The 207,563-nt window shown below is 39.7% G+C and overlaps 2 protein-coding genes and 1 pseudogene across 8 annotated transcripts; 1 reads left to right on the top strand and 2 right to left on the bottom strand.

Annotated features, from left to right (window-relative positions):
- Positions 1-15,940: 15,940 nt before the first annotated feature.
- Positions 15,941-206,912, top strand: LOC100694667 (MAM domain-containing glycosylphosphatidylinositol anchor protein 2). Of its 6 annotated transcripts, none has more exons than XM_005449707.4 (19): positions 15,941-17,369; positions 17,473-18,097; positions 85,345-85,484; positions 93,996-94,170; positions 112,279-112,475; positions 116,954-117,089; positions 117,311-117,580; positions 133,315-133,406; positions 133,512-133,749; positions 146,274-146,594; positions 157,613-157,885; positions 169,074-169,222; positions 174,477-174,654; positions 182,535-182,555; positions 184,653-184,808; positions 188,270-188,431; positions 196,848-196,978; positions 197,484-197,580; positions 200,052-206,912. In XM_005449707.4, the coding sequence occupies exons 2-19, from the start codon at positions 18,025-18,027 to the stop codon at positions 200,138-200,140; spliced, it is 2,898 nt and encodes a 965-aa protein (XP_005449764.1). In that variant the 5' UTR covers positions 15,941-17,369; positions 17,473-18,024; the 3' UTR covers positions 200,141-206,912. The 6 variants fall into 6 exon arrangements, with proteins under 6 accessions (XP_005449764.1, XP_025754818.1, XP_025754817.1 ...); XM_025899033.1 differs by having other exon boundaries at positions 15,941-17,387; XM_025899032.1 differs by having other exon boundaries at positions 15,941-18,097.
- Positions 62,461-64,494, bottom strand: LOC100703510 (low choriolytic enzyme-like). Of its 2 annotated transcripts, XM_019346261.2 has the most exons (8): positions 64,212-64,494; positions 64,048-64,066; positions 63,891-63,938; positions 63,609-63,758; positions 63,399-63,516; positions 62,926-63,104; positions 62,755-62,836; positions 62,461-62,647 (listed from the first exon to the last, which is right to left on the bottom strand). In XM_019346261.2, exons 1-8 carry the CDS (start codon positions 64,281-64,283, stop codon positions 62,512-62,514), a joined length of 804 nt encoding a protein of 267 aa, XP_019201806.1. In that variant the 5' UTR covers positions 64,284-64,494; the 3' UTR covers positions 62,461-62,511. The 2 variants fall into 2 exon arrangements, with proteins under 2 accessions (XP_019201806.1, XP_019201807.1); XM_019346262.2 differs by lacking the exon at positions 64,048-64,066 and having other exon boundaries at positions 63,891-63,974; positions 64,214-64,494.
- On the bottom strand, positions 67,671-70,185 carry LOC106097919 (low choriolytic enzyme-like; annotated as a pseudogene).
- Positions 206,913-207,563: the final 651 nt, after the last annotated feature.

Here is a 207,563-nt window from a genome sequence, read left to right as displayed (position 1 = left end):
GAGACTGGAGCCTATCCCAGCTGTCCATAGGGTGAGAGTTAGGGTACCCTGGGCAGGTCAACAACCTGTTGCAGGACAACACATACAGACGACGTTCACACACCCAATTTGAAATGACCAATTAGCTTAAACCCATGCTTATTTTTAGACTGTGGGAGGAAGCTGGAGTAGCCAAAGACAACCACACAGACACGGGACACATGCAACTCCAGGTAAAAAGGCCCCAGACTGGACTTGAACCAGGCTCCTTTGTATGAGGCAACAAGGCTAACAGGGTCTATTTAAAATTGGATTAAGGTTTAGAGTACTAAATAACCTCAAATAGCGAAACAAACAAAGTTTTTGTTGTAGAGCCAGTTCACTTTCTGTTTAATTTTTATGCGGTTCCACTAGTATTGCTGTTTAGTTGACAGATCAAGGTTGCATCAGTTTAGTTTGTGCAACACAATTAAAATAATTTTGTTTTGCACTCCACACTATTCTCCAGATTTGTAATGGGTCACCAGTAAACTTTCACATTCCCTAAGTCAAGTTTAGAGATGTGAAAATCACTGAGAAGAAAATGAAATTTGCATACAGAAGTATAATACTGATCAGAGAAATGCTACTGAAACAAACAGATTTCTCTACTGTTCCCAATATATGGATGCTTCTAGGCTTGAGAGTCCTCATATATGCTACATACATGCTTAAACAGAAGATTACAGAATAAGAAATGGAGTTTAATCTATAAAAATTCTCAAAAATTTTACATTCTGACATTTTTTTCTATGGGTATCCATGTGTGTTCCCTGTTACAGCATCTTGCTGAGAAGAAGGAAGAGCCCGGCTCCTTGGCATCCCTGGCAGGCTTCTGACAATTCGTGCTGGCTACCCTCCCAACCTGCCTTCCAACGGGATGCCAGCTGGCCTGCTGCTGCCACCTCCGCTCAACCACAGCTACCATCATCACAGGGAGGCTGGTTGAGTGAATACAGGACGTAAAAGCGGAGCGAGAGAAGGTGGGAGCTGCCAGCTTGCAGCATCTCAACAGCTCACTGAGATGTTAAATCTGTTGTCGGCCTCATCGTCGCTCTGCCTGATTTGTATGCAGACAGTGAGGGTAACTCATTGCAGACTGTTTCCTTTACCCATTCTCTCATCTGGGGTCGCTCTAACATGTCAGAGCACTTCCAACAAGACACCGTTTGAGAACTACTTCGATAACGACGAAACAATCCGAATTCTTGTACAAGTAAAACACATCGAGGTGTCAAGGCAGTCATCTTCCAGCAGCGAGAACAAAGCTGCTTCTACTCATTAACGAAGACCTGCCTCAGTAGGCTTTAATCAGACAGAGAAGAGGAGTGAACTGATGTAATTATCTATTTATTAACCAGCCCTCCTTGACTTTCCCCATGTTCTTTCACACCTGCTGTCCCATTAGAAGTGTTCGGTCAGCAGCGCTGAGAGAAGCACATTGAACCGTATCACGCAATAATTAGGCCCCCTCCACATATCACAGTTCTGCTTGGCTCTGCTCTCAGGAGACATACCCATCATGTTGGTGCATATACCCCAGACACCAAGCCTCCCGACCTCTCTGACATTGACGAACTAGAGAAAACACTCCTAAGCAAGCATCTGCACAAGCATCTGCACATGCAGTACAATGTACAGAATTTACATGGGGGGGATGCATTGTAAGGCCATCATGTGCCGCTATTCATTTATTTTCATGACTTGTGCTCAGCTATTCCATACTGATTAAAGCGGAGTGAAGGCACACATTCCCCTGTTTGCAATTCTGCTTTAAAAGAAATCAAAGCTATTACTATTTGAAGTTACTCATGATTATAGTGCAGGCTGTCAAACCGCCAAATCTAACACTGTAAAAAACTTTTGCATTTATATCCCCTTTTCACAGCCCCTGGAGCCTGCTCTCATTTTACCTCTATTAGCAATGTGTGAGTCGACAGTGTTGGATGCCTGCCACGCAATTAAATGACAGCCGGAAAATGTGATAAAGGATGATATGAAATAAGTACATGCTCACGGAGGAAAGACAGAGATGACTGAATCTTCTACCTTCCACCTACAATTTTAGTTAATGAAGCCTACTTAAAGCATCCATGTTGTGCAGTACATTTGCATAAATCCAGACTAATTCAGCAAAGCAATGTGAAGAGCAACACAAGCTTGATCTTAAATACAATTGCATTAGCACCTCAGAGAGATTAATCTAATTTCATCATGGGTTTCCTGTGATGATTCAATGTTATGGACCCACAACGTCTACTGGCGAGTATAAATTCAGCTACAGCAATGCATAGTACATCAGCGACTCTAAATAGTACTTCGGGAGGGAAACAAGTAGAATGGACAGAGCTTGACATTTAATTAAATATACTTCCTTCATCATCAGCTACTAATATCCACTTATGCTCCAAGGATCCAAGGATGTTTTAGCTGAAGATTTAAATTTCCAGATGAGGTCTAACAGATGATCCTCTGTTATGAGGTTTTTAACAACCTTGGAAAGCCAGTAGTGTGTTACTGAGGAGTTACAACATCATATCACATTATGAATATTTGAAATGTTGGCAGAGCACATCGAAGTCAGCTCATTCACTTCCCCAAAAGCACATTTAGCTGAAGTAGGGTTGAATAGTTCTGAAAGACAAAAAAAGAATAGCGTATTAAAAAAAAGAAAAGAAAAGAAGAAGTAGCTGAAAGTAACATTATACTGTGTTATTTATTATTAAAACATGGATTTGTAGTTATAATTAGCATTCAGAATTTTATTACCAGTGTGTTGTAACTTTCTCTGATTGAAATTCATGCACCAAGGATTTGGCTAAGAGCATCGCTGAACTGCGTGAGCGTTGCAGTATTCATGCGACAGTGTGTGCAAAGAACAAAGGTATTGTCGAAGCACTGACACTGCAGTTCAGTGGTTAAAACCGCAACGCGTGTAACAAAAGAACCGGGCCAAATGCATATCCTTTCACCCATCATAAAGAAGTGCTATCACACTGCTAACATTTCATGACCGTAGCAAGTCCAATCATTCCCCCAGGCTGTGTGCTCCTGGATGAATTTTGGCTGCTACTGTTACACCTTTTCTTAGAATGTTGACTGTGAAGACAGGCTTAGTATGTTAGCGTCTAGCACTTCCCGCTGATCCCAGAACAAGTTGTGAATGGAAAAAGAATGAAAGTGTGGAAAAAGGAAGCTTTTATATTCATTCACTTTCTTACTAATTTTTGAAAAAGAAGCAGCTCTCATTAATTGTATGTTAACAGTGAAGGAAGTCTCAGGTAAAAGTTCAAGAATAGTGTGTAGTCCATTGGACTTACATTTCACACAAGACCAGCTTCAAATGAAATATAATTTGAAAGCACACTGTTCTCAGGATGCATATATCACTGACAGTGACAGTTCAACAGTTTTGGCTATCAATTCAGGCACTGATCCCACATGGCTGGGAAAATCGATTAATGTATGCTTGCAAAGTGTTGGAAAGAATACAAAGCTAATTTTAAGGTGGAACATACAATTTTTATTTGTATTTTTCTGTTGAATCAAAGTCAACAGAAAAACACAAGTGGGCATGATTAGATGCAGACACCCCAAGTCAGTGCATACTGAGGTGAAGATGCCTCTGTGCAACTTGAAAAATATTTCTGCTTGAGCAAAGATGTGTTCATCCTGGGGCTTTTTTTACCCTTTTTTTTCTTTTAATGAATCTTCTTTATAAACATGAGAGTCGAGATGACTCTTGGGTGGGTGCTTCTTTTCTAGCTAGCTTGCAGCTAACATATTCCACACTGGCTGTTTGGGCTGAACAGAAACAGTTAAGGAGTCACATTTACACAAACAATGCAAGCCAAAGATCTATTTTCACTTGAGTAACTATCTGATTTCAAAAAGATAAATGCAAATGCATCCAAGAAGCTTATTCTTCAGATTCAGATCTATTTGTCCACTACTGGAAGTGGCTGATGACTCATAGCTGGATGCTGAAAAGCTTGCTCTTTACTGCAATTGTGCAATTATGGAAGTAAGAAGTGGAAATATTCACCCTCTGTCTTATTTTCTGAACACATCAGTGGTCTGTGCCCTCTGTCTAAATGAACATTTAAGGTTGCACAATTACACTGAAATCAATGGCTGCTCTCAATCTCTTTTACCAGAAAAAAAAAAAAATGCCTCTGGCTATACACATAATGCAAGCGAGTGTATGGCTGGAGGACCAATGTGAATGTATTACTTGTCGTACATGAATCATGTTATGTCATTCTTTGACACTGATTATTATAAACAATCTAAGGACTATCCCCACCCTCTGAAAAGAAGAAAGGCTGACCTTGATCACATGGAGCAGAAACAAAGTAAGACTGAATATTAGCAGATCTGTATTCTGGTTAAAGTGATATACCCAGCACTGTGCTATAGTCTGAAGTCAGCCCTCATTTCTTTGTATTTGTAATTTCTAAAGAGGTCTTGAGTTTTTCTTCAGCGATTGGCTGCTTTTCATTCATTTTGGTCCAGTCCTTGTAACTGACCATTTCAGAGGAATGTGTGTGTGTGTGTGTGTGTGTGTGTGTGTGTGTGTGTGTTAAGCCACTTAACACTGACTTATGAATCAATCAAGTATAAAAAAGGCAAACAACTTTCCAAAGAACTCTATTAAATGAAAGTTCAGGCACTTTGTTGCTAGCAGACTGCTGTGAAAATATAAAAAATTTTCCCATTCTTTTGTCTCTGTTAATCTAAGATAAAAGATAACACAGATTGAGAGGCCTAACATAGTATTTTGCACCAACAAGGTGATCCTTAAGCGAGCTATTGGCCAAAAACGTTTCATATCATTATAATGCATATCATGCATGTGTCTTTACAGATGTGAGAAGACTGGATAAGTGGATGACAAAAGAAGAGGTGGTTGGCCTAAAAATGATCTGATCTTATCTGAAACTCATTTCTTTAACAATCAGTAAGAAAAATCCAGCAAAACCTGACACAGGAGAAATCCATCTCACCCTTCCGTCAAGGCATCTGCTGTTTGCTGAAGCCTCATCAGAAATGGTCTCAGTGGAAGGGTGGCTGTCAAGAAGCCATTCTTATGAAGATAAACAGGAAGAAAGGTATGCCTAATTACACAAGAACTTGACTACAAATCAGTGGCAATAGTCTTATGGAGTGATGTGACATTTTTGTACAGAGGAGATCAGGACTGAGGTACAACACTGAGTGTCTACAGACATCTCTTAAGCTTGGTGGGGGCTCTGTCATGGTTTGGTGCTGCATATCAGCCAGTGGGGTTAAAAAAAAATGTAAAATTGATGGAATTATGAACACAAAAAAGTACCATCACCACCATCAACATATTTGAAGTAGTGAAGGATCAGAACAGAACAAAAGGCAGCCAACATCCAGAGAAGAGCTTTGAATGTCCTTCAAGAAGCCTGGAGAACTTTTCCTGAAGACTACTTAAAGAAATAACTAAAACTCTCTTAAAGAATAAAGGTTATCATACCAAATATTGAATTTCAAGCTTGTTATAATAGTTAAAAACTCTGTTTCTGTCATGGATCGCTGTGTACAGGCGGGAGAAGAGGACCCAAACACAGGACTCAGAGGCAAAATGTGAACTCAATCCACTGCTTATTGCAGGCAAGTGATACAAAGCAACACAAACTAAACTGGGAAATGCCAACTGTACTCTCACGGGGAAACACACAGGATGGGGACGAATCGACGTTAACGACGCAACAAGTACAGACTGACAGGGACTAAAATACACTTGCAGGAACATGAGGAAATGAGGAACAGGTGGACACACAGCTGGAACTTATTAGGCAAGACAAGACAAGGAAGTAAAACAGAATACACTAACATGAGATAAGACCTTCAAAGTAAAACAGGAAACATACACTGACAGAACTCAGAGACAGAACACCAACAGAGAACGGAGGGAACACAGAGTACAGGGACCAGAGTGACATGAGACATGACTGACTGGGGAACAAGAGAATAAACACAAGGGCAGAACTAAACCTAAAAGCTAGAAATCACAATAATCAAAAGAGCACAACCCAGAACAAAAACCATAATATAAAATAATACCAAAACACAAGAACTCAAAATGCTGGGTCACAAAGACCCAGAACCGTGACAGTTTTTGCGTTATATACTGTACTCCCATGTATCCTTGCATGTTCTAATAAATGTTTGGATACTGCAGATTTGACTAAGTGTAAATTAAGTAACTTAAATTTAGCTTGATTTACTTTATAGCTTAGATCTATCTGAACATATCAGTTTAACTGACTATTTGGCATAAAATATGTTTACACTATACAGTCATCATATTGAACTGCTTGGCTATGAAGCCCTACTGTTTGAGTACACCTATTCTCCAAGTATTTGTGTGTGCAGACTGATTCTTCACAATTTTCCTCCCACAGTCCAGAAATACTGAGGTTAGGTGAAATTGTGAAGACTAAATTGCCTTTTGTTGTAAATTTGTTGTCTGAATGCCTATATGTTTTATCATCTGCTCAAAGTGGACACTACATTTTGATAAATGCACAGTAGACGGCTTGCCTTCATGACCCTGAATAAGTAGAGAGAAGGAAGAGAAATAAGTAAGAGAAGATGAATTTTCTACATAAAACGACAAAAAGGCAATTCATATGAGTTTTGATGCTATATAAAATACTGCAATCTGAATTTTTAAAAACCCAGATGCTGAACGCATCTAACTAATTCTGTGAAAAAAGCTTCTGTGCCTAATATTTTGATGTGACATTATGAGGTACAACCACTGGAGTCAGAGCAAATTCAGGGCAGGTGGAAACACCAGGTTTAAAACAAAGTTCATGATTTCATTGTAAACCAATAGCAAAAGAAGACATTTTAAAGGACAACCGAGTAAGCAGATGGCATAGTCATTATTACCTACATGTGAACCATACTGCAAATAGAAAAGCCAACGGTTACACAGCGGCTGTTTCAAGCTTTGTTTGACCACTCGATTACTTTTTAAAGTGGGCACATCAGAAGGCAATGTTGGGTGAAAATAAGGGACACAACATGATGTGATGCAGCCAGAGAAATGCTGTTTATTGTCCACGGATGATAGGAACAAAAAAAAATGTTATTTGGTGTCCTACGAAGGCTCCATGAATATGCTACTGGCCAAGAAAAGGAATTGCAAATATTTTACATAGATATGTTGGGTTTTTTGGGGTTTTTTTTAAATCAATTTTACACTATTATCGTGCTGTGAACAAATATCAACTGCATGCTTGTTGGCTTTGTGCTCCATGTCTCAACGTAGAAAAGTAATTAGAATTCAGCTTCCATGGAAGTGAAAATCCAGCCGTGTAAATCAAATCTGCTGCCTTATGAAGGAGAGGCAACAACAATTTTGAGAGCAATATGCAATATTCATTGTTCATAAATAATTAATTTGTTTGCTCAAAACTCAGCCTAAAGTGATTGTGGCTCTTTTTCATTTGGGTGTATATCTATGGCAAACTCTGTACTGCTGAATGGAGTGTCATTTGTATTTCATTCACACACACTGCTTTACCCATATTTCATCGCTTTCTGCTATCGCCCGTGGCTCTACTATGGTTTCAGAAAGAGCTCAGATTCACAATGAGGATCTCTCTCTCACACAGAATCAGGCACAGGATCTGCCGTAGATAAAGAAAATAATTACAATGTAATGGTGTCTTTCTCATGAAACACCCAATTATCTGTATCTGTTTGTACACTCACACAGGTACAAACAGTGATTACAAAGGCTCTTTTCAAGTGGTAAGACTTGACTGCTTTGCAATTTAGTGCTGATCTGAGGTCTGCTGAAATTCCAACCAAATGCAGAAGTTTACTTTTGAATGAGTACTTCCCCTCTGTCGCTACCTGCAATTTTAAGTGGAGATAATAATGTAATTTACTGTCGGTCGAGTGCAATGTGTAGTGTAATGAATGTACCCAGAATGAGATCTGTTCTGAAGATTTATGTTTCTGGCTCAGTGTAGCCAAGGACACCCAGGCTAACATGGGCTTCACTTTACCTTCTTTACAGAGAGATAATTACATTCTCAGACACTGCGACAAGTAGCACCGCATACTAAACTGGGGATCACATTTGCGATGCAGTTGAGGTGGTTTATATTTGTGACTTGATTGTACTTGCTTAGGTCATGGTATTTGTGATTAGCAGAGCCCTGGAAATGAAAGTGGGTTACCACCGCCATGAGAACATCAAAAAAGTTTCTCAGTGTAAAGTGAAAGTTGCTCTCTGTGTCAAGGTCTCCTGCTTATTTCGAATGCATATGGTACGTTATTATTAGTAAAGATATTTGGTAATGATGTGTGATCAAAAGGCGTTTAGGACAGATTCATGGGAATCAACCTTACCTGATTACATTTTAACCTGAGGCATCACGTCAGGTGAAAAGCAACACAAGCATACATATCATTCTTCAACATTCACCAGGTTGTGGACCAAAATGTGTACTCCAGGATGAGACTGTCCACACAGGCCTCTACTGTAATGCCCTAAAGTGTAGGCACAGGCCTGCATGCCAGGTTGTGTTGCCTCTGTAAATGCAATATGTGTACAGTTAGGTCCATAGATTATTGGTCAAAGGCATGAGTTTTAGTAGTGTAACCAAAAATTATGTATGCCAACACAGTACATTTTAAATCAAAAAATGAAGATACGATTGAAGTTCATGCTTTCAACTTTATTTCAAAGGAGTTTATAAAACTCCTGGATATTAACTATTCAGGAATTATAGCCTTTTTTATACATAGCCCCCCTTTTCGGGGGCTCAACAATATTTGAAAAAACGCACGTCATTTCCAATATATGAATTGTTTTTGATTTCCAAAATAAAGGCTACTCTTTTAGTAGAAAATGCAGTGGATAAGCAAATCTTTTTAGATTATCACCATTTATGTGTATAACAATAAAATTATAAATATGTAACTGTTATGGCCCGTCTAGGGGTGGCCAGACGACAACATGAGGGTGATCCATCCACGTCAGACCCCAAGCAGCCACATCACACAACTGGTAAAGTTTGATAATGATTTATTTACAAGGAGTTGATTCATTAGGTTATTTGACACAAAACAAGGAGCTGATTATAACTTCGGGGTGGACCTAACGCCAAAACAACAAAAAAGGAGCCTATCTCGAGGATTTAACAAACTTACCTACTCAAAAGAGTTAAACCAAATAACAGCAACTTGCCTCCTTAACTACAAAAAACAGGAAAAAACTATAATCAAACAAAAAGGCAGTCCACCCCTATATACTCCTGTATAAGGCGGCCACATTGGGCATGTTGCAAAAGGTCCGCTGGTTGAGATAAGCCGAGGATGAATGACTGGCTGTCCATAGCATTGTCATCATATGAGTCGTCTCCAGCTGGTTAGCCAATCTGTATGGTCCGTTCTCTAGATCCACCAATCACCGAGAGGCACCCACACACTGGGATTTGCATATGAGGCAACATTGCAACAGCAGTCGTAACAATAACTATTTAAATCATTTACAAATAATTTTAATTTTAAGCTACTTTTCCAATACCTGAAGTCTAGAACCCATATCACCAAATGCTATGTTTCCTTAGATGCACTGTTGTCTTTACAGCGGCCACTATCAGTGGCTGCTTGTTTGTGGGTCCCTCTGCATTAATTTTGTCTTCAGTAAGTCAAACACTTGCTCTGTTAGGTTAAAATCGGGTGACTGATTTGGCCATTGAAGAATGTCCCATTTCTTTGCCCTGAGAAATGGGATATCTGTCTTTGCTTTTGCAGGATGCTTTGGGTCGTTATCCATTTTCACTGTGAAGTTCTGACTGATCAATTTTGGAGCATTATATGCACAAATCTGACCAGAGAGTATAGCATTCACTTCACAGTTCATCCTGGTATTTCTATCAGCAGTCACATGATCAGTAGAGTCTACTGACAGGTTCTACTGGCAGCCAGACATGCCCATTGCCATAACACAGCCTCCAGCATATTTGACAGACAACATTAGATCTATAAACTGTTTCTCTCCTTTTCCATGCTTTTCTTTTCCCATCATTCTTTTACAAGTTCATTTTGGTTTCAAATGTCCAAAGATACCTTTCTGGTTAAGTCTAACCCAGCCATCCTGTTCTGTAGTGCAACCAGTGGTTTGCACCTTTTTTTAAAAACCCTCTAAATTTCCATTCATCAAAAGCCTCTCTTGATCGTGGACCGCATGTTGACAGCAACATACCTACCGCTTCATGACTGTTTTTAACATGGTTGTTTTGCCTAACCACAGAAATAATTCTGTCATCATGCACTTTAGTTATCAGTGATTGGTGTGTGATTTGATGTAAAGTACAGAATGGATGGTGTATCTAATATTGAAGTTGGTGCTACTCCTATAACATCATAATGAATGCTACTCTCAGACAAACATTGCAATTAAGATGTCCTGTTGGTGTTTCTGTCACAGCCAATAACCTGCATGTCCTCTCTCACCACATCCACGAACCCCTCCATTTCCACATAATTAATTTAGACTTGTTTTCTTTGTCCCTGAACTTTCCAAAGTGAGCTATCCCTCTGACATGCTCAGTTTTAATCCTTTATGTCAATGTTACTCTCAGATTTTGCTCATCTTTTCATCTTTAATTCGGATGCCTCTAACTTTGCCTACTTTATGTTTTTTGTCAGCAACAAATCTCCATCCTCTGGCTACCATTATTTCACAAATTACTTATGGCATTCATCCCTATCTGTCTAATCTGTGACACAGTCCTCAAACAGAGGTGGCCTCGCTGAACGAATGGGTCAGACACAGGAGATTTACCTAAAAGGGTTCAAATCCCACGTGAGACCAAATGTCAGTGGCTTGTTTATTTATTTCTTCCTTACTTAGTGATTGACTATTTTTATTGATTTATTTGTTAGTGTTATTAATAATGTTTTCATGTTTTCAGTCACAGGTCAGTTATGTTCAGACACAAAACAAAACTATGATTAGGTTTAAGAAAATGGTTCCACCTGACCTTTTCACAGTGTTGCTTAGTTACAGCTTTCCCACTCAGCATAAATCAGTTCTACAATGCCAAATATTTTATTGATTTGTTTTTTGTATTCACTTCTTTTGAGTCAACCCCCCCCCCCCCCCCCCCCCCAACATAATCGGTCAGTTGCAGTGACATACCTGGAGCAATACTATTTATGACATTGTAGAAACGACACCAAAATAGTAACATTAGAATGTGCTATAACAGGAGTGGGCAATTAACTTTTCCCAAGGGTCCACATGAGAAACTGGGACTGGGAGAATTAATTGTGCACCCCTGATATATTGTCACATTTTATCTTAATGGAAAATATTGCTGGTGTGTATATATGAACAGTAAAAGTCATATACTAAATTAGTCATCTGAAACTCTGTTAGGATGACTGATTATTCAGCAGTTACACAGGCTTCTTGGAGTTATAAATGTTAAGAAATACATCATGCTGACGTACAACAACATCATAATGTTTTAGAAACTATTCATCATTTATAGTCTCTTCTTATAAATGCTTAACTGCAGCAGTGTTTGAGGGGTTAATTACTGTTAAATATTCATAAAAACATTGAAGACTATGTATTGTTCATACCTTATTTACAATATTGTTGACGTTTTTTATTGAATATATTCATATACAACCTTTTAAAGTCAACAGATCTCAGTTGTCTTTGTCTGATATCAGGTATCAGCCCATCCGAGTAATAAAGTAGGTTCATACAGCTTAATTAGCACGCCATGTTAACTCTGTGCTGTCTCACCAAAACAGCCATGACATAATCAATCTGATGAGTTGGAACGAATCCCTTGGGAGTGCAGCTGATCAATAGCCCAATAGGAAGTTCTCTGGTGTTAAAATGGATAGCTGCAGTATAGCTGAATTAGAGGCGACATAAAAGCTTTCCTTGAACACAAGACAGATGAATGAATGAATCGATCTGTGGAGATTGTAGTCATATTGTAAAATTGAAGGCACTCATTAACCCCCCCCCCCTTTTATTAAGAAAAGCAACTGAAAATATTTGTGACATATAAACATGTTTGGGCTACAGCTATGAGCGCTACACATTTCATGCAGTGTTGGCAAGTTTCATACGGCTTCAAATACGCAGGTAATTTTGCACCACTTCAATGAATTAACTGATTATTCATCCTCTATTGGGACCTACCTGATATCTCACCAGAGACCATCACAAAGGGCTGTGGTTTCCGGATTCTGATGGCATCTTGATACTAGCTGCTATGAACTGCTGCACCTGATTGTGAAATCTATTTCTTTTCACCCCAGTTATGTGTGTAAATACCACCGACAGGCTTCCCGCTGCCGTGAATACCGAGTGCCACTACCCAGGGAAAACGTGGGTGTCTGAGGGAACATTTGTAGAATAGAAACACGCGTTATGCCTGTCAGAACTGCCTTTTATTTTTACAGTCAGGCAAAGGCCTGCCTCTCAGCACAAGAGCCTACGCTAGCTCATGTTAAAAAACTGCACTCAGAAAGGGAGTTTTCGTAACAGCGAATATAAATGGGGGCAGCGCCTTTAATTGCAACAGAAAAGCACTAAGAACAGATGTGGCATGGATCCCATTGTAACATCCAGTGTATCCAATGATCCAATGTAACAAAACTTCTGTGCTGCATTTCTAGAGCAGCAGTTCCCAAACATTTTTAAGAGAGCCCACACAATGGAAGCCAACAAAACTACAATACAGCTGTATGGCTTATAAAAAATTATGTGCTGAAAGACTTTAACCATTTTGGAATAATCTTATTTTCTTCAGTGCTAGTGGGTTATACTTAGGGTGTACGAGGCGTACACAAATATTATGAATGTTGTTTTTATCACACACCATCTCAGTGACAGGTGGTCTCTGTGATTTTTCCTTTTCATGTGCACAATACTCACTTTGGCTCTCTCATCTCTCATCCAATATGTTAAGAATGGACAGTGCCACAGACGATGGTGGATAGCTTTCTTCCACAAGTAGCCAACATACGTCCATTAAGCTATTAGCCAAGTGCTGTTCAGCCGTTTTTAGTAAACTCTAATTCAGGCTGTGTCACAGTCACAGGCTGGCTCTGTCTTTGTGGTGTTTTAAATCTTTCCATCACTTGCTCTGACCATCACCATTTTTCCGCCTGCTAAGCTCCTTAAAAACTTCCAAGCCAGAAAGTCTGTTGAGTTACTATGACAACCGGCAACCATGAGTTGACACTTAATTCGCTGCAGCATGACTGTGTTTTTAATGTGGTCATTTTTTATTTGTTTTTATCCCCCCTTTTGTCTTCATATGTTTCTTTAATATGGTTAAAGCACATTAGCTAAACAATTAATGATCAGTCTGAGGGGACTTTGCCTTAACCCCAGGGAGTCATGTCACCCACTTTGGCAAGAACTGTTTTTTATCAACACAACTCCACATCAACTAACCAAAGACTTTTTTTCATTAATGAAAACTGCACATGGCTTTTGCATACGTTGAGAAAAGCAGTGTAGAAGTCAGTAGTGTTCATGCTGAATGATTTCTATCATTTTTTTCCCCTCCAGCTGCATTTGGATAAACCACATGCAGGGCACTGCCATACTGTAAGTGCACGTATGACAGTAAAGCCAAATGATTTGCAGTCATTACAGTTACATTTCTTAGGAAGAATTTGCTCTGCCAGCTGTGTGGAGACCTATTTTCAAAGTAAAAACTTCATCAGCGGGCACACAGTGTGCATGCTCGGTTGTGTCCTGAGCCTGTGAGTTACTATGCATGCAGGCTTGGCCGTGAGTCAGGCATTGGTAATTTCTGACTACCAGCCAAAAATGTAAAGTATATCCCATACTCCCCTGGTGCTTGTGACTTGGATGACTCCTCAGGTAGTTCACGGAAAAAGTAATTACAGCTAATTCAGCCATTAAATCTATTTTGAATCTATATGCTCAGGCCTATTTTATTTCCTGCAGTTTGTGTCAAATGCCATCCTTCTTGCCCACCAGATATGGGCTAACAATGATTCACTTCAGAAGGCGAATTCCAGCAGTAATGTATCAATTTAAATGAAGTAACAGCATCCGGATAGAAAAAAAAAAATGTGAGAACTGACAGTAGTTAGTGGAACTGTTTCCACAGGTAGCTGGCTGATATGACTTTTAAGGGGCAGCGAGATGGAAAAATACATGTTGTTCCATTTGAGATTTTCTCATGTGTGATGCCAACCAGAGCAGAACATTGTTGGAATACCAAAGCCATAACCCTCTCTAGCGTTTATTCTCACAGATTCACAGATACGCATCTCTCCCTGGCCGACCCTGGCCATGCGTTTTGCTGTGACGTCATCTAGACATTTGCTGTGTTTGAAAATGAGTGCCAAGCCCAGAGAGACTTTCCCAAAATGTCAGATTGTCTTCTTTCATACCATACCCAACACCTCATGCACTGAAATGACCGACTAAATTTAGTGAAATGCCATACACCCAAAAATACAACAGTAGTGAGTGCATGTTATATTCATGAGCCCCTCTATGATGCTACACATGCAGACGCTCTGCTCACAACGGGCTCCATAATTGCATTCACTCCCATGTCAGTGCACTGTAGTAGCATAAGACATCATGAATATAAAGGTTGCATTATATTCCACAAGGGAAGAAGAAGACAGCAAGGGGGTGGTGGTGGGCATAGAGTGCAGACTTATCCACAATAGACAGATGGGGAGTTAAAGTCTAAGCTTCCCTAGTGGTTGCCCACTCTCGTCCATATTGGATGGGTGATGCAAAGGTACAGTAATAAACAGAATGATTAGCAGCCAGCAGATGGAGGCTAAGCGACAAAGCACACACACTACCATATGACAAAATACCTCATTTTTTATATTTGTCAGGACATTCAGCTGACTCATATCCAAGTCCAGACTGCATAACTGTTTCCGAGCAGTCCTGACAACACTGATATTTTTTCTCTTTAAACATTTTCAACAGCTCTGTCAGTTACTTGAGTTACTGTAAATCCAATGTCAAATCATTTCCAGAATTCCTTTTTTTTCTTTTTCTTTTTTTCTTTTACAAAAAGTGACAGCTAAAATAAATCAGACTACTCCACTTGCCTCAAGGTGCTTAAGAAATAGAAAAATTAACTGGACGCTCACTTTTAAATGACTTGTTGAATTTTAATTTAAGTATCTGAGAATGAAAGGACAACTTTTATTACACCTTCCAAAATGAGATGTGCACATAATTTTACAAAGACGGAAATATATCAATCAAGAGATGGTTTGATGTCCTGAAGATATAATAAACCCCCTGATCCCTCAATTTCCCTCAAGATGAAACAAATCGAAATCAGCCACTGGAAGAAAATGAGATCTGAAAGCTTACTTTTGGCATCGCACTAGTGAGTAAAATTGATAGATGAAGTTAGATGAGATTAATCACTTAGATTCCAAAATTTAAAATTTCAGAATGGCATGTATCCAATATTAGCTCCAAAGAGCACATTGTTTATTTTCAGTTCCTTATCTGATAGCAAGATATTGACAGTTCGGGGGGGGGGGGACCCCGATATATTATAAGCATTGATCACGCTCCATCAGAATTTGGGCTTAGTCATTAAGGGAGTATAACTCTTAACGACTGCTTGGGTCTAGATGTCTTAAAAACCTGAAGAGGGCGCCAAACTACCCACTGCTGCTGCTCCAGCTGAGGAAAGACTTGCTGCTTCAAATTGAATTTTTCTGTCTCAACAAGTGGAGCATATTATTATTTCTTTTTAAATTAGCTATAAACAAAGATTTTACTCTTTTATTCATATGAATCACTTGTCACAACAAACCAGATTCTGACTATTTTAACTTGGGTCACAAAATATCTGAAAGCAATCAGCCTAGAAATCAGGTTTACTTTTATATATTTATGTAAAACACATTAACTTGTTTCAAAAAGCCTCCAAATTAACTTGATTAATTATTATCATAAATTGCGGAGACACCTCACTGGGTTTTGCTTCATATCCCTATGCCTGTTTGATCAGGGATCATACTGTTGAGCCTCTGTCTTTAACCATTTATCCGAAAAGTATAGCATTTACTTCTCCACTGGGGAAAATATTACACTAATTAAAACCATTTAATTGAAATTGTGTTGCTAGGAAACAGCTTTTAGTCTCTGCATGCTCTTGATATTACCACTAACACTTACAAGGAAAAAAAAAACACAAAACAATAAAGTGGGCTCATTCACAGTATAATATTTCCCTTACTTTGAAATAGTCTTTATGGCCACCTCTGTGTGACAATGGTGAAAGTGAAACACGTGTAAACGTGGTCATGATATGTCTTTTCTCTTTCTCTCTTTAGAACACTTGTAGTCACTCTAATAGAATATCATCAAATTGAGATTTTCTCAATTCCCCCCGGAACTGCCTGCAGCACGCCCGAAGGGCCTATACCGGGACCCCATTTGGGAACCACTTAGCCCGACTTCCTTAAAACTTAAAAAGTTATGCGTTGCCAAAAAAAAAAGTTCCCGAAAAAATGTCAGCCTGTGGCAGAAGCATCACCAGCACCAGTAGGAAGAGCTGCATACACCAGACTAACACAGACATCCCGCTATTTCGGGCCAAAAGGAGTCTGATGTAGCAGATGAATGCGACATGACAGACAGCATCTCATCCACCCTGTCTGATAAAGGAGACATGGTGAAACATGAGCAGTGTGCCGGTGTAGACTGTGTGTTTGGGTGGTGATTGCAAAGGTCTGTCAAAGCTAGATCTCTTGAATTCCAATGCTTCCATCTCCCTCTCTCTCCCCCTCTCTCTCCTTCTCTCAGCATCCAGCAGCTGCGCCTCTCATGCCTTTCCTGACGCCGAGCGAAGCCTCCCATACAGATGAGCGCCTGGAAGCCACGCACCTCTTGACGTAGCTACAGACCGGTTGCGGTGCCACTCTGTCTCCGTAGCACGTATTGCGCAACGTGACCGCTGCTCAACTGGCACCACGGCGGGCACATCCGGCTCCCACCGTCGCCTGAAATCGCCAAAAAGTGGTGTGGTGACGCCGAGACAACCGAAAACATCGCCGGGGAGCTGTGGATAAACCATCCGGCTGCTCCTGACCGGTCTGGACCCTCCCCTCCCCTTGCCTTTCTTTCTTTTTTTTTTTTTTTTTGGTATCTTTTTTTTTTTTTCCTTTTTGCCACCGGGAGAGATGAGTAGAGCGCGCGGCATCGGGGTGCAGTCGGGATGTGACTATGTGAGCGCGAGAGCCTCCACTGTATACAGCAGCAGCTGGACTACTTTAAAGCGCAGAAGGTGAAAAGTGACAAATCTGTCAGTGTTTTTATTATTATTATCATTATAATTACTATTATCATCATTATTATTATTAAGCAGAGGAGGTGCTTTCGTTTGACAGCTCGCAGTCACCGCAGCAGTAAGCAGCAGCAGCAGCCGTGGAGAGAGCCGTGACCACAGCTGGAATTGAAGGAGCTATGTTCATGGGTACCGAGCCCCAATCCGCTTGTTGTCGAAAGAACCTGCGTGTCCCCGCGGGTCTTTGTTAAAGTCTACGGAATCGGTGGAGCTCACCTACCTGCAGTGGAGGAGAGGTTTTTTTTGGGGGGGTTTTTTTTTGTTCCAAGGCCAGGCTTTCTGCAGCCCCACTCCCCGCGCCTGCCTGCTTCTCCACGTCCTCCGTGGTGGTGCTGTCTCCGCGAGCGCTCCGCATTTTTTGGGACTGCGTGACACTTCCCATTAAAACGACCGTTACCTGACTCTGTTCTCCTGCTGCGCCCATACATACCTTTACAGCGAACAGTTGGCGGAGGGAGGGGTGGGGGAGTCGGGGTCTAAATCAATCTTACGTGTGGATCGGAGCGGTGCCCGTGTCTATGCACCTCAGCCACACCGCCCCGGAAAGGACTTCTCGCTTTTGAGAGCTGGATATGCAGAGATTAACGTGAAAAGGATGGATCTAACTATCTGTGTTTTGGGGCTGTTGGCGCTCATCGTGGACGGCATCCGTTGTCAAGGAGTGTATGGTGAGTTTTTGCAATTTACTCCAAATGCGATAATGACCTTGTAAAATGGAAGGGAAAAGTGGTTTCTCATAAATCGCCTATTGTAATCCTCTTTAAATTCACAAGGAGAAACGAATGAATGAAAGAAATGCAACATCAGCTTACGCCAGGTTGACAAAGCAGGTCTGAATGTCACGTTTGAATAAGGGGGGGTCCGAATGCTCCTCGCAACCCCGAGGTTATACAGCAAATCGCGTGTGTAGCCAATCATGCACAGCCCCTTTTCTCATCCAATCCATCACTCACGGTGGTCGGTGAGCAGGCTAAATTTAGGAGGGAGGGGGGCATCCAGTGGATTGTTACAATGAAGCATGCTAGATTTTGTCTCGAATCCTTTCGACTGCAGATGATTTGTTAGTTATAATTCAAATGGTGGACGTGGCAAGCACCTTACATTAGGCCAGATACATTTTTTTTAATGTCATCCATTAAGGCTATAATCTGTTGAGCAGCGACACTTGGCACGCACAGTCATGAATGGTTTTCATGTGTGGTGGATCAGTCTGCCCACCTCTTTCGTATGTCTGTCTGTCTGAATTTGTCTCCCTCTCCCAATAAACACGCTTAGCAAGGAGCACACATGTGGTTGTGCAACCAGTGGCACAGATCATATCTCAAGTGAATCGTCATCCACAGAGCAGCAGCAGCAGCAGCAGCAGCAACAGCACTCTGAGTGATTCATGTGCCCTAACATGGGACATGGACTTGAGGTGGACAGCCCTGACCTCTCTGTAGTAACAGTGGCTGTTAGTGGACATTGTCAGGTCAAGTTAAGATGTGGGACTGTACGTTTCAGAGGCCGTTGCCAAGCGCTTCAAAAGATCTTTGTTGCCATGGAGTGTGAGCGCAGAGATGATGTAGCAAGAAAAGGTTACTGTGAGCATGACAGGAACAGTCATGGTGCTGCATTTGACCAATGATGCACCAGGATTTTATCTGTTCTCTTCCTCTGGAGAAAGGAGGTGAATGAGATAATAAATCACAGCATATGCCCGAGCAGCCGTGGCATGACTGTTCATTTGCTTGTACAGTTATTCCAATTACCTTATTTCTCCCACACCTGACACCTGTTGGAGCGTTATTTCACATTGAATCACATCTGAAAATGCGAAGGGTGCGCACACACAGACACACACACACATTGATTTTATATCATCTTCAAACCTCAAAGCGGCAGTCATTAAGCAGTCTCAGATTTGTACTTTAGGTGTTGTTGTTTGGAGTTAGCGAATTACTCAAGTTACGCATTAAGCCCGAGGGCAGAAGTTCTCATCAAACATTGATGCCTAAAGAAATCATTGCTTTTGCTCGATTCAATAACCACTAAAGCGGCCTCGCCGAGATATATTCAGGTCAGGCAGGCGTGACACTGACTATCAAAACTGATGTCTGATCAAAGCTGTGGATTCTTGGTGTGAGCAAACAGTCCATGGTGCAGCATGTGCAAGCTCATTAGCAGGAGTCGTAGCCCATAGTGTTCGATATGATGTTGAGAGAGTGGTAGGTGTTGGGCTTGTAGCAGCAGCAGAAGGGACCGGGTGGGTGGGGGGAAGGTGTAGCAGATGGAACTGTTTGGACATTCTGTGTTTGCATGTATGTTGTGCAGGCTAAAATGTTCCCCTGAGCTCTGTCAGCCCCCCCACTTTCCAAAATTTAATCACACCCTTCTGCAGGCCGTGTGCCTCAGTAAGGATTTGCATAAGTCTTGCTTTCTAATCCCACTAACACAGTAATGGGAGATGAGCTGCACAGGTAGAGATAGACAGGTATAGGTTCTCCATCTCAAACTGTTATTCCATTCTTTTGAATAATGAGGAGGTGTCGACAAAGACCTCTAAACTATGCTTAAAGCAAGCTGCGTGCATCTCTTGGGAAGCGCTGTCAGTAAAAAAAAAAAAATCTATTGGTGAGGTTCAAAAGTCAACATTTATTATTGATAGTGGCAAAACATTTGCATGTCCCCGTCAATGTATGCACTGAAGGGTCTGACGCATGGAGGGTGTGGGAATTGTGCACCACAGGTGGAAGGCAGTGGGTGGGTGACTGGATAATGCGAGAAGGGTTGACACATGAAAGTAGCAGTTACCAGGATTTCACGAAAGCTTTCAGGCAGAGCAAAGCTTCACTGCACTGTACTGCATTTGTCACATCTTTGAAATTGGAGTAAAAAAAACAAATTAGCAATAGATATTCTTAGTTTCACATGGTGAACTGCATTTCAATGTTCACCCCACTAGATTTCATTATCTTCTTTTTGTTACACTCAAAGCATCTCCTATCTTTTCTTCCCCCGATTTCTAAATTGACCCAAGTGCTTACGAATGGGACAATTTGCAAAAATGAGACGTTCAGCGATTAGTTTTATCCCTGAGCATCGCTGTACGTCATCATCGGCCGAGTAAATTGTGGAATCATGGTGTAGTAATGAAGAAATCACATACTAGTGTGTTAAGTGGTGCTGCCAGAGTCATTAAAGAGGATTGATGAAGGCTAGTCATCCCTCCATGACTTCAGGCCACAGTGGGAAAAGGAGACACCGCTAAAGTACAACATCTGCTCCCCTCTCTCTCACTCCACTCCCTCCCTAATTCTTGCCTCTTTTTTTCACACTTCTCCAGAAGATTGCTCCATTATGCCCATGTCTAATATTTGTTGCATTCCAGAGATCCAATAGGCCAATAACTGCTCCAACATCATAGCAAAATGGAGCTATCCCAATGCGTACAAACCTGGAAATATTCTCAAATGACATTAATGTGTAATGGCAACCAAGCTGTACTAAATAACAATATCAAAAGACTACAAGGGAACATGGCTCCTGTGATATCTCGGAAGTGTTGTTATGCATGTTACTTTTTCTGGAGATGTTCTTCCTCAGTATGTTCTTTTTGCATCAAAGTCAGTCGGCGACAGCTTCCATGGGATGTGCAGATGTTCCCGATCTCGTTTGTGTTTTGCTACTTAAGAGAAAAAAGTTCCTGCTGCTTCCCCTCCCATTCCACTTCTCCCTCGCTCGCTTCGCCTTTCTCTCCCCATTTCTCACTTGCTCTCCCTCTCTCTCGTTTGCATTGAAGTCCAACCAATTGGTGGGGTTTCTTTTCATGAGCCCCGGTTCAGACGCTTTGGCTTCTAAGCTATGCAAATGCATTCTGCCAGTGAAACTAAAGCCGTCTTTGTTGGTTCTCAGAGGCCTCCTCCACAGAGTCCTTCATCATTCCCTTGGATCGGGACCCTCACATTTCCCACCGTAATGAGACCACGGATAACTCTATCACTTCTCCTCCCTCTCACTTTCTGTCTCTGTTTCCTTGCCTGTCTATCTCTTTCCTGTCTCTCCCCCCACTCTCTGGAGGGAAACTGTACGGATGGACGTCTACAGTATATGTGCTTCAATCAGTGGTAAAATAGGATATGCGGCTCAGTATAGCCCAGAACAAGCAATCTGGTGCAGTGGAACTCTTTGCTGTGCACATTGGGGATTACTATGTACCCCTGGGTTGGGCTTCAGATAGCACCAACTTAATCAAACCGAATGTCAGTTCTCTTTGGACCCAGTCCTCTGAGACTGGCACTGAATATACAGTGCAGAGACAATGTTTGATCTTGAAGTCTGAAGCACTCCTGCCGTACTCAGTTCTCACTGGATAATCCTTGACAGTTTTACTTTAATACCCTAATACAGTGCGATTAAGGTGAAACATGTTTTCCATTGTGGTGAATTTTGGAAACCAGATTTCATAATCTCTCCAAATTCAAGTTAAAGCGGTGCTCCATCAAATACTATCCTTGTTTCACAGGTATTCTTTTTATCAATTAGTATGCCTACTGGAGCAAGAGAGGGTGAGCAGTTCTGATTTTTAGTATGGGTAAAAGTCCATCACCAAACCGTACATTGTAACAATGCACTGCCTTTTGTAAATACACCTGAATGCTGATGCCTTTGAAGAAAAAAATATAAAAATGCAACACACTGTCCATTTTTATGGAGTAACGCAATAGTTTTTCCATGTTCTAGACTTTCGTTGGTCTGGATGTTGCTGGTTGAAGTTTTTGTTATTTAGCTAGTGGAGCATCAGGACTGACACTCCTAAAGCAATTAATCAGTCCCAGCAAGCATTCATCTTGAGGATGTTTTAAAATGTTGAAAACAGCAGTACTGTTATAGATGTGTGGTGCAAGGAGTATAAGACTCGTAAAAAAGCAATTACTTGGGTGCCTCTGATGTCTGATTTTTTTTTATCTTAGTATGACCTGCTCATATTGATTTTTGCCAATTTTGATTTTCTTTTTAAGAACTATAAATGACAGCAAATGCAAGAACAATCAACTTTTCTTCACTGCCTAAAGAAATTATTAAACTTTGCAATCTTCCCCAAACTACTCTAAGATACTTGATCATCTTTCACTTAAACAGCTTAAAATAAAGTGGTGTGTGAAGTGCTACAAACCCACCTTTACCTTACAAATCTAACCTTACCAAACAAAAGCAGGTGCAACAGATTCACACAAAAAACAAATGTGAAGCAACTCCATCATTTTCCAGCATGTTTATAAGTTCACCAGATAATAGAACATACTCTTTTCTCTTTTTCACTCACCTCCATAATTTTCCTCAAAACTGCTTTGATCCATTGATTGCTCATTCTGAGGCTTCTGGATAACTTTAGCTTTAGCCACTTTGCATTTGTTAGCTTATTTAAAATGGTTAAGTACTCCCTGGTAACGGGTGATTTAAGTGATTAGCTGTGTTGTCACATTTTTTTTTTTCACCGACAGTTTGCTTTGTCGAACTTTGTATCTTTATTTACAGCGAGGAGCTTCCATTCTAATGACATGTTAGATGCTATGCCCATGTCGCGTATGCATGAAACAACCAGCTTGTAATTGAACATATGGGAGGCTGACCTCCCAGGTCACAAATCTGGGAGAAAAAACACAGAAAATCGACCCATTCCACTTCCTGTTCTATGTGTGGATGTGATTAAAGTTTTGTTTTTTTGTTTTTTTGTGGCTCAGAGCAGTTCTAATGTTTAGCTAGCAACATGTGATTATGACTGAGACTTCTCATGCAATTAATGAGTCCCAGCAAGCGTTTATCTTCAGGGCGTTTTAAAATGCTGACAGCATTAGTACTCTTGTAGCTGTGCAATGCAAGGAGTAGAGGAATTGTGACAAACTTATATTCTTTAAGTTTATAAAAGCTAAGAAATTAAATTCAGGCATTGGCTTTTATAGGGGGTTAGTGTAGAAACACTTAATTGTTCGGTTTCTTTTACACCGTTATTTAACACTGTAAAACTATACTGTGTTTTAGATTACAATAGGTACACTATAATAGCAGTTTAATGCAGAGTACTTTACTGTAACCAAATTTATTTAGCCTTTCCTGCCTAGTGACCTGCCCTTCAAACTTCCTTCTTCCTTTAACATTGACTTGTTTTGCTTCCATTTCAAAGCTAGAGTAAGCTCTATGACATCAACGTGATGATCAATTTTCTCAGACTTTCAGAAGCTTCAGGGCTGCAGGAGATATTCTTTTATATTGAACTGTTTTTTTGTTGCAGACATACCACTCATGTAAATCTCTGGATAGGCCCTTAAATTGTTTCTCAGTGACATGGTGCTTAGCTGTGAAGCCAAGAGGTCATATTTGTTGCCTGTGGTTGTGATCCTGAGGGATGTGTGTCTGCGTGGGCTCTCTGTGCCTCTTTTGGAAATTTTGAAAGATACTTTGCGTAGCTTGGCAGAAGGCAGAATGGGACACAGAGTTGTAAGCTTCAGGGTTATACAGTAGTGGGGATTTTAACAGTATTGTCAACTACAACAATGTCCTCTGCACAGGAAATAAGCAATTTAATTCTTCTGCATAGTTGAAAGCCAAGATAGAGTTGTGCACAGCCAGTAGGAGTTGAATATGCATTCAGTATGGATGTTCATGGAGTGCAATATTTCTCGTCAAGTTTTGTGATCCAAACTATAAAAAAAATATATGATGTAGCTTTGGCTATTTTGCACACATCATGAACAGCTGTAATACTCTCCTCCTCCTGCTTTGAGGATTTGGATAAGTTCAGGAACACAATTTACCTCTGGATCATTCAAGGCCAAATCCCTACCACAGACCAAAAGAAGCTTATTGTAACCTGGCTGGCTGCTTGAACTGTTAAGCCCACATCCCCAAACCCTGAGCTACTTTTCCTCCCCTACACAGTACTGAGGACAGAAACCTGCTGCTAATGATGTTGTCCTCATTCATTTATTAAGATAATTTCTGGTGCATGTCTGGACCAACCTTGCGCCGTGGTTTATTTAGTTATTCTGTGCTTTTAATGAAGTCTTGCATGCCCTCTAATCTGCAGAGAAGCCCCCCCGCGCTGAACCAAAACAGATATTTTCCTTTTGTCTCCTGACATTTTCATGAAGCGGTCATTTTTCACCTTGAATCATTAAAAACAAGATTGAAATCTTAAATGTCAAACTTTGGTCCTGCTAATATTACCTTGTTCAATAGCAAAGCTTTTATCTGTAGTGATTTCATTTCATGTAATAGTGTTAATATCCGCATGTCGACAGGCACATGGTTAAACTCAGATAAATTAAACCTACAATATCTTGGCTTTAGAAGCCAGACTGGTCAATAACTGTGGTGCATTTGCAACATGACGTATGACAGATGTTAATTCCAGAACAAGACTCTCTTTGGCACTGCAGAATGCCCCCTTTTCTTTTTACCCCCAGTCTCTTATGCCGTTTACATGAGACAACTGGAACATCTGTGAAGGGACTGTCATTTAGACAGATGCAGGTAATTAATATTTAAATACTATTAACTACTGCAGTATTGACCAAAAGCAGTAGTGAGCCTAGAAAAGTAATCTGCCATCCTTGATGTGATTGCTTCGCAAAAAAGCCTTATAGTTAGATAAGGAAGTGCAATATTTATTACTCTTTTGGTTCTTAACATTTCTATGTTCTAAACACATCTAGTGACGCTAGTGGATAATACAGTATCCTAATATGTTTCCTGACAGTAATAGAATTTTATTCTGTACAATTTTAAGTATCAGGGGATGCTGACCATGTAATGCAATGTGACATCCCATGTTCCAGTCAGACAAGGACTCTTCATGTGATCCATCATCTTTCACGGTGTCATTTCCTTTCTGTGCTATACTCGATACCTATAAAGTAAACAATGCCAACTGCTACATATGAATGACACTGATCTGTAAATGTCATTTATGGCTCCAGTATAAGCATAAAAGATGGAGATTTACATGCACTGCTAGCGTATTCTGACACTGGCCTCATGAAAATCTGCTTTGAAAAATGATTCCTATTTTCTGCTCGCACTCTGGAATTGGATAAAAAAAGAGGAGTTTTCTTTAGAGAAGGTGAGGGAGTGCTGCTGTTTTGCATCATCTCAAATCCCCTGCATACTCTTAGTCCACCCACAAACGATGTTCCATAATGTGTTACCTGAGGATAGAAAAACTGAGTCGGACTGACATCTACATCACCCATTCATTTTGTTTTGTTGCTACTGTTATTATTAGTTCATGGACTTCAATGAACTCCACCCATAAAAAAACAATTCTAGTAAAACAGCGTGAATGAACACGGTTGTCAGTTTATAGAGCATTACATTTCCAGAGTAAGCATTCATAGTGGAGGGTCTTTACTGGAGTAAAAAAATGCAACACTTCACTCAAACATTTACAGTAAGAAGGAATAAACATGCAACAGAATAAATATTACCACTTCCACTGACACTGATGAAATGTGAGAGGTTACAACAACAAATTTACTATGGATGAAATCAGCCAGCTGTTTCCATTTCTATTATGAGAATAATATCTTAACTCTGGATGCTTATTGATACCAAGTATTGGTCCGATACCAGTGTTATCGTAATGACTATACTTGTAAAGTAGAGTTTGAATCATACTTTGGTGAGTTAGGTAACACATGGTTCAACTTAAACATATTTATAGAATATAAATTAACACGAATGAAATAAAAGTATGTAAAAACTTCCCTTTTTTCGTGCACAGCTCTAGTTCCAACTAGTGTCCTTATAAGTTCTCTCAGAATGAACGCAAAGAGTAAATTTATAAATAAATAAATAAAGCCAAAATATGCAAGACAAGTGGTCCCCGTAAAGGTGGAAACAAATTTGTTTCAACACTTGAGGCAAAAACACATAGTTGAGTACAAACAGGCTAAGAAGACTCAGGCGGAGGAGATGCTAGCAGCTTTTGGTGTGCAACCCAAAAGGAAACAAATGACTCAACTGAGCATTGCTGGAGCACTCGCTAGTTTGATTTGAAATTAGTGATGCATGGTGGAAATGAGGGAGTTTAAATAGCTGGTTAAAAAGATACAAAATCTCAGATGCAAAAAATATTTTTTAGGTGTATAATGTGACTATACTGTGCAACTCCTCACGATTTACAAGGTTAAGATATTTAAGTTATCATTAAGTTAAAGTCTTAAGCAGTAATGAAATACTTTTACTGAAAATTTCCAAGAAAAACACTACTTAGGCTACTTTTATTCTTACATTTGACTCATGTTGCATCACATAATGCTGTGTTGCTGCTATATCACAGTAACGCTGCTGCTAGCACCTTGTTTCAGTAGGTCCACACTTTGAATTCTGTCTGTCATTAATGACAATATCAGCAAAGAATGGGAAATGCTCTTCATTTACTTAAATGCTACTCTTTTCAAGCTGTAAGTGTTGATAAAGCTGTTTAGTATTTTTCCCTACAGTATATCGTTATAGATATCATGGCAGATTTTATTTAAATATTGTTGAGGATATATCACCCAGCCCTAGCGAACATACAAATAAAAGCTGTTGGCCTTGTATGAAATACCTCCGAATTACTGACCTTTTGCTGTTAGCTTTTCCTGTGCTACATTAGCTCCTGCCATTAGCTGCTGCTGTGACATAGTGAAGTAAACACAGAACATCCCAGAACTAAACTGAATGGATCGGCCCATAGATTGACTCCACGTCACCAATATCACAGTCAGAATTTTGCTGTTTCAGTTTTCTGCAAAATGGATCACAAGATGACTCACAGCTACGTGAATCATTCATTAACATTTCACACTGTATTTGCTTTGTTGCATCTGAAATTCAACTCATTAGCTGAGTTTAGTTAATCACATTCCACACTGAATTTCATTTTTTTTAACATATACTCATGACAGAGCTTCTCTGTTATATGCTTTACAGCTTGTTCAGCTCATGAGTGTTGTATGCTGTATAGGGATAGATAAACAAGACCAGATGCACAGTGAGGAGCTGTAACTGTATATGGTGCATGTTGATAAGAACAGATGAAAATACCCCTTTACCCAGGTTTAGAATTTGTGCATAATTGGAAGAAACAGATGTATTTATGCTTCCAGAGAGTGAAACAAAGCGACTATTATTGCAAAAGGCTGTGTCAAAATTCATTTTGTACATCGATAATTCATGGGTTTTCAATATCACATGAGCTATAACAGCTGCTAACATTATACTGCTATTATATTTGTTAAGCCTGCAAATACTGTATATTTTTAAGATGTATTCAGATATATACGTTATATACCTTATCAGGTGTTGCAGAATTTTCTAAATGAACAGCGACTTGGCTCTCAAGCTCTTTTCACTCTGAATGTGTTTTTATATCTTCAGTTATCATTTCCACGATTGGCATCACTTCAAATCACAGAGAATTATACATGTTAGCCAGCTTCAAAGTGACGCGAATGATGAAAGCATCTCATTGAATATGAATGACTCCTGTCTTACGTTATGCATCTTGCTCGATTGAATTGTCTTTGTTAAGACAAACTGGCAGGACCCACATTTACACACATGAAGTACAAATCACTCAGCAATCCCAATAGGTGGCTTACAAGAGCAACAGAGATCCTTTTAGCAGCACTGTGGAGGAAATTTAAAAAAAAAGAAAGCCAGGAGAGGATTGGTACGTTGTGGCACCCACAAGAGGCTAATGCCAACCTTCAACTATGTCACTTCAGCCCACACAGGCATCCTTCCTAAGTGCTGCTCCTGTGAAGTGATGTCTGTTGTCATGGTGACAGTATGTGAGCCTGGCATTGCACGTCCTCTGACTTCCTCGCTGCCTTCCTCGCTCGCTTCTTCCTTCCCTCCCTCCCTCGCAGCCTACCCACATTCTCTCCTTCCCCTCACATGCCAGCAAATCAATCGCTGAAACAAATGTGAAGTGATTGCAGAAGCGCAAGCTTCTCGCAGCATCCTTACAATTGCACACGAGAGCAGATAAAATTGCTGTGTGGTGTGGAGTGGGTCGGGGGAGTCGGGGTGGCGGTGGTGTTGGGAGGGGATGATGTGGCGAGGGTGGTGGTGGTAGAAGGTTGGGTTGGTGGGGGTGTTGAGACTGAATGTCTTCAAAATTCAGCACTGTTTCATTCCTGAGGCAACTCTAGGATGGAGCTTAGTTATCTTTTTAGAAAACACTGCTTAAGCTTCTCTGACAAGAAGGAACAGTAACAAAGTACCTTTGTTGACAATGATGACTTCAGTAGTTTCGCTTCAGAATAAATGCCAAACATGCCATGCAGCGCAGAAGGGGGGACCTTCCTATAGAGACAACTTTGCATAAAACTCCTAACAACTCTTCTCCCCACCTAATAGAGCAAATGCATTTTTCCCCTCTTCTCTTAAATGTAGGCAGTAACCTACTGGCAAAAGGAGACCGAGCCTGTGGAGTCGTACTGTGGCTCTGCCGAGGCACTGTGAAATTTTAACACAGATGACCATGCAGTTTGTGTGAGTGTGGGAGGATGTGTGCGTGCGTGCTTTTTCTTCTATCTAGGGCAACACTTTGCTGAGATATTAATTTAGCAGTGTGATTTATGACCATGTTCACACATCATTCTGTCGAAGCAGGACTCATCATGGATGGCGAACGTGCCTCAAAGTGCCTGTGAACGTGTGATTTAGTCATTATGTATGCTTTTGTACTTGCTTTTATACTTACTGCACCTCCCACCACTTTTAAAAGGATATCCAACTGAGTGCTAAGCTCTTTTTTGTTATTTAGCTTTCTGTGTATCCCTCAATAGTATCTAAAAACCTTATTCTTCTAACAGAAATTCACAATGTAATAACTAATCTCTTTAGCGCCATGCTCTCTTCATCTCTCCACCAGACACAGTATATCCCAGAGGCTGTTATACCCATGGGGATAACCTCAAGCCGTGCACTGTCAGTTAATGGCTTCCTATGCCAAAGCAAGCAAAGTCATCTCTAGTACGCAAAGCACTTCTTCATTGAGATTTTGTTCAGTGGAAAAAGGATGCTCTGAGGAAGGTGTAATGCAGATCTTGCAGAGTTCTTGCCCAGTCCTGCACGTCTGCTGTCTTCCCTCGTGTTTATCCTGAACGCTTCTGCAAAGGCTTTGCTCAATGTAAGTGTAGTAGCCACGCATCAGCTGTTCAGAACAAGAAATGCCCAGAATCTGAGAAAAACTAGTTGACTTGTGCTGTCAGCAGCGCCCACTTAGAAATCCAAGATTTGTGCTGCAGTAATTAGCTCTTGAACGAGTCTATATGTGTCTGCTCAGCATCGCATGTGCTTCTTTTTGGAGAGCTTGCAGTTTCCTTGGGCAGTTCAGATTTTTGACATCAGGTCAAAACCTACCGATTTAAAATTTGTCTTGTTCTGTACCCCGAGAAACCCTACTTACTACTAAGAATTCTTCTGTGTAATTATCAATAAATGTTCACGAATAAACTTTTTTACTAACTAACTTCCAATTTGTTCATATCTACACTTGTTAGAAAACCTGCTGTAAATCTCGCTCAAACAAATATCAAAATAATGTGCTCCCAATTGTTGCTTTTCTATATAAATAAAACTGTAAACTAATAACTGCAGTATATTCCACTTTATCTAACATGAACAACATGTCTGCGTCTCTCTGTAATTAGCCTAGACCTCCAAAGCATTAGTCTGCGCTTCTGTGCCACTATGTTCAGCTTTTATGGGTACTTGAAACAATACTGAATGAGCTGAACAGGCTGTGTTAGAGCTGAGGCAAATAAATGTTGAATAGCATTTACTTTAGATGAAATTATTGCTTTGCAGAAAAGGGATAGGAGGAACCAACAGTGACTATATGAAGGTTGGTAAAGCCTTAAAAAATAAGGAAGAGTGCATCAGATGATGCACATGCGATTTAGTGGCTATTGCACTTACATTTAGAGGAATGATGTCAAAAGTTGTTTCAAGAAATAAATATCACAGGTTTGCATTTACTGCATTTCTGTACAGCATATTGCTACCAATTATCAAAGTTGTCATCTGCACTACAGCAACCTGTAGTTACAGTCACATGATATATAATGTTTTCACAGGACTCTGTTCTCCAAAAGTTGAATCTGTTCATCTGGACGTAGCGTTTTGTGGGAGAAACGTTTCATCACTCATCCAAGTGACTTCTTCAGTCTCAGCTGACTGCAGGTTTCCCCAAACCTTATAAACAGTACATTTGCATAATGACTGAAACCAGCCCACTGAAGGAACAATGGGCTGTGAGATCAGGACTCTGTTCTTTTCGGGCATTCTGTTGGAGTTTTGCTGCTCTACTTGGGTTTGGTGCCCTGTTGTATTGCCCAATCTGGGCTATGCTTTAGCTGTTGGACAGATGGCCTAAAATTTCACTCTAAAATACTTTGGTATACAGAGGAGTTGTTGGTCAACTCAGTGACTATAATGTGCCCAGGTTCTGTGGCTGCAAAGCAAGCCCAAATCACAACTCCAGCATCACTGTGGATGTTAAGAGTTTTGCTGATATGCTGTTTGGTTTTAGCCAAACATAGTGCTGCCCATTTTGTCCAAAGGACTTGGTTCCATAAAACCTGTGATTTGTTCAGATTCAGCTTTGTAAACCTAAGCCGTGCTGTCATGTTCTTTTAGAGCGAATAGGCTTTCTGTTGGCAGCCCTTCCAAACAACCCATACTTGTTCAGTCTTTTTCTAATTGTGCTGTCATGAACTTTAACATTTAACATGCTAACTGAGGCCTGTAGAGTCTAAGATATAGCTCTTGGAATTTTTGGAGCATTGCAGATTATGTCTTGGGGTGACAGTATATTTGCCACTGCTGGGAAGATTGCGGGATTGTGTTAGCGCATACCTGAATGCTCCAGACTAGCAAACTGCCAAGACGTCAGCTTTTATAGAGGACTTCACACTCACTGATGATCAGGTAATCAAGTGCATTTGCTTAACAACACCTGACTGCTTAATTTCGCTCTGGACTGCATAGAAACCTTTTTAGACATGACTGTATATTTCTGATGAGGTGATCACACTGGGCACAGGGTAACAGACTCTGATGTACATGAAAAATGAAGCTGATCTCTTAAAATGTTGAGAATGAGTTGAATTCAGAGCCAAACAGAGTTTTCCCAGTCTTAAGAAATACCAACCTCACATGCCCAAACATCTGAATAGAGAGAGACAGTTGGTAGTCCTTTTTACTTGTCTTTCATGTCAGTTAGATGTGTTTAATCTTAAGCTGACTGAAGCCTAAAGGAAGCCTCCTCAAATGCCATGTTCACAGCTTGAGCTGACCTCCTGGCCTTATTTTCATCATTTCTGCTTTTCCCAGATTCCCTCCATTGCTTTTTCCCTTGTTTACAATAGTATTACTCCTTTTTTATTCAGCGTACTTCCTAAGAATGAGAAACTGACTTGTTCGAGCTTTCACCCATGTGATTACCATGCGATGGTTGCTAAAATATATGTTGGAGCAGAGTTTATTTCTGTCTGTCTTTTGGTTGTAATCAAAGGTCTCTCCGCTAAGCAGAAAAGCTTCCCTCAACAGCGTTTTTTTTTTCTTTCTGATGCTAACAGCCAGGCTCACCATGGATTTTATCCTCCAAGCTCAATTGGGGGTTAGCTTGATTGTGTGAAATTGCAGATCAATAGTTGATTTGATTGTTTAGGGACTGCTGTGTCAGTCCCAAGTTCTTCAAGAAGAATGTCAGTATTTGCTCTCTGAGTGCATATGTTGCTTTTACTTTACATTTTAGTGATTTATTCTAAAAAATAGTAAACATAGATTCCCAGCTGATTTTGACCACAGACTTTCGATTTCCATATTACCTGCAGGATTGAAATAAACATTTATGCGGGCCTCTTCTTGTTGTGTTGTAGGTGTATTAATCAAATGCATCTAGTGTATTTCCCTGTGGTGACACAGGTGACTTAACACTACACAGATATCAGAGATTTATCAGCTTCACTAAAGGAGAAGTGGTGCTCTAGGCCATTTCATCGTGTTATTAAACGAAATGACGAATCTTGTATAATTAAAAATATACTACAAAATCGATTTCATTGGATGGTCTGGTGAAATATGATTTCCCTGTGGCCTTCGGGGCCCTGTTTTAAAGTAAAAGGAAATATTAAAATCATTAACTGGTGTAGGTAAATGCAATAAAAAATATACTGAATTCTTTAATTCCAGGATGTTGTGATTTAAATGAGTTGAGTTTTGCTGGTTTCCGTGCTCGGTGTGCTGATGTGTGACCATGTAGTTATTAAAGTTTGTTGATGTGGATATTAAACAGCTAGAAATCCCTGCTTCTGCCACAAGAACAGAAGACTTCAAAACAGCTTATAAATACGCCAATAAACCTCAACATATTAGTGGATGTGCGGCTCCTCTTGGCTCATCAGAGAAGTCCATGCAAATCTGGTAATAGAGTCTCTGAATGCATTAGTAATGCTCTCCAAAGAGGTGGGACCTGGGTGGTGTTTCCATATTGCTATCCATATTTATATCATAAGCCACATATCAACACATGCTGATAAAATTCATGAATTCTGTAGCTAGTGATCCAGCTGAAGCAGAATAGCGAAATTTGGCTGCCCCCCCTCTGTGGTGAGTGCCTCCTGTAGTGGGTGTCTTACATGTTGATGTATGCGTGGGTGCACGCGTGCACTTTTGTGAATGTGTGTGTCTGTTGTTGTGTGCGTTCCCCGTGGATTTCTATGATGCTACCGAGGTAATTGGATGTGTGACGCCCACCAAAAATCCCCTTTAGCCCTGGGCAAGCGCTCTTTCAATCCCAGCATGCCTCTGTGGAAAGCACAACCCAAAGGAAGGCTTATTCTTTCAACTGGCAAACATCAAATGGTTCCCTGTTCTCTCCATCACAGGCTCTGCCTGTCTACTCTGCTGTAGCGTTAGGGGAAAGCCCATTAACATGTAATGACAAGACCGTACACATGTGTGGCAGTCGTAGAAGAACACAGAGCTAAGGATGCACGCCGTGCTCACCACAATTTTCCTCATTAATAACCGTTGATTTTTTTTTAGTGACAGCTGTTAGGAAGATTGGGGAAATGATTGTTCACTTGTGGAGCAGATACAGCTTTAGGGCAGAAGCTCAAAAGTATGAGGGGAAGTTAAACTGTCCCTGATGGGTGGAGATGTACCTAAGCCATGGAAGACCATCCGAATTTAATTAAGGCAGTTTAGCTGCTGTAGTTTGAACTTTGATTATGTAAGGAATGATTAGGACATGAATAATAGCTTCTAAACAAGCAGCAGAATGAGGATTTAAGTTATTTGTAGTATTGTGTTGTAATACTGGATACAGGAGATGAGCTGCTGTGTTTGCAGCACAGACATGGCATGTTCAGTTCTTACAGCTGGTATATTTAAGGATTGCAGCTACAGTTATTTTCATCCAGGGTCAGGAAGTGAAACTGCATAGGCATCATTAGTGTTCTTAATGCTTCTTTATGCATGCCTTCATTATCTTCTTTCTCTTCTTCTCTCCTGATACCACATTTTCTTCATCAAAACTGGCAAAGATGATCTTCAGGCAAAGCCTCACAAAAGTTGTCATATGGATTTTTGAATGCATCTGTTGTCGCAGCCACTTGAATTCTGTGGCAGAGCTGCCAAAAAGGAAATGAGGTCACATCTTAGCAACGCTTTGATCTGTCAAAGCCAAAGTATACGGAGTTGGAGCCTCATTTGGAGCAAGCACAAAAAGGAATTAAAAACTACAGCGTTTTGCATGATAGCTGTTAATATTTTTGCACTGACTGATTCTTCTGTCTGAAAATACTGTGGGGGATGTCATCCATGACCGCCAAATAGGACTTTAGAGTTTTAAAAATGTCACAAAATTAATCAAGTGAATTTTAGGTTGTTTAGAATGTAAGCAGGAAGTGAGGTCATACCTCAGAAATTCACAAAAAGGCCAAATTTGGTGTAAAAAAGTTGTAATTTGACCCTTCAACAAGTAACATATCTCTAAAAGAGTCCTTTTTGGGGTGCAAATTTTTCATTTTTCAGTTTGAATCCAAAAATGGCAAAGATGCCTTGTTTTTCTTTTTAAATCCAGCATATCATTCATAGTTGAGAATGAATGAATGCATTCTAGAGGATGCCATAAACTGCATTTGCAAAAGCAGAAAGATTAAGAAGCTGAAAAACGATCAATAAGGAAAGACAAACGCTACTGATGCCTACACAACTTTGCCGCTTAGCCCTGAATTAATTACAGAACAGTTTTTAATAAACTTCCTCGACTAATTGAGATTTAGGTGATGTTCATCTTCTGCTCCAGTTGTCACTGATTTCATTACAAAGTAGTCTGGACTTCTCAACATTCAAATTTACACGGCTTTCTTTCCCTTTGTGGTTATTAATGTTAATCCCCTGTGTAATACACAATGTGTGACGTTTCTTTAGTGTACCAGAGCTAGTTTTTTAACCTGAAGGTTGATTAATAATGCATGACAAAGAGGGGGTCATAATAGGGTTGCTTACTCAGGAGGATTCCTTGTTTAGGAAATCAGATTTTAACTGCAGGTGAATATTAATCCTTACAGTAATTCTCCTCATTAGATCAAGCACACATATGAGCATGGTAAAAAGAAAGCACAAACTCTTTAAAGTCTACAGTTTTACAAATCAGAGCATAAAAAATTGAGTAAATACTACCTCAGATGAACAACAACACGTGTCATATAACAGCGTGTCATTATTTATTTAATAAAAACTAAACCAAAATACAGAATCAGTGAGGTCCTGCTAACCAAATGTGCTTTATTAACTGATCGTCATTACGTTTGAGTCCCTGTCCTGGTCTGATGTGCTTTAACTCGGTGAAAACGAGGAAAGACATCAGCAATGATCTTAGAGAAGCAGCTGTTGCAATGCTATTTGCAAACAATATGAAGTCTAACATGAAGTCTACAGTAAGAAGATTATGCAGACATGGAAAATATTCAATACAGTTGCCAAGCTTACCAGGCAAATTTATCCCAAGGGCAGACCGTGTAATGCTCAGAGAAACGGCAAAAAACCCTGAGAGCTACATCTCCGACGCTACAGCATGTAAAATGCCAAAGTTCATGACACAACAATTAGAAAGGACTGAACAAGTATGGTTTGCTTGGAAGGGTTTCCAGCTTAAGAACACCATAATGATGTTAGAGACTGATAACGTCATACTGAAAATGATTTCTTCTTGTTACTGCTAAAGGTGCTCATTAAATAAATCGCAGCACTGTATTAAATGTCACGTGTTGTTGTTTAAATTTAAATTTAGGTTATATTTAGATTAATTTTAAAACTTTCTCATGACCAGATGACATTATGTCCTGATACCTAAAACCTAAAAGAATTTAAAGAGGGTGTATTGTTCTCGACTGGTCACACGTGCACAAACATGATGGCGTGATGGTGCACATCCTGTTAAAACCATTAAAATCTCTCTAGCTGGCAGTGTCAGACACTTGTCTGTGAATATGTACATTAGTGTGTGTGCCTGTGTAAATGTCGTCCATGGGCTTTTGTATGCGTTAGCCTCTGCAGGCTCTCCTATTCCAGCGGTCGGGCCTCCTGCTGATTCACACACCGTAATGGGCAGAAAGAGAGAGAGAAGGGAGAGGATCCTTCTTTTCTTTCCTTCCCCTGCTGTTTATCTATTTTGATTCATCTCGGGATATTTCCGTGACCTTGTTCTGGAAATTGCGTAATAGGCTGCTGGAGGTTTGGGCAGAGGGCAAGGGGTGTGCAGGCAGCGGCGGCTTGAGGCTGGACACTGATCTAAACTGTGATGACAGCTTAGGCTTTTTCTCTCTCACCTCCTCCATACTCTTGAGGGGAGGTGAGAGTGTGGCGACAGAAAGAAACCTTAAAGACATCAGGGGATTTTTGTCATTGCCCCAAACACAGTTTACTAAGGGAGATGTTAGTGAATAAAAGAGCACTCTGAACCGTGCGCTTCACTCACACTTAGATGGAAAGAATCACACTTGCACGGGTTGGCTTTCTGCTCCTTTATGTTTCACTCCCATGCTCCCTCTCTCTCTCACACACACACACACACACACACACACACACACACACACACACACACACACACACGCACAGACACATGCACACTCATTCAGGGAAAACAAGAGGGAGAAGGCCTCTGACTCATTTATTTCACCATTAAGTGGCTTGTTGTACATGTTACAAGGTTATTTGCCGCAGCCGAAGTGGGAGTAAGCCACGATGATAACGTCATTAAAACGCCAAGAGGGGAACAGCTGTGGGAATTGCTCACTGCTTGTCTGATGACATAATATGCTAAAACTCAATAACTTATGGCATAAAATTGCATGGTCACACACAGTCCAGTTGCAGCTGTGAGTACTGCAAAGATCTTCTCGAGGAAGCTGAAATAGGGTTCGATTTTTAAATGAACCGATTCAATTAGGAGCGGGCGATATAGAGAAAAACTTCCATCATTGTGTACATGTGATTAATGGAAGACTTAAAGCAAGTTTGCTTGTGTTGATTCTAGTGAAGTAAATATCTGAAAAGTCACAAAAGTGATGAACAAATTATATAAAAATCCAATACTGCTGTAAAGCAAAATGATCCTCACCGATTGGAGAAAATGCTTACAATGGTCTAACACACATAAATAATAAGAGCTAGCCATGCAAAATATATATATTTATATATAACAGTTTTATTTCCAATATATGTCTTTTCATATTGCAGACTAAGTGCAGCGTTTGTCAGTCACACATTCAGAGAGAAGACAAAATAACATCCCTACTGCAGTGCCTTTTAATACCCCTATAGTGTATGGTGCTGTTTGATTCTTTTAATGTTGCTTGTCAGTTACTGTCAAATTAATGCATCGTGTTATTGCGTAATATTGCATTGCTGTATTTTAACAGTGTTCATGCTGTTCACCATCTACGCAGAGAACATTCTGTTCATAAGGTCCAGACTCTAATTATTTAGACTTTTACACATATCGCCTTTCACTTGAGGTCCTGTGCTTTAGCACACTTAATATAAAATACAATTATGAGTTCTGGATTAAAGTAACAGCTTTAATTTGATTAGGTTTTCATTGTGCTGCTATTATGTATAGAGAAAAAAAATTACCCTCTCATTTGGGAACACTGCATCTTTATTTAGGCCTTCATTAAAGACGCAGGGACTACAGTTTTGTGTGATGTGCTGATACAGATTTTGGCAGATTATCACTGAGAGCATATGCAGTGCTTAACAAATTTAGTGGACAACTCGTCTTAAATGCAAGAAAACACAAAGATTTTAGAAATTTGTTTGAAACTTGTTTGAAACTAAAAATTATATTGTTATTTATTAGGCAAACTGAATTATTGTTTTTAAACTGCAATTTTAAACTCCACACTGAAAGTTTGAAAATAATCAAGCGTAACATTCAACCATTAAAACTAATTTTTTCTGTTCATGAATGCAAGTAGATAATTATAATTTGACATTTTAATAAAAAAAATAATGAGAATACTATTTTTTTTGTAGAACATTAAACTGATTTAATGGTCTGATTTGCTCTGTTATCACAAATGCTTTCCCTCATGGTTTGGCAAATTTTGTGTCTTCACTGACAGTGAGGAGCTTCACACTAACGGCATGTTATGGCACGTGGCTGTGAGCGTGTGCACAATTGTTTGCCTGCACTGTTCTGCATGTGCTGGACTTGCATGAAATGGACTGGCTTGTCATGTGCTGATAGGCTGCAAGGCAAGTCAACAAGTCAACAAAGCTGATATTAGCCAGAGCCAGTGTTCATCAGTGCATCTTCCTACTGTAGAGGGCTGCAACAAACCTGTTCCCTGTGTAAGTTAGGATTGTGGCCTTGACTCACAGCCACTGACACAGTTACCCCATCACTGAACTTCTTCTTTGCTTGATCCATTACTGAGCTGTGATACCTCTGACTGGTGAAGTGTTTGAGATGAGTCCACCACACACCCCATTAAGCAGTTTCCGCTCAAAGGGGGTAAAGTAAATCAGGTTTACTGCAGTATATTCTTTTTCTGGCTTCATTGAATACATGTACAATACTGCCTCTGTCCATGGTAATAGCACAGTTTTGTGGAAGGTTGCGTCTGCATCTAATGTTTGCAAATATATTTTGGCCTTGTAATCCAGGCTGCCACAATGCAAAGCCAATGCCTTTGCCAGAAATCTTTAACATACTATTATACTCTCTGTTTTGTCCCTTGCATTTTTATTCTATTGCTGTTCTCCTCAGTTATGCAGTGCCCCCCAGATATATTGGCACCCTTGATAATAGCTAAACTCCAAATGGTGTAAAAAGATAAAGAGGAAATAAGGATAGGGTCCATATTCTCGTTTTGAAACAGTAATTGCTGATATTCATTAGACAAAAAGCCATGGTTATAAATGTTGCACCCCGATGCTCATTGAAGTCAGAGTAACACCCATCAAATTCAAAAAGATCAGGCTTCTGTGATAATATGCTAAATGTTCTTTGCAGCATTTGAATAGATTTAGCCCAGATGTGCATTCATTTGACATTGACATTTTTTTATTTTTTTTTTAATTTTTTGAGGATGAATCATCCTGAAATGGACTGTTAATGGTTCTTTTTTTAGATTTATGTTGAGTCTTAATGTAATACGTTGATGCGCTTACATCATCAGCTGACATTACTGTACTGTTAAGAGCAGTATGTCATGGCATGCTACTGCGTGGCCACTGTGTGACGTAAATAACTGACTGACAATATGTTTGTCAGTCTATTTAATAATGGGTCATCTTTTATGGTGGGTTTCTTTGGAGCCAGCTCCTCTTAGACAGAGAATAACTGGTTGCCAGCCTCCAACATGAAAATAAAACATAGGGACATTTAAGGTTATTCGGCTGGTATTGGTATGCTTTGCAATCTCTGAACACACAGCCCTACACACAGAACTTGCCATCCCAAAAAAACAAACCCTGAATCCAGCACTGCTCTCCTTATTTGTTGGCTTCACTGCGGGGGTGCAGATTCTTTAAAGAAAATCATTTTCTGAGGGGTAAAAGGGCACATGGGGCTCACTTAAGAGCACCCCGCTTTGTTCTTTTGCTTGTTTGCCGTCTTATAGTACACAAATGGGGACAGATGAAAAGACAGCAGAGTGGGGATTTTTTAATAAGGGGATTTTTAGTGGCTACACATGATTCTCAGCAGTAGATGGATAAGCGCAAGTAAAAAATTCCCTTGGCAAGTTGTCCCGGTAACATTATACAGCCACTGAATTTCCATATGTAAAGATAAGAAAAAAGTCTCTGTGTTTATCTTCCTTGGTGGTATTAAGAATACGGGCTTAATTCCTCCTCTATCGTTTCTATCTGTTCCTCCTGTTTATTATCCAAAAACCAAGGTGCACAGTGTAAGCGGTGGCTCCTTTGACTGGGATTCTAAGGGAAAGTATTAGCAAGCGTGGAGAGGAGAGAATGCTCAGCAGGAGGAAGATTAAATTATCTTCTTTGAAGGTGTGCTGGCACTTTCAGAGACAGAGGCCATTATTAATATGCAGTGACACATGCATACATCGAAAATGATCCCGGACGCTTCGTCGTGGATCATAAAATTCCCCAAGGTGCCTTTCGCTCATCGCATACTGAGAGCCGCCACCACAGCTTTTATGAATCATAGCGACTCTGCCAGGATATGTGGAAGGAGGGCAGAAAAAGAGGGAAAATGGCTCTTGTGTTTTATTAGATTGCCCAGGCAAAATTATATTAGTTTTGAGCAGTTTGACTCCGTGGCAGACCGCTATTCCTCTCCATCCGTGGGTGACAGGAAGGCCAGTGAACAGATTGTTGGGGTTTGCATGGCTTGCAAGAAGGTTAAATGGGTCACGTAAGCCGCTGTCAGTCTGGGCCTTGGTGATCTCATTTGGTGATTTGTTGCTGCCGTCTAAAGTTGAACTTTTATCTCAGCCACTGTTTTCTAAAACAAACTATATACTGTATATTGCTTTAGATGGCTGTTTGAATGTGTCGAATCTTTAGTTACTCTCATCAGTTAAAGGTAGCCGCTTGTTCAACCACCACAATGTCATCTCTTAGCTTCATGATTTCCCCGTAGAGGCATCTGGATCTCCTTTACCACTTTTTCAATTCTCAATTTATTCATTAGTTACTTAATTCCATTTAATATGTTACGCCCACAGCATGCTCATTGTGCAGCTTGATGGAAGCATCAACAACTTCAACCAGAGGGTTACACATATCCATGGAACAAATGGGCATCGACTGTGTAATTGGAATTTCAGCCCTTTTTATTTCCTAGCTCTGCCGTTGCCTGGTAGACAGCCCAAATGAGCCATCATCCATGATTGATTTTCATATTTCAGGGATGCCTACCTTCACTAAGCACTAACTATTAGAGAAGCTCTGCCATCCCTATGGCATGGAGTGGGCCGTTAAGTACAGAGTAGGAAACAGTTTGGCTTAAGCGCTCTCAAGCTTAATGTGTAATGTACGTGCAAACAGGGACACATTTAGTTCTGCGCATGGCAATGAACTATAATGCACGAGGCAGTAAAAGCCATTATGATCCGCAATCCGAGCTGACTTTCAAATTATCCTGTTAGAAGTTTTCGATTTAAGATGGCAGCTTTGGGTGATTCACGGGGTAGAGGCTATGTCTGAGATAAGCTGATACAGTTGCACTTGAAGTCCGTTTTTTGTCGCAGTGTTTTGCTTCGTGATTGCTCACTGTAGAGTAAGTAACAAAGGAAGCAAAGTTGTAATTTGGCTCATTAATGTGATTTAACTTAACCTCAGTTACTCAAATTTTTTTACTACATTCGGGAGCCATTATGAGTCATTACGCTGGTTAGTCGGCTGGGCTTTCAGACCCCTAGATTTAAGATATCAGCAGCACATGCCTGCAATAATTGATGAGGCAGAATTTTGCCTTACAGGGGTGGTGGGAGTTTTCCTTTTCTCTTGGTTGGACTCTTTTGAATGGCAAGCCCGCTATCACTGACACAAATTAATTATTGTCTGTCTTATGAAGCTGGTTTCTGGATGAAGCAGCTATGGCTTGGGAATTGATACGACATTATTTGTCACCTTTTCAGAGCTTCTGCTTTTCATTTTGTATTTATTTATTGATAAATGACTCAGTTCTTGGGTATCCTCTCTCAGTGGACCCATTCAAATACTTTGTTTGATGGATTGTGGCAGATAATGCAGCCATCTCATTCAGATTATTCAAATGGGATTGGGTGATATCCAAGTACTTGACTGGGCATCTGATAATTCAGTTCTTGCAATGAATCTGCAGTGAAAGCCACGTTGTTAATATTATACATTGTTACTCTAACATACGCCCCATTCATCTAAAAGCAGGAAGCCATTTTGAAGGCATATTGATAAAGCTAAATAATTAAAAATCTGTCTTGCCATCTGGCATGCCTGGTATCGGCTAGATGTTCAGCCTTGTCTTTGGCGTACACCACGAAACACCAGACCTTCCTTTTGAACCTTTAGTCTTTACGACTGGACATTGATTTACTCCCTCTGTGTTTTCTGGATGAATGATCAGGGCAAAGGCACTTATCTCACTTACTGTGTGAAATGGAGTGTAACCAAAAATGTGATTCTGTATGGCATATAGACTCACAAAATGTGCCCGCACATACCAGGGCGTGTGTGTGTAGACGAAGATTTAGAGCAACAGGGCGACATGGCACAATCAGGCACAGTTTACTGTGCGTGAAATGAACAAAACAGACACATGCTCCTCCCTTGCAGTGGGTGTAGTGTTTTGTTTTTTTTTTCAGTTTGCTCACGGCTAACATGTAATGGCTCTGTGTATCCTGCAAACTACAGCGTTTGTTCCTCCGTGTAAGAACAGTCTTTTTTTCCCCCTAAATCTGTGTTCAGGTATTTTACAAGATAAAAGATTCAAAATGGGTTTCTGATGAATTGAAAAAGAATCTATTATTATCCTGAAATATGAAATAGATGGTTTGTTGATATTTTAGAAACATATAAAAAAATACAACAGATGTAACCACATTTGTAGATATGCCCCCCAACTTGCGGATCACAAGTCTTTACATATAAAGATACATTTGCTACAGAGAATAATGTTTATTTTCGTAAAATGTCCTTACCTTTTTACTTGTTTAATTATTTTACATCATCATGACACATAAAATACTTAAATGGAATATTTTGTAAAGGGTCACGCTTGGGTTGAAGTGATCAAAACTTGCCACTGCTTAGACTGAGGTTTCAAATCAGAGGTCAAAGTGGGATTTTAGAGGTGTGGGAACCCTAAGATCAAGTGTGAGCATGTTGAAAATAATTACTCAGAAATAAGTTCTAATATTTTTTGTTAGCTCCGGTGGATTTTTCCTTGTGTACAGACTGTAAATGGACCAGTACTTAGCAAGCATTTTTCCACACTAACAGAACACACAAAGCACTCTTTTAAACTACAAGCCTCATTCAATAACTCATACACATTAGTACAAGTACTTTCCTCTATACCGAAGCACCTTGTCTAACATTCTCACACACACACTCACACTTCGATGGATGCATCAGGGGCAACTCTGAGTTCAGTATTTTGTCCAAGGATGCTTCTAGCTGCAGACTAAACGAGCCGGGAAGCAAACCACCGATTGGTAGATGACCTACTCTAGCTCCTGAGCCACAGCCATGATCGCCTGACCTGTGCTGTTACTCTGAAATTCACTCTTCTTTGAGGATTTATCCAGCTGAACTCAGCAAGATGTAAGCAGAGGTTTCATTGCCATTCACTGGCTGATTTTCAGCTGATAGACACTAAAAACCCAGTCTAAAAGGTAGAATTCTGTGAATGAACCTAATCAGCATCATCACCTTAGATATAAAGTGAATTCTCTACTGTCCATCTTAACAATAATGCCGCAACAATACTGTCAACTTCATGGTAATCAGGGCTCGCAAAATCGCTAGGCCGACGTCCCGGGGCTAGCGATTTTTCCAGTCGGGCTACCAAAATCTAACTCAGCCCTGCCCGTCGGGCTATCATAGGAAGGAAAATATATGTCAATGCTGTTCCATTCTTTCTCAAATGTAGCTGGGTAATTATGTCATTGGCATCGACGAGCCTCTGTCAATATGTGAAATCGAGTTTGAATTTGCGCTTCTTCTTTTTTTTTGGCTTTCACTTTGCGATCGTGCGAACTGTGTATAGTGAGCGGCAGCACTGATTGGTGAGTGACGATTAATTTCGCACCAATTCCTCTGACATCGTCTTATCACTCATTAGCTACTATTCAGACGTGACAAGTGAAATTTCCCGCAGCATACTTAAACATGTGAGAGGTTGATTGCGCAGAGAATCGCTGACCGTTATGTAAGTACGTGTGTAAAAACAGCAGGATTTATGCGGGAATTTTAGTTCTGCTGAGCCAAATAAGACAGGTCAGGGTGAAGAAGGGACAGCCAAAGAAAAGCCTACCACAAAACGGAAAACTTATGACAAATCAGACTGAGGCAAAAAGAAAGCTCAGCTTTTTTGGTTTCATGGACAAAATAATTTCTGTGGCTGGAATATGACAGCGTAAATACCATAATGTTCTGCCGGGTGTGTCGTGAGTTTCCCTCGCTATCTGAGTCGACAAGCGCCTTTGTAACTGGGACCAGTAATTTTAAGAAAGACCCCATCAGAATCCATGAGAAATGCATTGTTGCTCAGTCTGCAGTATCTTAGCCAGAACAAACAGCAGTTGCAAAAACATACTAAAAATAAACCAAGCACAACAAGAAGTCCTGAAAAAGCTGTTTAGAACAGTGTACTATGTTCCAAAGAGTGAACTACCACTGGCAAAATGTAGCCATATTTGCAAACTTCAAAAAGCAAATGGCCTCGATCTTGGTTCCACTTGCCTCTTACCCGTGATTTCAGTGGAAATTTCAGATTCAGGATCTGACACAGACTGATTCATGTTCTACACAGTTCCAAATATTTGAGTTGATGACTGTAATTTTTATACAATTGTTGTAATTTGTGTTTTAACAATTTTTTTGATGGATGTTTTGTTTCCTTTACAATACTGTAAAGGAAACAAAACATCCATCAAAAAATTGTTCTCATGTTTTTTTTCGGGCTAGTTAAATTTATTTTGGGCTACCAAAAACTGAAGAGTGCCTGCCCGAAGGGCTACCAGGGATTTTGAAATTTTGCGAGCCCTGGTAATACTGCAAACTAATCAGTTTACCCTGCAGTAGTTTTTTTGCAAGACATTTCACAAAGACAGAGAAATTCAGGCATTACATTTAAGGTTTAAATTTCCCTTTTATCAAATCTCACTTTCAGAGCAGTCTTATGAAAATGGTCTCTCATCTTCATCTCCTTCTTTTTTCTTTTTTTGCTCTATCTGGGAAATACAGGGGTACATTTAGCTCACAGACACTGTAAGCTGGCTATCACATTTAGTTACTCATTAGTTAAGGGTGCTGGAACTCTTTTCCAGTCCACTTTCACCTCTGTAGCAAGTTACAATTCTGTATTTTCAAACCCCAGAGAAAGGCTGAGCGGTCATTTTGTTGTCATCTTTAAAAATTTGAAAAGGCTTTCTCTAAAACATAAACCACAACTTTATGGAAAGCTTTTCATGGAGGTTCTACTAAATTGGTACCTGCTGAATTAGACATGTACCGTGTCTAGCGTAGCTGGCTGTGTACCACTTCTTATACCAGAACGCATGAACACTCACATTAATCCACATTTCTGGGCAATATAAATGAAGTGTCCCATGTGTATGTGGGTGTGTGGCTATGTAGTGCCTGTTGTGCCTGACCTTTAACCTGAGGAGATGTGAAATATTCATCCCTTTCCAGCTTCAGGGTACTCTCTTCCTGCAGCCCCGTAGGCTCCTGCCATGCCCTCGGGGGGCAAGGTCCTGTATTATAAATGCAAGATTAGAGGTCACTGACAGCGAATCAGAATGCCGTTTTGCCAGCAGGGACCCTGAGGCTTTGCTTTAATGAAAACTCTGTTATATTCGGAGGCCACAAGACCAAATCAGCTCCTGTTTATAAGTAGAGTTTGTGGATGGTGTAGAGATCAAAAAACTATACATACATATGTATATATATATATATATATATATATATAATCTTTTGTATTATTAATGATTAGAAAGAATAACTAGTTCTTTTGCAACATGACTCAGATGACATCGCTTTCAGGATTTTTTTTGGTAGTAAAGGTGACATTTTTTCAAAAATCCACGAACACATGCCTTTAATAAACCAGCGGATTTAATATGGCACTAATGTAATTCAGAGGTACCTTATTGTTTCATTTCAGTGATTTAGATCCTCCATAAGGTCTTTGCCAAAAACAAAATGTAATTGCTAACGATATGAATCATTTTCGGGGTGTGATCTGATGTCCCCACGAGGCCCGCTGTCATTTGTAATACAAAAAGTTCCAGACTTGCCAAATGCAATAAGGGTACCATTTTTACATTTATTGAATTTTTCATCTGTAATAACCCTTATATGTCTTTTTGCGCCTCCCCCTGGTATTTAGATTAATGTGAAAAGTGAAAAACACAAAGAGCAATTTGGATCAGAGCTGTCTTAGAGTAACTAAAGTGCACAAAAGAGAGAGGGAAATCTATCATATGAACATTTAAGTCTGACAGTTCCAAAGAAAACTCCCAATCCTCTAAAGGTTTATACAAAATTACAAATGATGTAATGTTACATTAAGTACAGGAGAGCCACATTTGAATTCCCTCAGTTTCGTTTGACTTGTACAGTCAGTCAACATTAACAGTTTTGTCTGCTGTAATCCATCTTTGACTAAAATTACCAGCCAACGCCTTGTGAGACCTTTTCCTAGAAGTGAAACAGCAGGATGAATGATCACCATGATCACTGGTCTTTCTCTTCTTTTTCTTCCTGGACTGATCGGGCCACTAAAGCTCTGCTTGCCATTTGGCGGCTCCTCAGTTGGAGAACTGAGGGTCCTGGCTGCCGAGGAGACATTACAGGTCGCTCCGCTTTGACAGGTATCTATAGATGCCATTGACTTTAAATTAAAACGAGGTGTGAGGTAATCAATCATAAGAGTGCACTTTGGACAAAGCTACAGTGTGATGCATGGGCTTCCCTTGCCAGACTTCAGGACAGTGCACTGCGATCAGAGCTAAATTACCCCAGCGACCCGCGCTCCTTCTCCTCTCTCCCGCTGTCCTCCCTTTCAGCACGCTGCCAAACCCTCCCATTTTACACTTCATGGAGCACCACTGTTTTATTACCTTACTACACCTCTGGCACAACCACTTCAAAAATGTTGCAGTTTTTACTTTGGAGTATGTCAGAACTAGAAGTGTAGTGCATGTCGGCGTGGAAGTTTATTTCTGTGCCCCAGTAAATTAAAAACCCCTACACCAGCATAGTTAGCATTCAAATCAAAAAGGCAGTCACAAGGTCATCCTTTAACATCAGCGCCTTGACATAACAGGCTATGTAATAGTGAGAGGAGTCTTACTCCCAGCTCCATCAGATATGGGTAAACACTGGGTAGCCAACAAGGGTGCCAGGAAAACTTGTGTGTATTTCTTTAGCTCCAGGGGTATCTGACAAAACAGCAGTAATTGGACGCCCTGGGATGAGAACATGTTTGTAGAAAATCTACAGATGACCTACAACTGATAAGGCTTCTTTTTGTTCTCATGTCTCAGCTTTTTCTTGCGTAATGTCAGATAGTAAGGCAACTGCTCTGAAAATTTCGATCATTTGTATGTTCAGCGAAGTTTCTGATCTAAGTTTACAATTTTTAAATTGCTGAACGTGAAATCATCTTGCTTTCTGGATCTATTTTTACCTTTTCTTTTTAGAGGTTTACTTTACAACAACATCCTGTACCTATGAGGAATATTCTGATTGTTTTTACAGCACTGTGCAAAAGTCTGAGACACCTCAGTTCTTTGTAGTTTGCTTGGAATATGTGGCATAGTTGAAGCAATTTATTGACATCTGTCAAAGATATATAGAAATATAGGACATAAGGCAAAAACAGAGTTTGTACAATTGTAACGAGCTTGGAAGTCAAACTTTGGTGTGACCATCTGTCTTGTCACTTCTTTAAGTAGTTTTCAGGAACATTTCTCCAGGTTTCTTGAAGGACACTCAAAGCTCTTCTTTGGATGTTGACTGCCTTTGGTTCTGTTTTCTGTCAAGATGATCCCACACTGCTTTAATAATGTCCAGGGCTGGCCTCTGGGGACACCGATCCATGACTGATACTGTTCCACTATGTTTTTTTCTATCCAGGTATGCTTTTACTGCATTGACAGTGTTATACTGATAAATAAAGCTGTTGCCAATGAGTTGCTTTCCAGATGGTTTTGCATGGCGGATACAAATTTGACTTTTTGGTTCATAATGCTATCAGTTAAATGCATGGCTAAACCACGACAAAGCCTCTGTTGTGTTTTTCAGATGACTGTGGACACTCACTGTTATTCACTGTACCTCTGTATGTGCATCTCTCAGGTCCTGTGTCAGGTCTTTACTGGATTTTTTCATTTCCTAAAAACATGACTTTCAGATACTGTTCATCTGCTGGTTTTTTTAGTGCTGTCAATTCTTCTTTTTTCCTGCACTTGTCCAGTTTCCTCAAAGTTGTTAAGGACATGCTGCACACTGTGCTGATATATGCCAAGGTTTTAGGTAAGATGGCTTTGAAAATCACCTTGTTGATGCAAAAATTCAATGTTTGGCATTTTTCGTTGATTCAACTAAAGAAGTGGGAACAAATGATGTGTTTTTTTGACAGGCTGCAAGTAGCAAGGTGCCAGTTTAACAAAAATCTAAATGTTTTTTTTCCCTCAGTTGTCCATTATGTGCAGACACAACTAGAGATGGCACGATACCACTTTTTTTATGTCCGATACCGATACCGATATCATAAATTTGGATATCTGCCGATACTGATATGAATCCGATAGTGTGTTTTTTAATCAATAAAACTGTTTTTTTTAATATCTTGCTGCATTTTGTATAAGTTCATACTCAAGTTTAAATAAACAACAACACTAAAGCTATTCTGTTATACCTGTGTGTAAAAAATACACTGCACCCAAAATATTTCATAGTTCAGCAACACTGATCAATCTAATAAACCTTACCTAACTTAAAACCTAACTTAAACCTACTCCATCCTCCCTATTCTGGTATTTTAAAGAGTACTTAGCAGAAATATTAAGCAACCTAACTAATAGGGTTGCAAACTCCCAGCAAAAAAAAAAAAAATAGGGAACCACCCACCCTCCACCTCATGATGCTTAATCGATGTAATCAACTTTAATTTGATGCAGGGTGGAAAAAAATGCACAGAAACAAATTATTTTTCAAGAATAATTAAATAGATTCAACATCTTTCTTCAACAGAATTGCAGAATTCACAGACGGTACTTTCCCAAAGGAAAAAGTACTATAGCTTACTAGGGTATATAGACTTAAGAGTTACTATATATAGTAATGGACTTCTATACATTTTACATCAGATTAAAACTTTGGGTGTAAGATTCAGATAATTATTTATTAAAAGCTACATATTTTAAATGAGAATAAGAAAGAAAAGTATGTCTTTGTGCCCCCTTTTCCCTGTTCATTCCCTATCGGCCCCCCTGGCTGCACTTTGCTAGATCCGCCCCTGCACAGTTACCAGCCGTCAGCTACATAGAAAAGGATCCTGGTGTAGAAAGTAATATTAAATAAATTCTAACAACAGCTTATCAAGCTTAAAGGTGCTGCTGTTGTTCCGCCGCTGGTTTCCTCTTTCTGGTGCAAAGTGGACCAAAAACAAAGAAGAGAGACAGACTCGCGACAGAAAAGCCGATCAGCTGATCGTTAAGCAGTTTCACGATTGAAGTAGCGGCAGGAAGGTGAGGGAGAGAGAGAGGCAGTCGCTCCATATATCGGTTGTTAAGCTTAACATGGGAACGCTTTACAAACATTCAGAGATGAACTTACACACTTGCTTTACTTCTCTCTGGGATAACTTCCTCGGAGATGAAATGCTGGTTTGGTAGCGAGGCTACAAATACACACAGCCGCTCTATCACATGAGGCATACTGCTCCAACGTGCTACGGTTATGAGCCGAGTTACGCCGTGTTGCAAGTTTTGTGAGATGCTTTTTTTGATACTTAATGGATCGGATTACATTTTTTATTTTTCGCCGATATCCGATCCAGTAATTTAGGTCAGTATCGGACCGATACCAATACGTAATATTGGATCGGTCCATCTCTAGACACAACACCAGTTAATCTCTTGAGTTAGCTGCCTTTTAATGCCCAAATGATCCAGAGGACAGAGTTAAGTGGCTTAACCAACAGAAGAAAAGCTTCTGAAAATGAACTGGCTCTTTGGAATCAAGATATGAAAAAATGAGGGGTGGCTGAAGACTTATCCGTAATACTGCACTCTGTAATATTAGTACTTTTTTGACGTACAGGATTTCTTCCAATGTTGTTTGATGCTGTGCTTATACTGTCTGACTGACAGAGTGCACTCATGTCTTATGTAACTGACTGAGTGTGCCTTTGAATACCGACCGCTTAGGGTAAAAATGGCACAAAATAACTGTGGCTAAGCAGGAGGGGTTCTGAAATTCAAAAGCATGGTTTATTTTATCTAAACATCATATAGGTTATAAATTATGCAGTGTGCATTTATATAGGCAAATGTATGAAAACAGTGTAGTTTGGCTGCACTGCTTTCCCCCCTTCTCTTCAATCTCCCCATTTCTTCATTTCTCTTCCTAAAAAGTTTCACACAAGACAAGGTAACATTGCTCAATTTCATGGTCTAATGAGCTTCTCGTCACATGAGGTATCATACTGGCACACAACAGCATGTCAGCTTAGTTATGGGAAAGGGAAAAAAATATATATATTTTAGCTAGTTTCTTGTGCCAGCTGGTGTGGAAGACTGCCCACGCTAAACAACTACCGAGAAAAATAAACTTTAAAGCTACTCAGAAAATTATGCTTTTTGTGCAGACATGGAAGCTGAACCAGGAGCTATGTTGAAAAGCTTTACATTTGAGAAAATGTGAAATATCTACATTGTTTCAGCGAACATCCTCGCTTTGAAAATCTCAGTGTATGCTCTTTTTACAGTGCCATTCTCACACGTCACTGTGCACACATATGCTAACTCTCACTGCCAGCAAAGCAAAAGCAAACACTCAAGCGAATGATGAAAGGATTCATAATCAGAACTGGTGAACTGAAGAAAAAGCTAATGAGCATATGCACTGGTGTAGTGCACCAGCACCATCTTCACTATTTTTCAGCACACGCTCCCTTGAAAAATAATCAACTGCAAACCCGCGTTATGTCTAAATGAAGCTAACATGATTGCCTGTCTCCTGAGATGAATACTTGTGCAGTTTCTTAAACCCTGATGGTTGCTGGAAGAAGTACACCATCCTCAGTTCCCTTTTTCCTCCATTGTTTGTCAGCTTTAATAAATAGAGATTAGAAGGCCAAGCACACAGTAATATGGAAAACAATATGTTATTTCTTTTGCTTGGACATTTTAGCATTGGATCTAGATTTTTTAAACATGCACCAGTGACCAGCAGTATACTCAGTCTTTATAACAATCTACTTTTGACTGACAATGTTACCTTACAAACAATGATAGTACTAGACTTGATCATTGGTATGAAAGGTAAGTGCTTACATTACTCATTATATTGCTGTATTACTTTCATTTGCAAACACTGACAGGTGCAGTAAATATTATTCATCATCTTGTTTAAAATGCAGTGTTCTGCTTAGAAACCCATTTCCCACCACTGCACCTGTACTGCATTGGCAGATGTTTCAAATTAGATCAAATTAAATTTTGTATTTTTCCTGTTGGCAAAAATCTCATAACAGGCGACAGTGTTCTTTACATCACTGACTGAGACAAACTCAAAATAAGGTAAGGCTGCTTGATTTGTATCGCATATTGACTAAATTGGGGGAGTCAGAGTGCTTAGCAGAGTGAAATCAACAGATCAAAAAATATAGTAAAAGATAGGCTTACAAAAATACTAAATATTCAGATACTAATCAGTATTAAAAAGTCAGTATCCCATTAGATACTTGCTTCTAACAGTATCAGATCCAAGAACTTTGTGCAATACTTGCAGACATGCAGGCACACAGCTTCTCAAAGGACTAGCATGTGAATTCGGTAAAGTTCACAACCCTGGACAATGCTTTTATGAGGAATTTTGATATGACAGCATTAAACAGTTTCCATAATATTAGCATTAACATAAGCTATTAGTGTTTACCCAGTAGCCAATTTAACCTGTCTTACCTGTTATCAAAAAGTCCAATACTGGATTGAGAAAAGCCTACTGACAACTAGACAGAAACAACAAAAGCCTACAATACCAACATGGAAAAGCTACCAGAATTGTAACAGTAAAATATTGCTGTCTTTTTTTTTGCTTTTTTGCAATACACCGGTCAATTTAAAAATAATGTTGTTATTTATAATGTTGCACATATTGTTTTAATCTTCTTCTTTTTTTTAAAGATATCTTTTATTTTTTGTCATTTTCCCTGTGGGAATTGTGGGGATCACTTTTAAATTGAAGGTTCTTGAAAAAGTACCTTGGCAACCCCAAGGTATAAATACAAAATAGAAAACAATAAAGTAGTTAAATCTAATTAAAGTGAATAATATTTAAAATGTAATGACAATGCTTCCAGCACTTGAAAGAATACCCTCGGCCATCATCCTTTATTTAGGTCTTGGCTGGTAGTCGATACCTGCAGTACATCAGTGTAATATAACCTGCAGGTGAAAATCAGAGTATTACCTAGAATAGTGATAACATTACTTTTGTAATACATTACACTATTAGTGGAGGGCCACCATACTTTCACATTTCACCAAATAGAGATGTACACTTTTAAGGTAAAGCAGGATGTGAATCAAGTTTGCTTTCAAATGCTGGAGCCAAGTACCAGGCACTGTTCACACAGCAGGACAAAAACCTTATTTCCCCTGTCTGTGACAATGTTATTGCTTCAATTGCCTATAGTTCCCAAAAGCCCTGACTGGACAAAGAAACAGACAAGATGTTCTTAAAGGCCTCCCTCTCTACTCCACACTGTTTGACCTTTCTGCTGATTTAGCATGTCCTTGTGGACAGCGTGCTTTGCTCCAAGAAAGAGACATACATCGCCTGAGTGGACGTTCATGTGCTCTCCAACCCATTCATTCAACGAGAAGAAATTACATTTTCCAATTGTCTGCGGCGATATGATGGAAGTACATTGGGGCAAAAGGATGTGTGGAAGAACACAATCAGCACAGCACAGAGCCCACAAACATACCATCAAAGTGAATTTCATAGAAATAACATTTTCAAAGCACAATCAGAAACTTTTGACCTTTTGTGCCAGGTTTTGGAGGTTTGGGAAGTCTGGCTGCGTGCGCTAGGAGTTTGATCTTTGCTTTTTTTGTCATCATTTAAGTTTCACATTTTTTCCTGGGAGCACAACATGGCTGCATTAATTACAGCTTTAATTGGGAAATATACAAGTATACTAAGTTATAAATATCTTAAATGCGCAGCAAATCTCTGCAGGGACAATATGTCCTCCTAGGAACATTATGCTGTAAACAAAGAAAAAAGAAACATTTAGATAAAAAAAAAGAACATAATTTCCCCTTATTGTCTATATCTGGGAGCGCTAACATTCTTGAAGTATTCAACACTTACAAGACATAAACGTCGTACCTTTGGGAATCGGATTCTAGGCTTCTGGGGATTGCATCGTAATTTTGTCATCTCATTACTGTCTATTTGCCAGTCTCATTTGATGTTTCGTCTGACTGTAAAAATGTGCTATGATTAAAATATAGTTTGATTACAAATTATGATCCAATTTACTGGCTAAAAGGGATTTGGGATATGTAACCAAAAACTTAATTAGGAAAATTCCACAAAAAAGTGGCGAAATGTAATTAACCAAAATCCAGGAACAGCTGTTGGACAATTGCAATTCATCTGGAATTATTGGCAAGTCCACCAAGGACAAAAAGACTGGAGTCTAATTAGCTGAAACAGCAAGTCCTGTAGTCTTACCTGTGAAAGGAAGGAAAGTTCTATTAATATAACATGGAGCAAATGGCCTTGGAAGACTTCATGGGGATCGGAAGCTGTCACCTGCTCCACTGCTCACAATCTCAAATTCATAGTAATAGTAATATCTGCCACATATATGGGGCACAATTCAACATTGTTATTGTATAGCTATTGTAATAATTATGCAATACAAACTTCCATCCTTGCAGTAACATGGCTGGTTTGGTTTTGTGAGTGAAATAGAAACTTTGGTGTATATACTGTCTTTCCAAGTACAGCTGAGCTTCAGTACTGATTTTATTCAAAACTAACAAACTAACAAACAATGTTGGCCAGGACACCTAGGCAGAATCTAAACTGTTCACAAATCACAAATGGAAAACAGGGATGGCGAACAGCAGTTGCGCTGTCCTTGGTACTGAAGTACTTCCTCTCTTTAATACTGTAATACAGGGTGGGCCATTTATATGGATACACCGTAATAACATGGGAATGGTTGGTGATATTAAAGTCCTGTTTGTGGCACATTAGTATATGTGAGGGGGCAAACTCCTCAAGATGGGTGGTGACCATGGTGGCCATTTAGAAGTCGGCCATCTTGGATACAACTTTTGTTTTTTCAATAGGAAGAGGGCCATGTGACACATCAAACTTATTGGTAATGTCACAAGAAAAACAATGGTGTGCTTGGTTTCAACGTAACTTTATTCTGTCATGATTTATTTACAAGTTTCTCTTTGTTCACAGCCATTGTCATGTCGAAGAGGTTAACACGTGAGGAAATTGTGTTGATATCTGGTGAACGCAGTAACCGGGTCATTGCAGCAGATTTCAATGCAAGACACCCTATGAGACCACCCATCTCCCATGCTACAGTTAGCAAACTGCTTCCTAAGTTTCGTGAAACTGGTTCAGTGTTGGAATTGCCAAAATGTGGACGCAAGAAAACTGTCACTAATGAAGAAACATCAGTGGCTGTCCTAGCTTCATTCAGCAAGAGCCCACAGCGTAGCACTCGCCGCATGTCACTGGAGAGTGGCATTAGTCAAACATCCCTTCGGCGGATATTAGCTACTCACAAATGGCACCCTTACAAACTCCAGCTACTGTAGCATCTCAACGAGGATGACCCAGATCGGCGCACAGAATTTGCAGAATGGGCAAAACAAAAATTGGAACAGGACCCTCAGTTCACGCAGAAGATTTTGTTCAGTGATGAGGCAAACTTTTATGTGAATGGTGAAGTTAACAAACAAAACCACCGCTATTGGTCTGACACTAACCCACATTGGATGGATCCCTCCAAGACTCTTGGAACAACAAAAGTGATGGTTTGGTGTGGTATATGGGGTACAACGATAGTGGGTCCATTCTTCATCAATGGAAAACTCAAGGCCACTGGATATTTGAAATTGCTACATGATGATGTGTTTCCCTCTTTATGCACTGAAGCTGGCACGTTCCCTGAATTATTCCAGCAAGATGGTGCACCACCACATTATGGGTGCCGGGTCCGAGCATTCCTAGATGAACAGTTTCCTGGAAAGTGGATTGGTCGTCGTGGGCCAGTTGGATGGCCCCCAAGGTCTCCCGATCTGACCCCCTTAGACTTTTATCTTTGGGGTCATCTGAAGGCAATTGTCTATGGTGTGAAGATACGCGATGTGCAGCACCTGAAACTATGGATACTGGATGCCTGTGCTGGCATTTCTCCTGCGGTGTTGCTATCAGTGTGTGAAGAGTGGGAGAAGAGGGTTGCATTGACAATCCAACACAATGGGCAGCACATTGAACACATTTTATAAGTGGTCAGAAACTTGTAAATAACTCATGAAAGAATAAAGTTACGTTGAAACCAAGCACACCATTGTTTTTCTTGTGACATTACCAATAAGTTTGATGTGTCACATGGCCCTCTTCCTATTGAAAAAACAAAAGTTGTATCCAAGATGGCCGACTTCTAAATGGCCACCATGGTCACCACCCATCTTGAGGAGTTTGCCCCCTCACATATGCTAATGTGCCACAAACAGGACTTTAATATCACCAACCATTCCCATGTTATTACGGTGTATCCATATAAATGGCCCACCCTGTACATTTGGAAGTTGTTAAGTTTCAGAGTATTCAAAATATGGTTTGCAATGTGTATAGAGTTCTAAAAATTGGCATTACTGATGCAAAGTATCTTCAGTACCTCAGAGAAGTCTTAAAGAGACATGAAAAAGTGTATCACCCATGTGCGCACACTTTTTTTCCCCAGTGGTTTCAGATTACTCAGCCAATCAACAAGCCAAAATATGCAGCAGTGCAGCAGCAAAGAGAGGGATGAAGAAGACTAGTAGCAACTAAATATGGCTGTAAACAAATTGGCTTTACTGTGGAAAGAAATACCGTTAACACATTTGTGAGCACTCGAGAATGCATTCAGTGGATTATAGTGAATACTCCTGAATGTGTAAACATAGCTTTTGTTTATTTGCAGGAAAATTAAACTGGCCACCTTTAAGAGGCACAATGTTCATTCCAAGAAGCGCGGCGTGGTTGGATTTTCTCCTTTATGTCTGTGTGACCGTTCATTCATCCTGTATTGTATACAGTCATATTGCGGTTACCTTTTACCTGATCCTACTGTATATGCAATTTGGCTGCCTAGTTCCTTTATGCAGTGAGCTCCAGAATTTGAATAGTAGCAGAGTTCAAACTTCCAAAGCGGTGATATAAAATTTTAATTCATTCTTTACCAACGTGTTGGAGTGCAAGCTCGGCCTTGTGTTTTGTCCAAATAGCTTTTAAAACTGATAACGAGGTTGCATTGTTTAGCAGTATTTAGCTAATCTGTAGCAGATGGTGTGGATATTGCATTGCGACAGTGCTTTTTAACTCATGTTTCAGTGTTAGCAGCTGAACAGTAAGCTGTTACACAGTGTTTCCTCTGGCGAAAGCCTAAAAAATTAATAATCAGCTGTTGCTGGATGTCTTTTTTAGAGATGAAAGGTGGCTTAATACAGTGGCGTGACATCATGCCTGCTGCATTTGAGTGTTTTACCAAATGAAGCAACTCCCTTTGCTGCAGTTATTATGCGTCTTAACATAGAGGTGAAACGACAGTCTCCAGGATGAGAGATCAGTAAGTCCCTGTGAATAAACCTGTCAATCTCTCACAGCACAGGCTAGTTGTTGTATCGCTTCTTTGCTGTCTGTCTGTGGTCATCGCACTTGCCCCATTCACATCTTTGATTAGTGGCCCCACCACTATTGCCTCTGTTGCCACCCCTACCCCTACCCCCCTCACCCACCCCCATTCGTCACATGTTATCTCCCACCCATCCTTCTTCTTCCTTAACTTTTCGCTCTCTTTCTCATTCTCCACGCTTCCCTTGCTCTCACTTTATCTTAACCCCTCCATCTCCTCCTCCTCCTTTGCCCCGGTCTCATCAGGCAAACACAGAGAGTGATGCGCAAGCACCATCCCTCACATCTCCAATGAGTACCTTGTTATCATCTTGTCCCCACAGCGGCTTTCTGTCTGGCTCCGTCTCAGCTTGGATTCCGTCACTAATGGGACCGCATCATTTTCGACAGCTGCAATTCGTCAGTGTTGACAAACAGAGATGCGGTGCAGCTATGCGAACACAGCTCAAAGGGATTGTAGACTAATGCCTCAGTCTGATTTACACATTTACAAAGGCTATTTTTTAAAAACAACATTCCTCTTTTTCCACATGACCTGTAAAGATCATATGCATTTATATTGCCTGTACTTTTTTAATTAAAGTAATGTCAGCCATGATCTCTGTGCCAGAGAAAACAATCCATGAAATATTTATTAGACCTAAGAGTGTAGTGGCATCAGACAGTTAGTTGTCAGTGTGCTCTATATGTATGAGCCTTAGATGTTTCAATGTGGCGCCTCAGGCTCTGTGCATCTGCTAAATAGAAGCTAAATGAAACTTCATGAAAGCCTAAACAATAGCACACGTTAGAGTTTGCCTCCATCTCTCAGCCCACTAATCGTCTCCACTGGGCCCTGCAGGGCAACAAGAAAGACTCTCAGACTTTGTACGCAAATCTTTTTCTATTTTCTTTGACCGCATCTCTAACTAAATTTACTTGTTTTTGTGAGTGTTGCTTTCATCTTTCTCTTATGTTCCAAAATCAAATCCACTGCACAAACAACAGTCTCGGGTTTTTTTCTGTTTGTTTGTTTCAGCTATTTAATTATGTTTGAAAAAATGAAAAGCTACTCAAGGTTATTTTGTAAGATCAATGCATAGCCTGTATTAAAGTTCACATTTGTTTTCAGATATGTCATACTACCAGCACACAATGCAGCAATACTAGCTACAATTTAAATTTAGCTGAAATTCCTTTCACCAGAGCGGCTATAAAGAAATCCGTCTCTAATGTGAGTTTGTATTCAAGTAAGAAAACGTTCAAAAATCTTTGGTTGGTGTCGTTTTTTATTATGAGGAACACCTTTTTCTATGACACCTATAAATCTATCACTTGTGTCTATGTAACACACATCAGAAGTAACAACGTTCTTTAAAAGAGCCTGAATTTAAGTACATGCCAATGCTACAGGATTGTTTGGTCTGTGATTTTTAGGTGTTTGCTTGGCCACATTGTGTCATATTATATCATGACATCATAATATATTATAACATGATGTTACATTAAAGTGATAGAATGCTTTTATAAGGTGCTTTAGGGGCATAAACACTACAATTTGACAATTTTGGTAGGTGGCTATGAGGCAAGATGACGATGTTTTAAGGATATGAATTCGATGTTATTGTTGTGAAATTAAAATGATACAATGATTTTTAAAATGTGATACAGATAAGAACCTTCAGAGACCCAGGACGTATCTGTGTGCCAAGTTTGATTTGCTTAGATTGGAAGAGTTTGCAGACAAAGAATTACAGATCTTTTGATCCAGTTTGTCTCAAAGATGAAGAGTTTATCTATATTTTATTATTCTTCCCATTAGATGTCAATTTGCACGCCATCTTTTAGATTGGATCTGGTGGAGAAGGAGATCTCCTCATGGTCATTATGGAAAGAGGGTTTACTGTAGAGACACCAGAGACTTTCTCAACATATCTAAGGACATCTGAATATAATTTTTGGACAGACTTGCACATATTGAAACCCAGAGTAAGCCCAAAATACCTTCCTCTCCTCCAGATAGGTCGAAAGCCTGACTTGTTGAAAATTGTTGAACATTTTAAAATAGCCTTAAAGGTCAGACTGGCCAGGATGGTAGCACGAGTCAGAGCAAACATTTTAATTTCCTGTTGGTGGACATTAGGCAGCTCATGCAGCGAACTGAGGAGAGCTGTGTGCTGAGGCTTATCGTGTTTGAAGAGAGGCAGGTACACTGATCTGTGTTAATAATGTGGTGGTAAGAGCCATTCATCCAGCCAGCGGTTATGGCCTGCCAGTGTATTACCAGTGACATCACAGATCAGACTGCATTTGGCTCCGCTTGGCCTGCTCTCATTAGAATAGACATCCTGCAGGAGACCCTGCTGGTCATAAACACACTGCCCTTTAAAGTATGGTCAAAGAGCATCAGTAAAAGCCTTACAGACAATTCTTTGTAGCTCTTATCAGATAACAGTCAGTATAACTAAATGTTTGGTATGTAGATTAGGCTTGCTTCAAATGGCTGTCTCCAGTAGCATAAAAACCAAGAGGGAACAGTCTAAGGAAAGATAGAAATATTCCCTTCGATATGGTTCGATTTATGCTTCACAGTTGAGAAAGCTCCCTCTCATTTTCATTGAATGTTCAGTGATTTTTAACCACAGTGTATTTTGGCCTGTTTATGCTTTAGTCATGGGATCGTGGGCTCATCTGTAATCTTATTTTTATCAGGCGTTGCAGGAAAATTTTAATTTATAGCTGGCTGGAAAAAAAATCTCTCTGAGTTTCTTGGAGTCTGAACAGAGCCAGCGCGTTAAATATTTCAATAAACAAGTAGATTTTGAATATTTTATGGGCAGAACGATTGATATGAACTGAAACTGCTTTATGAAACATTAAAGGACCTGTGTCCATCTCAAGTATTCAGATTTGCATGGCTTTCTCAGAGCACTGCCAGTGCCATGGCCTTTTTTAGCTGCATTTAAGCCAGGACACTGGAGAAATACATGCAGCGCTCTTGTGATTGTTAGCGCATTCATACATCATGGGAGGAGAAGAATTTGCTTAACAGGAATCTGTTCTTTCTCCCAGGCGTTCTCCTTCTTTATCTCACTCCAAAACTCCCCTGATATGCGTTTCTCGCCCAACACTGCTCTCTTTCACTGGGGTGAACACAGAAGAATAACACTGCATAAAATTTCAAAGGGTGAACAAAACACATCCAAAAGCGTGGGATGTGGCCAAGTGGAAAAAAAAAAACTCTCTGCAGGGTTAGGGAGTAGAAGGAGAGGGGTTTATCTTGTGTACTACCACATCTGTGCCTTTCCACAGAGAGTCAGCTTGTGAATTTTGGCTTGCTGCGTGTACTGCAGTACTGATTCACTCAGATAAAACAAGGTCTTCGCAAATGTGCAAATCCCAAACTTAATTACTATGAACCAAAATGGAAATGAACTCAATTATGAAGATATTGCCACATATTTACCCCTCAGTCTTTTCTGTATCTAATTAAATTCATTTCTTTGTTTTTTGCCTCTGTTTCCCTACTTTATTTCCTTAGTAAACAGCACTAAAAATATGAAAAGATACACTCGAGGAAAAAAAATAAATTTTAAAATTATTTTGTTAACAGAATTTTGTTGCACATACCAAGTTGTTTGTAAATGAATGTAAATATTTATTTTCATTTACAGAGTTATCTTTGTTGATACATCCAAGATAATTTGACCTGCAGTCTTTTATACTGGTGTACTACTCATGATGATTAGTGATAAATATACTTTGGAGGGCTCCCCAAATATTATTATGTTGTTGACTTTTAGCAGTCATTATTTTACTTTATTTTATGTTTTAAACTTTTCATCAACCTGAGAAAAATAACAACATATTGAGCTGAAGTTCTCTCCTGAGAATATACTACTGGACTCCACATGCTCTTATTTTGAAATTCTAGCCACCCTTGCTTTCCTCTTGCTTTTTTTTACTCTGGAGATTTGGTGGATAATCTGCATAACACATATTAAATTGTGTTTCTTTATAAATAATCCATATTCATATGTATCATGTTGAAAAAACAATCTTGATATTTGTAAATAAAAAAAAATTACGCTTATTAATCATGTCCACGTCCACATGACGTCCAAATAAATTACTCAGTCAAAAGTGCAAATGTTGAACTTCATATTGACGTCCAGGTTGGGTCATGGTTGGAGGTCCAAATTGTGGACCTAGTCTGGATGTTGTATAGAATTGGTCATGGAGCCACAGACCCAATATAGACATGATCTGCATGTTTATCCAACGTCCGATGTTTAGTGGGATTGGATGGTCAGCTGTTTTTATCACTCTGTCATTTTTTTGTCACACACTAAGCAATTAAATTATTTGCAAATGAGCAGCTTGTGAATAGTACTGTTCAGTTTGGACACTGCTACCTCCAAAAACTGAAACAGAGTCTGTGGAAAATAATGGCGTGTCTATCTGCGCCCTCAGTTTGAAATACATGCCTAAAGTTGATTCAATCTGCAGCCTTGCTTCTTCTGTGTGAAGAAATGATTATGCACAATTATGGCCAAAATGGTTATAATGAATAATAAAAGTTCATAGTAAGGTACTCAACAGCTGGGAGATCCCTCTCTAGTTCGCTTCTGTGTTATATTTTGCATACGCAGGTAATTTTACTTTGAAAAAAATATCACAAGGGGACAGCAAGGGGATAGCATAGGTTTTTTCAAATGGTGATTTTGTTCCATCTCTGTGAGCTGGTCTGATATGCTGAGGTGCTGTGCAGGCTTACTTTTATGGACGTCTGAGTTGATGTTGGAGGACTGACGTTATCAAACACTTCACTGTGTTTCTTGGCCTTTGTGCATTCGTCATATTGCTGTTAGCGATGGTAAGGAACATCATCATCAGGTGGTGTCGGACTGCTTTTGCATTGCGTTATATTATATTATGTTACATTTAATTTGGTGAAAGTGAAACTTATGATTGAGATTAAAATGTGATTATTGTACAGCCCTATTGTGAAGTATATGTTTGTTTTGGCTGTCATTGCTAAGTGAGCCAGGTTCATTATTTTTTATTTTTTCATTTGTGGCCTGGGGCTGTGGTATTATGCATGCTCACACTGGGTTAACCGTGACACATTAAACAGAACAGAATCAAAAAATGTATATTTATGAGTTACACCTGTGTTGATGGAAGTACACTGTTAATATCTTATAACAGATGCCGTAGACGGCACTGGTAGAACAAGTCAGTATGACTTCTTCTTTAGAAAGATAAGTTCTGATTATCTACTAGCTTTCAGGATTAATAGTTCATTCAAAGTGTGTCCTGAGATGCTCTACCAGTTTGCATTTATATTGTTTATACAGTATGTCTGGATGACATGTGGTGGCTGAATATTGCTAATTTAGGTTATGATACCACTTGTAATGGAGAATTATGCATGGTAAGGACCTTTCTTTCCAGGCATAATTCATATATGATGAAAACATTTGTCTGAGGATTTATTGATTTATCTTCCATAAAAGGTAAAACTACCAAAAAGAAATAAGTGAAAATGAATGAAGACAGGAAAGTTTAAAAATATGGTTGAATCGATATGGAATAGCCTTTCTTATTATGTGAATGTTAATCATAACACACAACTCGGAAACAATTGGAGATGTCACAATGCTTTATTATAATGCTTTTAATATTTTCATCCTGTTTAGTTCTGGCACTGGTAAAGTATGTTGACCCTGAGAATGTCGATGTCAGACATGCCAACAATCTGGCCGATGGGAACATTGGGATTGGGGATGGGAGTTAATGTTTCTGACACTGGAGTTATTCCGAAGGCAGTCCTATAGATACAAAGCATAGCAAGAGCCGATTAATCAGAATATTTTTCTGTGAAACAGAATTACATTTAGTACATTTGACTTAAGACTGTATTTTTCTTCAGCCTTACCTTCCATAGTGCATCACAGAGGAGTAATCATATTTAGTGTTGAGATTATCGGTGTCCATCTTGTCAAAATTGATGAAATAATCTGTGGAAAAAAGACAAATAAATTAAAAAGACCAAGCAACAAAACGGTCTTATTTCAATTAGTCATCATTGAGGCTTTGAGATTTTTACCTTTTATGATGTTTTGCCAGTTGACTCTGACGTACTGGTCGCGGTCGCTTCGAGTGTGTTCATGGTAGAAACCAAGTGCATGCAGCAACTCATGCTGGATGATACCATGCTGGACGCAGCCAAACCTCTGCAGTGACACCACCTGCTTGTCTCCAATACGACCCAGCAAAGACGAACAGCTAAAAATGTCAACAGTATAAGAAGCCAGAGATGATCGTCAGAGGAAGACAGTTGACATTTCTCAGATGTTTAACATGTATCGAGTGAACGTTTGACCAAATCTGATCTGATAGTTAAATGAAACTGCTCTCAACTTCACAATATCTCCTTTACACAAATTATTTAAATGAACATACTTAAGAAAATACATTATTTACTGTTTGTTTTTTCACTTTTCACTGCATATGTGGTTATTTTCAGTGATTTCCATGCAGTGTATTTTGTTTCAAATAGTGCTGTAGTAAATAACTTACCCATATCTTGGTTCAATACTTAGGTACGCGGTCTCTGTTGTGCGTGGAATGAAGCGAACACAGGTTGCTGTTCCAAAGCCCTTCATGGCATCTAAAATGGTCTTCTTCTCACTATCATCTACAGTTGAGAATAACTTAATCAGTGACGTAAGTGTTTCACTAGATGAATGAATGTTAATGTGCTGTATTATGCACCACAGTTAAACCCACCATATTTATCACTGAGAACGTAAGGGACGTCAACAGTCCCAGATGTGGGAGACTTTGGCCATCGACAGGAGTATTGCTTATTTGTGCACTTCAAAGCATTTCTGGTTCTTGGAATGAGTATGTCTCCTTCCACCAGAAAATCTGTCGATCCTATTGATATAATGATAGAATGACTTTTCAACCAAGTGTTTTATTTTTTTACTTTACTCAACATAGAAATTTGACACTGATAATGAGACAAAGTATTGCCCCCCTCTTGTAATATAATGATTGAATACTCACCATTGTTCATTCTGAGGATGGTTGTGGTAATGTCCTCCCCAGAGATCTCTATGAATGCAAGAAAATCAGAATTCATACAGCTTTGTTTTTACAATGAGAAAAGTGACAATATGACACTGTTAGTTATACAGAGCTTAACCCAGATTTGTTCACTTACCATTCTGACCAGCATGATCCTGTGAACAGAAGATAGAAACAAATTTCACTTAGTTGTATTTAATATGTTGAATGCTACGTTACAGATAAAGATGGGCACCAATGTTATGGGAGATGTATCATGAGGTAAATGCAGTTTCTACTTTTTAATGAATATTTACTTACATGGTCACGATGAGCATTACAGAGGCCCAGAAGCAGCAGCAGAAGAAGAGAAACTGTTGTTATCAGGTCCATTTTGGTCCAAAGATGTCGACTGTCAAGGTGTCACTTCAGAAACTTCACTTGTCTTCCAACGAAGTGATGCTAAAACCCAGTCAGGGATGAACTTATATGCAAGGTGTCCAGGTGTGTCTGTGTACAGAGATTAATGGTAGGGGTTCAGAAGGCTTTGCCTTAAACACAGCTGCCCTGTCCAGCATTTCCCACTGTTTCCACACTGATAATTTTATTCTGGGGGGATTATAGTGACCACAGGCTGGTGTCGACTTGCTTAGCATAAGGCTTTTTTAACCAGCAGGAGATTGTCTTGGGAAAATACAGCCCAAAGTTTATGGGATTGTCCCTGTCCCAAAGCATTATCTGAAAAATAACAAATATAACAGTGGAATCATGTAATGTAAAGACTTTGAAGGCGCTGCCTTTAAGTAATATTTTTTTTAAACCATTAATAACCTGATTGCAAACAGGCTGGGGTACGTGTGTTTAAAAGTAGAACTACTAGCAGAGCGTCTGTGAGTCAGGGAATGTCAGGACTTTGTACTTGTTCACCACCTTCAACAGAAGCTGAATTGCATTTTGATCTCAATCTTCTTTTGTAGCAATAATAAATTCCAAAGAATAATTTTTATGACAGTTAAACCCGTGTTTTGATAAATGTTTCCGTAAGTTTTAAGAACAGTAATTAGACAACAATTTTGACTAAACGGTGCACTTTTTGACAGATTTGTTAATCTTAATGGGAATGTGAAAGTGCATTGTTTATGCTGCAGAGGGAGAGATATGCTGGACATGAATGCTTAGTAACATCAGCCGTGGGAGGTTGAGCCCTATGAAAACACATTTATTTGTCTTGTGGGCAGGACAGTGGTGCAGTGGTAAGCATTGCAGCCTCCCAGCAGAAGATCCTGTGTTTAAATCTGTTGGCTTTGCTGGGCCCTCTCTGTGTGGAGTTTACATGTTCTCACTTACACGTGCCTAAATACCAGGTATTAAGAGTTCCTCCCACAGTTGAAAGGCATGAATGTTATGTCACCTGGTGATTCCTGTCCCCTCTTCCTTCCCTAACCCCAAACGGTCATGGCAGATATCCATATTATTCCTGGTAAAAGGGATTTTTTTTGTTTCCACTCTCACCAATGCTTTTGCTCATAGGGATTCGTGTGATTGTTGAGGTTTTCTCTTTTTTCTCTTTATTTTTGTTGGGTCTTTACCTTACAATATAAAGCGGCCAGTGTTTTTGTGATTTAGCGCAATATAAATAAGTTGAATTGAATTGAATTGTCGTTTAAAAAGGCTATGGCTGTGAATATCAGTGGGAATGGTTGTCTGTCATTCTGTGTTAGCCCTGTGAGAAGTGATCTGTCCAGAGTATACCCCACCTTTTGGCCTGTGACAGCCATCATGCACCAATTCAGAAAGCAGTTAAGACAATGCATGGATGAGTATTTATTTGCTGGTTCAGGTTCTTCTATTTACACTTCAAGAAAAATCCTGGTTATACCATCTTCTAATATCACTATTTCTTAGATTAATTGTATGAATTTTGAGTAAAGGCAATCAAGTGTGATTTTGAAATAAAAACCATGATTATTACTTGATTTCTGTTTGCTGAGGAAACAGAAATCAGATGATTATTGCTTTAGTTTGGAGCTGTAGTGCTGTAACCACCTACGATGCAGTTTTTCCTTCCACACAGAACACTCTATTTATGCCAAAAGAGCAGCTCATTTTACTGCTGGTATCAGAACAAAGTTCCTTTTTGTTTTAACCCCCTATGAGGTTGATCACTAATAACTTAAGTGCTACATATTCCATCAGTACATTTCATAATAAAATGCACATTTGCTTTTTTATTTTATTCTAGCTGTAACTGGTTGTTGTGTTAAAATGTGTTGTTTCAAATAATATTATTACTTCAATTACTCGCTATAATTTCCTGTATTCATTAATCAAGCTCTTCTGGCACAACAGTGATTATCTCATGAAGTCTGGGCCTTGTTTATCAGACTACAATGAGCAAAAAAATATTTTCTAAAACCTCAGAATGCAGAAATTAATTGTTTATCGTGAGAGTATTCACATTTATTAAATCCTCACTAATAGATCATCATCCTCCAGACTGTTGTTTACAGGAAAGAAGAGGAGCTGTCTAGCTTTCCAGCTCCATAAACAGTTTCAGGGTCTGATTTTGCATGACAGGACTGGAGCTTTTGAAGAGATTCCATCACGGCAACCTTTAAATGACGTGGTCCTCTGCTGTACATCACAATAATGTGGCATTTATTATCAGTGAGGGGAAATTACACTCTGTGTGTGTGTGTGTGTGTGTGTGTGTGTGTGTTAGAGAGAAACAGTGCTACAAACTCGAGCTTCGGTTTTATGTGTGAACTCCATGTACTTCAAATTCAATGTATTTGTATATTTTACAATGTTTGCATGAAGCATTTGAACATGTGCGTCTCTGTGTGTATGTGCCGGCTGCATGCCTGTGCCTGTCCACTTTGGAGGATCCGTGTGGGTGCACAGGTAATCCAATTTGAGTTTTGGAGTCAGAGCACAGCACGAGTAATGTTCAATGATGTATGACCCATCCATTCGGTTGAGCTTTATTTCTAATGCTTTGCAGCTGCAAGAAGAGGTAGATCTCATTCAGCTGGATGTCAGCCTAGTGGAACCCACAAAAAAAATCAGCTTTTCTTTCTTTCTTTTTACACATCTGCAGTTTTCTTAGATGGAGAATAACCTTCAGAAAACCCAAAGCTGAAAGTTTTTTGAAAAATTATATTTAGCTTTACTTTATTTCTCGGTGGCATAGTTTTTGTTAAATTGTGACATATTATTTTTATGTTACTTTGCACTAATTGGCATTTTTTAAGTAACATTTTAAAAGATTTTTGAGTGCCCCCCCCCCCCAAGCCATATTGCCAAATTGATTACCATCATGGTAAAACTGAAACTAATGTTAAATTTCAGCTCTTATTCTCTTTCAGATGAAATCACTTTTAGGTTGTTGTGTACAAATATGCCATTACAAATTTTTAGAAGATAACCATTGTTACTATTGTTAACTATAACTATTATTGCTGAAATATTAAGTTTCATTGAGCAATTGATGTGTAAAAAAAACACAATCTTCTGTGGAAATAAAATTTTGCATTTTGCCAAACTGACCATGAAATTTCAGACGAAAGTAGCCTTTTGAACTTCCCAAACCAGCTTCCTAATATGCAATGATTGTAATGTTGAGTTGATATGGAATATTTTTCATCTTCCATTAAAAGTAAAAATACCCAAATAAAATAAATGAATATGGGTGTGTTTGAAAATATGGTTGAAGTGAATGTAACAGCCTTTCTTATTATGTGAATGTTAATCACAACACAAAACTCAGAAACAATTGGAGATGTCACAATGCTTTATTATAATGCTTTTAATATTTTCATCCTGTTTAGTTCTGGCACTGGTAAAGTATGTTGACCCTGAGAATGTCGATGTCAGACATGCCAACAATCTGGCCGATGGGAACGTTGGGATTGGGGATGGGAGTTAATGTTTCTGACTCTGGAGTAATTCCGAAGGCAGTCCTATAGATACAAAGCATAGCAAGAGTCGATTAATCAGAATATTTTTCTCTGACAGACAATTACATTTAGTACATTTGACTTAAGATTGTGTTTTTCTTCAGCCTTACCTTCCTTAGTGCATCACAGAGGAGTAATCATATTTAGTGTTGAGATTATATGAGTCCTTCTTATAGAAGTCAATGTAATAATCTGTAGAAGAAACACCAATAAGTTGAAAAGATTAAGCAATGAATCCGATTTCAATTAATCATCATTTGAGATTTTTACCTTTTATGATGTTTTGCCAGTTGACCCTGATGTGCTGGTCGAGTGTGCTCATGGTAGAAACCAAGTGCATGCAGCAACTCATGCTGGATGATGCCATGCTGGACGCAGCCAAACCTCTGCAGTGACACCACCTGCTTGTCTCCGATACGACCCACCAAAGAGAAACAGCTAGAAACATAAACAGTAAAGGAAACCAGAGAAAATAATGTGTAAAAGGCAGTGAAAATTGTGTTATCATTCAGTCTGTGAATGCTTCTTTACTGTTAGAATAATCCTTATCATTAACTAACAGACAATATGGTTGCTTTGTTTGTGATGAGAGTGTTTCTCTCATTGCCTCTTGACATTTAAAATTTTCATTTATTGGCTGTGATTATTGTCATATTAGCCAAAAGCCAAGCTCCATTTTTTATGCTTACAATTGACATAAATGTCCTTCTGCCAAAGTATGTTGTTTAGTACTTGGAAAAAATTAAAGCGTTATAGTTTGTAATTTGCAGTAATTTTAGACAAAATACATTTATTTACATGTCACGGAAACCACGATATTCCTATCTTCAACCAGATAGCATAACTTTGGTCTTCAATCAAATAGTAGTGCAGTAAATAACTTACCCATATCTTGGTTCAGTGCTTAGGTATGCCTCCTCCGCTGTGCGTGGAACAAAGCGAACACAGGTTGCCGTTTCAAAGCCCTTCATGGCCTCTAAAATGGTCTTCTTCTCACCATCATCTACAGTTGTGAATAACTTAATCAGTGACATCATTGTTTCATTGGATAAATGATGTTAATGTGCTGTGACATGCACCACAGTTAAACCCACCATATTTATCACTTAGAACGTAAGGGACGTCAACATTCCCAGATGTGGGAGACTTTGGGCATCGACAGGAATAGTTTTTATTTGGGCATTTCGTGGTATTTCTGTTTTTCGGGAGGAGTATATCTCCTTCCACCAGAAACTCTGTTGATCCTATAAAAATACATGAAAGAATGACTTTTTGGGCAATTGTCAAAATAAGAAAGCGCTGTTTTGCTCCAATATAATGATTGGATACTCACCATTGTTCATCCTGAGGATGGTTGTGCTAATGTCCTCCCCAGAGAACTCTAATAAATGCAAGAAAAGAAGAAGTCATACAGCCTTGTTTTTACATTTAGAAAAGTGAGAATGTGACACTATTATTTATACGGAGCTACAACGAGAAAAAAACAGATTTGGTCACTTACCATTATGACCACCATGAGCCTGTGAAAATAATACAGAAATATTATAGATTTTTATATACTTATTTATAATGTTTATAATGTTACAAATAACGATAGGCGCCAATGTTACGGGACATGCGACATCCATTAAACACAGCATTTACAAGCATGTTAAGTTTTTAGTTAGTATTTCCTTACATGGTCATGATGAGCATTACAGAAGCCCAGAAGCAGCAGCAGAAGAGAAACTCTTGTTGTAAGGTCCATGTTGGTCTTGATGTGCCAGTGGTCAAGGTGTCACTTGAGAGACTTCGCTTGTCTTCCAACGAAGTGAAGCTAAAACCCAGTCAGGGGTGAGCTTATATGGCCGGTGTCCAGGTGTGTCTGTGTACAGAGATTAATGGTAGTGGTTCAGAAGGCTTTGCCTTAGACACACAGCTGATTAGTGTGCCCTGTGTTGCTTTGCCCAATGTTTCCACACTGATAATCTCATTCTAAACTTATGCTATAAACATTCAGTGTAAAGGGTTTTCTGGCACTGCGTTCAAGTAGTAGTTTTTAAACCATACCTGATAACTAACAGGCTGATGCATGTGTGTTTAAAATTGTAGTGTTGTTGTGAATGTTGATTTTCTGCTTCTTCAGTTGGTGCGGATAGAGAACAACACTTGTAGGTTTATGCTGCTCTGTTATATGTACTCTTCTATTACCTACAGTAATAACTATGTTTGTGTTTTCAGAATTTATTTATCAAAAGGCAAGGTACGTATTGGAGTGTGGTTCATTGTACAGCCCATCCATGAAGTGTGTCGCACGCAGCAGGTTTTATTTAAATTCTAACATTTTATTTCTTTATGCTACTTGCCGCTAATTTTTTTGTTTTGTGTATGATTAAAAATTTAAAAAAACAAACTCGTGTGCAAAATGTTAAAACTGAAATTGAAAATTTTAGATCACAAACCAAAACAATGGTTCTCACTATACATTTTTGATGGTGTAAAACTATAGTAATGGTGAGCTAGGTGGTTGGCTAAATATGACTTATATACAGCACAGGACAAGCTTCATCTTAACTAGAGACAAGTGAGTGTTTTCTAAATTTGGGAGAAAATAAAAAGAATGAAATACAGCTATACAGAAAACAAATGTCTGATGCAAATAAAGAAGACACATTAACTGGAGAGGTTTGCAGTTGTATAAACTTTACACGGGTTTTGGTACAATATACAGCATCAGAATAGAAGTGAAACTCTTATTTGACTGAGCAATCAATTGCCAGTCAAGAAAAAATGAATCAATTCTCTGGATTTCGCTTCTCCAGTGTAAGAAAAGCTTTCTCTTGATTTATGTTTTATATTATTCCAAAAAAGCAGATTCTGAACTCCAATTTAGACCGGAGGAAATTAAAATGAGTTTTTTTTTTCTTCTATTTTATTGACAAAGGTAACAGTCCATGGATGCAGCCCTACATAATAGCTCGAATATGTTTTTTATTTCACTTTGACTTCATCATTTCTGGGAGGTGGAGTAGTAAATGGAAGAAGTGGAGCAAACAGAACTTCTGGGACCTTGTTCCTGAACACCACACAGCAGTGATGACATAGCCTAGCCCCTTTCTGCTCTATAGTACATCTGAGTCTTTTCCTCTGACACTATGTGGGCAGCCAAGGACAACAGTCAATGAGCAATATCAATTTATGTAATAGACTATTAAACAGTGTGCTTAACATTTAGACTTGCTACACTGGTGTTCAGTGGGAGTGTGTGCCAGGAAGTCCTCTGCTGCCCTCTGAAATGAAACATGTTAGCCCGCTCTGCTGGCTCTTACTCACTCTTGCTTCTCCTCCTACAGTCGGTTCCCTGACCCCAACACAGGTGCCCTGCTTACTCTCCTTCCTTTCACCTTTTGCTCTGAATACCACTGGATGTCAAAATAATAATTAACTGTTTTATATACTGCATTCATGTCGAGCATCTCCTGTGAACCCTCTCATTATGTATTGTTGCATGCAAGTGTTCAAATATCTAAGCCATTTCTTCAGTTGTTTTCTCACTGGCTGGTTAATTTCATCTCTGACATGTAGCTGATGTTTTTGGGGGGTTTTCTTTACAACCCAAAGGCTTTACAGAAGTAGCTCTCCACCTGCTTTCCTCTGTCTCCTTTCTTGCCCTCTCCTTGTTCTTTATACTAGAGTCAATCTGTGATGGTAAACATCGTGTTCATAGTAATTGACATTCAGACAAACAGGAACAAATACATCGAATATGAACACTGTCCTAATTGGTGTGCATTACCAGTCGTGTAAGAGCCATGTGAAAAGTAAATTAAATCAGATGTCATTGTAGATTGATTAAGCCACAATCTAGTTGCACAGTCCATTCAGAGAATAATTGTGTCTGATGGATGACGTGTCAGGTGCTTTATGAGGCACATTTGAAACTGATCATTTTAAAGGTCTAGGAGAAGTAGCAGCAACATAAAAAGACAGAACTTTTTTGTTTTTGGTGAGGCGGTTTTAACATAACCGCGTCTGGTGCGTGCCTAATGGGAAGAGTCCACAGGAGCCAATACTGTAGCAAACGTAAAATGAAATTCACAAGATGTGTTCAGCTGGTGATTTTGAAAACTTAATGGGATTGTGGACTTTTTTGGAGAAAAACTCACTCTTAACACATCACTGTCTTTATTGGTACCAGTTATAGTGCGGTACGTGCCTTGCTCAGGGGCACATCAAAACTGATTATGAGCGAGAGAAAAGTGTGACTCATTCAGTCTGCCCACCCACGTTTTCCCAGCTCGCCTAGAACTGATGATGTTAGAGAAGTAGTTGCAATCCCATTTCCCTCCCTTCAGGCAAAAGTTGCTGAGATAAACCCTTTCTGTTAGCACTTCTGTGTAGATACTGTAATGCAATCATTTTGAACTTTTAGAACATTAATGAAATAATTTAAAACATCTCAACCCCAGTGTGGAGAAACATATGCTTCATAGATTTAACAGTTCTTCACAATTTTCTGTAGGTTTCTGGAGTGAAGTTATGATGTTACACTGTAGTTTGCTTTGTTTTTTTCCTATAATGTTTTGCATTTCTAATCTTACAATATACAATGCTTTGAGATGAATGCTAGTGTGATTTGGCTTTCACTGTCATATACATAATTGTACACTGTTTTGCATGAGTATTACAGAGCTGAGTAAACATAAAACTAGTGCTCCAATCTGCTCTGTTGTTTTTGAAGGATCATCCTTTTGTAAACTTTCTAAAGTAAATGATTTAAAGCTGTAAATATCTTGATACAATATACAGTGTTGTGAACATATCTTCAGCCACCCTGCATTTCTTTCTATTTTGCAAAGAGAATGGGAAATGGGGCCAGAGATTTATTGAAATCACACATGTAAATACAGTCCATGGGGCAAACACATAGTTTTAAGTACAATTTTAACAAACAATTCTAATAGTATGGACCATGACCTGCCTGAACACCCCCTGAAATCTCATGGCCAAGCTTTCGTGTCATTTCTTTAAGTAGTCTTCAGGAATAGTTCTCCATGTTTCTCGAAGGACATTCAAAGCCGTTCTAGGAATGTTGGCTGCCAGTTGTTCTGTTCTCTGTCAAGATGATTCCACACTGCTTCAGTAATGTTTATGTGCAGATTCTGTTGAGGCCAGTCTATCTCACCAGTCCAATCCACTGTGAGTTTTTCGATCCAGGTATGGTTTTATTGAATTGACAGTGTAGAATTTTTGTCCTGCTGTAAAATGAAGCTTTCAGAATCAAATGCTTTTCAGATGTTGATGGATCAGATGAAAAGACAGTTGAATCTCTCAGGTCCAGTGTCAGTTCTTTTATTAGGTTTTTTTCCCCTAATTCTTAAGAACATGACTTTCAGATACTGTTCATTTGATGCTGATAGTTTTTAGGTCTGCAACTTTTTTTTTGTCCTCCATGGGCCCAGCATGCTAAGAAATGCCAAGGTTCCAGCTAATGAGCCTTTAGGAATCACTTGGTGTAAAAATAGTTTTTTAGATCTTTTGAATTGTGTTATCGTTTGCATTTCTCATAGATTCAGCTAAAGGAAATATGTGTTTCTCCAACAGGCTGCCAGTAACAAAATGCAAGATACAATCTGAAATTGGTTATTTGCAACATTGTTATGTGCAGACACAACACAGGTTCATCCCTTGAGTTAGGTACCTTTTTTGTGCTTGAATGATGCATTGTTTAGTGTTAAGTGGCTTAATAAACAAAAAACCTTTTCTGAAAATGGCCAGGTACAAGTACTGGAGTGAAAACAGGTGAAAAAGCAGAACTTTGAAAGCTTGGAGAACTATTGCTCAAGCCTACTCTAAAAATTACAACAAAGTCTTGCTCTTTGGAAGTACACTGTAAAGAAATAAGAGTGGCTCTAGACTTTTGCAAGATGTTGTATATATGTATATGTTTTAGTGTGAGGGTTGGTACCTCTGGTTTACCTTTGTAAAGAAATCTTGTTTTACTATTTGCATTTTACACCCAGTTACACCCTTAAACTGTTAGTGAACACCCTATTGCATCAAATTACACAGTTCAGGTGTATTACATCTCAAGTCAAGATATTAGGAGATTTGTTAAACTTCTTGGTGGGTTACTTTGGTAAAGCTTGCCATGTAAGATCATGAGGTTGTGATGGTAGTCAAGGTATTATAGGTATGAATGAGGTACAAGATGAAAAGCTACATTTGAAAGATCTTCTGCTAAAGTACACATGTGGGACTGAATGAAGTGGGTTGGCCAGTCGTGAGTCAAACTAAATTATTCTGGTATTACACCTGCATATAGTGTGAAATTAGGCTGGCTTTTTTCAGTTCAGTATACATGTTAATGTACACTGAAGTAGGAGTACTAGTTTTTGTTGTTGTTTTTTTTTTTAATTTGGTTAACATCCAGTTCTTCTGTCTCCTCCTTCAACTCCATAAATGCCCCAGTCAGTGCATGCACGCTAGCTTAAGTTTTTCCACCAAATGTAGAAAATCCCCTAATGAGGCTTTAGGCACTGCTATTTTTCATCTCCATCATTTCACCAAGCTGTATTTAACATCACATGAAATAAGCACCCTTCAGTTAACAAGACTCAGTGGAAAAATTCATATTCATTAAAACTCAAAAACTCTCAGAACCAAATTAATTAGCACAAGACCGTAACAGTTTGTGTTTTGTGATATCGTACTGCGTGCCTAGTCAGTTGGTGGATTTTTGTAGTATAGCTAACTTGAACTAAAGAGGCATTTCCCCAGTCTATGCCGCTGATATTGGAAGACGTGTAGCCCATATTTCCAAGAGCATTGCTCAGTGAGAGATCTCTAAAACCCATTTCCTGCCTGGCTCAGAATAATGAGGTGTTAGAGCCTGCTGGCAGAGCTTAGCTGCACACCTCCCCAATGAAAAAGTTATGGATGATATACAGTTGCAAACACACACACACACACACACACACACACACACACACACACACACACACACACACACACACACACTTCACACTCAAAGGCATGGACATATGCCCCCTGGAGGTGTTATGGATAGCTGCATATTGCAATGCCAGCCAGCAGGAAGCACTGTCAGCCAGTCTGCACTGTGGGCATTGATAGGACAATCAGTTCGCTCTGGAGCCATCACAGCCAATCATCAGACAGTTTCTTGGCGGGCTGCACCCAATCTTCAGAGGGTTGCCAGATCTCCTTTTCTCAGTGAGCTGTTGCTGGCTTTCTACTAGCCAACCAGAAAAAAGAGCTGCTGCCTTGCGTCAGCCAATCGTGTGAGTGTTGGCTAGAGTTAGTCCTATCAACAGATAACTGCTGCACTGTTACAGCCAATCTGGGCTTTATCCTTCCCTACAGATGTCCGATTAGTGTTGTTTAGGGAAATCAAACTGCCACAACAGGCCCACCTTGCCAATGTGGCACCGTGAATGGACAGAATAGTAAAATGGGATAGGAAAAGCCCACAAAGGCTTACTTAACCGTAATACTCTGGCTGTTATGTTTTAATGCTGTGTGGGTGAGTTTTTTATTTGTAGCACTGTTGGTCACAAAATATAGTTTCATATCTCACTTTCTCTAATAATACTGTGAGCTAGCAAGTACTGCTTAACCGTGGACGTCTTTCATTAATGAGATTTTAAATTTACCAGCATGTACTTGTCAAGGCCTATAAGTTTATTCCTCGTAAACCTGTTCTAGCTTTCACGAGCCAAGGACGTGTTCACTGAACTCAAGTCGTGTCCATTTTAATGGCCCTATAACACATGCCAGCATCTTAAGGTGACAGAGCCATTAGATCAGATGATAGAACACAGGTTTTTAGATCTGCCCTATCTTTTCTGCTTTCACTGCAAAATGTTGCAGGTAATGTATGAGCCTGTCTCGTTCGAACTTGGCCCTACATGATTATGCACATTCATGTTAATCCATTCCAAGTTTGTTTCAGACCATTCAACCCTTTCTTCAGCACAGTGGCAAAACAGTGCTAACAGCACGTTTAATCACTGCTCATGCAGGAAAACAAGCATTTTTTAACTTAGGAAAACATTACATTTCCTCCCCAGTTTTTCAAGAACATTCTAAGAAAATTCATCAGATGCTTGTTTGGTAAGTATTACCTTAAATTTTTCTGTACTTGGCTTAGGGTTCACGCACTCCGTCATCGAAAACGTTAGCTTTAATTCAGAGTTGAGCAAAAATTCTGCCATGGATACAAGTTTTGGTGATGTACATTAAACATGACACGTAAAGCAAACGCAAACGGCTATTGTAACATCATATTTGCATCATATTTGCAGAGGGATGATGAAATGAAAAATATATATTTATAACAATCAAAAGTATTGGGAATTATTTAAAAAACATTTTCTTTAATATGGGTGTTAGTAATTGCTGTATGTGTTGCTATTTGTTTCATTCAGATATACATGCACACACCATCATCCTTAAGTAAGACTTATAGTTTTCCAAAGTGAAAAAAAATATGTATCTGTTATCTCCTCTTCTTCTCTTTTCACAGTTGTGGTTGAACCAAACACTCTTCTTTTTAATTTTCAGAAAAACTGTTTAAAATTTCCTTTATAAGTCATTAATTTATCCGTCTGTAAATTAGCACAAAAAAAGAACCACTGCACTTTAACTGATTCAAAGTTGATGGCTCCTAATTGCTGGATTGACTATTTAGCAGTTCAATTTCCTGTCATAGATAGCCCAGCTTGTGCATGACATTTATCATTAAAAAATTACCAATTTACTAATTACAATATTTGCAGATTTATTTTCTGTTGCTTAATGATTTCAGCATCACTCAGAAGCTCAAATTGCAGAACAGTTTCTCATTGAAGAACTCATATAGCAAATCCTGGCGTCTAAGTCTTTCATGCTCAGAGTTTTTAATCAAATTTAAGGGCTGTAAATTTAAGATACTGGGTTTCTGCTGGATGTATGCCTGTGCTAAACAGAGTTAAATTAAAAATTACAACATATTAGGTAAGTTCTCATCACTGTATACAGCATAGCTGTCTTTTTTTTCTCCCTCCACTAGCTGATAAGTTTCAGCACCACAGACCAAGAAAGTACCATTGCAGCACTGCTTCCAGCCAGACACCATGCAACGTCTAACAGTGTTAGCCTCAAATGTTTGGCTTAGAGTAAAAACCAAAAATCTAAGACTAATCCCTTCAAAGTCAAACATCAGATGTTACCAGCCTCATTTATGTCACTTCCTCAAGATGGCTCGCATGGCATAATGCTTGCACGAACATAATGGCTGCAGCTGTATGCAGTCAAGCTCCATAACCCCTGCTGTGAAGTGCTGTAATATGGGAGCAAAGACGAATCTGTCCTCTAAATCTCCCTACCTTCACCCTCATCGTCATCTCTTTTCTCTCTCTTCCCATCTCAGCAGGGCTTTGGCAGCTTCACATTGGCCTAATTTTAGAGTAACAAGATGTGTGTATACGTGACTCAGTGTGTGGTTGCATATGTGTTTAAGTGTGTGTGTGTGTTTTTTATGTATGTGTTGCCTAACTCCAAATGAAATCTCTGAGGGCTAAAGCTGTGTGTTCTGTGTTCCTGTAATGATCCATGTCCACCCAGTGCACGGACAAACGGACCTCTCAGCCGTTTTAATGAGTTGTCTCAACTCACGTATCTAGCTCAGTTTGTTCTCTTGTGCCAAAAAAAGACCACTTAACATCTCTATTCAGTTTAATAACGACTGCCTTCTTTTTCTGCTGAATTGGACAAACGTGTTTTCTGTGCTGCAAACTTTGCACCGAAAGATTGTGTTTGTTTTTTGCCCCGCAGTACACACTGGGATAGATGATCTGCGCCGATAGTGTGAAGCCAGATCTATACAGAGTCTCATTTACAATAAGAGTGGAGGATGAAGACTCCATGCGAGTGCATTACAGTGTGTAATCAATACGCTCTGACAACCTCTGATGTAATAGTATGCATGTGCTGCTGGCAAACCATTTCAAGACCTTACACACATGGATGACCCCATGGATGAGTTGCTTCTCAATTATCCAGCAGCCAGGCCTGGGTACAGTGTAAACTTGCAGTTTCAAAAGGCACGGGGAGATGCGCAGAAAATAATAGAATTAAATATGTGTTGCCTTTGGCAATGGCCCATGTTTACTTACTCTCAAAAATAAAACCCACAGAATTTATTCAGATATAACCAGTGGCACTGTTGTGCATCACCTGAGAGAATTTGAACCAAGTCCAAATTTAATAATGGATGTGCTGTATAATTCAGTATCACCTTCTTGTATTTGGAAAGCTCTATTTGCATAACTATTCAATGTAGAATTCTTATTCAAATACTTTCTTAGTTATAAATTATTAACCTGACAATCTTAAAACTGAACTAATCAATATTTAAAACCAATAATTCACATTTTTGTATGTAAAGTAAGAGTAGTCCCTTCCAGTCAGAAACCACTCTGTCAGATACTTTTACCCCACAACTTCACCGCTCTTATTAGCCTGCTGGTTTCCAAAGGCAGCGCACAGCTGTTCACAAAACAAAAGAAGAAGAAAAACACTGATAAAGCTCATTGTACACTGCTTATTCACATAAAACATCAAAAAGCTAAATTAAGCATCTAGTTGGGGTACAAAGTGGAACATTTGGCTGCTAAAAGATGTTAGACTGAATATTTGACTAAACATTTGCCAGGTGGCTAGAAGCACAGAATCCAATGAATGCTAATACTGCATTTCCACGTGTCAGTATCCCACTGTCTGTAGACTGCAAATAGCCAGAAAGTGTTGCTTTATAGTTTTTTGGAACTAAAGCGAAATGTGTGGTGAAGCAATGCACATTTTAAAGTGGGAAACGTAAGCATTCCTCGTATAGCTTTAGAGTTAAATTCATATGTAGTATATTGTCATACATTCAAATATAAGTATATTTGGTTTAATCCACACGAGGGTTTTTCTACTAAATATACTGCTATGACTGGCAGTTAAAGTAGAAACCCTTTTTCATGCTGTGTATGTTATGTAACTGAGTCAGTTTGCTAACACTTGTATATTCACTGTCTTAGACAGAAAATACATTTTATCGATTTACACCCGGGTACGCAATGTACACTGTTCACCATGGTGACTCTTGAGCAGTACAAATGTTGAACTTGATGCTGTAGTTGTTTTCAGCAGACATCTTTACTTGATGTTGTACTGTTCTTCGGTTTAGCACATGTATAGAGGTCTTGCATCTTGTGTGAAAAGTGATGGCTCCGGTCAAACTGATTCCATTAACATGCGGTTTTAATGGAGTCTGCTGAAAGCGTGTTAGACTGTATTATTTAACAGTAAGTGTTGGCTGTAGAGTATTTAAGCAGTTTTACAAATCTTCTTTTGAAAAGCCATTGTTTTTGGCAGATATGGCAAATGTGAACTTATTTGTGCGTTATCGCTAAGCTTTTGATGTTGGCATTGTGCAGTGTTATCACACAGCTGAAATTGCCTTTTCTTCCCCAACAGTCCTTTTAAAAGCAACAGAAAGTGTATTTCCGGTGGTGCTAGCACAGAATATATAATGAGTATTTTGTGATAACAAAAACAGTTATTTCATGAAATTGTTACTCCATGCATATTGCATATGTTTTTCTCCTCCTGTTTCTCACTCTCTACTGTTTTTCTCTTTTTGGATCTCTCATTCTGAGAAGGTGATTACGGAGCCAGAAAACTAGCAGGATATGGTTAGTGTTCCTCAGGGGTTGGTCTGAGGACATTAAGCCCACAGTGACAACGAGCCCCAGCTGTTTGGAGTTTTTTTCACATTCATTTGTTTGTCAAATTTAGACTCTCAACTATTGCCAAGAACTCCCTCTGCCACCCAGGCACTCCAGAACTGTGGTGACAAGGCTGCTTTTAGCCAAATCCAATTTAATCTCCACTGGCGGCACTGGATAAAGCCGTCTCCATCTCCCCTAACTGAGGCCAAGGCAGGCTAGTTATTCTACTGTATGATGCTCATTAACCACATAAAGACACAACACAAACTTGAACGCACACACAAACACTCTCAGGTACAGGCGAATGTGAAGTGAGAGTACTAAACTACAGTTTAACACACAGTCATATGTGGCGAGGCGTCGTCTCGTTCTCTCCTCCTACTTTTCTGCATTTTCTCTCAGTATTGTGTATTTCTGCAGCAGGGAAAATGATGTCACTTTTATGGAAATGAGAAACCAAAATGAAAAAGAGATTCACATCTGAGACTCCTGTTTCTGCCCTGCAGGTCTGCTGCTTTTCTTTTTTTTTTAAACTAATAATTACCAGGAAGCTAGTGTGTGTGTGTGTGTGTGTGTGTGTGTGTGTGTGTGTGTGTGTGTGTGTGTGGAGAGAGTTTGGATGTTTGTGCCTGCAGATGGTTAGGTGGATGGGGATAGTGAGGGGGAGTAATAATAGAGGCGGAGATTTACATTTATGCAAATTTCACATCGTGACACAAAGGTTCAAGACAACATTTGCTCAACATGCGCATCAGTGCTGTTTAATCACAAGTGCATGTGGAGCACATAAACAAGCCATCTTAATGTTATACTTTTCATTTGTGTTTATTATACTGATATTTCTTGTACACACATGCTATGGAGCAGCGTACAAAACAAACACAGTGAGGAAATAATAATCCAATATTATACAGAAATAAATGTTATTTACTCTTAATGGTATCATTTTGTGTAATTACTATTTCAAATACTTCTAGTTCATTTAGTGCACCATACAGCTATACTTCTGGAAAACAGTAGAAGGAAGGGTTTTTTATCACCCCTAGTGGGGGTTATGTAACAGTGCTTCAACGAGTGGATCCTGTTGTTTTTTTATGATGTACATGTTTTTATGATGTACTGGTATGATGTACATACCAGTTAATATGACAAGTCCAAAATAACGATGATGGCTAAATGGATGATGGCAGCTGCTAATCTTCTGAGCACTGCTCAGCTCAAGTAATTGTAAGGTATTTCTCAGAGACGGCCACAGTTCCCAACCAATAACAGCAGCACTCCAGATTATGAACAGTTTGATGACATGCAATAAAGCTGGAACATAGCACTGCTCCATCTTCACATTTATTTATTTATTTATTTTTCTGGACGACTGATTTTAATCTGCTAAGATTAAGTGTCCAGTTTCGGGTTTAAAAATACTCTGTAACATCTTTGTGGTTGTTTTTAAATTGTGTCTGATAAGCTCAATCACTAAAGCTGTTTTCACACATGCCCTTTAGCTGTGAACTCTTCTCAGCATTACGCAGTGGAGCTGCAAGCAGGAATGCAGATGTTCAGATTGAAACAGTCTTTAACCTGTCAGCTCGCTAGTAAAAAGTGTAACAGTCTGGAAAATTCACAGTGAGCAAGCAGGTGCCACATGTCCTGCTTCCTGCATGCTCGACCCAAGAAGCATCCTCACATCAACCAAACAGAGTAGAGTATGGTGAAAAAGTCTTTAACAAGTCCTCATTGCTTTATGTTTTTCTAAGAAAATGGGAACACATGCAAAGATTCATTTAAATGTGCAAACATACATGGAAATACAGTATAAAAGGCAAAAAAAGAGAGCTTTGTACAATTCTAACTTTACACAGCCTGAACTCTCTTGGAAGGAAATACAAAGCTCTTTGTTACATTCTCTGTCAAGATGATGCTGAGGTCCGGGCTCTGGGGAAGCCAGTCCATGACTGATAGTCCTCCATTATGTGTTTTTCTGTCCAGGTATGCTTTTACTGCACTGGCAGTTTGCTTGAGCATTGTCATGCCGAAAAATGAAGCCGTTGCCAGTTAGACGCTTTCCAGATGGTATTGTATGTCAAGATGCGTCTTAATGATAACTTTTGTTGTTTGCAAAACTCCAGCGGGTACCATTAATTATTATCACATCTGTAGGACTTCAAGTTGCTGCAGAGCATTTTGTGTTTTCCATTTCTTAGAATTATGAACTTAGTGTTTCTTCTCCCACTAAATATAATTAGGCCTTGTTGGTTTGGAAACTAACTAAGCAAAACTAAATTAGCTGAAAATTAAAGACTAAATTAAGTTATCTTTGTTAAGCTTTAGCAAACATTAGCAAATTGGACCCTCGCTAGTCCGAATAATGTATGATCTGCAGTTTCTTACTGCTGGCATGTTCCATGCATTGAATACAACATAATGTGATGCATCTAAATTTGAAGCTTTTACTGAAATTGACTTTGATTTCTTAGGCGCCTTTATTTAAGATGTTTACTTACAGATTAAATATACTGTTGCACATATGACACTTTATACAGCTGTACATAACATGTCAGGCAGTCATAATAATTACACATACTTGATGCAATCTGTAATTCAACCTTAGCACACCAATCTTGGTTTAATAACAAGATTTTTTTTTTTAAAGTGTGTAAAAGCTACATCTATCATGTAAGGCAAAAAATGTTATTCTCCATTCAAAGCATGCAAGGAGGTAGATAGAAAAGATTAGACAGGCCCTTTATAATATACCATTTGCAGTATATAAGACATCATCTTTTTCCATGTAATGAACTTGTATGGGATGTAGTTAAGAATTAAAGGGATATAACCTGACACTTATGACCCGCTGTGGTGTGTTCAAAGCTTTGTCTGTCTCTTTTTCCCTTCAACCAGCACATCTTTTATCTCAGACCTGTCAGTCTACTGATGTCTCACTTTGTGAAGCCCCGGCCCTAAATCCCACAGCATTAATGTCACATTGCCCATTCCTAAATATCTTTTCTAAGTATATGAGTAGTTACTGTTTGTAAAGTATCAAGTGGCTTTCACGAACACAAACTGAAAATTACGTTGTAATGACAGTGATTTTAGCTCACGCTTTGGGCCAAACGATTTGAAAAAGCAGGTCTTAGCTGTACAAGGATATGTATCACTGTTAGAACATTAGGATGCTCATTATGTAAGCTCAAGAGAGGGTTATTTGCTTTTGTGGCTGTAAGCCTGGTGTTGTCTGCATAAAGAACGAGTGTGTGTTTATGCGATTGTGTATGCAGCTGTTGCAGTAACTGTGATAGGAGCTGAAGATCATTAATTATGGGTGTTTCCCTACTTTCCTCCAGGACTGATAGTAGCCTATGCTAGAGAGATACTGGTTCAATGGAGTAAATGGCATTAGCACTTTGTTTAGCTAGTACCCTGGGGTCTTGTTTCTAAGCCTTTTTTGTTTCAAGTGGCAGCCTTGCGTGAAGCTCCCTTACACTGAGCCTATTTCTCAGACCCTTATTCCCCCCCATGGAATTCAGCACCAGTGTGTCCAAATTGAGAAGGGAAGACAATGACAAGGACAAGAAGGAAGGCTTCATGCGCGTGCAGTTGGCACCTGTATCAGTGCACATCAGCATGTGGCATTTAGACAGGCAGGACAAGTGAGAAGGAGCATTAAGCCAACAACCCGGATGAAACAAACAGCATGGCTAGTATCAGGGAGGGACGAGTGGTTAGTGCATGGCTAAGGATACACTGAGACTCCCAAAGCAGCGTTAGGGAGGAGTGGCGATGTGCTCATTAGCATTGAAGCCTGGGTAGAGGTAGAACTGACTCTGCTGCTGGGGCACGCTCTGCCTAGAGAGGCCCACACAGGAAGCTGCTCCTCTAACATGAAAGGCAAGCAACAGTCTGAAACTCCTCGTGATTTTTCAGCATGAATTTTTTTTCTCCCCCTTCTTTTTCACCATTTTGTACTCCTCCTCCTAATGATACCCCGTATCCGCTCTCTAAATCATCCCATCCCAAACCTCTTCACTAATCATGTAAGTTGGAGAGGAATAAATGCTTAACAGATGCTAGTATTGTCAGGGGTTGGTTACATGCAACTGCATTTTTTACAGCTCAGTGGAAGTGAATATTTTGAAGTGGTTTACCTAAGATGACTCCTTCCTTTGCTCACTTTAACCCCCATCGCGTATGCACCACTGTCTGTTGGTGTGTGCAGAGACCAAAAATCCTCTCACCGTCTCACAAGGGTCAAATAAATGATGGAGAGAAACACCAGTGTGGTAATTACAGCTGTGAACAGACAGCTGTGGGTAGTTTAATTTGCTCATATTGCAGTTTCCGGCATTTTTATATCCCTGATTAGATTGCATTAGGAAGTTATGCGGAAAAATGAATGTGCTACATGATGAGTTCTGTTCCAAAATGAGGTACGCAGTAATTTAAATATGGACACCCACTCTCCATATGGTCTAATGGCAGTTTTTTCTTTTAGCTGGTATTAACATTTCGTGAAATATTATGCTTTTCTGTGTCAAAGTGTTTTCCAGAAGTGCACTGATATATCTTTTATTTCTTTTTTTTAAGTAATCATTTTTGTAATAAAACCCTTCTGCCATGTAATTACACTGAGTTCTAAATTAATTCTGATATCTGATGGCACGGAGGATAGGGGAGATAGTGAAAGATATTTTCCAAGATTACTAGTTCTGTGGCATGCCATCAGTATTTTGCAGATGGTCATTACTGCTGCCTGTCTGATTGAAATTTGACGTATTTTATTTGGTTACTGCTTCTGCCACAGCTAACGTACAATACTTTCCCAACCTTTCTGAGAAGCTTCAGTTCAATTCAGGTGTATTTGTATAGCACCCAATCACAACAACAGTTGCCTCAAGGCACTTTCGTTTTTGATTTTAAGGTAAAGACCCTAAAATCAAAAACAAAGATTGTTAAGGTCTTTTAAGCGGAGGTCTTTTAAGAACTCAATCAATCATTGGCCCAAACAAAATCATACAAATTTGTGCAATAGTACTGTTAGGCCTGTATGTGTTTTTGGCAAACTGATGAGCCTAATCACACTGAGCAAAGTAACAAAAAAGCAATAACAAAAAAAAAGAAGAGAACATGGGCAATAGATGTTGTTTATATGCTTAAAGTGGGTCATTTTACACTGTTGCTAGGTCGTTGCTAGGTAGCAGGATGGCATCATAATACATCATGCATAATTCAACATTTGTGGACTTAAATGAAATGTTATTTTGGTGAAACAAAAATGATATGATGTTTTTATAAGGTGTTACAGTTGCATAAATGCTCAAAATACATGATTTAAGCCTGTTGCTGAGTGGTTATTTGGCCACAATGTTGTCACAACCTCTGATATAGATAAGAACCTTCACGGGCCTGCCTTTGTGCCAAGTTTGGTTGCTCAATCCCTGTGACTTAGAGAGAAAGAAAGTGCTACTACCGCCAGTCCCCAATAATTAATAGGCAGCTTTTAAAATACTAAGCCAAGGGGAATGCTATAAAAGTAGTGTCACTTCTTTTTGCAATTCTTTTACCTGCCTCTAGTTATTTGTGTGCTTGGTGCAGTGTAAATGTGTGCACAAAGCTTTGGAATAGCCTTGTTATAAGTGAGACAACCTTTTAATCAATACACCATCTACTTCACTAAACTACTCATTCCTTCAGAAACGACCAGAATGCTAACACACTTTGTGCTTTTTTTCCCCCAAACAGCACCTCCTACGGTCCGCATTATACACTCGGGGCACGCCTGTAATGTTGAAGAGGAGAGGCACACGGAGAGAGTCTACACCATACGAGAAGGGGAGACCCTGGAGCTCACCTGTCTGGTGACAGGTCATCCTCGACCACAGGTAGGAAAGTCAACGCCTTTTCATCTGCCCTTAACCGACAGCATGGCAAAGAACAGATAGTTGCACAAGCAAATCATGGGGCAGTTTGTTAATTTGTACCATATCTCTGTATCCATCTCTCCTCTCTGCAGAAAGCTCTCTTTTAATTCTGTATTAGCATCAAAGCTGCACACCACATAAGTCTGCACTAAACCAGCTTAAAAGTTTAATCCTTTAATTATTAATGGTTTCGTTTGCTTTGTGCACCTGTATGCTGATAATTACAGCTTCCAAGTAAAATGAGATTGCAGAAAACAAAACAGCAAAAACATCTGCCAAACGAGTGAGAAACAGGCCACAGTTAAAAGACTCTGGGTCATGTGAATGCACATGGGTTCTCAACATCTGAGAGCAAGCCTTCCTCACATTCTTATTTACTGTTGTGATGTGGACTAATTAAAAAACTTTACACCTTTTTTCTCTGATGAAAATAAGCTTATAATTAGTTTGTTTTTTGTGCTCACTGTGCATTGTTTGTAGTATTCAAATCTAGAAATATACAATTAAAAGTTTAAAAAAGTAAGCAGATGGCAAAAATAAGGTCTCATCTGCTCTTTTAGACTAAATGCGAGCTATTATGAGCCACATAGATACATAAAACAGATTTGCTATGAATTACTTGACCATCACATTTTGTTCTTATTAACCCAGTAGGTCACCCTAACCTTTATAGTCTTTTTATTACATGTTGCTTCTGATTTGCTCAATAACACAAATTTTACAGAATCTCCAGGAACGACTGAGCTTTTCTACATCGATAAATAGAATAATTTCCAATTTTATTGATTTGAACACTCGCGCTCTGGACGGCAAAACCAGAACGCATGTTTTTTTTATGTTTCAACTGAAAAGGTGAGACTCCTTGAATTAGACTGTTTCAGGCACACTGTTCGACTCTTTCCGTCGCCAGGAGGGGGTCACAACTTTGCACTCATCATCTCTGTCTTTCCTCTTAATTAGAATTTTTGAAAAACAGAGCAGAGCGAGGGAGTGGGTGGGAGTGTAGCGCGAGATCAAAAGCTATGCAGGGCTGTGGCAGGAAAGGCAGGATCTCCTTTGAAACGGAGTCATTATGAGACTCACGCAGATCCCCTGGCACAGCGGGTCTCGGCTGTGTCTCTCCGGACTTTGGGATGTGTCAGCTTTGTCCCCCCTCTGGTAGTGGCATGGGACTAGGGGCAGAGCACACTCATTCTGAGTGGTTTAGGAGGCTGAGGAGGTTATCTGGAATGGCAGTAGACCTAAGGCTGGTTTTGTGATGTTGCAAGAAAAACCAAAGGGTGTGTGACCTCATCGGAAACAGACTTGCAAGTTAATACGGCAGTAACAGCCCATCTTTTCATTAGAATTAAATATTAATCCTTAGAACGTGTTCTGAGCCTGTCTTTGCCCCAAAGTTCCACATTTTAATTGAGCTGAGTTTCTCTATCTTTCAAGACCAATGCAGGGGAAAAATAATCAGTACTTGCAAAGGTTGTACTTCTTTTTTTCTGTCCTGTCTTGATACTTTACAAGTGTGCAAGTTCGGACAGATAAGCGAACAGTTCTTTATGTGTGTGTGAGTTTGCTTTCTGTGTCTTTTGTATGTACTTCTCTTTGATACTAGCAGATATCTTCTATACATATTTCCATGATTTACTGTATATCATATAAATGATCTTGTTTTTTATGATACATGATGATAGGTATGATACATACAGTAAATTATTAATATATATAAAATAAGTAGCTTATAACAGGTTAATAAATTGAAATTATGCACTAAATACCGTTAGTTTCCCTATCTACTATAATCTCTTGACTAGACTCTGTAATCTTGTCAACTGTCTACAGTACCTTATATTAACCAAAACATCATAACCATAGAGTATAGCAAGACATTTTTCTATAACTTGTTTTACTTTACTAAATTATATAAGGTAGGCCTGAAAAAAAGACAAAAATCACATTTTGTGTTTTTCTCAGACCTAAATTCATATAATATTATTTAAAAAATAGTGGTAGGCACAGTTCAGTTGCAAGTTAGCACTGATAAGTCAGACATGCCCTCTATATCTATACCAAGATCTCAGTTGCACAGGCCCAGAAACGGGTCAATGTCTTTAGGCCTCTGAGACAAATGCAATAGTTCCAGCAGTTGTTAGAGGCTGCTACAAGTCAAAGGTAAAATTGATTGCTGAGAGGATGTTGCACCAAACTGCAGCTTTGGCTGCTACCAGAAACTTGCTAGCTACCAAGTGGTAGCAAAACTTAAAACGCTGACACAAAAACAGGAAACAGAAAACAGTTTCCTTCAAAGCAATCCTTCCATACAGCAGCTTGAATCAAGGATGATGATATCACATAGACCCATGGCACATCTCTAGCATAGTAAAATCCTCAATTAGTTCTGCAATAGCAAATCACAAAATTGCCTTTTTCAGTGTTAATGTTCAGATTGCTGTCTCTTTCTCTGACTTTGACTGGTGCTGGGTTAATGCATACACTGAGGAGTGCTGTGCCAAGTATAGCGCCACAAAGGACCAACTGCAGAGTAAATGGGTCCGTGGTTGGCGATTTTGTCACCGTTAATTCTTCACACGTCAATCAATATGCACACTTCTTAAATTACAGAGGCGCCCCTTTAGGCCTTCTCACTGGTGGGAGTCTCTGGATCGTGTCCAACCAGGCAGCATCCTCCTTGTAGCCATTCTCCTTGTCAGCCCTGTGCCTATCCGCCCACCCACCTCAGAAAGAAAAACAAGGGCTTTCTAATAATAAAGTCATACATGCATCAAGCCAATACAGGCACACATACAAACACCCTTGTAGCAGCAGCAAGACTTCTCTGCCTTTCCATTTAATTGTCAAATAAATATATGTTCCTGTCAGTCAACTCCACACCATATGTGTTTTTTGACTGCTGCCTTGTGGGTTTGGCATTTCAAGGTGTTACCCTGGGCTATGCAGAAAGACTGGGACTATTTGTATCTGGAGGGATCAGGGACCAATTAAATCAAATTCTGTGGGATGTATAGTACAGATGTCACTAGAAGGATTTTCAGATCTTGGCTCAGTGAGGAAAACAATAAAACATATCTCAACATTAAAATACGCTCTGTTGTCTCATACTGTTTCAAATACTATTTGAAACGGCCTAATATACTGGTCATGTTATTATGACCAACAGCATTGGTCATAATAACATCTTATGTTTGGGTATATTCAACAGCTTATGATTCATAAACTGCAAATTAACAATGCCCTGTTTTGCACCAAACAATGCCCCATCTAATAAACCTCTTGACTATGAGGGGAAAACCCCCACTCAATACAGTCACAGACATCTCAGGGTGTGATCATGAAGGTCAGCCAGTGAAATTCACCCCCTTAGTGATGCTGCTGACTTTTCTGTCTTTGGCTACAAGTGGCTTGGCTGTCCTCCAAAGCGTGTCTTTTGTCCCGTTTCCTTCCCCTCACCCACAGCCGATCACAGCAGATGGCTGCCCCTCCCTGAGCCTGGTTCTGCCAGAGGTTTCTTCTTGTTAAAAGGGAGTTTTTCCTTCCCACTGTCGCCAAGGGGGACATAAGAGGTTGTCTGATTGTCGGGGGTTTTCTCTATAGTATTTTAGGATCTGTTGTTGTTGTTATTTGACTCTAAATAAATACATTTAAATTGAATTGGCTGTTTAACTAAATGTTTTACTAAAACTGTAATTCAAAGAGTGCACACAGTTTGAGATCTTCACGTTAATAATTTATAGAAAATTTAAAAAAAGATAAGAATGATGAAATCTGATGAGTCTAGAAGTCCTGAAATGTATATTTATACATCTTTACCAAATTTATAAAAAAGGATGACAAATATCAAATGGCTTGAAAAAATCCTACTTGATGCAGTGCCTCCCCTGCTACAGGACTAACATCTCTGTGTATTACAGCAGTCAATTAATCAATTGCTCAAGGAAAAGAACTTAATTGGTGTTAGTTTTGTAAGAAGTCATTTATTAAGCGACATTAACAAACAATTGGCTAAAGCTTTTTAATTGCGAAAATTTGCAGTTGTTCAGTGTTTTGAAAAATGTAAAACATATTTATATGTAAATCTAATGTAAAACTATCCTCTGGGGTTTCTACAAAACTGTACATATTTTTAATATTTTTACAAATTATTTTTTTAGAGAATTGCACATCGATAGATGACTCAAAGCTGGAAAGAAAAATAGATTTGTTCATTCCTTTTTTAAAAACAGTGTTTCGTGAGTCTTATTTGCTTCCTTAATCATATTATTTGTCTTTCTTTCACTGTTTGGGTGTTTTTGACTCTGTGTCAGACCACCACATAAATATAAACAGCTTTTCCTGTTCATACTTTCATGGTCACTGTTCTCCAGATCTGTTCATTGTCTTTGATGCTATGAACAGACATCAAAGAGTCCCTGATGATGAAGCCATCTGCCCCCATCTCCTCTGCCCTGGCCTCCATCCATTATGTCCACAGTACTTTGTTTGAGTACCAAGCTCCAATAGCCAGCAAAACCACATCGCAAACACCTTTTTTGTGTGTGTGTGTTTCAATTATTGGCCAGCCAGATTCAACTCACAGCACCACGGGTCAGCAAGTACAAATAAGCTGACCTCAGGCCCTAGGATATTTCGCTTTATACGGACCACTTGGAGTATGTGATCTGTTTTGGATGCTCCCATGACAGTTAGCCTACAGTGCCAGTGTCTTTAGCAGATGGTGCTTTTTTTGAGCATGATGTAACCTCCTATTTTTTCCACTGTTTGCCATACAAACTGCAGTATCAAAAGGGGATCTGTCTGAGAGCTTTCCCTTAATCTGCACCCTATCCAACCTACCTACAGTCTTAAAAGTGAATTTAATAGCAACAGTCAAGCATACACTATGCAGTTCAACAAACAAAAAGCAGATGTAGTTTCATTTTCATGTATGTCACTGTCTTGTGCTTGTCCTCTTTGATTCAGGTTCTGACATCAAAACTGTCACTGCGATGCGTTTCATACAAAATGATCATCCAATTTTTATAAAGGCCAGTATTTTCTAATGTAGACCTGCGGTGTAAGTGCACTCTCAATTTGTGGACCCCCTGCTGCTTCTTCTGATCACTTGATTGTCATGCTCAGCCACACTTGTCTGCACCACTGTGCAGCACAGACCACTGTCACTGCCTAAAAGAAAAGATGGCTGGCAATTAGAAACTAGTCTCAAGTTCGGTAGAGGGAAACGTCACAGCGGGCAATATGGCAGATTCACCGAAGATGCGTGCTCCAGCATATGATCACTGCATAACAACAGACACTGGGTGCATTTTAATTAGCTCGTGCTGTGACATCTCAGCATGTGTGGTCTCAGACGCTGCTGGGATATTCAGTTGGATATTAATCTATACAAGCTTCTGCTTTCCATGTAAGCAAATACTGTAATTCCTGCTAGGGTTGTCTGATTTAAGGAAAACAAAAAAAAAACCGTTATTATTGTGTTGACTTTGCTTTGTCATTGTGCTTTCACAAAATGTGAAATAAAGCAGTTTTTTTTAATCAGAAGGCACAGACAGGAATAATATTCTGCTAGAAAACTGTTACTAGCTGGTACACCACGGGTAGTTTGACACATTCCCTACTGTATACTCGTAGGTACTTTACGAGTTTTGTTTGACGTAGTCCTTGAAAAGACCAGAAAAAAACCCAGCTAGGCTTTCAGTGGGCCGGGAGGAACAATTATCATATTGCTCAAATCTGCCAGCGCCTCTCAGATCAAGAGTATTTGCATTGCGCTGAGGAGAGTGAAGAGGGTCAAACTGTTCTCACCGGGTATACTTCAGGACGCCCCTTGTGGGCAGAGGTAAAAAAAAAGTCAGAAGAGTGCGGGAATGAAAATAGCCTGAGGGTACAGAAGGAGTTGAAAGCTCACCAATAATGTGGTCTGCTGCAATTTCCCTTTTTTGAAAATATAAAGAGTTATTTGAATACCCACTTCTTAGTGTCACTCTAACAATGCATTTATTGATACTGCATTTTCTGAAAACTCAAAGCTCTTTACACAAAAGCCAAAGAAAATGACTGGGGGTATAAGCTGGGTGAATATTGAATTCTGCTGAGGTCGCCGTAAGCCAGCTCGCTTTGTATTTGCATGAGGGAATCCAGAGCACTGTAGTGACACAGTATTCAGAAACTCTGCTCCCATCTAATTTATGCTCATAAGTTATTTAACTTTAGCGCTTGTTGTGCTGAACTCATGATGTCCCTAACTGTTAGAACAGGCCCCCAGATTTTCCGACGGTGTGGCTTTTGCGTCTATCAGCTGCTGAGTTTGGGCTTTTTCATCAAGTGCTTTCTCTCAGTGTCTCTCGATGCATTTTAAACAGGCCAAGTGGAGTCTTTTGTATGCCGTGTGCTAATTTAGAGGCTTTTATTTTTAATGGTAGTATGGCCTCTGTGTAAAGGGATGGTGTATAAGCTTAGTCTGACAGTAGATTTTTTTTTTTTCGGAAAAGAATTAGTAACTTACACACACTCGCTGTATATAAATTTTAAAGGTATCTAATTTATTTCTACCTCTCTGAAAAGTAACACCTCAAGCAAGACAGAGAATGTGAAACTGATAAGCTTCAATTTTTTGCTTCATGTCATCCTCTGCCCCCAAGGTCCAAAAACGCCTCTGGAATAGGTTACCATTATCAGGTTTTGGGCCACCCACCCTTCCCTTTCCTTTCTCGTATCTGTTTGGAAAATGACCAAACTTCAAACTGTCGTAACCTTGGAATGGAGTCGTCATGGTTAAAACCCTACAGCTAGAGCAGCGCTGCAGCAATCTCTGTGATAGCACCCAATCCCTATCCCTGCATGCAATGATATCCCTGTTCCATCTGATGCTATCGCTGCAAAATGGGATGTTATCAGTATCCAAGATGATGCTATCACCATACAGTGTGGAGATATTGGATTCTAATTCATAGCCTCCCTTGCCTAGACAGAGATATGTAAGGCTCTGCAGGCAAAGCCAGTCCATCTGTAGCTTACTTAGGATGAGGGATTGAATGGCGCTTTATGCTTCACGGTTCTGGCTGTGTGGCCCCCGGGCCAGAGTTGTCACAGTACCTGTTCATGCTGTATGCTTTAATGAGGACAGGAGAGGGAGATGATGGAGAGTCAATTACAACCTCATGTTGGAGAGTAACACTATTTCACCTTTCATTACACCTCAATGCCATGGGCTAACTGGGTCTCATCAGTTCGTGAAAGGTACTCATGCTGAGAAGGCCATGCTGAGGTCAGTCTTGTGTGGAACAGAGGAAAGTGAGTTAGATGAAGATTTTAGGTACCAAATCAACACTTTGTGCTTCACAAAAGAACCTTTCAGCTGCTTCGAGAAGGAATGTTCCCGCATAAAATGAATGCAGGATAAATAAATAAATGAAATGAAATGAAATGTGAAAAACAGAGTGGCAAACATGCAGTTCATCATAGCTGCCGGAGAATTTGATTTACATCATCTGCAGGGAGAGCAAGGCCAGCATATGATACAGACAGACCTTCGTTTCTATTTTCGATTTTACTTATTTTTATAGATGTTGTATGGTAATTTGTTTTTAAATTTTATATATTATGTGTACTGCACAGACTACATTGATTAGATTTGAAGATCAATATTGCTCAGATATCTATTCATAAAACATGGATTCGCTTAGTTTAGCACTAAACACATACTAACACTAAACACATACACTGGGGAAAAAGCTACATGTATAAGTTGGCTCTGTGGATTAGTGACAAAAATTGTTTATGGATGCCACTACATATCACTGCTTAACACAATATTATTTGTTTCATTTGTGCACAAGTCAAAGTATATCACATTGTAAATGATGCAGACTACAGTCACTTGTTGCAGTTTACTGTTTTTTTTCTTGCAATCTCACAACAACAAGGCTATGAAGTCTTTAACCTGATCATAGTTGTTGATGTTTGCCATCTTCCTAAAATGATTCACTGCATTCTTTAACAGATTTACTGAATCATTTCAACAGATTTTTCTTTCCCATCCAGTTTATGTGTTTTTTAGTTAATCTTTTGGCAATGAAATGCCACTGTGAATGTTTCACATCAAAAGCCTTATTGTAGCTCTATTTTCCAGTAGCCGCTTCACAGGAAAAAAAAATGGAGGAAGTGTTGAGTTCCTCTATTGTGATCAAAAGCTTTATTGTGATCAAAAGAAAACTGAATAAAAACAGTAATTTTGTTCCAATCGGAATAAAATGGGTTTTTTTTAAAAAATGAACGTTTTCTTGAGATTGCAACAGCTTCAGAGTTTTTACCAAGTATGTTTTACCTGCCCTTTTTTTGTTTATGTTGGCTGTGGTATTTATTCTATACTTACACTGTATATTAGCTTCTTAACTGAGTCTGTTCTGTGTCTCTTCTGTCAAGTCATTGAAAAGCGTAGTAATTTTCACTTCTTCTTCTTTGTAGATCCGGTGGACAAAGACAGCTGGTAGTGTGTCAGATCGTTTCCAGGACTCCAGCGTCTTCAACGAAACATTGCACATCGCAAAGATCCAGAGGACCCAGGGAGGCCGCTACTACTGCAAGGCTGAGAACGGCCTTGGCTCTCCTGCCATCAAGTCCATTAGGGTGGACGTCTACTGTAAGTGTGATGGATTTGAGTCATCACAGACCATTTTCATTTTCCAACATTGCCCAAAAACAATTGCCCATTGTTGCTTTACAGTAATAAGGTTGTAGTTGTTTTGTTCATGGACTTGGTATTTTTTCATGTGAGTTTAGCCTCTTTCTGTTTGTGTGTTTGTGTGTGGTTGTTATTATGTTTTTCTTCCTGGTTTCAAAGAAGTCCAAGTGCGGCAGACTGCAAATGGTAAATTACCCAGAGGTGTGACTATCAGCGACTGTATCTGTGTTACCTTGCTAAGGATTGACAAATAGACCCTTATTCTTCCGTCTAATTCTATTTTGGCAAGATTCCAGACAGCCATGACCCTGAAAATGTTTCTGTTCACAGTCGTGATTTTGCAGCAATGCCAGCCTCGTAGTGGTGTAGTAAAACATACAACTAAAGAACCTGTTGCTTGCCTGGAACAGCATATATGTATGCTTTAGAATTGAATCAGTTTATTATCCTGCAAAGAAATTAGAATGTAAAATGAAACAGGTGTTGCAGTATTAATTTATAAGCCAAAATGTTAACACAGACAGCTGGTGAACAGATGTAACGATACAAAGATGCATAGCCCAAAAATAGCAATGTTCCATATTTCTGTTGTAAATAAAAAGTAGTTATTATGATGTAGCGCATAAGAATAGAACTTATTCCTCTCCTGAGAATGTTACTTAGATGTAAAGTCACTCATTGTACATGCAGATTCTTTATTTTAAAAGCAGCTGCATGACAAATGCGAAAGGTTCATTAGCATTCATTAAGCAAACGTAACAAACTTAACTTTATTGCTTTTATTGATTTGTCAGTGATTATCCTATTTCACTTCATGATGAGGAATAGCAGTCACTGCCCTCCGTCAGACAACCTCCAGCCTACTTATTTGTGCAAAGACAGCCAAATCTGGACTTTATATTCAATAAGAAATCCGTAGTCATGCCATAATTAAGAGCTTGTCTTACTGTTTCAGCTTTATGAAATTCTACTGAGATACATTTAAAATGACTTGCTTAGCGCCTTTGAAAGATCTCCAAGCTGCCTCACTGATTTCAGCCATTGCTCTCCTTTTATATGCCAGACTGCAAGGGAAAAAAATGCAATATCTTTGAAAATAAATGACCCCAGTGTCCTTAATTTGTTGCCAAATATCATTTTCAATCACAGAGGAAAGAAAAAGGTAGTGATGCTCTTGATTAGTTTCCAGCAACACCTACAATAATTTCAGGCACTTTTGCATGAGTTAGGATTTATACTCCTGCATTGATGCCAGTGATTTGAGGCAGTATATTTACAGGAAAAATTCTTTTTTTATGTGTCAACATTATACGAATACTTGATTTAACTTGCGTTAGCAGGGAACATTTCATTGAAAATGACTTCTTTTTTGTACTGTGCTTTACAGAGTAGCCTTCTTGTAGTCTACCATGCTTTTTGAGTGAATCAAAACCTTTAGAAAAGCTCAGGCTGGCATGCACTGGTAAAACGTTGGGATGTTAACAATGCATACATTTGCCAAATAACATTCTTAGTGTTCAGCCATAGTTCGGTTAGTAAAACAGTTTGAAAATCAATTGTGATAAATAATCCTGTCCAAGTTTGTTTTTAAAGTTGGAACTGACTTTTATTGTGAAGTAGAGGAAGTACAAAGTAATTGGCATTTCTGAGCACTCAGTCTCAAGGACACGTAATGCCCTTCATTGTTTGTTGTTCCATACGGTGCAGAAAACCTCTTATCCCCTAAAAAACAAAACAAAACAAAACAAAACCCTAGCACAGTAGCAACAAGAGTCACCCAAAAAGGAAAATCCCAACTTGTCTACAAATGCTCACCATTTACTCCCCATTCTGTTGTGATTGATGAAAAAGTGTAATACATGCCAGAATGAGAGCATGATAGCCTTCAAAGTAAGAGTTGTGCATTATCGCAACAACCAGCCAAGTTGTTGCAATAATGTCAAAAAATCCAGCTTTTATTTCAAAGGCAAATCCTCTTTTAACAGTTTTGCTACCACTTGGCAAGCAGTTTGCAAGTGATCGCAGACATCTCAAGTCGATGTCTTCCATGCAAACTACTGGCGACAGTAGCAACCTACTAGCTACCAAAGCAATCACAAGGAGGTTTGTGGTGCAGTACTGTATACCTATTTGCAGCCAATTCCATGCTAGCAACTCCTGTCAACCTACAGCAACCAACTTGCCAACCAATTGCAGAATACACACTTTTCCCTAGTAACCAGTGTTTCCCAGGATGGTCACTGACTGGTCTGTAGGTCTGCATGAACGGGGCTGTTGGAATTAGTTTCACAGCGACTGCCAGAAACAAGCAGGCAACCTCCATCAAACACTCACAACCAGTTGAGGAATACACTCTAGGACAGTCTTTCATGTAGGAGACATCCCAAATGGAGCCAAATGGAGCCAAATGTTGCTCAGTGCTCAGAGACACTATTTTATTTAATAAAATAGTGTCTCATAATTTTCTGTTGATTAACAGTTACCCTCAGAAAGAAATGTTAATGATGAATGTACATTTTTATGGTAATACCGCGTGTCTAAAACAGTTTCACTGATGCTCTCCATTTAATCAGTAAGGATACTAGTGTCCATGCTCTGAGGGCCCAAATCCACAAAAAGTGTTGCTCATCTTTCAACTTATGACAGAAGAATAATTTCTTCGAAGTATGCATGACTGAACAATGAATAAATGAGGCACCATCTTGTGATCCAGTTCCCCTTTATATACCCTCTCTTTCTCTCTCCCTCTCTGTGCTTTCTTCTCATGTCCCCCACATAAATACAGAGTACACTGTTAACTGGCTCTCCTTTTCACTCTTCTTTCATGTCTCTGTCTTATTCTCTTTCAGCGTGTGAGCTACATTCTTGTACTTGTTTATTTGGACTGACACTGGCAAAAGTTGTGGAATTGAAACTTGTTCCTCTAGCTAGAAAGCTTGTGGAAGAGCTTAGTGGTGCAGGAGGATGGGGCTGAATGCATCTCAGCTGCTGACAGTTAGAACCGTGTTCCTTCTGTGCACTATTTCACCTTGGCTGCACTAAAGAGGTGGAGGAGCAGACGTGGAAATGAAGCCCGAGACAGACTGGAGACACAACCTTAGTATAATAGAAAGGCATGGCTTCTCAGCCAGCTTCATCATATGGTATTTTACAGCCTTAGTTCTCTTGCTGTTGAAAGCAAACTGATAATTGTCATTGGTGAATGATAGTGATGTAAATGAAATTAGCTGGCTACTGTGAATAAGTATGCATAATTTACTATATAGACAACGTCCATTGGTAATACAGTAATTTGGTAATTTATATAACACACACACACTCGCACAGAATATTCTATGCATATTTTAGATCATAGCATTTGTTTGCTGTCCTTGTAATCTCCTTGCATCTGGCCTTGTAACACAGCATGTTTGTATTTCACAAGAAATGTGTTATGTTGCGCATCCAGTAAAAGCACATCATTTCTACAGAGCCACGTTATAGCTGTCCCCTGGGGGTGAATTTAATTTGTTGCCCTCTGCAGTACACGCTGCTTTTAGTGGTTTGCAGCTACTATTGCTGATTAGTATTAAAATAGATATTGTGGCTCCGGACCTCACAACAATAAAACCATGAATTATATTTGCTTTCTGTTTCAGCTGCATCTTACATGTCTGTCTTCATACCCGTTTGTTTACATCTGACAAATAACTCCAGCAATAATGGACTATATCGCTTTTGTTGTAAAGGAAAGATAGTATTCATGACGAGACACGGGGCCCCAGCATGGTTTACAATGAGAGGCTTTAAACCTGAATGATCTTTCTGCAGCTGATTCCTTTTTACTCTTTTCTTCTGAGACTATTTATTTAGCTTCTGCCGGTTGGAATCAAGGGTCCTGTTTTCAATTTTCAAAAGAAGCACTCGAAATCTTATATTATATGTGTACCTTTATTAGATCAGTGAGCATGCTTCCCTCCTTCTCTGCACATGCAACCTCACCCTGTGGTGCTTTTTTCAATAAATTTCAATAAAAAAAACAACATTAAATATAGATTAATGAAATAGATACATGAAAATAAAATGACAGAGAAGCATACATACAGCGCAAAAGTTCTCTTTTTCTGTGTTTTCTGAGTTTTCTGTGAACAGCGGACAATATGAGGAAGGGATAATTAATGGTAATAACTGCCCTCTCCAGCTGGGAGGAGCTGATATTAGCTATATACCCAGCTCAAAGCTAATGTATTTACAAAGCTCAGAAGTCCATCTAAGCACATTTTATACCTGCTGACACCTCAGTTGTGTTTGTCCACAGTTAGGTCTATGGGGAAGGTCCTCTGCAAAGTTAATAAAGAACCTTGCCCAACTCCTACACTGATCGATTTTAAGCTTAAGATGCTCACTTCTTTTTCCTGAAGGGGAGTCTTTTCAGTGTTCTCATTTAATTTCAGCTGCATTAATTTTGCTGCAGCATCTAATGTTTCATTGAGTGACTGATCGAGGAGGGCTTAAGAGTTCTTCAGGGGCAGCTTATTGCAGGCTCAGGGAGTTCATTGACCATCACCAGCACAATATATCTAAAAGAGATTTGGCCAGGAGGCAAGCTGGGGAAAATGTTCATTGAAGAGACTGATCAAAAAACAAACTGTGAGGAAGAACTTTTAGAGTCTGGTCTGTTCCTTTTCATGGTAGTTGGTCAATAAATGTATGCTCCTTTTTCCAAAGTGCCAATTGGAAATAGGTTTTCTGGTTTAATAACCAATATCAAGGCCAAAATTTCAGTGTTTTCCCAGCAATAATTGTTTACTAATGCAGATTACAAAAGGAGAAGAAAAATTTATCTCACCATCAGACAATATGGTTTAGGCAATTACATGCTACCAAAGTCTATTCAAATGTGATTGGTCAGTAGAAATCAGGGCACAGAAGCCAGAAAGCTTACAATACAAAATATAGATTCCCTGGCCTAGATGTTATGTCTTCCAATGTGAAGATTTGCAGCTTGCTTATGCCTTTTACATAATTTAAGTTTAGTCTTGGCTAAATCAGGTTCTCTGAAGGCATCACTTTGGTCTCACTTTGATCACTGTGGAGATGTTGATACATTGGTTATATCTGGAATAAAAAGTAATATAATTCTAAAAATTATTAACATGTAAATCAGAAAATAATCACTGTCAGATTTACCTCACAGTCATTTAAAATGAATCCAACAAATGATCAAATGGAAAACAAATGACTAGTCTTTAGATCTCCTCCATCTAGGTCAGCTTTTCCTGCACATGGCTTGATAAAGGATCACTTTAAAATTCCCAGAAACCCTGATGTGTATGAGGCAAAGACCTAATAATAAGATTTGATCAGTTTTAAAATATACCATTTTGGGATTTTGTGATGCTGGTCTTTTATTCTTTATGGAAACTGACAGCCTTCTATGTCTTGCTGCACTTTGTTTCAGTTACTAACATGCTAAATTTGGCCAAAGTAGCTTCTAGAGACAATAGTCAAATGTGGCCACGAGATGGCAGTAATTTACAGGAAGGATGCAAACATGCAGCAAAATGCACGGAGAGCTTTACAGAGAGAGATTGCTCAAATTTTTATATGGTTTAATTGACACATGTTTTTAAATTTCACTGAGCAAGCACTGCTAGCCTTGCTTGCCCTGGCAAAATGTATTGCTCTAAACAATTTTAAATTTTAAGCGTTGAATAAATTGAGTATATAAAAATGCAATACAGAGAAGGAAAAGAAATCCAGAGTTTACAAGAAAGAAGTATTTTGCACTGCCTAAGTATGTTGTGCAAATGATTTTAATGTTGTCAGACAACACCTGTTTTCTGTGCAAACACTGGGCTGTAGATGTCATTGCACTGAAACTTCCACTTGCAGCTTCACTTTTCCCGGTATTCATTCAAAAGGATTAGAAAGAGACAATAGCCTGCTTTCTCTTTGTTATCTTTGGAAGGACTTATGCAGCCCTCACTCCACAGTGCTGGTGCAGAAGCCAACGAATTTTAATAAGGACACTGTGTGTTTGTGTGTGTGTGTTTGTCGCCATGGACTTGGAGTTAATACTGAGCATAAATAATTTTCGACATGTGAGAAGCGCTAATGTATGCACCCATGTCTTTGGTCTCATGTGTGAGAGGTAACAAAAATTGATGCTTCCTATTGGGTTCAAGCACACACTTATGCATGAACACACTCTTCACCAGTGAGGTCCTGACTCACAAACATGTCAAAGGCTTAACTTGTCTTGGCATAGGCCTCCTCAGCTGTGCAACACTTTGCAGCAGCATGCAGGGTGGGCTCACTTGGTGAAATGTGTCTGCTTGATGTTTGCTTTTCCTCGATGGAGTTCATGAAGGAGCTCAGAGACCAAACAGCAGCTGATGGTGTTTGTTTTGTGGACGTGCTGGCTTTGCTTTATCCAGTTTGGTCAGTAAAACTGGCATGTGCTATTTCATTGAGTGTCTTATTCAGGCTGCCATGCTGAAAGGTGTAAATGTGTATGTAGAGCAAGAGCATGAAAAGGCATTCTGGAGGAAAAGTTAACTGACTATGGTGATAAAACCTGAGTTTTTGAGTGACGCTTATGCACTTCCTATTAACTCCTATATCCTTTCATTACCCATGTTTGCCCTCTCTGCTTGCATTTATATACTCAGGAGAGGCTCCTCTAAAGTGACTAGGTAATTTATTTGGGTATGGGCACAGGGAAGTGTGTGGGATGGTGATCACAGGGGAGCCTATGGATTAATGGGTTCAGCTGGATGCAGTAGGTGCTGGAGGCAGGTTCAATAGGTTGAGTTATAACCCAGATTGAAAGAACTGACAATTGTTAAGTGTTGGACCCTCTTCTCATTACATTAAAACATTACATTGACTGTTTACTGGTAAAAACAAATGATCTACATATCCTTTTTATCATCTCTGGAGAACATCCAGGAAATGGGTGAAAGCATCTCTGGCTGACTTTTGAATGTTTCTAACCATGCGTGCAAGTATCAAGCAGAAAGTCAGGATTTTTACAAGAAGATGATCTATATAGACATGGGAATGAAACACTGTCCTCATATATTGCAGTGTTTAACAAATGTGTACAGAAAACACACAGACATCCATTAGATAGATAGATAGATAGATAGATAGATAGATAGATAGATAGATAGATAGATAGATAGATAAGGGGCAAATAGCTTTTCAGGATGTCCTCAAACAGCTTCGTTCCCCAAGTTCCAAATCTATTAAAAAACAAAGTTTCCATAAAGACAGCATAAAATGCAATTAAGTATATAACTGGTTAGATTAATGAAGCTTCTCTTGCCTCTGATAATAATCCAAGTGCTAAAACACAGAGCAGTGGATGCGTGGTCGCTTACAGCCATTTGCAGGTATCTTTCCTCTGAGTTTTGTTGTTGTTGTTTTAGTTTTAATTAATATCAATATCAGCCAAAAGTGGGAGGGTTGCTTGACACACATGGCACCAATAAGTTTTGTAGTTGTTCATGATCATTAATTCTCTCTGTTATGGAGACAGGATGAGTAAAGGCTTTTATGGATAGCTCATCTGTCACTTAGAGTCATAGAACCTATGGCATATCCTTTGTATACCATATGTACCTTTTACATGTGGTATAGATAGTACCTGTTCCTGCTTCCATGTAAGCTGTCGTGCCGTTTTAGTTAACAGTACGCTACTACAGGAAAGTGAGATTTGGGGAAATATTTTTTCAGAGCTGACCAGATAATAATTCCTAAGATTTTCCAGTCGTAAAGTCTCAAAGAATTTAAGTTGTGAATTATTGGATATGTTGCTAAACAGTACGCAAACACTGTAATGTTTAAAATATATGGAAACATAGGAAAATGCAGTAGGAATTTAAGGTATTGTAGTTAAGATAAATCATAATTAGATACTGACTCTTTTTATTGTTTCAAAAATTAAAAATTTATAAAAGAAAAGATACGGTCAGATAAAAACAATCAGCATATTTGTGGTGATGAATATTAATTATAAAGGGTATGATTGTTGGACTTTCTCCATGTCAAATAAGCCATGGTCAAGTAAAAATACATACACATCAACTAAAATCAGTACCTACTTCACAGTGCAGATTTACAAGAGCCAGCTTCAATATTATTCATTAATCCATAAGAAAAGTCTATGGCATTAACCACCCAATGACCCTGTCTGTGGATTGTGCTCATTATATGACATGACCCTGATTTCTTTTGTTGCTCTTGGAGAGACAGACTTACACAAAACAGACAAACATACACAAAATAAGTCAATTATATTCCATTCTGAACATACTGAATCCGTGTCCACTGTCTGACATGACAGTGGTAATAAACCTCAAATTGAATTTCCATCATCCCTTTGAAATTAGAAGCAAAGTTATGTACGAGAAATGGCTGATGAGCTCCATCTTAGTCTCTCTATGTGACATGATCTGTGAGCCTATGATATGAGGTGATGTGGATACATATGTACCTGTATAGTTTTCTGAAAAGATCCGATAATGTATGTACATCAAGATATATGTGCAGTGCCTTTAAAGTGCTTCTGGATGTAAATGACCTGGTGTGATGAATAGCACGATACAGCCGCAGTGAGTTATCTGAGCCTTGTTTGAATCAGGACAGAATGAATCAACACATTATGTGTACATTATGTAAATGTTTGCTGGTTTGGTTAATGGAGGTAAAGCCAGTTCATGACTGCCCATTACTCTTTCAAGGACTCGCTCTGGGGAGGGGCCCTTAATCAGAGTAGTGAAGTCAACCTCATCTCTTGGCTTTGTTTTTCTTGCCATCAGGAGCTTAAAACATACTGCAGTGTGTTTGTGTTGTGTATGCTAATGTGATTATCCCTTGTAGAATTTCATTCTGATCTGCTTTTTGTTTTTTAACATCTCTCTGGGTGAGGAGAAGGCAACAGATGACAGCTAGCTGTTTATCCTTCAGCCATCATTTATGGAAACATTAAAAAACAAAACTGTTAAAAGACCTAAATATAAAGTTAAAAAAATCAACATGGTAATTATGTTATCAATAGAACTCTTTTTTATTCATCCTGTGAATAACGTAATGTTGTCTGCATTGTTATTTGTCATTAAGGCAGTAAAAGATCAGTCTGAAATGTAAAAAAAGGACTATGTGCTTCCGAAAGGATTTGACTTCACAAGATGTTCATTTCTGAATGCTTTTAGATTTAATACTCCTACCATCTAGTAAGTGGTCATTATCGGAGTTTCAGTGTTTGTTTTCTAATAAAAACACAAAACTTCATGGCATGATACTTTAGCACAAGTATGTGTATGATTAAGCTCTGACTTAGAGAGTTAATAGCTGAGTGAAACTAAAGGTCATTTCTTGTAAAATCAGTTAAAATCCATATCTCCTCAATTAGCCCAACCAATAGTTTCTAAGATAATTCCATTTCAGATATATCCATGTATCATGATATTTGATTTAAAAATCCAACATTAAATAAATAAATAGGAATACCTCTGTTTTTTCAGCATGTGATGTCTAAACTCAAGTTGTGAGAAGCTGGAATATCATGTTTCCCTAGTGTTGGATCAATATGTATCCAATATTTGCCAGATGAGGTCAACAAATCCTAATAGTAATAATGTTCTGCTTGGGCTCGGTTCACTGCCACTAGAGGTTACATTGATTTATTTTGCTTTATTCAGTGCTCTTTCATTCGTCTGAAATGGTCATTTTTCTTCCCCAACAAATACACACATGTCGCCTACAACATGTCTTAAAAGCGGCATTTACTGCTTTACTTGAATAAACTTTTTATTTTTTCGACTTCTTTGTTGCTGTCCAGCTACTGCTACCATGCTCTACTTTTTTTTATTTAGAGAACATGCTTTCAAATCATCGTTCACAAAAGATGCACCTTCCTTGGGTGTCCAAACCGAACAAAGGAGAAGGTCATTAGGCTCAAACCAGAAAAGAACTCCATCATGTCACTGATGCTTTGCCTCCAACTCTAATGGTGGCTTTCTAGGTGTTGTTGTTTAGATCAGTGGTCTGTGGCCTGCTTGTTTTCCTTGGGAGATGAATTAGAGAGGAGATGGGCTGAGGCAGATGCCACTGTCTAAGGGAGAGGATGAAGAGGAGATTCATTACTCCTTACCCCCCCCCCAACACACATACAAACACAAACACTGCTCACACAGAGCAGAAATAGGCCTCATTATTTCCCCATTTCCATCACCGGGAGGAAGTGAGGGGTTGCAGCCCTTTCAGTCAGGCTGCTGACGTATGCCCCTCCATTTATCACACGCAATGTCCACAAGTACATAGAACAAACAGGCGCTGGTCTTACACCAACAGACATGACAGCACAGCACAGCATAATTGGAAAAGCATTGTCTCTAAGGGACATCGAGTTGTAGCGTTCTTTAGATTCTCTCTTCAAGCAACAGTTTAAATAGCACAGTTAAAATGAATGATGGCTTTTTTGTTGCTGGAGGAAAACTGCATCCTCTCTGTAAGCTTAACCATAATCTGTTTTCAGAGCTTTGACTTCAGGCTATGCACAGTTTATAAATAAGCTCTTATAGAAAATAAAAATAGATTTTTTTTCACCACCATGCTACATTATCAAAATCTATATATCTATATTCACTTAGGCTACCCTGCTACCAGCAATGTAGCATGCCTCATTGTTTGCAATCACTCCATTGACTCCATTTTGCACTGCTACTTTAATTGGCAGTAATTATACTTAACCAGACCCGATGACTGTGGCCTGAAAGACCATTACTTTAATACCTAATGTATATCCTATGATGACTCAAGATAGAGAGAAAAAGAGTGAGCGCATATGTAGCCTGAGGCAGAATGGTAGCCAGTAAGGGACATTTCATAGAGAAAGTGAGAGGAAGGCCCCTTCCTCCCCGTCCCCTAGTACAAATTAAATTTCAAATAAACGCAGAGATGTTGAAATACTTAATGAATAATTCAATGCTTGTTACTCAGTGCCACAGAGGGATGCCAAATAAGTGCCATGGCAAGGGTGGTGTGTTGCCCTTTATAAGCCTTAACCCTGCATGTCTAGCTGGGTTAATGTTCCTGGCAGAGACAGCAGCGAAGCAGCTATAAACCCCCAATGTCAAAGATGTGCCCCTTCACAGTTTAGTAAAACAGCTGTTGTGACCGCCAATAACTGACCTACTGATTATATTTCATTTCAAATATTCCTATATTCCCATAGTGTCGTAAAATAGCACACATAAAGCTATCTGACCTAATGAACCTAATGAAGTGTTTTTATTACAAATGGGATTTAGATATTTATTACTGTTCTTCTGATGGAATCACAACAAAATCTGCTATTTATTTGTAAGTATTAATAATAATTATTGTTTATAAAGCACTTTTCTTAAAGTTACAAAGAGGTTCACAGAAAGAAAAATGTTTTAAAAAGTCTGAGACATGGTTAAAAAAAAAAGTTAAAAAGTAAGAATGTACAAGAAAAATAAAACCAACATTGCCATCTATCAGACGGTTGTGAAAGCTATAAAAAAAAATTTTTAAGAAACTGAAAAGACCATAAAGAAGTCGACATTGTGTCTTGACTGGCCAGACTGTTCACAGTTTGAGAGCTCTAATGATAAAGGCCTGCTGATCTTTGTTTACTAGTAGACATTTCAGAATAACCAGCAGCCCAGATGTAACTAAGTGCCCAGACACATGACTAGCAAGTTCTTCATATAATTGGCAGCAAGCCTATTTAATACTTTAAAAGTCATTAGTAAGGTTTTAAAATCAGTTCGAAATTTAATGGGCAGCCACTGTAAATTTGCTAATGCTGGAGCAGTATTCTCATATTTCTAGGTGCCAGTTAAAATCTAGGCACCAATTTTTTAAATGAGCTGAAGTCAATAAAGTGAGTTCTGACTGATGCTGTCAAGGCAGGAAAAAAATAAATGAACACATGACCTTATGTAAGTCATTAGCAAATGAGAATGATCTAATTTTTAAATTTTATTTAAGCTGAAAGTATATTTTTTTAAATATAAATCAAAATGGTAAATGTCACTGACATTCATTTTAGAAATAGCTTATTAGATGTGTTTTCAAAAGTGTGTTTTTAAATTATCTGGCTTTACCGGCTTTGACTTTAAACACTTGATTTTTATTAAATTTATTAAAAGTACTTTAAATGGATGTCACAATAGTAGTCAAAGGTTTGACTGTGTTAATGCTTTTTAAATGAAGAAAACCCTGAAATTTTAATTAGTACCCATAGTTGTGTGTGACATATTTGCACTGTTATTAATCCTCTGTGGCTTTTTTGGGAAATGTACCTGCATGCTTTCATGCTGAAGATACTCGGTAATAAGATTGTTATCGTTCTTGCTCTATAAAGTGAACATGAAGTTAATGTTACAGCCTGTTTATCAGTAAGACTAAAAACAGGAAAAAGCTATTCTATTTCTATAACACAGTCGATGACAGCAACCAATTGTCTCACAATTTTATGCTGCCCAAACAAATCTCAAGCTAAACAGGAGGAAGCTTTCATGCCTTGATGAGATAAAGTATTTTGTAGATTATCCTATCGTTTTTCTGCACAATGGACAAAGTCAGAGCATCATTTTTTCCCCTCACATTTTAGGAGAATCACTGGTTTATCACAGAGAGCACAAAAGGCAGAGTTTGCATGTTATGAGTTGATGGAAATCCCCCCACAAAGAACAAGAATATATTTACTTTTACCTCTTTTAGTTTGCTCTACAGCTTTACATCTGTTACAAGTTGAAATAATAATACATCTTTGCCACTATGGTGTGTAATAAGTGTGAGTTTTAACAGTACATTCACAGGGCTAAAATTTAGCTATTTACAGATTATCGCTATTATCAGGAATTTAGCTATCAGCAGCAGTTTAGATTAGCAGGAGTTTTACAGATTTGATGTAGATTCATTTCTACAAAGCCACAATAGAAAATTCTGAAAGTGAGGAATTCATGTTTTTTTAAAACTTTTTTTTTTATTTTTTAATCCTAGCATAACATTTCTGATAGTTGCTAAAGGAGCAAGGGTTGTGTAAAAATAACCAAAACACCTGTTGAAACAACTCACAACTACAAAGCATTAATAAGTAACACAGCATGTCAGAAAGACTTATGAAAGAAATATGGTAGCGGTCCACCTTTCTGACAAAGACTGTGTGGGCAACTAGTTCAGAATAACTATTTGGGCAAATGATGAAGCCAAAACCCATCAGTCAGTCGGTAAAGTTGCTCTGTTTGCTACAAGTGTTGCAGGAGCTTTAACTCGTTATGATTTTATTCTCTTTACCTACCTGAAAAGTAGGTAAAGTTGTGCCAGAAAGTTCTACTCTGCTTCTAATGCATTTATGGATTTCATAATCTACAGTACATATTATGATGAGATGTCTTTGTACACAATGAACAAGGCCAATAACCAGTACTGAATGACCGTCACCTGCCCTCGGGGAGACCTTCATTAAAAGATTAATAACCAGCACATTCTGTGGTGGAACTCATTATGTAGGCTCAAGGACTGTCATTGAATGCAGATTGCTGCAGAACTGAGAAAGTACAAATTATATCCACCATATGAAAAAAAGAAATTGAATAAACTGGAACCAGAAATACCTCTGCCCTCTTTAAATGCAACTTGCACAATGGTCTGCTAAATATGTTGAGGGAACATCGGCGACGAATTGGTTTATGAAATGAGCATTGGCCAAGCAGACATCACTCCACCCTCATGTTTAGCCAAATAAGAACCTACGCTGCCTCATCTTATCACTCTGCACTGCAGCTAATAAAGTATACATATAACAAGCCATAAACTGTCACAACAATCTTTAGATATTTAACATCATTGGACATCTAGCCATGTGGGTATTACGCTTCTGACTGACTCTCATTTTGCAGTGTGTCCACTCACTGTTTCTTTGTTTCTCGGCACAGAAATGTGTGTGCCACACCGTCGCGTCTCAACGAGTTTCTCAGTGGATTCTCTACTCTCCCTCCTTTTATCCCCCCGACAGCACTGAGAGCAGAGCAGCACATGAAGCTGCTCACGCTCATATCTCATGTCTCAGAGAATGATATTCAGTTTACTGAGATATCTCTGCTACACAGGCGCCGTCATCAGAGTGGACTTATTGCAGAAATAGATGCATCATGCCCTCAGCCGCCCCCCAAACTCATCCATCCGCCTCGACAATCACACTTTAGTGTGAAGCAACAGATGACACCAAATAGATACAGTTAGCAGGAGGTAGTTATTGTGGAGTGTAGCCATGAGATAGAGGTCACTATTGCCGAGGGTTTGAGAGATGGAGGGAAAGGAAATGTTCTGACAGTAAATTACATGCTGGATTCACATATTCCATCAGAGGCTTCTGCATGAGATGAATGTTATATATCACTAAAGTGGGTTATTAACCTTGTGACCCACATAAATGAAATGCAATAAAGTGCATCATTCAGCAAACATTAATTACACACCATCTATATCATGGTGTATTTGGGCTCACTTATTTGATGTGTGTTTACACATAACAGTGCATATTGTCAACAATTTTAGGTCTTTGTGCGCTATATTTATCCCAAGCATAACACATTAGCCTGAGAATATTACAGAAATTTCATGCACAATCTTCTGTTCCCATAGTTTCAGTTTATTATTATTAATCTAAGGCTTTAAGAAAAAAAAAGGGCCCTCGCTGGTATTAAGAAATCTTGCTATGCACATGAACAAAGAGATATGAATAGCTGATGGACATTAAATCAGGTGGCAGACTCATTCTCAGCAACCACTCTTACTGTCTAAAGACCAAGTTTATGACTTAAATAAATGTCAGGATAACTTTATTGTTTTTTGTTTTGTTTCATGTTTTTTTTGTTTTGGGGGGGGATTTTTTTAGGATTTTCCCTCTAAAGGGCTTGATCATGTTGTCCAAATTTGTTTTTACAAGGAGGTCGATCGCCATTAATTCAGACCCGGAAACAGTCCTCCTTGGAATAGTCCATTAATCCTATATCTTTCTAATCAAGCTTTTTTTTCCTCTTTCTTTTGTTTCTGTTAGTTTCTGACCTTGACCCCACTCACACCCATCTCTTGCACTCGCTCACGGTCCCTTGGCACAAAATAAAAGCAAAGAGCTTGTCAGTGACATAAGAGAGCTGTTTTCACTCATGAAAGACATTTCACAAATGTCATTCAGGTCAGCAGCTCCCGCTGGTAATCATGCTGGGACAGTGATTAGGTGAAATTAATCGCCACCCTCTGTCGCTCATGGCTGACAGCCCAGAAGCCTGATAGGCTCTCTCTTCTCAGGTGACTTGGGCAAGTCAGGTGGAGAGGGTGAAAGACATCAAAGCCAAGAAGAAATAGACAAACCCACGTTAGATTAGCACCCAGGAGACAGCACTGAAAAAGTGTGTGTGTCTGTGTGTGTGTGTGTGTGTGGCATGTTGGTGTAGGTGGAGTGGGGCAATACGTGTGTTTTCATGTAGGTGTCTGCCTTTTTTTTTTTTGGCGGTGGGTGGGTGGGGGGACATGAAAGGGAAGGAGCCATGGTTTGATGTGATAATGAAGTGCCTTCTTTAGTCTTCAGTTTCTCTTTTATCCAAACCACTCGCTTGTGCCTATTTGTCCAACAAATGTTTTGGTAGGCCTGTAAAGTACAAATCTGATTTCTGCTATTCAAATGGGAATATCATCATCATGTCGGGTTTTATTTGAGGTTTTTTTCAGTGTAGAAGATTTTTAAAAAAAAGATAAACCGAGCGTTGTACCCTTTTATGCTCGTCTTGTGAGACTTCCACTGCCTCGCACGCACATCGCATCTAACGTTTGCACTTTTGTGCATCATGCTGCCTCCCCCGCCCCCCATTACAGAGAAACCCAGAGTTTGGAGACTTGTCATGGCTGATAGAGGTGAACGGGAGTGATGCTACGGTTAGTGCGCTAGAGCGTTTAGCTGTACATGGGCAGATTTACCGGCCTGTGAACCCATAAACCTGCAATTACAAACCCTAACAACTCTGGCGCAGACTGCTTGTACACCGCAGTTTTCCTGTGGGCTCCGGGATTTAAGCTTCACAATCAGTCAAGCGTGACTTCAGAAGCTAATTGCACAAGAGTGACACGCACACACACACACACATGCACAATCCTTACGGGGGGAGAAAAAAAAATGATGGTGGAGGTGGAATTTTGTTTGAAATTCATCAAATTTTAATCCACTGCGTACATTTCCATATTTCCATATTTATCTCTTTGCGCTCCTAGCATCCACTCCTTCTCTGCATATCATTTCAACCCTATTTATAGCTCAAACTGCTCCTTACCTAATATACACATATACAGGCACTTTCGTTGTCACCAAGTAAAAAAATAAAAGGCATCCTCCTATCAGGTCCAATGTTCAATGACACGTGTATCCCAAGGTAGATAGGGCTGTCAATGAATCACTCCATTCCTGCCGCAGTTGGTAAACTGACTGTTTGTAGCAGGAAACGGATGAGGCAGACGCTGGGTAGAGTCAGAGATAAGATGTAGGATTCATACTCTTCTTCTCCTCTCTATAATGAATCAGTGTATTTACTTAGAGCAATCTGCTCCTCTAAAATGGCCCTGCAATTGCTCTGTCTTCTCTAGAGCGTTGTCACCCCCCTCCCCTGCTTTTTTTTTTCCTCCCCACCCCTCCAAAGGTAATTGCTCTTACCTGAGACACTGTAATGGATCCTGGATGAAGTATTGACCGCTGCTAGATTTTGATTAAGGGGCTGTAGGGCAGAACACGTCTTTAATGAAACTGAGGAATCAGCATTCTCTGGTTGGTGTGTCCAGGAGGGATGCTGTGGCCCACAGCCCCTTTGATTAGGACCTGATCCTTTGCAAATCCAGGGGTGGGCCAAAGCTACTGAATTAAAAGGAATGAATTTATCCATTAACGATACCTAAAGCATGTGTAGTTTTTCTCTAGAGGCTTATAATCATTAAAGATTTGGGTATTCGTTTACCGTGAGCTGTTTGCTTGCTTTTTTGCTCACACATTAAAACACCAGCTCAGTCATCCACCTTGTTGCACATTGGCTGATACACTAACTCTCTCATCAACACCCTCAATCATATCCCCCCCTCATAGGTCACTCGTTATCAGTTAGAATTTTAAGGATGAAGGATAACTTGCATGGGTGTCTCTCATCCTTTCCTTAAATTGCCTCTTTTTTTCCATTTTTTTCGCTCGTGCAAAAAACTGATTGCATCTCGGATGGAGATGAAAGGGAAACAGCTAGCTCCCCACGTTCTTTAAGCGTGCAAATGGACATAATCTAAAAGGCGAGTATTAGCATGCTAAAAGACACCACAGCTATGATGAACACCATTTGCCAAGGCTTAATGCGATAGCCGGGTAAGATGATTAACTTTGAATCCATTTAATCAACGACAGGCACTTTCTCAAATAACCAACTGTCTGGTATTGGGGTAAAACTTCCCTCAGATCTGTCAGGGAATGGGTAGAGTAACAGATGTGTCAAATCACAGAGTGCCTGAATGAGATCAGAGGCCAGCCAAACAGTGTTCTTTGAAGTGATGGACATCAAACATCATTTTGTGCACAGTATTTGTCATCCTCTCTCGTCTTTGAAGCTCACAATGGAGTGCGACTTGGAGCACACAGCAGCTCGATTTGACTGGGAAGTCAATGTGCCCTTGGGCGGCATCCTATTGACTTAAACAGTTCAAGTAGATGGCTTCTCACCTCCTTTCTCACGTTGACCCCCGAGTGCATGCAGATTGCTGGCTCCCCCTAATGCGATGAGAATTCTGACCCCTTCACTCAGACCTCTAACCACAATCAAGAAGTGCGTATTGTGAGAGATTATAGTTGTGATTGCTGTTACGGTACAGATTTGTTGTTGCTACAGCATCCTGGAAAATATATATTTATTTTTTGGAAATATGGTAACATATTAATCTATAGATTTGTTGTTTAGTGAAAAATGGGAAAGTGTTTATTAATACCTTCCTCCTCTGTGTGTGTTTGGGATCCTTTCACAGACCTTGATGACCCGGTGGTGACAGTGCACCAGAGTATAGGAGAAGCTAAGGAACAGTTCTACTATGAGAGGACTGTATTCCTGCGCTGTGTGGCTAACTCCAACCCGCCTGTCCGCTACAGCTGGCATCGTGGGAGAGAGGTCCTGACGCAAGGCTCAGACAAGGGTGTCGAGATCTATGAGCCATTTTTCACACAGGTAAGTCGACGGGAACGTGATTTGAATGAATATCTCAAATTAAAATGAATGGTACATGTAGAAAAAGTTGATCTATTTTAAAGGTCTAAAAGAAGGACATGGTATGACCAAGATTTACGAAATAAATGTAATGGCTAAGACAACAAATTCATCAACAAAGTGTTTGCAAATGTCAAGAAAGACTTCCACTGCGCTTTCTTATGTGACACCATGTGGACGTGGCTCGAGGGTTATCCGCCATATTGGATGTGATACAAGCATTGGTTGCTAGGGAAACGTGTTTGTTTCTTGTTGTATGAAGAACGACTTTATTGCTTGACCACCACTTCCGTTAAAACCATGATCACAGCAATATCCTAGCGACCAAAGCAATCACAAGGAGGCTGTTTTCTTAACCAGCTGGAGAACATATGTTTTTCCATAGCGACAGGTGGTTGTCACGGGTCTGTCAGCGTTTATGATTGAGGATTTTGCAATCGTTTTCCCAGCAACTGACAGCAACCTCCAGCAACCACTTACAACTGCTTGGGGAATGCGCTCGGGTTGCCAGATGCTCACAGACCAGTCTGTAGATTTGTCTGCCATTGCCACCATCATCATAACACATCAAGATGGGTTCAAGTTTTCAACCATGACTCTATAGCCATCTTTGTTTACTGACTGTTGTCTAATTTTGTTAGCATTTGAATGTGAACCTTTGGTAAAAGTCTTTGAATTCAGTTTTGCCCAGCCTGTCATTAAGCAATGCACCTTGTGCCCTCCCCCCAGAGACTACAAAGAAAGCACAAATAGGCTGATACCGTACAGAGGATCTGAAACCGTTTTAATAACCTTCTGAAGGCAAAGCACAAGCTCTGTTTATCAGGTGCTAAATTAGCTGAAACTCTGTCTCACAGCGTGCTCTCATATTTATTTAGAGATCCACTCATGACCAGAATTAAGTCGCAGCTGTGGCACCTTCATGTGTGTGTGTGCTGTTTGTTTAACCACGGGAAGGCGAAAGAAATTCCAACAAATATTTTCATTATAAATCAAGCAGTTTTGCAGAACAACAAAAAAAAGGCTTGGAATTCTCCAGAAATTCCCGCGGTATATTGCTCTCTCACCACGGGAGGGTGTTTTGGTTTCCGTCAGTTACAATAAACAGAAAGAGCAAAGTATTATTTTTGCCATCAGATGTGAAGCTTCATTGCACTCCATGAATTATGCGATGGCCTTTATTACAAATATAAATGGCCTTTCAAAAAAAAAAACTAAGCCCTGCACCTAAAGTAAAGCATCTTTCTTAGCAGTGCCATTATTAATATTGGTAATGCACTGTATTATTGCATATTGTGGTATATTTTTAAAGGTACTGCAAAGCTTTAAAACTGATGCTACACATACAAATGTAAATCATGATATATCTTGACCTTATTTAACAATGCGTTAACAAACCCAACATAACACTGTCACAACAGCCGCACACCCTTTCTGTATTTTTCTTTAGCGAGATGAGTAAGAGGCAGTCGCTAATTACCGAATCAACGCAGCACGTTGTCACGTAATTATAGTGTTTCTATTTGATTTGGGTGATTTGATTATGTATTGGCAATAACATTATTGTTGTGGCTATTTGTTATAAAACCCTGCTGCATACCTTAGAGTGCAGTACCAGCCTCACTAACCCAGTTTCATGAGTTACATGCATATTAAGGATTTGCAGATGCTGAAAGGCTGCGAAAAGACTTTTCTTCACAAATCAGTTCTTTCAGATGAGCAAGTGGATTTTCTTTACTGTCTGAAAATTGAGAAGCTTTGTTCCAAAATGGATTTTGTGCAGTCAACAAAGAACTGATTGAGATTGTTCAGTCACTTGTGAGTGAATTGTAGTTTTCTTTTTCTTTTTTTTGAGTTGATCGAATTGGATGTGAGTTGTATGTGGAATGGAGCGTCTGAGAGAATACAAATCTATGACAAAGAGAAAAAGACATCTGAGAGGGGAAAAGAGGCTTAAGAAGTGGCAAGAGGAAAAGAAAAAAGATTTTTTTTTTTTTTTAAAAGGAAGTGAAATTGATGTTTGGCCAAATGGAGAAAGATGGCTGGGAACTAATAGAGTGGGTGAAGGAGTCTGAAGAAGCTGCACAACTGGGCCCCAAAAGACACTTCTCCCTTCCATCCTGCTCTTCATACCTCTTTGCTCCTTCCCTCGCTCCTTCATCCTGCCCTCTATTAAAGCTGTAATTGGGTCTGAAATTTGAACACAACCCAAAACTCAGAGATTAGCATTACGTGAATCCAACCCCAAATAAATCCTGACTAAACTCCAAGTAATTTGCACATATAAATGGCTAATAACATTATTTTTCAACAATATATTGGAACTTGCCTGAACTCTCCGCAGACTGTTCAGGGAATCACTTGTAACTGACCTAAATCAAAGCTGCAGCGTCGAGTTTTGTCTCATTTTGTCTCGTTTTGTCTCATTTTGTCTCGTTTTGTCTCATTTTGTCTCGTTTTGTCTCGTTTTCCTTTTTTATCCATGGAGATTTTTAGTTAAGTTTATCTTTACGACTTCTTTTCTTCACTCTGGCACAATTTTTCCAGGCCAGCAAAATGCTTTATATTCCCACTGATGCTATAGAAACGCAGGAGTGGCATTTTAAACTCAGTATGAAGAACCAGTTCATAATTAAGCGAGCAGAGGTGTGGGTTTTTTGTACCACGTCGTGTTGTCTGTAACGTTTTCCCTCTGGCCGCACAACTTTCCCCCCAATGTGTCAGAAAATAGCACAATTATCCACTTCATCCATTATTTCTGCTTCAATTTTAGGCTATTAGAATAATTAACACTTATGGATTTGATGTTTTTGTGTGCCATGATATTCTCTTTTTTTAGATGTTACCTTTTATAAAATGACAATAAGCCGTATTGTATCATTTTGTGATGGGCTTTAATATCAGCGTTGGGGTTTCCAAGATGTGGAAAAAAAAAAAAAACTGTATTTTGCTGTAATTAATTAGGATGCCTACTGCAACCAACTGTTTATCCAGCTAGCTTATGGAAAAGGTCAGAAAGAAAATCAATTTATTAACTGCTTATTAACATTTACAACCGCAGGCCTAATGTAGTTCACTTCACTTAGATACAATTTGGCCAGCAACAAGAATGTGAAATGAGGCCGATAAGACCTTTTTTATTCACATTGTTTGGTAAAGGTTTGCATTATTACTGTATCAGGTTTGCAGCTATAAATGTTAGTGTTCCCTGCGAGGAATTAGCAAATTATTTTGGTCCAAGTGTCCAGGCTTTTAAGTAGGTAATCAAACAGTCTAGTAGATGACTCATTAATGAATTAAAACACTAAAAAGGCAAGAAGTGTCTCAAATGGTTACAACATCTCAGAATGTGGTAACCATTTTTTTTTTTATTCATCTCCCTCAGACATTTTCCCAGAGCCAGTGTCCTGCTGCTTGCATGAAAAATACCCTCAAGTCATTTTTACCACCAAACATCTTAAGTTAGCCCGAGTGGTTTCGATTTTTGTTTTTCTTCCTCACAAATATGCAGTTAAAGCATGAAAACAAAGCTAGAGATGCCATATTTTTTGGCTGATAGACACCACACTCCTCCCAAATTTCTATAGACACCTATTAAGTCTCATTCCCAAAGCTCTTCATGTACTTTAGTGTTCAATCTGTCCATCAATATGGCCATCAATCCCCCGGACCACTTTGGTTTAATGGCTTCAACCCCTTGCATTTTCCAAATTGTCTTTCCTACCAGTTGCACCAATTGCATTTCAAATAACTCAGTACCATAGGCATCGTTCCCCTGATATCCGCTTCAAAGCAAAAGTGGTAACGGAAAAATAAAGGAAGCGAAATGTTGGGTCCATGGCTCATCTAATGCAATTAATTTATCCATGAGCCTCACCAGAAATGAAAGGGTGTGAAAGTCGTGAGTGATTGCAGCGTTGTGTGTGCTGCCACAGCATGTGGCTGAGTCATCTGTGATTCCCTCCCCAACGCATCCCTGCACCCACAGACTGGAGTCAGCCAGATCAAAGATTTACATCCTTATTGTAACCTTTCGGGTGGGGCTCATAGTTGACAGGCCTGCTTGGAATCAAACGCACTTTGTCAATGGGCGAGCCATTTCTGTGGAGAGATCCCCTACTGTGCCCATCTGTATTCCTGGAGCTCTGTGGTAAAACATGCTGCAGGGCTTTTCACTAGAGAGTAATCCACTCATTGCTGAAAAACATCAGCATCATTTTCATTTAGATTTAACTATCAAATCTCTGAACTCTGCGGCACATTTTCACCTGCCTTTATTAAAATTTCATACGTGTTAATAAATATCTTTGACTTTTCTGTGGAGCAATTTGGCCTTTGTAATCTCCTTCCCAGTGCCTATTTTTTATATTCCTTTTACTTGATTATGTTCATATTTTTGCACACATTTGCATACCAGTGTTGTTTTTTCGTCTGAGCTGCAGGGGGAAACGAAGATTCTGAAGCTGAAGAACCTGCGTCCCCAAGACTACGCTAACTACAGCTGCATCGCCTCTGTCAGAAATGTGTGTGGGATTCCTGACCGCAGTGTTATCTTCAGACTTACCAACAAGACAGGTACTCCACATCATTACTGATTTTTGTGCACAGAAAGCTTATTACAACCAAATAATTACATCCTAAGAAAATGTAGGAAAAATGTACAAAAAAAAGAAAGATGTAGAAAGAGAAAGATGAACTGTCATGCATTTTCTCAGCTGAGTTATTCTGTAACTGTCATAACTGCCAAAGCCGTCCATCTTCCTCCAGTCTATCACTGATGTTCTCTTTTTCCACAGCATCCCCGTCCATCAAACTGCTGGTAGAGGATCCTATTGTGGTGAATCCAGGACAGACAGTATCCTTGGTTTGCATCACTACTGGAGGTGAGCCACCTCCCATGCTCACCTGGGTCAGCAGTAATGACAGCCTGCCACAAAGAAGTGTGATGAAGGGCGGCACACTTACGCTTCCGGCCATCACCTCAGATGAGGCGGGGGTCTACAGCTGCGTGGCCAGCAACAATGTGGGAAACCCTGCTAAGAAGTCCACTACCATTGTGGTGCGAGGTGAGAATGCATACCTGCATATACAAACAGTATATAGATCCCAACCTAAGATTTATATTATTTTTTTTTATTATCTAGGTGCAAAAGTATCAAAGTTTATATTTAGAAAATGTGTCTTTCAAGACTTTCATTTTCATTCGGTCGTTAATACTAGTTATGTCTTTAGCCTGGTAAGCAGAAACCCACAGTCCAACCTTTTTTTACAATGTTTTTTTTTTGTGTGTGTAGCCATGTCACACTGCTAATGCTAACCCTAAAGCCTGTTCTGCCAATTTTAGAACCCATACAGAATCCACATCCTGAACACAGGAGTCCAGATGGAATCTCAGAATCTGAAAACCCAGTAAATTACTTTTTTTATTGCAATACCTCCACAACAATAAAAAAAAATCCTTAGAGTGTAGATCGGATAATGTGGCTAACAGTACAATTAGATACTTTGATTTTATACCCACAAACCAAACCGGAATGCTTGGGGACATTGGGGATATTGTGGAAACTTTAAGAATGATTTCAAACCAATAAACAATGACAACATATGTGTTTCTTATAACCTGCTGTGCAACCAAAAATTGGCAAATTTTTACGGATCCTCAAATTTTAAAAAATATGCATTTTATCCGGTCTCATGCTGTCTGTCTCTGCTATATTATACCCTTTATACCCGTCACTCTCATTCTCACCGATAACAACATGCAGCAAAAATTATGTCACATCCGCTGGCACAAACCGCGTTCTGGTGTAACCTCGTGCAGGTCCTGTTGCGGGCATGGTTGGGTTAAAGACACAAGAATCCGATTGTGTCGCTTTTCATTGCTATTTCAAAGAAATATCAATGCAGAAGCTCAGAGAGTCCCAACTTATGCAGAGTAAGATGCTGTAACAGCTTGAAAAGATGAGTTTTTGAGAAAACTCTGCAGTAACTTTGCTCTCTGTTTTGACTTTCTCTGCTCCAGTACCAATGCTGATGCACAGGGGTTTTTTGTGTGGAATTAAGTAGAATACTTCAGCAAGTACCCATGCAATCAACACCGGAATGAATGGTGACGAGGCTGTGGTGATCTCACTGGTTACTAGTGCAGTGACATTAATGAGCCCTTTAGTATGCTCAACGAATGTCTTTTCATGAAGTAGCTGTTTCTGACCACACCAGCCAAAGAGGACAATCAAAAAGCCTGTGACTGTTTAATAGTTTATTGGATTGTAGTAATTCATTTGAGTTTTAAATGGGTAAAAGGTATACTATAGCAAATATGTGGACATAAACAGATAAATAAATAACAAATAAAACTAACAAGCCACAGTCCTGGAATAATGGGCAAATCCCCTTTGTGCTGATTGAAAAGAAGCGTGGAAATTTTCTATGTTTTATTCATGTCTTTATTCAGTATATTCACAGCCTCGATAGCTTCAGATAAAAAAGTGCGGTTTAAAGTTACAAACCCATCGAATCTTTACTTCAGCTGTGGATAACTTAAAAACAGTCGAGGGCAATGCTAGTGGGGAGAGAGCGCGAAGCCATTAATTAAAATACACTGATTCAAGAAGTGGTTATCACAAATTTAACAAGAGCAGCTGGAGGAGGGTCACTGCTGTCTGCTTGGTCATTACCAGAAAAACATTATTTTCCAAGCTGCTCTTCACCTGAGTGGCACAGGAGGCAGAGGAGCATCTGATCTTGCTGTAGCTCATTACAGAAATAACTGTTTTCTGAGTACCACTTTCTGCATGCTTGTCGTACTGATGGCTCGCTATCAAAGTGGATACCCAGCAGATGATGGGCACTTGTACTCGATATGAACCTGGCACAAGAAATGTAAAAAAAAGTCATATGCTGAAAACGTATTTGAGGACTAATTCTTAATAAAGGCAATGTTAGAATTTGTAAGGAAAAGCCATTTCACTATAAGAGCGGCAGCGATACGGCACAGCGCCTGAGGAAATTGACTTTCATACTTTTAAATCGATTGCCGTTACTAAGCTTGAGGATTAAGGGTGGTGTTTGATCAGACTTTTATCTGTGACATAACAGAAGATTCCAGTGCCCTGAATGAGAAAATGCAGGAATCTGTGGCAGGTGAATAAAAACATGCATTAATTAGCTTAAGCCTGACAAACAAAACAAGCATGCAATGATCATACTTTATGTTTCTCTGTACGCACATAAGTGGAAGACATATGAACAGGAGTTTAGCAGAGTGGCTCAGAAGTGCAGTTTGTCACAATTTTCTCTTTTCATCTCAGAGATTATGCCACAGCTCCATCATCAGGTCGCCTCTATGCTGAGTCTGTTTGGAAGCATTTATTTATGCAGCCGTATACTCCCTAGGCTGAAAATCAAATCATCAACAAATCATCTCTGATGGTCCCCCTGACAGATATACCCCGTCTCCGTATTGTGAAAGTGCCCATACAGTTGAAGACTTAAGAACTGAAAGGCTTACATCAAAGAGGAGATGTCAGGTGTCCCGTGGGAGCGAATAAGTCAGAGCACACTCACTGCAGGCAGTCACTGCAATAAATATGACACTCTCGCTGATGTGTCTCACATCTGGATGCACAGTACGTCGCATATGGGATCTTAGTAAAATATCATAAAAGAGAATTCACTACCTTTATTAAACATGTGTTGTTTAAATATATAGACCTCTGTCATCTGTCTAAGCCTATAGAGCATTGTCTGCACTCGTAAAAAGTTAAACAGGAAGAATATGCATTATTCTGCTTGAATATCTAGGAGCAAACACATACGCAGCCACTGATTTGTTATGCAGTGGTTTGCAGAAAAATAAGGATTTTGTTTGTGCAGGCTGCTATCATCACACCAGATATAAAAGTTTAATGCATTATATAACTTTGACTTGGATATTTTATATAATCGTTACTGTTCATAAAGTTGTATTGATTAAGCAAAAGAAAAAATAGTCATTGTGGAGTTACTGTACTGTGCAAAAGTCTTGAACCACCATTCATTTCTTTAATATTTTGCTTCCAAGGAGCCAGATTTTCTTTTCTTTTTTTAAAGTAGTCTTGAGCAATAGTTCTTCAAGGTTTATCTTGGGTATTGGCTGCTTTTTCACTCCTTTTCCATTGAGTCCTTGTAAATGACCATGTTTAAAAGAATAAATATATCTATGTTTCTAAAACCACATAGCACTGACCTGTGAATCATTCAAGAGATGTGCCAATGTTGTGTCCATATATAACCAACAACTTAGCAAAGAACCAAGTTTATTTTTGATCTTTCTGTAATTTGTATCTATTTCATTAGTGGAATCTATGAAACATGCCATACATAGTTTGACAGGCATAAAATAGTATTTTTGCTCCGACAAGGTGATTCCCAAAGAGCTATTACCTGAAAACTTGGCATAGCTCTGCATAGTGCATAGTGAGTCCATAGATACATTTTGAGGAAACTGTACAAGTGATGGAAAAAAGAAGAAGTGGCAGGCCTGAAAAAGACTATCTACAGAAGATGAACACTATTTGCAAGTCATGTCCTTAAGAAATAGGAAAGAATCCGTCAATGACCTGACACAGTGCTTTTGCATCTCATCAGAAACGGTTTCAGTTGATGGGTAGCTATCAAGAAGCTATTATTCAGGAAGGGAAAGAGGAAGAAAAGGCTGAAGAATGACAAAATTGAACATTTTATATTGTTATGGGAATATTGATGGAATTCATGGAATTATGAACACAATGTCACTCACAGTAGACCACTGTCAGTCATGGATTGGCCTCCCCAGAATATCATTACTGAGGTTGCGTGCTTGCGTCATCTTGATAGAGAACAGAACAAAAGACAGAAACATCCAAAGAAGAGCTTTGAATGTCCTTCAAGAAGCCTGGAGAACTATTCCTATAGACTGCTTAAAGAAATTTCAGGAAAGCTGCCTTAGATAGTTCAGGAGTTAAAGAATAAAGGCGGTCCAAACAAACATTGACTTTCATGTCCTGCTTGTTACAATTGAACTCTGTTCAATGTGCCTTAAAAGCTGCGTTCCCATTTGTTTTTGCATCTTTCAGTAAATTGCTGCATCTATTTTCCTAAAAAAATATAAAGTCATGAGGGTGCCTTGAGACTTTTGCACAGTACTGCATCCTTGTGTGAAAGACTTTAAAGTCTTAAAGGCTCGTAAAACCTGCTTAGATGTTTAGACCACGGCAGTAAGATAGGAGGGGTGGATAAAGAAATTAACAACTGACAAGAATTCAGGTACATAAAATTAATGAATCATCACACATCGAACAGCAAACAGACATAAATGAAAGAAAGGGAGTGCAACAGTCAAAATGACACAATTAATGAACATGTGATGAAGCAAATAAAAGGTCTCTGACAAAAGGAAATAAATTGGGCACATTCTTATCTGACTAATGAACAGTCACTCTTGTCAGTACAGCTCTGGGATCAATCACGACAGACAGTTGAAATAACACTTTTCACAAAGACCGTATTTTGATCTGATAACTAAAATGATAGCTGAGCTTGGACACCGAGTGATATCTTCAAAGCAGAGTCAATTAGAAAGGAAGACAAACTGAGGTGACACAGTCATGCCTCAGTTTGTCACAATCATGTGACGCGAAACAATCCAAAGTCAAGTAAAACATCACTGATGTCAAATTTAATTTGGACCAAGCACTAGAAATGGAATAAATGCTCTAAAAGCCAAAAACAATGCTCTTTTGATTTTTTTATTTGACAGGAAAATAAACTGTGAGGAACAGTTAGTTGAAAAGAGAGGCAATGTTGTCTACCTTGACATCACTAATTAGCAGGAGGTGGGTTCAGGAGGCTATCACATATCTCAGGATCGCTCTCTTCAGTCTGATGAGCTGTCACTGACGCAATTTCAATTTGGGGATTAGTATGCACTAAATAATTATGGTCGTCATAGCTGTGCAATGGGAGATATATGTCTAGATTCAATGATTTAACATATTATTTGTACCAAAAATAGATTCTGCTGTAAGGCTTAAGTGCAAGCATCAGCACAATGTACTTTATTTTAAACAGCATGATACTTAAAGGCTGGTCTCATCAGTCGCTCCAACCGTATCAGCATGATACAGATAATTATATTCTGTTTGATGACTGCTTTTCTTAAAACCAAACTGTGACTCATTCTTTTTCAGAACCTTTTCTCCTTTGTGTACTCATGCTTTTGCGGCATCTTTGTGGCGCTTCCCTCAAAGTGATTCTTCCTGTAAGTGAGTGTCACGCGGCATGAAAGAAAGCTCACAGCATCGCGCCATATTAAGGGGGCTGGTGGGTGGGCCAGGATGGGGTTGTGCTAAATTTCCATTTTTTACTGGGAAACTTCTATCACCATGGATACTGTTAGGTCTTTGAATTTAGAAGCAAATCATACTTTTTCAATTTTTTCCCCCCGTCACAGAATTTTGGGTAGATTTTGTCTGAATCTTAAAAAAAAGGTTATAAAAAGACAAAAAAGAGAGTTATGAGGAATAAATTAAAGTAATGTTCGGAAAGCTACAAGAGATTAATCTGACACATGTTGCTTCTGTTTATGGAATGTAGATTTAGATTTCCCAAAATTTTGATGTTTGAAAGTACCCTGCAGCTACACATTATATGCTAAATCCCTTATTTCACATAAGCATATAACCCAAACATTGTAAAGAACAATGACCACTATGCTTAATCCAGCTTTCAGTCCTATCTGGTGTACAAATAAAGCATTTCTGAGTTTGGTCTTCTGGTGAATCTTATGAGGTTGTGACCATTAACAAAGACATACACATCAGGGATGTCAAACTCATATTACATCGTGGGCCACATACAGCCCACTTCATACATGACAGAGAAATGCTGCTGTAGTAAATGCTGCTTTTTATTCTTCTTATAATTTTCCTATGATCTACAAAATATATGCTTCCCTCTATTACTTGCATTTTTGTTCCATGCAATAGTGGTTGAGGTCGGTTAGCAATAGTTAATGATTAGTACCTTTAATTCAACGTTACTAGTTACAAGATTTGATCTCTTTAAAAGGGTATTTACTCTGTCATCTACTAATTTTACCAAAAATGAGGACCTGTTTGACAGTCGTTGTACATGTCATTGGTGTAGAGAACCTTTATCTTATTGTACATCTACTTTTGGATGTACTGACTTGATCTCATTCCCTATTGATGTGATATCGGGTTGGATATTGGTAGCATGCCCTGCACTATGGAACCAGTCACAGCCTTTTGGGATTTTTTACTTTTAGCTTTAGCTGAACTAAAAAGTAGCCAGTGCTGTTTTGGAGTGTCATTCTCCTCTTCAGTGGGCCACTCTGGAGCTCTGCTTAGCAGCAGGTGCTTCTTCAGATTTTAAGTAGACACTTACTATCACCCACACGCAATTTGCATTTTACTGTGATCTGCTCTCCCTTTTCACCCACAAATTCAAAACAGTCTGAATACTTCCACGGCATAAAGGAAGTCCTTGCTTCTATCTCCCTCACTGAGCTACGCTATGGCACAACTGCTGGATTAAAAACCTTCCACTATACAGCCACCTGCCAGGGACCAGGAGAAAAACAGTTTAAATGCATCAGAGATTTCCTGTTTTTGTTTTTAGCAACACAACAAGTTAAAGAGGAACACAGTAAAATTTTAATAGCATTACGTGGATCACCAAAACATTGATTACTTTTTTGCCATAAAACAGCAGTTTGCTTTAATGAGTTACTTTGTAATAAGTTACCCCAACTCTGTTATTGACTCATCACTGGGACCTGCTTCCACTGCCTTGAATTCCTTTTGAAAATAAACACAATCCATTCATCTGTGGTGTGTTTAATAAAATATACTGAATTATATTAAGTATTTTATGTAGATTTGGATTTTGGTATAATGCAATTAATTTTCGGTACATTATACAATGTTTATGATATTTAGTCAAATTCCATTTGTCATTATAGTATAATTTGCTTTAATCCAAACACATAAATGTAAATGTACTCAATCTCACGTGTTCTTTCTTATTTGCTACTTTGGATCACAAAGGCAAACTTTATGATTTATTAAGCATAATTTTAAAACATCCACAGTACAGCTGCTCCAACGGTAGCCTTGAGGCCAAAGCACAGACAGGACAGACCTTCTGTCTGCCTGCCTGTGTGTACAGTATGCGTGTGTGTGTGTGTGTGTCAATGCTCTGCCAATCTCTAATGAATGTGTCGTGTGTAAGTAAGAGGCATTGAAGGCTAAATGTTTGGAAATGTAAGCACTTTGGAGGAAAGAGTACTCATACGTGGCTAGCTATTGCTATACTTCACGTGTACGTGAAACACTAAATTATTTGGTTCTGCTCCTCTGAGTTTATTTTGCTCGATTTGCAGGGTCACCCTGTGGCCTCCTCTTTGCCTGTCTCAGCTTGTTCACTCTTGTCTCCAGTCCTTGAGAAGCCCTAACAAACTGCTGTTGCCAAAGGGGGCTGTGTATGTGAAAACACACATCTCTCCCTAGCAGATGGTAGTTTCGGTGGCCATACTGTCCCACCAGCCAGACTGCCTTCCAGGGCTTGGCCATCTCCACAGCCGGCCCAGTGAGCTACTGGCATCACATCACCCTGCTGACAGGATCCTTTTTATGGATTAGGGATCCGCAACACGTCTTCAAATGCAGGTCAATACCCTGCTTTTCTCTGCCACTTGAGTCTATTCTATAACCGACAAAGACACCAGTTGTGATATATCAGTTGCGACAATGCAAAGACGCTCTCACTGCACTCAGTTGTTTCTTTCTTTTGGGGGGGGGGGGGGGGCAAATATGAGGAGCAGCTTTCAAATGGAGCATTGGTGAATTATGACTGAACTGTCTGTAGATGGTGTTGAAATGGACAGTTGGTCTGGCTCTGTGTTTTTATGTCTTCCAACACAGGCACAGCCATCTCTCTGTGCATGTGTTTCCCATCTATTCCCAAAGCAAATATGTTTTCCTCCTGTGTTGTGTGAGAGAAACGAGTATTGCTTTCACTTTGACAAGATTCAAAATCAGATATTCATCCTCAACATCCTCGATATCCCGACAAATCTAGGCATCGACACCTTTTTCAGGTGCTTACAGGCTTTTATACCAAAGGTATTCATTATTCAGAACAGCTAACGCGGGTGCAACTAATTGCATGCATCTACAGTACACGGGTACACATGTTTGAGCATAAATGTGTGCAAAGTCGAGCAACCGCCATCCTTATTTTTGTAACTCTGATTGGAAGCTTGCTGCTGTCATACACAGAGAAGCAAAAATACAGTCTTTCGCTGGGGGCTCCCTGCTGTTTATGTTTAGACTGTTTAGTGGTGGGAAAACAAAAATGACGTGCCTTGTGAAAACCTCTGTCAGCATGTGAATCAACATGAGAATGACCCTTATCAAATTTGCTTTGGAATAAATTCTGGTCAAAAGCTGAATATATTTCCATTCATGAATGCCAGATTGAACGGCTGGATGGTCAGGACTGGCACAGGCGGTCCCGGCTCTTGCGCTGTGGCCGTAGAGAGGTTCTATGCGTCATTTTATTTGTATGTGTGTGAGTATGCCTTTATATGTGCGCATACCTGTTTAAACATAAATTAAAGCCAGAGGTCAGCGTGAAGGTTGGGTGCAGCATTTAGGGATGGGGATGTGTGTGGCTGTGATTTTTGTAAAGCTGCTGATGCATGGGGAATGTGTTGGTGCTAATGTGAAAACACTGAGTGATAAGAGGGAAATGAAAAGGTGTTTAGTTGGCGGAGCAAATATGTGTGTGCGTGCGTGTGAACGCCTCGCGTTTTGAACCGTCCTGTTGGCCGTTGTCCTTTTTTTTTCCCCGCTTAACCTTGAGATGAGCTGATGAAGTGAGTGGCAGTTTCTAGAGACATCCATCTGGCTCAGAGAGATGAGCTCAGCTTCACATGCTGATATTCTCCACAAGAATGAATGGAGAGCGCAGTACGACGCCTGCTGAGAGATGGACAGACAGGGCTGACTGAAAAATGAGATGGGCTGATGGGTAGACAGGAGGATAATGATTCAGAGTGAGAGGAGAGTGAGACAAGTCTTTCTTCTCCAGCAGACAAAGCCAACGCGATGCACTGGAGAGACAGTGAAGGAAAAAACATGTTCAAAGATTTTTTTTTCACAGTGTGGCTCCGTGTATGTATTTCCATAATTAATAACTTTATTTCTTTTATATTATATGCATACATATGTGTTCCTTTATAGGACAAATGCCAGTGTTCTATGCATTGCCGAATAAGAAGGTCCCCTGTGGTGCCGTTGTAATCCTGCTGTGTGACACGAGGTCTCTGTAGAAGAAGACCTCAACCACGGCTTTTCTCTTTGTGTGATTATCTGCGCTTTCATGTACAGGCCACCCATTATTCCCACAGGCCATTAAAGCTATGGAGAATCAAAAAGGCTCGCTACAGGCAAAAACCCTTCAGTTTACAACTAAAAAGGGAACACGGGGCATACTGTAATATGATCGGTAATGATTCAAAAGAATACGGCATACAACCTCTCAAGCAAAATCAGATGCAGGAGACATGCAATGCAAATATAAGTACAAACAGAGGCACCTTTTATCTCTTGATATTACCATGAAGAAAGTTGCTGAAGATTGTTTATGTTTTACTCCTCAGTATCTTGCCATAGTCAAGGTTCAATGACAGGAAGCTCTGATGATGATAAAAAGCAACGGGCTTCCAAGTTCATCTATAATGCATGCAGAACTTGTTTGTGCATATGTTGACTTGCGCTTTGTGCCTTGGAATTTGCAATGCCAGCATTGCTTTTAATAATAAAGCTGGATTTCTTATGCTGGTGCTTGATATTTGTGCGTAAATCTAGTGTATAAGCAGATATGCGAAGCGAGGGCTTCATTACAGTTTAAGACATTTTAAAGGTAACAATGAACTGTTCGTTCAAATACTTAAACTGTATATTTATAATATTCTTTACAGTTTATTTCCATATGTTCTTGTCCTCTCCCTACAGAGTTGAAAAAACACTTCTCTGACATCATTAACTCAACTATGGGAGCTTGATTAAAGTAGAAAACAAGTCTGACTCTCATTTATTAGCTATAGATTGTGGTCTATATCAGCAAGTAAGGTTTTTAAGCTTTTGCAGATGCCTGACCGCTAACATTTTAGACAAGTGACAATCAGGATGACAATGCAGGATCAAGTAAATAAAGATCCAGTCACACAGGCTTAGAGATCACTTCGCTACCACCTGGCAACCCCTGGTCATGGGGGAAAAATTTATATTTCCGAAATGGTTGGCAAGTGGTTACTGGAAGTTGATGGCATTTGCAGGGAAATCAAGTGCTAAAGCCCCAGACCCCCCCCCTACACCCGTGGCAAGTTGATAGGGAAAAATGTATATTCCTCCACCAGTTGGCAAAACCCTCCTTGTGGTTCTTTTCTAGCAGTCACTCACACTCACAAGCTACTTGCTCCGCAGTACTGAAAGTGCAACATAAACTGGAAACTGAGACTGGGTATTGTTTCAAATAGGGCATGGGAAGTTGTGCACTTACCAGAACTGGGACTCTGATGTTACCTGCCGTGCTTTACACACTGTTGCTCAACAGACATCGCTTTGCCGGTGACTGCTGGTCCCTTGCGGCTGTTCCAGGCTCCTGTTGCCTAGGTAAACCTCATATATTTCAATCAGTACTATTCTTCACTCTCACTGGTAGTCGCTTCAGTCACTCACCTGGAAGCTGAGAAAAGTTTATCTTTGGTTCCACCCACTTCCCTTCACTGGCAGTTATTTCGTCCAATTCTCTTGAACTTACACAATATCTTTCACTTTCCATGGTCTCGAGTTCCCACATCGCTTACAATGTGTATGCAGTTTTTTTAACCTGTCAGGTCTCTTACTGCATACTACTACTTTTTTTTCATTAGATCACAATTTATCTCACATAAATATCCAAATAATACCATAATATGTGTCAAACCTTTTTTCTATTAGGGCACTATTTGGGTCTTTTCACACAGCTGTACCTTTCAGTGTGAACTCACTTGTACTCAAAATAGCAGTGGTCAGTAAAAAAGTGCACTGTTTGAGACACAGTGCGCACTTGTGTGTCTGTATGTGTCTAATTTGTCCATCCATTCTCAGCTAAATACCTGCTTCACGCGATCCACCATGTTTCTGCAAAACAGCCTGAACCATGTAGCCATATCGTAAAACCTAATCTTCACAGAAAAAATGATTTGATCAGATATGACTGTGTGATACTCCTGACAGTAAAAGCTGGTCAGTGGGCCTTGAGTTTAAAAAAGTTTTCTCAAAGTTTACAAAGGTAGGGCTATAGCTTTGAAATACACAAGTTTTTTACAATTTGTCTATTTACAGGTGCATACATATTTATATATGTATTTATGCACAGACTCCAACTGTATATACACACACAATAGCGCTCTTGTAAGATATTAATGATGTTGTGAAAATAGTGTAGCAGTAGTCAGGGGCACAGTTTGCCACCAGAGCAAATGGGAAAGTTCTGTTTCCAAGCAAAGCCCTCATAAAACTTTCATGTGACTTTTGCCATGAATTGGTTATCTGGACTGGGGAGGGAAGAGTGACAACGCACCGTCACCCGATAAAGTCTCCCATCTCTGTACTTCTCACCTCACACACTCATCACGGTTCCTTTTAAAATACTTCCAGTTTTAGATTCTCTCCCATGCATAAAGGAGCAGGAGCCATTTCAGTCACTGCAGCTGTCCAGCAAAATTTACTACAACCTTGGGGAAGTAATGGCCACTTATCTCTCTCGTACACAAATGTAGTTGATTTAAAGGAATGCCTACTTGCTATTCAATATTAATGGTCAGATAAAAAGGCAGGAAAGGATTTTTGAATGTGGAGGAGACTTGGAGGGAACCATTTGTGAAATATGCATGAGTGCACATATGCACTGCTGGCTGTTTTGATGTGCACTGCTTCTCTATGCAAAAATAAGGAAAGGGTACGTCAACATTAGTAAAAGTAGTGTCATAAACTGGCTCAATAAAAGCAACAAGTAGGGAGTTGATGCAAGAGATTTACTTAAAGAAACTTATGAACATTCAGTTAGTCTTTAATAGTAATAAGTCTTTAATAAAGCTTTACCAACACAAACAACAGTGGACTGAGTCAGCAAGATAAGCAGTTTTAGCTGCTGATCTTCGGCCACTCTGTATAAAATCATTGTCCTACATCTATCATGAAATTTAGAACACAGGTGATTATATCCAACCCTACATTTCCATTAAGCATGGTCATTTAGCTTTATGAAGTCTAGATGTATGTCTTTCTTCTCAACATCCAGAAGTATTGAAGGGCATCATGCATTGTCATAGATGGCAGCCACATACTGACCAGTGTTAACTTGTAGGCGCATTAATGGTTTTGTTTTCCCTGCCAGACAACCTGCAAGTTTTCAGCTTGGTTTCCCTGTTCCAGGGACTCTTGGTGGGATCAAAATGTTCCCATTAACATCGCCTGTTGTCGTCAACATCACTGGCTAAAACATGAAACTAGCCCAAAAAACTTGGTGTTTCTCCACATTAAAAAAGTATCTGGAAATGGTGAAGTGGCAAACTAAAAAAATAAAGTGCAAAACTAACAAAATCTAAAACAGATGAACAGTATCTGAAAGTCATGTCCTTAAGAAAGACCTGATACAGGACCTGAGGGGTGCATCTGGCACTTCAGTTGATCCAGCTACTAAGTTATCCAAAATTACAAGAACTGGACTGAAAATTGCTGGCAACAGTTCTTATAGGGTGATCATCATAACAGAGAACAGAAGAAAAGGCAGAAAACATTCAAAGAGGTCCTCGAGAACCCTGGAGAACTTATTCCTATAGACTACTTAAAGAAGTGACAGGAAAGTTTGACTAAGAGTTCAGGAAGAATAAAAGTAGTCCTAGCAAATATAGACTTTCAACCTTGTTAAAATTGTACAAACTCTGTTTTTGCCTTATGTAGGATATTCCAATTTATTTTTTCACATTTCAATACATATCTGCACCTATTTCCAATTTTCCCAGTAAAACATAGAGAAATTAGCTGTGGTTCAAAGCCATGGTTCAAGATGTAAAATTGAAACTACATTTTTATTTTATGGATATATAGATACATAATTTGTGCTTATACTTACTGTTATGTTTTCATCTGTCCACATCAGTGAACTCTGCTGATATGCAGCTCGTACCAGCATGAAGATCTATTTTATGACTTAAAAGCTTGCAGCATTACTGCTGCTGCGGCATTGTTTTTAACACAGTCATTAATGTATTCATTCTCATACAGTTACACTCTGCTCAGTGCTGTGAGTGCTTTTCTAAGGTGACGTTTTTCATGCTGCATCTAGAACACCTTTAACCGCATACTTTTTTTTTTTTTATGTATCATTGGAGACAATAAATGCGTTCATGGACAGGCCAGTGAATCATCAGCTAAATTTAACCGATATGAAGTAGATGCAAGTAACTAAAAGTTTTTTTTGTTTAGCTCTTTTTGGTCCACGGCTCCACATTGCATCAGACACTGCATGATGAAGTGTAACAGAGGGCCTTCTCATCCGTGAACGCATGATTCATGTGGTCAGTTGAGTGTATCTGCACTAGAATTATAGTGCAGTTTAATATAAAAAGGTCCAGTGATAGAGGAGACACAGCAGACCAATAATGCTTTGTTTTTTGTTTTTTTCCTTAGAGTATTAATGGGATCTTATATAAGTATTGCAGGTACTTTTAGAGCTAATGTATCTGGAGTAGTGACCTTTAATGAGCAAATGTATATTTAATGCTATATTTACTCACTGACATGAGTGTAGTTAGAAGACGGTGGGGATCGACCCCCTGACAGACGTCTTCATGAAATCCAGCCTCACAGTGAAGTAGGGTCCGACCTGCGACTGTTAAATACCTCATTGTGTTGCAGTGTCTTAAGCTCGGAGAAGAATACGTCTGAGCTGTAGGAATGTGAAAAAGACGTTTGCATGTAATCCAAATCTTTATCCACTGTCATCTATGACAACACTGCCACTCACATGGTTATGTGGAAATGTGTGTTTGCAAATTGTGTGTGTGTGTGGATAGGATAATACTTAAGATGTGGTAGCCAACTCTGTTCAGGATGTTGCTGGGACACCAAAGGGCTTTTCACACTGTCGGAATGTAAACGCATCTCTATCTCTGGATGTCTCTGACATGTCTGATGTGTTCCCTTACAGATACACTCACAAACTGGCTTTAACTGTGAACTCTATATTTTCTCAATAACCTTATTCTTTGTGTTGAGTTTAAGGAATGCACGAAGGAGTTGTTCAATGTGCTGCCGAGCTGAATCTAAACAGGAAATGAATGTAGGTTCCTGATAATGCTTTGTATCCATAAAGGTCACAGATATATGGATGCACACCGTATAATGTCAATTGTCACAGTTTCTATGCCAGCACTATTGAATTATACTTCACGACTGATAGGCAGTGCCTTGGAGAATAAGGATATATGGGATACAAGAGTGAATGCAAATGCACACTGGTGTTTGGAGAGCGCTGACATGATTGTAATATTTGTATCTGACACGCGTCAGAAATAGGATTCTGTGCCTGCCGACACTGATTTCAAACGTGAGGAGGAAGATCATGTCAAGGAGGCGTGTGTCACTCGTCTCTCCTTCAGTTTGCAGCTTGGCAGGCGTCACAATGTTTTGCACATTCAATTTCCTGTGTTTAAATCTGACACGCAGGTTTTGTTTTCGTTTTCCCTTTACCAAACTGAATATGATAATGTCACTTGGGAATTGCTAGATGAAAAGATTTCCATGGTGCCGTCAGCTTTTTTGCTGAGGAGATGAATTGAACAGTAGATGCGGGGTTTGGAACCAATACAGCATGCATTATAATGAAATCATCTTCTTTTTTCTCTTCAGAGAAGCTATGCTTTGAAAATGGAGTTTGCAAACCAAATTGGATTAGAAATGGTGGATATTTTGTTAGGTATCTCTCCAATTTCACAGTGTGTGTTTGCTTGTAGTGTGCGTGAACCTGCTTCAGTACCGTAGGATTGTTCCATGTGTAGCTATCAATATTAATGCCGGTTCAAAGCGTTGGGCTTTCAAACAGACACAGGTTTCTGCTTTATCTTTTAAGTTCTCTGTTTGACCCTACTGCACCATCAAAAGATCAAATTTCAGATGTTGTTTAGGTAAACCAGTTGCAGTTGTCCTGTCATCCTCTACTCTCTCACCTCGGGTTGAAAATGCTTTTATAATTTCCCAACCCTGCTCCAGAAATGACACGTCTTGGGGAGCAAATATCATATTTTGCTCAGTTATTTGCTCAGATCAGGTATTTCAGGCAGCTGTGACTTGATGCAGGCTTTCACTGCCTTTTTGAACAATGTGTGTTTGACTGAACAGGCACACACATGCACACACTTAGCTTTATAGCGCATTCACTTGAGATGCATAACAGTGATTTACAGCTCAGGTGTGGACGTTGAGCAAAGTAAAAATGCAGGAAAAAAAAATCTATTTAAAAATCTATAAAATCCTGTCTTTGGGATTAGATCTCAAAAAGCACATCAATATAACAACCAACACCAAATCCCGCTGTGAATATCTCAGGGTTTGTTCCAGCACCATGCTGCAGAATCAACACGTGAAGTGTACAAATATAAATATAAATGTAATTCTTATCAAATAATTTGTTTTTTCAATTGCAGCTTTGAAAAAGGGACGATTCTGGATCACTCCAGATCCCTACCACAACGATGACCACATCCAGATTGGACGGGAAGTCAAGATATCCTGTCAGGTACAGTAACAGAAAACACTGGGAGACTAAGCACACATGGTTATGCGTATAATATTGAGCTAATGTTAGTTAGTGTAATAAAAATAAAGCCTTTTAATGTCACAGGTGGAGGCAACACCTCCAGAGGAGCTGACATTTAGCTGGCTGAAGAATGGCCGTGCCCTGCGGAGCTCAGAGCGTATGGTCATCACCCAGACAGATCCTGACATCTCACCTGGAACCACCAACCTGGACATCATAGACCTGAAATTCACTGATTTCGGCACATACACCTGCGTGGCCGCTCTGAAGGGAGGAGGCATCCCAGAGATCAGCATCGATGTCAACATCTCTTCCACAACTGGTGAGCCTCACACCCCTTTGTGGCATCGACACATCTACACACCTCCCCCCCAACAGATTTGACACAAACACATTGATTTGTCACAGCTACTTTAGTCACACCCAGTTGGCTTCAATTTTTTAAAAGTCTCATCGGTCCCATCAGCTTTTAGATCATTTTAATATATTTATTTCCTGATGGTCAACAAATAAAGCACTGTAATGTCACAGCATTACATAATCCTCCATTGCATTGTTAAACCATATATGCTCACAAGCATGTTACATTTCGTGGGTCAAAACTGGCATGAAAATGAGTATTCAGTATCTAACGAGCATGGACAGCTGATGGATACTTATCTAGTGATTATTAATATGTGCAATAATATGTGTATTCAGCATGGAAAATGTTTAGAATCAGAGCAAATGTTGTTGGTGCTCAAGTTGGATAGAAATGGTAGCAGTCCAATGAAAGTGGATCAGCGGGCAGTATTATGGCGCTTAGAGAGGAAACGTCAGCTTTACCTATGGGTTTTTTCTGTTTCTTAGGTGGTTTACCTCTTACCAGCATACAACACCAGCTTATCCTGGTCACTTAACCTTCCCCAGAGCTAGTTTGTTTGTGATAAGAGGTGAACTCATACAAAATCACTGCCTGCTGTCATGTCAGTTCTGAGGAAAGTAGTGTCCCAAATCCTCGAAATCAGTAATAAGAGTGTCTATAGTTTTCAGAGAGTTTTACTAACTTATTTTAATAATAAGTCTTACTGGCCAACATGCTTCAAATGCATAGCCATTTTCAGACAGTGCTTTTGAGGCAACTTTTGTTATGAGTAAATAAACTTCAATACAATACTGCTATATAGAGTTTTTCTTTGGCTGCAGTATTTTTCTAATATTTTTGTTTCATTGTCTTCTGAAAATATTGCACAGTGTTGCCAGTGAATTTGTTCATGTTTGTGATTGCTGCCAGTAAACTTGACCTTTCATGTGACCACTCCCAGCGTAGCTAGATTGGGAAATCTTAAGTTGTCTCAATGAGTTGATAACCGTCTTCGTGCCAACACAGAGCTTGATTGCTGATTTTAGGCTAAGTGAAGCCAAATTAAATATTCTGGGTATGTTGGACTCGTGTGATATAGTTGCAAAGTTACAAGAAAAAAAAAGGATTTCTTTTGAAGGGTGCTTTTGCCCGAATTCATCTGTTCCCATATACTTTTAATGCTGTCTGGTGAGGTTATTACATAATCGCCACAATGTGATGCCCTGTCACAGTGGAGATGAATAGAGCATTGCTTATGGTGTTAACAACATGGTGCAATCACCATATTTTTCCTGTCTCAGAGAATGGTTGACAATAAATGCGTATTTGCAGTGAGGTTTGGGGATTTGTTGTATCAAGTTCACAAGTTTCAAGTTGGGCATTTGTGTGTGGCGCTTGCATGTTCTCCCTGTGTTATCTCTGGGTATTTCAGCTTCTTCCCACAAATCAAAGACATGCATGGGAGGCCGATTTTCAACTCTTAATTGGTCATAGATGTGAATTATCTCTTTGTTAACCCTAAAATAGACTGGTGCAATGGCTTTACTTCAGCTAAAGCTAAAGGGAAAAATCCATAAGGGTCTGAGTGGTTATGTAGCAAACTATCAATGTCGAGTCACTATGGAATACCCTGGCAGCTTTGAGGCATTTTTGAGGCAAATTTTTATCTGCAGAATGTGTGTGTGTGTGTGGGGGGGGGGGGTGCGTGGGTGTGCGTGGGTGTTGTGTTTAAGAATGTTTGGATGTCTTATATCTACAGGATGTTTCTACATCTACAGGCTAAATTTTAGTAATTGCTCCCAGACTGTGTAATAGTCATAAATATGTCTCTTTGACTTCTGTTCCTGCACACATTATTACAGTAGCAACAGCTCTCTATCGCAATAAGTGTTCAATTGAACTTTGCGAATCAAAACTGCCTCCATTGCTCCAGCTAATCAGACATTAAGTGTCCGTTACCCTTCCATCTGTCTGGCTGCTTTCAGGACTGTTCCAATTAACATGCACTCACCAGCCACTTCATCAGTTACACCTTGGTAGTGCTGGATTAGCCCCGTTTTTGCCTTCAGAACTGTCGTAATTCTTTACAGCATAGATTCAAAAAGTTGGTGGAAGCATTCCCCAGAAATTTGGGTTCATATTATTGTAACAGCATCATATTTGAGGTTTGTGACGTGATGTTTTATCCTCCTGGAAGCAGCCATCAGAAGATCCATCAGAATATGGGTAAAATATTGTGATAAATATTGTCAACAGCCATATTCAGGTAGGCTGTGGCTTTTAAATGATGCCCAGAGAGTACTAAGTAGCCCAGAGTGTGCCAGAAAAATATCCCCCACACCATTACACCATCAGCATTGTTGATACTGGCAGGATGGATTCATGCTTTCTTGCTTTGTTGTTACTATCAGAATGTCAAAGTAGAAATCGAGACTCATCAAACAAGGGAACATTTTTTCAATCTTCTATTGTCCAATTTTGTGAGCCCGTGCAAATTGTAGCCTCAGTTTCCTGTTCTTTCTTTGGATCATTCTGTTTAAACCCCAGAGATGGTATTGTGAGAAAATCCTAGTAGATCAGCAATTTCTTTAATACTCAAACAGCCCGTTTATCACCAACACCCATACTATGTTCAAAGTCGCTTAAGTCGCCTTTATTCCCCATTCTGATGCTCAGTTTGAACTTCAGCAGGTCGTCTTGAACACGTCTACATGCCTGAATGCATTGAGTTGCTGCCATGTGACTGGGTGATTAGGCATCCGTGGTAATGTGCACTTGAACAGGTTCAAGTGGCTGGCATTAATAGCCTATTAATAACAACATACCAGTCCACCTTGTCTACTGAGCTGATACAGTTTAGTACGGGTCGTGGTGTATTGAGTCTGACTCATCTCAAAGAAACCCAGTCATTTACTGTGTCCTTTAGATTCTGTGACATTCTATTGTTTGTCAGTTGTTTCAAAAGAAAGTAAAAACTATGTGTAAGCTTTGATAACAGTATTCAGTCTTGAGCACAATAGTCAAAAAAGAAACTTTACTGACTCTATTTTCTATCTATTGTTTTAGATGTTAACATCAATCAAAATCCAAAGCGAAAAAAAGCTACTGTTTCACGGACAACAGAACAGAGACCGATTTATTATAAGATTGCTACGAAGCACATTTAGTAAAGCTAACAATACCTTTTGTGCTTTTTTATCCCCTGGAGGTTTTGCAGTAATAGCCGAACGCAGTGGTTAGAGAGACAGAGTAATTATACATTCATGCATGTGTTATCACAGTAATGCTCGTCTTTATCTGTGCTGTGTTGTATATGTGAAGTCAGTGAATGAGCTGCAAAGGTGTGTTTATCAGCAATTAACTCCACTGGGAGAAATCATCCCTTATATCCACACCCCGCAGACACCAAGAGGGAGTTTCCTGGTTGTCCTCCGCTCATCCCAAACTTCCAGATTTCGTTCGAGGGGTGGGGATGTAGAGGGTGGGTGGAGGGGAATCCCATGAGTTGGTGTTGCTGCTGGCATTGTAGAGATCTCTTTTTTTTTGCTTTGAATTTCCTGGCATGTGTTCTGTGCTGATAAGTGACTGTTGGGTTGTGCGATGTTTTGATGATCGGGTTGCCAGCAAGCTTTACGTCCTCCTTTTACACACATATGCCTACACAGTGATAGCCACCTTTACACCCTCACACAGCCTTACCCATTTTCACTGTACTACTTTTCTATCACACACACCTGGCTGCCACTCTCAGCGTGAACATGAAAGCAATGTGTCGACCTTGTGTGCATAATTATTGTTAGATAATCCTTTGATAATCCCTGTGCTATAAAACAGTGGGATCAATCGCATCTGCCAAGATTGTTTCCTCATTATCTTTTAAGTAGCACATTCTCTTCTTTTGGAGTGCCTGGGCGATGCCAGTGCATTAACACAGATCCTTTAATGTGCAAAAAAACTAAATAAATAAATAAGTAGAACACCGCCGTCTGACTGAGGAAATAACCACGGAAATGACTGGCTCTTTTGTGATCATATGAAATGAAAGCTTTCCTTAAGGCTTAGATTTGATTGCTTCTTAAGCTTTCATTGTTCCAGTCGGATGTGTGGGTATGAAATAGTATGAAAGAGTTGCGTTGTCGTAGCTGTTCTTGTCACAGGAAATAATGTACTGAATTTTGTTTCTGCCGGTTAAAATTCCTGCTGCTTTACCTGGATGTGACTGGGCTGTTTGCTAAAGGATGCCGTGTTTCTTTCAGCGAGATTGATGCCGCGAATCAGAGAAATGTCTCAGCTGAGCGCCATTGTATAGCTGCCGTGTACTAAAGCGCCTTGTGCCTCTGCCTCACCTTGCGCCTGCAGCCTGTTGTGGGGTGAATAAGCCCTTTTTCTGTGCCTCTGCCTGTTTTCCTGAAGGGAGAAAGCCTGAGCTGCAATTAGAAGTCTTAATAAAAGTGTTTAGAGGAGATTACCGCAGGTTTGCCAAGGTTTCGTACAGGGGAAGTGATTGGAAAGCATTTGAGCCTTAAAGTATCTCTTCTCCGAACAACGTCACACTTGCTGGCTGTTCCACTGCCTCTAGTTCCAGATTCGAAACCAGCGCTTAGCCAGAGACCACTCCACAGGATGCATTGATTAAAGTGAAAACTATTATTTTTCCATTCTTTCAACCTTCGACGAGCACAAATTTCCCGATTTTCGCCCTTTTTGCAAAACGGCAGTAATAAGCAGTTTACCGTCTTCACACACTGGTTAAATTAGCAGCTTCTTTCCTCGCCGGAGCTCCCGGAGATTGCGGTGCTAATGCTTATTTATGAGTGTCTGAAAACGAGGACACAGACTTCCCCTTTGGATACTGTCAAGATTAAGAACCACGGGACACGGGAACAGCTGAAAAGAGTTACGAGCATTAGTGTAAAACATGCCATAAACTTCTAACAAGAACAAGCAAATGAATCCTTTCATTAACTTGTGTGTAAAATGTGTGTTTATGTCTTGCTGGATTATGTTAGATGACGTGATTACTGTCATTCTGAAATGTTATTTGGACTCAGACCGGAAGTACCTGTGGGACATTTAAGAGATAAAATTTTAATAGTGTGCTGAGTTATTACAGATTTATTTCTGACATTTAAAGCTAATTTTGATCACAGATAGCCACTTAGCTAATCGCTAAAAAGCAGAATTGTAATTATCACAACAGTGGAGCCTAAATTACATTTGGATCTTTTAAACAGTTGTGCTTCCTTGACTCCCATTTGATACTTTTTTTTTATTCAACAAATCACCGTCATGATTGATCACAAACTAAGTGTCACGACTGAAAGTCACCCCTCTTGCACGGGTGATAAAGCCGTCTTTGATGAGTCCCTCAATTAGCAACCTGCTCACACCTGAAATCCTGGCACCACCCAGTGTCTCTGTCAATCTTAAGAATTACTGCAGTTAATTAATTAAGCAAATCAATTTCAAGTGCTCAGTTGATTAGGAAATTAGTTGGTTTAATAAACACAGTGTACAAGCCTTTTTCTACAACAAAATTTGAGTCATCAGACGCGCAGGGGAGGCCCGCCGCTCTCTGTGTGTACTCCTTTCATGCACAATGTCGTCTTTTTGACTCTGATTTGTCATGATCTGCCATCATCTAAGGGACTGTGCCACATGTGACTCTAATAGGGACAACATGACTGCTGGCTGTTGACCACTCTGATGTGCTTGTTTTAGCAGCAAATTCACTGACCCTTATAAAGAGAAACCTGGTCTGCATCCTGACTCAACTACAGGGTGAAAAAGTTCAAACTGCTCTTTTGGTTACTGTGAATGGAAACGAGATGCTTCCTTTATTTTTCCCCGCCTCCATCTCGTCAGGACATGAAACTTTCATGGCATGTGTGTCTCACTTGATGGTGCTGGTTGTATGTCGATGCTATTTCACTGCAGAACAGGCTTTTTATGGTGTAAAAATATGAAGAAAAAATCTACAAGTGCATTGTGTAGTGTTTTTGTATTGTTGAAAGTTCTCCAAAAGCACTGTATTGTTACACTGCATGTGTGGACAAAAGTAAAGGCCACCTACATGTTTACACTTACAAGAGCTGCTCAGCCATGGATATCCATATATGAATGATGCACGGTTTTTGTGCAGATGTTAATGCTAAAGGAGGTTTAGAGTCAGCAAAGCTTGGAGAATTTTTCACCTCAGTACTCAGAGACACTCCCATCTGTAACTTTTCGTGGTTTGCCACTTCATGGCTGAGTTGCTGTAGTTCCTAAATGATTTAATTGTGCAATAATACCACCTACAGTTTATTGTGGAAGATCTAAGGACGGGAAGAGGTTTTAGAAGCTGGTTTGGAATAGTGGTGGCTTCCTGTTACAGTATTGTGCTCGAATTCTGTGTTTTCTTTAGAACAACACTTTCTTTCACAAATATTTGTCAGACTGCATGGCTTGATTTTACACATCTGTGGCAATGGAACTGAAAACCCATGAATTCAAAAATTAACAGGTATTGTCCAATACATTTTTTCACGTATCGTGTACCACCTCGGTAACAATGGCAATATTACTACTTTTTCTACAATATCAGCCATATGAGCAGAGATATCAGCTGCAATTTGCTGTCTCTTTAACTGCTATAAATGGTTTTTAGGTGGTTGAAAACACTCAAGGTTACCAGCCAATAATCTGTGTAGAAAAGTGGCAAAATGTTTAGTCTTGTGCAAGGTTTTTGGTAGCAGGTTTAAGTGTAGTTGCTGGAGCATTAAGCTCCCTATTTAACAAAGAACCTGAGAGAGCTGCTAACATTGGTTTGACCTCTCACTTCATCCTGTAACAGCCCATTGGCAGTTGAGAAATACTACACAGTGAATGTTGTTGTCAATAACAGGACTTTCTAACTCCATAAGCTTAATGCATGAAGTGAATTATGCGTGTGATTGCCTTGCAAGAAATGCTTAGCTACTGCTGGTAATCTAGTGAGCCATACGACCTAGCACTTGCACTTTGCTTTGAAAAGCTTTGTGGCACATATAATTCAACCTTCGTATCACTTATAACCAGAAAGGTTGTTTACACAAGAGTAAAAATAAATAAATAAGAATCCCCAGCCCTGATAGGCCACAGTAAGCCACCCAGTCGCTTTCTTTTTTTCTTCTACCAAATCAGGTTGGCTTTGCTTAAAAGAACAGATGATACTGTGCTCTGGCCATCAGATTTTGATGTTGCGATGTTATTTGAATTAAGAAATGGAAAGTTTTAACCCAGCATACAGTACAGCATACAGATAGTGACGAGTTGTCAGAAACTTAACTGATAGTGCCTTCATTTCACAGGTCTCTGCTTTGCTTGACTCCACATGTGTCTGTTTGGAGCAAAGCACAGCAAAAGAGGTACACACTGTGAAACAGGTTATTAACATATATTTAAATCATTTTGAAAAATTATTTAAACAATTCAGTGTGAAAGGTCACTTTATAATTATGTTATAAACACAGTGAGGGGTAGTAGTTTCAAAGGGAGGGGCTCATATGACCACCTACTACAGCAGAGCATGGAACAGTACATTCATTTTCTGCTGAGTTGACCATTTATTCACTAAATCCTTACAGAACAGTTAGTTATTTGGTTGTATTTTTTCATTAAAGTTCTAAATTGGATATATCACTTTAATGCAGATCCCAGCTCCAGCACCTTCAGTTGAGGCAATGTCACATGACAGATAGAAATCTTTCCAACTTGAAAAGTGAGCAAATGGCCTAGATAACAAGTTTGTCTTTGGTCTTGGACAGCAGTCACATCTAAAATCTAAAATTCATTAATCCAAGGTTTGAAAATGAAGTTATAAACTGCACACAGGAACCAATTCCCAAAACTGGATGAACGACCCAATAGACTAACAGTGAGCAATGAACTGCGATGAAGGGGCTTACCAGCTGTCCCACAGCTGGGACGCTGTCCTGAGAAATTCACCATATGACAACAATAGATGCCACTTCTACAATGGCGCTGGGCACAATATGTCAGCACAGCACCTGTGATGTTCCTGTGGTAGATTACCGGTGCCCAAAGTGTCAGCGCAAATAAAAACTTCAGTTTGTTAATAAACACACATATGTGGATGTTTGGAGATGTTGGATGGCAGTGGGCAGGGGTGTATCCATAGCTCAGATTGTTTTCAGAGTACAAAATATTTGAATAAGATGAGATAACTTGCTGCATTTGTTCTCAGTGTACCTGCCTGTAGCCTCCACCGCAACACCTGCAGTCATGCTTTATGGAGGTGACCATCTGGGAAATCACCTCCCCGTCCAGCTGGGAAAATCTGAGAAACATGAATAAGAAACACTCTCCCTCCCTCATTAACTACTGTGAAGGCCCCTTGAGCAATTTACATAAACTGTGGGCCATCCATGGGAGTTGTTCCCTGCTTAGCAGTAGAAAAGTGGTTGTATGCATTTGTTTTTAGACTGGACATTTCTTTCATTCTGTTTTGTTGGTTAAACAAAAAAAAGAAGGCACCGATATAAAATCTGCTGTGCTACAGTCTGATCCATGGGAGTTTGTGAAGAGTTTTTGAGATTGATTGTAGGTTATAAAATCTCAGGGGAATGACACAGAGCTCAAAACACACACACACAAACTCGCACACATTGTTATGTGAGTCTTGTCACTGCTGTGTCACAGCAGTCTGTGGGTGCACTCTTCCAAATTTAACACATCTGTGTATATTTATTGCACTTCAGCGACTCAGGGTGTAGATACAGCCAAAACAGACACACAGAAACACACAGATTCAAAAACATGTCCACAGTGCACCTATGGGACTCTTCACTCTGTCCCCAGAGGATCAGCACTCTGAGGAACAGAGTCCTGTCACATTGTGACCAACTCATTGGCCTCAAGCTGTCTAAGCACACAGTCTCATGCATACATGCATACACACACACACACACACACACACACACACTGCAGGACCTGGTTTAGTAGAGAGCACTATGTTGCCATGGTGACGAGGAGTGATGTCATAGCACTTACCCGAAAAAAGGGGGCAGTGGGAATGTTTATTCTCTAAAACATCACTCTGGATCCTGTCGCTGTAAGAAAATTCAAAGTGCCAGTTATTTCTACCTTTCTACCTTTTTGCAGTTAGCTCATGTTGCTCTGCGTCTGCTGCGGTGCTGATGGATCATAATTAAAAGGTACATTTGAAGGATCATTCCAGCGCAGAGCTGAGGCCAGACTAGAAGGTCCTATCCTGATTTAACCCATAAACCTACAGATACATACCCACGGTGTTTTTGCTCAGTCGCAAAGAGAAGAAGCATAGCATCTCATTGAGGAACTGAGGCAGGATCACAGCATGGTGTCACCCGTGGGCGAGGAGAGAAGCAGTGAGCGATACGCGCACACGTGCACGTGCAGAGACATTAACCGCGCAGACGCACGTGCACTGCAAAGACGTACACACACAGCGGGCATGCCTTGCAGGCATCACTGGCATTTGGATGGCTCTGGCACAATGAGAGCACAGTGAAAACCAGTAGCAGGCTCCCTGCCACACTGAGCATCGCAGTGGTCAGACTCAAACACTAAGGCAGGGTGTTCACTTGGAAAAAACAGAGCAAGAGGAAGAGTAATGTACAGAGTAAGCAAGAGAGAAGGATGTGCGAGTTTCTGAGTGCATGTATGCCTGTCTGTTTTTTTTTTTCATCATGGTGTGAGGAGAGACAATGGCAGCTGATAGCCAGAATTTGTGCTGCCAAACCCAACAGGCAGACAAACTGTAATTGCCTGCCTAATCTGGGCAGTGGAGAGGCCAGGTGTAATGATGGCAACTCGGTGAATAAACCTCTCCTCCAGACTCTAATGGATGCTTGCTGCTCCTCTCCTCTCCTTTCACTGTCAACTCACTACTTCACTGTTTTGACCCAAGGAAATGCTCTGAATAGCGAAGTGGATTTGAACCTTTGCTGTTAAAATTGAGACATTGTGTGAATAAAAAAAATCAGCAAATGTGCGAGAATGAAATGAGGGTCTGCCATCACTGGCTCTGTGGAGGGCCTTTTTTTTCCTGTAGTGCCAAACGCCATGCCAGTATTTTATCTATGAATGACCAGACTTCATTATTTCATGCAAATCACACCAGCATGTTTTTTTCGGTACTCACTGGCTCATGATCTGGTTTATGTGCGGGGTTAGGTAATAGCTTTTCATTTCTTGTATTACAGTAATCAAAACCTGTTGTCCAGATACTGTAGTAATAGATGTTATTGTAATGACAGAAAATGAAAGTACTGTGATGTCATCATAGAGAATTATCATCCAACTCTACAGAATGTTAGTATTTTTTAGTATTTTTCAGCTCATTGTTTTGATTCTGTAGCCCATTTATTTCTCCGTGCCTCATGGAAGTGGGCACGTGTTTGCTAACATGTTTATCACATTACTCCAAACATTCTTTAGTTCCAGTTTTTAAATCAATTAATAATTGCAGCTTTGTTCTCATTCTTAAAAAAAAATATCCGCGAATAAGATTGTCTGACAGCATGACCTGTTTACAGCATTTATTCAATTTTTGGTCATAATTGCTGAGCTTTCATTTTTTCAATCCATAATCTATTTTAGGAATAACAATGAGCTAATTTCAGAGTGCCGCAGAGTCTTTAATAAGCACAACCTTATACGAAGGATCGTGAGATTGCCTTGTTTCTGACAGTGTGATAATTTATCCAAGACTCTGGGGGGAGGACAAAAGGAATCTGACCTGGAGCTGGAGCACTGAAACGGCTGCAGGATTCTCACCTCTTACCCACACAAAAATGGGGTCAAAAGAAATATAGCTGGACTCTGTCTCGTTTTCGTGAGATTGCTGGTGATTTCATCACTGTGAAACTCCAATGTGGCTTGACTCCATTCCAGCTGCAGCATTGTTTGGGCAGAATGACAGTGATTCGAAAATCATCAGGGAAGCACGACACGGTTTCATCATTGCTGAGAAGATTTTCACTCCTCAAATTGCTGGCTGTAAACTATTTTTGGGAACAGTGCTACAAAACAGAGCTGGAGTCTGTTGATGATTTGGACTCGCACACGAACACACTTATACACATACACAGCACTCTAGGAGCCGGTGCAATTTGCCAGGTTTACTAATTAAACAAATTTACTTGGCCAGCATGCTTGGTGTGGAACCAGACTGTTTGATCCAACCTGCTAGATTTCATGCCTTCCACACTTACAACAGGCAGATGCACACATAAACACACTCAAGGATATCTGCAAATCTTCTTCTTCCTCTTTTTATTATTAATTGTTTGCACTCAGCCAGACTCTAAAATACCTGTTATAAAAAAGGCAGGTATCTATTTATTGGGTCATATTTTTGTTACATGGCCAGGCTCAGTGCTGCATCACCTTTGGGAGGGTTCTCTTGTAAATGCTCTAAATTATTGGGTGCTAGATTGAGACTGAGTGGCTGCATGAGAAGGATAGGAGGAGGGTAGGGAAGTAAAAAGCTGTGAAGAGTGATGGCGATGATGCAACTATGAATGTTAAAGTGATGTTAGCTGTGGAAAACATCTCAGAAAAATAATTTTGTGATGGGAAAGTGATGAGATGATGAAAATGTCACAGTGAAAGTAACAATGCTGTTTGGCTGTTGATTGTAATGCCAATGCTGCTACTGCTGAGAGTGTATTAGAAGTGTAAGGATAGCTCATATGAAGATCCAGACTTCGTAGTTACAAAGAAATCCCTTCTCTCAGGTTTGTGATTTACAATGACCCACAATCATGTATAAACACAAGCTTGGAATCAATCTAACTCCTGGCATCAAAGGCAACAGGAGTGTTTTACAAACTGTTGAACTGCTGGTTTGCTTTTGTTTTTTATGTATATATATATATAAATATCATGTCTTACTTTTCTCCTCTGCATGTTTCTTTTGTAACTGTTTTGTTCAATCCACTTGAACATCGGTTGTTTAAACTGCTGCGCCGATTGTGAACTATGTCTTAGATTTCACTGGACTAATCCCTTGTGAGGGCTAATCTGCCTGATCTTCATGCATTCAGAGTGGATGTGTAAACAGGACTCTTACTCTGTAGTTTACTGCATGGTCTACATTCCTTAGTCTTTTTAGTATCTGGACTTGTTTAGCTAATAAAGGCTGTCATTAGCTATTTAGAATTTGCTTGTCCGCTCATTGCATTGTTCATCGTTTGCCATTGCTTGATAGCATTAAACCTTCTCACTGCTGTCCTTCGTGGTGGTTTTGCATAGAGTACATGTTCAGACTGTCTAGTCCCAGCCGTTAGCCATTACTGTTGCTAATATCCGCATGGTGCTTGCATAAAAGCTGTGTATGTTGCTGAGATGCCTCTTCATTGCCATCGCAACTTTGGATGCTCATTCGCTTCCCCCTCCATACCTTTTTCGCCACAACTTTCCCCAAGTCGACCATTTCCTCTTACCCCGCCTGCTGACTTTCTAGAGCCCCATATCAGTCCCTCCTTTGTTTTTCTCTTTCTTAGTTCCCCCCAACCTGACAGTCCCACGGGGCAAGTCCCCCCTGGTGGCCCGCGAGGGTGACACAGTGGAGCTGGAGTGCCTTGTTTCAGGGAAGCCCAAGCCCATCATCCTGTGGTCGCGAGCGGATAAGGAAGCGCCCATGCCAGACGGCAGCATGCAGATGGAGAGCTACGATGGCGTGCTGCGTATTGTTAATGTGTCCAGGGAGATGACGGGCTCGTACCGCTGCCAGACCAGCCAGTATAATGGGTTCAACGTGAAGCCCCGGGAGGCCATAGTGGAGCTGATTGTACAATGTGAGTTGACAGACTGTGGGTATTTTCTATATGTGTCTAAATTTGTGGGGAAATGCATTTTGTGGTATAACTTGTAGCAGTGAAATAATGTGTTTGTACATGTGGTGCACCATTTGTTACTGTGATGTATTTTCTTTTGTATGCCGTGTAATTATTCTAGTCCAGTGTGACCAGAATTGAACATTCACCCATTTCTTTTCATTTACACCCATCCAATTTCTTTCTGAAGGCTGTAAAATTAGTCTAGTCCCCTGGTACCCTCCGTCAGGTCTAAGAGGAAACTGCTCTGACTCCGCCTCCCACACTAAGGACTTTATCTGCTGAGTGCGAGCTGAGCAGAACTAATATTTACTGAGACACAAAGCTCTAGATGCTGATGCCCTCATTTGAAAGGGCCTGGACGTGTGTTTGTGCGATGACCTGAAGACTGCGTGCCACCACCATTCATTCACACCCCTTTACCCTCCTTTAACACATGACATTCAGCATTAGCTTAAGAGCTAATTAGTGACCAGCTAATTTGTTCCCACTGGTATTCATTTCGTTTTCATTTATGGACATCCAAATGGAATATTTTGGATGAGCACCAGGAATTGAAAGAAGTGTCACTCACTGAAGAACCGGGGAGGTTTTTCTCCACCAAAGAAAGAGGGAAAGATGGATAAGAAGGAAATGAAAGCCATCCATGCTGGGTGCTTACCAGTCGCTGGCAAGTTATCATAGGAAATGGAAAAACTCTCATGGCTTCCATTGTTTTCTCCATGGCCCACTTAGTTAATCCATACATTCTTCTGTTTCAAATAATGCACTCACTCCTTTACCTAAAAGGAACCTGAGCAGCAACACAGCTGTTTTAAAGCACATTGTGAAATATATTACACTGAATTTGGTGCATACATCAAGTATTGTCAACACTGAACCTGCCTAAGATAAAACTACAGAAGTATACCCAAGCAACTACCGATATTTTGCTTGAAGAGGAAGTTCAGCTGCTGTTTTCTTAGCGCCACACTTTACCCTCAGTTCTTTAAGAGTTTTATTGTACTTTCTCTGTGGCGTTCACATTTCAGCTTAGCTGTTACCCGCTTGTCTGTATTAAGAGAGTTAATGAAGTTTTGATGCGCTTTGAAGAAGACTGTCTTAAATTTGGGGCTGAATTGATAAAAATTATGCAGCAATGACAGCTCGTATCAAAGGTTAGTGGCTTTCCTACAAACCCAAGTCTGACACCGAAAAGTAAACAAAGGATTTAAACTCTGAGATGCCTTTTATTAATTAGCAGCATTTACTGGATCTGCTGTCTCATGCAAGGGCAGTGTTTTGGAACCAAATAAATAGTTGAATCCAAAATTCAACAAGCAAAGCCAGGTATTTCATTTATTTATTATTCATTGATTAATAGTTCAAAACTGGATAATGCAGCTTTCCCCTCTCACCAGAAATCAGCTTATGGCAAATAAGCTGAAGCTTTCTGGTCAACATGAAAGAATTAATTCTTTCTGCTTTTGCTTCACATTCAAATGGTACAACTTCATCCGCAAATCAGTAACTACTTAAAAACTCTGACACATTTAAATTGGATCTGTTTAAGTTGGGTTAGTCTTTTTGCCAATAATACTTTTAAATAGTATTCAAGAAATTTAGCAAAATACAAATCACTGTAAAAGATGCAGTATCTAACACATAACCTAAAACATACAGTCTGCTGGCCGTACCTGGGCCACGTTCTTTAACACTGTGGGTCATTAAAGTAAATAAGATGCCACTGACATGACCAGAGTTTATCAACAAAATTAAGACAAAGGTGTGTTTTACCACTGTAATGAAAAAAAATTACAAATATGTAAATCCTTGTTTGTAATAGTCATAAAAATGTTACAGTGTAATCATAAAGCTATCTCATAAGTAAAACAAGTAAAATACATGCGACAGGCAATTTGCTAGTAGCCCAAGAAATCACAAGGAGGTTTTTTTTAATGCAGCACTTGCTTTATGACCAATTTCACCTGGCTACAGTCAGCAACCTCCAGGAACGCTCACTGACCACATGGTTGACAATATACACATGTGTGACTAAGACCTAAAATTAAGAACAGGACAGGTAAAAGAGACATTTCACTGCACTGAATCAGTAACTGGCCAGCTGTCTGGCATGACCAATGATCTCAGGCAAGACCCAGGGTTCTAGAGGAGGCCCCAGTTAACTCCAATATGACAAAGTTAAAGATGATTTTAAAAAATACGTTAAAAGCTTTGCCAATATTTTTAACATAACAAGCAGAAGTTCTATAACCTCTGAATGACTCCATCTCAGAGTCGAGGTCAGTATCACACATGCTTTCAGGCAGTATTTCTCACCTCTGACATCCAACCATGAAGGGTCATCTCTTATCACAAGCTGCTGCTGCTTTCTCCCCTCTGTATGTGCAACCGTGGCAGAAGGGTCACTTGCACAGAGTGACTGTTGTTAGTGACACTCAGATGGAGAAGACATGCCTCAAGAGGCAAGGAGGGGAAAACGGAGACTCCAAGACCTCAGCTTAAAGACACGCCTTGGCATGGGGTTGCGTCATCGACACACGCAGTATGAGACTCGCAGTGAAGCGCATCAATTCACTCCAGATAATTCTATCTGTTCCTTTCAACACAATTTATTCTGAGAATGCAATTACCTCTCATTATCTAGTATTATTTTAATAAAGTACCTCTCTGATGCTACAGTTCTTGATGTCATACAACACTTTCATCTGTTCTCCATCTTCAAAGGAGAACACATAATGAAGAGACTTATTAGGGCTTCGGTATTGATAAATCAATCATTCTGCCATGTTTCTGCTTCAGAGCTAGTTCTGTTTGTCAGTCTTTTTACTTATTAATAGTTGGCATCAAAGCCTAAGTTTAAAAAGCACAAACAATCTGCATTTGAACTGTTAGATTGCTTTGACACACTTTGAGCATATTGGGGAAACGCGTCCACCCTGTGTACACCTCAGTGCACGCTGCTGATTACATTTGCCAAATACATGGACCTTTGATCGTCTTTCTCCACTTAAGAATTTACTTTATTAACACAGTCTGGCCCGGCTTTTGTTGTTTCCTCCATACGCCTGTCGGTATGCCCCCTCCCTTCTTTCACTTGGCCTGTCTCATGGTGTGTAAGCACAAGCCAATCCCTCTGAGATGCTTTTCTCGCCTGCATTTCCAGGTCCCAGCGTGAGCCACCCGCCTTTGGTGGTGAGCCATGTGCAAAGCCGCGTTTAGTAACTTGATCAAGGGACCGAGGTACAGTCCTCTGAAGCAAAGAGCATTAGAGGCGTGAAGAAACGACTCTGGCAAGTCAACAGCTTTGATATGTAAAAACCTGCATCTGTTGGCTGGCAGAGGCGACGCCAGGAGGAGAGGTAGAGGGAATGGAAGACGTTTGCCTTTAGAGTCGACGCTCTAATAGAATTGCAAACGCCAAATCCCAAGCTGTGACACCCTAATGTTCTTAGTCAAACTGACTTGGCATGGTCCAGGGACTTGAGAGAGAGGAAGTGAAGAAGCAAAAAGAAATAAAGAACGAAGCGGTATAGAGTGGTCTTCTGTCCTAGATACCACTGTCTGTCAGAGTGAGTTATCAAGTTCTACTACGGCCCAGATGCACAGGAATCTTTTATACAGGCTTCCCTTCTGTTGCTCCTTGCGTTGCCCATGACACCTGCCTGATGCAACCGTGCAGTAGTCCCCTTGAGCAAGCACCTGACTATCTGACATACATCAAAAAGACACAGTGGGATAAAGAAGTTACAGCCTGGGCAAAAGTAATGAGCAGAATTACACGATTATTGTTTTTAATTAATTTTCCTTTCTGCATCAAGAAGGGCTGCAATGCCGGCCCCTGAGGCCCACTCTAATGTGAATCATTTTAGAGCGACTCACATTAGCCTAACGCCAACTTAACACCAGCAGATTAATCTTTTGCATTACAGCAGTGCTCACACCACGCATTTGGGGATGAAATTTTAATAACCCTTTTTGTGGAACAATATTGAATTGATCAGCCGCATCGAATCCGCACCAGAAAAGGTCAGTGAATATGTAGGTTGTAAACAGAAGCCTGTGCATGGCTTTGACAGAATAATTTATAACTTGGTTAGGGAGTGAGCTAAACCTATTAGTAGATCACCAGGCCACTCGTCGCGCTAAAGAATCTACATTGATTATCATTAATTGTATATTTAGGTTCATAAATTATCCCTATGTTTTAATAACAATATGCTAATACAGGTGGTGTGCAAGTTCATTGTTTGATTGCAGCGGCTGTAGCATGAGGGAAGGAAGGCGTACTGATGCAGAGAAGCGTCCCCTACATTATTCAACACAGAGGCTCATTATAAATCAGGGTTATCATTTTATATTCCATATATATCTGTTTGACTTCCTAATGAATGCTTTTTTGCTCTATCAAGACTTCATATTGAAGCATGCTATGCTACAAAGGTTATTCTCCCACAAGAATGCTTTTCGTTGCATCTGAACCCAAGGCTTTTGTTTTTCTTTTGTACTCCCACGTACAGCTGCTGAAGTTGTATAAAATGTCACATTTTTCTGAATTGAACGCTGGTATGTCACATGTAAGTTCAAACAATAAATGTAGGGAGGTATCTACTCCACTACTGTAAGTAAATATTCTGCTTTTTAACATCACAAACATATATATCAATGAAAGATAACAATACATTTTAACCTTTCTGGAAACTGGCTCCTTACAAAAAATGGTGTCTGAACAGATTCAGCAACTTTTTTCACATTTTCAGTGTTGAAATCTTTTCAACACATTGCCTTTCTAATGTCTCAGATGCTGTTATTTAAATCACTGCCTGTGGAGATAAAAAAAAAAAGATTTGTTATATGAAAGCAAAGACTTAATCTAATGATCTAAAACTAATCCAGTGTATTAGGCATCTGTTTTTTCCCCATTTTTTCCCTTGCACTGGTTAAAAAAACTAAATCATATAACTATATCATCATGGCATAATTCCAGTATGCCCTTGACCTTCAAACACGTTAGCTTTCACTAGAATAGCATGTTTACTAGTCATTATCTTCACCCCGTGGCTAAGGTCCCAGTCACACAGGCCCAGAAGTCGATCAGCAACCACCTGATAACAACAAGTCGCAAGGGGAAAATTCCCCAACTGGTTGGCAAGTGTTTGCTGAATGTTAATAGAAGCTTCTGTGAAATTAATTGCTGAAGCCCCTGCATTACTGAGCTTTAGCAGTCAGGCCTAGTGACGTCATAGTAAGGGAAAACTTTGTACATACTAGAGTTGACTGGCAGTTGCCAGGTAAAATTGCTACACGAGAAACCTCCTTGCAAATGCTTTGGACACCAGCAAATGACCATGGCTGCTAATGGTTTGCATTTGCAGTGAATGTGCAGCACAAACTGGAAATTGAGAATATTCTCCTTTAAATTACAAGTTGTGCTTATCAATCATTCTCCGTTTCCAGTTTGCTTTCCACTTTATTAAGTCTTACTGCCAACCAGCTGAGAGTTAGCAAGTGTTTACAGACATATCTATCTGCATGTTGCATGCAAAACAAAAATGGTAAACAAGGCATCACAAGGAATTTTTTAGGGCAACACCTCTTTGGGACTGATTTCATCTAGCCAGCAACCTCCAACAATGACTCACCAATTCGCTAATACATATTTATCCCTAGTGACCAGATATTGCCAGAAGGTTGCCAGCTGGTATCTAGACCTGTGTGACTGGGGCCTAACATATCAGTAATATCTGAGCAGTTAGCTCTTGCGATGTCACATAATCCTCTTCTGGTTTGTCTAGTTTGTCTATGTTTAAATTGCAATAAATCTAGATGTGCTATTAAGACCTATATTAGTAACATAATGAGAGCACAACAGTGGTGTGTGTGTGTGTGTGTGTTTGTGTGTGTGTGTGTGTGTGTGTGTGTGTGTGTGTGTGTGTGTGCGTGCATGTTAACCCAAGTAAACACAAAATGCAGTTTCAAAATTGTGATAACTGGCAATGAATCTTTTACAGCACTGTGGAGAAATTTTGGCCCACTTATCCATGCAGAATTGTTGTAATTCAGCCGCATCAGAGGGTTTTAGAGCATGAACTGCCTTTTTAGGGTCATGCCACTGCATCTCAATCAGATTCAGGTCAGGACTTTGAATAGGCCACTCCAAAGTCTTCATTTTGTTTTTCTTAAGCCATTCAGAGGTGGCCTTCCTGTTGTGTTTTGGATCCTTGTCCTGGTACAGGACCCGAGTGTGCTTCAGCTTGAGGTCACAGACAGATGGCCGAACATTCTCCTGCAAGATGTTTTGGTAGACGCCAAAATTCATGGCTCCATTTACCACGGCAAGTCTTCCAGGTCCTGAGACAGCTAAACAGACTAAGACCATCACATTACCACCACCATATTTCACTGCTGGTATGATGCACTCAAACCTTCCAGAAAGTTCAACTTTTGTCTCATCAGTCCACAGAATATTTTCCTAAAAGTTTCTGGGATCATCAAGATGGTTTTTTTGGCAAATGTAAGACATTTTTGGTCAGCAGTGGTTTTCTCCTTCAATTCTTCTCTTGTTCAGTCTCTTTCTTGTTGTTGAATCATGAACTCTGGCCTTAACTGAGACATGTGAAGCCCGTGGTGCTTTAATGTTGTTCTGGGTTCTTTTGTGACCTCCTGGATGAGTTGTTGATATATTCTTGGAGTAATTTTGGTAGGCTGGTCACTCCTGGGAAGTTTCACCATTATTCAAAGTTTTTCTCGATTTGTGGATAATGGTAAATGGTAAATGGCCTGTATTTGTATAGCGCTTTCTAGTCCCTAAGGACCCCAAAGCGCTTTACATATCCAGTCATTCACCCATTCACACACACATTCACACACTGGTGATGGCAAGCTACGTTGTAGCCACAGCCACCCTGGGGCGCACTGACAGAGGCGAGGCTGCCGGACACTGGCGCCACCGGGCCCTCTGACCACCACCAGTAGGCAACGGGTGAAGTGTCTTGCCCAAGGACACAACGACCGAGACTGTCCGAGCCAGGGCTCGAACCGGCAACCTTCCGATTACAAGGCGAACTCCCAACTCTTGAGCCACGATCGCCCTCACTGTGGCTCACTGGAGTTCCAAAGTCTTAGAAATGCTTTGGAACCTTTTCCAGACTGATGGCTGTCAGTGACTTTGTTTCTCAGGTGATTCTTTAGGTCGTAGCATGATGTGTTGCTTTTTGAGCTCTTTTAGCCTGCTTCACTTTGTCAGACAGGTTCTATTTGAGTAATTTCTTTATTCAACAGGTCTGCCAGTAATCAGTCCTGAGCATGTTTAGTGAAACTGAATTCAGCTTTTCATAAAATGTGGTTACAGTTACTTCATGTTTTAACAACAGGGGCAATTACTTTTTCACAAAGAGCGAGGTAAGTCTGGATAACATTTAACCTTTAATCGAAGAAATCAGCATTTAAAAACTGCATTTTGAATTTACTTGGGTTATCTTTGTCTAATATTTCAAATTTGTGTGATGATCTGAAACATGTGGTGTGTTTGTGTGGCAAATATGAAAAACACTAGGAAATCAAGAAAGGGGGAAACACTTTTTTACACCACGCTATATGTACCTCAGTAACAGAGAGAACACTCTGCATTTTAACATTTTTCCTGATTTAAAATGAACACAAATCCAAATTACTTCTGTGTTTTTGATCTCGCATAATGTAGATTCCCACAACTTTTTTCCACTTACTTTGTTCAAGCTATCAAGACTGAGAAGCAACAGTTCCCTTTTTTATTTGGGGTAAAAGCATGAAACATTGAGTTTTGGTGATGGTCTTAACTAGTTTTACATTGAACACCCGAGAATCAGATGTCAGTATGCCGATACAGATCCGATAATACCAACATAACTGTGGTTTTATCTCAGGTTAATAAGTGCAGTGGAAATTAACACTATACACCATTTACTTTAGCAACCAAATCAATATCTTTTTACCATTCCTGTACTGAAAACCAGTTTTTATTTGTTTGTGCTGGTCATTCATTATTGGAGATTCCATAATGTTGTTAATATCTACTTTTTGGGGGGGAGGAGTGCAGACTAATAATATCACAGATTTTGTCTGGGGCATTCCTTATGCTACCCTAAGTGCCTTTTTTTGTTTTCTTTGAAGTACATTTTAAAAAACTCACGTTGCCTCATTTAATTAGAATTTTGAATGAAAGATTTGTAATTGTATCATTGTATGGGTACTTTAACTTTATGTAAAAGGGCTGCCCTGAGGGATTACTGTCAGACAAAAAATAGATGAAAGAAAAATAGTGACCAAATAAATGTCTGACACTTCCCCACCCAAAGCAAGCAGAAGAAAAATGGAATCCATTTTGATTGAAGCTCAAGTTTATTGTTAACCAGTCAAGCGGATGGTATTGCAGAAACGTAGGTGGACACAGTACACCTCAGCTTTCCATGCACAAAACAAACATGCACACCCCTTCCTCCGGTACACGTGTGTCTTTATTCAGGCCTCCTCCCTGTAGATGTCCGTGCTCACGGACCATGGGGACAAGACCTGAGCGCTCCTAAATGTTGTTTTTCTCCACATTACTGTCAAGGTACCCACTAGTGACTGATGATGGATTGCACTTCAGCTAGCGCTCAGGGTTTTCCCCGAGCCTGTGACTTACTGCAACTCTGAGCACACGTCGCCCTCACTGCTACGCTAACCATGGCGAGCACTGCTCAGGGAATATCACAAAGGACCTTTCTGCTCCTTTCTCCTTGAGTTCGCCGGGCAGCTGTTTCACAGGAAATGCACAGGGGGTGATGAGGCATGTGCCCTTGTTTAAAGGATGTTTTGGTTATATAAGAGATTTTCCCTTTTCTTTTTTCTTCATTTGCTGCATCTTCATTTGTCTCTCTGTGTGAGTGGAACTGCACTTACTGCAATTTGGTCTAGTGCCACTCAGGGAGGCTGTGGAGCTAACTGTGATTCACTGCACCACACAAACCTACAATTTTAATGCGATAAGTAGAATTCCAGACCTTTTTTGGAGTCAGAGATAAGCCTTTTGGGTTTGGGTAAAAGCCCAGGCAATGCTCATTTGAAGAAGGAACTGATTGCTGTTTCATTCAGAGGTGATGAAAACCACTTTACTCTCCGCCATGTGAACAAAATCAGGTGAAGAAGACAAACTTGTATCTCTATTTCCATTAAGTCCAAACCTCTTGAAAGATCTGTGTTTACTCTTCCTATCAGCTAGTGTTATGAGGTTTTTTTGGTTATTTTTACATTTCAGCCACTCATTATCTGATCTAATGGCGTGTCATTAATCATTGTGGCTCATGAGTGAATAGCAGGATGCTGTGTGTTGAGGAATAATTAGCACTGAGGGCAAGAATGGAAAATCCCACTTTGGACCATTTTATGCCAGTGTATTATTTTGCATTCACTATGATGTTTACATCCCACGTTTCCCTGTACACTTGGCTGGCCTCGTAGACGTGCCCCTGCTCTAAGATCCTGGGGTGAAGCAAACTCAATTAAGTGCAAAAGTGGAGGAAAAAAAACGTTCTGCTGAAAACACATTCAGCGTTCAAACTGTCAAAATAAAGCCTCAGAACCTTGCACATCCTATGAAAAAAAAATGGCTGATTAAGGTTGTGGATAATGACGTTAATAGTGTTATCAAATTATATGCTGTAAATTTTAATACACTGTTCATTTAATTGCATTCCCCTATCAAATATGGAAGGCTCAGTAATTAGATTATATTACCGAGTGTGAATAATGTCGAAGATTATGTTGCAGATTACAGTTTCAATCAGGTAATCAGTGATCTGTAACAGACTACATTTTGAAAAACAGCATCCCCGGCCTTGGCTATAGCTACCGCCTCTCCTTTACTCCATCAGGAATTATGCAAATTTCAGGCAATTAAGGGGCTCCATGTCATTCTGTCTCTGCTCCTCCATATTCTTGTTGTTTTTCAAGCCCCGTCGTGACTTTTGTCAAGCATCTGTATGAGCGTGTCAGGAGCAGAGACGCTTAAAATGGGGAAATTATTCATAACCTTTTCAGTGCTTCCACACACAAGTGCTTACACCCATTTTGTTCACCCCCCAAAAAAACCCTCCACACGTGTCACCATGCACACAGTCTGGCAAAACATTTGCAAAACACCACCCACACATATTAAACTTTTGCAGATGCAAGTTCGGGGTTGCAGCAAGGTCGTTTAGCTCCTGACTTCGCTCATTGAAACGTTGCTAAATTATTTACTACTGTGTACTCTGTGTTGGGGGGGATGAGGTAAAGCCTGTCAGTTACTCAAATAAGTTATTAATTTTACTTTCTGAAAGCTTGAGGTGCATTTTATCATCCAGATAACCAATTTTCTGTGAAGTTCAACTGGTTTTTGTTTCAAAAGTTGTCCCAGTTTTTTTGCAAAATTGATCTTCTGGCAGCTATTACCGGTCTCTCCACAATTTTTCATCTGTTGGTGAAGTGTATTGAATTTGCAGTTTAGTTTGTTTTCTACAGTTTGCTTAAATATCACCTTTTTCTCTCTCTCTGCGCTGCTTCACTTGCTACATTCATATTATAATACCTGTTAGGTTTTTTTTCTAATTAAAAAAAAAATCTTCTTTTCAGCTTTGTCATTTGTAGATCGTCAGTGAACATCAACTACATCGCTTGAAATCATTGTGCATGTGTTTTTACATTTTAAAAAATGTCCATGTGTTTTTAAATATGCAAGGTTATATTCATGTCATATACATCACCTTTTCTTTATTCCAGGTGTTTGTTCTTGCTCTCACTTTGGTGCCCTAACCTGGTTAGGTAGAGACGGCAGTTCACCTTCTTCCCTTCTCACTCTTCTTGTCTTTATTCATCCAAAGTATTTTTCTTTTCTATTTTTTTTTTTTCATCCTTGACACACTTTTCTGTCCTTGTCAAATGTCTGTGAACTCTCCTGAGCTTTTGTGTCTCCTGCTCAGACCCTCCAACAGTGGAGCCTGTTTTCATGGAGATGCGTCAGGGTCTTGGAAGGCCTGTAGTGATGACCTGCAGAGTGCTGCGAGCCCACCCCTCCCGTGTGTTGCGCTTCGAGTGGCTTCTCTCTAACCGGCTGCTCCACGCGGGAGCTTTTGACGCCCAGCGAGATGAGACAGAGTACACCATCCGCAGCCTAAACCGTGATGGCTGGGGCGAGTACACCTGTAATGTCATCAATGAGGCTGGAGCAGGCAAATGCACTTTCCAGGTTACAGGTAAAAACAAAACAAAAAGTGCTTTCCATTTCATTTCATATTTCCTTTTTCATTCTCCTAGAATCTGTTTCTGCTTGGTTTAGTTACTTTTCCTCTTTATGTTAACTTTTCTACATTTGTGTGACACATGGTGAACGAACAATGATTCGTCACTGTGTTTAATATTGTTAGTATAGTTCCAGTACAAAATGTATACTGCATGCTTATCTGTGTAATACATACTTTTACAGGGTAGCATTGTTTCAAAATGAACGCATAAAACTGAAATAGAAATGACATTTGCAACATTTGGCTGTGATGAATTAAACAGAAACTCATATTAACTACTTCCATTTGCAGTCCAGCCAGAACCTGATAGATGTAAAACACAAATTCAGAAATTCCTTTTTTTTTAAAAAGTGCCATAGTTGCTGCTTCTTTATATAACCAGAATACAAGTAGTTGGTAAGCAGTTGGAGAGCAATTTAGAGACAGGTTCCTTCACACCAGGCAACCTGTGCAAATATGTTGTTATTAAAAACTCAATGCAATCTGTGGGCAATCTCCACCAGTTGCATGGATATTGCCATGCTATTTTTAGTTTAGTGTGACCGAGCCATAATGTGGCATCACAATTAGTTTAGAAGCCATGGATAAAAATTCTTGGTGGTCTTTTCCTTCCATTGTAGTCAAAGTGGCAACTTTTGAGTGTGGGTGTTTAACAGACAATTTTGTCAGTGTTTTTTTTTACCTTTTCCCAGCATGTAGTCACACTTAAATAGTAAGCAGGAGTATGCAATGTGAGAAACAGCACAAGTCATTTTCAAAATGAAGGCCCCTCACTTCACACAGAGGTAGACTTTTATTTCAGCTGAATAACTGCTATTGCCAGCAGATTGCATCAACTGTAGCTGGATAGCCACAGCTACTTTAGCTTCCTGACATGTATGAAAATGCTGGATGTCATTTTAATATTCCAGGCAAATATGGGCTACATATGCTAAACGGCTGAAGCTTTGAACGTGCAAGATTAATTCTTTTTGTTGGGATTTCAAAGAGTATGTTTCAATTTTAACATTACAAGGGGGAAAAAAAAAGGTTTTTTAGTTTTAGGATGCATATAAATGTGATCAAATCTCAGAAGGATACTGGTTAGAATTAGATACAAATCCAAGAGTTTCAGAAAACCTAAGTAAACAAAAAACTAACCTTTTATTAAGTTGTGTGTAGAAGTTGAAGGTATCTTTTTAAGATCCAGAAGGAACCAAACTGCAAAGCTAAAACCTCCAGGAATTAACAGGCTAGACACTAAAGAGGAGCACAGCGATGGTACACAGATACAGTGACAAAGACAAAAGAGAGCCAGGGCTGTATATTCTCACAAACAGACACCGAGGGCCAATCAAGGGAAGTGAATACAGCTGTGTAAACCCAGACACAGGTGTACAGAATCAAGACAATCAACAGATAGAACGTATAATTCAAAACAAGGCACAAGAGAGCGAGTAACAAAAAAAATAAACAGGAAATGCAGTCAACATGATACACAGAACACTGCAGAGGCTAGAAGAGTAAACCAATATACAAAGAAAACACAAGTAATGAAAGGTAAATAACAATCTCTATAAATACTAATCAATAACTATAATTTAAAAAACAAAAGAAAAACCCCCTCAAAATACTGGAATAATTATGGAAACAAACAGGAGTCAAAGCACAACCTTACATTAGTCAACAACAAGGAGCAATAATGAAGCCCAACCAATAACAGCAAATCATAAACAAGGATTGAAAACTCTAAAATTCTACACTACTGCAGTTTAAATGATGTTGCTGAGCTAAAGATTTCCCTCATCTGAAGCAGGAGGATGTAACTGACATTAAGCTACTCTTTGCGCACCTGCTTTCTTGGCCAGAAGTATTCACTCGTCTTTACATGCATATGAACTTGACATCCCACTCTTAGTCCATAGAATAGAATAGAATAGAATGCCTTTATTGTCACTATACGGTTGTACAATGAGATACAGAGCATCTCCTACTCAGTGCAAACATGCTGGGGGTGGGGGGGCACAGTTCTGCAGCACTATATAAATACATATGGGCAGTATTAACAGAGGGAAAAAAATATATATATATAAAATGTACAAATATACAAGCCGGTTTTAAAAAAGTAATATGTAATAAATAGTGTTGTGTATATACAGTTGGGTTATTGCACATAGAATTTGGCATTGCACAGTGGTGATTCATAGAGGAAATGGGGGGGGAAAAGAAATTGAGGGGGGGACTGTGTTATCGGTGCATGTGTGAGTTCAGGGTGGTTATGGCTTTAGGGAAGGAACCATAGGGTTTAATATGATGTCACTCCACCCTTTGTAGATACAACACCTTCATCTCTCTGGAAAGACTTTCCACAAGCTTTAGGGGTGTGTTTGTGAGAATTTTTTAACCATTATTCCAGAAGTGCATTTGTGAGGTCAGACACTGATGTTGGATCAGAAGGTTAGGCTCACAGTCTCCACTCTAATTCGTCCCAAAGGTTGTTAATCTGGTTGAGCTCAATACTCTGTGCAGGCCAGTCAAGTTCTTCCACACTTATGTGTTTTTAAGAACCTTTCTTTGTGCACTCATGTTGGAACAGGAAGGGGTACGCATGGAAATTTCACAACTGTATTTGTTGCACATGTGGCATCCCATCGAAACTGCGCTAGAATTCACTGAGCGACCTGAGGGCGACCCACTCTTTCACAAATATTTTTAGAACCAGTTTGCTAGCCAATTAATTTATACACCAGTAGCTATGCAGGAACAACTGAATTCAATTATTTGAATAGGTCAATGAACACTTTTGGGAATACAGTATAGTATCACATGCTAGTTAGCCAGTGAAGTTGGCTAATGGCAGCAGTGTTACATTTTGTCTTCCTCGTGGATAAAAGGAACAAGATTATCGCCCAGCTCTGTATCCAAGAAATATTTTTCTTACTAAGAGCCACCCTGCATACTGTTTCAACATGTAGAGAAATTTAAAGCTACACAGACCTCAAATGATCAGTGCTATAGTTGCTAAACTAGGTGTAGCTAAACTAGGAGCGATTCAAAAATTGTTTGTTTATTTGTTTTGGGGGTTTTTTCATTTATTTTAAGTTACTTACTTCCACTCTTTCTCTCTCAAAGAAACATAATTCTATACTGGTATTAGTGCTATAAGCCTGGTTGTCACTGTGTTTAATCCAGATAGCTGCATTTAATAACAGTCATTTAGCCTTTATTCTTTTACCATACGTTGGCATGTCAACAGAAGATTTTTTAGTACGCTATTCAATTGATAATTAAAGGGTTGTTTTGACAGTTGCAATTGGCTGAACAAAAAGCTTAGCAGTCCTTGTCTCATATTGTTTTGGGGTATGTGTCTGCCTCTTTATATGATAGACAATATATATAAAGGAGATTGAAGGGCAGGAAATCATAGATTGCCAATCTGAATTAGACATGTCCACTATGTCAGGTCTTTCTTTTATCTTCTTTCATCTGTTTCTGTTACATTTTTCCCCCCATTGTGAGATCCAAATGTTCGTCTCCCAGTCTTTTGTTATGACAGGACAAAATTAGTTTGGCTACACTGAGAGTCCACAGGAACTTTGGCCAAGGTTTCAATCTCCCAGACCTCCTATTAGAGACAGGAGCTGCAGGGTCACAGGAGGAGTATTTGTCACTTTGATCCTCTGGCACTTAGGTCGCTCTTCTCTTTGATAGTGTCTATTTCTCTCTATCTCTTTCTGCGTTCTAATCATACCTTGGCTGCACTTGATTTTTTTTATAGCCTTTAGTTCTCTCTGTGTCCATTTTCTTTTCCACATTCTTCATCTTTCTCATTTTCAAACCCCACTCTCTCATCCTCCTTTCCAGCTTGACCCCCCCCCCCCCAAACACACACACACACACACACACACAGTGCATGCCATAAATCCCCTTCCTGGGGAAACAGGTAGAACAGAGAGACAGAAGCAGATAGTTCCCTCCAGCCATTTGTTTTTCTCAGCAGGGCTGGGGTTTTGCCTTCTATTGCTCATGCTCCCTCCCTCTTCCTACTTCCACTCCCTTTCATCCTCCACCCTCCTTCCCTCCCTCGCCCTCTATTGCTCCATTCCTCCCGCCCAGTGCTCCAGATTCCCACCATCTGGACTCAGTGGTTGCCAAAGGTATGGAGGCTCTTTTAGTAACCCCCTGAGTACAGGAGTATGGTGCAGAAAATCCACTTTGGTTCATTGCATCATCTATGAAACCTGCCATGCCTCAGTCTCCTAATTCCAGCTCTTCATAGTTAAAATTTTTAATTTTATTCTAAAACTAAAATGCCATGAAATCCAGCAATACCCTGCAGTAGAAGAAGTGCATATCAGCTCCTGTCTGCGACTTGTGAGACTGTTTCTCGACAAGACTCGCAAAATATTGGTGTAGCTCATGTAATTACATGGCACCTTGGTTTAAACTCACTTTACCAAGACAGGTAGACAACCGAGTAGACGTTCTCCCATCGCTTTATGTCTGACGTCTTCTCAGGCTGTGCTAGCGTGTAAAAAGTATGAATTGGGAGTTTTGGCCCACAGTCCTTGGATTTCGGATTCAGTCAACATGTGAGCAGCATACATGTTACCATGCCGACAGACACATGCAAACACACCATAGTTAGGCAGCAGGCCATTATTAGCCCATAAATTCTGTCGCCTGGAAAAGTGTATTGTGCCAAAGGAGAGTGTGTGTGCATATGCATGGATGCCCATGTGCCAAGCCATGGGGACATCTGTGGGAACAGTGAGTTGGCTCTAATGGCCAAGTTGGCCATTAAATTGTGCCTGGGGAGAGACCCCCCAGAGGAATGTAATGTGTACCACTGAGCTTTGGCTCGGGCTCTCTGTCGTGGGAACCCTGAGTTGTTAGCAAATGCTCAAATCACGCTCCTCAGAATAGATAGCCAGTAAATGTTCACTGATCATAGAGTTTAGATTAAAGATGCACGTGGCTCCTGTGACATTACTGTTGGTGTGTAAAGTCCTGCTGTAAATTCTCAAACAGAGAATTTCTCTACCATAAGCATTTCATCAACACGACTTGACAAGCCGGTTCTGATACTCAGATCATGGGATGCTGCATACTTATAGACCTTCTGTTTTTTGTTTTTTGTTTTTTTACCATAGGCTGACCATAATAAACAAAATAAGCATTGCTTTGTATTCATTAAGGCATGAAACTGGCATTTCAGTCTATAACATCATCAGGAAAGTGTTTAGTTTGGTCACAAAGGGAGTCATGATCTGTTTTCCTGCATAATTACAACTGGACCTCTTTTTGCAACCACAGGAGTCTCCCCCTACTGGCCAGTGAAAGGAATGTAGGTTTTAGACACTTTTGTATTAGCTTAACTTTTCAGCCATAAAGGTGTGCCCATCTTCTATATCTGTGGTAGTATCTGAGTGAAACGCTCACAGCCTTGATATTTAGAAAAATATTATGGCAGTTAATTAACTTATTCCATTGTAGAGTTTACAAAAGACAAAAGAATGGTCAATGTTTTCTTTATAATAGTTTTAATAAATGTAAAACTACGGTTCCTACATATCCCATAGCTCAATCCTTCAGTAGTCCCAAGATTGTGCATTTCTTTCAAAGACCATGCCTCCAGTTTGTACTGGCATATTTTTAAGACTCAGTCTAGAAAAAAAGGTTAGCCTGATGATTATCATTGATCATTATTTGAGGCTTTTTAGCTATGTGGGGGACAGCAGGGTGCTGCAGCATTAAGAAAGAAATCTGGGATATTTTTAAAGCCTATAGTGCTTTTAAAGGAGGACAATTGAGGTCTGCTACTTGTTTTCAGGATTTAAGATACATAGAAAGTTTTATGTAGTCAACGGGAAAATGTATCAAGAGTAGCATTTATTTATTATAGTCGTATGATATGAAATATATGATGATAATGAATCATTTTACCTAAAATTTTCCAATGCTTCCCTCACAGCCATACAAAACTTTATACAGCTAATTTCACAGGCATGACTGATCTAATCTTTAAGTGTAAAATGACTGGAGAGTTCCAACATATGTCCAATCTCTGCACAAGCAACAAATTCTGCATAAAATTGCCCAGCACGTGTTTTCTGTCCATTGACCAGTACAAACAATGCAAACTGCAGTACTATAATTTTGTTGGATTTCAAAATTTACAAAGAAAAAACAAAACAGTGTTTCTCATTTCTCTACCGCCTTCCTCCTTAAGCCCCATTTCTGGCAGTCAGTTGTAAATTAGAAGAGAGGAACAATTAAATTCTCAGGGACAATGTTCAGATAGACATTGTCTGCATTGTGTGAGTGTGCCTGTGAAATGAATTCAGATTCCACATAATGCTGTGCTTGTATGGTTCCAGTATCCTTTTTTTCAGTCATTCAGTCATTGTTCCTAATGCTGTAGAAACTCTGCCTCGATAGTGCCAAAGTTAGCTGCAGTGCGATTTGCTGTCATAAGAAAATGTTTTTCCTTTTATTGTGAAACACTTACTCTCACAGTTTTTGTCTGTGTTGGAGTGCATTTTCTGCATTCAGGCTATTTTCATATTTTATTATGTGATCTATCATCTGTTTTCAGTAATGTTTATTTCATTTTTATTTATTCAGCTTTTCTTTTTGAGATGTGTCTTAAATAGGCCCCTTGGGCCTTCTGCTAAGTTACTATCTGGTGCTTTTGTGTGATATTTGTCTCTTTTATTTTTTATGTTTTTAAATAAAAGCAAAAGCTAAATTGATTTTGCTTTCAAACCTGCACTCTTCTCTGAGTCAGGGATTTATAAACCTTATCGTCTTTGGTCTCCAGCACAGACTTGTGCCTTACCTTTGGTGGTTTTAAGTAACTCGTCTGCCTGCCTTTTAAAGGCTGAGCCCAGTTCACCTGGCTTGAACTGCAACCCTGCAGTACATGGAGGATGAGTCTGAATAGTTCATGCAGCTCAAGGAGACATGCTGACACTGATGGATCCTGTTGGTCATAATGCCTAACAGTATATATTCAGAGTGAAGAGCATCTGAATAATGTTATCTGTGATCAGACTGAACGTCTGTCAGGCTTGAAGGACAGATGCAGTCTGTTCTGGTGGGGTTTTTTCTGCTTTCTTTATTTTGTATTTTCTGAATATTTTTGTAGTTCTGCTTCTTTTATATCAGCACAATATCTCAACATTAGTCACTCTAGAGCAGCCTTCAGTTTACACGGACCAAGAAGGATGAAATCGGAAGTCACTGTGCTTTTTAATATCAGCAGCGATTAAAAAGTTTATCCTTTTTTGTACTGAACTGATTAGTCGAGGAGGAAGGAAGACTGTAAATGTAGAAGTGACTCATTGCGAGTTCTGTGCTGTTTCCCTTAAGGAAAAAAAGACACAAAGAGATTTATTTCGCGTTCCCATAAGGGCACCACGTGATTACCACAGTCCTATAATGCCTTTGTCTGTTTGCAGTTCCTGCTTTGGTGTTATTTGTTTGTCTTGGCCAGCTGTGCGTCCATATGTAAGCCTACTTCCTGCCAAATAAAAAGAAAAGCAAAAAAAAAGCCCAGAACCGTATAGCAGTTGCTTAGCATATGATAGCACAGACTGTACTCCTAAAGATGAAAACATGTTCATAAACCCTTAAAAAGTAAAAAGGAAGTCTGCAAACAAGGTCAACTTCTTGCCTGAAGGCTTTCACTGAGCTGTATGAATCATTGCATTGGTTATGCTGTTATAAACAGGATTTTAAAAAATCAATTAAGCCCTCTGTACTTTATGTTTGATGTCTCCCACCCAGGGTTATCTGTTTCAGGCTGTGTAAGTGGGTTAGGTAATGTGCTTCACCACACATAACATATTATTAGGAGCAAAGGCCATGTTGCTTCATTACACTGTATATTTGAATAAAAGGCAATAATTTGCCAAGCGAGTCTGTGATATTTGTCTCTAAGAAATGTACTTTGAGAAAAAAAAATGTTCCCCAAAATAAGATCAATTAATGCAGCGCATTAGTATAAAGACTTCCGTGTCAAACTTCTAAGAAAAGTATGACAACAGTTTTTTCATGTTTTGTTTTTTTGTTTTGTTTTGGGGCTTTTTCTGAAGCAGGGTCTGTGTGGAAATCTTTAAGCTAATTTACTGATCCAGACAACAATGTGAGTGAGTTTAATTAACATTCCCTGCCTGCTCTCTACTGCAAATTGCAGCCTTTTTCTTTTTCCTTATCAGCTTTACTGTACTGTATATGCTGCATGACTAAGTCTGACATTATCTGCCAGGCAGGTTTATGTAACATTAGCTGTACAATATGCTGTAAACACAGCTGGCTCTATACGGCAAAACAGTGCCAAGCAAAGTGCAGACGGTAATTATCCTTGTATTTTTATTTATTTATTTATTTTAGTTGGGAAATGTGTTTTACTGGTTTCATTAGCATCTCAGCGAGACACGGAGGCAGTTTGTGAGATAGTGTCATCTGTTATAACAGACAGGTTTACCTTGCAGTAGACTGCTGATGAACTTTTGAGACATATTCCACAGCTCAACATAAAACAGATAAAACCTAGAAAAAAAAGTACTGCGTAATTGTCTCTCTTTCGCCGTACTTGTCTGTACTAGATTCCCGCTCACAATGGTTTTATTTTATCAGGCTGATGAATGTGCATTGTTTTCCTTCCGATCAGAATATTGCATTTTAAATAGCTTTATCCATGAAATAGGCCAAGTGATCTGTAGTATGCTGCCTAGAGCACCATTAACCTGATTTATTATCTAGACCAAAGAACCAAACGCACTGCTTGCGCTGCACTGATTTTGGCTTTTTATACTGGACGATTATGAGAATTGATCAAACCGGTCAGGCGATGAATGAAACCACAACTCTTGTTTTGTGTTTTTGTGTTTTTTTTCCTTACATGTGCAGTTTCCCCACTTCTGGCTTAGATTTGAGTGATTAAATCCTAAGTGAATGTGTTTAAACCTCAGCTCTCATGCAGTGCAATCAAAGAAATGATGAAATTGTTCCATAAATTTACGTAAATATTCTGTAGATTTTATTTGAGGCCAGTATGTGCAGCTACTTTTTGCCATTTTGCTTTAATGAGAACTGATGCTGAGGATTATACAGCTGTGAGTGAACAATGGCTTTTATTTGGTCTCACTGCAACTTTGGTTAGTACTAGAAATATTCTGCAAACCTTTAAGATCAAATTTCTTTCAAACAGGACTACATAAAAAGTTAATTTGATGAATTCAAGTTACCTGCTGTTTAGCAGGAAACCCTGTTATTAAGCACATGCCTACTGAGCTGCACTTAAACAGCATTTGGTTATGTCTTTACAGCAACAAAAGAACTGGCATGCGTACGCAGCATTATAACAAAATGCCACCCAGTGCAACAATATGCTTCAGTGTTTTGTCATTTAGAGCAATCAGCTGTCGAGTTTCTACTGATTCTCTCTGAAGAACCAGTATCTTACTGGATGAAGGGACCCCCCACATACACACACGCACAACTCCCTTTGCTTTGTATCCTCCCAAGAGTATAATCATCATTTTCAAAATCAAAGGAAACCAAGTGGTTCAAGGGTCTGTCACACTAAGGAGGCCACAGGGAAGGACTCGGGAGCAAATAATGCTATTATAATTCGTCAGTGACATAAACTAACTTGACAGGTTTATCCAATTGCCTGACATTCATAAACTGCTTGCTAAATCTTCACACAGGTTCATCAAATCCCAGCGCCGCTTTTGTTTGAGCTAACAATGGCAGCTCTGCTGTCTTTTCCATGGTTATTAAAAATCATCTGCCTTGGGTATTGTCATCCCTCAATAAACAAGCCCAAGAAGCAGAGGGACAAACACAACAACGTGTCATTGAGGTGAATTACTATTCTTTGCCTGGAAGGTCATCCTGTAAGCTTGTTTCTGGATCTTGATTAAAATGCCGTATTCTGCCAGTTCCTTCTCGAGCTGTCAGAAATCAGCTTTCCTACTGTGACCGGAAAGCTGAAAAGTTGATAGATTCATTTAGTTTGTGCCACATGTGGGCATAAAATTAATTCTCACAAAGTTAACTATGTTATTAGAAGAAAAGGCTGGTGAGAATTACTCAATCCAGGAGTATGAAATTATTTTGGTTTTTGGAGCGTTGTGATATGGAGGATGTAGAATTTGCCACAACGTGGGGCAGACATGTTATGGCGTAATATACATGATTTGAAACATATATATATATATATATATATATATATATGTATATATATAGATAGATAGATAGATAGATAGATAGATAGATAGATAGATATCAACAACACTACTGTATGATATACATAAGATAACTGCCACTGCACAACTTTGTTGTCCTACGTCAATGGCTTTTGGCTTAAAGGAAGTCCAAGGGCCAGATTTGCTAAACAGGAAAAATAAGCAGAGGTATTCCAAAGACAGTGGAAAGTTGTGCAGGTGATCTGTTAACAATGCATTCATTTATAGACTGCGAAGCAGCCAGCTCATCTCAGTAATTACAGACGCAATCTACCAAGAGCAGCTCAAATTAGTAGGGCAAAAATGAGCATCAAATACATATTAATTCTTCCTCTGCTGCCTCTTGTTGATTTCAATTGCCCTGCTGTTTCCAGACAGAAACATATGCATAAAAGCTGCACTTACACTGCACTAGTTTTGTTAGTACGTTGCTCAGTTCCTCACACGCCCTCATCAGGTCTGCTCATTTCTGACCTGCTAATTTGAGCTGCTCTTTGTAGAATGCTGGTCATTACTGAAATGAACCGTCTGTTTAGTTAGAAATTAGCACGTTGTTCGTTTTTTTTTTTTTTTTTTTTTTGAATGATTTGACCTGTTTATTAAGTCTAGACTGGAAAAATTGTCCGTTTACAAGACGAGGAGGTGACAGTTGTCACAGAAATAAGAATTTTATACACTTAAAAATTGAATTAGTTCCCAGAACTGAAAAAAAAAATGCAAACTTGATTCCTTAGAAAAACAAAGTACAGCTTACTTAAGATGACAAAGTTAGGGAAACTTATTTATTGTGATAGTTACATGTGATTAAACGCACCCTTGATTCCCAAAGGTTGATGTCTCGCTATGACTACGTCTGTTTTGTGATAAATATGGTCATTATTTTTAATTATATCTCTCTCTAGGGAAAGCCTACCCCCCGGAGTTCTACTATGATACCTACAACCCTCTGTGGCAGAACAGGCCAAGGGTCTATGGCTTCAAGCTACAGTGGACCCAGATGAACCCAAATGCTGTGGACCGTATTGTTGCCTACAGACTAGGCATCAGACAGGTAGGACTGCTATGAGGTGCCTGCTCATTTGCATTCCTATTGTTCAGTCTTCTATTCTCTGTGAGCTACTATCACAGCCAGTAGAGTCACGACATGAGTTTTAAAGTCATGAAATGTTGGCATCTGGTACAGTAACTTGTCACGGGTATTGGTCAGCCTCTTTCCAACCCTTCATACATAAATTAGAGTCATCCCACGCGACAGGCATGTAAAAGCCTTTCTTATTGCCAAATTAAACACGCGATGGAAGCTTTTGCACAGCGTGCTCGCACTTGCGTGTTGTACCCGATTGACAGAGCCAAACCTCATATCTGTCTTATTGTGCAGTTTTTCAGGACGTGAATGAGCCTTCGTGCGCCGAGCAGGAATCACTGAGAACCTGTCAGGGGCAGTCAGCTCAACATGGTCTGTGGTTTCCATGAATTGCTTCTGTTTTTGCTTTCCATCAGAAGAGTGAAAGGGGTCCCCACAGCTAGAAGTAGCGAGCATAGCTCCTATTTTTTGCTTTTTTTGTATTCTTTTTTCCTGCCTCTCGAGTAAACTCCACACATGACAGGCAGGCAGCACTGATGGATGGCATGGTTACATTTTCTGTTTTGGCAATCAATGAGCACCTTCCACTCTCTGCTCTTCTTTCTCTATCTTGCCACCACCCCCCTCCACCCCCCATGGCGATGCACATTTGATCTTGCTTTTTTCTCTTTTTGTAATTTAGAGCAGCAGGTGCAGCACCACACTTAGAAACATTTTGAAATGTTGAACTTGCCGCAGAATTTCACGTTGCCTTTGCAGCTTGGAGGTGCATCTGCAACCATGTTAAAAACAAACAAAAAAATATTTTTTTTAAGATGAAGAAATGTGGCGCATGCTTCAGTGAAATCCGTCTAATTTCTGCTCCGAATTAGGGAGCACACCCTGACAGTTGTGTTTGTAATGAATAATATAATTTAGTGTTTGTCTCACTCTACACCCTCAAGGAATTGACGCTTGAGAACACATTTCAGACCCGTTATGTTTGTGTAGCGCAGTGATTTTTCTGTCAACTATCTCAGTTGGTCTGTTTGGTAATAAATTATGTCGTGCTTGCCGAGCCCGTGTACTTGCCAGGGATTAGTCTGAAAACTTGCCAGGAATATACATTTGCTTTTCCTATTTTCAGCTGGTCCTGTGCACATTTGTAAAGATTGTAATGTCTGCATCTGTGCTAGAACGGACCAAATGTAATTTTAAAATCACATTAGCATTTCAATCTAATGTGCATTTCTTTATTTAAAAAGAACAATTGACAGAGCATCACCACCCAAGTCTGTATTAGAAGAAGATCTGTGTTTGGGCAAATTAATTTCTTTCCACCTTCTTGCCTTGATATCTCCAAAGGCCACACTGGGGGACCATTATCTGCTTCCTCCGAGGTAAAACGGCCAATCTTCAGTTGTCTTAGATGAGAATCAGAGTCAGAGAATCTTTGCTGAAGGGAAAATTCTGACTTTTTTTCTGTGGCATTTGCTATATAGTGTACTATCTATGGTCTTTGCCTTTACTAGTGATTTAGGATGATAATAACATTTTTTTTATTGCCTTATGGTGAAGAAAAGTTGAAATCCAGAAGAGGCAGAGGCAGCATGCAAAGAGGAAATGAAAAAGAAGAAGTGAGGAGGAGGAGTGGCTCTTTTTCTAAATTGGAAAAAAAAAAAGAAAGATACCTTTTGAAAAAAGGAAAAAATGGTGCAGTAAAGAAAGCATCGGCACATGGACTACACCGCTTCATTCTATTTATAGAACCAGCAGCAGCCCCCCTGCCATTCCTTGAGAATCATTATCATTTTCTCTCAGTTTTGAATTAATACTTGAGAACTGGTAGACCTTATGCCTCTGTAATGGACTGCTTCGTCTTGTCGCCCAGTGCCCTCATGAGAGACGGTCTGACTGAAGGGGAGGGAAATGGAAATGACTCTCAAGCTGAAAGGCATGCACTGGTCAGAATCACAAAACACAAATCGCTGCACCTGTCAAGGAACCAGTGGAAAAGTGTTATATCTGCCTTGTTTTGATACTCTTGCAGCTTGCTTCAAGCCCTTCTAGTCTGTCCAGAACCTTGATTGCCTGTTTCCAATCCTAAGATAACTTTTTTTTTCAGCTCATATATTGCCATCTTGCGGCTCCCTTTTTTCCCTTTTCTGCCTCTACTCCTCCTTTTTTTTTTTTTACATCTATTTCGATTGATCTGACAAGTCAGGTTGTGCAAGCAGATCAATAGAAGTCATACTAACTACATGCAAGTAATCTGCAGTAGATCAGCTTGTCTAACGTTATGCCAGCAGTTGGTTATTCTGGAGTTTGTCTTCAGGTCTATTGGTATCGCTTTGATCAGCTCTGCTTTATTTTTATTTTATTTTTTTAAAGTTCCTATAAATCCCCTCCTGAACCGCAGCCACAGTGAAATGAAATTAAATCAATACAGCTCTCTACCTCTGCGGGGAAAATGTGGAGATTGAAAGCTAATGGGATGTAAACAGAAGCCTTAATTGAGTGCAAATGTGTGGATTCAGTGAACATTAATGGGAATCAAAACAATGGGGCTGAATCCATAAGCCTGTAAGTATGTGCATGTGTCAAAGTGTCTGAAAAGTTGAATGTTTTTCTGGTTTTTTTCCAGCATTTAGAGTTTGATTTGATTTGCATATTTAAGCACTGTTGGTTTTTAATAAGGGGGGGGGGGGTGACCTTTTTAAAGCAGCTCTAGCCAAGACCAGTATTAAAAGCCACGCAAGCACACACACACACACACACACACACACACACACACACACACACAGAGTCCGGTGGTTTGGGTTTTTTTTTAGCTCAGACATGTGTATATTTAATTTTATTCAGTATTATACAGCCACCTGAACATAAGCAAATAATGCCATGGGCAATCAGAATTTGTGAACAGCAGTGAGATAAGGTACATGAAATATTTCATTTTTGGTGCTCACTGCTTAAATCTGGTATTAAAAATACTATTTTTAATATTTATATTTAAATGTATAAATTTTTGAGCAAACTGGATGAACATCAAGTCTCATATTCATGTTTTAGCCACAGCTTTTGAACATAATAAACATCTGAACTATTTCCAAAAAGTCATTAAAAATTACTTTTAAATAATTGTTTCTTTATAGTTTTCTAAAGAAATGATAAAAAATGAGATGGATGGATAGATAGATGGATAGAATATCTTTATCAGAACTTGGCTGCAGTTCAGGGCCAAACATAAAAGCCTATTTAGTAATGTACTTCATCACCAGTGGACATATGCAAATCACTATAGCAACATAATGCATGTAGTACACAATACAGGTTTACATAAAGTTACGTGAAAAAGAGCATTTTCACACTCATTCACACGATGATTCCATAACTTGCAAGCACCCTTTTAGCAGCAGTAACTTAAGTAGTCAGTTTCTAATTGATCAGTTTCTCACATCATTATGATATAGAATAGAATAGAATTCAACTTTATTGTCATTGCACATGTCACAGGTATTTGTCACTGGTTTTGGAGATGTAATCCAGTACAGATGAGGCATACTATATCACAGTATGCCTATTGTGATATATCACAATAGCAAATATCCTCACCATATTATCATTTATTTTAGAGGATTGAAACACACATAGGACGAGACACATACAGGCCGACACTGTGTAATTTATGGCAATTAACCGTCATGCCTTTTGTGCTTAAGGGGAAAGCTAAACATTTTCAAAGCATAGGTAAGGGCTAGAGCGCTATCTGCAATTACCGCAGAGAGACAAAGCACTCTATTTACCTGCAAACTAATGGTGATGAAAACTTGCACGCCATAATTGCGGATCATCCAGCCTCTAAGTAATTACTTAATTGGTATTGTTCCCTCACATGCACACTGACTCAATGCTGTCACACCTTCATTCACTCGATCTCTGTCTCCCTCCGCTAATGGTGCACTTCTTTCTGTATGGTACGGTCACTAATTGTGATGCAGACGCGATCACTTGTCTTTGTGCAGCTTTCCCTGTTAATCTGATAATCAAGGATAAAATGTACCCTCCTTCACTCGCCCCTCACCAGCAAATCTAGCAGCAAAACCCTGTTTTGCTTTGTGTTTCAGAGGGGTTGTATTATATCAGAAAGCATAAAAGGAATTAAAGTTTGTGTGATACCTGAACTAAGTCAGCCAGGAGTTTGCCTGTTTGCTGCACATTATTGAAAGAGGAGATAGAAAAATCGTGCCAATTCAAGGTCCCTTTATAAAGAGATGGCAAAAAAAAAATTGCAGAACATCATGATAGAAATTCTTTAAAGGAATCAGGCAGACAGTCAGAGCACAACTGTACTTACAAAATGCCCATAAAACCTAGAATAATGTTTCTGCTGCTAATAGAAACATGTGTCTGCTGCTTCCTAATAGCAGTCTTTTAGTTCCGACCCTGGGAGCTGCTTCGAAAGTAAATATGGTTAATGAGCATCTAACCGTCATCAGCTTACAAAGGAAATTTGTTTTTGTTGTGCAGCTTGGCATTGGTGAATCATACAGATGCCTATAGGCGGACTTAATTGGCAGATGAAATGGAACATTATACAGTCGTGTTAAAGGACTACATAGCTGTGGTCACACTTGGAGGAAAATGGGAGAATGTGTTTTCTTTGCATGGCACATACTCTCCTTATTTGGTAAATCTGCATACAGAACCTATATATAGCTGATAGTGAAGATGCATCACATGAGATCACATGAGAGACCCTGTGATCTGTTATTGGTACAGTATTGAGAACAGCTCTTTGAAAAGTGTGAACAGTTCACAGACACGAGAAACCAAATGATCTTTATTTACAGACTAGCATTCATGCATGGGAGGACTTTAGATGAAGCAAATGGTGCATGAAAGCAAAAGGTAAGGTCTGTAAAATGGGCTAACAGTCAGAAGAAATGAAACAAACAAGGAAAATACGGGGAAAAGAAACCCAAGGCTGGTCCAACTGCTTGGCTGTGGGAGGTAACAACAAAAGAAAGAGGAGTCTGTCAAGTACACCATATACTGCATCATATTGATGCTGATTGCTCAGCTGTGGAGCAGAAAGGTGGAAAAATAGAACAAAGGGTGAAGGGGAACATACCAATCCTCGACAGCAGCAGGAACACTTTGCTATTTGAAAATCTGTTAGTTATAAACAGAACTAGCAAATGTCTAATATCCCAAACCTCGTGTGGTTCTTCTTCCGACACAGATGGGGCTCCAGCGCTGGTGGGAGCAGGAGATCCCAGTGGATGGAACAATCAACAAAGGAGAGCTCATGACGCATAACCTGACTGAGCTGATAAAGCCCGAGTCTTACGAGGTGCGCCTCACGCCCATCACGCGTTTCGGAGAGGGGGACTCCGCCATCCGTATCGTCACCTACAGTGGTAAGCGCTCCGTACTTTTTCTATTGTTTCAGTGTTATCACAGCCAGCAAACAGATAAAAACAAGTTATAGGAGACAAGAGATTTTAAGTCCCGCTGAAGTTTGTGCTTACGGCGTACGTTCATCACTAACGATGATGTCAAAAGTTCGCCGTAGCATCAGCAGTCATTACAGAGATCCGATGATGAGTTATTTTGCATGAGACGTACGAGGAAAGGGCGAGTGAAAAAAGTGAACTGATTGAAGTAATTTGAATTGCATGTAACACATTCAGTCATCTGTAGACAGCTCGAATTCAGCCGGCTTTGCTTCTTTTCTCGTTTGAGCCAAATGGATGCTGATCAACTGACTAATCCCTTCTTAGTGACCTTCATTGCTTGAGTCAGCTCTCCCCTGTACCGGGGCAAAGGCTGACTTGTTGTGTCTGTGCTTGAGAGATCATCATGACATTGAAGCTTCAGATGACTCAAGCATGTAGCCTGGGTAACAAGACCAAACAGAGCTGGTCAGAGATGAGTCATGCTTTGCTGCCTTCGCTCAGTTCCCCCCTCCCAAAACAATGCAATTTTCTGTCTTTTGTCTTTGTCGGAGGATCCGATTAGTCCCCCGGAATGTTTTTCATATAATAAATGGCTCTTCAATTTCACATTGTAAATATTTTGAAAGGTTCTTGCCCTCACCATGCCTGACATGAAAAGCATAACAATCTTACTGTACATTTGCCCAGACTCAGGGGCCAGATACAACACAAACAATTTTATTTGATTTATTTCATATAGACTTTGGATCTGGACTACAGTAATAAAAGTAATAATAATAATAATTATGTAGCAATTTTCAAAAACAAGCCACAAAGTGCTTTACAAATACTCAGATATTATAGAGAAAACCCCAATAATTACCTTTTTTTGGAAGAGCTCGACAGCACTGGTAATGATTTAATGTGCAACAGGGAAACACACAACAAAACCAGTCGCAGGGAGGGACGCCGTCTGCCCAGAGCGTGCCGGGTTCCAAAGGAAGTGGAGGCAGTTTGTAACAACAAGCACAGAGCAGATCGGTGCGGCCGGTAATTGCAGATCGCCGCAGTGCTAACGTTGCTCCAGAGAAAGCATGAAGTTACCTGAAGAGAGGGGTGAGCGAGGGAAAAAGCAAAAGCTACAGGAGAGAGAGAGAGAGAGGAAAAAGGTTGAAAAATTGTAACTAAATAAATAAATACATCTAGTCATACTGACCTCGTCCTCCCTGGGGCCCCTTGTTCTGAGTCCAGGTTGAATTTGTTATAAAAACTGGCAGAATTTTTTTCAAAGGTTTCCAAGAATGTCACGCTGACTGAAATGGACACCTTTTACTGCCGCCACTAAAATGCATCTAGGATTTATTTCTGGTGCATCAAAATGTAGTTGAGAATTGCAGTCGAGAATTTTTAAAACAGGAGCAGTAACATCTGGATCGCCGACCCGTTGCCTATTGCTGTTTTTTTAAATCTCCTATTTACATTTCTGATTCGGATGAAACAAAATCGTCACTCGTTGCTATCTCCAGACTGAAAAGGACTCAAAATAGACTTCGTATTTCAAAATTCTCATAAGTATGTCTCATCCATAGAGCTCAAGGTTGTTCATTCTGACCTTAAAGCCTTGCGACGGTATATTTGCAGTTCTCAGGTGGGCATCTCAGACAGTAGCCTTGGATTTAAGGAGATAAAGCAATAATAACAAATGAGGTTAAACTGAGGTTGAATCAGAAGAGTCTCTCTGATAAAAGTACAGCAGCCAAAAATAGCAGCCAGAAGGACATCACAAGGATTTTGTGTACTGCGACCACTGAGAATACATCAAAACACACTGTATTTCTTTACAGAATGAAATAGCAGGTTGCAAACAGAGATAGATTCTCCAGCTTGTGGGATGGCATGCTGGCAAAAACAATACAAAGACTACAGTAGTATCCGCAGTTAGCCTAGCAGTACCAGTGAACAGATGCACAGGTACTTGAGATGTACGTCTTCAGAAACTAAGTGACTGACTGTTTTCTGTCTATCACTGACTGCCAAGTTCTTCCGGAGTGGTGCTGCTGCAGTTGTGAATAATTCAGTTTCACTGCAGCTCATCATGGCTTCTGCAAAGAGAATTGGGAAAGAGGAGAGAAATGAGAGAGGCAGATAAACTTTCTCCGCTGTTATTTTTGTAGTAGTTTGTGATACTGCGCGGCTCCCCCGGTCAACCTTGAATTGAATTCAGTGGAGTTGAATCCAAATGAATCCAGTCGAAGCGAAGTGAGGGGAATTAAGGCTAATTAAGGCAGAGAGTGGCGCAGAAGGAGTGATGGAGTTGGGACTGGGGAGAAAAGGGAGATACACGGGAACAAAGTAATAAAAAAAAAAGAAGAAGGAGAAAACAGATAGAAAGAGGAGAGCCAATGCTGACGTGCAAATCGCCTGCCCAGCGAGAGACTGGACTAATTATCACTCTAGGGCTGCTCTGTTCTCCCACACACAGCATAGCGCCACGGTAGCAGGCTAATGTAGGGCTGAACCGTATCCACTCTGCTCTGAGACTGATGTGTGAAATACAGCCCAGGACCATCTCCATTATCACTTCCGTTTCATTCTCACTGGGGAACACGGACCTGTGGGGCATCTGTGTATGGGCTGTAGCACAAAGGCTTTATGGGTTTGGAAATTTACAGTGAATTGAAAAAAAAGTTATAAAAGTTCTTCTATTTATCGCTGTGTAATCACTATGTCCTTTCCCATCTTTGGTATATAAGTCTAAAGTAGCATTTTTAATGGCAGTCCTGCAGTTGCTATTGTCCTGATTCAAAGACATGTCCAAGATTTGACTGTTTGGGAAGCTCCCAAAGGGTCCAAGCACAAAAAAGGTTTACTAACCCAAATTAATCAATATAATTACTTTTGCATTTTTATTAATTTTAATTGGATTAATTTGTGGCAAGAAATGTTGCTTCTCCGTAAGGAGGCTGCTGGATTGAATAAACCTTTAGCCCTTGCTCTTCCAGTCTAAATTTGTGCATAGACTCAGCAGACACTTTGGTAATTGCATTAATTTATTCATTTATTTGAGTATTTGCATAAATGGGAAGTTGAACAGCAACCGATAAGCGTATTTCATGTGTTTGCTTTGCACAGTGGGATAGTCTCTTCCTCCTTGTGACCCTAAAATGAAAGAAATTGCAAAAAATGAAGAAAACCTACAGAAATAAACACAGCTTTGTCTGTTTGTTAGCTGTTAGCTTAAACATTTCTGCCCTGTGTTAAATTGCAACATAAGTCCTCCATTAGAGGAAGTTTTTTTTCCATCATTGCCCAAAAGGCCGAGCAATCATTCTGAACCACATAAAGTCGATGGTAGCAGCTTTTCTGTGACTTGGCACGAAAACACAAAAGCGGTTACAGTGTCCCCAGTTGCAAGATGAAGAATGGCTATGTCACCAAGCTCTGAAGATGCTCTTTTAAATTTTGCTGCAGTGACAAACTCAGCATCTGTTTGGTGTTCCTCATAACGCTCCCCTCCCACTATGTCTCTCTTCCTCTCTGGTTTCCTCCAATACACAGGATTTAATGTTTAAGCCTCCTGTCAACCCTCACAGTGTCACAGTAAAACACTGCTGCTGTTTCTTAATATTCCATTTTTATGCACCTTGCAGTGACATATACAACACCTCTCCTTAAGGCAAAACTCCCTAAATCTTATATTAAATTCAGTTTCTTGCTGTAAATGGGGTGTTTCTGTTTGACCAGTGGTGATTCAGTGTTATAGCTGTCCAAGCTTCTGTCTCTTTGTCTTGCCGTGAAGCATGCTTTAACCTGAGAATTCAGATTATATTTTATCTATATATTTTTTTAAAGCTACCCAAAGCTTTCAGCACATAGCTTCTAAGGGTTGGTACTATCCTCCTTAAAACATCTTGCTGTTGCGGATATTTTTTGATCATGTAATCATGTTCATGACCAATAAGATACAGAACTTGTTACAGCGCAGTCCTTGGCTACAGCTATAGCTCTATAGTAGCTGCTGTCTTTTATTCATGTACAGTATTTTGTACATGCTCAGTAGTTCTGCTTTATAAAGTACTTTCACTTAAAGGAATACATTTATTCAAGATCAATACAGCTTTCATATCTGTTCATTAAATATAAGCCAGCAGTCAGTGAGCTTGGATTAGAACAAAGACTGAAACAGCTAGCCTTGTAGCAGTGACTCCCCAGAGTTTCTTTTTAGCCTGGCAACTGCACAAAAGCCTTAAAGATCTCTGAGCTATAGATGCTTTCACTCTTTTTTTCTTTCTTTTTTAGTTGTTAAGAATTAAATGATATATGACATATTAATTATTGAGCTTTAGAGGTGCTGGTGTTTGGGATTCTTTACCTCCTGAAAGATTCAGACAGAGCTAGCTGATTCCCGCTGTTTCCATTCTTCATGCTAATCTATGCTCACCAAGTGTGCGAGGCTGCTCCAGAGTAGTTTTTGTGTACCGTCCTACAACTGCTCTCATGTGACTCATGGATTCCCTATGCTCAGCTGGATGCCCCCTCCGTTTGACATTCCTTTGAAATCCACTCTTGTTTTTGGTGGAAGAGTTATGACCAGCATATTTATGATTTTAACTGTTTTGATTGCTGCTGTAACATGGTGTGACATGACATGACACATGATATCCTTTTGTCTTTTTTGTTCTGTCATTTATACTTCAGTTCTTTAGATTAAAGTGAATGCCAATCCATCAGTGCATATATGTATATGCGCACTAATGAAAGAACAGCCTTGCACGGGGCTCGGCTTGGCTCGGGTGTGTCCGTGTGTGTTACTGCAGGACTTGTGCAGAGCAGTGCATCCTCAGAACAAGGCTTTTGTAAAAAAGGACACAATGGTGTGATGTCGCTCTTGTTATTTTGGTCACGGAGACACGAGGGAAAGATTGCTGAACTACATTTACCCACACTGTCATTATTCCAGCTGATGGTTGGGCAGCTGTGGAGCCATCACAGGGCCTTCTCAGAACATCATGGCACGCACCCATACCCCCTAAATATGATTGATGGGAATGTGGGAGTGTGTGGATTATATGAGGTCAGTAAAAAAAAAAGAATAGAAACAGGCATGCCACTGTTGTCTATGAGGACACTTGGCTGCAGCCTTGGAATTGTCTGCTGCTTTGTAATGTAGCCGCAGGCCAGTGGGCAGGGAATCCTGCCAAGATGAAGTCAGTGATTGTATCCGGAACAGCCTCCATGGACCAATGTCCTTTGGCGGTCAATGAGCTCACTTTGTGTTTCAATCAAAATTAGGCAATTTGGATGGAAGGTATTCATGCATCAAGCATGCAGCTTGTTTTGTCCTCTCAGCTGGAAAAGTATAAACCAGGAGTCAGGCAGACATGCACCTAATATGTGCTCTAATAACAGAAGTTTAAAAGAAAAAAAAGAAAAGAAAAATCCGCTCTTCACTCCACTGTGTGATCACTGGGAGTTTTTATCTTGACAACTATCAAAATTGCATTTCATCCTCAATCATTATTTGAGGCTTTTTAGCTACGGGGGAAAAGCAGGGTGCTGCAGCATTAAGAAGGAAATCTGGGATTTTTTTTAAAGCCCTTGCAGTGTGCTCGAGGGTTTTGCACATCTCTGCTTTAACAGCATAGCGCATTTGAAGAAGGGCAATTGAGGTCTGCTACTTGTTTTCAGGAGTTCAGACACAGTTAGAGAAAAGGCGGTAACGTTTCTTTAAAAAAAAGTGCTTCATTTAAAACACTCGAGTCAACAGCTGAGCTCTGTCGCAGTTTATTTTAATGCTTGTTTGTTTTCCCATATCCAATATAGTCATCTATACTGGAAGTTAAATTATCTGTTTTATGCAAGTGTGATCTGGAGAGAGTGTTTGCATGCACAACAGTCGTAAAAGTAGCCTCTGGGCCTGCTCTGTGCACAGCTTGATTTCCTCAGTGTGGATGGAGACACTGCTTGAGCAGACACACTCTTTTGGATTAAGGCGTAGTGAGTCAGTCAGGGGAAGCTGCAGGTAAAAAAAAAATGCAGACAACGAAATACATTTTCATAACCACAGTATCAGGAGAAAGAGGGATTTGGGAGGGAGGGAGTGAGAGTTACAGGAAATGGGACATTGAGATGGAGAGAGCCGGCGAGCAGGAGGGGGCCTGAAAGAATAGAGTTTTGTCGGAAACCTCAGCATCCGTTTCGCAGGCCCGAGGCTGTAAGTTGTCATTTAAAACATTTTCTCTGCAACAGCCGGGATGATTTCCTCCCCCTCTGCAGTCTGTGCTGCTCTGTGCAGTCCACTGTAGATTCAGTGGGAAGCAGTGACTGTCGGGCGGCGAGTATTTTCACAGTCACATAAAAGATTCTTAAAGCGTTTTCAGGGGAAGGTGTACGCTGAAAATGCAATTTTAGTTGCTTCATGGTATGTGTCTTTGTCTATCTCCCCTTTTATCCCCGAGCAAACATACATTTCCACGAGTTACACAACAATAAACAGAAATCCCTCCTTTTTTTGTAATTTGAGCTTTTAAAAACAGCAGTTTCATCAGCGCCACTGTACTTCGCCACTCTCACTACATGTTTTCCTTTGTAGGAATGATTTGTTATTACTCACTTTAATTGGTTGGATTAAAATCAATTCCCTCCATGAACAGCAAGGTTTCATAAATCACCCAGCAACATAGTTTTGTAGTAAAGCTGATGTATCGCATCTATTCAGCCGGTCAGCAATCGATCATGAAAATGCCCATGAATCTTCTTGACAGGTTAAATGGTATTTACTCTGCAAAAAGTGAAGTGCCGACTAACTGGCTCGCTGCAACTCTGTGTGATACCCTTGACCTTTATGTGTTTGCTGCGGCGGTAGCCTCTTAAATTATCAATGAGGGAAGCATTGAACTGTGGTTAGGTGGACAGAATGCAAAAGAAGTCCTCGGTGTATTTCCGTTAGCGTTTGATCTCAAAGTTTTCGTAATGATGGGTTTGAAAAGACAGGATATAAGTTGCAGGAAACTGATTAGCAGACACACTTGTGATTATTACTCATTTTTGTGATTTATTGGCTCCTAAATGGAAGGATAAAATAGGCTTAGTGTTCTAAATGGAAGTCACCTTGGACAAGAACATCAGCAAAGCCGGTAAATGGCAGTAATGATAAGCAGTTGCGCTATAAGCTTATTAATGTGGTCAGGCTGGTCCTCCTAATCCCTCACTCTTTTACATTAGATAACAGACTGCGAATGAATGCTGTCACCTTTTCCACTTCAAATCCCAGACATCTTTCTTTGTGTCTGCTCAATAATCATTGTTCTGAGTGCGGGAGTTGATTGGTGCCGTCTGTTTCCTTCGTGTTTTTACACTGAGAAGGCAAAAGTGCTTTACAGAGATGAAGCACAGATACTTTGCAAACAGCGTTCTGTTTCTGCGGTCGCACACGCCAAAAAGAAACCTGTCTTGCCACGGCTGTTAGACCATGCTAGCACTGTATGACGAATGGGTCAGATATGTTTAGTAAGCCACTGCTGTCTGTTTCACTGTATTTCTGTCTCACTGCAAAGCAGAGGATGCACAGACAGACAGACGAGTCCCACTTTTACTGAAGCTCTTATTTCTCTGCTATATCTTTACATAGTATGTTCCTTGTTGCTCACAAAAGGTTAATATATGCCTGTGTAATACTCTGCTACTTGCTGAATAGCAGAGCTCACAAGGCAGCCACACAGTGTCTGACAGTGCAACAGGTTGAGCTCTTTTACGTCGGCGTGTGCCTCCATGCACATTTTCTCTTAATAAGTGTTTCATGTAATGACAGGCTGCTAAGATTTTCTGTACTAACGATTATCCCTGGCCTTTCTCTTCCACAGCTCCCATCAACCCTCACCTGAGTAAGTAATGTGCACCTCACTTAGCATGTCTCATCAGACAGAGTGCTCCTTCTGACACAACACCGGCTGTGAAAACAGTGGGGATACTCCAAGTAACTGTCTCGTCTATAGAAAGCTGACTTTTAAATAATCAGTATTGAACTGGAAGATGTTTTTAAACGACTCTAAAACAGGAGTAAATGAGCAATGATTGAGCAAGGCTTGCCTTTAGAAAAGGGTAGGCTTGCGTCAGGCTATTTGACATTGTGCATTTTGGACACAGCGTTTGCATGAGATGTTGGATGTCGTTCGGTGTATCTGTGTGGGTGTGTGTGTTTCTGGGCGCATGAGTTTATTTGCACCTTCTGTGCTCTGTGAGCATTAATTATGCATGCATTTGTGCCATAGCTGTTTATATTCTTTAATGTTTAGCTTCATTTATGACGCATTGTTTCATTGTTGAAACTTTACAAATTCACATTATTCATGCCTTGAGAATCCAGACTTAATCATCGCTTGCTGTGCGGCAGTGTGCTGCCTTGTATCGTGGTTTATTTATTTTTATAGATATATATTTTGGTGGGTGTTCACAGAAACATTGCCAACATAATAGCAAACATCCTAATCACCAACATCATTATCCAAATCCCTCCAGGAAACTATCTTACCTGCATGCCTCCCCTTCCTCCCTGCCTCCTTCCTCTGCCTATCCTCCAAATCCTCCTATCTCTCTGAGGCGCACGAGGCGAAAACATTTAGTTTAGCTCGCTGCGGATAGGGCCGTTAATGTCTAGCACCAGGAGCTAGACCTCCATTTAAATCTGCATGCCCATGAGGAGAAGAGTCAAGAGTGCCTCAAACGCGGCCCCTTGCTGCACTTTTCCCTCTCCACCACCTCTTCTTCTCTCGCTCGAGCTCATTCTCTCGCTCTCTCTCTGCCTCGCAGCATCACTGCCCTCTTCCATCCCCCGGCCCATCCACCCACACCACACCTCTACGTCTGTTACCTCCATTACCTGAGTAAAAGCTGCAGATCCCGCTCCTCTCAAGGTCACCACTCCAAACTGCTCCCAGCTACGTTTTAATAAATCAATGAATATTTATCAGAGCACATGCCTGCATCCTGAATCTAAATGCTGCTTTTTTTTGCTATCTCTTTGAGGACACCGCTTAGCGCCGCCAAGTCCTCTGGTCAGGTGTTTTTGCATCGTTTGTTTTTTTTTTTCTCTCTTTTTTTTGACAGAGTTGATCCAGCCACTACCCCTTCATTAAACTGAGTGCATGGGGATTTGCACTCATCATCACAGTCTATTCACTTAGACGTTCCCTTCATGTGACCAATAACAACGTCGTTCCACCCACTTCCATTCCTTCCACTTGTTTTAAACTTGCTGTAACGGGTGGGGGGACTTAATATCTTCACCTGCACACCTACTACAGAGAAGATGGAAGCTGATAGAAAAGGCGGTGTCAGGTTTAAAGAAATGATTACACAGTCTCACTGGTTAGAGGATATGAAACATTGGACAACAATCACCCCATTTTTCTTTTAAACCTGTTAAAAAGGGGGGATGTGGGGGATTGTTCACAATCACAAGAGGCTCACCTGATTCAGATAAAAGTTTTCTACTGTATCTGTGCCAAACCTCACAAAATTATGTTTTAACAGGAGATTTGTATTAAGTTTGAAATTATTTACTGTGCTGTGGCTACGTTTATTGAATGTCATCCATCATGCTTCGGTAGTGGGCTGTCTGATAGTCGCACACACAAAACCGCCTTTGGGTGTTTCTTCAGTGGAGCACTCTGTCTTCATAGACTCTGTTTAAGTCGCGAACAGAACTGCATGTCGTAGTCAAGAAAAAAAGAAAAACACATTCAATGGCACCTCCCTCACAGTCAGTGAGAGGTCACATCTTCATGTAGAAATTCTTTTCACCAGATTGCATGATGTAATTAGGACTCGGGTTGGTCTATGTATCCCCTGAGACACATGCACACGCGCACACATGCCGCAGGAAATGTCATAAATATACAGTAGGTGTCACGCTACTCAAGACATAGCAGTGTACTGTAACTTCTCACTCTTCTGAAACGATGTGCTCTGTCATTCACCAGGAGAGTTCCACTGCAGCTTTGAGGAGGAGCCCATCTGCATGTTCACCCAGGACAAGAATGATGATTTTGACTGGACGCGACACAGTGCAGCCACCCGCGACACCAAGTATACGCCTAACACTGGCCCTAGTGGTGATCGCAGTGGCTCCAGGCAAGGTAAGGAGCTCAAACTTCCACCCTTGACATGTCCAAGCAGCGACTAGCCAATCATTGCTTATCCCTAGTAAAAGTATTGCATATGTATTTTAGCTAGTGGCTGAGTCCACTTCTTTTTTTATTAATGGGGGAGATGTTTCTCATTGTCTTACTTTGCTAATTTAATGGCCTGCCCTTGAGAGAGAAATTGATAAATAATTAACCTCTAAAGAAATATTCAAGGCGTGTGGTAATTGCAACTGGCAGGTTGAGTTGGCCCACGTCACGCACATTCCATGATTTCTGTCTTTGACAAAATATGTCAGTGATTAAATGTCAGTGAAGCTGTCTTAGTTGGAATGACCCATCAATTGGAGTTAAAAGCACGGTCAAACCATTAGTCATCTTTAAGAATTGGAGCAAAAATGTATGTGTAGTTAAGTTTCCCAAACATATCATGGCATGTTTTATCCCCCATCTGTTTGTTCATTCAGAGGATGTAAGCAGAGGTATCCTTCATCTGATTGCATAGTCCCTCAGGTCACCGAGTCCTTCAGATTGCCCATTTTGTCTGGTTCAAAACCGAAATGATCCCAGTTAGGTGATTATGTATTCTTTTTCTCAAAATACTCTTCCATGATTGCATTTGCTGGAAATGGTTCATTGGGAGCAGGAGAACTCTGGAAATCTACGCACGTGCACACAATCCTTACTGCCAGTTGTTACACTCACGGTGGCAGGTTGGAAAATTTTAACACATCGCCCAAGCCAAGTGGAGTCTTTGTTATCTCCTGAAAAACACAAGGAAAATATAATAATAATTGGTGCATTTTAAAAGGCCCCAAATACATAAACTGTAAAACAGCGCATTGCTATTTTTAATGGCCCGGTGTTTAGCACAGTCTGCCTGTGCGTTAGCCCTCCCTAGAGGTCAGACAAAATATCAATAAGGCGGTGCATTGTATTGGCTTCCTTTTGCGATATAATATCAATGCAGTGGAAAGAAATATTGATAGTTTTATTAAAACATAAAATGCAGGCGCTGTGAACCTATGTCCCCACCAATTCAATTAGCAGAGTGATTATGTCATTACTCCTCCATATCAAGAGGGAGCAATCTGAACAGAAGTGATCTAAGTTGCTGTGAAAAAGAAAAAAAAATTCATAGGGAAAAAATGGTGGTAAGTTAACACCCTAGTAAATACATACATACGTTTTTTGTTTTGTTTTTGGGGAGGGGTTAGGTCCACTTGGAGCATATTTTTTTTTTACCTTCAGTCATACAGATGTGGTGATATATCATAGATGAGCTTACAATGTGTATTGATCGCCACGTTGCTGTAATGCAATCGGGGTCATTATCATGTATGATAAGAGTGTCTTTGCCAAGTCCTCACATTGTTTCTCTTCTCTGAATAAATGTTATAGGCTACAATTACAGTGGACACTGTAGCAAAAAAATCTATTGCATATTGCGTATAACACAAATCATGACCAACCTTAACATTCACTAACCAGTGAGAAGGTAATTTCATAATATTTCTTATCTTGTGATTTATATGTACGGCTGAGCAATGATATTGCAAAAATCTGTGGTAAGAGTAAAAACCACAGCTGGTCTAGGCCTTAGTGATCATTCTTGCCAGCTGTCAGCGAGCCTCTGAAAAAAGTCTACCTGCTTGTTGTATTAGAAATTAGCATGTTGAATGCACACATTTAAATGGACACTGTTGTTTCTTATGTGCTCCATCCACAATGAATGAATCCACAAATGCCCCCAGGGGACGGTGAAGCAATGTGATTATCATATTATCGGTCAGTGCACGACACATAGCATTTTGATTATTTCATATGTTTATTTGCAAACAAACAAAATCAAGTGTCACTTTTCAAAACGAAGAAATAAGATGAGACAATTCAAAGCAGATGATTTCAGCTGTGCTCATTGTGTCACCAAATATTTGATGCTGCACAAACTAACAGTGAGTATCCTTGATCATAATCTTCTAAATGAGTCTCGTTGCTGTTTCCATGGCACCCAAATTAGACTCTGCATAGTAAGTTTAGCATTCGCTCTCGAGAGCCGCATGTACAGGTATTGCATATTCAAGAAATAAATAAGAAAACTGGATATGCAAGAGTCTTTTAGAGGATTTTTAATGAATCCTCTGATGGAAGTTGTCTATGGTGAAATATACAGTAGGTGCCTATTATGGTGCTACGGTACCAGCAGCAGCAGCTGAGGCAGTAAATAATGCATTGGCTTTAATCACCTAATGGTTTCAAAATGTCCAGCATTTCATTAGCAGCCCCATTCATTTTTTTGTGCATAATTATCTAATATGAGATTCAACTGAGGGAGATATTCCATTTGATTTTGGCTGGAGGGTCGTGGAGCGGCTCACAAGCTACCTTGCCTGTGCCTGTGGCTGGGCTGAGATTGGCTTCAGATAATTTGGCTCGCACGCAGAGGGCTGTCTGACTTATAGGCATCACTGCTGCTGTCCACCGCTGTCAGACCAAGGGACCATAAATGTAACCTCACTGTTATCATCTCTATCTGTGCCAGGTTATTGCGGCTAGTGGGCCCTGGCCCTTATCTTTATTATGGACGGTGTCATTACCGCAATATTTACAGTGATAAAATAATTTGTCAGTGATTCAAAGAGAAACCGCTGTTTGTGACATTTCCCAGTCAGGGACAGTGAAGTTGCTGATGGGGCCAACATAAGTATTCAGAGAAATATATATGAATATAATTAGATAAGACATACTAAATATAAACAGCTTGAAATGGAAGAAGCAGCCTGACTGCTCATCTGCTTGTTACCTGTTGAAGTTCAGGGTCTGGCTGCTGGGCCGGGGTCAGCATTCACTCAGCCAATAAATGACGAGTTTGTTTAGTAAAGTCATGAAAACTGTATTATTAGTTTAATCACACTGTGTCAATAGTTTTGATTTAGACGCTCTATTATGTTCCTCTCATACAGATCTCACTCCCAGTATATCATATATGGATCTTTGTATGCGTTTAATCATATTTAAAGTTTGTTTGCTTGTTTTTTTCAAACCTGCTGCATTAATCTCATGAACCCAGGTAGGATTGATGGCTAAAATTAACCAAGCAAAGGTAGAAAGGGAGTAAAGGCAAAACCAATCAGCAAGTAATTAAAAAAAAAATCAAATTATGAGAAAGCTGCAACAGCTGCAAAACCTGTGACTTAAGCCACTGCCACACTTCTAATAAGTCTTTTCTGCTTTTTTAAATTAGACCATCAGGTCTTGGCATTTTCTATTACCACACCTATTGGTTTAAGACCTAATCCAAAGAACAGCCGTCTCTTCTGATAAAACAGGAGTATTTGACACGAGAGGATGAGAAGGCACTGAAAGATCAGACCACAGTTTATGAAAATGTAGAGCCCCTTTTATTTTTTTCTCGTAACTCTGGTGTCCGCATGTGTCTTTTTATGCAATTCAAGGTTTCTACATGTACATCGAGACGTCAAGACCACGCAAGGAAGGAGACCAAGCACGGCTTATAAGTCCATTTTTCAACGTAGCACCTAAAAACCCTTACGGTATCACCAATCCACCTGCCTACTGCTTTGGCTTCTTCTACCACATGTATGGGAAACACATAGGTAAGAATGATTGCCTTCATTTAAAGCCACTGCTTAATTTCTTAAAATTTTTAAAGTCTATCACTGCTCCCCGTTTTTTCTTGATAAAACAGCGAAACCAACTTTGAGTGGATTTCAATTTGCTTTGGCAGTTCTCTCCTGTATAAAGGAGTTGCTTTCTTATTCTCGTGGAACTAAGTACAGTCAGTAAGGCAACACCACATGAAATTTTATTTCTAAAAGAGTACGTCATCAAGCATCTGTGGGACATACCGCTGGCTTTAATTATGATGAGGTTCTTGGTTTTGGTGTCCAGCACATGTGTGTTTCACTGTGGAGTTTTTTCTTTCTTTTTGTGAACGACTTCTTGTTTGTGAGAGAGGAAACGCAGTAGTCACGGCCAAGAAAAAAGAAAGCAGCACTTTTTCCTCTAAGCAACAGAATTGCAGTCATTTCCTGAGAGTTTCTCCCAGTGGTGTGTTTGGTGTGGAGTTTTGCGCTTTCTTTCCAAAAATTTCTAAGTGTAGCTGTCAGATGTTTCAAGTAAAAGATATCTCCTTTTTGCAACACACTCCTTCAAAAGGTGTGCGCACAGATTCTGGGTGTTAGCCCTCACATTCATCTCACAATGTAGATAACAACCCTGCATGGCCCATTTGAAGATGGCGGAGCGACTGAAGGAGCACTCTGTGGCTTACATCTGACTCTCTTCACCAGAGACCCAATCAGCCAACCACAAGCACTCCTGCTTTGAATGTTGGCTGTTTGTACGCTCAGTGCATTTAGGAGCTTTGCTCTAGCACAAAAATAGCAGTTTACACATTGTTGAAGCCCTCTAGGGTTTCTCTGTCCCAACCTAACTCCCTATCATCAGCTACTACACACTTTTATAAGGCAAAAAAGGTCACCAGCGGATGTGGGTGCAGGATTATCTTGTGTCGTTTTTAAAGCACCAGTACTAGTGTTGATGCAGAACCAGCTTTGCTTTTCATTGCATGACTTAATTCTTATTTTTGTGGAAAGAACATCGCGGTGGAGAGAATGTGGAAATGGTCTATGCGCCCAGACTGGTCCAGTTTAGGAGTCAGAGCCATGTCAGTGAGAAACAGGCATATTGGCATATGTTGGCATATGAGCTGGAAGCGATAAAGGAATAGGAATAAAAAACAATGAATCTAAATGACAGCATGATCTGCAGTCATGTGAAAAAGGGAGTTTTCAAAGCCATCTGAGCAGTCTGTGAAAAACTAAGAGATCTCTATGACTCGGTAGCTTGTAGAACCACTTTTAACAGCAATAACTTGAAGTAATCTTTTCTCTATGATGTTTTCAGTCTCTCACATCGTTGTGAAAGAATTGTAGCCCACTCTTCTTTTTTTATAACATTGCTTCAATTCATTGTGATTCGTGGGTCAGTCTATTGACGGTAAGGTCAAATATCTCCACTTTGGTCTCGTCTGTCCAATGGACTTCGTTCCAAAAGTCTTCTGAGGGCTTTTTTGTTTGTTTGTTTGTTGTTGTTTTGTTTTGTAGATGCTAATCTGTGAATCTAAGGCCTGCAGCCATATTATTTTGGGGAAAGAAGAAGCTTTGTCCTGGCAGCTCTTCCAAACAAGCCGTACTTGTTTAGTCTTTTTCTAATTGTATTGTCATGAACTTTAGCGTTTATTATGCTAAATGAGGCCTGTAGAGTCTGAGCATTGCACAGTGTGACCTTGTGGTGAATTTGCTTGGATATCAACTCCTGGGAAGATTGTGACACTTTAACACTCACCTAAAAGCCTGAAAACTGCCAAAAGGTTGATGTTCATTTAATCAAATGCATTTGACTAGAAGCATCTTTCTGCTTCGTACTGCCTCGATTCCTGTGGAAAACAGTAAGGGTCTTCTTAGTTTCTCACAAGACTGCATGGAGTCCTGTGAAAAAAAATGTTTTCACATGATTGCACATGTACGAAAAACATGACAGAATTTTAGGCACAGTATCTCAGAGGAAACAGTCGGTGTACTTTGTGCTTCTAAAAATATTCATATCCAATATCAAATATAAAACTTTTTAACCACACAAATACACAAGTTCTTCATGTGAGATAACTAAAACTGATGTCTTTGACTCATTATTTATGTGTTCTTGTTTTGGTTTTAGGCCATTTAAGTGAAATTCTAGTGACACCAAACCAGAGGGAAATCACCCGCAGAGATAGGCAGCTAAAAATAGTATTTCACTGAAATATATTTTAGTACAGAAAAAAGGATATTTAACAATAGATAAAGTATAGAAAGAAAAATCAATCAGTGACAAAAATACCAAGAGAGGAATTTCAGGAGACGTCCAGCAAACTGTGAAACTGCTACAGGCCAGCAGCTCACCTCCCCTCTCTTTTTGACATTTATAGTCAGCATTTGACTTCAGTTAATTCAGGATCCTAGAATGACATTGATGGTCTCCACACTCCAACTTCTGCAGCTTCTTTTTTCACCTTTTAATAAGCTGACTTGCCTCTTCGGCGTCACATATCTTACTCCAACTTCTATTTTGTTTCCTTTGAAGTCTGTTTTGTTATAAACTCTGAGATAGGGACCTAAGTGCAGGACTTTGTAAAGTATGCAAGTAGTAATAAAACGCAAACTTTATCAAGGCCTCAGTGACACAGGACTAGACACCAGTCACTGATCCCCCTGGTAACCACTGGTCACAAAGAAAAAAATGTGTATTCCCCAACGTTGGATAAAATCAGTCACAAAGAACTGCACTGAAAACCTACTTGTGATTTTTGTGGCCATTAGCAGACAGCTGTGGTTACCAGCTACCGGTTTGCATGGAGGACACTGACTTGTCTGCAAAATCCAACACTGACTGCTCTTTAGCCCTGCATGCCTCGGGCTTTAGCAGTTGATTTCACAGCGACTGCCAGCAATCTCCAGCAGTCACCCGCAACCAGACTGGGAGTACTCATTTTCCCCCGGCAGCTTGTGGTCTCCTTGAATGAACTCAAATTCAAGTGCTGACATCTACAATGAGCTCTCCTTGTTTAACTACTGTTAGACACAAATGTCATTGTGAATAGTTTCGTTCAATTTTTGCAAGCTCACGAATGGATATCAAAGAACCCAAATTCAAAATAATTGGAATGCTGTGTAAAATGTAAAAATGCAGATCTCATAAATCCATATTTTGTTCATTCAGAGAGTATATAAAATGTTTAAACTGAGACATTTTACTGTTTCATGAAAAACATAGCCCATTTTGAATTTGATGGCAACAACACATTGTAAAAAAGTTGGGATGGGGTCAACAAAAGGCTGGAAAAGTGAAAAGAAACAGCTTGAGCAACATTTTGCAACTAGTTAGCTTAGGTAGCAACGCAACGCATCAGCAACATGTAAAGGGGTGTAAAAAAAGTGCATCAAAGAGAGACATCGTTTCTCAGAAGTAAAGAGGGGCAGAAATTTCAGAATAATGTTCCTCAACATAAAATAGCAAAGATTTTAAATATCTCATATACAGTAAATCATATCATGAAAAGATTCACTTGCGTGTAAGTGACACAGTTAAAAGTCAACACTGGATGCCCATGATCTCTGGGCTCTCACTGTGTGGGCTCAGGAACACTTCCACAAATCATTTTCTGTGAACACAGCTCACCTTGCCGTCTACAAATGCAGGTTAAGAAGAAGCCGAATGATGACATGATCCAGAAACACAATTTTAAATCTCTTTTTAAATGGACCAAGGCCAAACTGTGGTCAGACAAATTGAAATTCTTTTTGGAGAACATGGACACCGCATGCTCTGGACTGAAGAGGAAAGGGATTGTTATCAGTTCAAAAGCATGTATCTCAGATGGTATGTGGGTGCATTATGGACTATGGAAATGCCAGTTGCACATCTGGAAAGCCACCATGCCCAAAGATATACACTGGTTTTAGAGTAACATATGCTGCAATGTCTTTCTCAATGAAAGCCTGCCAAAATGAGTTATTATTTTTCTTAAAATATTACATTTTCTCAGTTCAAACATCTGATTTGTTAAAGATGTGGGTTTATTAGATTTGCAAATCATTACATTCTGTTTTTATTTACATTATATTGTGAGACACTTTATATGAGTGATTTAGTTCATGGTTAGTTTATACATACTGACTAAATAATTTATTTTATTTGTATAGTCTAAAGTTTTTATCTACATCCACAAATCCACCTTTGACTAAGGAGCATACCCATCCCATTAACTTATTTCCATTAACTTGTGTTTGGAGCTGACAATTGGAATTTCTGTAATGGACTTACATGAAAATAAATTAGCAACAGGTAGCCGAGATAACAGGACGAAAGGCAGAAATGGGAAATGCAGATACTAACAAAGCGTAAACATGAGCACCCTGCCTGTAAAATGCTAATTCTAAAACATAGAGAACAATATCTTTAATTAAGCAAAACATGCTGAGAGAGGTTAGTCATTAAGTATTACACTGGAGTTGATAACATGGCTTGCATATGCTCTGAAATTTAGCCTCCTTTCCGGGTGTCCTCAGGGGAGAGCTAGAGTGGAAATGTCTAGGCAGGTGGGCCAGACCAAACATCTGGAGAGGAGGAGGCGAGGGAGGTGGAGAGAATATAAGGGTAGAGGTGTTGGAGGGCGACTCAGCAGGGAGATGAGAGCTCCTCCGGCTCCCCGCTGAGGTTGAGTAGGCCGTGACATTTCCAATTTGCTCAAATTGATCGCCAGCCAGACCCTCTCTTCTCCTGCCCTCCCCGTCTGTGGTGAAGCCCATGCCCAGACTGTGGCGTGTTATGATGAATGGGCTAAATGTCAAGGACTTGAAACCCAGCTCAGATCCTCCATAGCGGCGCTTCATTTGGTATTCTGCCTCTCCGTCCGTGAGAAACATTTGCCCCAAGCTCAGGAATGTTGGTTTGTGATATTTTCTTCCCAGAGGAGTAAATGCTTATGACAAATTGCCCAAATAATATATGCATTTCGTATTTTCTGTTATCTGGGGGAATTTTGGCATTTTAAATAATTGAGAGCTTCTTCTTCTTTTTCTTTTTTGCACTTAAAGCTGTGGCTTACAAAACCACCCGATGAGGCAAAGCTCCATCTTGAAATTTGAAGATTTCGGTACTGTTTGGCACGGTGCCGTTGACGTGAGTCACAGTCAGGCTGTGGCACGGTATCGCTGAAGGCCAGAATCAGTCGATAAAGAGTCATGCCTACACACTGATGTGAACAGTGGCACAGGCTCAAAGAAACTCCTCCATAGTTAGCTAGCGGGTGGATACCTGAGACAAGGTCACACTTAATTACTGAAGCGCACATCAAAGTTTGCCTTTGGAGCCCGTGTCGCATTTGTTTATAGGATTAAGTCTCGAGCAAAGCACACCAACCAAGCGCGCGTTAAGCCTGACCTTCTGAGAAGCAACTGAGTCATCTTTTCATTAGCAAGGAGGGTGGTAGAGCACCTCAATCCACCTCTCTACCATCCTCACTGCATAATTGAAAAATTTCCAGGAGCTGTTCTCCACTGTTCACCAGACTCACATCTTTCTCTTCTCAGATCTTTTTAAATTTCACAAGTGTCTGCCAAAGGTATTCCTTTAAAAAAAAAAAAAAGTACTCCAAAGAATATACAGCATATGCCTTTGCTCAGGATGTGATGACACTGACATAACCACCTACATCGCTATGAGTTCAAAGAAAATGTAAGCCAGCTAGCTCAGCAAGAATCCTCCTACATCCTAAACACTTCCACAGGAGATGAAACCGCGGGTCATGTTCTGTACAAGAGCTCATCTCTCACTGGAGATTGTGCTGTCGTGGGGGGGAGTGTATACCGTGCTGATGAGAGAGTGTGAACAGCGTAGCTTTCCCTCTTCTTTTTTTTTTTTTTACCTATCCAGGGTGGGGGCTTACCAGTAATGAGGCATCTAGCTGAAGCAAAGATGCATCAAATGAAAGGTTGCCTCACTGGTTGAGTCAACGCAAAGTTGCTGCTTCCCATATTTGTGAAATTCACTTGACTTCAGAGCACTGCTCGCACTGAGCTTCGCTGTGGTGTCAGTGCTAACCTGATTTGAGTCTTTGGATGCTGCTACTGTTAGCCCACTGCAAAAAAGATGATGTTCTCTCTCATACACGCACTCCCTGTTCCAGCATGGAAAATTAAAAATACCACAAACACACACACACACACACAATTGGTATGTTTGTAAAGGAGGGAAAAGTGGTTGCACTCAGTGTCATCATCTGACAGTTTTATATCAAAGCCTGGGGCCAGACAAGAGACCTCACTGAGGGTAGTCTTTAATGCAGACTTGGTATATAGTCTGTTCTGTCTCAATAACACCCAGTATATCTGTGTTATTGTTAACTGATATAGGAATTCAGCTGAAATAGATCTGTCATGTTGTGTTTTGTAATATCGAGCTGGCAGTGACACTCAGTGGATTATTTTCTGTAGCTTTAGTGGAAATCCAGCTGAGCTGAAAGAAAACTGAACTTGGCAGAAATAGTTTAAAACTAATGATAAATTCAGAAGAACTGCCCTCTAGAGGGAAAGTATTTCCATTTATCGAGAAATTCTCATCACACATTGCCCTTTAGTGATAATTAATTTGGACCATCATGAGCGAGAGAATAATTTATCTTTGCATGCAGACACTAACTTAATAGATGTATCAATTCATATAACCTGAGTTTAACCTTTGCTACTGCTTGGCTCTGCTTCGTATTCAGAAGAATACATAAATCTGAAATGCGGGATACACAGGTGAATATTAGATCAGAAGCCCAATTTTATTTGGAATTAATCTGGAACAGATTACTACGGAGTTCTTTAATGTACATGGTCAGGTGGTATATAATATAGACCCACTTAGAAAAAAGGGCTGCAGCTTTTTTTGTTGTAAAAGAGACATTTTTTGGTGAGATTTTTTAAGACTTTTGATTAAGATATCTGGCTTTTATCCTTTCCTTGACCCCGACCAGTTTCCTTGTCATTGCACGATGCTGCTGTGAACCATGGTATTGCAGTAGCATTGTGCAATGAGAAAATTCATCTTTATTCTCAGGCTTTTAAATGTCATTTGACAGTATCCAAAAATGCTGTCATTTACTTTTTAATCAAGACTTCTTCCCTTCTTCTCTGTGCACTGCTTCTGAGTTAGTTGTCCTACTGGCTGGTTCTCTCATCTCTTCACTGATCTTTTGACCCTTAGTTGCAGTTGAGTTCCTGGGGACATCCCCAATTAAGACCCTTTGCAATTTGACTGGACAACCAACTGACTGTTCAGCAAAACTACCCAAGCTGAACTCTACATGGTCAGCTTTGTCATGGAGGTCAACAGAGACTTCATGGACCTCATGTCTTGGTTTTAGTTCTGACATGCAGTGTGACTTCTGGGAGCCTTTGATTGTTTTATGTCCAATCACATCAGTTTATCACAGGTGGACTGCATATTTTATTCTTTTTAAAATTAATAAAAACGTTAAGATGTCTGATTACTTTTTGAAGGAATTGTACATGAAGTACAACAGTGGTTGGTGCTGACAAATGTTCCTATTTCGGCATATTGTAATTCAAATGATCTTACAAGGAACTATACTCTTGAACCCCTGACAGCATGTCAGACTTTACAAAATCAAGCCTGTGACAGCAGTCTTTGCCTTGTAACGGATCTTTTCATATCAGATCACTTTAGAACTATAAAGCACTATAAGGAGCAGCAAAAAGCAACCCAGTATCCTGGGAAAACGTGTAATAGACATGCCAGTCCACCGTGTCCATTCAACGCTTTGCCGTGATATTGGGTTGAAAAAAGGCCGCATAGCACGGTAAAACCAAGTGTGGTAATATGTCAAACAAAGGACTGTCACCTGGTGAAAATGAAGAATTCAATAGTCAATATAAAGTTGAAAAGGTATTTAAAGCAGATGTACTTACCTGTAACTGTGGCTTAGAGAAGGGGAGCTCTCGGAAGACGACTCTCTATTTTTGGAATTCTGCTATTTTTCTCTTTTTTTCCATCTCTTTTCTGCCTGCTGCACCTAAAATTTTAAACTTTGGAGAATGTATACCCTATTGAATGTCTCTGCAAAAGCATACATATATTTGTTACTCCAACATAAACATATGTGATTCGGCCTCCACTTGCACACCCTAATTGTCCCCTCACATGGATTTCATGCACTGCTGAGAGGTGGCTACAATCGACCAGTTACCTTAATTTCTAATGACCTACTTAAATTAAATAATAGTGAGCTTCCATTTGGGGCATAATAGAGGAAGTACTTTAAATGTAGGACAAAAGGAGTTAGCACTATAAAATGAAAACATATAATGATTATTAAGCCATAATTCCAAGATATGAATACTTTCTTTTGAGCCATTAGAAAATATTTTGGCAACCGTCCAACTGTCTCTCTCCTCAATGCAGGAACACTAAATGCATTCCTAAAGCAAAAGGGTCAAACGGCTTCAGAAGGTCTCGTGTGGTCGCTAAGTGGCAATCAAGGTGACCGCTGGAAGCAGGCCAAAGTAAGCATCCACCCAACATCGTCTTTCCAGGTGAGCCTAAAAAAACTTTCATTCAATATGCAGTAGCGTTTCCCTCGGTGCCCTCTATTTTCTTCTTTGCCTGTGTTTGTGTGGTATTGGCTTCCCTGGGGGCTAAACACTGATGTAGCTGTGAGAAGTAGCCGGCATCCACACAAATTGTCTGGTATGACGTGCTTTTCCATCAGGAAGCCTGAACTTTGTGAGTGGATGATGAAAAGCTGCAGAACTTCCATCATTTTTACAGCTTTAGTTGTAAAATAGGTAACTTTAGTTGCAGCTTCCAACAGTCTTGGTTTTAAATTTTGTGGCATTATAAGCAAATACTTGCCACCTGCTGTTGTGTTTTTTAAGGTTTTTTTTCCCAGGTGTAATTTAGCTAAATTACACTGTGCATTGACTCAGTCTTTATCTTACTGCCGTTCAAATTTCCCTTTTTCTCCTGTTCTTTTTTTTTTTTTTTTTGGTATTTTGGTCTCTCAGGATTCAATATGACGACTTGTGCTACTCCCTGTAGGTCGTACTTCAAGGGATTCGGGGACCGGGCATTGAAGGAGACATTGCTATTGATGATATCACGCTGGAGGAAGGGGAGTGTCGAGACCCGCCGCCCAGTGAGTAGCACCACGCATCCGCCTCCTCCATCCTCTCCTCTGTCCCTCTTATCTAAGTCTCAGGTACTCTCTCTCTACCTCACCGGACAAGGTTCAGATTTATGAGAGAGGATCTAATCTTAGACAGCTGGCAGCATTGAACGACCATCTCATGGGGAAAGCATGGTTGCCATGGCAACAGGGTGTGTAATCACATGAATGATAGCCGCGCTGGCTGAGTGGAGTACTGTAATTGCGCTGCTGGAACAAACAGAAGGTAAAAAACAGAAAACAGGACACGGAAAATAGCCTGCAATTGACAGAGCATTATTGGTTGGCAGACAAATACAGTTCCCTTGATTTAATTCACGTTATTTATTCTGGAGGAATTATTTCCAAAAGCCGCTCAGACTTAGACATCTCTTTAACATGCCATAAATGAATCAAGATAATCTGTTTTCATTTTTCACGTCCGTGGTGGAAAATAACTGCCCATCTAACGGCAATCAGAGACAGTGATCTCGGTCTGCAAGATGCATTGTTTTTGTTGCTGTGAGTTTGTTATTGTATAGGTTATTTTTCATTTGGGTGCATTATGATTCAAAGCGACAGCATTAATTCATTTTGGAAGTAAAGGAGTAGTCGCCCGGGCTGAGGACAGAGTAATGTTATGAATTATGCAATTCAATCTCACGCAATGAATCTTACATGATTCAGCGTGATGTGAGAGGGGAAAATTGAGAAAGATCTCGTGAGGAATGATGAGAGATGACTTCTGACTGATTTTCCAGCTCAGAAAGAAAAATGCTTCATTGTGTCTGTTTTAGGATTTGTTCAAGGAGGTTAGTAGCACAGTGGAAAACATATGGGAGAAAACGTATATTTGCTTTCTTGCACAGCAGGAGATCCATCTATTTTATCCAGCTATTGTGGGCAGGGTCGTCTGGAGCCAGCTTACTTTAGGAAAGACACGGGATACACCTGTGATAGTACTGAGTCCCTCACAGTCATCTTCATTTGTGGTTGGAAGTTCACATACACATGAATGTAATTTTAATTTGGGGCTTTTAATTTGGGGCTTCTTGTCCCTTGCCACGTTGCACCTCGACCAAACACTTTTAGTAGCCATCAACAAGCTTGGTATAATTCTGCTTGGATATTTGACCACCTATATTAGCATAATTAGTAGAGTTCATTTAAATTAATTGGTTTGTGGGCACAGACCTCGCTTTTAAGCATAGTCCTCAAATTTTGACTAGTGTTGAGGTCGGGGTTTTTGAAAGGCTATTTCAGAAGCTTAATGGGCCCTTTCCAAACAACTGCGTATAATCAGTTTAAACAATTATACATAAGTACAAGACCCAAAGTGTGATTCTGAGATGATAGGAAATTGGTTAGGATGTTAACGAACAACCCAGGAACCACCAATGCTCAAGCCTGCCATGAAGTGGAAACTGTACGAAGTTGATAAAATAATAAACTACCTCCAAATGATCCCAAACGTATATCAAAATTGGTTTTGGGATGGATAAAGCAGGCTAACATTAAACTTCCTGAATGTAGATTATGCTTAAAAGCCAGGACTGTGCCAGAAAACCAAACAATTTAAAAGGATCTTGCCAATCCCGCCAAGAAGAACCCTCAAATATCCGGAATGTTGTTGATGTCTACTAAAAGTGTCTTGTCAGAGTGCAACTTGCTAGTCCAAATATTAGTGGTGGTCTACATATGTATTGGAGCCTGTATATATAATTTAGACCCTGTGTGGAGTAGAGAAAACTCAAAATAATTTAAAACTTGTGTATCCAGTTCTTGTTTTTCAGCAATTAAAGATGTATGCTGTATAATCATTTTAAAGAAATCATTAAAAGCCCATAATTACCATGACATTCATCCCCATGGTGCTTGTATTTAAACTTCTGACCTCAGCTGTATGTAGTGAATTTAAAATCACCATTTAACCTAAAGCCCAGAACAGAAACAGAACAAAAACATCACACAAACACAATGCTGACCACTGCAGCCTCGTGCACAGATGTTAGATGAGAGCATTAATTTGACTTTTACGTCTGCACACCGAATCTTCAGATCTTTAAGCTGAACTGACCAATTGTTGTGGTTACCGAGCAACTCATTAGCTTTTAGCAGCGGAGCTCTTCGCTGGTAACAGCCCATTATTTACTAGTTAAAAGCTCATTAAAAGATAGTGAAAGCCACAGGGATAATCATGATGTTATAGCTCTTTCATGAATAATTGACTGCTGAGTTAGTAATATTTCTGTATGCATAGTCTTGTATTTGGCTAAATGGAAAAGCTTTAGTATTCATCACACTCAACATATTTCTGAAGTGAATCAGCATGCCACAGATGGATAAAGCCATAGTTTCGTATTAAATAGCATGAGTAATAAAATCATAGAGTATTCCCTTCACCAGTTATCTTCCCATGTTTGTATTGGAATGTTTGCTTATTTCTTTTCCCCCCCATTTAGATCTCAGCGCCAAGGCTCTGTCCACATCCTGCCATATATGGCTGCTATGTGTCACCTTGGTGCTGACCCTCCTGGAAGGTCAAAGGTGACCCATTTCTCCATCATCTCAGAGGCGAATATTCAGAGCCGCCGTCTGTGAGCTGTACCCTCAACATCCAATCACCAAAGATTCATGCATCCTGAAAGCAGCGGGGTCCCCCCACGGACTGCAGACTACAGAAAGGCCGCAGTTATTAAATGAGCGAGAGAGAAAAAATAAGTGATTAAAAAGTTACACAAAAAGTAAATAAAGAAGATGCGCTACATTTTTTTTAAAGAGACCTCTTTTACAGAAAAACACCTGTCGGCGCAGAACTCTGAACGTCTTTACGAGCACAAAGGCAGGTCGGCGACGAATGAGCCCGGACCGGCGGAGGAGTTCACAAGCGTCGAGGGAGGGCAGTTTGTAAAGCACAAGAACCATTTTACGAGGCGCCGGAAAGCTTCCTTTGACGACGGAAGGAAATACAGACACTGCTGACTTTTTGAATACGAAGTAACATTTCCCTGCTTATCAATACATTCAATCAGACCTTTCTCTGTGTATCTTTATCTCCATTTTCTTGCACCAGATGCCAATCCCCGACACTTGTTTTTCACTTTAGCCCAGCCTCGTGTCATTCTTTGGCATTTCTTTATCTGCTCGGTGCTGTACTGTAGAAAAACAAGGACTCCGACAACATTTAGTTCTGTCTGCTTACTCCCCTGTAGCTGCCTACGTATCTTTTAACACTGTGCTCACGAGTCCAAGTGGCCAACTGACCGTATGGTGGCAGAACAATAAGAGCAGAAGGCTCAGCAGAGGTGTAGACAGGTGGACTGGAAGGCAGAGAGATGTTCGAGCTTAAAAATGAGAAGGAGACAGAGCAGAGGAGGGAGAGGAAAAACAGGCAGAGAGTAGAGGAAGGTCCGATTAGCGAGGCCCCACTCGAATATTCAGTCAGCGGTCTGCCTGTGGAACAGAAGCCACTTTACTTTCTGCCATGAAACAAAGTGCCTTCAGATTACAAACCGAATCGTGAGCCTGGGTGTTAATCGACATCGAACAAGTCTCTGTTCATGTTTCCTCTGATGGGCTATTTTCTACTGTTTCTTTTGCCCCACAAGTGCTGATGGGAGGGCAAGGCGCGTTCAAGATCGAGAGCGGGGGTTGTGCCGCGTCCGGATTTTACTCCCGACGGAGCAGTCGCCCGCGAGTATCAGCGTGTGTGCAAGGGCGCGCGTTTTTGTGTGTGTGTGTGTGCATGCACCTAAGCCTATGCCTATGCACAGTTTAATGTGAGGGCAGCCAACCAGGCCGTGCTGGCAGACCCTGAGCACAGGTTTGGAAACAATTTGGATTACAAAAAAAGAAAAAAGAGTGGCAACGGTCAAAGTGAGGCTCTGGATCCTTTTTTTTGTTTATTTGTTTGTTCTGTTTTTTGTGTTTTGGGGGTTTTTTTTGTCTTGTGCAGGAAAACAGTTTAAGATCATAGAGGAGGATAAAGACACTTCACCGAATGACTACCCCACTCTCCATTCCCACAGTTCTCCTCCCCTGTGGGCAAGCATTTTTTTAACAAAACAAAAGAACAACTGCTGAATAAAACATTGCGTTGTACAGGGAGGAGAGTAGGAACTTTGGGACTGCAGGCGCTTCATTAGGGTGACACGCCTCACCCCTATCCTCCACCATTTCTATGGAACAATACGAGAATAAAAGATAATAATGACCATAATAATAGTCATGATATTTTATTACTCTAGCGAGAATGTTTCTCTGCTTTTACACAAACTGTGAAGATTGACTGTGGAAGATCTACCTGAGACCATAACCTTAACCAGCGGGGTTTTTAAAAAAAACAACATGTATTGTAAAAAAGAGAAAATAAGAAAATGAAAAATTCCGTTCATTGTTGGTTATGACAAACGTTTTTGAGGACTTGTGTCTTGTTTCTTATTTTATTTATTTTCATTTTTTTCCGTTAAAGATGACTTAACTTCCTTTTACTTCTTGTTGTCTCCCTTTGCATTTGCTGAAATATCAAAGCTGGTGGAAGCAAAAGAAGCAAACCAATTTGGTAAATGTATAACTTGTAAATGTTAAAGAAGCTCTATTCAAAGGTTTATGATATATGTTTTATGTTGGAGTACGGGAAGCACAACATACAGTTCAGCATATTAAAATCCATTTTATATTTCTCTCGCACATATGTGACCTACTCCCACAAATTCAGGCTTTTCCGCTGTCTGTAACAAAACTAAAAATTGAACTTGTTTTGGGGTTTTTTAAAAACTCGGTATCTTCTTATTTAAAGTGCAACCACAGCATTAAAGAACAAAAAAGGAAACCCAGCGGAGAAAGCAAATAAACTGGGTAAAGGTTCATTTTGGTGTTGTGGTTCACTATATGTAGCCTCTTCAGTGGAAGCCTGGGTTAGTCAGAGTGGGTAGTGTACATGTGTGAGCATCAAGCTGTGTACAATAGGTGTGATAAGAAACTGATACATGTAAAGAAGATAAATATGCTAATCAAAACAGAGCAGAATGATGAGCATTTCAGGGCATCTTAACAATATTGTTACAATCTGTGTGATGTTACTACAGAGATCACAGATATTATCTGCTATCCATTTCTGTTTTCTTTGTTTTCTTCTTCTTCTTGGTTTTTTTATCTCAGACATTTTCATTTCAAGGTTTAGGATCACACTGAATGTAAATGGAGTTCTTGGGAGTTCTTTACTAGATGTATTGTCTTACTAAAACATATGTTTTCTGTGTGCTTTTGATGATGAGAACTTTCAGACTTTTATAGGTTGTTTTGGACACATCAAGAACATCAAGTATGTCTGACTTTGACACAGACTTTGACAGTTTCCAAATAATATAATCTCAGATACAATCTCCATTAGCTAGTTGCTATATCCACCGGCGATATAGTAGGTAATGACAAGTGCCAAAGTGCCCCGTTCAAGTCGTCACTGTTATTAAGTATGGATATGAGTTCAAGATGTGCTGGTGACTGTTCCTTTTACATCCTGGAGTACCTGGTCGATTCACAGTTAGAACAAAAGAGCTCAGCAAATGAGAAGAATATGATATACTAACAGATTACTCAAAGGTTTAAAGGAACAATTTGGCATTTTGGGAAACAGGCTTGCAGAGTGTGACCTTATATGGGAAATCAGGTAAGCTGGATCTGTGCACGGGTATCTAAAGCAATCAACCAGCACCTCTGAAGTTCATCATGGCGTATCATGTTTCCTTAATTGCTAAAAAATCATCTTAAAACAACAACAGGAAGTCAGTGGCCGTCAAAGCTCCCAGCCAGCTTCCAAATAGGCCAACCCATCACTGTAAGACCACCAACTGTTGTATTTAGACTTAACATTAAACAAAAGAGATTTAATGAGGTAATTAGCAAGCTGAAGTGCTGGCAGTCATGTTTTGTAATCTTTGGATAGAGCCAGGCTTCCTCTTTTCTCCTGTGTCCAGCCATTGTGCTCTGCTAACTGGCTGGTGCTCTGTTCATAGTAAATGAAAAAATTAAAAAAAATTTAATCTCCTCTGGTCAAAAAAATGTTTTTGTTTTTTTTGTTTTTCTCCTAAAATGTCAAATTATTGCTTTAAAATAACAACCAAAAGTATGCAAAACTCCTGTTTATCTTTGTGTATATTAGATTTACCAGTGGCAGACCTCATTTCTGTTTTTGTTTCATGGTGCATTATATATATAAATATATTTCATTTTTTTATGCATATTGGGTACATTCATGCAAATTCAAAAATTTCACTCGGGTTGAGAAAAGGCTGGCTAATAGTGGCGGAAATTATACTGCCAAAAGGATCATTGTTTATTTCCATGCTCTCGCAGCTCTCACTGTGCCTTTGATTTCCATTTCTGTGCAGACACACACACCCTTTGTGCGTGTGGCTGCCCTTTGAGGGACGTGAGTCCAGTGAGTAGCTCACACTCAGCTGTGCTCTCTTTCTTGATAAAAGTCCTCCAAGTACAATTGAGGGGGGGGATTAACAGTTTTGAATATGTAAACAGTGTTGTGTGACACTTTCTTAGTGTAGAGTGTTTACTGACTTTATTTTGATGATAAGAAGCATCTGCGTTGGCAGAAGGTGTGAAGTGGTCTTAAAGGAAGAAGGGGAAATGAGTTGTTTCAAGATTAGTTTAGGTGCTGCAGCTTAACGTGACTGCATCTGCCAAGTGTTTTGTTATTTATCGCTGTACCCGGACCCATGACATTTGCTGTTTGTTCCAGCTGTTTTATTAGTTGCGGTATTAGTGCCATATGTTTTTAAGTGACTTTTGTCATAAACCTTTTTTTTTCTGTAGAATGGTGTGCAATAATTTGAATACCGTAGGTACTGCAATATAATAAAAATCAAAAATAACACAATCCTTAAGCATACCACAAGCCAGAAGTGATGCTTGCTATATTTATTGTCTGCTCAATAGTTATATCCTACATTACAGGTATAACCCGATACATCTCCCTCTGTGTGCAGCAGCAGCTCCTTAATCCTACATTGGTGCATTTTTATGAAAAAGGTGCAGTTAATTTTCTATCTTTACTAACCTTTTCTCTAAATAGTCTTTTTCATGTTCCTCTCACTGAAACATATTTTCACTCCAAGGTCCTTTTTTGAAGCTTGGGTGTTATGTGTTTTTTTTTTTTTTTGGATTGCATTATATTTTTCTTTCAGTATGCGGCAATCAAACCCACTAGAAAACAGCCTCAGAGTTGGAGGCTCAGAGCTGAAGTACTAAAGCCTGCAGTCATGACAAATACAGCTCGTTACAAATAAGGTGTTTGGGCCGGCTGTAATGCATTGCATTATGTCGTGCTGGTCACAGCATACACTAGAAATTGCCTCTTTTTTTAAAAAAACTTCTGTAACACTAGTAAAAACAAGCATCACAAGTCAGTTTTTATTGCATGGAAAAGGCAATAAACATTTGGTTGTTGGGAGAGGAGAGCAGGCTGCAGTGCATCTTACACAGATGCTGTTTATTCTCGTAGACTGCAGTTTCACCTTCGTCCCTGATTAGATGACACGTTTGATTTGCCTTGTGTAACAAAAATTATCTGTACTGGTCTTTCATTTAACTGGAAAGTCAATGACCTAATGTCAGCTGGGGTGGTGTCTCGCAGTATTAAGAAAGCAAAGTTTTCAATGCTGTTCTATCTTGAGTTCTTACAAAGAAAATCATTTATGCATTGATGAATACATGAATGAATAATGCAGTTGTGCATGAATGTACCCAGTAAGCATTAATACCACTGAAATGGAGGTACTGTAGCATTTAAGGTTGTGGTCTGTCACAGATTGTGCAGGCCACAGATTGAACACAATTGCTGGCAATATGTTAAAACAATTTCTCAGTTCTTTGCTAAATTTGATTAAAGTTTATCCATGTGAATAGAACCATGACTCGTTGCTATGTGACAAAATGTGATTTATAACAAAGTATTGCCTTAATTCCCAGAAAGTGCATACCTCGCAATATACTACTTGTGGGAAAAGATCTTAGGTTAAAGAATGGAGTCCTGTTCAGTTACGCAACTAAATTTGTTTCCAACTCTCATTTGATCCCAAAGTTTCTTTTTAAAATATTTTAGACATTCACGTATAATTTTTAATTTTGCCTTCTAAATTGTGGCTATAAACACCTAGAAAATTGTTAATCTTACCTTGTAGTTAACCACTTATCACCTGGTGCTTCGAGGGTCTCTAAAAGGAACAGTGCCAACATTTCTCTCTGAGTGGAAATGTTCTCATTTTCTGTTCAACCTAAGAAGGGCTTTGTCACATCGTGCCATTCATTGTGCTATTAGCTCCCCTAAAGAAAAAAAAATCATTCAGTTGCACTAGCACGATATAATTGCAGCTGTTAGCCCTAATTATCACTATACACACCACCCTGCTTTCTTGGTACTGATTCAGCAAAGAGAATGGGTGCCAATGACGGGGGTTGGTACTGCGGTAAGGCTCAACCAGTACTGGCAAAATTGGCAGACGCAGAGGTTTTTGGCATTCAGATAAATATTAGTTCAACGGACTCAAAGAGGAGCTAAATGTCCGTCACCTTAAACTTGAAACATACTACCCAGTTTTTTTGTGTGTTTTTTTTTTATAGTAAAACGTCTACCTTACTGCTGTTGCTTCCATGCTGTCTGATTTGGCAGTCATGAGTGATTTCTCAACAGCAGCCTCACTAAATAACTGGACAAGGCAGACACATTTCAAAGATTTCATCTTACTCTGTCAGGAAAGAAACGGGATGTCACTATTTGATGGCACGGCTCCTCAGTGTGTCAACATTACCAGTGGGAAAGCTGCCACCTTTTGGCACCAACTTTCCCCTTTGTTGGAGTGAATCGGGCTGCCTGTCGATGGCTTTCCTCTCCCCTTACCCGCTCTGATCAGAAATCACAAACCAAGCTGAAGCAAAGCACTCGCAGGCTCTGGTTATTTACCATCGGTGAAGCTGACTGCATGCAGGTGACAAAATGAAGACGTTTGCCAGCACTGAAAGCCACCCCCCCACCCCCAAATTCATTCTTGGAAAGACCCCAGGAAATAATGAAATTTGATGCTGTAATATCAAGGTTGTTGAGAAGGCTGTGTTTCAGTGATGTTATTTATCTTGTTCTGTGCCAACACCCTGTAATGATGACCTGTCACTCTTCTCTGTTTTGTGCTCTATATTTATATATGATCAGGCTTCTTTTACTTTTTTTTCCTCCACTGTATTTCTTTGGATTTATCATCCATTTTTTTGTGCCATACCTGCAACTAATGAAAAAATAAAGACAAGGAATATTTTATGTGCTTTGTGAGAATTTACAAGACAAGGATATAATGACGAGGAACAGAATGTGCTGTGTTATGTGCTGAATGCTTTAACACAAATCCTCTTGTTCCCGTGTCTAGTCAGTACTCGACACTCCTGTCCCTATAGTTTTTCAAAGAGAAAGCCAAGTTATTCCCACAGTGACCACCTGTCTCCCACTCAAAGGACTTTCAACAAAAGCTTTTGTGTTGTGCAAATTGTTCCTTTGACAGTACTTCCCAGTTTGTGGTTCTTCTGTAGATGTGGCATGCTTGTTTTCCTCTCAGAGTTGAGAGCATGCGAGTTGATTGTGGCGAGAAAAGGACATCTGAAGGAAAGACAGAGGCGTAACAATGGTGTGTGGGGGGGACTTGAAAGTCATCCAAAGTTTAGTCAGCAGGGGCCTCCTGAGCGAGGAAAGCTTATAGAGTGGCAGCCTGAGCAGAAGCTGCTGTATTGAACACAGACTGAAACGACTTTGAAATACTAAAGAGAAAAACAACAAAACTTTTTTTTTTGTAACACTGTGTGGAATTCAAAAGTTTCCTATTAACACAGGTAACAAACCTCTTCCCCAATAGTATCTACTGGCTGAACTCATCTGGCTTTTAGGGTTTTCCACTCAGTGGTAATACCTGTTACCA

Source organism: Oreochromis niloticus, linkage group LG15, assembly GCF_001858045.2.
Source record: "Oreochromis niloticus isolate F11D_XX linkage group LG15, O_niloticus_UMD_NMBU, whole genome shotgun sequence".
Taxonomy (NCBI): domain Eukaryota; kingdom Metazoa; phylum Chordata; class Actinopteri; order Cichliformes; family Cichlidae; genus Oreochromis; species Oreochromis niloticus.
Note: the sequence above shows the minus strand (reverse complement) of the source record. Positions and strands in the feature narration are given on the sequence as shown.

What these genes read in the sequence shown, in the direction of transcription:
- LOC100694667 (XM_005449707.4), top strand. Translation starts at nt 18,025, where the DNA reads ATGGATCTAACTATCTGTGTTTTGGGGCTGTTGGCGCTCATCGTGGAC. An exon ending in CCGTATCGTCACCTACAGTG is followed by an intron (nt 174,655 to 182,534) that starts GTAAGCGCTCCG and finishes TCTCTTCCACAG; the next exon opens with CTCCCATCAACCCTCACCTG. An exon ending in TCCCATCAACCCTCACCTGA is followed by an intron (nt 182,556 to 184,652) that starts GTAAGTAATGTG and finishes GTCATTCACCAG; the next exon opens with GAGAGTTCCACTGCAGCTTT.
- LOC100703510 (XM_019346262.2), bottom strand. Translation starts at nt 64,283, where the DNA reads ATGGACCTGATAACAACAGTTTCTCTTCTTCTGCTGCTGCTTCTGGGC. An exon ending in CTGGCAAAACATCATAAAAG is followed by an intron (nt 62,837 to 62,925) that starts GTAAAAATCTCA and finishes TTTTTTCCACAG; the next exon opens with ATTATTTCATCAATTTTGAC. An exon ending in TCTGTGATGCACTATGGAAG is followed by an intron (nt 62,648 to 62,754) that starts GTAAGGCTGAAG and finishes TTGTATCTATAG; the next exon opens with GACTGCCTTCGGAATAACTC.